This window comes from Astatotilapia calliptera, chromosome 22 (assembly GCF_964374335.1).
Source record: "Astatotilapia calliptera chromosome 22, fAstCal68.1, whole genome shotgun sequence".
Lineage (NCBI taxonomy): Eukaryota > Metazoa > Chordata > Actinopteri > Cichliformes > Cichlidae > Astatotilapia > Astatotilapia calliptera.
Window position 1 is genome coordinate 29,971,985 of NC_137442.1, and position 288,358 is coordinate 30,260,342.

Below are 288,358 nucleotides of genomic sequence, written 5' to 3' on the forward strand. Positions count from 1 at the left end.
CATACATACATACATACATACATACATACATACATACATACATACATACATGTATGTATAGTCTGATACAGTTCAAGTTCAGGTCATTGACACCGACTTGTGTGGGAGAGACAGATAATGAGAAGTTGAATTATTCAGTTGTTCAGCTATCTGTAGACTCCCACACAAATACAACTGGAGCTTTTTGCTGAAACGTGTAAAAAGGACAAGAAGGTTAATGATTTGTAAAATATTTCACAAATTCTGAGTAGGCTGAGTGCAAATTACACCAGATGGCCATGAGCTTGTATGTGGATGGGTCTACACAGATTTCACAGAAACATATCAGTCTGCAGCAGCTGAGACAAAGTTAGATGATTCACAGTTTGGGATTTGAAAAGAAATACACGGCATTTAATGTTCCTGATTAATCTTTCTCTTTTTAAGGATGTAATCACAAGCATGGTCGATGGTTAATCAGTCCTAATTGGTGAGGCGCTATTTACATGAATCCCCTTCACAGTTTGGTCAATAATAACTTTGCTTTTTCCTTCATGACCTATACAGCTAAAAGTCATTATTTCTTCTTTCTGCTCAGTACACAGAAAAAATTTAGATTTTCTGCTTTTACATCTGTGCTTTGATGAAATATTCAGTGTGAATTACATAAACACATGACGTATGCCTTCTTTATTATGTGCTTTAATTAAATTGAGTCTAAATGAGGTGTTATGCCTTCAGTGCTGTGAAACCGGTAGGTTCTTTCCTCTCTTACCGCTCAGTAATTTCATGCCATGGAGTCACAGTACAGTTGCTTTCTGGCTTCAGTGCTTATTAGCTGTTTTGTGTTTTGTAATGCCGATTACACTCATAGTTTTTGTATCTTAAGTAAGTTGTACAAACCACCTTCAAAAAATAATAATTTATAAAAAGTAATCTGAGATAGCTGATTGTAGAATGTATTAAAGGCTATGGAGTGCTATTAATGTCCATTCTATTTATAGTTGTCTTACAGTTTTTCTCCATTGGTTTGGCTCATTTCTTGAAACAGAAATTACATTCTCAAAATAACACAGACAAACCTCCAAACCTCTTGGCAAATGTTCACAACAGAATGGCATTTCTCATTCATTTTATCAAATGGCAAATGCCTTAGTACATGTCTCAATTGTCTCAGTGCATCTTTGCAAATGATTAAGTACAGGTAGCCTACAGTTATACAGTTAGCCCACATTTAGCACAATTTCCAAATGAATAGATCTCGTAGATCTAAACTGATTAATTGATTCTCAGTCTAATGATCATTCCCTCCAAAACATGTCAGCATGATTTCATTGTATAAGTACTCGCATGCACAACTGTCTGCTCAATTGTCAAAATTGGTCAAGAACATAATACCATGAATACCATATATGAATTTCTTTGAATATTTGATAAATTGATGACAGTCATTGACAGTCAGGTGAAACTAGACTAACGAAGGGGGAGTGTCACACACAGGTGTGTTCCATGATTGTGTGCTGCCAAACACAGATATATAGAGCTTGACCAGAGCCAGTCCGATCTCTGAACATGGATAGACAAGGCCAAGCAAACGGACAAGGGGAAGTTCTTCCTCAAGGAGGAGGAGGAGGAGGAGGAGGAGGAGGAGGAGGAGGAGGAGGAGGAGGAGGAGGAGGAGGAGGAGGAAGAAGAGGAAGAAGAGGAAGAATAATAATAATAATAATAATAATGGGAAGAGGCCACAAATAATGCCATCACATTGAGACAGATCCGTGATGCCATCCTTCAGGACAATCATATATTCCAGAATATAAACACAATAAGCATCTCCACAATAGACCGGGTTTTGAAGAAGCATCAGATGACAATGAAACAAATCTCCAGGGTACCATTTGAGAGGAACTCTGACAGAGTGAAGGAGCTGCGTTACCAGTATGTAAATGTAAGTCAGTTACTGGTTGTCTCTCATTATAACCTTACCTGTAATCACAGTAAGCAGTTGTTCACTTATTTGGTTTCAATACCTCCTTTACCTGATTTCAGAATCAGTATTTGCTTCATCTGACTTCAACAATTTCAACAGAAAACTGCAGTTTACTGTATGATACAATTCTCATTATAATCCTTATTTTGTTGTCTCCCAATCAAATCTATCTAATACTGTAGGTTTTACTGTAACATCTCAGTAAGTCATCAGTATTTCCCACTCCCCTTTCTATCAAATACCCCTGCAGTACTTCCTCATAGGCCTATCACTAGTTTAGAACCACTGGAGTAGTGGCCTGTAGTATATTGAACCTGTGGGGGAGAACATGTAATTGTCTAACTGTAGTATATGGCTCTTCTGTATGACTGATTTTATGCTCTTTACTCTATTTTAGAGAATGATGGCATTGGAAGGACATGAGACCCCTCACATCCTGGTGTTCGTGGATGAAGCCTTCAACCTGGCCAAGGGCCGAAGACGTGGCCATAATATTATTGGCCACCGGGCCACAGTGGATGTCCCAGGTCAGCGAGGGGGCAATATAACTATGTGTGCTGCCATTTCTGAGAATGGTGTGGCCACTCACACCCCCAGTCTTGGCCCATACAACACACACAAGCTCATCTTCTTGGATCGCCTTTATACCGATTTTATCCCTGAAAATGAGAGCGGTCTCATAGGGCCTCACCGACCCATTTATCTAATTGTGTGGGACAATGTCAATTTCCACCATAGCCCACTCATTAGGGGCTGGTTTGCAACGCATCCAAGGATGGTCATGGGGTTCCTACCACCTTACACTCCTTTCCTCAATCCGATAGAGGAGTTTTTCTCTGCTTGGAGGTGGATAGTGTATGAGAATCATGCTCAGGATCAGCCGTCCCTGCTCCATGCTATGGACGCAGCGTGTGACGACATTACAGGAGATCAATGCAGGGGATGGTTGCGGCATGCACGCCGTTTCTTCCCTCGTTGCATCGCAAGAGAAAGTATCCGCTGTGATGTGGACGAGAATCTGTGGCCAGACGGACAACAGCGTGTAAATAATCAGGAGGGTGAAGACAGTGGACAAGAGCAGGAGAATGAGTACAGCGACCACTGGATAAGTCCTTGTTTTTTGATTTTGTGTTCATACAATTTACTACTGTAATGTACATTTTCTTTTTACATATGTATGAAACTTTCTTTGCGTGTGAATAAAAAATGGTTATAATTTCCTTGGTAGTGTGAGTGCAATCTGTGATGTCAAACCTTGGAGGCTACTCTTTTCTGTTGTATATTGTTGGTCCTCTCCCATAGTGACAAAACATCTAAACATTTTGTATGGCAGTACTCACACAATGCCAAAGGGACGATGCATTTTGGGGGCACTGACTATTCAGATTAGAAAGAAATGTAGTTTTGACACATGAGTGAACTGTTTTTGGAGAGATATGAGCTTTTGCAGGTGGACCATGTTGTTGTGATCAACCATCCAGGTTTATTTTGACAAAAGCACGAAGAATGATGAGAATGTCCGATCTGTGTCGAGAAATGAGCCAAAGCTATTGAGAAGGATCTTTGCCATTTTGGAGACACTGACTGTTTAAATGAGAAAGGGATTTAGACTGAAGCTTGAGTGGACAGTTTTGGAAGAGGTGAGCTATAGTGTTGTGCTAAATGATCTTAGAGTTTTGAGAATGTAATTTCTGTTTCAAGAAATGAGCCAAACCAATGGAGAAAAACTGTAATGCACTACAGGCCACATTGAAGTTTCTCAGTTTGACCTGCTTCTCTCTTTGCAACATAAAGCTATAGTTTTCATTTAGAAAGTAGTCATCACATGAGTTTTTGTTATATTTGCAATTAAACACAATATTACCTTGTTAGCATGCTCTTGAATCTGGTGGTCCCAACCTTTACATAACCATCAAAACCACAACCACCATACAGATGGAACAGAAGCAGGAAATATGGTAAGAGATCAAGCCCCTCCATAGAGAAATACCAACCAGCCTCTGATCACAACAACAGGCCCTGAGCACAAGATCTGTAGAGGAAGGAGTCAGTCACAGCTGACAGGATCCAAGCTGCATATTGCACAAGTTGCCCAAGAGATTAAGAAGTCCATAGCAGCAGGATGTGAGTCCCAAGCTGAGACAGTATACCCAAGGTCAACCTAGTGACAGTGCGTATATGAATTAGAAGTCCACTAAATGTGGTTGAGAACAACAGGGCTAAGTTCGAGGCAGGCAATCAGTTGTCAACCAACTGGTCAGACACAGTGGTAGTTGGTGAGGAGTGGAAGAGTGTTGTGACGGGTGTGGGAGTCTAAGCTGAAACATCTGTAAGAAAGACCGTGTGACAGTAAAGCTCAGCTGAAACAGGGCTTAAAGGAACAACTGGTCGGGGCCAAAAAAGACACATTTGTATTTACTGCATTAGCAGCTGTAACACCTGGAACTGGAAGCACAGCTCCAGCAGATTCTGGCAACATCAGAAGTCTCTGTCCAGAAGATTGCAGTCCTAGCAATAGCGGATATACTTGAAACTCCCAGAAGAATGAAGAAGCTAGCATTTTATGTATTAAGTTAGCACTTAATAAGTGTTAAGCCACAAAACAGCCCTCAATAAATGTTATATGTTACACCCTTTATCTTATTGCTTTGGCAAATGTATGTAATTAAACTGAAAGGAGCAGAAATCTAAGACCCAGCTGCTACCTGAGCACTCACACTGTAAACCACTGTGACTGAGCAGGATCCAGTTTATACTGTTCAGGGTGTAGCCCTAATCAAATGAGGGCTTTTATATGAGCCATAAAATGCACGTAAGTGCTAAAAAGTCTAATTCTGTCCAACCATTACTTAACAGTCGTTTCACAAGTCTGTTAATCACGAGTGCTTCAAACGTGCTTATGCACATTCCAGCAATGTTCAGTCACCCCACAATATTAATATACTCCCTTCCAGACCTGTATTCATAATTTTATGTACTGGCAATTGTTCTCAATAAAATATACTTCAGTGGTCACAAAAGTAAAGTGTTACATTTACAGCGGGTAAAATAACTGTTGATCACAATTTTCTAAGTAAAATTCTTTTTTAAAATGCTATCGACGTGAAATTCTCACCAGATGTCGGTAACAACCCATTAACTTTGAGTTTCTTGAAGATGTTTCACCCTATTGGGAGTTGTCTCTTATAAGGGTTGTTGACCCACTGTTGATCATCTGCATAATCAAATGAGATTTACATGAGACTCCACCAATTGGTCTTAGAACTCAAGAAGCTTCTTGAATGAGAAGTGAAATGTCTTCAAGAAACTCAAAGAAGTCCAGTCACTTTTCTTTCCAAGCTCCTTGGATTACCATGACCTGGATGACTGAGAACCTTCACAGACATAACAACCCATCAATCCACACATGCACAGAAATGAACTATAGAAACTATAGAGGTCCATCAATTAAGTTGTATACAGAAGGATTCATATGGATTAAAAAGCAGTAACTTATCTGTCTATAGACTGTTTGTATTGGCAACATTTAGGCAATGATTGGTATATGGGGATTCTAAATATCACATTATAGCTTGCATCCAAATATAATGTCACATTTGACCTCTGACCTCACTTTTACATTTCACATCTGCCTTTCTTTTAAGTTGGCCCCAAAATGTGTTTCATATTTAAAGAGTATTTAAAGAGTATTGTCAAGAGAAAAAGAATGAGCTGCACAGTTAGTTATAAATATACTGCAGTACTGCACTAATATTTGTCTTTATTAATAGTTAATGATGTCCCTTTATTTACAAATTAGTACATATTATCCATGACATACTCCTACATGATGTTTGAGTAATCAAAGTTAACATTTGCAATGATGCCCTTATCTGATTTTTGCTGCACTACAAATCTTCTTAAAAAGAACAAAGAACACCAAACGAATGTATACCAAACTCCATACTGTTCCCTTAAAACTAAATACCTGTAAGCTGTCAACTCTCACAAAGTTGCGTTGGCCCTTTAACACGTTGAGCTGATGACGCCACCGGACGTTCAACAAGCAGCACAACAAGGAAGTCTTCAGAGTCCACAGTTCAACTCTTCTAGCTTTGACAGCAAATGTTGTCGTAGAACAGGTAAGCAGAGCTAAAAGCTGTGTGAAAACATAACAGTTTATTCTGTCGCCGGCATAAATAGCTTTGCGACTAACAATAGCTTCAGTGACTGAACATGGCAGCTGTAGCCGCTAGTTTCACTTTCCAGTTAGCAAAGTGACAGCGTGCTGTACATGAACTTTAGGTTAACTACGCAGTAAAAAAAAGTGAGCTGCTGTGACGCTTATTGTCAGACTAAGGAATATGTTCTGTGTGGCTAATTTAAAAACAGCAGCACGACATTTTGGTCCTTAAAATTATGTAAAGGCCGGGCTTCCTGTAAGGTAGCTACGAGCAGTGCTATGTAGGCCATAATCACTGACACGACAGGCTCATACTCGATAGCAGCTATCGCATTTTAAACACAAAGTCACCACTTTAAAGCTGTCTCTGCTCATAACTGCTAAACTATGACTAATCTCTAACTATCTGTCAAACTAAGCTATATAATTATAATTTAAAGAAAAAGTAGCGAGTACAGATTCCTTTATACCTGCAGGCTTGCCTCCTCCTGATTTCCTCGTTTTGCTTTTTCTTCCATGTTTACAGGTTTAAAAGTGACAGTTTAAAACTTTATTAACACGTTATTGCAAAACAGAAACCGTGACATGTGTCGATAATAGCTGCTTCATATGCCACTTGTAATAGACAGACGTGAAACTTTATGCTCTTTTGTGTACATCCCAGTACTGTACTTGTTTACCTGCATGTGTGCAGCTGTACTACTGCAGTAACTGTCACAGCTGTACTTTGTTATTAATATTGTTGCCATATATAATATTGTGTAGTTGTCCTTGATATTTGATTCTTCCATTATTGTTTGATTTGTGTTAATGTCATAAAGCAGTACCATAACACAATTCAATCATTTTGGAGCATTTCTGAAGACAAAGTCGATATGAAATATGAAGTCCTCACAGTTGAAAAGCTGGAACAAGCAAAGATTTGGCATTGTTTTGACAGGCAAATAAAACACGATTCTCTATTTTTGTATAGGATGCCTGGTGAAAGAGTGGAGGAGAGGACATTGGAGGTGTCGAAGGTGCCTGTAGGAGTGGATGAGGAGCTTCTGTCTTTATATTTTGAGAACAAGCGGCGCTCTGGTGGAGGTCCACTTGTATCTGTGGTGAAGGATGGCGACCGCGCCATAGTCGTGTTTGAAGATGCAGCAGGCAAGTCACTGTGAACAGACAGTCATTTGTTTCTTGTCTTTTTTTCCAAATTTCTTACATAAAGGATTTTTTCACCTATAGTCCCCTTAAAAAGGACCAAACTTAGTCCAAAGTGGGCTAAGAGAAAAGGGACTTTCCCTTCATATTTTGAGTGATTTGAAAACAAGAGTTTTATTTCTGAGCTTTCAGACTTTTACTGCTTCGGATTATAGATTAGATTAAAGCTTTAGATTAATTAGCTGTGGTTAATCACAGCTAATTCATAATTTTAAAAAACGGGCAATTACTTTTTGACAAAGGATCAGGTAGGTTTAGATAACTTTTCTGAATTAATCAATGAAATCATCATTTAAAAACTGTGTTTTGTACTTACTCAGTTTATCTTTATCTAATATTAAAATGTGTTCAATCATCTGAATCATAAAAGTGTGACAAAACACTAGGAAATGAGGAAAGGGGGCAAACACATTTTCAAACCACTGTATACTCAGAGCTACTTAGGCAGCAGAGGAAATAACTAGTAGATTAAGCTATACTGAACATAATGACTTAATACAGTTCTGCTTTGTAATCATTAGTACCAGTTGGATACAAAACAGTTCATAATAAGCTCCATATCAACAGCAAAATCCTGCTACTACAACTATGTTAGTAGTAATACAATCCCGATTCCAAAACAGTGGGGGTGAATGAATGCTGTGATCTGCAAATCTGTTCACAGAAGAACACAGAAAACATATCAAATGTTTGAACTGAGAAAATGTACTTTTTTTTAAAGAAAATTATAGGCGAATCAAGGGAGTTCTGGAAAAAAAGGGACCACAGCAACACATCTCAAAAAAGCCTGGACATGTAACAGTGTAGGATTTCCTCTTCTTTTAACGAAGTTAAAAACAAAGGCTGCAAGAACATTTTGGACTTAATTAGGTTTATTTGCAGTGACATGATTGTATTTCAAAAGAGAGGCAGTTTCTCAGAAGCAACGATATGCAGAGGTTCACCAGTCTGCAAAAAACTGCTTCTACAAATTGTGGTTTAATTGTAATCCACAGTTTGTAAAATTGCAATATCTAATCACCTTATTCACATAATATCATTAAAAGAAGGCCATCCAAGATTGATTTTCTCACATATTTCAGAAAAATCAATCTTGGATGTCTGTGATCTTCAGGCCCTCATTCAGCACTGCATTAAAAACAGGCATGAGTCTGTCATGGGAATCCCCCCATGGTCTCTTTCAGGGATTCCAGAAGTCACCATCTTCTCGTGGCCAAAGGTCATATAAAATCGACTGAGAGAAAACTGTCCTGTGGTCAGATGAATCACGCTTTGAAATACGTTTTAGAAAACACAGATGCTTCCTCCAGAGAGAGACCATCAGAATCTTTATCTGTGCCCCGTTAAAAGGCTGCGTCTCTGATGGTGTAGGGATGCATCATACCCATGGGTTTGCAGCTGAAAGTTATGTAGAGATTTCACATCTATTATTTCATTTAGACGTCTTTTTCAGGGGAGGCCTTTATAATTTCACTAAGATAACAGCAGCATGGCTTTGTGCTGAACTGGCCTGCCTGCTGTCCTGACCTTTCACCTTCTTAAAGCATTTGGAGCATCATGAAACAAAACTGTGACATAGCTGTTAGCTGCTAAAATCCTATATCAGAGAACAATCCTCTCCCCAAAGTCCAACTGCTGAGGCATGTTGCTGACATCAAATTCAAAATCGGGCGATATTTTTCTTTAAATTGTACATTTTCTGTGTGTGAACAACACAGAGCTGAGCTGATTATTTGTATTAATTAACGATAGATATTTCTTTTCACTCAATTCAAAACTTCACCTTGGACCCCAAACAGGCTCGAGCTGTCCACGTATCACTGTGCTGGCCGATGGCTTTCCTCTGCAGTGCCATTTTTAGGTTGGCACAGGACACAGCATATTGTCCAGAGCATGTATTCACAGACTTGAACTGCTGCCTTAGAAATATTCTATCATGGAGTGCAAGCGTAGAAGTGATTTAGATTGTGTGGTCACTCTTCCTTATAAAAAATTGGTACAGACCTGTCTCAGCACTGCTGCACTACGGTCTTTTTCCCTTTGCTAAATGTCCGAGTACTGTGATGATCGCTTGGGTAGAAATGTGAGTAAATCTCTAATCAGTTTGACCACAAATATTATCCCCGTTTCATTAACTCAGTATCATTAGGTGCTATATTTCTCTGCCCTATTTGTAGTCTAATTTCTGTAAGTACCAATAAACTTAGATAATATATCTGTGTAGAAACAACTTAAGCATGCAGTGCAGCACCACTGTCAACACTTAAATAGTCTCCCAGAGTTAGGATGGAGAGAATCATCTTGATGCTGTGTAAGACAAAATGTCATCCTGCAAATTTGTTGAAGACTTGGTTAAAAAACGCTGGCCTGTATAATGACCTGTGATAACCTGACTGTTTAAAAACTTGTAAACATTTCTTTTTATAGTAAGAAGCACTTGAGTAGAACCAAAACCTTGTTGTGTTCAAAAGAACATTTTAATTTTAGACAACAGATATAGACGGTGCCGAATATTTACTGTATACTAATTCTTTTCTTTCCGCTCCACTCATTTTTAGTCGCAGCCCGAGTGCTGTCTAAAGGGCACCACGTTCTGCATAATGCTGAGCTGAGTGTGAGAAAGCCTGCCTCAAAGGACCCGCGCAAACTCCTGCTGCGGGGGATCAACCCCAACACCAACACAGAGATGATAGAGCTCTACGTGGAGAACACAATGGGACTGGAAGACTACAACCTGTATCCCTCACCGGGGAGAGATCTGATCGTCATTCAATTCCACGAACCGCTCGCAACAGGTCGACTGAATGCATATCTTTAATTTTTCTTAAAAACAAAGAGTTGATTTAGACCTTTGTGGTCTCCAGATAGTAAATCTTAATGACTTTGGTCCATGGATTCTTCGGGTTTTGTAGTAGCAGGCCGCTTGTGAAATAATTCAAATTCTACATGATGAATTGGTGCAGTGTAGTGGTCCTGACTGAAATATGTTGTTCATATTACAGATTTCCAAACACTTAGCACACAAATCTCTAAGAGGACACTTGATGGGGCTCAAGTAACCGTGGAACAGGTTGAACAACCCGACTCAATCTTAGTGGAGAATCTGCACCCTGGAACCACTCCGGACCACGTCACTTTGTACTTTGAGAGCAGTCGCGGCGGGAACCAGGACGTAAAGGAGGTCATCGTGCTGTCAGAGAATACAGCAAAGGTGTCCTTCTGTAACTATGAATGTAAGTTTTACACACTGTAACCTTTAAAACTTGTCTGCTTTGTTTTCTGAAAATGTTTGTTTTTCCTTGAACAGCTGTGGATGCTGTCCTGGCTCTCTCACACAAACTTGAGGGTGCTGCGCTCTCAGTGAAGCCCTACTTCGATTTTCTTGTACCTGTAGAAAGTAAAACATCGCAAGAGGTGGAGACAAGCCAAGACACAACTGAGAACTCTGAGGAGGTGAATGATATTGAGATGCAGACGAGTCCTCCCACGGCAGCCAGTTCCAGCAATCCTCCAAGTGAAATGGCTTTGGAGTCCGTTGCTGCTCCACCTCCTCTACCAACAAAGGTAGAGGAGGTGGAGGTAGAGGAGGTGAAAGAAGGGGAGGCAGAGGAAGTAATGGAGGAACAAAGCGATGATTCAGATACAATAACATGTCATATTGCTCTCACAGACCCAGGGAAACATGCTTTGTTTCAGCATAGTACCATTCAAAGGGACATCAAGAACACGAACCCGAATGTTATTATCCAAACTAAAGACGATGGTGTTTACATTGAAGGACCTGATAGAGCACAGGCAGAGCAGGTTAAACAAACCATCATGGACTTTCTCTGTAACATAGCAGAGGCTCATTTCACCCTTGAGCTGGAAAAGGCTCAATTTCTTGCCAGAAAAGATGTAAAGGAACGGCTTCTACAAGCCACGACACAAAGTGGCTCCTCTACTCTGTACACCGTATCAGACTCTAATATTACCGTAACGTCTCTAACCCAAGACTCGGCTAAAAAGGCGTGCAGCTTTTTAAAATCCCAAGTGTGTTACTTCAGCATGCCGATGGACCAGGAAAATGAGTGCATGCTGAATTGCAGAGAGTGGTCAGAGTTCCTGCAGACTCTGAGTTTCTGCTCTGTAAAGGTGTCAGAACGAGGAGGGAATATTGATGTTTGGACTCTGACGGGGATGGAGAATGAGAAGCAGGCTGCCATCATGCAGTTTCTGACTACACCCATTGAAAGGGAGACGGTCATCCCTATGGAGCCGGGCATGCTGAAGTACATTCAGATCCACTGTCATCAGCTCTTGGTTGACATGGACCAAGTGTCTATTTTTCCACTAGAGGCTGAGGATAATTGTGGCTTAAAGGTGTGTATCAGAATCGCATGTAAAGGCTTCATGACTGTAGTGGTGTAAACGTCATTAAAGTCAGAGTGTTTATAAATTATATTTTTACGTGTGTGTGGGTGTACCTGACAGATCCACGGCCACGTTGTTGCTTGCCAAATGGCAGAGGAGGTGCTGCAAGGTGTAGTTTCTTCAATCTGCACTAGAACCATCACAGTAAACACTCCAGGAGTGGCCCGGTTTTTAGATGAAAAGGAGTGTCAGAGCATTCTGAATGAGATGGAGGCAAAGTTTTGTGTCTACATCAGCCCCAAATATGTGCCCTGGAAGCCCCTGCCTCACCAGGTAATGATGGAAGAAATTAAGCTTGTTTCTGTAATCTTATGTGTTTTTCTGTGCTTTTAAAGTAAACTGCTTCCTCTTATCTTGACAGATTTGTAGGTGGTTGTTTCTGATTTTTATACCTCAAGGCTTGACTTTAGTTTTAGTAGTAGTCGTCGTTTCCCACATTGCTGGAATAATGTTCTAGTTATGCAAAAATATACAGAATAGGACAACACTGAATAGGTAGTGTAAAAGACTAAGTCAACCATGAAACATGAAATCCAAATGACAGAAAATGTAACCAATATGAGGTGAGCAGAGATCTATAAAATAATGAAACAGAATAAGAGTAAATCAACAAAAGATTTAAAATATAAGACGTCTGCAGATAGAAATGATTAATTAATAAAAGGGCAGTAAGAAAATGTTGACAGTGGATGCATAATCTGTTTTTGCAGCTGATCCATGGAGGGCTTACAATACAAATAAAATCTGTTCAGTGTTTTGCTGGCAGGCTGTTCAGTTCTACCAGACCAGAAGTGATGTGTTGTCGTTCTTTACAGCTTTTAAAAAAGGCTGAAAATAAGCAGCCCTATATCCTGTGAGTTACAATAGTCCAGCTGAGAATGATAAATAGATGTAAGCAGGTTTAAATCCAGTAAATCTTTGGGGGATAAAAAAAATTTAATGATAGCTCTTGGCTGGTAAAAGCTGCCCTTCACAACAGATCAACCCATAGAATTTGAAAATATATTTAAGATTTTAAGATTGTTTACGCTTGCTCTGGAATTTTTAACTAAAATGTCCAGATATACAAAACTACTCATATAGTGCGTTTTCTTACTAAGGATGTCTTTTGAAGTTGTAAGTCATTTAACATTAAGTTGGAACTAAATCATGCAAATGTTTTATTTATTCCAGGACATCTTTGAAGCTGCGTGGCAGATGATGTTTCACAAAAACTTCCCGAAAATGTCTGCGCAGGAGTTGAAGTCAGATTCAATGCAAATTGATGCTTCAGATGGAGGTAGCATCTTTGGTTTCTTTGCAGGTATCTGTCAGTTCTACGCAGCTTAAACTGTGCATTTAACTCTTTGCAGGTCTTTTAGAGGAGGCGAAGAAAATCGTCTCGGCTATTGATGAGAGACTGGTGCACAGTGTGCCCACTTCAGACCAGCAGGAAAACATGGATAACGTAGACCTGTACACGGCGTCAGATGACCCAAGCAGCCTGATGGACCAGGACTCCGATGTGACAGCTGTTGACTCAGATCAGAACACTGCGAGCGGCTTATTCTTCAATAATGGAGCTCTGGGCCATTCTAGCAATCTGGAGGAAGAGGCCCAGCTGTCTTTAGCTATCCAGTACTCCATGGAGTCGAGCCACTGGACCCCGGAGGACGAAGAGGAGCAGCTGCAGAAAGCCTTGGAGTTGTCCAGGAATATGAGCCAAAAAGAAAGCTCTTCTAATGGGGCTGATGAGACACCCCAGGTGCACCAGCCAAAGAAGGCTAATATCAATATTCCCCTGAAAGATGCAATCGAAGCAGCCAACACCATCCAGTTATTTGTGTTTGCAGGCTATAACTGTGACTTGATTCGGGTGGACATAGCCTTTGGTAAGAAGGTGAGCCAGAGACAGGTTGAGGAGAAAATAGAGCACAGGAACTTGAGGAATATGTCAGAGTACTACAAGACATGTCTGGACGTTATCAAGAGGAAACATGCAGTTGAGATCCAGATTCAAGGGACCATAATCACCGTATCTGGTTTCAAAGACTTTGTGATGGGAGCTGTGTGTGATGTTAAGCTGCTTCTGGAGAAAATCTCCAATTCTGTACCAGAACAGGAAATCCTGAATACTGTGCAGTGGTTGCGGCACGACCCAATCTCCTCCGTCACTGCTCCTTATTCTCCCGAAGCCACAGTGTTCATTGAGAATGCCTTTAGAAAGAAGCTGAAGAAGGTTGACATCTTGCTAGACAATCAGCCGCACACAATCAACTTTGAGAAGATGCAAGAACACAACATCGCTTCGGGGAAATCAGCGCAGATCTCCAGGAAGTTGCTCGAATTAGACGATTTAGGTGACAGTGTACCAGGTAAAGTGGGATTTATTAAGCCTTTTGTGGAATGATGCCGCGTGTGGGGCCGTGAAAGAGACAAAATCCAGAAAATGATTAGCAAGTCAAAAATGTCATCAGCTATCTTATGCTATATCACACAACAGGCCACATGATTTTTCATATAACTTCATTAAAGGTGCTGCAGTAGCACAAATATTGTGTGAGGTCTGGTTCAGTGACTCCAGTTAGCTGAGGTTAAGCCCAGCAAACAGCTACACCAACACACCAATAATTGAAGCTTTAACAGTATCCAAATGGACAGTTGTTATAAAACTGTCCATTTGGATACTATAGAGACAGAACTTTTTAACGCAGCAGTGTTACAGATTTATCTGCTTTTGCAGCCAGACTCATTTTTGGCCATTAGAGGAATGTTGGCTTCGGTATTTAGCCCTTGAAGTTGTCTGTGAGGAATATTAGGTGTATTTGTAGTTAGCTCCGCTGTGTTTTTTCAGATTAGCACACAGTCAGAAGTATTAGCATTGTGTACCTGCCTGAAATAAACTATTAAAACATAAAACAAAGTAAAGTATGTAATAAAGAAAGACATTTTCATATCAACAGCTGAGTGGGGAGACTTAGGGAAATGTATATAATTGTAACTACTTATTACGTCCACCAAGGTAAACAGCATAGCTCGAAAACTTAAGAATGAATTCTGATAAAACTTTGTATGGGTGTAGAGTGGGGTCATGTTAGCAATCTGTTAAAATTAGGCTTATTTCCACCAAGGTCTTCAAGGTCAACTTCATGATTTATTAGTCAGAAATAAACTAAAAGCCTTAAGACTTAGAAGTTATTATTCTTATAAACGTGGTGTGTATTTTCAACATTGTCACTAGATTAATCCGAAGGTCAAAATGATAATAATGCTGTATAGAGCTATTTAAAACTGTGGTTCTTATTGCTGCTGTTTATATTGACAGCATATGGAATGATATATGGGGATTCTAAATATCACATTACTTTGGACCTCTGACCTTATCTTCAAAGTCATGAAAGCTCAAACATTCAAAAAACAATCTCTTTACCTTTAAAGCTCTGCTTAAAATTGTCCTGTCTTTGTTTGTGGTATAATTAAAAAAGAACAAAGAAAACAATAAATATATACAAAATAAACTGATCCCTTCAAAGTAAAATACCGCCAAAGAGAGCGAGCTGCCTTGGTGGAGGCTTGCACTTCTTGTCATTGATGTATGTTAGTTAGTTTTTCCACTTGCATCAGTTTTGCAGCTCCCTGTTTATTTTATTAAATAATACGAATCATTTAAAAAACTGAAATAATGCTTACTAAATCATTTGTTTAACAGAAGACGACTACTCCGTGCTATCAAACTTCCCTGAAGCAACCAAAGTGGACGAGGAATCTGATGAATTCCAGAACGTGGTGAAGCAATTCTACGAGACCATTCAGGAATACCACAGCAAAATCCGAATCATACAGGTGAAACGATGAGCTCTGTCTCTTTTGCAGCACCTGACTGTGGCTTTAGTGGTGACTACAATCATTTTTGTTTGGTTTGCAGGTTGAGAAGCTCATGAACAAGCTGTTGTACAATCAGTACAAGCTTAAGAAGGCCAGCGTATTGCAGAGCGCCACCTACCCGCAGATCGAGCGCACCCTGTACCACGGCACGAGCGAGAGCAGCGTCAAGGAGATATGCGTCCATGGCTTCAACAGAAGCTTCTGTGGAAAGAATGGTACGCTGGCTTTCTTTGTCTTGTTTACATCAGGTTTTGTCACATCTTCTGATGTTCTGGTTTCTCCACGCAGCCACCGTCTACGGTCAGGGGGTCTATTTTGCTGTGAACTCGGCTCTATCTGTCCAGGATCAGTATTCCCCACCAAACGCGGATGGATACAAGTTTATTTTTGTGTCCAAAGTTCTAACGGGAGACTACACCAAAGGCTGCCATTCGATAAAGACGGCCCCGCTGAAGGAGACAGGAGATATCCCCCTCAGATACGACAGCGTGACTGATAACATTACCAAGCCGTCGATGTTTGTCATTTTCAACGACACACAAGCTTTTCCAGAATATCTCATCACATGCCAGAGAATCCACCGCTGAGGAGAATGGATTAGACGCCGGCGATGAAATTTAGAGAGAGCAGACTGCTGATGCTTTAATGTTTCTGCCTTCAGTTTAAAAAATCAATTTTGGTTTATAAAGGGCTAAGGTGTAATCATTTGATCAGCCGTGATCAAACCCATGAAGTGCTTCTCTGTTGATCGTTTCCCCTCTTTGATTTCCTCACTATGTTGTAATGTTATTAAAAGGAATCAAGCAACTGAACCCAACAAGCCAGTTTTCATTCAGTAACCTTAAACATGCCCTTTCAGCACATTTACAGCTCATTGTGCCGTGGCTTTACATAGACAGCACTTATTGCGTGACATTTGACTTGTAATAGTCGATTTGGTTCTCACTGCCATCACTCCTACACGCCAGTTAATATTAGCCTGGCTTTTCCTCTGTTAATGTCATTGTATTCCTATAAGTGGAAGACAAGTTTTTGCTGACAGTACTACATGCACCCCTGTCTGCCTGCTTCTGTCAGTATGAGGTTATTGTGAATGAGTCACATCTGATAGTACAAGAATATGACTCCTATTTAGTTTTAAGTTTGGGTTAAGTTATTTGAGTTTCTCCCTAAAGTTTTTCTTTCTTTCTTTTGGCTGTGCAAGAATAAAACTTAAGTGTGGTAAAAATAAGAGCAAAAAAAAGAAAAGTAGAGGTGTGTCGTCCACTGCTCTACAGCTGGACGCCAGTGATCTTCACGTACAGGTGGGCTTGGGTTGAAAACATTTATTCTTTGTCAAATTAAAGATAAATCTGTCTTGTTTTGAGTCTCGTGATCTATGTTCTGTCTTAAAACTTTAAAGCCGTATATCCATCGCAGCTGTTGCACACGTCACGGACTGTGTGCTGTTGTTTTTCTGAACCAAAATGATCTGTGAGCTCCAGTATGTGTGTTGCACAACATGTGATAGTTCTTGATTGTCTTCTCTCTACTGCTGATCCTTGTTTAATGAAGTGAGCACAGACAGCCTGATTTTAATTACAGTGCCTTCATTTTTCCAAGTGCTCTCATAAGAAGTCCATCCATTCATCCATTCTCTTCTGCTTATCCTTATCTGATCACGTCTTGGATTTTAATTAAATCCTGGAAAGTTTTGGCCCTGGGTTTTTGCTGTGTTTAATTTAGACTTACAGTTACTACAAAAGTCTTTTGTTTTTAGCATCATGTTTGTTGTTTTTAATGAAGAATATTTAGTTTTAAGAGAACTCCACTTCATTTATATGAAAAATAAAACTTTAAATGAGAAAGCGTTTGATGGTCGTTTTTTACCCTATTTGTAGATGTTAGACCACTGTTGACCTATAACAAACAGATCTGTAGTATCTGCACACATGTTGTCCAGAATGTGCTGATCTTATAACTTTACATGACACATGATGAATGAAAAAGACGCTAAATGTATTTCGGAGATCGTTGTCGTAGCACACCTCATGCTGTAACAGCACACCTGAGGAGAAAGTTGTGTGGAGCCCGGCGATATTTAAAAAAAAAAAATGTTGTTTACTGTTTACAGTATTACCAAATCATTGAATTTAGGTCTTCCGTGGCCACAGGTGTATAAAATCAAGCACCTAGACATGCACACGGCTTTGATTTGTGAAGGAATGGGTCCGTTTCAGGAGCTCAGTGAATACCAACATGGTACCGTGATAGGATGCCACCTGTGCAACCAGTCCAGTCGTGAAATTTTCTCACTACTAAATATTCCACGGTGAGCTTTTAGTGGTATTAAAACAAAGTGGAAGCGATTGGGAACGACAGTAGTTCAGCCTAAGCTCAACAACTCATAAACCCCGTGAAAAGCCTTCCCAGAAGACTTGAAGCTCTTATAGCTGCAAATTGTGAGCAGACCAATCATATTAAACTATGGATTAAGGGATACCACTTCTTTACATTTATTTAAATAAATAATAAATAATTTCCCCTAGGGATCAATAAAGTATTCTGATTTATGTTTCCTTATACATTTTATTGTTAAGGTGAGAGCAGCACACAATATCAATGAATCCTCATTATGTGATGTACCTGTAACACATGTGGGATCTACACACTCATTGACAAAACCTATTTTAAAAAATGACTCGCTTGGCGCACTCTGCTGGGATAAACTTGGCTTTAATAAGTAAGAAATGATTTTGAAGCTGTCTTTCACTGACAAGTGTGGACAAATGCTGTACACAACATTCAGTAAGATAAGAAAATTAAATGCCATTAAAATGTAATTTTAAAAAAAATCATAAACAGAACACAATACAATCAGTAAAAGAATCAACAAAAAGCCTGATTAAACAAAAAAGATTTTAGCTACTTTTAAAGAATCCACAGAGTCAGCTAAATAAATGTAATTGTAGAGGGACACTGTTACAAAGCCTTAGCGCCACAGACTGATAAGCTCTGCCCCCTTTACTCTTCATTTGTTTAAGATCTTTACACACACAAGTAACTCTGAGACAGCAGCTGCTATCAAAATGCTAAATATAGGTGGCGCTAATGTGCATTGGAGTGGTTGGCAAAAAAAAAAAAAGAACACGAAGAAGAAGACCAACGCAGCCACAACAACGACAGCTAACCTTGCTATCGGTTAGCTAGCTTAAGTTAGTATCACACAAAATATGTCACGCTCAGTGTGAACAAGGGAGGAAACAATAAAGCTGCAAACTCAGATAACGTGACGGACATAGGTACGTCCACGCGTTACATTCACTGCTTGTGAAAACATTTGAAAAACGGTATCCTGTTACAATGCCATGCCAGCTACAAATGGGAACGTTAGCGTGCTGCTAAGGCAGCTAACATAACCGGCTTTTCCCATACATTTGCTATTCGAAGCTAGCTAAACTAAAGCTGAGCCTAACAACACGAGTGGATATCGCTGGTTAAGTTAAACCAGTTATCAGAATAAATGCTAATAACTGAAAAACAGAGAAAATGTAGCGCTGTTTTCGGGTATGTCATCAGCTAGCTAGCATTTGATCATTATGAAGCCTATTTAAGCGTACACTGACGTAATCTATAAAACGGCGCTCGGACTGTCTGTGCAGTTTTTGTGGGTAATTTTGTTTAACGTAGATACACACATACCTGTGTACCGATCGTTTTAGTGGTGAAGTGATGTCAGAGGTCTTGACGTGAGTGTTTTCACCTGTTAGATGCTGAGGGCAGCCTGCCACCATGTATGCCGTGTACAGACAAGCCCACACACCGACCTCAGTGGAGTTTTCTGTCTACTGCAATTTTATATCCAGTAAGGAGAAGAACCTGGTCGTAGCTGGAACGTCTCAACTGTTTGTTTACAGGATCATTCATGATGTGGAGGTAACTTTAACTCTAAGATTCCCCTTTTTCTTTGTGCCTTTTTTTTAACACAAGCATGAAAGGGCTTTTTGACGTATGCCACATTTGTGTTATTTCAGAGTACTTCAAAGGCTGACAAGTCATCTGGTATGTCAAAGAAAGCATCTCATTCAAATACAATTTTACTGTTGGTAAAAAAATGTTTGTTGTTTTGCTGAGTCTCAGCTTTTCTTGTGCAGATTCCAAATCTCGCAAAGAGAAGCTGGAGCAGGTGGCTTCCTTTTCTCTCTTTGGGAACATCATGTCTATGGCCAGTGTACAACTTGTTGGAGCCAGCAGAGATGCACTCCTTTTGAGTTTCAAAGATGCAAAGGTATTATAGAGCAAGCAGTGTGCTGCTTAAATAAACCATGCTGTTTACCCCTAGAATTGTTTCTCAGTGACCTTTGCCTGTGCTTTGTCTCTCACCAGCTGTCTGTGGTAGAGTATGATCCTGGGACACATGATCTTAAGACACTGTCTCTTCATTACTTTGAGGAGCCAGAGCTCAGAGTATGTAGCAACAAAAATAAACCTGAGTTTATGTTCATGTGTCAAAGTGACTCAACTGTGAATATAACTGTTCTTGTATTTTCAGGATGGCTTTGTACAGAATGTACATATTCCCATTGTCCGTGTAGATCCAGAGAATCGCTGTGCTGTAATGCTCGTTTATGGCACCAAACTCGTGGTGCTGCCATTCCGAAAGGACACGCTAACGGATGAACAAGAGAGCGGCGTTGGAGAAGGGTAAGCTATACATCCAATTATTAAAGTTGATTTGTTGCGCTCAGTTCCAGCTCAGTTGTTTTGATTTTTTTTTTTACTCTACTAGAGTAGCTTTGCGTGATGCAGTTCATAGAAAAAAAGGGACACCAGTATCTGAAATCATTAGATTATTTGCTAGGATCAATCAAAAGACAGAAATGAAACTTCTGAGAACCATGTCCATTCATACACTCAGTGCATGGGCTTTATCACAAGTTACTGCATAAGTGGGGGGCAGATAGAGGTGATCAAAGCCCAGGCTGCTTTCATAGTGACCTTCAGCTTGCCTCCAATTTTAGTATTTCTCAACTGTCGCTTGATAAAATCCATAAATTCTCCATGAAATTCAGTTTGGCTGAGCTTGTCAATTAAGGGCAGTAACTTTGTCTGCAAACTACTCAGCCAAAGGTTTGGCACTGTGGGTGGGTCCTGCTGGAAAAGGATCAGCATTTCCATAAAGCTTGTCAGCAGGTCGAAAGTTGAAGTGCATTAAAATTTGCTGGTAGAAAGTTAGGTTGACATTGCACTTGATAAAACACAGCGGACCAACAGCCATGAACACTGTCAGGTCACATTGCACCCAAATTGTCACAGACTGTAGAAATGTCACACTGGGCTTGACACACCTTGGAGTCCATGCCTCTGCACTCTTCTTCATGACTCTATAAGTTTGATTTCCAAATGAAAGGGAAATTTTACTTTCACCTGAGAAGAGGACAGTTGGACCAATGAGCAACAGTGCAGTTACTTACAACGTAACATGACTACACATCAGGTGGACACAACCCACAGTTACTGTGATTAACTGTTCACAGCTGTCCATCCCTCCTTTGCATTTTAAGCTACTTTCTCGCAACTGTTAGCAAATATTGTATCAATAATCATAAATGAGTAAGATAAAAACTGTTAAAAATAACCATAAAAATCACAACATCAATATAAGGAGTCACAATCAGCAGATTCCTGGAGAGAAATTGTACAAAGAAGTGGAAAAACTTGAAGGACAAATATTTTTGCCTCTGGAAAAAAAACTAACCACCACAAATAGTGAAGACTTTGTATTTATTTCTATCGTGACGGGCACTGTATGTAAAACACCTGGACACGACCACATGATAATTAACAGTTAATGCACCAGCACGCAACCAGAAATAAGGGCGGAGACATCAGCCTCTTATGTTACATAGTAGGCTCTTCAAACAGTGCAGAACAGTGCTTTGATCCAGCACTCTGAGAACAGCCAGCCTTTTCAGCAATGACACTCCTTCTCTGGAGGGTTTGTGGTTTTGTGTGAACTAGTTTGGGATGCACTGTATTCATAGTATTTGAATTGTAATTTAAATGAAATGGTTTGAATAATTTGAGATGATGTATTTCAGATTTTTATGAGCTACAAGTCGTGTTCTTGAAACTTATAACAGAAACGCTTGACTTTACATGAGAACAGAATATATGAAACTTGTTTTTGAATTCAATTACAAAACAAAATGAACTTGTTTTACATCATGAATTTGATGAATGAGTATATAAAACAGAATAATAGAGAAAAGGATGTTAGATCCTCATAAACGTCTCTCTACTTGATGTTACCTAAACATGCTTTTTCTTTTAATGTTATTGCAGTTTTCAAACGAACGCTGTCTGTTTATCTCTTCTCCAGACCTAAATCCAGCTTCTTGCCCAGCTACATCATTGACGTCCGTGAACTAGATGAGAAGCTCCTCAACATCATTGACATGAAGTTCCTCCACGGCTACTACGAGCCCACGTTGCTCATTCTTTTTGAGCCCAACCAGACATGGCCTGGGTTAGTGCGAACAGATTCAGTTCTGTCAGGAGAAAGGAAAAAAAAATACGAAAATGAGTCGCCTAATATATGCTTGGTGTTCTGCCCAAGTCAAGTATGCATCTGGAAACACTGCATTGGCAACTTGGTATTAATTTGAGTTTCTAAGCAGCCACTTTTATCAGAATTGTCACTTCTCCTATATGCTTTTTTTCCCCAGGCGTGTGGCTGTCCGTCAGGACACTTGCAGCATTGTTGCAATCTCCCTCAACATCATGCAGAAGGTTCATCCTGTCATCTGGTCTCTCAGTAATCTGCCCTTTGATTGTACACAGGTCATGGCTGTCCCCAAACCCATCGGTGAGTTCTGAGGAAGCGTGTCAGTGCTCTGTTGGATATGAATTTGCATTAAGCGAGTGCTGATCACACTTGAAACGTTTGCAGGTGGTGTGGTGGTGTTTGCTGTGAATTCGCTGCTCTATCTGAACCAGAGCGTTCCTCCCTACGGAGTCTCGCTCAATTCTCAGACAAATGGGACCACAGCCTTTCCTCTGCGTAAGATTAATCATTTCAAACCCACGCCTGTACGTGTATCTCTGGGTATGCTGTGATGCTCACCACTCTATACCATGTCTCGGTTGTGCAGGTGTACAAGATGAAGTGAAGCTCACGCTGGACTGTTGTCAGTCTGACTTTATTGCTTACGACAAGATGGTGATCTCGCTGAAAGGAGGGGAGATGTGAGTTATTGTAACACTACCAGCAGCATGCATGCAAATGTTGATGACATTAAATTATTTCTTACTGGCTGCTGCTGTTTTGCAGTTACGTGTTGACACTGATAACTGACGGCATGAGGAGCGTGCGCGCTTTCCACTTTGACAAAGCTGCTGCCAGCGTCCTGACGACCTGCGTAAGTCCTGCCTCTGACTGTGAGCAGTGATGATCTGGTGATACAGGAGCTCTGTTTCTTAAACATACTCGTTCTGTCATGTTTCTGTGGACAGACACAGAGGACATGAGGGAGCAGGATTTGAGCAGGCAAACGTTGCTTTTTTTTATCCCTCTGCTCTAATTCAGAGGGTTATACCAACAGGAGAGAATCAAACCACTGTTAACCTTTAAACATACATCAGTGAAAAAGGTTTAGGCTATCATAATTACTGAACTTGGGTCAATGGATACCAGATGAACACTGACGTTTGCTGTCGTCCTGTTTACATTCAATGCTTTCTTTTTCCACCGACTCTTTCAGGTTGTTAACATCTTTAAAAATACAAAATGCAGGTCTTGCAATAGGGTTGGGGTTCTCCCCGGGTTCTCTGGCTTCCTCCCACAGTCCAAAGACATGCAGTTAATAGGGATAGGTTAATTGGAAACACTAAATTGCCCATAGGTGTGAATGCGGGAGTCAATGTGAGTGCGAATGGTTGTCTCCTGTCTATGTGTTAGCCCCACGACAGACTGGCGACCTGAAAAGCATAAGCTGAAGTGCATGGATGGATGTCTTGCAATACAACAGTGAAAACCCACAATAATAGTTAGAAATGGTTAGGTGTCATCCTGGCCATCCTACTTGTTAGCTTATGGAAATGGAAATATGATCATTTCTTGACCAAAGGCTTAGGAGTAATTACTTGTTTTTCCATCCATGTCAGCTCTTAAATTTGCTTTAATATGACACTTAAATTGATCTTAAAAGCTTCGCTTGTAACTGTGGACCCCCTGACATTACTCTTCTTCCTTAGATGGTGACCATGGAGCCCGGATACCTTTTCCTGGGTTCCCGCCTCGGAAACTCGCTGCTCCTGAAGTACACAGAGAAACTGCAGGAGACGCCAGCGGAGGAAGGCAAAGAAAGGCAGGACAAAGAAAAAGACAAAGACAAACAAGTGAGCTGGTGCAAGCTTAAATACAGCAATTCTTAGATTTGGTGCTAGTTTGAGCGTTGAATTTAGATATAGTATTTTCTAGTTTTTCTCACTGCGCTTGAAAGGTGATGTGTTTTATTTGACGTGTTGTCTCTTTTTTCTTTCTTTCTTTCTTTCTTTTAGGAGGAACCACCAAGCAAAAAGAAGCGAGTTGAATCCTCCACCAATTGGACCGGTACATTTCCTGTTTGACATGTGCACAATAGCAGCGTGTGTGAGAACTGCCAGTCTGTGTTATACTCGACTTCTTTGTTTTGTCAGATGAGGTGGATGAGATAGAAGTGTATGGAAGTGAGGCCCAGTCAGGCACTCAGCTGGCCACCTACTCCTTTGAGGTAAAAAGCTTAACTGCTAAGCTTAACTGTGGTGTAGATGTGCATAGAAGATGAGGAAGAGTCTTTTTCTGTCTTTCACAGGTGTGTGATAGCATACTGAACATTGGGCCTTGTGCAAATGCCTCCATGGGTGAACCTGCTTTCCTGTCCGAGGAGGTACAGACAGTTGAAACAGTCTTATATTAATGCTACAGTTAGCTGTTATGAATTGTCAGCTCAATTATTTTTATTCCACTCACAGTTTCAGAGCAACCCTGAGCCTGACCTGGAAGTTGTAGTTTGCTCTGGCTTCGGCAAGAATGGTGCCCTGTCTGTGCTTCAGGTAAAACCTCCTTACTAGATCAGTCTCTCATTCATGATTTCTGGTACCGCACCGTCCTAAAACCTGTGGTCGCGAGGCCCGTCTGCCACAGGTCCAGTCACGGTGCTAAAGTCAAGTCTGGGTCTACCAGGGCTGCCTCAGAGATCGACGGAGTAGCCTGTAAACACCCCAGAAACAACAATCCTCAGCGCATAATTAAAACGCACACAGGGAAGCGTGTGTGAGTCACAACAGTAGAATCGTGTGTCTGTTTTTTCCCCCTTCTTTCATTTGTTAATTTGTTAAATTCTGTTCGCAGAGAAGCATCCGACCCCAAGTAGTCACTACGTTTGAGTTGCCAGGTTGTCACGACATGTGGACTGTGATCTCAAGTGACGTCAAAGAAGACAAAACAGTAAAGTGTTATTTTGTTATTTCTCTAATAAACATTGGAAATAAGTGCTGGCGACACCTTTTAAACTCACATGCTTGTTACGCCTCTCACAGGCTGCAAAAAGCGACGAGTCAGAGGATGGGGCTGAGGCTGAGACGGGTGATGATGGTGAAGAGGGAGAAAAGGACAAAGAGGAGGTGGAAAAGGAGGAAGAGGAGAAGAAGACGGAACCTTCCATGGAGGATGATGCGAAGAAGCATGGCTTCCTCATTCTGAGCAGAGAAGATTCAACAATGGTAAAAACATGTTAATCGATTTTGTTGTGATTGAAGTCGTGGTAAAAGACTGTAACCGATACTCTGCTGCTTTTCTTTGACAAGAAAGATTATTTAAAACATGGAACACAGACTGTATATAAAAGGTGGAAGTAGCTACAGTGATGCCACTCGTTAGTTTTAAACTCCTTTTGAAGCCTCAATGTTAGCGTTAGAAGCGGAAATCAAGCGCTTCAAATGAAATGATCATTTAACTTGTATGGGTGAATCACACAGATACCTGGTAACTTTTTATTAGTAACAAACTAATAAAAAACGAGAGCTTCACTCACTAAAACTGGAGCACAAACTTATTGGACAGATCGTTCCGGACAACAAGGCAAATTACATGTTAGACGAATCTGTTCAAATGCTCCAGAAGGCACCACAAGTGGTAAATGGCCTGCATTTGTATGTCCCTAAGGACCCCAAAGCGCTTTACACTACATTCAGTCATTCACCCATTCACACACACAAGCACACACATAGCGAAGGTCCAGTTCACTGACTCCAATGAAAGGATCTTAGCATTAAGTAGACATGTATATCTGTGTGTCATGCACAGTTCATGGATGCAGCTTGCTAACCAAGCTTGATAGTGTTAGTTGATAGCTTAGCACTTACCCCTCTAAGCCAAGTAAACTGGCTTTTGGCTTTAAAATAAGAACAGCAGTAAACCAGAGCTTTCCAAAATATGGAAATCAAAACCGACGTGTTTATCCTCATATACAGTCTGTGGTAGTGACTATTAGAGGGAATTCAAAGTTTGGCTTTATTTTTCAGCTCCTGAAGGTGCTGCTTGATCTTGTAGACTGTTTATTATTTCATCTCTGCTTTTGAAGTTGGATGTAAGCATCTTTGCGTTTTCCTGAAGATCCTTCAAACAGGTCAGGAGATCATGGAGCTGGATACCAGTGGTTTTGCGACTCAGGGACCCACTGTGTATGCTGGGAACATTGGGGACAACAAGTACATCATTCAGGTCTCTCCCATGGGCCTTCGTCTGCTGGAAGGAGGTACAATTAGTTGGTTTATTTATTTTGTAACTTTTGTCCTTAGCTTTGAATAATTGCAGCTGGAAGCTGTTAAACAAAAACCTCATTAAATAAAGTAAAACAAGTTGTTGTGTTTTAAAAGCGTTACTTTAGTGTGTGTGTTTGTTTTGGTTCATCATTTGAGTGATACCTTTAACAATTTTTTTTTTCTTTTTCTGTCAGTGAGACAGCTCCACTTCATCCCCGTGGACCTGGGTTCTCCCATAGTGCATTGCTCTGTGGCTGACCCATATGTGGTTATCATGACTGCTGAGGGAGTGGTCACCATGTTTGTGCTGAAGTCTGACTCGTACATGGGGAAGATGCACCGACTGGCACTGCAGAAACCACAGATTCCCAGCGTGAGTGACCGGTGTTCACAAAAACAAACACCCCCCCTGCTGGCCACAGTGAGGCTCACCCAGCAGAGTTGGCCGACTCAGTTTCACTTCTTTAATATTGGCAGCGTTCATGACGGTCTTTCTCTTATGGAAACTGGATTTGCAAAACGCTCTTATGTGGTTCTCAGCAGTATTAACCTTGGTTAAACTGGTTTCTGATTTAACAGCAATCTCGTGTCATCACACTGTGCGCCTACCGAGACGTGAGCGGAATGTTTACAACAGAAAACAAAGTGAGCTGCTCCATCAAAGAGGACACCATCAGGAGTCAGTCTGAAGCAGAGACCATCATCCATGACATGAGGTAAGAGTTCAGTTCGCCTCCTCACTGACGCCTTCAGCCAGTCTTCACACTGCTGACTGTTATTAAATGCGTGTGCAGCAACACAGTGGATGACGAGGAGGAAATGCTGTACGGAGACTCGAATGCGAGTGCAACGCCTGCCAAGGAAGATATGAACCGCAGCTTTGTGGCACCGGCAACGTCTGGGAGCGAGGCGACCTCGAGCAAAGCAGAGCCAACCCATTGGTGCATGATCATCAGGGAGAATGGAGTGATGGAGGTATGGTGATAGTTGTTTACTGGAATCTACTGAATGCTGATTCACCATTTATTCTATTTACAATGGAAAACAAACACGTAAGATGCTTTTAGAACTTTCACAAGAGAGATGTAATTTAAAGTCACATTTAAAAGCGTGTATTTCTTTTTGATGTTTTTTTTTTTTTTTTTAAGTAATGATCAATGCACTGGGTAAAACGTCTGCACTCAGCTGGGGAGGGTTCATTTTCTCTGAAGTGGGATTGTATCAGGTCCTTGTGGACAGTCCGTGCGTTCCCTACAGTACCGACCTGCACACAAACTAAAGCCATTTTCTGCTGTGGACACAATCAGCAGCACACTGATTGTAAACACCTAAAAGAATCAATAAGGTTTCAAGTGTTTGCTATCTTAGAACATTTTCACCACTTCTGCTGGCATCAGAAAGCTCCTTCAGCAATGAAGTGAAGCCGTCACACTCCACTAGAAACTTCATTTACTGCGCCCTCGGTCAGTTTGTGTTATTTTGTGACTGCAGTTGTTTAGTGTACATTCAAACTAATAAAACTGCACAGTCACACAGACTAGACTGAATATTTTTCACTTTTTTTTCCTCAAAGACGTCTGGATGCTTTGAAGAAGATAAGTTTTTATTTACAGTGTTTCCTCATGTTACAAACAGAGGGAGAGTGGGAGAGCTTCAAACACTGGCAAGACTTTTCTGAGGGAACTCTTAACAGTATGAACACTTTGGAAAAAGGTAGAAAACTCCATGTCAATCAGCCCTAATTGGCGCTAAAGGAGAATATCAAACCACCTCAGGTTTTAGCTATTTATTTTAGCTCATTAGTTTAACCACAATCTCATCACACTCTGTCACATGGATCAAGAAATGTTTGATTGAGAAATCTGAGTTCAGTCTTCATCTAAACCAGTGAATAATCAGCTTCGGGGCAGCCTTTTAAAGCCCCCCTCCACAGTTGGTTCTGATTGTTTACATAACTTGCTCTTTCTGTTGGTTTTCTTGAGGTGAGAGGTAATTGGACTAATGGCTGCATCTTCCTTTGTCAGTGATTTTTATGCAGTTAAAAGACTCTTGGCCTCAGCTAAGCTGTTATTGGTAATATGAGTGTTTGATCTTTCAGTATGTTGAAACTGTGTACTGCACACTGTTAAATCAGACATAATTAGCAATTTCCAAATTAGTTTGGTTAAAGTGATCTGTGTTATTCTACTCCCAAGCAAACATTGTTTTCCTGGGAAAAAGGATTTATCAGGTGCTGTTGGAGGGGAAGAAATAAGCTAGCAAGCTGCTTAAAAAATCAAAAGCTAAAAAGCAGGGAGGTTTTAGAGGGTTTGAAGTTGACATGATGCTCTGCAGCTTCTAGGTATTGCTGGCTACTTTAGAAACTAGAGGAACAGTAATGTATTTCATACGTTTTATGCAGCGAAGCACGAAGGTATATTGTTTTCAGTGAAAGTACATTTCACTTTAGTTTAGTAGTTGTGACACTTGATGGACAAAAAGCAGCCAGCACTGTGTCTGAGATGCTACTTTCACAACAAAGTAAACAATGTTTTTGGAAAGTTTCAGTTGTTTCCAAAGAGCTGTGACTCTGAGCTGATGGAGACTCATTTCCGATGCATGATATAATTCTGAGGTGTTGTAGTGCACAGCTTGATTTTATTTTAAATTAGCTTAAAGGTGTGCTACACTTTGTAATCTTAACACAGTTGTACAACTCTAGCATGACTTTGAAGAAACACACAAGAGACTTATTATTTAATCACTTAACACAGCGGTCCCCGACCTTTTTGCGCCACGGACCGGTTTATGCCCGACAATATTTTCACGGACCGGCCTTTAAGGTGTCGCGAATAAATACAACAAAATAAAACTAGTACCGGCACAGAAAAAAAGAAGATTTATTCATAACACACGTGAAAAGACCCAGGAAAACCGAGTTAACGATAAAAACAATAACAAAATAACGCTGAAAACCGATAAAAACCCGGAAAACCATACATTTCATTTCCCGGGGCTTGGGGACCGCTGACTTAACAGATTGATCTGTGGTTCACAGCCAGTTTTTTCCTGGATGTTGACTTGCAGTTTGTTACAGTTTGTGTGAACATACAATAAAACTGAACTTGAAAATAACACATGATCAGTATGTACAGTAAAGAATCAGAAGAACATTAGGGCTTATTTCTGCATTCACTCATTTTGACTGCTGGTTATTTGAACAGATTTATCAGCTGCCAGACTGGCGCTTGGTGTTCCTGGTGAAGAACTTCCCAGTGGGCCAAAGGGTGCTGGTGGACAGTTCCTCTGGCCAATCGGCAACACAGGGGGAGGGTAAAAAAGAAGAAGTCACCCGTCAAGGAGAGATTCCATTAGTCAAAGAAGTGGCTTTGGTTTCACTTGGCAACAATCACAGTAAACCATATTTGCTGGTGAGTTTTTACAGTTTTCAGTGCTAAGGTCAGATGTTGTGTTGGAAAACTCTTCTCCACCTCCCAACACTCTACAGTCACTTCTGCTGTGTCATATTAATCATTCACCAGATGTAACAAACCATAGTAAAAAACAACAACTACATTTTCATTGTTTTCTAGGTCCACGTTGAACAAGAGCTTCTGATCTATGAAGCGTTCCAGTATGATCAACAACAGCCACAAAACAACCTGAAAGTCCGCTTCAAAAAAGTGTGTGCACTGATAAAATTAAATCAAGTCAGCTTAGGTGACGCCTCATTAACCGTGTCACCGGACTCTCCACAGGTACCCCACAACATTAACTTCAGGGAAAAGAAATCCAAGCTCAAGAAAGATAAGAAAGCAGAGAGCAGTGCCACCGAGGAAAATTCTGGCGTGAAAGGTCGGATTGCCAGGTTCAGATACTTTGAGGACATCTCTGGATACTCAGGAGTAAGAATGCCTTTGTTAAGAACTAATTATAGACCTTTGTTATTCAAGAAACAGCCCTGCAACCAGGAGTCTTTTTGTGTCTTTGCTATCCCAGGTATTTATCTGCGGCCCGTCTCCTCACTGGATGTTGGTCACGTCTCGTGGAGCGTTGAGGCTTCACCCAATGACCATTGATGGCTCCATTGAGTCTTTCTCCCCCTTCCATAATATCAACTGCCCCAAAGGTTTTCTGTACTTTAACAAACAGGTACAAGAACTGTTTGTTTTATTTTATTGTTATACTTTACTAGACTGCACTGAGCTGGTTTTTATTATGAAATCGGTAGACAAATTACGACGTGCAGACATTTTTGTCCTCAGAGCTTTATGAATATAAACGTGGAGGTCCTGAAGAGTTTAGAAATTCAGTGTTTTTTTGCACACGTTAAGAAAAGAGACCACAGAGGAAGGAGCGTAATTATTCTGGAACAGCACCAGGTTTAATTGTCTCAGCTGAGAAAGTGTTTGAAGATCACTAAAGCAAGCCAGAAGTGACATTACAGGAAGTAAACAAACCAAATCAGATCCTTGAGGCTTTTCTGTGTGTGTGCTCTCTCACAGGGCGAGCTAAGGATCAGCGTTTTGCCCACGTATCTGTCCTACGACGCCCCGTGGCCAGTCAGAAAAATCCCTCTGAGGTGCACCGTCCACTATGTCTCCTACCACGTGGAATCCAAGGCAAGGCTCTTCTCGCTAAGCCCTCACAGCACCAAAGGCGCTGAAGCCTCGTCACACATTTGAGGCGAAACACATTCCCCGGACTCAAACACATCCACTCGGATAACACGATGCAAAATAAAAGCATATTGATCGAGGAGATGAAAGGCTTCTGGCCTTGAAGTTTTTCTTACTGGAAAAGAAAAAAAATCAATGCAGGGTGACTTTGAAGGGATTAAGTCTTTGATGTGAACCTTTTTTTTAGTGGGATTTTGTATTTTTTCCTTTCAGGTGTATGCTGTGTGCACCAGTGTGAAAGAACCATGCACACGCATTCCGAGGATGACAGGAGAGGAGAAGGAATACGAAGTCATAGAACGAGGTCAGTGTTTCGGAGACCGTCTCTAAAGCACCTTCTGTTGTTTAAATGTGCTGTAGAAATAAAACAGACTTGACAGTCAACACAAAAAGATTATTATATAGAGATTTAATAAATAATATTAATAATTGTTTATTTAGCACAGTTCAACTCAGAGGATAGAAACAAAGTATCGATGCTATTGGACTGGTAGTATTGATATTATCAATGTATGAAAGTAGTGATCAGCCTTTCCAGCAAAAATGTTATTCACTGATCACTTGACAGCCTTTATTCAAAGAATATAGATTCAGTACATACAGAATATTTGACCTTAGATTAGATTAATTGCTGTTTAAATACAGGGAGGTTCTATTTATCGGTTACTTCAGGGGATCATTTAGAAGTATTTGACAAACTACTTTTAGTTGGCTATTTGAGCTTTTTAAATCTGATCTGTCTTTGGCTGATTTGTTTCCATGTGAATAGAGAGCATTGATGTTTCTCCTCTTGCCCCCTGCAGATGAACGCTACATTCATCCGCAGCAGGAGAAGTTCTCAATCCAGCTCATCTCTCCAGTGAGCTGGGAGGCCATTCCCAACACACGGTAAAAGCTTTTTATTGCACTGCTTTAAAGAGCCATAGTGCAGTTTGTGAAATCAATAGAAATGCTTCGTTTTAATAGATACTGGGCAGCCATGGAGAAAGTGGTCCAGCCCAGATTGTGCCAGTTTTATTTTCTCATTTTCCCTGCCCTGAGCTGTTCCACTGGAGACTGTGGGAGAAGTGTGGGCTTTAATTGAAAGTCTTGGGCCATTTATCCAAGTTGTTGTAGACTATAAATTTAGTCTCACGTGGCTGCTTACCTTCATCAGTTGAAAATATTGAGTGGTTTATCCAAGTCCCTGTTCATTAACTACTCTGCATTATTATTAGCGCTCCTCTGAGTGCTTCTCTGTCAGCAGCTGAACGATGCATTATGTAAGCCGGGCCCAGTCTTCTTAAGCAGCATATTTTGGGGCACTGAGCTTTTGTATTCCTGTGTTTGATGTTGAAGTGCATTTCCATTCAGGATCATTTGATCTGTTATTGTGAAGCAGGGACAGCTGAGGCTTTCTGCCAGTTTAAAGTCTTCAGATTAGGAAACATTTTTAGTTGAACGAACTGTTTTAGATGCACTCAGAAAGTATCTTCAAATGCTGTGTCTAAAGAGCAGCTGCTTTACTGCAAGTTACTGTAATGTAACTTTTTTGAGCGCTTTGATCACACTTCACTTGCATAAGAGCGTGACCTCTTCAAAGGACGATGGAGAACTTAGTTACAGGCAGATAACTCAGACTAGTGAGCTAGTGTTTCCCTGGTTTAAGCCCGGGAGAACAGTTTTAGTATTTTAGTTTCATGCTGCTGCTTTAGGTCTGCTTTCTTTCGCTTTGCTCAAATCGCCCACTTTAAAAAGTTCACCTTCCTTTTCCCCAAGTCATTATCAAAAGAAAAGTTCAGGTTTGACTTTTAGTGAACTAAAGGTCTGCTTGATGGTGCAATATAGTATGTTTATTTTCTCTTCAGAATTTATATTGATTCAACTTTCCGCTCATGCTTTTCCCCTGGGCCTCCATGCCCCACCAATGTGACCCACCTCACAGTTTGACATCCCCTGTTCTTTGTATCCCTCTCTGTATATGATTTATACAATAAAAATCAATCACCCGTAGTGCACACTTGGGTGTTTTTCCCCACTCAAAGCCCCCCCAGCGTTGCTTCGATCGTCACAAAATCACCCAGAGAAAAAAATCGTCTCACACTGGCTGCTCGACCATATGTACCTGATTGATGATTTCCTGCTGAGCTGGCAGTCTTTCTAGCACCTTCTCCATATTGACATATAATCTATACAGCCATATAAATCCCAATAATCTATGACCGGACGATGCTGTATCATAGATAGATGGTTGCTAACAGGAGTGAATGATTGTGATGTCTGTCTCCATAAAGGATTGACCTGGAGGAGTGGGAACACGTCACGTGCATGAAGACGGTGGCACTGAGGAGTCAGGAGACTGTGTCTGGACTGAAGGGTTACATCGCAGCAGGAACGTGTCTGATGCAGGGGGAGGAGGTCACCTGCAGGGGCCGGGTGAGCTGGAAATGAAACATTATTTAGTCTCTTCCTCCCACATGTCACCTCGTAACAAAACTGCTTTGTTAACTTCCATTAAATTCGTTTTTTGTTTTTCAATTTTGTCTCACCTTCAGATTCTGATCCTGGATGTGATTGAAGTGGTGCCGGAGCCCGGCCAGCCCCTCACCAAGAACAAGTTTAAAGTGCTCTATGAGAAGGAGCAGAAGGGACCGGTGACTGCTCTGTGTCACTGTAACGGATACCTGGTGTCAGCCATCGGCCAGAAGGTCTGAAAAACACTCATGACATGGCTGCATATAGCGACACCAGTGCTCCGTCACACTGGGTCTGGTTATTGAACAGTACTCAAACATTTACCTGGTCAGAGGAGTCCTAGCCTGCTTTCTAATCCAGCCTCTACACACCATCCCACTCAGTGAAAAGGGTCACACTGTAGGGTCTTTAATGTTGTCCACCATTAAAATTTAGTACTTTTAAAAGTTTGTTATTGCTGTATATTAGGGATGCACCGATACCACTTTTTTGGAAACGAGTACGAGTACTTGCATTTCAGTACTCGCCAATACCGATACAGAGTACTTAATAAAAACATGATTTAAATTTACAGGTAACAGCTTTAGTCCTATAATTTAACAAAAAAAAAACAAGGGACTGGTTTGGAATTAAGAACATTTATTTAAAATGAAAAGCATGTTGCATGCAACATATTACAGAATAAATAATTATGAAAAATAAATTTAAACAGTGACAGTGCAACTCAAGTATTTTTTTCAGTTTGTTGTAAACTCTGCCGCTTTGGACAACACAAGGGGGCATTAATAAACATCTTTGCTATTTAGTGCACAATATTTGAATAAACTAACAACATCCACCAAAATAGAACTGTGGCAGTCAGTGCAACTGAGGTAGGTATTAACATCAAGTCTACGATGACTCAAGTGAGTGGCAGGGTTTTTGTTTTTTTTAAGAAAAGTAGCTTTTCTGCATTATCAGCAGTCAGACTGTTTCTGTTTTCATCTATAATGTGTGACACTGAGCTAAAAAGCCTTTCACTTTCCACACTGCTACATGGGGCTGAGAGGTATTTACTCGTCTGTTTCTCTGTTTAGAAGTCTCACAAGCACAGTCACAGCTGGGATGACATCAGAGGCTAGTGCGTCGTAGCTGCTCACTTTTTTAGTTAGTTCCTCAAAGGGGGCGAGGATGGCAACAGTCGTCTCCATAAGAGCCCATTGGTGAGCGGTGAGATAGTCAGGGAGTTCATGCTCGGACACCCCCAGCACTCGCTTTTGCTCAATGAGGGACTGGAGCATGTAATACGTGCTGTTTCTTTTCGCGTCTTCGTTCACTTTGAAATAGTTCCACATGGCTGACTTGTCTCGCCTGCCCTTCTCTCAGCTCTGAGCTGCAGCCGGGGCCTGGGGGCGGGCACTCGGGGCCTGGGGGCGGGCACTCGGCGCCTGTGATTAACCCCTTACCTGCCGCTCAAACATAGACAAGTCTCAGACCGTGGTATCGGTCCCCGGTATCGGGGGACTTTTAACGAGTACGAGTACTTTAGAAAATGTGGTATCGAGGCCGATACCGGTATCGGTGCATCCCTACTGTATATTTTAGAAAATGTTGCACAATCAGTCAGATAGTGAAATCTGACTGATTGTGCCCGGTTGCCTCTCATCTGAACTCACTTATTATTAAGCCACTGAATTTTTTGTCAGGATGCTCGCTGGAGTTTAAATGACCTTTAATGTTTCATTTTTGAAATTCTGCGATAATCACCCGAAGAGGTGAGTCGCCCGCAAAAACAAATGGTATAACTTCCTCTTTCAGATCTTCCTGTGGGTCCTGAAGGACAATGATCTGACGGGTATGGCCTTCATCGACACGCAGCTCTACATCCACCAGATGTTCAGCATCAAGAATTTCATCCTGGCTGCTGACTTGATGAAGAGCATCTCGTTACTGCGCTACCAGGAGGAGAGCAAGACGCTGTCTCTTGTCAGCAGGGTGAGGAGGAAACGCCACGACACGACTCAATGGGTGGAGCCTGTCCCAGACTCAAACATCTGTCATTTCAAGTATTCCCAAATGAAGTCAGGGTCGTAAACAGTCAGGAAAGATGTGCTGTATGAGAGTGTAAATCAGGATTAAGTAACCGTGGCTACAGCACACAGTGGAGGGTGTACTGATGAAGATCTGTGAGTGATTACTGATGTCTTTCAGCCAGGTTCATCTTGACGAGAGCAGCTCTGGCAGCAGGGGATGATTCAGGGCCCTGTAGCCTTCTCTGTTGGGTTTTAACTCTTTTCTTATTGTTTTGGCAACAGGATGCAAAGCCTTTAGAAGTCTACAGCATCGAATTCATGGTGGATAACAACCAGCTTGGATTCTTGGGTAACGTCTGGAATAATCTTTATTTTACAAAAACAATCAACAACAACAAAGAAACTTTAATGATCAAATCGTTTTCTCACAAAGCTTTTCTGTTCTCTTGCTTCCAGTGTCGGATCGAGACAAGAACCTCTATGTTTACATGTATTTGCCTGAAGGTACGTGCTGTAGATGTTTTGTAACTTAATTTAAAATTACACAGTCCTTGTTAAGTGCTCCGTGTGTGTGTGTTGCAGCTAAAGAGAGCTTTGGAGGAATGCGCCTGCTGAGGCGAGCGGACTTCAACGCCGGAGCTAACATCAACACTTTTTGGCGGATGCCGTGCAGAGGGGCGCTGGACGCTAGCAGCAAAAAGGCTCTAACCTGGGACAACAAGCACATCACGTGGTTCGGTGGGTAGCACAAGGCTTTACCGGGAGAATCAAAACTCATACCAACAAATATTCCTTTTACTAACTGAACTAAGCTGATGTTACCGAATCACATTCAGTCACAACATTGCAAATGTGCTGTGAGCCAAAGATATTCAATTTAATTCATATCAGTTTTATTTATGTAGCGCCAAATCACAACAACAGTCGCCTCAAGGCGCTTTACATTGTACAGTAGATCGTACAATAATAGATAGAGGAAAACCCAACATTCGTATGACCCCCTATGAGCAAGCACTTTGGCAACACTGGGAAGGAAAAACTCCCCTCCAGCAGAACCAGGCTCAGGGAGGGGCGGGGCCATCTGCTACGACCGGTTGGGGTGAGAGGATATGAAAGTAAATTAAAACACGAAATTTGATGTAACTGAAAATAAACTGTAAACGATGTGTTTTAAAACTAAACTAAAAGTTCTTGTTAAAAATGAGTTTTTCCCTCCCACTGTCACCAAAGCACTTGCTCAGAGTCTTTACGTTACAATATAAAGTGAGGCGATTGTCGTTACTGATTTATGCTGATTTTATTTTGTGAACTTATCACAATCGCCAAATCACAACCAGTATGAATCACATGGTAATGAGAAGCTTCAGTTCCCTATATGAACTAATCATGTTCCCACAGCAACCCTGGATGGAGGCATCGGCCTGCTCCTCCCCATGCAGGAGAAGACTTACCGCCGTCTGCTGATGTTGCAAAATGCGCTCACCACCATGCTGCCTCATCACGCGGGTCTGAACCCAAAAGCCTTCAGGTTAGCAGCACTGCAGCTTTCTGACATGAATTATGAAACGTTACAGTTCAGGATGCTGATGTGAGTGACGTGTTTGTCTATGGTATCCAGAATGCTGCACAGCGACAGGCGGAGCCTTCAGAATCCTGTGAAGAACATCCTGGATGGAGAGCTCCTCAACAAGTACCTGTACCTCAGCACGATGGAGCGCAGCGAGCTGGCCAAGAAGATCGGGACGACTCAGGACATCGTGAGTGCACAGAACAGCAGACCGGAGCTTCCCGTTAGCTCAGCTCTTCGCTCATTTAATTTCCTTCTCCCTGCAGATCCTGGATGACCTTCTGGAGATCGACAGAGTAACGGCTCATTTCTGAACGCCACATTCCTGCTTCTTCTTCACTGAGTTGTTTTATAGTGAACAGAAGACTTTTTGTTATGGAAACTTTGATTTGTTTTCTTAGAATATTTTGTATAAAAGAGGGAAAAAAACAAACCAAGACTGGTGTGATTTCTTCGTGTTTTATTACCATGTTCTCATAATTTAAACAGTCAGGTGGTACTGGACAAAATACTGTCTGACAGAATAACTGAGAAAATGTCTGCTTCATTAAAAAACCTGCAGGTTAAAAACCTCATTGGATTTGGTTTCCCAAAATTACTCTTAAAATAAATAAGATTTAATTACTTAAAAGTCCCATTGGTGGTGTTGCTCCTCTCGCCCTGGAACGGATGCTTCCAGTCCTGCAGTGGAGCACATTCTCCCCCAGCAGACCCTGAAGGTGGTTTGGTGGGAACGTTGCTCACGGTCGAGCAGCAACGTAAACCACCAGCACTCGGAGCTGCTTGAGCAGCAAAAGGCTCACTGATGAGCTGTGTTCACTTGTGCTTGGAATGAATCCTTTGTAGTGAGACGCTTGCGCGCTATTTCAGGTACTCGTACAAGTCGGAGTCCAGCGATAGGAGGCCCAAGTACTGGAGCAGCGCCAGGACCGCACGTGTCAGGCTCATCACTGCCATCTCTGATCTGTAAAAGTAATCTAATCAGCTCAGTGGCTCCAATCACAGAACATATAATTTCTTTAATTATTGCACACCTCAGAGCAACTTCAAACTTGGCGCTCTCCCATGCAGTCCTCCCCCAGCGGAAGAGCCAAAGCTGGGGGAGGACGCCGACCTTCTCAGCCTGAATCTTCCCCCAGCCTCGCACGGCGCTGTTGATGAGAAAAAGAGACATGCACAAGATCTGCAAACCTTTACGACATTCTGCTGGAGATGTGGAGGCTTCACAAAAGATTATCACTCACAGCACTTCTTGAGGCAGATATTTTAAAGTATTGTTTTAATCAACTTTAATGGTCACCGAGACACAAAATTACATTTAAAAATAAACATGTAATTCAGCCCTAACATCAGCGTCAGGTTTAAAATTCTGCATTTTTGCTCAAACAACTTTGCGCTCTGGGAAAATTTCTATTATAACTTTCATGCTGGAAAATGAGCTGACTGTGGAAGTGTGAACTTCAACAGTGTGCGATGGAGTTCAATGCAGTGCATTGATCGGTTTTTATTTCTTCACAAAACTTTGTCCTATAGAGGTCACGTGCCTTTAAGTTATTAATGCAAGGTCCTGAACTAGAAATCCATAGTGCTTTTTGACCAACCGTGTGGGGACATTTTTCTTTGATAAGCACAGAATAAAGTTCAAAGCGTCTCAAAAAAACCAAATAAGGACAAACGTATCGATCCTGAGGCCTGGTTTTCTTTGAGTGTGTGTGGGGCTCACTTTGGGTTCTGCTTACTCAGGGTTCACACTAACTGCCCAGCAGACATTGACTCATTACGCTCTTTATTGTTTGAATACTTCCAGGCATCAGGTGTTTTAAACAGACTGTAGATAACAGATGGACAGAGTCATAAGCCATCACCTACTGGTGTCTGTGCATTAGGGTTTTTGGCTGATGATTTTTGGAGTCAGAAGTGACGTATACGGGTGAAACTGTGGTGTGCACACTCATTAGCTGATGCTTGCAGCTGTATCCACACAGGGGCAACACGCAGCATACCCACTAATTTAAAGCTAAGTACCGACTGACATTCCCAAAAGAAATATTGCTTTACACAATCTGATCTCATCCTTAATGGCCCTGACCCCTGAGATGTTGTGTTAGGGTGTTTACCTCTTGGCCATGACAAAGTAGCGGTCCACCGGCGCCCCCAGTCTGATGTTGATGCTCCGCACCGTGTTGATGTTCCTGAACACCAGCAGCATGGGCCGAGGCATCGACTTCAGCACCTGCATGATGCTCTCGAAGCGGTGGACGGCCATCTCACGCATGTAGGCCGTCTCCTCCTTGCTCAGGATGTTGGACAGACCCAACTTGTGCATGTTGATTGGTTGCTGCAGCAGCATCTCGCAGAAGAGGAAGTACTCTGCAGAGGACGACGAGCCCTCGTGTTTGATTTTAATCCCCACATTTGTTCATAACAAAGTTAACATGGCGTTTAAGTCAAGCGTCCTGACCTTTGACCCCGAGGGCGCTGGACTGCTGCTTCATTTCTGCCTCGTCCCTGAGGACTATGGACCTCCAAAGTTTACAGAGGGCCTCTCGATCTCTAAGTTCAAAGGTCAGAGTTAAAGCAGATAGCTGAAGAAAAACCTGAGAGTATCTCATGCCGACTCATCAGTTTCTTACTGCTGGCTGAGGTATTCGTACAAGCCGTGGTCCAACAGCACCAGCTCCGCCTTGTTGTCAGGACCTCGCCTCACGAGAACTGCAACACATGATCCAAATTTGAGTGACTTCTTCTCTTTAGAACCTCTGTTACTAACTCATGTCATTTCATATGATATGTATATGTTTTTTTTTAGCATGAGTAAACAACTTGAACTTGTTTATGAACGTTACTGTAAAAAAAATAAAGTAAAAACAAAAAATCTCAGAATTTTAAAGAATTAAACTTCCCACATAGCCACTGATTTAACAACCCTGCTATAAACAAGTTTCTTAATAAACACTCAAGTGTGTGACTTTTCTCATTTGGATTTTTCTAAGGCTTACAGGTGTCTGGCTTCTTTGTCAGCTGTGTTGATGCCTTTCGTAGATTTTAATGGAATTAACTGACAAACAACATGTCCTGTTATGTGGAACAGAGCATCCAGGAAGTTTGTGCTTCAGTTTTAATGAGTGAAATCACAGGACTTTCTTGAATCACTTCTATAAGGTAAAGATTGTCCTTACAAGGTAGCCAGTGTTGGGTTTAAAATGTACCCTCATTCCAAATTATGAGCCTTTTTGGGTCATTAAAAAGAACAACAACAACAACATGGAGGAAACCAAAAGACTAATGCTGAGGTTTAAAAATGCAGAGTAACAACACCAGTGGCTCCGTGCTCTACAGTCCATGTGATGTACCTACCATTCCCGGGGTGAGGGTCTGCATGGATAAAACCCGTGTAGAATATCTGCTCAGCAAATGTTCTGATCAGTTTATCTGCAGTCTGAAAAATAAAGCTACATTTATTTTATATAGCACCAAATCACAAAAACTGTTGCCTCAAAGTGGTTTATGTTGCACAGACCCAACAATAACAAGCACTTGGCGGCAGTGGGAAGGAAAAATGTATTTTAACAGGAAGAAACCTCCAGCACAATCAGGCTCAGGGAGGGGCAACCACCTGCCACAACTGGTTGAGGGTGAGAAGAGGTGAGTGACTCGAGGATTTAGAGTATCGTCAGCTTACATCTTTCAGACTCAGTCCTTGACGTTTTATTTCTTCCACGCTGTTGATTTTACAGCCGTTGCAAAACTCTGCTGTCAGCACTCTCTGAGTATTGGAGAGAAAAAATAAAGAGGACGCTGATGGAAGTCGAGCAGTATTATTGTGCACTTATTCTGTACTAGTGCTGGGCGATATGACGATATATATCGTGTGGACGATAGAAAAGTGTCTATCATGCCATTTGTCTTCTGTCGTTTCTATCATAATTTTATAAATTATTACATAAAATATAACATTAAATAGCCTGTGGCAAATATATTAGTGTTGTCTTCTCACTATACATACTCTTAACTTTATGCAAGAGAAAATAAAGTATAAAAAAAATGATATTTTTCGCAAAGAAACTCCGTCTTGTGGTTTTGCGTCATGGTGCTGCTTTACATGCACCCGGATTTGTGACATGCTTTACGGTAACTCAAAACGATGGACGTGCGACATGTTGCAGTTTCATGCCCCGACATGCAACAGACAGAGACAGCTACACAGGCAGCCCAGGAAGAAGCACTTTGACCGAAAAGAGGGGGTACGTCTGTGATTTGGTTACATTTTGGGTTCAACAGCACCAACACGGAGCAGAAGCAAGCTATGCTACAAAACTATTCCTGCACCCGATGGCAACACAACAAATCTCTTCTATCACCTACAGAAGGTCCACGAAAAGGAATACTCAAGAATCTAGAAAATTCAAGCTAAACCAAGTTGTGGAACGATGGGAGCAAGTTGGGAAAAGAAAAACTATAGCCAGCCGAAGATACAGCAGTCTTTCACACAAGGCCCTTATGAGAAAACGTACCAGCGCCATAAACAAATCACAGGAGCCATCTCGCGTTACATTTGTAAAGGCATGGCCCCTGTTTATGTAGTTGAGAAGGACAGCTTTCGTGACCTCGTCAAAGTCCTTGATCCGAGGTACGTTGTGTCCGGTCGTAAGCACTTCAATAAAGTCGAGTTGCCTCGCTTATGACGCATGCCGGCCCGAAGTAGAGAAGGATGTTTGCAGTGTTGTGCATTATGCCTTGACGACTGGCCTGGACGGTGACGAGCAGAGATACGCAGCCCTACATGAGCGTAACCATCCGTTTCATTAACAAAGACTGCACCCTCTGCGCTCGCTGTTTACAGACTGCGTACTTTCCAGATGACCACAGGTCAGGTGGTACATTGTGATATATATCGTTATCGTCGTATAAAATAATTCCTATCGTGATAAATATTTTTTCCATATCGCCCAGCACTACTATGTACCACTGACAGCAACTTCACCTTGCTGGTTTGCTCCCAGAAGACTTTAGGTACAACCACAAATTTAAAGTGTTTCAGCTCCTCTGCGCACCTCTCAGAGTTCCTGGCCTCATTCTCAAAGTCCAGCTCCTGAGCCAGTGTTCCCTTCAAGTCCTACACAAATTACAATAAAACTCTGTAACTTCTGAAGTTTTCTAAACAGAAAACTGTGGTGAACTCCAGGCCTCAAGGGCCAGTGTTCTGCGGGTTTTAGATATCATCCTGACTCAAATGAGTTTATTAACAGGCCTCTGGAGAACTTCAAGAGATGTTGAGGAGGTAATTTAGCCATTTAAATCAGCTGTGTTGGATCAAGGGCACATCTAAAACCTGCAGGACACCGGTCCTCGAGGCCTGAAGTTGGACACCCTGGGTTTAGAACATCGAGTGAATCGGTCAAGTCATACAGACACTTTCTGACCTTAAGGACCCATCGGAACCCAAAACTGGGGTGCATGAACTTAATAATATCCAGCAGGATCTCCAATGTTCGGATATCTCCATCAAAGCGATCCCTGAGGTCAATGAACTGCACCTGTGTGAAACACGACGAGAAACTATTAAAAGTCAGGACCAAACTTTCCCATAACCAAAAATAAAACCTCAGATATAACTGAATCATTGTTTCATGAGGCTCATGCTTCACTGCTATAGTGAGGTCATTTAAAATGTTAACAGCAGAGATGGGCAGTACCGCGTTACTTGTAACACGTTACAGTAATCTGATTACTTTTTTTCAAGTAACGAGTAAAGTAAGGGATTACTATTGCAAAATCGGTAATTAGATTACCGTTACTTTCCTGTAGGAACGCTGCGTCACTGCGTTACTAAAACCGTGATTTTTTTGCGAGAATGTCTCATGACAGTGAGGTAAGCAAGTGCGCCGTTGGTGACAACAGCTGTGTGCAGATCAACAATGGATCATATATTGATTGTGGGAGAGAGTATGAGCATGCAGCGTTTAAAGCGTGGAAGCACTGACCTTACTTTGAGTTTGATTCCATAAAAAGTGACAAAAACATTAGTGTCCGTCGTGCGTGGGAAGAAAACTTCTTTTTACAGCGAAAAAACCCCTAAACTTCCAACAAGCACCGAGTGCGCAATGACTAATGGGAAACTCACAGAGAAACTCGCGGATTCTTCAACTGACCGCGGCACACCTGCACCAGGATAAACCTCCGCCTACCCAACTCCTGCTTTGCAGGTGAAAATAGAGCAACAGGACTGCTGAGTCTTTGATTTTATTTATTTTCTGCTGTGTTTTACTTGCATCTATTTGAAAGACTGAGTGTAAACACAAAAAATATTTTATTTTATGCGCAGGAATGTGCAGAAAATAGGTTTAAATGTTAAACTAATTTATTCAAGTCAGAGAATGTTGCATATAATTTAATATTTGCTTGATGCATAAAGTTAAAAGATTAAAACTAATAAAACAAGTTTTAAAAAGAGACTTTTCCATTTGATTACATTTTGTATGATGGATTATGTAGAAAAAGTAGAATTGGGCTGAAAGATCTATCACTTTATCACCTCTTCAGGTTGTAAATCGTGTTTTTAAAAAGTAACTAAGTAATTAATTACTTTTGAAAATAAGTAATCAGTAAAGTAACGGGATTACTTTTTTGGGGAAGTATCAGTAACTAGTTACTGATTACTTTTTTCAAGTAACTTGACCAGTGATTTCAGCAGCTCACCTTCACAGCGACCGGAGTCCCATCAAACAGCAGGGCTTTATGAACCTGAGCTAAGCTGGCAGCAGCGATGGGCTCATAGTCGAATGCTTTAAAAAGCTTATCAGGGGTCTTGTTGAAGTCTTCTTCAAAGAGAGCGTCCACCTGTTAAAGACAGACACATCCTGACCAGTGTCACTCAGTCCTCTTTCACGAGTCCTGTGCTTTGCTTGTGCTGCACTGCTCACCTCTTTGTACCTCCTGTTTAGAGCTTTGTCTTCTAGTACTTGCAGGGTGTGGATGTACTCAGGGGGTAGCAGGTGATTGAAGGCACACAGGCCTTGGCCAAGCTTAATGTACAGGCCTCCATTCTTTATGGCTCCTTCCACGATGGACTCTGCTGCCCTCTGGTGGCAAGCTGACATCTCAGTCACGTAGGATGGATTGCTCTAACAGGAAGATACACGTACAGAAAGCATTAACGCCATCAGTGCTAAAAATCAATGCTAACTAGTTCCTTCTAGTTCACATGAAGCTTGGACCCCACATGTAATAAAGTGACTGAAGGGAGAAAATAATGTACATGTACTCTAAAAATGAAAGGGGCACATTTTAATGAGAGAATAGCATCAATTCAGTGAAGCTTCTGGGATGTTGATGTGGCCAGTCAAGCAGCAGAAGGTGGTGTTAATGAAATTAAAAACAGGTGCATTAGAGGGGCAACAATGAGACAGCCCCCAAACCAGGAATGGCTTTATAAGTGGCCACTGACATTTTTAGCTCCTCATCTTTTCTGTTTTTTGACTACTTTTGCATTTAGCTAGTGTCAGTGTCACTGCTGGGGCGATACCTGGACCCTACAGAGGCTGCAAAGGTAGTTCAAAACCTCCAGCATGGAACATCAATAAGTCCCATTGCCAGAAGGTTTGTTTGCAAACCTGTCAAGAGCACAGAGGAGATTCTAGGAGAAAGGCAGTTACTCTAGGAGAGCTGGAGAGGACCATAGAAGGCCCAGAGCTACAAAATGACCTCCAACAGGACAGAAACAATTAGAAACAGACTTTATTTAATTACATTTTTATTATAAACGCACCAAATGACAGTAACAGCAACCTCAAGGTGCATTTATACTGTCAGGTAAAGACCCTAAAACAATACAGAAAAAACACCCCCTTTTGATTAAGCACTTGGGGACACTGGGAAGGAAAAACCCAAAAACAAACAGGAGGACAGGACAAAACACACACTGTGGAAATGCAGAGTGGGGTATAAACACAGTGAAGAAGAAATGCTGAGTGCACCATGACAAGCCCGCAGTAGTCTGAAAGTATTGCAGCATAACTAAGGGAGGATTCAGGGTCACCTGATCCAGGTTTAACTATAAGCTTTATCAAAAGTTTTAAACCTGATCTTGAAAGTAGGGAGGGTGTCTGTCTCCAGAATCTAGACTAGGAGCTGGTTTCACAGAAGAGGGGCCTGGAAGCTGAAGTCATTGCCATGGGAACCTTGTATGGGTTCATAAGGGTGGCCTGAGGGGTCGACATCCTCCAGTGGGCCCTGCGCTCACTCCCTGGCACCACGGAGACTGACATATGCCACAGAATACCAGAATTGGCAGCTCCACCACTGATTCCTTGCACTTTTCACAGAGAGAGCAGGTTCACCCTGAGCACATGTGACAGACATAAAAGGATCTGAAGAACATTTTGCTGTCTGTACCACTGTTCAGTGGGTCAGTGATATCTGGGGAAGCATATCCATGCAGCGGGACACAGACGTCTGCAGGCTTGGCAACGACACACTGACCCTGGCATTAGGTGTCATGAAGAAATCCTTGGTCTGTCAGAGCTTCAGCCAAAGCTTAGAGTGGGTCAATCCACTCTAAAAATAAACTGACCTCATCTATTCCATGAAGCAGCACGTTGGTGGTCCACCAGTAGTCAGCGGAAATGAAGAGTCCCACAGAGAGAGATCTGAGGACACACACATATCTGATGATTACTGGAACTGAAAGGTCTGACTTACAAATAAACAGAGTTGCTAGCATGTGATGACGATTCCTAACACGATCAGCGGTAAGAAGATCGTTTTTCTATAATAAAGATTAGTGAGAAAAAAAGTGAGGATTGCAAAATGTTCTTAAAAATGTAGTCTGTCTGAACTGATCCGAGAAAGGCAAATTGTTACACTTCCAGCAAGTTAGAATAAAGCAAAAGTGTACTTCAAATACAGTGACACAGCACTAGTGTAATAAAAATCATGTGCTCTTCATTTACTACTAGGCTCCACACACATAGGCTGCTGCAATACAGCAGAGTCATTCTCTGCCCTCATGTTTTCATACATATTATCTTGTTAATTTCATTTAAGCAGCACCAATGGTTCTGCGGTGTAACGGTTTAAGCATTTGCATGAGATTTCTGGTTCCACGCTGGAAGTACATACTGATCCGTTAAGGGTTGTGTGAGGAAGGGGATCTGGAAATCAACTTAAATAATCTAGCATCAGCTCAAAGATATCTGCAGCTTATAAAATAGAGAGAAAACATCTACGATTGGATTTCCTATTAGCAGCATTTGGTAAAAGTGTGTTCTGCATTTCTACTCGGTTGAAAACTCAAAGATGTCACTTTTATCTAAGCATGCACTTGCACGGATACACTGGGGTTCAATATCTTGCTCAAGGACATCTCAGCACATGGACTGGAAAAATCAGGGATCAATGCATCGATCTTCTGATTGGTAAGAATGGGTCAATTAAGCCCAGTGCTAATGGCTTCTAGGCACAGACAGCGCTGCGCGGAAGTGATGCTAAGAAACTCGGGAAGGGGAGCAGCGATTTATTGAAACGTGCAAACATACATGTAAATACAGCAAAGAAGGAAAAAACAGAGTTTGTATAATTGTAACAAGCTTGAACCTCAACATTTAACACAGCCAGCTTTATTCTTCCACACAGCCTGAACTCTTGTACGTCAACTTTCTTGCAGTTTCTTCAAGTAGTCTTTGGGACTAGTTCTGCAGGTTTCTTGAAGGACAGTCAAAGCTCTTCTTTGAATGTTGGCTACTGTTCTGTATCAGGATGTTCCCACATTGCTTTAATGCTTTAAGAAAGCTGAGGTCTAGGCTCTGGGGGGGCCGATCCATGACTGATGGAATAAACACACAACAGAACACTGTCCAGGTATTTTACGGCACTGTGTTTGGGATCATTGTGCTGAAAATGAGGCCATAAACAATTTGACTCTTCCCACAGTGGTTTCCAAAATCAGATGGCACTTTTCTACATGTACAATCCATAACTTTTAAAAAGATCCCCAACCCCACTAGCTGAAATGCAGCCCCAAAACATGACAGAGCTTCCACCATGTTTTACAGTCATACTGTTGTAGTCTGTCTCCCAAGATCCTCCATACAGTCCAGTGAGGACTAGATTCATCAGACTTGATGCATTTTCAGTTGAGTTCTTGTGTAATTTGGCCATCCTTCCACTGAGACCACTTCTGAGGAGGCTTCAGAGAACAGATGCACCAACTGAAGGGCCCGATGTAGCTCACAGATGCGGTCTCAGGTCTTCTTTAAGGACATGACCTTCTCACAGCATTCAGTTTCCTCAAATCTTTAAGGACACACTACACAGCAACAGGCTGCCAGTAACATAAAGTTGTCTGTTATGCATAGACAACACTAGTTCGTCCCTTGAGTTAGGTAGCTCTCTTTCTCTTGGCAATGCCTTATTTAAGGATGAAACACATTCTGGGGTCAACTTGAAAAAAGGCAGATGTGAAACGTAAAAGTGAGGTCAAAGGTCAATATTTAAATGCAGAGTGATAGTTAGACTCGTCATATACCCATATCACTTCCTAAATGTTGCCAATACAAACAAAAGCAACTGAAGTTTAAGCAAAGTTTAAAGGATAACAGATTTTTATAATATTTATACCTCATTTGACCTTTAAGAAGAGATCAGATGTCCAAAGTTAAGAGGTACTTAGAATGCCAATAAATCATTTCCTATATGCCGATATGTTTGTCAATACAAACAATGGCAGTAAGAAACACCGTTTCAAACAGCTCTATGGGGCCTTTGAGCTTCACATCAATATAACAACTTTGATACTTTCAGTCTTTATAAAGTAGATTTTATACATCTTGATAAAACACACCACACTAGCAAGAATAACAGTTTCTAAGTTTCCATCAGGCTTTTTGTCAGGTTTTGACCAATGAAGCTGACCTTGAATAGCTTAGTGGATGCAAAGCTAACATGACCCCACTCTACACCCCCAAAGTTTCATCAGAGTTCAGTCTTAACTTTTTGGGCTGTTATGTTTACAGACAGAATGAATGACACGGACAGTAAAAACGTAACCTCTTGGTGGAATAATAAATGAGGCAAAACAGAAGCCATTTTGGCTTAATGAATACATTGACTTTGGCCACACATCTGCTCCTGCCCGTCTCCACCCTGCTCTCAGTCTTGTGGTGTAACCCAAAAACTAAAAGTAATGAGATGGAATTTACAACCTTATAAGAGGGATAAAATTATCGCTTTCCATAAAAGGAAATGTTGTCAGGATATTTTTGTTTCTTTTGCTTTCATCCATTCATGAAAAAAATGACCTACTTTAGCTAATGTTCCTGACAATACTTAGAGAACACTATTAGATATACAAATCTAATGTGCAAGTTTAATAGATAAGAAGTCACCATTTAGAGACCATTTCACAGCCTCAGACTGAACACGTGTTAGAATCTCATGATGCTGATAATGACATTCATACAAACCTGCAGAAGCGGCCAAACCCTTCAATCACAATCCTCATCTGTCTCCTCTGTCTGGGCTGCGATACGGCATACTTGATGCTCACCGCCACAGGAACGCCAACAGAGAGGCCAACGAGCATCTTCCATAACAAGCCTCTGCGCTTAGCATCTCTGCAAGATTTAAAACACACACATACAGTCTCATTGCATGCAGACTTGAGCATAGCCTGAAGCTCATCTACAGTCCTCAGCTGTCTGCTACCTGAGTGAACTGAAAGATCGCCTTGCTGGGAGGGATGAAGATCCAGGAAGCGGAGCTCTTCGGAGGAGAGCCAGTTGATGCAGACATAACGTCAACTGAAGAAAAACAAAGCAGTGTATGAGTGAACTACAGCGCCACTTCCATCTGACACATCTGAACTCTGTGTTTGCACAGGTTAAGTGAACATTAACCAACCCCCCGAGTTAGGTAAAGAGGTTTAGGGCACGAAGTAAAGTGTGGGCCCAGAGGACAGACGCTGTGTTCTGAGGAACAACAAGAAAACGTGCGCGCGAGGGACGGGAAGCGAGAACGTCTGGTTCAAGGCGAACGTGAGCAGCTATACTGTGACTTTGTTGTTCTTGGCAGTTTGCTTTTGAGGGACAAAATGTTTCCAGTGCTGATAAATGAATTCACACATGGCAGCGGGGTCAGGGACCTGAGCAACCCCCATCCTCCCAAGTGTTCCAGCGCGCACGATCCACTCATGCAGTCTCATTCTCCTACTCACATCATGGCTGGAAACAGTGTTGAATGTGTTCTTACCTCATGTCAAAACCAGCTTTAAAACACTCTAGGTAGCAGTATGGTTTTGAAACACGGCCTTGGCATTTAGTTTAAACTTCAGATAATATACACAAACGCCAACACACCGGGAACAATTGCAGCTGGCTAGCAATTAACTTGCTAATTGGAGAGAATTGGGTTAATAATGTGTAGTAAATACGATTTATTTACCACTTTACAGTTCTCCGCTATCATGTTTCCGAGTTATTAAAACAGACCCGCTCCAAGAGACGTATTAATATTCCGTGTCAGCAGCCACCAGTAAACGCTTTACCTTTCCCCTTCATAAACTGCTAACAGCACACTGGTTCCCTTTATGTTTAACCAAAGGGTAACGCAATGCGAGATGGTACCCTCCCACATACTGTAGTTTCCGTTTATTTTTTGACAGCTCGTTCGGCCGTGCAAATAAAAACTACAAGTGAAAAGATTTCTTACTTATTTATTATTGAGATAACTGAAAATAGTCACATTTTTCTTATCTGATGTGATTCTTTTAGAAAAAAAAATCTAACTCATTAGATCCGTCCTAAAACCACACCCGTACCTCCTGCTTGAAGACACACAAAGGTCCCCCTACCTCACAGAAATTTTGGTTCCTACCAACACTGGACATGTGTGTATCTGAATTATGATTGGCTCCCACCACCTCGGCCACCTTTGCACTATCGTTGTCTCTTTTGCACTGATACAGTGCCAATGATATGGGAGACGAGTCATGGTGGATGTAATATGTGGATCATCGGGAAACTTCCTGTGTAATGCAGATACTTCCCTCCACTGTGTGTGTGTGTGTGTGTGTGTGTGTGTTTCTAAAATTAAGAAATGTGCAAAGGAAAACTTAATTTAACATCACACGTTGTGTTAATAACTAGAACCTGTCTTTAGCAAATAGGTCTATTTATTGATGGAAATAGATTGTAGAACTTTAACCACAATAGTGCTAAGTCCATCCAACGACCTACTGCATCCACCTACTGACAGTGACCTAGGTTAGGTAACAGAAGCCCCGTGGTGTGCAATATACATAATTTTATTTAAAATATAATTTCAGGAATTTCATGAGTTCCTTTAAATTACTAATTTTGCCTCAATGAAAAAAAAAGATTCTATTTCATTAACCCCACAACAACGTTTATACATTTAATAAGAAAATGATGTCTATTTCATAATTTGTAGAACATAGTATAAAATCATTTTTAAAAACCAAACGTTAACGGAAGCTACTTGTGTAAGCTATGTTTTATCGCTGGTATTTCAAGACTATTTCTATGGCTTTTATTGTGAACTATAAGAAGAAAGGCGTTTTCACACCTGCGTGAAAAAGAAATCGGGCAGTGAAACATCTCGGTTAGTTGTAAGGAACACTCTGGAAGGAGGTGCTTAAGTTCTTCGTCATTGAGTAGCTAGAACAGTGCGAGGTACGTCCTTGTCCTGTAAGGTCATCATCTATATCCCCTGCTGACTTCCTTCAGTCCCATCTTCAGCCTGGAAAGTTAAATATTAACATACCTCGAGGGCCGGTATAACCTATACAATCAAACCTAAGGCTTTCTTAAACTTATAACAACCTCCTTCACTTACACCTTAAAACATTACTGTATTTGTAAATATCGTGCTCTTATTGCAAAAAAACCCCATGAGACACTTGTGTAGTGTTACTTATATGTTACATCACGTTGCGTCAGGTAACACCATGTCTGTGCGGGTTCAGCAGCTTTAAAGAAAAAGGGAAAACATAAATAATGATCTTTCACGGTTGCACGGATTTTAACACAATATGTAAGCGCTATATAGGTGATATCTATAATAAGGAGCACTTAGAATAACCACATTGGTGACTTTAAAAGTTTACGGCAACATTGTGAAAAGCGTCACAAAGAGGCACGAGTCGTTTTATTTTGAAACCTAAATAGAAACTGCGTTCAGAGATAATCTAGGGAAGTAGTTTCATTTCCTAATAATCCCACTGTACACAAACTGACTGTAGATTAGCCAGCGGCACTGCAGAGGGCGCCGGCGAGCTCGTCCTCGATGATCACAAGTGAAAAGGACCTAAACGGGTAAAACCTGCTTCTAGACAAAAACCCACAAATTACTATTGTCATTATTTTCTGCATACCTATAATTTTTACGACCTAAAACATAACAACAGTTACATCATTTCCTTTATCTTAAAAAAAGAGAATCGGATTTTCCTAAAACCAAACCTGCAAGTTGATTGGTCAATTTAGGATTCACTAGCTTTATGCCCCAAATCAAAATGGCAGATGCCGTAAAGTGTCTTATTATTGCGCTGTCACAAAAAACGCATTTTAACTACAATCGAACCCCGTAAAATATTTTGCCTCACATTCACCTATAAAACACACGATAAAGTCCCCAGCATAAAATCCTCGACGGAATTTACATTTGGGGGCTTCACGTCCACAGGGATGTATTCATTCAGGACTACCTCGCGAGCGCCCTCTAAGAAAATAGAGATCCAAAGAGTGGGCGTTCTCGGAGACGATAGAAGTTCTCTGGTGTTTTTCGCGAGTGGCTTGCTGTATACCGGATACTGTAGCGACCCGTGTCGCTGCAGTGTTGCGCTTTCCTGTTTACGGGCGGGAAGAGCGAACGTAGCTGGGACTGTGGAGCTGCTGTGTTTAAATCTGCAGCACATTTGTTTTAATTCTCCTCGATGTTGACGGTTCGCACGTTTTAATGATACACGGGGGTTTGCGAAGTCGAGTGGATACCTTTTAAGTTGTCAGCTTTTCAAAAGTAAGGAGATTTTGTTTTTGGAGAGTGCGGGGCAGATGGAGGATCCTCCTGCAGATTTTGGTGGTGGCGGCGATGGTGCAGCTGCAGAGGGCCCCATGGTGCAGGTGGCGGATATCTGCTGGCCAGCTGGGGCTCTCCCTGTCCGGCTTATAGAGTGGAAAGTCAAAGCCGGCTCTCTTGTTAACGTGGACTCCGTGCTAGCACTGTGTGCACCCATACCTCAGGAGAAGGGGACTGATGGTGCCAGGCTGCCAGAGAAGAAGGTGAAATCGGACCGTGCTGGAATAGTGAAGGAGTTATGCAGTCAACTTGGAGAAGTCATATCTCCTGGGTGAGTCACCCTGCTTGCTATAGCTCGTTAATGTTAGCTGACCTGTTCCCTGTTTGTGTCAGCTCCGTTTTGTTGCAGCTGTCTTCACGCTCATTGTACCTAAGCTAGCTAACGAGCTAACGCTGTTAACCTGACGTTAGCTTGTTTGCTAGCCACGCTCAAAGCAACACAGTGAAGCGTTTGCTCCGACCAGAGTCAAGTACCGCAAAATAAACAAGCTGGCGTTTCGTCGGGGGACTTTCAAAATAAAAGCATCGTGTTTTATAAATGTTGTTTTATCGAGCTTTTTCAGGAGTTGTGATTGTAGTGGAAGAGAAAGTTAGAAAACAATTGTATTTGCTAAATCAGAATTTTAGTTAATTTTATTAACGTACAGTAATGATTGAATTCCCAAAGCTCCGCACTTTTGTTTTGAAGGCACGACCACGTGGTAGATGCGCTCGTGCTGTGCTGTTTGCCTTGACGCAGCCACTATCGCGTGCACAAAATTGTATACAAGCAGTGCAGATTGACAGGTAGAAGAGTGACCCTGGAGGCAGCCGTTATCCTCGTGAGCTTGAACCAGCCGTATATATATATACTTTAACGCGTATTAATTCACAGTAACGGGAGAATTAATACGCGTTAATAGCAGTTAATTACCAAAAGAGGAGATTTTGAAGTTCGTTTTAAATGGTTTGACCGGTCTTTTTGTGCTTTATTATGTATTAGCATCACTTTTTATGCGAATTATATATCAGATTTAAAAGAAATGTTCTGTTTTTGAAATCTTTACATTTAAATTCGACACCTTTTGATATTGATACACATTCAAAGCTGATATAGTTGTTATTTGCTGTTAGGAAAGGGCCGTGCTGCTTTCAGGTACTCTTTGTAAACTCTTGCTCCCTGCTTAATCTACTGCTAGCTATTTATAGTACTTTTACAGCGTCTTATTATTACAGCTAAATAAAATAAAACACCTAACTAATACCTTTCTTTATATGTTTCTTTATATACTTGCATGCTACAGTTAATGAGAATCTGTGCACAGTCTCAGGCTTCAGTTTGCAAGCAAGTAAACTGGGTCTTTAATTATTTTCCTGTTTTTTTTTTCCTTTTTGCAGGGGCACCATAGCCAGAATAGAAGAATGCAGCCATCCCATTGTCATGAAGGGCTTATGTGCCGAATGTGGTCAAGATCTAACTCAGTAAATACATGCTTTATCTCTTTCTTTCTTTTTTTGTTTGTTTGTCTTTAACTTAAATCTTTGTGTTTTTCTGATCTGCTCATGCATTTCCCCCCAAGAACTACAACTTACCCCTTTTTATTACATAGATATATCTATAAACAATAAAACAAACTAAAATGGAACAGCAAACCACTCATTTGGGATGGATGTCACGGTTGCATCATTTCACATGCTGGTGGCAGAAGAAAAGGGGGGGAAAGTGAACAAAACCTAGCAAAATGAGTAAATGAAAACTATTCTGAAAACATTGGTCAAAAAATTAAAAACATGTTTTCTTTAAAAAAAGATAGCTGTGACGTTTACCCAACGCTGTTTTCAAAGACAAAAACCAAGCAAAATGCCATTATTGGTAGGCTTTAAATGTACAAACATGATTAAATGTAAACCAAAATAATATGATGATAATATCTTTGATATTACATTTACTCAATTGTATGAATGAACTTAAACTTAGCTAAGCATTTGAACTATGTGATATCATTGTTTTTAAAATGTGATTACAGAGGATGTTTTAGTAGGGAGGCATTTGTAGATCTAGAGAGTCCAGACTTTGTTTTTCCACTTGTTCAACACCATCTATGTATGGAAGCTCCATAGAACCTATGTCTTATAAAGCCTTATTTTCTGTCCTTGTGCTTTGGGTAAAGGCAGTATGTCTTTCTTTTGTTTTCTCTGTCTGTTTTCTTGGAGCCTGTCCAGCCTGTCATAGGAGTGATAGATGCCAGTCTATCACTATCACTAATCCAGAGAGACAGACATTCATTCACACTTAGATTTACCTCTGTGGCCAATTTAGAATCACCAGTTTAACCTAATATACAAGTGTTTGATCTGTGGGGCAAAGCTCATCTACAACACTTACCTCAAGATACTTAAAAAGCACATTATTGTTGTTTATATACATAATCTACTCAATTGATTTGATTTGATTTTTGAAAGGTTGCTACAGCTAGTTAGCTCAAACAACAATCTACTGGTTGACTTTCAGTTAGAGTCAAACCCTTTGCAAGATGCAAAAAGGTTCTCAGGAGCTTTTCAAACCATTTTTTACCCCTCAGCCATTAAAGTTAAAATGAGTATAAATCTCAAAGTCAAAGGTTAAATGTTATACAAATGTGATAACTCGAGGCTCGTAGGCTTTTAAAATTGATACCATAGGTGTTCCTTCTCGGAGGCTGAGGGGTAACGCTGGCTGTTACCAGTAATTTTAATATATATACTTCTCTTCTGCCCCACCTCTGAAGAATTTGGTTGCAGCCAATGTCCACCCCTCACTGAGCCTGGCTGTGCCAGAAGTATCTTTCTATTAGATGTGAGTTCTTTCTTCCCACTGTCTCTAAGTGCTAGCTCATATAATCTTCTCATTATTGGAGTTCTCTCTCTAATAATGTAGAGACATTTATATTTTTGATACAAAAAGGCTAAGGTTACATACGCGGCATTAACCAGTTATATTTAATGTCTAAGTTACTTGTGGTCTCTCAACTCAAGCAGCCTGTTTGCTGGGAAACAGTCCTGTATAAATGGTAAAAAGTTCATGCTGACAGTGCCATGCAGGCACCAGTTGTAGTCGTGGTTCAGTTAGAGAATACTTTTGGAACCTCATAACTTTGAAGCTCATACTTTTACTGAAATTAAACACTGACTGAATGTAGTGCTTGCGATATAACCTGATTCATTTATTGCCATCAGATGGTGCCAGAGATCATATACAGAGTGCAGAGCTGCAGCTCTGGTCCCAAATCAAGCACTCGCACTCTGCAGTTTTTCTTTGTATCACTTTGGTAAAGCAAGAGCATTTGAAGCTATTAATAAAACTCCAAAACACACCAAATGATTTTTACATAGACCCACAGTCTGTGTTTTACTATAATTGCTGCTGCTGCTGCTGCTGTTGTTGTTGTTGTTGTTGTGAAGTAAAAGTCTGGCTCTTTTTCTGAAGGTATCAATATTGAAGACAGAGTTTACATGATGTGGCACAGAATTGCCTCAGCAGGTGTTACTTTTGGATGTCATGTTAACATATTCCTGAAGTAGCTTGAAATGCTCACCATCACTTTGTAAGTGAGGTGTATTCTGTGCTCACTGCAAACATAGCGGCTGTCAAGTGGAGCAGTTTCAAATCTGCATGTTTTTCAAAGCTCTCTTTTTATTCCCGGCGCAATATGTTCAAGGACCTGAGAGATACAAAAAATGTGTGACGCCCACTCTGTTTTTCTTTCTCAGGCTCCAGAGCACAAATGGGAACCAGCAAACTCCCATCTCCACAGCAACAGTCTCCATGGTGCATAGTGTCCCTGAGCTGATGGTGAGCTCTGAGGTGAGTCATATGATGAAGCTACGTGGAGGACTGGACTGGCAGGCCAGATAAACCTTACGCGTGTGTGTTTGTTTTTGTTTTGTTTTTGTTTTTTTTATTGCAAAAGTCGAGTAGTCCTAATTCCGGTAAATATGACTTGCATTTTTATGATTGATTAATCAGTTAAATGTAGGTGACCACGCATTTGCAAGTTCTTGACTGGTCTTACCAAGAGCGCTATTCCGCTAGTACTTACTCGGCTTGACTCAACGCAACTCTGTTTCAGTCGTTTTCCATCACAATTGAGTAAGATCTAATGCAGGTGCAGTCGTTATAGCAACGGCAGAAAGTCCTGTGATGTCATTTGAATGCGACACAAACACAACAACAATGATGCCAAGGTATATCTGCTGCTATGTGGTGTGTGTATGTGTGTGGGGGGGGTCACAGTGTTGTGTTCTTCTGTAGCCATTTCCCTTGTTGCTGGGTGTCACTCGCTTGCATACAGTCTGTTGATGTCACATTTTCAATTTGCCTCAGATCACTTGGAATCCCACCCGAGTACTGGTACCATTAGGTAGTACTACCACCTAATGAAAAACCATAAAAAGAGCCAAGCTGAACTGAGTAGGTACTACTGAAAAAGGCCTGTAATAGCTGCTTTGACATTGAGCTAATTCATTTCGACCTAAATCAGAGTAAATGTGCAGTAAACATGAAATAAAGTAATGTGATAAAGTTTTTACAGACTTCTGTGCTGTCCTGTGAAACTCTTAAGTGCACCCTGCGATTCAGTAGGCTATCAAACCAGTCCTAACAGTAATAACTTGAAGTAATTGCTAATAATATAGAACACAGTTGTTATGGAAGAACTGACGCTTTACAATGTTGCTTCAGTTCATTGAGGTTTGCAGGAAAGGTTCAACTCCTGCAGCATCTTGATTCTTTTCTTTTTCAGCTATTCTTTTGTAGATTTGCTGCTTGGGATCTTTGTCCTGCTATTTAACAACGTTTCTGCCAAGCTTTAGCTTTTTAATAGATGACCTTATATTTGACTCTACAGTACTTTGGCATAGAGAGTACTTAATAGTCGACTTGGGGACTACAAGGAGCCCGGGACTGTGGTTGCAAAACAAGCTCAAACCTTCACACCTCCACCACTGTGCTCGACAGCTGGAATGAGGTGTTGATTTGGTTTTCACCAGACGTGGCTTTGTGCAATTTGGCCTTTGTTCACACATTTCCAGTGGCTTGTTCATATGCAACTTTGCAAATGTATTATTTGTAGAGAGACAAAGTTTTCTTCTGGCAGAAAAATGCTACACTTCTCCAGTCTTCTTATACTGTAACAAACTTTAGTATGCTATCTGAGGCTTGTAGAGTAATTTGTTTGTTTACATTCTCTCTCTGAGGATGTGCAGTCTGACTTTGGGCTGAATTTGGTGGAACATCCACTCCTGGGAAGATTTACCTTTAATATTTTGTCTTGGGAATAATCCTTGTGGCTTCAGAACCAGGAACCTCAGATTGTTTGGAAATGGTCTTCTCACAGCAACAATTGCTTCTCTAAAATAAGCCTGACATCTTTCCTTCTTTGATGTTGTTAACGCTCATGTTGTTCATTCTCACACTTAACAATGGGATCTGTGTCCATCTTTTATATACAGGCCATAGCTTTAAAAGCAGAGAGAATTTTATTTTAAATGAGAGCATAAACAAATGACCTGGACGCAGCTACTGTTCGTTAAGTTTCTATCAAGCACTTAACTAACAATTTCACACAAACTTAAACAAAAAATTCTTAACCATAAACCTTGAAAATATCTCTCTCTAATATCTCTTGCACCTGTGCTGTACAAAAACACAACCTAGAGTGTGCAAACGTTTTTCTAATTTTCCACTCATTACCTTCAATCGCTCCCAACAGCAAGCAGAACAGCTGGGCAGAGAGGACCAGCAGAGACTGCACCGCAACAAAAAGCTGGTCCTAATGGTAGACCTGGACCAGACGCTGATTCACACCACTGAACAGCACTGCCAACGGATGTCCAACAAGGTATTGGTCTCCCCTCATACAACTATCACTGTCAGCAGGGTTTTTATTCTACCACGTCTTTTGATTTCTAGCAAAGTGCTATTTTGAAACACTCGTACAATGTAGCTTTTGTTGAACAGCCTCCGCTGTAGCAACAAGACACTGCTATAGGATATTGATAAATGCTAAAATGATCTCTAAAAGTAGCGCAAATAAAAGAATCATAAATCAGTCTGTAATGTAGCTACACACACAAACACACACTAAGCTGCTGAGCCTGCCCATGTATTTCACAAGTCCTTGTTTTCCCATTAAAAACAAGATCAAGGGGTTTTCAGTTTGTCGGCAATGATAATGTCTTTAATAGTGCATCCTGATACCCAACCCTGCAGCTTCTTTCTGACGTTTTCTTAATCTCTTGTTGTGTCCTTCAGGGCATTTTCCACTTCCAGCTTGGCCGAGGAGAGCCTATGCTTCACACACGACTTCGCCCACACTGCAAGGAGTTCTTGGAGAAAATCGCCAAGCTCTATGAGCTGCATGTCTTCACATTTGGGAGCCGCCTTTATGCACACACCATTGCTGGTAAGGAGCGTATTGTTTTACATGTTGCAGCACCTTTCCACTTTAAAGTTCGGATATGTATTAAATCACCTTACACTTTCACTTTTTGCATTTTGACACTTTGGGAAACTTTTCACCTTGTACTACCCGTTTGTGTCCATAAGAGGGGAGTGTCTGCTCATACTTTGTGTTCTTGCTGATGTTTTGTTGGATCACTTATCTATCTGCAAGCTGCAGTTGTACTTAAACTTTAAAACGCTTACTAAACCCATGTAATGTCTCAGATGTTAGCAGGTTTCTTGCCAAGTTTGCAGATATTTACTTTGCACAGCGCTTGGCTGCTCAAAGTAATCCTGATGTTGCTTTCTTTCTAAATGAAAATATTTTACAGCTTTCTGATTCAGTAACGTTATATTGATATGTTAGTGTGTCTAAGCAGCTTGTTTTTAGTATTCTGGGTGCAAACTTTCATCAGGCAATAAATGGTAGGGGCAGTCTCACTCTAGTACTGTTCTGCCTCCATATGATGAATGTTTAATGCATTTTGAATTGGATTTTACTGCTGACCCTGATGCAGTGATTCAACATGTTTGAGATCAGCGCTCCTGCCATTGACAGCTTTTGCTGTGGTTTCGCAGCCTGTACAGTGGCTGTCCTGTTTAGTCACTGTACATTACTGTCCACGTTTCTTGATAGACATTTTATTTCAGTAAAAATCCCTGGGAAACTTGGATTGATTGCATTCAGGAAGACCAAAGAGAAGGTCAAGAAAAGCTTGTCAGTTTAAGAAAAATATCCACTGTTGTGTTGAAGAAGTGGTTACAGTTGCATAGATTAAAAAAATAATAATAATTTAAATCTGCATTTTTTTGCTTTTCTTTATAGGCTTCCTGGATCCTGAAAAGAAGCTTTTCTCTCATCGAATCCTTTCTAGAGATGAATGCATCGATCCATTCTCAAAGACTGGGAATCTTAGGTGAGAATTTCCTACCTAAGACTAGATCGGTCGCTCACAGCTTAGTCTAGTGATCAGTCCTTGTCTTCTGTCTGGACTCTACTATACAGGGTTTTGTTTTAAAAACAAAGAGAAAGATTCGGGGTATGTTTCTTTTGGTTTTCTTTGGTGGTTATGTAAGGATTTGATTCTAGTATTTACACTCGGTTTCCAGTTGTGTAACAAGTTGTTATGCTTTGCCTTCTCCTCTGATTGGCTGTGTTCCGAGTGCGTGGAGGAGAGACTTTACACAGGGGGCGGAGCAGTGAGACACAAGGTGAAACAGAGAGCAGAGGAGCAAAATAAGCGTGACAACAAAATGAGTAGAGAATTCACTGAGTAAAAAAACATGAATAAAACATTTCTTTTTGTTCCGTTTTTCTTTTTTTCTTTGTTTGTTTTTGTTTTAAGCAGATAATAACCAAAAACCCAGGAGCTGGTTAATCCAAATAATTTTCTTAGCGCCATTATCCATTTGTTTAATGTCTTTATTGTCATTGTTTGTTCATGTTTGTGCAGCACAAATGGTAGAGCTCTATTGTTCTTTCTCAGTGTCACTTATGAGTGGTTGCCAGCGATGCCTCTTCTTGGAAACCCAAAAGTGGAACTTTGATATAAGAAATTGATGTTCCCCTTATTTCCCTGTAACCACAAATAACACTACTAGATTTTTAATGGGCTGTCTGTGTTGAGCATCTGCCATGACGCTCAGCAGTTTTACTGTTGTTTTGAGCACTGTCTTTCTTTCTTTCTTTCTTTCTTTCCTGGATAGAAACCTTTTTCCTTGTGGAGATTCGATGGTCTGTATCATCGATGACCGAGAGGATGTGTGGAAATTCGCACCTAACCTCATCACTGTGAAGAAATACATTTACTTCCAGGGCACGGGAGACATCAATGCTCCTCCGGGATCACGGGAAGCTCAGATGGCCAGGAAAGGTATGGTTCACCCACTCATCTTTGATAAGGTAATATGTCCATTAAAAACAATCTGGACCAACAATTCTTTTATGCAGGTAAACACCCTGTAATAAGATTATTTTCTTCTTCCTGCTCCTCTTCACACATGGTTGTAGTGCTTTTTGATAGAAAGTGTGGTTGGTTTGTTTGAATTGTTGTACCAAGTGTGAAATAAATAAATAAATAAAATAAAAATAAGTGATGCTTAGAGAAGTTTAATTGGAAAACACACTATCTCATGGTTCTCTGCCTTTAATCAGAAATTTATGCCTGCAGTGGTGATGGGAATCTTTGTGGGAAGTGTCTGGGCTATAGTTGAGGGTCACTTCCAACAATCAACTATTTTATTTATTTATTTAATGACGCAGTCAGATAAACAGGAGCCGAATTAATTGTCCAGTTTCAGACATTACATAGATTGTTCACTAAATGCTTTCGTTTCTGTTTCTGTCTGGATCAGATATTAATGTTCCTCAAAAGACTGTAAAAATGTAGCAAATTGTACATTTGTTTAAAAACGAAGAAACTTCACAACCACAGACGAGGCTCGCGTAACCTCAACCACTAATATGTCAAGTTCAATTCAATTCAATTTTATTTATATAGCGCCAAATCAACAAAAACAACAACAGTCACCTCAAGGCGCTTTATATTGTACAGTAGATCGTACAGTAATAGATACAGAGAAAAACCCAACAATCATATGACCCCTATGAGCAAGCACTTTGGTGACAGTGGGAAGGAAAAACTCCCTTTTAACAGGAAGAAACCTCCAGCAGAACCAGGCTCAGGGAGGGGCGGGGCCATCTGCTGCGACCGGTTGGGGTGAGAGAAGGAAGACAGGATAAAAGACATGCTGTGGAAGAGAGACAGAGGTTAATAACAGATATGATTCAATGCAGAGAGGTCTGTTAATACATAGTGAGTGAGAAAGGTGACTGGAAAGGAAAAGCTCAATGCATCATGGGAATCCCCCGGCAGCCTACGTCTATTGCAGCATAACTAAGGGAGGATTCAGGGTCACCTGGTCCAGCCCTAATTATATGCTTTAGCAAAAAGGAAATTTTAAGCTTAATCTTAAAAGTAGAGATAGTGTCTGTCTCCCGAATCCAAACTGGAAGCTGGTTCCACGGAAGAGGGGCCTGAAAACTGAAGGCTCTCAATTCAATTCAATTTTATTTATAAAGCGCCAAATCACAACAAAAGTCGCCTCAAGGCGCTTCATAGGTACAGAGAAAAACCCAACAATCATATGACCCCCTATGAGCAAGCACTTTGGGACAGTGGGAAGGAAAAAAGCTGGTTCCACAGAAGAGGGGCCTGAAAACTGAAGGCTCTCCCTCCCATTCTACTTTTAAATACTCTAGGAACAACAAGTAGGCCTGCAGAGCGAGAGCAAAGTGCTCTAATAGGGTTATATGGTACTACAAGGTCATTAAGATAAGATGGGGCCTGATTATTTAAGACCTTGTATGTGAGGAGCAGGATTTTGAATTCAATTCTGGATTTAACACGAAGCCAATGAAGGGAAGCCAATACAGGAGAAATCTGCTCTCTCTTTCTAGTCCCTGTCAGCACTCTTGCTGCAGCATTTTGGATTAGCTGAAGGCTTTTCAGCGAGTTTTTTGGACATCCTGATAATAATGAATTACAGTCGTCCAGCCTGGAAGTAATAAATGCATGAACTAGTTTTTCAGCGTCACTCTGAGACAGGATATTTCTAATTTTAGAGATGTTGCGCAAATGGAAGAACACAGTCTTACATATTTGTTTAATATGTGCATTGAAGGACATGTCCTGGTCAAAAATGACTCCAAGGTTCCTCACAGCGTTACTGGAGGCCAAGGTAATGCCATCCAGAGTGAGAATCTGGTTAGATACCATATTTCTAAGCTTTTCAGGGCCGAGTACAATAACCTCAGTTTTATCTGAATTAAGAAGCAGAAAGTTAGCGGCCATCCAGGTCTTTATGTCTTTAAGACATTCCTGCACTTTAACTAATTGGTGTGTGTTATCTGGCTTCATAGATAGAGCTGGGTGTCATCTGCATAGCAGTGAAAATGTATGCTATGTCTTCTAATGATACTGCCTAAGGGAAGCATGTATAATGTAAACAGAATTGGTCCTAGCACTGAACCCTGTGGAACTCCATAATTAACCTCAGTGTGTGAAGAGGACTCTCCATTTACATGTACAAATTGGAGTCTGTTAGATATGATACAAACCACTGCAGTGCAGTACCTGTAATACCTACTGCATGTTCTAATCGCTCTAATAGGATATTATGGTCGACAGTATCGAATGCTGCACTAAGGTCTAGCAGGACAAGCACAGAGATGAGTCCACTGTCAGAGGCCATAAGAAGATCATTTGTAACCTTCACTAAAGCTGTTTCTGTGCTGTGATGAGCTCTGAAACCTGACTGAAACTCTTCAAATAAACCATTCCTCTGCAGATGATCTTTTAGCTGTTTGACAACTACTCTTTCAAGGATGTTTGATATGAAAGGAAGGTTGGAGATTGGCCTATAATTAGCTAAGACTGCTGGGTCTAGAGATGCTTTTTGAGTAAAGGTTTAACTACAGCCAGCTTGAAGACCTGTGGTACATAGCCGATTATTAGAGATAGGTTGATCATATTTAAGATCGAAGCATTAATTAATGGCAGGACTTCTTTGAGGAGTTTTGTAGGAATGGGGTCTAAAAGACACGTTGATGGTTTGGAGGAAGTAATTATTGAAGTTAACTCAGAAAGATCAATTGGAGAAAAAGAGTCTAAATGAATATCAATGGTACTGAAAGTAACTGTAGATAATACTACATCTGTGGGATGATTATTGGTAATTTTTTCTCTAATGATAAGAATTTTATTTGTGAAGAAGTTCATGAAGTCATTACTAGTTAACGTTAAAGGGATTGTTGGCTCAAGGGTACTCTGACTTTGTCACTTTTCAAGGACCAAGAAGCTATGTTCTTCTTTTATACTGCCAGTCTTCAGAACTAATAACACTGACATCAACAGTGCTATTTTTAAATGTTTATTTAATAATTTAGCATATTTACATGCCAAAACTAGCACAACCAACTTATCTTACCCAGACAACCAGAACTATCAATGTTGGCATCCTGATTTCATTGAAGAAATTGTGAGTATCAAACACTTAATTTCTGCCGTCCTGCTGAGCTGAATTGTGATGCACCATTTTTCAATCACATTATATTTATGAATAAATCAGAGACCAGGTGGTAGTTCAATATTCTAAAGCAATATAGTGGACAAAGCTCTGAGGCATTTGGTATTGCTCTCAAATATTTATTCCCCAGTAGATCTACTTTTCTGTTTATATTATAAACCCCACTGATTCAAACACAGAAGATTTCAGCCATATTTTCTATTAAAAAAATTTAATATGATAAAGATTGATCTTAAAATTTTAATGAGCTGTTTATGTTGTGGTCCAGCTGAAGCTTAGCCTATTGCATGGTTAACTGATATATCACTAAATAAAAATAAATAAATAAATAACAATATAGGACCAGAGCTGTGTGGGTTATATCATGGGTGAGTTCCAGTTACATTAAATGAAAAGTTCTTGCTCTTACCACGCAATTGTCAACCTTTCTAAGCTTGAAATGCATCACATAATGTCAGAGTAATTGGTTCTTTGTACTTTGGAATATATTAGCCTTTTTTGAAAAGTTTGTTTGTTCACTATTTAATTTGCTGAATTCTCTTTCTGATGGCTGATGCACACTGGCCTGCCTCCTCAGATTATTTCACTGCCCTCTCTCGTCCATCCAGCCCTGTGGGTCACAGTGATACAGCATGCTTGTTTGAACAAGGAACCTCATTCGAAGTTTGCAGTAGATCTTTCTATCTTATTAAAATGATAAACTCCTTTGCTTGAAGAAAACATGACAACCTGATTCCAAATTTTTCTTTTTTAATTCTGTGCTGCTGATTGGTTAGCACAAAGCGAGTTGCTTTCACCGGAGTGATTCAGTGTACACAACCTCAATTTGTCTTAGAGGAAGACTCTGCTCCAAGAAGTGTTTGCCAAAAGGGGAAATTGGAACAGCGCTTCCTGAGCAAAAATCTAGGAGTGTGAAATGTCAGGAGGGTTATTAGTGAGAGGTTTATAATTGGAGGGCAACAGACCTTCCAGAATTAATATAAAACATGTAACCATCAGCTCGAATAAAGTTATGTGGTTCAAAAAAAGGAAAATGATGCAGGTTAAAATGGTGCAGAGAGCACTGCCTGCATAGGGTTTAACCACACCTGAGACATATTGCTCTTCAACATGTTGCTCTTCACCAGGGATTTCATACAGTCTTGTTCTTCCTCTACCCATGTGTGTTCTGGTACCTAACAACAATGGAATCATTAAGTTAATCGGTACTCAGTAGTACTAATGTAACTCAGTTGGTAACCAGGTTTAATACCCACCCTACTGTTGGCAAATGAAATGATGTGCTGACATGTCCCAAATATCTTTAGCATGGTGGAAGTGAAGAATAATCAGCTAGCTAGCCATACAATCCTCGAAATCGTTCCACCAATAATGAAAAAACACTTTAGACCCGATCCTGTCCTGAAATACACCACCTCACCAACATGTGAGTTTTTTTAGGGAAGTAAGGCACATGTTTGGGGGGCAAAAATTAAAATAATATACTTGGAGTGAGATGGGGAAAAATATTAATTAATGTATTGATTTCCCATTTCACTTTTTTCATAATGGACAGAATAAAAAAACACATTCCATCTTTCTATGAATTTGTTTTCTAAGAATTTTATAAACCAGCACAGTTCTTTTATTCATTAGTTCATTACCATTTTGTTGCTGTCAGTACTCCATTACTAGTACTGCAACTCTAGTATCAATGCACAACCTCTGTTGAGCACATCAGTTGTAGAAGATAATCTTTGATGACCACTGGCAGTAGCTAAGTCCTTAACTCACCTTTTTAATTGTTGTTGTAACTTTTGGGAATCAGAAGCTGATCTCACTGTAGTCCCACCTCTAGGTTCTAATTCGTGTGTCCTTGAATACTTTTAAACTTCTATGTGTTTTTCCAGCAGGAGGCTCTTCGAGTCGACCAGCAGAGAGCACAGAACAAACAGGGACGCTTGGTGTCGATGAGCAAAATAATGGCCTCAGGAAAAGGGCAAAGGACAATAATGTTTCCAGAAAGGAAGAGTCCATAGCACCTCAGTCTTCTCAGGACATGCCATCAAAAGAACGGACACACCCGACAGCGGATGAGGACGAATCGGGACAAAATAAAGGTTCAGAGACTGAAACAAAACCTGTGGAAGAATCCAAGGACACCCAGAGAGATGAGATTACAAATGTTAAGGAAGACGATACAAATGGGACGCAAGAGGACAAGGAAGGTGCAAACTCATCGGCACCAAGACATGAGTCCAATAACCTAGACTTTGACCTTTCCAGTGACAGTGACAGTGACTCCATTACAGAAAAGCCCCCCTCATCAGAGAGTGACGGTGAAAGTAGGTCTGGCCAGACAAAGGAATCCGGTCAGGAAGGAACCACGCAAGAACCTGCTTGTAAGGATGGGGCAAAGGAAGAGGACAGTAAAGGCAGAGCTGAAGGTGAAAGCAGCTCTGACTCACCAGAGCCTTCAGTTCTTCTGCCTGACCCCGAGCTCGGAAATGGCTGCTCAGATAGGAGAGAGCCAGAAACAGAGTCCCAGAATAGTGAACAGTCTGGTGTTACCATGGGCGAGGAGCTGCTGGATCAGAGTATGGAAGATGACGAGGAAGAGGAGGAAGAAGCTGATAATGACCAGGACGATCATCTCATCTATTTAGAGGAGGTGCTTGAAAGGATCCATGCAGAGTATTACGCCCGCTATGAGGCATACTTGAGGAAGGAGGCCTCTGAAATTCCGGACATTCGGAAGATCGTCCCAGAGCTGAAAAGCAAGACACTGGAGGGGACGACGATAGTATTCAGTGGTCTGTACCCCACTAACTACCCCATGGAAAGAACCCGTGAGTACTATCATGCCAAAGCGCTGGGGGCCAAGATCAGCAAGAATCTGATTCTCAGTGCACAAAATCCCAATCGGACAACACATCTCATCGCAGCAAGAGCCGGTATGTACAGATGCGTGCTAGTTAAAGTATAGTGTATAGGCTTTGCTAGTACTGAGTGGTGGATGTCGCAAGTTACATGTACTGTATTAAAAGATGGATGAAGCCATAAGCGTGAAGCAGAGATCCCTTAAACCTGGGACGCATAATGGACAACAGGGGGCAATCTCATTCTCAGTTGATTTATTCCTTTAAGGAATATTTAATTAATGATGGAGTGATTATGTATATAATCACTAGTTTCAACCCTACTTCTTAATAGTTGTGCATAGTGTTCTCAGCTTTAGTTAAATCTGACAATTCAGTTTTTATGGGTTTATTTTCAAGCGTTTCCAAAAAAGAGTGGATTTCAAGTGCTGAACGCCTGCTACCTTTCACTCTTTTTCTGACCTGTTATTTAGCAAGATATAGTTAGTGATTTTCTTTAAGGTAACAATATGCTGGAACTGTGTGATTAATGCAAATTATGGTTTGCTAATGGTGACATTTGGTGAATGGTGAATTTAAGAAAGCTCACGTAAGGCTTGTTTAAATGTCAGTGAATAAAGTGTCATTAGAGTTGATGTATCGTAGAGGTCAGGCATACAGTTAAGCAGTGCGCTGGTGTGACGAGTTCTGGTTAAACTTACGAACATGGTTTAGTTCTTTGCATCAGTACCAATGAAGCTGCAGCAGCATGCTCTGTTTGCCGAAACAGAAACTCAGTAAGGTGGTTATCAGTGAGATTAGATTATACTGACATGCATATGAGCATGCATGCAAGAATGCAGCATCAACGAAAACTAACATTTAGAGATGTAATTGTAAATACAATGAATGACTAATGGAGGAAAAATGTATTGTCATAGCTATACAGCTTTTCTTTATGGAAGAAAGTGTTTCCCCAGGAATGAAGTGCATACGTGAATAGATATGAAAGTTTGTTTTAATGTTGTGCTAAAAATAAAAACATACAGATTTAAGTAACATTACTTGAGTGAAATGAAATGAATGAAGTGAAATTCATACACTTTGTTTTTTTCTAATTAGACCTACTGAAGTGAAAGAAACATGTTTTTATGTCAGAGTCCCTTTACCCAGCTTGGAAATTGTAGATTCACGGCTTCCATTGCCACCAATCAAGTTTACCATGTGAATAGAAGCATAGGAAGTGGCACTGTTAACCTGGGATGCAGTCCTGCTGAGAGCAGCACTTGGCAATCAGTCACCTCATACATCACCAGGATAGCCTGAGATGGAATATATGCAGTAGGATACTTAACTGGAAATAACTTCTGAAAATGCCTGTTACGTTGGCTGAACAGCAAAGTGGGCAGCCATGACACACATCCTACGAGAGTTAGTGATTAAATAATCATAGCTTTAACATCTATGCCCACTTAACGACATGGGGTACAGCAGGAAGCTGTTTATGTCCCCCACGTTCTCCTCCATTAAACCTGTCCATCAAGACTCTGTTCTTTGATGGGCCCCTAACACAAACACATACAAACTCGGAGTTAAGTTTTATTTTTGCTGTTAAAGCTGTTAAGGGTATATGGTATCAGAAAAATTAAACTGTCAGATCAATCATTTTAAAAGTTCATTTTGAGTCAAAAAAAAATAGCCACGTGGATTTGAAGTGGCCATGGCAACTGTGACTATAATCCTGGCAGTCTCTGCCATTCCAGCTTTGCTCTAGACGCAAATATCTCAACAGCTACTGATAGACTGTAATAATTTTTTTCAAACATTAATGGTCATCAAAAGTGAATTCTAATGCATAAATCTGCGTGTCAGTCATATTGGTTTATAAACAAAAACTCAGCTGTACTTGTTTAGTTGCTCATCATAGCTCCATATTGTTATTCTTCTTCTACTTAGCGTAGCTTTGCTGATTCACAGTTTAAATTATAAGAGATATTTATCTTAGCCTGAGCTTTGTTATACCTTTCTTTTTACAACCTCCATATTTGTTGATGATGACTAGATTTAGACATTACAGATTTGAATTCATCACTCAGTAAGACCTGCTGTGGTTGATTTTCAGTAAAGATCAAGTGTAATTTTTCATACCTCAGCCTTTTTTTCCTATTTCATCTCCTTAAGAATGGCTTCTTGAAAGCCATCTTTCCACTGAGAGCATTTTTTGGCTGTTTGACATTGGACATTTAAATTGTAGAGATTAGTTTGTTTTGATACATCTTACTTTTGTAGCTATCAAATAGTAGTATGTTGACCAGGATGTAAATAGATCTGGCAAAATACAGCTGAACTGCAGCTTTGCTCACTTTGCTCAAGCATTCAGCTTGTACATCAAGTACAAGTTTCTGCACTCAGTAATTCAGTCTGATGTCTTTGTGTCTGTAGTGTTATTCAGCACTTTATCAAATAAAACCTGACTTTTAGGAGTTGGATTATGCCCAGATTTGGCAGGGAAAAAAAGAAAAATGAATGGATGTTGACCCCGGTGGTTCCAAGAGATAGATCCTTTGTTATCTTTCAAAAAATATTGGCCAGGTAATTATTTTCTGCTTTCCAGTAGGGAAAGTGGGATCATCTATCTGAATTATTCAGCAGACGCAGAGTGAGTGCGTGTTTGGTAATGGCTTTCGATTGTAAGGTCAAAACTCGCTCGCATTCTCTTCCATCTCTGTCATCCAGGCACCGAGAAGGTCCGTCAGGCACAAGGTTGCAAGCACCTCCACGTTGTCAACCCAGACTGGCTCTGGAGTTGTCTAGAACGGTGGGAGAGGGTGGAGGAGCAGCTCTACCCACTGAAGGAGGATTACTCTAAGACAGCACGGTGAGGGCGTTGTGATCTTATGGAAACCAGCCAATTGATGATTTAAAGCATACTAACTGCAGAAGCCCAAAACTTCACTGACTATTTTTCTTTTTCCTTTTTATTTTTGGTCTGATTAAAGGAGCAACAGTCCAGCACTTCTCCCTGACAATCAGGGCTCCCTGCAGAAACCTATTTTCCACCCAGCACCCATCCACCCGAGAACTCCACCTGCATCTCCAGAGGTTCGCACATATGACTCCATCACAGGGAAACTGATTCGCAGGGGCCCTGCAGTGTCCCGTCCATCAGCCTACCTCCACACGGCAGGATCTTTGTTGCTCTCTGATCCCAGAGAGCAGTCTGGTCTCAGGTACTGCAGGACTTTACCGTGAAATAAACAATATTTTGTGAGGGATCATGGGGGATCATACACCATGTATGATGCATCATGTAATATACCAAATTACACAACCTCAATGCAACAACATTGCACCAGTTTAATAGAGCGTGGAGCACTTCTATCAAAGTATTAATAATCATATCATTACATTTTAAATATGTTGGTTTTCCATTTCTATAATACTGCCATAAACTAGTGCTGAACTCTGAAGCGTCTTATGAAAGTACCTACAGTTTCAGAAAAGTGGCTCAGTGTTTCCACCAGTGTTGGTCAAGTTACTTGAAAAAAGTAATCAGTAACTAATTACTGATTACTTCCCCCAAAAAGTAATCCCGTTACTTTACTGATTACTTATTTTCAAAAGTAATTAATTACTTAGTTACTTTTTAAAAACACGATTTACAACCTGAATAGGTGATAAAGCGATAGATCTTTCAGCCCAATTCTACTTTTTCTGCATAATCCATCATACAAAATGTAATCAAATGGAAAAGTCTCTTTTTAAAACTTTTATAGTTTTATTAATTTTAATCTTTTAACTTTATGCATCAAGCAAAAATTTAATTATATGCAACATTCTCTGACTGGAAGAAATTTGTTTAATATTTTCTGCACATTCCAGCACATAAAATATTTTTTTTTTTTGTGTTTACACTCACTCTTTCAAATAGATGCAAGTAAAACACAGCAGAAAATAAATAAAATCAAAGACTCAGCGGTCCTGTTGCTCTATTTTCACCTGTACAGCAGGAGTTGGGTAGGCGGAGGTTTACCCTGGTGCAGGTGTGCCGCAGCGGTCAGTGGAAGGATACGGCAGTTTCTCTGTGAATTTTCCATTACGTCATAGCGCACTCGGAGCTTGCTTGGAAGTTTAGGGTTTTTTTTCGCTGTAAAAAGATGTTTTCTTCCCACGCACAATGCTAATGGACACTAATGTTTTTGTCACTTTTTATGGAATCAAACTCAAAGTAAGGTCAGTACTTCCACGCTTTAAACGCTGCACGCTCATACTCTCTCCCGCACTCGATATATGATCCATTGTTGATCTGCACACAGCTGTTGTCACAACCGTAGCACTCGCTTACGTCACTGTCATGAGACATTCTCGCAAAAAAATCACGGTTTTAGTAACGCAGTAACGCAGCGTTCCTACGGGAAAGTAACGGTAATCTAATTACCGTTTTTGCAATAGTAATCCCTTACTTTACTAGTTACTTGAAAAAAGTAATCGGATTACAGTAACGCGTTACAAGTAACGCGTTACTGCCCATCTCTGGTTTCCACATTAAGCCAGTCTGCTTAAAGACAACTCTTTTATATTAGATCTTCAGTGTACTCCTTTGACTCCTGACTCTCATTTAATCTTTACCTTCTTTGTAAACCAAAGCAGCTGCCAGTGTAGTGATAGTCTACTACATGAATTACCCCCGTTGGAGATGTATAGCTTCCTTAGCCATCAACTGAGGAATAATAAAAAGGCTCCAACACCCTGTTATTGTGTGGACTGATGGTCTTTGATGGTCAGGGATATCATCAGCCACGGAGGCTTCACCTCCCAGACAACTCTCCCACCTTGTATTGTTTGCATTTTTGAATTCAGGGCAGTCAGATGTTTTCTCCCTATGCAGTGATCAGAATTGCCAGTCGCGTCCTTGTTTGACAGCAATAATGTGGCAGGTGAAAGGATGGCTTCACAGTTCACCTCTGATCTGTCACTCTGTCATTCATCAGTCACCAACATTGCCAGTTTGTCATTGGGATGCCACATGCAGACGCTGCCCTGCATGCTTTATAATAACGCCAGAAAATTACAGACTCCAACTTTTAATAGCAGCTCAAAGTGTTTTTAAGTTGAATATATCTGTGATCATACTCTGTAATTAATCATCTAAAGCGGAAAATTGGCTCATTTTATTCATAGATTAGAGGCACTATGGAGTTTTCAGGAAGTTGCATAACCTTGGATTGAATCATCAAAGAAGATCTGCTCAATTAAGCACTGCCAAGAGGAACCGTAGAAAAGTTTGTCTTCCCATTTGCATCTACTGGGCCCTCGTTACAGAGAAGAAAGCCTATCTGTGTGTTTTGTGACTGGTCTACTCCCTTTTACCGCCTACACCTACTTGTCTATGAGCTGATTATGTACAGTGTTTGCAACCTAATTCTGGTGCCTGACATTTCCTGTAAATATCACTATAACATATACAGCATCAAGAATAAAATGAGAAAAATATGACAGAAAAATGATAATGATACTCTTTGTTTTTTTAATTCATCCTTGTGCCTGGAAGGTGATTCGTTTGGTTCGGTTTGTTTTTCTCTTATCTAAATTTTGAAAATCTTTGTGTTAATCTGCATCTTTATAGAAATGAGAAAAAGTGTCATCGTCTCAATGTTCTAAAAGAAATGTCACAAACTAATCCCGATGTAGATATCCTCTCTAATCCAATTTTTATTTTTATTTTTTTGAAGAGACCTTCCCTGACTTTGTTGGTTGCCTCCAAAGCACATGGAATAACTTCAGTGTGAAGGATGCTCGATGAATTGTCTGTGAAAATCCAAAAGATGTGACAATGCTTCTTTTCAGTTCTCCCAATCAACAGTGAGAAACGCTAACAGCAGCTTAGAAATGGATGCCAGTAATCACAAACGTCAACAAGCAGCAAGCTCCCAGTGCAATAAAGACTCCAGCACTCACGTTGCACAAGGCCAAAAAAGACATTTTAGCTTTGGCTTTCGATAGCCTCATTACTCAATGACATAGTCGCTATGGTTAACCAGCTAATTATTATGTAAGGCATCAAACAAATTCATTGAGTGAGCAGGTAACCTGACATCACATTTGCAAGAAATAGAAATATATTTTACCCCTCAGGATAACAGTATGTTGGACTTGAGCAGGGCATTCTGTGAAGGGTCAGTTGGGTTTTCAGGATCAAATCCAGCCTGGAGCTGTCTTTCTGATGTTTAGGCTGATGTTAGCTTGTTTGCTAAAACGGACAAACTACAAGTGATTTCCCTAAAACATTTAGTTGAATAGATAAGGTCAGCTAAATCATCCAATTTCATGTGCTGGTCTAGTAACTTAGGTGGCTGTTTTGCAAATAAGGAATTGGGGAACTAACCATTGCCAAATTTGTGCAGCATGCCTACGTTATACCCAGCTGAACAACGATACCTTACTTCCTGACATTATGGCAGTATGAGTGGAAAAGCTAGCTTGCATGGTTATTATGGTAGTATAATATCAAACTGCAGATTTTTTGAAACAAGTAAATTTGTTAAAGTGACAAAGCAATTATGTAACATTTTGCTGCAGTAATAACAAACATGGAGGTAGTTAGCCAGCTCACTGTAACATCACACCTGACCCAAGCATATAGTGTATACACTGGTCTCTGGGCAGGCAGGTGCATCTATAAAAACATAAAGTAGTGAAATATAATAGAACATAACAGTGTTGTGTATTTCTCATTAATATTCAGGCCATTGTACACTTTCATGTGACATCTGAGCAGCACAGCATTTAAAGACCACAGATGCCATTAAAAACTGTTTTTCTGATGTAGTACCCACTACCAATTTCAGAATAAAATGTAGCTACCACATTTGGACAAAGTTATTTGTATTTTCAGTGTTTCACGTTTGTTTTATACTTGTGTACCCTAGGGGAACCTCACAGAGTCAGCAAGACGAGGGAGTAGAGTCCGGCCAAGATGATGAGCAGCCTGGACCATCTCGGCGGAAACGACAGCCAAGCATGTCAGAAACAATGCCGCTATACACTCTCTGCAAGGAGGACCTGGACAGCATGGACAAAGAGGTAAGGACGGACGAAACTTTCGTTCAGCATTCGACCTGGTGGCGTTTGAGCTAGACTAGGGAGTCTACAGAAATCTGTCATGTTTAATGAGTCTGTTACACACATTCAAAATAGGCTTGTGCCATTTTGCGCCAACAGTGACAGACACTGTGAAAAGGGAAAGTTCTCTGTACAAGGAATGAGGCAATTAAATGGTTTCATTTCAGCAGTGACTGTGAAATAAATTTCCATACCATACTCACAGCAGGCATCTACCTGCAGTGTTATTGCTTTGCATTGGATGTAGGAATGGAAATCAGAAACTGGTTCTCCAAATCTAATCCAGCAAAACACGTATGCCTCTGAGCTCATTAGTTCTTTTGATAATGTCACCATATTTGTCAGACAGTTATGCACTGCAGAGGGACATCAATTTAGAAGTGGAAATGCTGCACATATTTCAGCCCTTTCCTGCTGTGTTCAAATGCATAGACAGGGAAACATTTGCAAAAGTTGCAAAATTTGCAAATTTAACAAAAGTTAAATGTTATCAAATGGTAAATATAATGGAACCTTTCACAGCAGTCAAAACGTCAGGAGCACAACCTTTCATCTGATATTCAAATCTTTCCACAGACTATTACTTCTGTCTGCTTACTGCATTTTGTAGTTTTGGCCTCACGAGGCAGGTGAAGTGATTACTAATGTCAGGGAGCTCAGCTCCCTCTTTGGTAATACTCCATAATGGAATTCTGAATTCTTCTAATGCTTCAGCAGGGGGGGAAAGTGCAGAGCAGATCCTTGAGATCTGCCAAGAGCCTCTCGGTGGGCGATTATTCTAGTGAAAGAGCTATGTGGCTTGTTCACATGGGGTATGACAAGCCACATTTGAAGTGAGGTCAGTGGTGGATTATTGCGATTATTTTCTTTTGCATGTAATGATAATTTCTCACAGGAAAGCTGCATGGGTTACTGCTAGATTCATTTGTCCTTTGAATATGATTAAAGGGAAGTTAAAAGTAAGAATTCTGGAAAAAAATAAAGCAACCTTTTGTATTTCTTTGTAGTTAATATATATACTGCATTCACCTTTAAGCTGCACCATGAACATTTTTTAATAAAAAAAAATGGAATGTGTCGCTAACATTGACAGTATGAAAGATGGATGTAGCTCACAACGTTTGGTTGTGAAGAAGCAAACGTGACGTCATAATAAAACCTGACTGTGAAACTACACGCTCATTGGTGTGTGGTTGACAAGTCGTTAACTAATTATCCTGTGGTTTCATAACACAGGTAATCCGCGTTTTTGAAAAGTAGTTGGAAAAAGATTTATAAAACAGATGTAATTTAATTTTTCTGCCATAAACGTGTCACAGCCTCAGCTATCGCCATCTGGTGCTCTTTGGGTAGAATGCAGGTTTTAGTCACTTTGGCCGCATTGGCTTTTTTCAGCCTGGAAGTTACTTTTGTGTTTTATACTATCTGTGATCTTTAGTAGTGGAAAAAAAATACTCAGGTACTCTTTACACTTTGTGGTCCCTTTTTGCACATTTCACAGACTCACTCTTATTTTACAGCCCACTAATGAACTGTTTTGGTTGACATTCATTAACCTTGCTTAAAAGTGCAGCATGCTTGTGTAGTTTATTGTTGTATATAAACAAATTGGGGGAAAGGAATGTTTCCTTTGCCCATCCCATTGTTTTCAAGCAAATCTATTTATTTTAAAGGTGACTTTCATGGGCTAGTGAATGAATAAAGTAATGAGCAAAAGATTAATCTGGATTGAAAGCATTAAGACTTCTTATAATGAAACAATGAAGATTTTTGTACATGACATAATAGTTTTGTGGCTTTCAACCCTTAAAGTTTTAACTTGAGATCTGGGTATAGACCCTATAAGGAAATTGCACTTTTAGTTAGATGTAATTAAATGATGTGGATGTCATTGTGATTGGTCATGCTTTAAACCACAAACTGTCTCCTGTTACTGGGATGCAAAATGATCTGCCTGGTTATTAACTCGATTGAATTCTGGGGTTAAGTAACTCCGTAGCTGCAGGCAACCACTCAGCCTGGGAACTGCTTTGCTTTGCCTTTTAGGAAACAGACTCCCCACTCCCCCTATTTTTTTTCTCCTACACTTCATGTGCTTATAGATCCTTAGCTGACTCACACATCTTCTATATATTGCTGACCTACACTACTGCTAAAACCAGCAGCTATTTAACATTTATTTGTTAAATTATATACATATGCTTCCATTGTGATGTATAGTTTGCAACTGCGTCTTATTGTTAAGACGTGGCCTGACTAGCTTGTGTTGGAATAGCAGATAACCCCCGTTGCTACTGTTAGCTAGCATGCTAATTAGTCCATCAGGCTTGCTTTTAGCATTGGCACTTAAGCTAGAAAAACATATGTATTTTTAATGTTCTGTGCCACTGGATGTCGCACAGCATTGCTTTTAAGGTTGTTTGATGGCTTAGAGTAAAACATAAATAGCCTAGTGATTCAGTTCATTTATATTATATTTTCTATTGTTTTGGATTTGGAAAGGCTAACAAAACAGACAACCCAGAGTTCTGCCTGAACACCCATCTTATACACGCATGCCATGAATCCCAAAGCTTGACAGGCTGTTCATGCCTGGGTTCAGTTGCTGAGTTAGAGTAGGACAGTTGCTGTCTGGAAGAAGAATAAATAGATTGAAATTTGATTTTTTTTTTAAAAATGTACATCTTTTCCCATTTTCTTTTTACCAGTAAGCACTAGGGATGGGTATCGTTTAGGTTTTATCTGATACAGTACCAAACCGGTACTTTTGAAACGGTGCCGGTGCTTAAACGGTGCTCGAACCGGTGCTTGAACCGGTGCTTAAAGAATGGAAAACACACACTTTGTCCAAAAACCTCTCATGTTTAGCTGTTTTTTTTGTAAAAAGATAACAATGTTAGCCTTTTCTGCAGCTATAGAGCATATATGGTATCACTCTTGGCTGGAAGCAGTGCTCAATCAATGGAAAAAACACCAATTTTGTCTAAAAACCTCTAATGTTTAGCTGTTTTTCACTTTTTCTTTGGTCATTTTAGCCTTTTTGGTCAGGGTGAAGGGAGTATCTGCCATCAAACAAGAAGACAGCCGCATGTAACTATGACGGTGTTTGCTAGTTCACCTTACGTGCATTAATGTAATAACGTGGCCAGGACTCGCCTCTTCGGGTTCTTGGGGGATGTTGCGAACTCCGGGTCCGATAACAGGCACCACACCCGCAGTAGATGTGCACGGTGTGAGGTCTCGCAGCAAGCTATCAAATACGGTGCATTTCTCAGCTTTTAAAAAAACGCTAACGCTGCGTCGCCAAGTGTTTCATCAGATTCGAGGTGTTACCTCCTTTGCACAGTATCAGCTTAAAGCACGTGTTGCAGGCTGCTGAGTTTGCATCCTTTGCTGTGAAGTACAGCCAGACTTTTTATTCTGTAGCTCTGCTCTAAAAGAACGTACGTACCTGGGCCCGCCTACTATCCTCGGAAAGGTAAAATGGCTAGAATCCAAAGTGTATGACGTCTCAGGAAAAAAAGCACCAAAATGTGCGCTGCTTTTCGGTCTGGTTACCGTTTATGTCAGAACTGGTGCCATCATGGCACCGGATACCGGTACCCATCCCTAGTAAGCACACAAAACAAAGAGTTCATTGTACTAAAACCATTAATATTACTCAATATAATTCTTTCTGATAGAGGCATCTAATGGGTCCTTTTAGATGCTGTGGCTAAAGGAAAACAGACTGGATTTTAGAACCACTGCAGCCCAATGGAAACTGAACATTGTGGGTTTGTTATTAATCTGCAAATGGAGCAGTCAGTGGTTTGGTCAGAGCTTTGGTATAATTATGTCTGACCTGGTGTAATTAGACTGAAAAAATGGCTTTCATGTCTTTGAAATGCTGTTTTGAAACAGGGATGGTATGGTGCTTGAAAACCATGTATGTGTTCTAAGTATGAAATGATTGTCTTTCATTCATTGATGAATGTAAGTAAATGTAAGTAAATTAGCTTAACTGTTTTGTTAGACTGAGGTTTGGAAAATGTAGTTTGTTCAAATGTGGTAATTCTCACTGGTTCTACCTTGGTGAAATTATGAGCTCACATATCTCTGTAGGGATTGCTCTGATTATTCTAATTATTCATCCTCTGTGAACTCCTACAGATATAAGAACTTTTTGCACTCTGTAATTGCTTTGTGTGAAGTAGGGGGCTGAACTACTGGAGGATAGAGCTGCCATCTCTCAATCTTCTGAAGTGTCAAAGCCTCATAGCTGCTCTCTTATAGATGGGGGGGGGATATATTTCGATGCCCAGGGGAAGCTTGAAAATCACACTTTCCCCACATTTCTGCCCTTAAAAAGAGAGTGCAAAGGAACGTTTGTCTTGTTAAACAGGATTTGGCAATGAATGCAAACCAGGTTGGACACACAAGATGAAATTGAGATTGGAGAGGATCGTGATTATCCATAGGTCCATCCTTAACATCAGGGATTATAGACATTTATGGCAGTTGGCTCTAAGATTTAGGTCATACAGGCTTAGAAACCATTCTGCGATTTCCTGACAGCCTCTGGTTGCTTAGGAAAAACGTGTATTCCCATCAGGTTTGCTGAGATTGCTGTAGTTGCCCATAGCTTGCATGGAAGATGCTGACCCGTCTCCAAACACTCACCAACTACTGGCCAAGCGATAGTTAAGCTTGAATTAGTGCAAAACAAATAGACATCAAGTGCCTTTAAAGTAAAAGTAAATATGTTTCAAAAGGCACAGCTATTACTTTGAAGAGAAACGGCCTCTCTTCCTGGTTTGAGTCACACTTTTCAATTTCATGTGCAGACAAGTTTACCTCTGTCAGCAACCTCTAGCCAACCGCCTGCCAATCATTCATGGATTGCTTTTTTCCCTAAGCAGCCGGAGGGGTCGCAGATTGATCTCGGCCTGTTTGACTCTGGGTTCAATTTAATTAACTGTTCATAAGTATTAATCCTCCTTTGCATAAAGACAGAAGGGGTGAGGTTTGGTGGTCCTGTTCCTGTTGAAAGTCACATGTCTTTATCTAGCACATGCTTTTTTCCCATTTATCACAACCATGTGCACTAAAACTTTAGCATGACAGCATGGACCAAGCATTAATTTTCAGTCTTAATTAAAGGCCAGCGTCTTGCTGATGTAGCACTATAGTGGATAAAGATCAAGTTGCCTGATAAGGTATCCAGAATTGATTCCCAGTATTATTCCCAAAACACAATTGTGTAAATGTGGTATTAGTTCTGAAGTTAATCATTAATTTGGGGGCAATTTTATGATGATTTGTTTAATCTTGCTCTGTTTTGGGAAAAAATACAGTGTCCAAACCCTTATGTTTACTTTGAAGTGGTCTATTTAAACATTTTAAGGCATATAATTTTATTTGCTCTAGGCTGTAGTTCTCAAAGTCACACTACTGGGCTATTCCAACACCTCTTAAACTAATTCTGCCTGATGTGTACGTGTTTAAAGATAAATTATGACTGACAAGGAAATGAAATGAAATTTTACATACTCCGCTATTAATAAATGATAATCCTACTACCTCCTGCATAGCGCTTATATCATCTTACTGTGTTATTTCCATAAATAATACATTTACAATCATATTACATCACAGTATTACAAAGGGGCAACTGTTTAAAAAATGTTTCCAAGTATCTGAATAAAGGCACGTTGATAGGCCTTTGGTTTTTTTTAGTTTAGATTATTAGCTTTAGCAATTTATTAGGGGTGGGGGAAAAATCGATACTGTGTAGTATTGTGATATTTTGTTTGCTAATAATGTATCGATACAGGGAGAGCAGAAATCGATATTTTGTTACAAAAAAAAGTTTTTGTGGACTGGAACATGCTCTGACTTCAGAGCATGTTGATCAGCTCCTTTTTCTGAGCAAGAATCCTGACATTCCTTCACTGTCCAAATGTGTTTAACTTTTTTTTTTGGCAGCAATAAACTAAATTTAAGACATGTTTTATTTTAATTAAGTTTAAAACTTTTTTATGTAATGTAAAATTATATTTTGTTTTAATTTACTTTCATATTCTTCAGTTGCTGAATGGGATGCATAGTTTTCATAAATTGCATAGTTCAGAATAGCTATAATTGTACCAGATGGTTGCATTCAGTTAAGTTGGACTAGACTGTAATACAAACCGTTCAGTTTGTCAACAATAAAACTGACTGAAATGAGAGAAAGACTGAGTGCGAGACTTTGATATTAGATAAAATGAATATTGATAAAGTTTACCTTTATGTACAGAATCTGAATATCGCAAAATATTTTAAAAAATTGCAATAATATCGTATCGTGCGTTAAGTATTGTGATAATATCGTATCGTGGGATGTATGGTGATTCCCACCTCTACAATTTATCAGACTTGTAGAACTGTAAGGCACGACTGTTTGCTTCTTGCAAGTGAAGCTTAAAGCCTCGTTCACCATGTTTTGCTCTGTAAAGGGGTAGAGAAGTTGACTCAAGTGAAGGGTCCTTTGTAGATGCACTGCATTTCAAATGTCATCCTCTTCGAATTGTTTTGCTAAAGGCCAGTCTGTGACATTCTTAAACACTCTGGATCTTCAGGGGCAGAGGGAAAGAACCACACTTAATTGGCTCAAGTAAGGTACACATTTGAGTCAGTTGGACAGCCTCACATTTAAATGCCAGCAATGGTAACATGGTGGTGTTTGTGTCAGTTTACCTGGAGCAACGTGTGCAGAGCTGCCTGGCAAATAACCGTGTACCAACTGGATGACCTTTCTTTGAAATTGCTGTGCCCTTGATGGCTGCATTTATGACTGGAAATGACTGGAATCGGTTTTGTCTTATTGCTCTCGCTAACATAATGATGTGGAATGTGGACCATCAGTCCTATGTTGGATGTTATTACTGAGACTCTATGCAGTCATCTGCTCCAGGATTCTAAATCAAGTAAATAAATGAGCATGTGGGTATTATAAAGTCAGGCGAGCAATAAGACTGGTTGTTGTTGGAGTAGCATGCTCCCCCACGCACATGGCTCATTAAGTCTAAGACCATAGTGCATTCATCAGTCACTCTTCACCTGCAAGTATTGATCTTGGTCGTATTTCCCAAAATATGATATGCATGGCAAACAAAATTTATTTATTTTTGTTAGAATTAATATAGAAGATGATAATCATAAGAAGAAAGAAAATAAATGTAGAAGAAGCAGGCCGACCATTAGCATCTGTCTGTCTCATTAAAAAAAAAAGAAAAAGAAAAAAGCCCCCTACAGCCAACCGTAATAACACCTGTTTTATCCATTTGGATGGTCTCCCAGGAGAGAGCATTTTAACCCAGTCTCCTGCCAGCAGAGTCATTTGGCACGTGCTGCACCCTGCCACAGCTAATGTGTGCCAAAGAGACATGCAGAATTAGGTATATGAAAGCCTCTGCTGCTCTCTGTGAACAGAGTTAGACCTGTAATTTAAGTTTTAATGTGAACAGCATAGCAGTCCCACCAGTTTCAACATATAGTGTATTAAGACTTGCAATCTGTGAAATTTAATTTGGCCAACAATGAGCGTTTTTGTTGATTTAAAAGCTTAAATGTATTTATTTTCTTTGCAATAAAGTCACAAGTTTACTTTTAATCCAGTGCAAAGCTCCTCTTGGGGTCAGGGTGCCCTAGCTTGATTACTGCTACTTGTCATCATATCAGTTCTCAGATTACATCAGTCCAAGCGTTTACTAATGATTTATGAATGCTACAGAATCTGGAAATACAAGAGGGATAATTGCATTTGATGCTCAGACATGGAGACCTGTCCTGAGCCTTTTGGCATTAGCAAATATGTAGTAGGGGAACTTGGATTTGAGTGGTTGAACGTGTGTTCTTACAGCAATAGCGTATAAATACTCGGAGTGCTTAAATTTAGGTTCATTATGTCTGATGCAAAGATGTGTTTTTAGTTCTGGATATGCAATTAATACATTTACTGGACAGTTTTTGTGATGTCATTTATTTAATTTATTGTAATAAACAACTCAGTTGTTTGTTTGTAATTTGTTTGTGATTTTAGCTCAGTTTGGTGTTTTTAAATGTCAGTCTATTTATACTCACTGAAGGTTTTTAATTCGGGTTGCTGTTTAAGCTCACTTAAAAGACTATTTTAAAAAAAATCTTATACCGTATTTAACTGCTTCATGTTAACTCCTGATAATTGTCTGGCAGTGTTAACAGAAAAACTCAAACGTCCTTCAATTAGCCTCAACTTTATAGAATACTGTCAAACTTTTAAGGACTATTGTCTGACAGAACTAGTTCTTAAGATGTGCTTTGCAACCACATAAAACGTTAGCTGTCTTTAAAGTTATTATGATTGATCACACTCAAAGCTGATTGACAAGCCTCGCATTCTAGAGAAAGATGTGGAAAGTGGAAGATGTGAAATTACTTGAAAACTGCAAAAACAAAGCACATTTTCATGCTAACTGGGCATACACTGATAGCATAGCATTATCCAAACAGAGTTCAATTCTGAAAACGTTTGTGAACAAGAACAGAATGCATTGATTTAGAAATCTCATAAACCCATATTGTCTTCACAGTAGAGCTTAGAAAACATACGTTGGAAGTAAGACAATGTAGCTTTATAAGAAAAGAGTATTAGGTCAAGTTTGAGCGAAGTGAATCTATTCAGATGAAATCATCTACCTATTAAGCTGAGTGTGTGATACGGTCTGTGGTGCTGAATTTGAGTTTCACAACTTTTAAAGAATTTAATTAGAAGACATTAGACTGATCAAATCAGACCAATGCTGCAAACAGGAATCATGCCAACACAACCAGCAAATTATTGCTCCCAGTCACACGAATCCATCATTTAGCCCTTGACCTGAAGCGGGATGAATATTCCATCTGGTCCAGTTTCCATTTGCACCAGTCTTTGGCAGCCTGGCAGAAATCTCTCATTTGGCTGTTGCATAATGTCCACTATTGGTCCACATTAAAAAAAACAAAAAAAAACAACAACAACAAAAAAAAAGAAGCTTCTATTCCTTTCTGAGCAACTTGGTGAAGGTTTTTTTTTTTTTCTAAGGTTAAAAAAACCCCACATCATTGATATAAACACTGAAATCTAAAAAGTAATAACACAAACTGTCACCTGAAGCTACGTGGGGTCTGTTATTTCACAGTAATGTTTTCAGTTCAGCCTTATGCAACTCTCTTCGACTAACCTCAGCTTTTTTAGCATATCTTTTCTGGATAATGGTAAAAAGAAACCAGCGTGTTCCTGTTTACAGAGCCTCTAAAAAGTTCATTCTCAGAAGATTGCTGCATCTTTTCCGTTTGAGCACTTCAGCTTTCCTTTATTTATGAGGAGCAAGCAGAGGATGGGAATGCCCTTGACTCAAAACAATGAGAGCTGGGTTTGTGACCCTGAGCTAATGAACAGCTGCAGGTATGAGTAGATTGGTGTTGGAGTTCTTTGTGCTCCCGATTCACCGGTCCCAATGCATAACATTACTGTTTTTTTTTTTAAATAGCTAGCAATCACAATATCTTCACATCGACTTCTCGTATTCATTTCCATTAATTTCTTTTCCCGATGGTCTCCAGTGAGCATTTTCTCACCCAGCACAAAGCCCTCATCTTCCTCTCCCCACTTTGAACGAGCCATCAACACTCTTACTCCATTCAGCAATCAGCCGTCGGCTCTATTACCACCTCTGACTACCTTTCCGAGATGAAGTCGGTAATTTTGGCAGGGTGTAGCTTATGTAATCCCTCTTCATTGGGACTTTGCTATGAAAAGTTCTCCATGAGCTGCCCTCACGCTGAAAACATGAGCTCCGTGTACACTAACCCAGCATAAACAGAAATTGGTGAGAACAATGATTGCTGATTGGCTGCACAGAAATATGCTGAGCTCCCACTCTGGATTCCTACCTCACACATTGTAGCGCTTGCAGGCATATTGTTTTCTCCTGTGAGTTACCTTAATATAAAGAGAAAGTGATGTTTTTTTAGGTAGGCGAACCAGTCCTACACCAAAACTTTAAGATTTAAGAAAGTTCTTTTCATAGCTAAGCTCTGGGGTACGTACTACTGGATTTTGTCCAGAAAAGTTGTTGGGGTGGTGTGATTCAGTTCAGTTTAATGTACCAGTTGACATAGCGCCATATGTGTGTGCAGGTGTATAAAAAAGATTGCAATTAATTAAATTAATTGAATTATTTGGAGCAGCTACAACGATCAATCAAGAGAAAACAGACACGGTTAATTTGACACTTAATGTAACTGTGTGTTTGTAAAGCTCAGAGCCCAACCAATTTATTGGCTATCTGCTGATCTATCCATTTATTGATGTTGGCTTTTATAGCAGTCAATAAATAGAAAAGGAAAAAAAAAGACATTTTTTACCAAATATCGGGATCAGTCTTAAATATCCGTCAGTCAGATGTTTTTTTTTCCATCGGTGCATCCTCTTTGTGGAGGTCACAATGAAGAGTGGAGGAGAAGAAAGGTGTGCCATTTTTACACAGGTAAAAATTGATTGAATAAGACAAATCTTAGGCATAAAGAATAAATCAGGAAAGATTAAAGAAAATTTTTTTAATGTAATTTTGTTTTAGCTGTTGCGCTTATGTCTGTCCACTAAGGCTCACATTGTCCGTAATAATACCAGTATAAATGTTTACATTGTATAGCAAAGTCGTTGCTATAGCAACACTATGCTTTTTTTGTTCCCTGGTGTGAAAAACAGCCACATATCAGCCTTATGCTTTGTTCCAAAAATTACCAGGGAAAACACTAGCTAGGCAATTTTTCTCTTACTTATTTTTGGTTTAAGGATATATTGCTGTTATTATACTAATATTACTACTATATACTATTATTGCACTATAATGCTGCTGCTGGCAGCTTAAAGCAATAGATTCTCACTTTAAATTAGAAAGTTTGTCATCTGTGACTGCAGCTCTTTGGAATTAATTAATATTGAGTCTATATCACCCACCCCTACTGTCCACTTCTGTTTGGTAATTAAGGTAAGCTAAGTCTTTCATAGTTGTATGTGACTGAGGCTGGTGAGGGAATGCTGCTGTGTTTTTGTTTGTTTTTGCTGCACATTTTGAAAGATCAGTGCCATCTCCTGCTCCTGCAGCAGCAACATTATCTGTTGTCAGTTACACTGGTATGACTACAGACTGGATTGTATACAATACAAAGAGCACCAGTGAGAGTCACAGTAAAGGTATTTTATATGACTGACTCAATGAATAATTTAGTTACCTTATTAAGTACCCATCCAATCATACACACACGTACAACTGTATTAAGCCGTAACGTTTGCCTTGTTCTTTATTCAATTGTATTTTATCTCTAGGTTTTTTTCCAAGCTGTCTTTATGTGTGTGCATAAACAGTTCACGGGAACAGTAGATCTAATAAGATGCATTTTAAGCGTTAGCAAATTTAAGGGTTGTAAGGATCGCTTTTGTTGAGAACAGTGGGGTCCAAATCCAGGCCTCGAGGGCCGGTGCCCTGCAGCTTTTAGATGTGTCCTTGAGCCATCACAGCTGATTTAAATGGCTAAATTACCTCCTCAGCATGTATTGAAGTTCTCCAGAGGCCTGGTAATGAACTAATCATTTGATTCAGGTATGTAGACCCAGGGTGATGTCTAAAACCTGCAGGACACCGGCCCGTGAGGCCTGGAGTTGGCCAAACCTGGTCTAGAAAAAACACAGGGGTCAACTTAAGGCTGCGATGCCCTGAAAAAACACTGGAGAAACCCTGGAGTTCCTAGATCAGCTGGCAAGTCTTTAATGAAAAGGTTAACTGGTTAGTTTGTTCAAGTAGAGCCGTCTGCTGTTGTCTCTTGCTTTTCCTTATCCTGTTGCAGCTGATATTTTGGATAAAAAGTTCAGTAACATTCACAAAGGCCATTTCATTGGCCTCAGTTATTCCTTCACCATTAAAGAGGCACTAAACCACCACTGAAAAAGTTGTCTGTAGTCATGATAAAACCCTTTAATAAAATGTATTTGTATAGAGAGCAGTTGCAAGTCTGCAGCTATTCACCAAGGGTTGTTCTGTTGACAGAAGAGAAAAGGTGTAATTGGCTAGAACGTGTACAGGACCTACATCACACTTGTCTTGTAGTCTGATCTTCACAGAAGGCAGTGATAATTTATTTAGCATCATAATGATTAAGCTGTTGTCTTATTTGGCATTGTGAAATTAATACATGATGGTAATAATAAACTCACAGTAGACCATGCATTTTAAAAAAAATAAATAAAAACATTACGTAGCTCCATAGGTGGAGGAGGTTGATGTATTTCTTGAAAGACTACTCAATTAGGAGCTAATGTGGCTAAAATGAACATCCATCTATGTCAGGTTGTTAAAATTTTTGGGTATTATTCATGTAAGTCTTTGGTATTGATGGATAGAAAAACCTTTATTAAATGCCATCACATATAATAATGGAGACAAAATGACAAATAGCAGTGGACTGTAAAAGACCAGCCTGGTAAGGTGTAAGAGATACTTTATGCAAAGTAAGATGTCAGAGCAGAAATTTGATCAATGGCTGCTAATTTTCTTTAAGCTGACCTCAGCCCAAGCTAATACTCATTCCGCCGGGCAACATCTGTTCAGTGCTCCCCCAAGTAAAGGCTTCTTCTAATTGCTGCCCTTTGTTTGATCATAATTGACTGTCGGCTTATTTCTCAGTATATGAATCTTAAAGTTAAGAGTTAAAAAGCGGAATTTTAGATCTGTGCTTGAGAGACACACAACTCAGACAGTAGCTGAGTCGTTGGTTCTCAAAGGCAACATGTTGGATGTAAAGACCTGACTGACTTTGATTTTAAAGGGTCAGTCGATTAATTGAAGCATCTGCCAGTCAGAAAGCTTTATTGGTTGCTTATGATCAGGTGGTTCTGAGTTCTGCAGGGGTTTTTTTCTCTTCTGATTAATAATTCCAGTATTGATTCTGATTGGCATTTTTGTGGTATAATTACTATGTGTTGCTGCTCCAGCTTTGAACACTGTAGGACCTGCACAGATTGAAAGCAGAAGTGTAAATAAAAGTTTGGCTGATGCCCATTATTAGTAATCAGGGAGATGAAAACAAATGATTGAAGAAATGTTCTTTAAAAAAACCAAACAATTATTTGTCTTGTATGAATAAATGTATTATGGCAGGAAACCTGTCTTTCAGAACAATGCAGCTTAATTCCTAATGATTTCTATATCCTAATGCTTACAAGCTGTAATCTTGAGTAACAGCTGTCATTGTTCTGTTTGTGGTCCTTTTAAATATGCTTTTGTATCCTTTGTGTTTTTAGTGGGTTTTTTTGTTTTTTCCCCACATGTTGCGCCCTGCAGTTTCTTTGTTTTCTTTTTTAAATAAGCCATCAACCTGCCAGAGACTACAAAACAAAAGCTGACATTTTTAGATGGCCCTGAGCGTACATATTAAAAAATGTGAGCTGCTCCTTCATAAATAACATCAACAAACAACAGTCAGCGAAGTCACTGTCAGATATTTTGTGACTCTTTGTTTGTAGATGGGCATCTCTGCATGTGCCTTTTATTAGTTTGCCTTACTTTAGATTTTCCAGCCGATCCAGTTATTGCAAGATTATTTTTGCACAGCTGTACCCTAGTTTTAACCATTTGTCACTGCAACAAGTGCCTTTTTTGGGGGGGGGGCGTATTTTAGTGTTGCTGGGAAGCCATGCATGCCTGTCAGCAATGGACAGAGCACAAATGTGGTGTTGCAACTTGCTAGCTTACATTTGAACTACAACTCTGCAAAGGTAAACTAAATCTAAAGCTCCAAGCTGCTGCTTCAGACTGTGAGCGTGATACTCATTGTTGCTCTGTGCTTTTAAACCGGTATTGATGTCAAGTAACTAATCAAATCACATTTGTAACTCCGAGTATTTTATCATCATTCTGTTAAAAAAGAAAACAAATGCTGAATAGCCACCTCAGCTTTACAGGGCTCAAAGAATTGGATCCAGATGACTCAAATGTCTCGTGAAGTGTTTCTCAACAGGTCGCAGCTGCTTTGGCAGCCTGTGAACGGCCAAAAGAATATTTGCCACAGGTGATCTTCTATTCTGTAAAACACGATACATTTACTGTGGTTTGTCTGCATCTTACGACTGAGTGATAATCAAAACATGTTCTTGTGTCGTTAGTCTGTTTCCTTCACCTCTTCGCCACCTCCCTCGAACACATTTATCATCACAGTCAACTTTGGGAGGGTCAAAAACAAGGCGAACACAATAGTTTAGCAGCAGAGATATTTAGCTGTAAATAGATTCCGTTCCCTGTAATCGCACTTGCACTAAACTTATTCACTCACTACTTCCAGCTTGCAGTGATGAGACCAAAAGCATGCCTCTAAACAAGCTTTGAGGGGGCGTCGTGCTGTGCTTTGAAAAGTTTGACGGTGGGCTCTTTGGTTGGCCTTTGATTATATCCAGGAGAGAAAAAAAAGGAGAAAAATCTGTGGGAAGTTTGCCTTGCTCTTTGTGAGGATTGTTAATGCTTCCGTTTCTGCCAAGGTTGTAAGAACCCTACCTGACAGAGTGAACTGTACATTGGTCTTTGAAAGGAAATGATCAGAAGCCGACGGGGCTTTCTGTACAGTGGCTCCATGGTGAGTAGCAGACAGGAACTGTTCTGATGCACACACAGTACATGTAAGTGTTTTGCTCTTAAATTGATACATACTGTGCTTTTTCCCCTGTCTGTGGAATAAAGACCTGTTTTCTAAGAACCTATACTACTGCTATTCTGCTCTACTGGCATACCTTTTATAATGGTAGAATGTAATATCAATCAGCCATTAGCTTCGTGCCAATGGCTGATTGTTTCAATTCAATTCAATTTTATTTATATAGCGCCAAATCACAACAAAAGTCGCCTCAAAGCGCTTCATAGATATAGAGAAAAACCCAACAATCATATGACCCCCTGTGAGCACTTTGGCGACAGTGGGAAGGAAAAACTCCCTTTTAACAGGAAGAAACCTCCGGCAGAACCAGGCTCAGGGAGGGGCGGGGCCATCTGCTGCGACAAGTTGGAGCAAAAGAAGAAAAACAGGATAAAGACATGCTGTGGAAGAGAGACAGAGATTAATAACAGATATGATCAGTGATCAAATGTTGTTTTGCACATTTATATTACATTGAATCTGCCTTGTTCTAGTTTTGTGTCAGTAACTCTACTTATGGTAGACTGTATTAAAGATATATGTAGCTTCTGGATCTGAAAAGTACCTGAAACCCACTTTCTTTTTATTGGCCATTAGGGGGGTGCGAGGTTTGTGGTTGCAAAGTAATTTTCACTGTGTAGAGATCTCGGATAAAACAGACCTCAGCTCCCTTGCTTAACTAACTTGTAGAGATGCTAGTTTAACGTGTCATAATAATGGAATAATGGGATGGTACTAATGAGGTCACTCAACCCTATTCTTGATGCCAGTATGAGCAGATTTGAAGGTGTTTCATGTGCTGTGATTTGGCAACATTTGTAAGCCAGAGCCTGAGATGTATCACTGAGAGCACAACGCTCCTTCAAAACTTCTTAATAAGCATGCCATTACTCCCTGTTCCATTGTGTTGTGATGTAGGTAGGTCTTACTCATCAAACTGTTGAGCATTTTAGGGTAACTATTGTGCAAATTTGGTACTTGCTAGTTAGCCGAGTAAGTTAGGAGCTGAGATATGCAAGCTAGGCTAACTGGCTCTTTTTTTAGAAGATGGTCTTCGGAAAAAGAGAGCTTGCTAGTTGTAGATTCCAAATGTTGGCACCAAATCTAAGTAGAGTCATTTCGTGTCATTTGAACACCTGTTCAGTTATCAGGAAGAAAGGAGAAATCATGTTTAGTTACAAATTAAGAAAATATTGCTCCATTTTTGGCTTTCTGACACGGGATACTCTGGATATGTTCATGGAAGTTTTCCTTCCCACTGTTACCAAGTGCTTGTCCAAAGGCGGTCATGTGATTGTTAAGTTTTCTCTTTATTATTGTATTTTTTTTAAAGTTTTGATATATAAATAGAATCTAATTGAATGTCCTTTTTGCTAAAGTATTTGGCTGCACAGAGCCTAAGATGGCTGAGCGGTTTGCAGCCTACACAAACATACTCCGATTCAGTCCTCCAAAAATGCAGTTCAATTTGGATGACTTAATGCGTAGATCTAATGCCGATTGGTTGTGAAGTGGAAGGGAACAGAATTCACTACAAACAGCAGAGGTGCAAGAAGCTGCTGTTGGTGCTTTTCATTGCTTTTAAAGTCAGTTTCACTTCAGCTTTTTACCCCTCAGCTATGAAAGGCCGATAGGGTATTGTTGTCACCCTGCCGGGTGAGCAGGCGGGCAGCGTGGACTCCCGAGTTTGTGAATGCAATAACTCGAGAACAAGGCGACGAGGAGTTTGAAATTGTTACCACAGGTATATCTACTAGGAGCCTGAGGAGTAGTATCATTGACTGCCAGTATCTTTGTATATTATAATTTTGTTCTTTTCCACAGCCGGGAAGGACCTCCAGCACATCAACCGTAGTCTTTAGGCTGGTTGTTTGTGACACTGCAGTCTGGTGAAGTGCTTGTTTCCATCAAGGTTAAATATAGTAGCTGCAGTGTCAGAACCTCATATGTGTTGGTTCAAATGTCTGTTTATCATAACTGTAAACCTGAGAATGTTAACTTTATTTAGATGAAATAGCTTTCCTAAGCCAGTTTTTACAAATGTTTTTTACACTGTTCTGCTTTTTAATAAACAGCCCATCTGTCCCTCATATTTTGATTGTAGTAACAGAAAAATAGAACCCATTTAAATCCTTAGCAGCTGCCACAGAGACGAGGCTAAACGATTGTTAGTGTTCGCTTTCATGGTAGATCGTCGTGGGCAGACTGGACTGAGATGATCATATTTTAGAAGGAATTAATGATGAATATTCATTTGTTTTCCTGACAGACATAAAAAGAAAAACTGTTTTATTTGTCTTACACTGCAATTTATTGGTGCCCTAAAGGGTTAAGCTGATTCAAATTTGATTCAGCAAATGGAACACGAGGAACAACCTGACCTCCTTTTTAAAAAATTTTCTTTCTCCATTTTTACATCAGACTTATTACTACTGGCACTTTTACCCTCTACCTTAACCAAGGCACACTGTGTTGTTCATGTAACCACCAACAAAACCTGGTTTGATGTCAGACGTGATCCTGACTTACGCCCCTCTCATTAATCTCACTTTCAGCTTGATGCTTGTTAAGGTCAAAGACTGGACATTTGCTGAGGCTATATTCATTCCTATTGATCTGAAAGCAGCCAGTTGGGTAGTTTGTTGGTCCGTAGCCATTGCCATTATAAATTGAGCAGCTAATACAATAAAGGATTGATGAGCTTTTGTTTTTTGTTGTTGTTTTTTTTAAAATAGTGTAATATTTTTTAATTAACTTTTTGATAAAATTCATCAAAATGGAAATATTAAAATAAAAGTTGACATTTTTACAGGAAGTTTGTATGGCATTGACTGTTTGACAGTGCAACCGTCTCTCTAATTTAATTTAACAAGCCAGGAAATAAACCAATGTTAAACTGTAATCCTTATGAGAGTTATATAGGATAAACAAAGGAAGACATAAAATAAGCAGCACATAATTAGATTATTAATATTATTTTATTTTGTTTATCTTTGAACTAATACAACAGTACCTGCATCAAACATCTGATTCCAGCTTCTTTAATCCCTCCAACTTTAATCACCGTCATTACAGTACAGCATATTACCCAATTATATGGAAAAGGAAAAGTGCTTTCCAGATATAATTACATGCATAATTAGAATCTGTAGTGGATCAACCGAACAGACTAATGTACGAGGTTCTCCTTGATGATAATTTGAACAGGAATTAGTCCTTTAATAGAGCTTTTCATCATCGGAAATTTAATGGCAAACAATGAAATGTGCTAATCTTTACCTTGCTGCAGTACTCTCCAGAGATTTGGGCACCCACTACACTTATTTTCTGTTTCATGTTTTCCTTTTTGGAGTCTCACAGCTCTTAAGAAATTCTTATATATTGTATTTATCTTATATAATGTTGGTGCAGTCCCTCAGTTCTTTCACTTCCTGAAAAAAAAGATTCCTGTAGCTCCTCATCCCCTTTAAGCCAGCTTTCATCTGATTGGCTGCTCCTCAATTTAAAAAAAAAGGTTTAGGCAGGTGATGAGTGAGGCTTCCTGAGCCAGAGCTGTGTACCTGAGATGACCATATTCGTGATAGGCTTCCTGTTTGATATTTCAGAGTCAAGAGTAGAGAGGAAAGTGTCCTGGAAGCCTTTGGCTCACAGCTGTTACAAAGACTGACCTCATTATTACCTTGCTCTTGGTCATGCTTTAATTAGCATAAAGAACTAGTAGTGCATAAGTCTGCGCGCGTGTGTGTGTTTGTGTGTGTGTGTGTGTGTGTGTGTGTGTGTGTGTGTTGGTTAGAGAGAATAGGAAAACACATAAAAATGAGCCAAAGGAAAACATAACATCCTTTGTTAATTTTTGTGGTCTTACATAAAGATCTGAAATTTAAATGAATAAAAGAAAACAACAATTCTTATCATGAAATAAATATTTAAATCCAAATTTATGTGCTGCAGTCATGGGCCTTTCTCTTAGGTATTTTGTTTAGTGTCCTTTATGTCAGTGTTCTCCAGTAATGCACAATGTCTGTAGATGTGTAACTGTTCCTCCGTACCGAATCTTTGGTTGGAATTTGTTAAATGCATTTTCACTGAAAGGCTGAGGGCATAAACAGACATTCTCTCACAGCCATATTCACTAAAGATTCCCAGGATTCAGTGGAGCTTTATGTATTATTTGCCAGATGTTTCTTATAGAAATAAAGACATGTTGATTTAATTTGTATTCCGTGGAGGAAGGGAATTAATGAATCCAATTTGCACTTGAGAGGAGGCCAAAATGCAAAATGAAAAGGGTATTTGTGGCATTTACAGTGTGAATTCATGCTGCTGTTAAAGAAGATAAAAATGTGCTCACAAAGCTCCTTTTAACAAAAATATAATAGGTGGATGACATCTTAGGCGAGGAGAGCGACAACGAGAGTGAGGGCCGAGGGAAGGAGAAGCCAGGTAACGAGGAGATGGAGGATGAAGAGGAGCAGCAGCAACGGCACCAGCAGGCAGGAGCTGGACAGACGGTGGGAAGGAGACTCGGTCCTCAGGCGCTGAGCATCGATGAGAGGCTTCAGACTCCATCCAATGTGGCCAGTCAGTGTCAAAGTGTGGCAAGGTGAGGCACAGAACTTTTTATCTCTTGCCGTTTAACTCCCCCCGCTGCAGCTTTTTGGGCCTCAAACACAGGCATCGTGGGATAGAGGGAAGTCATAAAGTTATTCTAAAGTTACAACCATCTACATGCCAGATATTTACTATTACTGCCCCCCGATGCTTGCACTCACTGTCAGTGATGCTCATCTTGCATAAACATGTCTAGGTGAGAAGTATGCTAAGCTTAAATTATAGTTTAACAAGTCCATAGGGGAATCTTGCAAAATGTACTGTATATTTTCAGGGTCTTATTTCTCCGATGACTATTAACATAACACACCACTTCATCAGCACTACTTTGCTGAAGCCAGACGGTCTGGTCCGTTGCCATGGAGACTAATTCCAAACAGACAGCAGGCGCTCGAAGAGTTCTGAACATATGAGAGTCTCTTATTGCTGAAAAACATGCCGAGTCGTCAGACTGCCAGCGTTTAATCTCACAGGACAAAGTATTTTGCTGTCTTTGGTACATTCAGAGTGTGGATTATTATGAAATTAAGCATTTCTCATTAAAATGCGCTGCAGTCTACAGAAGCATTCTGCCCAAAACTATTTTTTTGATGTATGAAAAGCCTCTCCAAGAGATGGAAATGGCAAGCATGAATTAGACCCAGACAATCTGGTTCCAGATAAGAAAAAAAAATTGTAAAGGTTAAATAATACAGATATCAATCAATAATACAGATATTCCTGGATGTTACAACTTGCACACATATTTTAGGATGGCAGAAGGTAATATAAAACTGCCACAGTTTAGTTTAGGGATGTTTTGGGGTTGTAAATAACCTCTGTCTAAGCATGCACCACATTTGCTAGTCCTCTAAAATAATACTACTACAGATATGAAAGTTGCATTTCATTCATCATGGAATTGTTTTATTTTTGGGATTAATTCCAACACTAAGCTATATTTCTTTCTCTTCATGTGTGCTAACATGGAGTGTGTGCATGTTAACTTGTGTAGCAAAATCCTGTATTGAGTAGATAAGGTTAGCCAATTCATTTAATCGCCTCATTGTGCTAAGTTGTAGTTAGCTGATCGCTAGCAAAAGCATATCTGTGTACAAGTTCTAACTGGCTTAAAGACTTTGACACTTATTGTGTGTCATTTCAAATAGATATGTGAAATAGATCTGTAGCCCGCCAGCTAACACGCAGACAGTTAGCTGAAACATGTTTTGGGTATTTTTGATGATACTGAATTTTTTTTTGTTTTACATACTCAATTTTACATTTCCTTTAATGATGCATCTAATTAATATATTTTAAAATAAAATCAAAAATGCAGTAGATCACTAAAGTCAATCAGTATTCACAGTATGCCATTGCCGTGTTGTCCTAAACAAGCTAAAATTTGCAAATACAGTGTGTGGAGAGTGGCTGCAATGCACACCTGCAGTGGGGAAAATGTAAATGCATAATTTCTACATAGGAATATTGTGATAACGCACCGAGGCCCGAAACTGTGGGTTTTGTTTTTTGTTTTTTTTTGTTGTTTTTTTTAAACCTATATATGGGTGTTGATCTAACTGTGAGGCTTGAGGTGCGCCCTCCTTTCATTTCAAATATTCGTTTCCTTTTGCGTTCTGAATTTCAGGACTCCTGTCATTTGTTCTATTGACTCAAATACAGCGTAGTGTTGTACTGCACCTGTTAGTGCATTTTACCTCTGCCACTCCATATGGTGCTTTTGTTGAGCACCTCTAGTACCTAATGCACCTAGCAATTGTGTATAAGTATTAAATATGTACTTCAGGCCTAAATATTTGTTGTGTTGTATATTATAAAGAAAAGATCTGCTAAGCTAAACTCCAGCTTTGACGAGGTAGACGGAGAAACTCCACAGCTTCCACCCTGAGCTCTTTAGATAATAGCACTAATATTTGACCGTTGCACCTTTTTCTCAAGACTTGGGTTTCCTTGTGTAATTCATCGTTCAGCCTCACTGCTCTGACTGTCAGAGCATAGAATTGAGTATTTTTCTACACTGCATTCACCCAGAAGCCTCTCCTTTTTTCTCCCTATGAATGGTTTTGGCTGTGGCTCAGTATCCATGGTTGCCCAGACATGTCAGTCCATCTGTCACCTGGTCCGACAACTTTGGTTGCCGCTAATGAGTGAAGCCTGAAACGCACTGTCCACAGTGTTGTTTACTGGTTGTTGAAAACCTTTGCAAGTCCACCTCCAGTCTGTGCGGTGGTGCAGAGGAGCAGCACATGATTAAACAGCCTGACACACAAGGGGAAGGGGTGTAAATTTGATTCTGAAAGCAGTGTGGACTGAAATTGGCTGGTAGGTGTTTGGTTCCTTCCATGAAAAGACACCAGCGACAGTCTAATAATATCACCCTGTGCTCACCACTGTGATGCTCTGACAACTGTTTCTGTTTGTAAAGAATATTCAGCTCACAGGTTTTTGTTGTATGAGGTTAAAATTGCACTCAGGAGCGTTGAATTCCTTTCTGTGCGTTTAGCTTGACTGACCACTGTTTCTCTCCAGTTTCCACTGATATTTTACAAGTTAGCCTAGTTAGTTTTCATGTGTAAATAATAGTAAAGTACCACAAAGGAACCAGCATTGTTCTCATATACAAATCATTCACCGTTTAAAACGGCACAGAACAACTTTGAAGCTGAACTGCTTGAAGGTGTCATGTGTTGATTTTAAATCTGAGCTACTGATATTTCTCCTTCTGTAGTTTTTTTTAATTTTCATTTTACTGTTTATAAACATTTATGATGAATTAATGCAAGAAATTAATTCGTGGCAGCTTCTGAGGGTGAAAACTGAAGCCAGCGTCTAAGTCCTGAGACATGCAGTTCTTTGACTTGAGGCTTTCTCCAATAGTCGCGATATCTTTTGGTAAAATAACAAACTTAAAAGAAATAAAATTAATTTAGACTAAACAGAAAATGTAACTTTCACTAACAAAAACACAACAAGCCTTCATTAAGCTGTATCATCTAACCAGTCTGGTATCAGACCACGTTCACAGGTTATCTTTATATTTTAATAGAAACAGCTGGAAACGCGTTCGTCTTTCACTCTACCTGTGCTCACCGTGTCGGTAGCGGCTCCGCCTCTTTGCTCTCGCGGTGTGCAAACAGACTCTGTGTTTTTGTTTATAACTGGAGTCATGTGGGCTGAATGTTGTCAGACTTTTATTCAAACGCTGCTCCTGAATACGTTTGTATTGCAGGTCTGCATTTTGCCTCAGTTGTGGTTGAAACGCTCATGTTTCCATAGTGACAGTTGCACGCTGCAGAGCGTGCATTGACCGAAGCATCGGAGCACAGAATTAGTGTGGAGAATTTTTTATGATTGAATTATTTGAATTAGTCGATGAATCGTTGAAGCCCTACTGTTAACTAACATAAAGAGTGTGACACGTGAAATGGATGCTGACAGAGAACATAGTATGAATACGAAAAATAAGGCTTTAAATTCCCCATAAACCTGTTTAAAAATCATATAGATGTTAATAATCACTGTATGTGCAACTACGTTTGTGCAAAGTTTTATTCAGATTAGTTCATTCGTGAAGGAGGAGATGGGATACATCCAGACGTATACATACATACATACATAAATGCTACAGCTGCTACAATCATGATGGTAAGATTATTATTCTGCCTCCAATTAGTAGTTTGTAAGTTTGTAACATGTTTTTTTTTCTATAAATCCAACAGAATAATAGTTCAGATTTGACAGTACATACGTTGAGTCTTTCTGTTAGCAGGTATTTATTTGCATGTGTAGTAGGAGGCCAAATAAAACACTTTGCATAACACCATTTCTAAAATGTCAAAGATGCAAAGCTGAGCCATTTACTAGAGAGGGGGGAAACATCCTCAGTATCCGCCTCTGACTGTCTACAAGACCCTGTTAATGTAATTTTCCTGTCTGACACAGAAAAGTATTTGATTTTATTGTTGCCCAGTTTAACATTTCTAGAAGAATTCATATAGCGGCTTCCTGTTTTAGAACGGAGTAAGTGGGACCTCTGGTCCTCTGGGAGATGGCTTAATAGTTGCCATTCTGTCAGTCTCCATCCTGGCTCTTCCACTTCCTTGTATTTGGTACAAAACAGGCATACATCTGTTGCTAAGATACTGTAGTGATGCAACTGTCTCTGTTTTGTTCTTGCCATCATTCAGGATCTGCTTCAGCCTTTCTTGTTTCCATTTAAAGTGAAAACAACGCTGCTCTTATTACGGTTCTTTTCAAGCTTCCTGTTCACCAAATTTAGACAGCTAACTGCAGGTAAATAATAACGTCCTGCTTTTATCATATTTTTTTTTTTTAGAAATACACCCTGTAAAGCGGGGAATTTGCACCTACGGCGCCAGCAATTTGTTTCTTAAGAAATAAAGCAGCACTTTTTGTTCTGAGGAGCAAAGCTGACAAAAACTATCTGAGAAAACGCAGTAGATTTATTCAGTTTTGCTGTTTAGTTGCACAAATCATTCCACTTGGATGATTAGATGCTCAGTCTTTTTAAAATGCACTGAAAGATGAACAGCTTGTAAGAATCTCCATTGGGCTGATTCCACTCCCTTGTTTGTTTGTTTGCTGATTTAAAGTGCTTTATTTTGGTGAATCAGCTGTGACTCGGTGCACATTCAGGGCAGCAAGTAATGTGGCACATGCAGGGGATCCGTTGAGATTCTGCTTTGTTGACTGTGCACACAGTACATCACAGTGCATTTTATTGTCTAACTAACTGATGCAAATAGCAGCAAAACTGAAATACAGATGTGGATAAAGAAGAAGCAATAATGTAGAATCAACAATAGACCAGTGAGTTAGTGAGATAAGTTAAATTCACTTTTGTCTGTATACAATACAACAACACTCACCTCAAGGCGCCTTATTGTAAGGTAAAGACTCTACAATAATCCAGAAAAAAAACTGTACAATGAGCATTTGGTGACAGCCGTCTGCTGTGAGCGAATGTGGGTGAGGGGATATTTAACTTTTAGAAGCACAATAATAAATTTAGCAATGTAGCAAAGTAACGTATAAATATTGGAACTTGGTCACAAAAGTTGTTAATCCAGACAGCTTTATGGGTGTATATAATTCATATATGATTTAATACTGTGCTGTTAATTCACTGTAATTGTAGACGTGAGGCATGAGTGGAAAAGCAGAGCCGTGTTGGCCTTGGTGCATCTCTGCTCTCTCTGTGTGTGACAAAGGAGACACCAGGGAGCTGATTTCCTGCTTTATAGCCTGCACCAACAAGAAAGCATCAAATCACAGCTGACATCGGACACGTACAGCAACAACAACGATCAGTCTTCCACAATCTATAACTAATGGACGGATATAAGCTGTAGAGGTCAAACAGATCATTTGTAACATTTGCCTTGTTCTTTTTTTCCTCCTTCTTTATGGGTTTGGAAATTGCTAACAGGAACAGTTGGCTAATAAGACTCATTAGCTAACTTATTAGTTGTAAAACCGAAAGAAATCCATTGTTAGAGTTGAAACAATCATGGTGCCGTAGTTGCTGAATTCACCTGCAACTGACCTGAACTTAAAAGTGAATAGTTTTTTGTTTTCTCACCATCTTTCTTCATGTTTTCAGCTACAATCAAGGATTAGTGTCTTGTGGAAATGGGCTTTAGAAGTTGGTATCTAGTTCAACTATTTATGTTTCCAGGCCACCACCTGTGTCTTTAATACAACTTATTTAACCACAAAATGTTCATGCTAACCCAAGTCCTACATGTCATTGTCTTTAAGGTAAATAAATAGAATTTTGACATTTAAGATGGATAATAATAATAATAAGGAATGATTGCTCACATCAGGAAGTAGGCTATGTACTGTTTCACATAAAGTGATCCAGATAAAGCACTCTTTTCAAATGTTGCGTTAAACAGCTAATAGTAAACATTAAGCTAAGTCTTTGTGCAGAAAATATCAGCTCTCAGATATCCGTCAGCTGCTGCCAAACAAAATTTTTTGAGTTTTACACAGAAGTTTCCACAAAAGTCTTTTCATTGTGTTATGTTTACACTTTATAATTCTTCACATAGTAGAATTAAAAAGACAAGTTTAACTTCAAATCTCAGTAACCTTGGAAAGAGTTGACTATTTTTAATAAACAGTTAACAGGGTCGGGTTGAACAAGGACTCAATATTAGTAAGTATTCTGCAGCAAGAAGTGTAGGAATGACTTATGGATAATCTGGATGCATTTCCTTTTAGAGAGTGTTCCTCTGGGTTGTTGCTGATGTGTTTTGAACAGTTTCATTACTGTCTCCGCGAATTAACTACAGAGCAAAAGGAAGAATTTACTCATCTTGTTCAGTCAAAATCACCCAAACCCCATCTGTCTTAACTTTCTGTGACAACATGAAATGTCTTTAATAAAAGAGTAAGAAAGTCTTTGAAGACAGAGAAAAAAAATCCAGTGGGCTGGTGTTTTTCAGCCCTCCTGGGGATTTGTTGGTGTCATTAGCTGCTGGTCGGGATTGATGTGAAAGATTTTTGATGAGGAGAAACACTCTGACAGATTTAAGATTATACAAGAAGGTTTGAGGTTTTGAGGGTCACTGCGGAAGAGGGATGAACCTGAATTTTTCAAAACTGAATTCAATGGTTTTGAAGCTAGTGCAATTTTGTTAGCAATGAGGTAGCTAGCTTTCACTGCAGCATCACTGCTGTCTCAGCTGTGAGTAAACACAGACTGCTGTTTCTTCAGACCCGCCAACAGTTCATTCACCTTCTCTCTTCTCCGCTGTCCTTGAAAGTTGTCATATTTGTCGGCATGAAGACTCACATAGTGGCGACGGAGGTTATATTCTTTCAGCACTGCAACATGCTGGGAACACACCAAACATACAGCTTTCCCATTCACGTCCGTGAATAAATAGGAGGATGACCATTTTTCTTGGAACACTCTGCACTCCGCATCCACTTTCCTTTTTTTTGACAGAGACATATTGGGGAAATAAGGGTGCCAAAGCACATCGGGTTTAAATTTCGCAGGCAAAACAAAGTAGCTCACAATTGCTATTGCGCCATCCAATGGACACAATTGGAACAGCAGTTAGTTTATTGAAAAATTGATGCTCATTTTTATACTTTACAAAATCATCTCATGGGCCAGATTAAAGCCATTTGCGGGCCTGATCCGGCCCGCGGGCCGGCCGTACGTTTGACACCCCTGCCTTAGTGACTCATGTGGACATGTTGAGGTGATGTCATTAAAATAAAGGAATCTATGTCTGAAAAGTGGCTTGACAGTTGAAACCATGGTTTATATAGGATGTTTCATAAGAACTGCTGCTCATCATTGGCTCACATTGGTATTTTTCTTTTTTTTATAGCATATTGGCATGTCAACATCTTTCAGTTCAAAGCAGGATTTCAGCAGGGTTGCACTGTTGACGTTTTCATTTGTGGAAAATGGAACATTCAGACAAAGGCGAGCAAGATATTAATGTTCTGATTGGCTTCATTCAGACATGATGAGACATTTATTACTGACCTCACACTCAAGAATGATCGGTGTTTAGTCTTGTTTAAGACTGCTTTCTGTAGCCTCTTTAATACATATATGAGAGCACACATGCACATGTTAGGCTGGGACTTACTGTAAAAGTATAACTGGTTAAACTCTGTGGGTTGGGTGCCCTGCATGGAGGTTTCTGTTTTTTTAGATGAAGACACAGGAGTGACAGATTTTTGCCAGATTGAACATGATGTAATGAGCCTTATTAATATGTATTTATTTTTATGTAAAGCAATACAAATGCTATCTAGTTTGACTTGTAAGTTTAATGAAGCCAGCTTTTAAACCAAAATAGTCTTGCAGTCTCTTTGGTTTGTTAATTTGCTATCAGGTGAAAGAACTGGGGCTGGGGCTGCTGGGGCTGGTCTCAGCTGATATTCTTTACATATGTCATCTGTCAGGTCATTATTTCAATTTACAGCAGTATTTCACACAGTAGTTTGCAATTTGCTTGGCTCCAAACCACCATGTTCTGCACTCACTGCTGACAGTATTGGATGGTGATAAAGATGTATCTGTGATGAGGAAAAATTGATCTTATGCTTTAAAATAATTGTGGGTTAATACTGCTCTTTTTCCTTTTTTTATTCATTGATAAATTGACCAGAATTTAATAAGAAAGGAGGCTATAGAGGCAGAAACAGCAGCTGTAACATGCTTATTTCTCTGAATTGGTTGTTCAGCAGGGGGTGGTTCAGTGGTTAGCACTGTTGCCTCACAGCAAGAAGCTCCTGAGTTCAATCCCAACATCAGGCCACTCTGATGGCCTGATGTTGGCCTTTCTGTGTGGAGTTTGCATGTTCTCCCTGTGTTTGCGTGGGTTCTCTCCGGGTACTCCGGCTTCCTCCCTTAGTCCAAAGCGGATAAGTGGATGGATGGATGGGCTGTTCAGCATTATTAAAAACATTTAAGTTCTAGAAAGCACTTTTAAGCTTCCACAGCATCTTTGGCCAAATGTAACACTTGAAAAGAAGTCGTTTTGATTTTTAAATGTTCTTTTTGTCGGTGAGTGTTGTCCAGCGGTCAAATTACAGAGCTTCTCCTGGTAATAGCTTCCTGAAATAAAAAAACAAACAAACCCTACTGCCTTTTATCTTCATACCCTCATATGCTGTTCATGTTACCGGCCTAGTTCAAATATACAGTAACTCCTATCCTGTAATATAGTAATTATAGTACAGACTCATTATCTGTGACAGCTCTAATCCTGTAAGCTGTTTGACACACTTTCTCTCTGCTTCATCTACGGTAAACATGCAGGAAACACTGAACTCCTTTCCTGTCAACATAAAAGATTTCCTCTGTTACAGTAAAACATGTTAGAGGAGGCTTCAGAAAGCCCTGCAGGTTTAAGTGGGCTGATGAGACACATATAGGGCTGACTGATGCTGTACAAACAAACTGTACAGCAGGGACCAGTCATCACTCAGATAATTCTATAATTTATGCATCAGCTTTACCTCCTGTTCAGTGTAAAAAGTACTTTCCCATCATGACTCTTTTCAGTGTATTAGGAAGCTCTCGGGAGACTGCAGAGTTTGGGACTGTAGCCAAACCATAAATAGAGGTTTCCAGTTAAGGATTATTGTGTGAAAGTATTGGTGCCAAGTGACAAATAGCTCAGGGACTTGCTTCCAACTACAGCTGCGATTTTACTACCAAGATTAACATTAACATTTAATTTATTATACAATAAATACTTAAGAGTGAACAGAATCCATGGGGTACTGTCTTTTCTCTGATAAGCCCATCTTTATGTACATTCTGATATTACCTGACCAGACCAAAGACCATATTCAGACAATTTTTCACACTCTGCCTAGAGATAATTACATCTGAAATGACCCTTTCCTTACCTCAAAATAACCCTTTTCAACCAATTTGCTTCTCTTCCTGTGATTTTCATCCTTTCATTTTAGAATAAATGTGTGAGGATTTTTTCTTTTTCCTTCTACTTTTTATAAGGACAAATTGGCATTGGTGTTAATTGAATTAAAAATGAAAAAAAAAACCGAAGGGACGTGAATGGCAACATGTCTCAAAAGGTCAACAGCTGAATAAAACTGAAGCTTTGAATTGCAATCTGTAAGCAACGTTGTAATGTCAGCAGCTCAGTAACATACGTTCCAGTTTTCAGTCAACCTGCTGCTAATTGAACTAGCTAGGATACGTAATTATTGCATGTTTTGATTAGTAACCGGTAAACGGGAATTGATTGATTATAAAGGTTTATACTTGTATATATTTATTACTTGTTTTATTTTTAAAATTACATGTTTATGGTTTGAAGTTGTTCAAAATGAGAAAACGTTGCTCTAAAACATGTTGACATGGTAAATGAAAAGGAACAATAATCAAAATTGATCTCGCAAACTAAAAGACTAAAACTTACTATGTGTCTCTTGTTACTTCATTAGCCTCAGTGTTCTCAGATCATTCTTTACATCAGGGGTTGGCAACCCTAGACACGCGTGTCACAGTTGGCACGCGAAGGGTCAACTGATGGCACGGCCATAGCTAGACACACCGGGCATTTGCTCGGTGGCCCGATGATTTTTATTTTTTTTTGTAACGGTATAAACAATGAAAGGTGTTGGATTGGCCAGATGCTGGCCGGTGTGTAAAACTAACTCAGTTGTTTGGTGGTGGCATCGCGGAGCTTCCACAGATTCAGTAACATTAACAAGTGGTGGAGGCCAGCACGTGGATGAGGGAGATCGGAGGCAGGACGAGGAGAGACCCGAGGCGGCCGCCGGTTCGAGCGTCAGGTGAACTGAACTTCAGGTAAGAAGTTATGACCTGCAGTCTATCTGGGTCAGATATAAACCAAGTTTAGGTGGAGTTTATTTTCGTTGTGCTGACTTTTTACAGTCCGTTACAATAACTCGTACTGCGTACTAGCTAGCATGACGGAGTTTCTATACAGCTGGGTGGGTGTTTTGATGTTACTGATGGTGAAATTTATTTAATTCATAAGGTTAGTTAGTAGAGTTGCCAACCGTCCCGTAAAAAAACGGAATCCTCCCACATTCAGAGAAATTATTGCGCGTTTCGTGTTGAGCTGAGAGGGGACGCAGTTTGTCCCGGACTTCAGCTAGAATGAAAAAAGACACAAAGGTGGATTTATTCTGTCGTTACGCTGCACAGCTGCCTCTTCTTCTCTCATTCTCTCCCCTCTCTCTCCTGTTTCTACTTTAATCATGAAACTGATCAATGATCAGCTGATCGGCTTTTCTCTCTTGTTTGTTTATTGCCCACTTTGCGCCAGAAAGAGGAATCCAGCGGATGTCGCGGTAAACAACAGCAGCACGTTTAAGCTTGATCAGCTGTTGTTAGAATTTTTTTAATATTACCTTCTAGTATCAGCTGATGTTTGCTGGAGCCACAGCTGTAAAAGCTGCTGGTCATGATATCGGTTTGTATATCTGGTGAGAGGGAAACATGAAGATGAAACCAGGAGATGTCCTTACGGAATCATCAGAGCTGAACAGGTGATGGAGAAACAGGTTTACCTTTTAGGTGACATGAATGAGTTGAAGGGAAGTTATGAACTGTTTCTGAGAGACAAATAACACCAGGATCCTTTTCTAAGTAGCTGACAGCTGGTAACTGTGCAGGGGTGGATCTAGCAAAGTTTTGCCAGGGGGGCCAGGTAGGGCATCAACAGGGAAAGGGGTTCACAAAGAAATACTTTTCTTTCTTATTCTCATTTAAAATGTCTGGCTGTTATTAAATAATTATCTGAACCAAAGTTTTTATCTGATGTAAAATGTATAGAAATCATACATATACCAACAAGACAGCGTACATCACTGTCACAACAGCGTTTGTTTTCATTCAAAGGCTTTATGGCTTTAATACCTGGTGGGCCGGTCTTTAGTCAAGCCAGGCTGTTTTTTTGTCCCAGTCCAGCCCTGGGCACGACACACAGTGAATTAATCTGAGAAGGTGCATCAAAAAATAAATGGCCGCGCCAGTGGTGCACATCGCAAATCAGCCCGCATAGACACATTTGTTGTGCTTCTTCTTAATGACGGTATCTTAACTAACAACCCCAAGTACCAGATTCATCTTGTAATTGGCTAAAAATAACTTAGCCTACTGGTGAGAGGGACGCTGTTAGCTTTCCACATTCCGACACTTCAAAAGCTTCAGGAGCTTTTCGCTCAGCACAGCATCAGCACCACGGAGATACACGGATACATCTGTAGACTCGAGACACAATGCATTTTTGGGACTTTCAGGTGTATGGATCAATGTTGTATTTTCTGATCAAACCAGAAATCTTTAATGAGCAGCTGGATTTGTCTCGCATTAACTGGCTGAGTTAATGCCAGTTAATGCAACATCGAAACAGCTGGAATCCACAGCTGTGCGTGTTCATGGAGCTTGCATTTTCACCTGCTGGACATCACTACCTGACAAGTTTAACTGTCTTCAGAACATTGCAGAGGCCTTATTGACAGTATTTGGCTCTACATATCTGTGTGAGCAGATTAGGGTAATCACTGACGATGACTTACACCTAAAAGAGCTCAAAATCAGAAAACGTTGCTCTAAAACATGTTGACATGGTAAATGAAAATGAACAATAATCAAAATTACTCATTCATTCATTCATTCATTCATTTATTTATTCATTTTCAGGCACAACAAATACCTATATTGAACATAAAATACACAAAACAAAAAACAAAACTTGCCTGAAAAAGGAGTGGGACGAAGAAAACTTATTAAATCCCACCCCTATACTCACTCATCAACAAAAAAAAACAATAAACTTCCCGCAGCTACGCCCATCATTGCATACAGACCCATCAACAGCCCCGGGCAGATACAAGCATCTAAGCGGCAGCTCGCAACCAACAATTAGAGCCTTCATAACTGAATACAGAATATATAAATTATAAATTGCATTACCACAGGTAACAGGCAGTAATAACTACAAGTAACAGACACACATACATATACATACATATACATCTACACACACAAGTACATATATGTACATACATACGCACACTTTATTTTTTATTTTTTATTTTGGAATCCATACCAGCAATGGTAAGAGGACAGACATTACAGAGCACACTAAAACCCATCATTGAGTATACTGTGACCAGACCAACTGTTTGTAGAGAAATTTAAATCTATGAATATTTTTGCATTGTTTCAATTGTAAACTCAGACTGTTCCAGATTTTCACACCACATACAGACACACAAAAGCCTTTACGGGTTGTTTGAGTTCTGGGTAATTTGAATTCTCCAAAGCCTCTCACATTATAAACCTTTTCTCGAATTTCAAATCTAGTTTGTAAATTTGCCGGTAAAAGTTTAGTAAAAGCTTTATACAAAATTATGGATGTATTGTAATTAACCAGATCCTGGAATTTAAGTAACTTTGCCTGAAGAAAGAATTTGTGAGTATGATCTAGATAACCAGCCTTGTGAATAATACGCAGTGCTCGTTTCTGTACTGTGACTAATGGATTAGTTGTATTTTTATATGTATTTCCCCACACTTCCACACAATATGTAAGATATGGAAGAACCAGGGTACAGAGTACGAAGTGCATCTTTATCAAGGAATTGTTTCACTTTGTTCAAAACTGCGAGGCTTCTGGAAATTTTGGTTTTTATGTGTCTGACGTGGGGTTTCCATGAAATTTTGTTATCAATTATAACTCCCAAAAATTTGTTTTCACTCACATTATCAATTGGTACACCTTCAATGATAATTGGTAATTCTATATTATATTTTAAATTACCAAAAAACATTGCTTTAGTTTTATTTATATTTAATGATAATTTATTTATGTCCATCCATTTTTTTATTAATTTTAGCTCCCTGTTTACAGTCATTACAAGATCAGTATAATCATCGCTACTGAAAAATATGTTGGTGTCATCTGCGAACAGTATGAGTTTAAGTACTTGAGAAACATCAAAAATATCATTTATGTATACATTGAAAAGTTTTGGTCCGAACACTGACCCTTGGGGAACACCACATGTAATACCAAGTTTCTCTGAATGGTAATGCCCTATGCTAACATATTGTTCCCGACCTGTTAGGTAACTTTTTAACCAGTTACCAGCTTTCCCTCGAATACCATATCTTTCCAATTTATCCAGTAAAATTGAGTGATTGATTGTGTCGAAGGCCTTTTTGAGGTCAACAAAAATACCAACTGCATATTTATTTTTATCCAGTGTATCAGTAATTTCTTCTACTGCCTCAATTATCGCCATTGAAGTGGTTCTTTGCGTTCTGAAACCATACTGACCAACATTTATTATTTGATGTTTTTCAAGGAATTTTTCTAATCTTGAATTAAAAAGTTTTTCTAGAATTTTTGAGAATTGAGGCAGTAGAGAAATAGGCCTATAATTGGTAAAACTGTGTTTGTCATTACTTTTATATAGTGGTATTACTTTCGCAATTTTCATTTTTTTTGGAAAACAACCGGACTGAAATGATAAATTACAGATATATGTTAAGGGACTAGCAATATTCAGAATAACCTGTTTAACTACAGACATATTTATGTCATGATAATCCATTGAAGACTTACTTTTACATTTTAATGTGATATTTATTACTTCTTGCTCATTTGTAGCTGAGAGGAACACTCATGCAAACTGAAAGACTACTTACTATGTTTCTCTTGTTACTTCATTAGCCTCAGTGTTCTCAGATCATTCTTTACATAAAAACACCCAGTTGTCTTGCAAAAAATATGCAGGATTAGTGAAATCACACACATTCAAAGATACTGGTAGTTATTGTTTCAAATGACAACCAGGCTAAATTCATCTAAGGGAGCATGAGAGAGATTATCTGGATGCTGAAATGATTGTTAAAATACATTAGGCCAATAATAGTAGACCTGTGCTACATTTGTCCAGCTAGGCAACACATATTTCTGCATAAGAGATACATGAGACACCCTTTAAATAAGCAAATTTCATGTTTAAAACATGGAAATGCAGCCAAAATGGACCATACAATGGCCTCAGTGAACACATCAGCACATAAGTAGAGATGAGGAAACTCAATCACATTAGATATTAATATTACTATGAGTAAATTATATATATTATATATTCTGTTACATGGTTTAAAGAATACAATGTGATAATCACACATGAGAACGCTGTTTCCAGTTATACAAATTTATTTTATTTCACTATTAAAGAAACCAATTATGTGAATAAAAGCTCACCACAAGAACATCTCCCAACCCAGTCTTACAAAGTTGCAGTTACAATAAAAACTGGGTATGGAACATGAACTGTTGGTGAGCTAAAAAACAATCCTGGTGCTGATGCTTGTCATTGAACGTTTTGGACAGAGCTCTTGATTGAAATGCCTACCGTTGTGTGTAGGCATTTCGGTCCAGATGTTATGGAGTTCAGTTCAGCTAAGATGTATTTCTAAAGCACCGGATCGCAAAAATAGCCGCTTCACGGCTGTTTATATTGTAAGGTAAAGACCATACAATATAAGAGAGAAAACCCCCCAACAATCAGATGATCCCCTGTGAGCAAACCCTTGATGACAGTGTCTGTGAAGGTTCTCAGTCATCAAGGCCATAGTAGTCTAAGGAGCTTGGAAAGAAAAGCGCCTGGACTTCTTTAAGTTAAAGAAGTCCAGGCGCTTTTCTTTCCAAGCTCCTTAGACTTGGTGACGGTGGGAAAGAAAAACTCCCTTTTAACAGGAAGAAACTTTCGGCAGAACCAGGCTCAGTGAGGGGCGGCCATCTGCCTCGACCGGTTGGGGGGGGCACAGCTGTTATAACCCCTGACGCAGCATAGCTTCTAATTCTGAAAGATACGTAAATACCTTAAACCTGCACTCTATGCAGGACACCAAGTGATATGACTTGCAGTACTATAGGAGTCTATGCAGAAACAGTTTTCTCTCTTGAATCTCTGTAATTTTGTTTGCTACTGAGTGTCTGGGTGCAGTCACTCATTTTGGGCCAATTAAATCAAATGAATTTCCATTGTCTAAGTTATACCCCCCACCCCTCCCTATTGAACCTGCGTTAACCAGGTTTAATAGGGAGGGCCAAAGTCGTAGTTGTGCTAAATTTCCTCGAATTCTCCTCAGAGAATTTCGAGTAGCTTCCTTTGTTCTTGAAAGTTCTTTTCCATTTGTCTCATCGCTTCCCGTCCATTCCACATCTTCTTGGTAAGGTCACTAACCTTATTTTCTAAGGCCTTATTTTGTTGTTTGAGTATGTCAACTTGGACATCGTAGTTGTTTATCAGATTGTTATGTTCTTCCTGTGAAACTTTGGGAGTCTGAGCTTGGGTTTGCAACGCCATGTCTTCTGTTTTCATGGCTTTCTGTAAATCACACAGACTTTTCTTGACCTCTTCAAGCTCTCATTCCAGTGCCTCAAATTCATGGCACAACAACTCCTTTTCTCTGTTGATCACGTTAAAATCATGTTCAGAGTCTTTCTCAGTGGCTTTGAAGATCCGTGATTCTCCTTTCACACCCTCATCGTGTGGTTTCAGTTCTTTTTGAGAATCACCACTCCTTTTGGAAAGCTCCTGGAGGTCCGGTTCAAGAAGTTCGTTATGCCTCAATATGTCAATTTCATGTGCAAAGCATTGGAGTTCCAGGGTCTGTCTGAGCTGTGCACTGTCCATTGTTTTGCTTTCCTCATTCATGATCCTTTTTCTTTCTTCACTCTCTTCTAACTCTTTAAAGGCTGTGTTTGCCTGATGGAGCTCAGTTTTAACAGCCTGTATTTCCTGTTGCATGTCATCTTTTTCCTTTTCAAAGTCCCTTTTCAGCTCACACATGCGTTTTATCATCACATCATTTTTCTTTCTTAAAGACTGGTTGTCCTTTTCCATGCCTTTCACTTTTATAACATAGCCTGCCTTTTTGCTTTGCAGCTCTCTGATTTCATCCTGCATTTCCTGCATCACCTCTTTGTGTTGCTGAATTTCTTTGCTATTGGAGCTTTGTGCATCCTGTAGAACTTTATTCAAATATTCCAGCTCTTGAATTCTGATGTGAATTTTTTCATTCTCTAGTTGCAGGTCTCTTTTCCTCTTGTTTTTAGAGAACCCACTTTGTTTGAAGAGAACTTCAATGTTTTTTTGGAGAATTTTGTTCTCATTTATGAGCTCTGTTTTTTGCTCCTTAAGGTCGGCGTTCTCGACTTTAAGGTCACGTATGGTAGAGTTTTGTTGTTTGAGAGTTTTATTCTCATTTTTCAGCTCTTTGATTTGCTGTTTAAGTTTTTCGTTCTCGGCTCTCAGGTTGCATACAACAGGATTTGACAGACTCATATTTCAAATTGAAGTTGATGCTAAATCTCTGTACTAACTAAAAGATTTTTTATAAATACGGTCAACTGTGTCAGAAACTGAAGTTTCGAGTAGTTTAAGTGTTTTCCTGCCTAGTGAATTCTTCCACTATCTTTGAAAGACTGACAAGAATGAGAACCTTTCCCCTCTTTAAAGGTTTTAGTGTGCTGATGTCATAAAGAAGATCAGAGATCAAAGGGATTCTGGTGGAATGTCACTGTGTCTGGTCTGGGCAGTTCTGAATTGAATAATAACAAAATGCAGATTGATGGTAATTGTAACTGATAATGCTTACATGAATTATAAACACCCAATAAATATTATTTAGAAATCCGAACTGTGGTGGAGGGTGTGGTCCCTGGCTCAGCCGCAGGGGAGGAGTGATGCAGTGAGCTCAAGGGGGCGGTGCCAGGGAGGCTGCAGGGACAGGTGGTGATGATCTTCCTAACGAGGTTTTCCTTTTTATATAGTCAAGCCGGAGACCAGAGTGAGCAGGAGCATGTGCAGAAGACCAACCGGAGAGTTGGTGAACAGGTTGGCAAACCATGAAAGCCATATGTGTGGTGCTTCAACAAACACTCGCCCAGAGCGATCAACATAACAGTGTGTCGGGTTGACTTTTATACAAACAAACCAAAAAAACAAAAACATGTCATTGTGAAGCTTTAGCAAATACTAGATTGGTCAACTGATGTGCCGTAAGCATCTGTCAGCCTCTCTGACAGTTAGTTAGTGTTGCCTACAGTTAAAATATGTAATTGTGGTGAAGACTTAGTATGATTTTACATAAATGGAATCCACATTTAGGAGCCCTTCAGTAAATCCAGGCCAAGCTAAGAAGATGAGCAATGGGAGAAAGACCAAGGACAGAACACATGGAGATGACTGACCAGCGAGCTTTTAATGCTTAAACCTCGTCAAAGTAACTAGTAAGCTAATTTCATGCTTAAAACATGGAAATGCACCCAAAATGGATCATACAATCGTCTCAGTGAACACATCAGCATGTAAAAGGGAGCTACTTCAACAACTTCCAACAAAACGCAGTACTTCCACAGCAAAATATGCAAGGAAACCAGTAGCTAAACTGAAAATATCAACCCAAGATGCAACATCCTAGCTTTAAAATATTTTTCAGTTTTATTTAGTGCTGTCAGCGTTAATCTCGTTAAAATGACGTTAACGCCATAACTGCATTAATGCGGCAAATCTCCATTAACAAGTTACCACGGATTGCCCCGTGGATGGGGATGCACCACGTTAGCGCCGTTAGCTCACTAACATCACTTTAATGACATTAATGCTGACAGTACAAGTTTTATTATCTTTAAGCTTAGGTTGTACTCCATTGTCGACATAGACAGCTGGAGACTGGGAGGCTGAGTCATTCCTACTTCTTTGAAGTCTGGTAGTTTGTGCATTCTTGTGCATTCATTCATCTTGTGGTTTTTTGGTTTGTTTTTTGTTTTTTACATTTTTTCACATTTTTTTCATTTTTTTCCCATTGAAGTTATGCTTAGCTAGCTATTTGTAGTTTTTTGTGTGTTTGGAAATTTCTGTTACTGGATAACTTTTACCTGTGAAGAAAAGTTGTGTTTATCTTCGGGAATTTGTGGACGAAGAACCACGCGTCACATTTTATTCTTCTGCCTGCACCTGTATTGGCCAAAAAATCCATTAGCTTCCACACTGTATCATTTTGAATAAAATAAATGTAGGTGAGAGCTTGGAGGCAGGTAATCGAAATGCCATTTAAGTAAAGTGCTAATGGAGCTGGACTGAAGTCATCAACATTATAGATGTCAGATGTCAGAAACAAACTATACTTTGACATGTCAGGGACGTTTTTTTTTTCTTTTTCAAATTTCGAATGCCTCCATTGATTAATGTCTTTCAAGCTGTCACCATTAGCTTTTTCATTCCAGCATCATCTGCTGAACTAATTACATCACATCTTTGTCTGTCATATCTTTTAGCACAATTAGACCCCTTCACTTTGCAGACATGTGTGCTGTTATCAGGACTTCTCACTTTTAATTTCCTGTCTCTGTAGGTGATACACATTCATTCAGACAGCCCATGTCTCCGTTTTCCTGCGCCACATATCTCTGGAGTGTATTTGTTTTCCTAACAAAAATGAAAGCGTGGAACTTGTCAGCTTGAGCGAGCCTGTTATTATAACATCGCCAGAACAGAGATGATGGACGAGGCAAATGAGTTGTAAAGCTTTCCATTCAGGGTTGTCGGACTACAAAGTGTGAAATTTGAAATGTGTTTCATCTTCTTGGAGCTTCTGTGTTGGATGTTTTTTTGTTTTTTTTTGAACCGCTGTTTCCCGTTGTGGCCAGATTAGATCATGTCCCACCATCTGTTTATGTATGACCCATATAGTGCTGTCCCATGGTTTGCTGATAAACTGCTGAGCCTTTAACAGAAGATGGGAAAACAAGTGAAGGGTCCATTTCTTATACAACTTGACCTGGTGGTTGTACTGAGATTGTATGAAGGAATTTTACTGTGAATGTCAGGCTGTGAGGTAAAGCAACGTCGATGAAGTTCTGGTCACGAAAAACAAGATTATTAACACAGAAATAAAAAGACCTTTAAACTGAAATAAGTGTTGCAGTCTTGCACGAAATCTTAGTATCCATCAAAGAGCCAGTATAAAGAGACAGACAACAACACTCGATCTATATCTAGCGCCAGTTTAGAATTGCTTGTTAGGTTAACAAGCATCTTCAGAAGAGAGCAGTAGTACTTGGAAAATAAAATACATGGTTATAGAATTACCATTGCATTCAGCTTTTTATTCAATGAGCCTTCCCTTTAGCTACAAGTCTTCCTATTTAATGTATTGCAGTACTTTTCTTACACTCTTCATCAGGTTTGTCTGGCCTCTATGGTTTTGCAGCTTTATTAACATTTGTGTTGGGGGTGTTCTAAATCATCAGATTCTTTCTACAATGCACTCCAATTCAAGTGATAAAACATTTTTTTTGGTTCCACAATGGCTTCCACATAAAGTTAATCAGGAATCAGTGAAGTAATCAATAAATAACCTGACCTACAAGCAAAATGGACAATAACATTAATGTCAATTAAATCCCATCAATATCCACTCCGGTCTTGGAACAATGGAGAACAAGAGCCTTAAACTATCATTTCAAAGGGAACATGCATACCCACACCCATACACACTCATTAAAATGTGCTAAGAAATATTCTATTCTATGTCCAAGTAGATAATGGAAGACAATGATCCCTCCACACACAGGAGTCCCTCAGCTGAGTCTAAAGATTGGTCTTTTGAAATTTCCTGAGGATAAAGGAGTGATTAAATGGTGTCCTCTCATTAATCAAAGGATAGATGTGCAGTAGAGCCTGCAGTCATGGCTTTCTTCTCACTGTGCCCACTGTGTGATATCAAAGAGGTGCTACAGTCTGAGAGCTGATTAAACATGAATGAAACCCAGTGCTGCAAAATCCCCCGGACCTACCAAGAAGTTCAAGCTCATTTTGTTCTCTCTCACTGTGACTATCCTGCCTTACTCATTTTGAACTGAGTGACTTCAGTGTTTAATGAATGCACTACTAAATCTTAAATTATGACGATTTATGATCTGGAGGGCCTCATGGCGTCACCTTGCTATTTACCATTATCCTCAGTTAAAGTTGAAAGATTTAGGGTAAGCCATCAGGGATATCCTCTAGTGTTTCATCTCAATCTGTGAATAGCTCAATGTTGAGAGCAGCCTTTTATTGAGAATTACCTTTAGGCTGTTAAACAAGTCTTTTTGAAGGCTACTGATAATAAAGCAAGTCTTTTTCTCTTTACTTACAAAGACAGCTCCATGCAATTTGCTTTTTTTTGCAGTATTTCCATCTTCATTATCTTCTGCTGCCGTGATGACCTAGATTCCCCTTAGGAATTTTTAATTTGACCTAAAACATTTTCTCAAATTCTTCTGTATTGAATTAGGAAACCACGAATAAAGTTTGATTGTGCTTGACACAAATCCCCTTGTGTTTTGTTTGATTTGTAAGCTGCTGAAAGTGCTGGGAAATGCTAAAAGTCTCTTGAGTTTTTATGCTCTTTTTTTTTTAAACAGATATTCATGTTTGCCTGCAGACAGAGATACAACTTATTGATATGGGGGAGTACGAGAATAATTCTACCAACTTATTTAATTGTTGTTATCTAAATCGTGATTCTTTAAAATATAAAATTAGAAACCAATTGATCTCTAGTTTTGTATACAAGTTCTACTGAGGATTACCATAATTCACAGGTTTCATATGAACTTGTGTAACTATGTTGCATAAGCTTTTTTGCCAATTTATTACAAAAAACCTCTAAATCAGGTCAATAATTTTGGCTACTTACACTTACCTCACTTTTGCTGAATTGAGTCCTTTGATGCTTCCAGCAGAAAAACAAGAAGTAAATGTTAATAATTAATAATAATTAGCACGATCTCCAAACAATATTAATAAACTGATAATCAACGGAAGAGTCAACACTCACTGTTTAGCTAGCTTGACAACTTAGCTTTCATATAGGTTTGATACAGTCAGGTTAGCTTAACCAGAAGTTCCAGTTCAGAGATTAAAATATTAATAATGTACGCTTAAAACCTTAATCTTAAATAAAATACAGAACCACAGTATCAGATTTTCACAACACAGTTATCATGACCATTATTACAGCAACTTTAAAAAAAGGACACTCAGGCTTTTCCAGCTAACCTTTTCAGTGTCAGCAGAGCGAGTTGCTCTTGTTTGTTTTCTCTTCCTCTGGAATTTTGGTTGTCACTAGTAACTATACACTGTGTCACTGCAATCCTTTATGAAAGGTGTTCGTTGTGTGTTACTGCAGGCAGTAACTAGCATTAAGGTTTAATATTGGTACATATGTTGTAGTGTTAGCTAACTTAATACTAACATTCAAGAGATTCAAAGTGTTTATTGTCATGTGTACAGAAGAAATAGCAATTCTCTGTCCAATGAAATTCTTCCTTTGCTGTTCATACACAAATCCCAAGTTAGGTAGGTTTGAAGGAACAAGATAAATAAGGATAAAAATAAGACAAGATATTAAGATAAATAAAGATTTAAAAAAATAAGGATAAAATTAATGAAAGATAACTAAATAAGTACAAAAATAAGTAAGTGAAGACAAGTGAGGTATGATGATGTCGATGTAAATGTATGTACAAAAGAGCTTAATGTGTAAAATGAACTTAGCGTGCAAAGTGTCCTGATGTGCAAATTGCAGTTGAGGTAGGTCAGCTGTTTAGGAGTCTGATAGCAGTGGGGAAGAAATCGGTATTTAATTTAGTCAGATATAGCAGCGACAGTACAATCTTCCTTTTTCATAGCTGAGTCACAGACCACATGCTTCTAGGATTTTTCACAGCTTTCACAATAATTTAATAAATGTTTACAAACAGAAGTATTTAAATGATAGTTTATAAGTTCTGCATGTGAAATAATTATCCTTATGTAAGAGTTCACTCACTGAACTCAGCTGAAGTAAGCAAGTTAATTATTCAGGTGACATGACAGCTACCCTGCTTGAATATTCTTCACTTTGGTCGTTGCTGTACACGTAAACATTAATATTTCATTCTCATGTAAGTTTCTGCTTTGTAAAATGAATTAAGCTAATATCGAGTGTTTTTGCTGAGACCACATTTCAGTATTGCAATGTGGTGCCACTGCATGTGGAGGGTGGGGAGGCGGCTGCTGTTAAGTGATATGTTGTTTGCGAGCAGCAGGCACCCTGGGAAATGTTTCACATAATGGTGCATGTCCCCCTTTTCTTAGTGGATGATTCTGATGCCACAGCAATAAACCTGAGGCACGTTGTTGAAATGGGTTTATCAAATGGGCCGCTGATGTTAAAGTAAAGGGCATGCTGCACAGTATGGGATGTATTGTGCCTCGGGGAACTGAAACGGATTTTTGTGCAGTGTTACTTACTGTAATCTTTGTGCTGACTTTGTGCTGTTGCAGGTGAATAAAGCCTACACATCATTTTTTAACCTAAAGGATTTCCTTATGCATTCTCAAGTATTCATGAAGCGTCTTATGGCCTGGCCTGCTCTCTCAGGCACTGTTATATGTTTTTAAATTAAATGTCTAACATATAGACACTAATCTATCTGGAAGTAGGTTTCATTATCTGACATTTTAGTTTAATATCAACACTAGAAGCTTTTTTGTAATGTTATGTACATTATTTAAGATAACATAGATAACGTATTCATAGCAGGCCATACAGGCATAAAGTATTTCTGACACTGGAGACAAAGTAGCAGTCATTAAAGAAATGTGTTGTAAGCCAAAAACACTGCTTAGAAGTCTTTAATGCCAGATCTACACTGGGCCATATCATACCATTCACGGTAATACTGGTGTAATGTTAGGCAATGATAAGAAAATGAAATATCATGATAGAATATGGGTAAAACGCGCATGCCCACTGCCTTTGTTTTTATAAGCATATGTCAGAAAAAGCATTGCGGCGACGGAGAATGAGAAGGGCGAAAGAAACAGATGAACCAGAATTGGTTTGTAAACATAATATTACCGTATTGTGTGTGTGTATAACCTCTTTTTAAGTTTAGTGGATATTATACATGGTTATGCTGAGGATATGTCGGCCAGTTTCCACTGGAAATGCCTGCTGGTTAAACTGTCAGCAAGGAATTTGCATTTGCACTGTTACATTTTTATATAACTTTAATGCACATAAAAAAACAGCTGCTTGTTTAAGTGAAAATACATTGATGGGGTTTTTTGCACTAATAAAGTTTCATTTATATTTTCAAATATATATCCTGATAAATATTTTTGGCCATATTGCCCTGCCCTAATATATAGCATCCTCAGCACATTTGCACAGCACTACTTGTACTTGTGTCTACTACCCGTATAGAAATCTGAATTGATTAAAAAGTCATACATCTGTTCCATCCGACACTGTTCCATCAAGTGATGTGTCCTTGTTGTTATAGACTGTATATACAAATTTATACTGTAATAGCTCTGGAAAGATGTTCATTAATTCAACACACAGCAATGCCTACAAATTCTGGATTTGACCTTACATACATTTTCTACAAGAGTATAATGGATTCATATAGCAGCAGAAAAAACAACTCTCAAACTGTACATTATGTACAGTCTGATTTTTGTTTGTTTGTTTAATCAAGCATGTCACAATACGGCAAATTTTCTTCCAGCTGTGGGGGTCTCTCTGGTGATACAATGAAACTGAAAGATTTAAAACATCAATGTGAAACAGGGAACTAAAGCATAGACTCAGCAAAGGATGTTGTTTAAGTTAAGCTGAGTTTCAGGCAGCGCACATCCCTCGAGCAAACATTGTAGCTAAACTTCACCACATTATGCAGACTTCAGATAAGCACATGCATGCGTTACTCATCCATCAACCCGTCTGCTTTGTTTCTGTCCAGTATGACTGATAAAAGTGTCAAACTGCATTCAGTGCTGTTAAAGGGTCGTAAAAGTTTGCCGTTAAATGTGGTGAGCACTGAAACCCAGGATATATTTGAGCACTTTAGTGGCATCATTGACAGACTTGCAGAAAACTGCAGTGCCATATATATAAATGCCTGTGTCTGAAAATACTGCAAGTCACGCAAATTTACTATACAGATTGAATATACTTCCAGCTCTCAAAGTTGGGTAAAGGGACTACATACTTCATTATAACTGGTGTAAAACGTGTGCCTCGGGATATATTACCGGCTGTGTAAAGCAGCACACCTTGATGAATTGGAGCCATGCTGTGAAAGGCTTTTTTCTGTTCTGTATCTAAATAGAATAATCATTCTCTCCCACTAGTTCTGCTTCCCAGCATTCATTTGTCATCTCATGCTTGTATCATTGCTAAATTTCTTGGGATGGGTTTGTTTCCAGCATCAGCAGTTAGAGCCTGTTGTTCCTGGCACCCAAGATTCATTAGAGTAAAATTGTTTGTCAGGAGCATCAAGGAAATCATGCTGATTCCTGCAGACGTCATTGCTTTCTCACACATTGCATGTAAGCGCACTAAAGGAGGAAATACTAGCTGGCTGATGAATGTGTTTGTTAGTGTTCCCTGATGATGACGCCTTTTGTTGTGGCCCCAGTCCTTTAACTATTTGCCAAATCATAGTCCCATGGAAAACTGGAGAATCCCCAGTCTCAGCACTATTTTCAGATGTTCCTCATTCCAAGAGACGGCCGCTTCACTTTGTAGTCATCACTTTTTGTTCTTTCTTTGACAAAGTGCACATTTTCCTCCAGGGGAAAATGTTTTCCTTGTATGTTCTCTGACAGCTCTGGATATTCAGACTGCAAAACTCCAGCATGGTGATGCTTTAGACCCGGGCTGAGGAAACTATCCCGGCTGATTACGTTGTTTTCTCATCTGATTATTTCAATTCAGGACCCATGAAACCCATTTGTGAAGCTGTAAAGGGTTGTCTCGATCTAGTACCAGAACTCTTTGGAAAAAGTTTAGCTTCTATTTCAGAAATCATCCGAAATGACGTCAGTGAACTGGTTACAGCATCCCCGCGTCTGCCAACCCAGCCAGTCTGTGATGCTTTATGCAAAAGAGCCACAGGGGGAAGAGAGGCAAAAGATCTAACAGTCCAACTCGTCAGAGCTCTTTTTTTTGTTCTGTTTTTTGGAGGCAGTTTGTTTCCCTCTGGAGGATTTGTGGATTTCTGAGTAAATAAGCCAAACGTCTATAGAGGACCTATAGGGATAGAATATTAATTTAGTTTAATCCAATCCAAATCCAAAGAGAGTTGTATTTTCTTTTACTTGATGGTTATGACTAATGCTAATTATTTAACCATCTGTGACAAAAGCCTGGGGGTTGGTCGAATTGTTAGTTTTGCTTGTGAAGGTTCCCAACTGAATCTTTAGAATATGAAGCGAAGGTTCCTCAGTGATTCTTGTCTTACCTGCTGTAGCATAAGCTGCACTGGAGCGCACCTTTATGAAAGCAACGGAGATAAAGTCGTCAGAAATCTTCAGATCTTTCTTTGATCATATGACATTTTCAGTCGACTTCAAGAGAATGTGATGAGGAGCACACAGAGGTAGTTCTTCAAATTATTTGACAGCAAACATGCTCTGTGACAGAGAGCCTGGAAAGGTGTCATGTTTTCAAAGTGTCTTCTGTTGAACTTGGTTGTAAGCAGTAGCATTAGCAGCCAGAGCCCGACGTTTTCTCATTAAAGCACATAAGGCTGTATCAAATTCTCCCAGTATGAGGAAGCGAGGTCCTTGATGATTGCATCATGAGGAAGTAATGATAAAGAAGAATCAAATAGTTGACTATGCAGTAACCCGTGAGAAGTATTTAGCATTCTAACAGACTTTCAAGTAAATGTTTATGTAAATTGCAAACTGTCTTGTTTCCACATCTCCCCTTCTCAGGCTTTGGTGCTTTTCCATGTCTTACATGATAAACTTTTAGGATGGTTTTAACTACTTTAAAAAAAAGTGTTGTGGGGATTTTTCACTTTCTTCCAAATTTTCCTGAATTAATTAAGAAAATAATGAGTCAGCTACTACATTTACACCTACTAGATTTTACACAGGAGAAAATGTAATGACTCTGGAGCTGGGTGTAGGAGGGTCTGTAACAAAACAACTCAGAGAAGCTAAGAGGCATAGGATGAAAAGTGGGGCAAAACCCATTGGGGCCCAGCTTTATAAGAATAAACCAGATCAGCCAAGGACAAACAAAGCAAGATAACTGAAACCCAGGTGAATAGAATAAAGATTGGAAAGCTGCTGGAAAGCTACATCCTAACTTGTGATGTACACGGAAACCCTTCCCAACGCTAAACCACAACCTTCCACTTAGAGCTGGGCGATATGAGATTTTTTCATATCACGATATGTTTTTTTCATTTCAGGCGATAACGATATCTATCACGATATAAGCCAAATAACTATATTTGTAAGATTTAAATGTGCCGTTGCTCACAAGTAAAATGTGAAATAATCAGCAGCTTGTTTTTATTTAAATATTTATTTCCCATAATAAGTTCAACAGGGTAGATGTACTTAAGGGAACATGAGACTTTTTCAGATAAATAAAGGCAAATATTGCAAACTACACAAAAGGCAGCCACTAAAGCGTTTAAGTTTCAAAATAGAACAAACAAAACAGACTAAATTGTCAATTCCACTTAGAAACAAAATATTAATTCTAAAAATAAATCTTAGTTTGTTTTACAGAAGAACAGACAAAATTGACTAACTTTTGTCAATATCAAATAAACTGAGAACTAAAAGGAAATTCTCAATCTCTCCTTGTTGTATAGCTGAGCTTTTCAAACAGTTTTAACAGTTACTTTAGTCTGACAAAAGCCGAATGACGAATTAGCGCTTCCAGTCAGAGACTGAGGCTACGTCCAAACGTACACGGGTATTTTTGAAAACGGCGATTTTCCGTTTTCGTTTTAAAAAATAATCTCGTCCACACATAAAGGCAGAAATGAAGGAAAACGCTGCTATGAACATGCCAAAGCAGCAGGTGGTGCTAGATTCCTAACCGTGCAGAAATGTTGGCCAATCAGAAGCCTCGGTGGGAAAAAGTAAACAAAGCTGGGGCATAGAAGCAGAACCGAGTCGTATGTGTGGAGGGACAGTAACTGTGTGTATATGTAAGCATTTAAACACTGCAGAGAGTAGAATTAACAGTAACAGTATTGTAGAAATTCATTTCACCGAAACAATAACGTGGCGCAGTGTGACGCATGCACCGGTTTATTGTATTTCCAGACTTGCTTTCGGCACAATTTACAGTGCACGCTACTCTGTTTTTTGTCAGACTTGAAATAGCCGAAATACCTTCACACTACGGAACTTCTATGGCTCTTCCGTTTGACAATCTCTCCGGCATTGGAACCATCATCTGTTTTCTCTTCGGTCACGCTCGGTTGATTTTTCTAGTCGGCACACTCATTTCCTCCATTACGCGCTGGCTCCATTACCCGCTGGCTACTTCCCAAACAAACACACGTGCGGCTTGGCACTTGTGCTGTACGTTACAAGTCACGCGACGTGACGCTGCGGCTGTGATTGGTTCGGCTCTGCGCTACTTAATTTGGATTGGCTGACCTTTTTTATTTTTTTATTTTTTTTTGAGGACAAGAGCGGCGAGGTCTATCGCGATAGCTTAATTTCTCTATCGAGTAAAAGTTATATCGCGATACATATCGTTATCGTTCTATCGCCCAGCTCTACTTCCACTCCATTCAAGTCATTACGGGCTGTGTCGACCCGATGTGTAGTTACATTTCTCGGGAGGTGCACTTCAGGTTACGGCACTGGGTTAACAGCAGTTTCTGGTTACGACAGAAATTTCTCTTACAAGTCTAAATCAGGCAAAAGCCAGCTATGCAAGAAACTGAAACTAAACAAGGTAAAACAACGAGGAACCAAGCAGGGCGTCAAGGAGGTGAATAAAAATAAAACAAAGCGCCAGATAGAGGCGTTCAGGAAGAACAAGACTTGATGGAAGAGCTCATGAAGAGCAGAGAAGAATGAGATCCTGCTCTAGTTAAACTAGTTCAGTGACTCAGACTTGTTAATGTATTGTCAGCAGTTCTACGGAGCGACTTCAGTTGTATCTTCAGTGCTTCTGCCAATTAGCACTAAATGTTGATTGTAGCAATATGTGAAAATGTGAACTAAATCTTGATGTTTAAAAGAACTGTATTGAGGTTAAGAGAGCTGCACTTCCTGAAAAGTCAGCACACAATATGGAAACATATCAGTGTTGTGAGACACACTCGCTCTCCTCACACTGTCACTAATGGCTTGTTTGTTTGCAGTGAACCCTGACCACCCACCAGAACCCGAATTTCCCTAATTGAATAATAGTTGCTTTCACATAGCTCAAGTTCTCCGGTGTCAGCTTATTCGTCAGCAAACAGTTTGTGCAGCTACTTGGAGTTAGCACACTTGACATTCATCACCTCATCAGATCGCAAAGAAACCACCCCCTCGCAGCTTGGCTAATATGACTTTGGTTGATTTTTGTTGTGGCTTCTACTTAAGTGGCACTTAAAAAAACAGATTAACTGATTTGCTAGTCAAGCACAAACACACTCACAAGCTCACTGGTGTTAGCTTATAATGCATTCATGTTGTGTAAAGCTGCCCTGGCTTGTTAAAACACCCAGCCTTGCTCAGTAATAGGATGGTTATATAACATGATATGCAGGGTTTAGATTACTAACATCTAAAAGTAAATATTCATAACATGTTTTTTACATAATCGAATAACAGCCTGCTGATTAATGGGGAAGCAATCTTTAAACGTGTAGAACCACTGAAAACCTGATTACTTAAATCCCCCTGCATGCTCTGTCCTCTGTTTTGCAAACAGCAGAAACAGAAGCAACACAGTGAGGCTGGCTGGTCTCATCAGCATTTACCTCCTTTTGTTCAGTGTGTGCTTTGACAGAGATGAAAGGGGAAAGTAAAAATATAGCCCATCTTGGCGTACTGTGAATTGGAACTCGCTGGTCTCGCTTTCTTCCTCTCGCTCTGTCTTGCCTTGCTCTCTCGTCTCGCTCCCTGCTACCTTTCTTTTTTGTTCTTCTGCAGGCGATAGTTCTGTGTGGAGCTGGCTATCTACTCTGGCACTCTGCCCTTTTTCTGGGGATTAAGAAAAGGCCTTGCATATAGACTACACATCAAATTTCTGTCCTCTTGCCACTGCGTTTTATCATTCAGTGTGAAATCTCAATTCCTTCACTGCTCCGTTATGTAATTATTACCCATCTTAATCATTTCTGGCTTAATCTTGTTGTCTGAGGGCATCGTGTTTCAAGACGAGAGCCTTGTCTTCAGTGTGTCACAACATGCGCACATGCATCACATGCTACACATTCAGTCCTTTGTATTGTGTGATACATTAGTAAAAGATGCCATTTCCAAAGGTTAGATAGTCTCAAGCTGTGACTCCACCATTTAAATTGACAGTTCATGCAGATAAACATCGAAATCTCCTGCAAGTTAACAAGGGAGATGAAAGCCCACCAGCTGAGCTACGCAGCTGATATGCATCTTTTCCTTGCCGTCTGTGCCTGAATGTGTTTTGGCTTCCATACAAAAACTAATCATAAGTGAATTAGTCTGCCTGAGAAGAGCACCAAATGTATTAATTTATGATTTTCTGCCATCTAATCTTGTAGTGCTGTTTTACCTCCTGGGAAAAACACGAGTTGCCTTCTCATTTTGATTGAGGCCTTTGTTACTCTGGGTCAAGAGAAGCATAGCCGCCTGCTTTTTAGAATCTATTTTTCAGAGTAAATTGTTTTCCACTCTAGTCTTGCAGTTTTCATTTGTTTACCCCTGTAACCTGTGGCGCCATGGAAACCACTACAAAGATCCCCTGTTGCATCTGTTTCTATGTACATTCATGTGAAAAAGAGTTTACACAAGTACACCCTTACTGCTTCCATAGGCATTAATGGGGCAAGTAGCAGCCAAGTGCTGTTAATCAAATGCACTTCATTAAGTACTAATTACAAGTGTGAGTGCCTCTGTGAAAGCACTTGGCTTGGTGATTTTCTTGTGTGGAGCATTCAGGTGCGTGTTAATATAATAACGCCACAGTACTCCCACGAAACGAGTGAGTTTGCAAAATCACATTGAACTCACTGATGAAGGACTGAACAAGTGCGGCTTGTTTGGAAGGAGAAAGCTGCCTTCTATCTAAAGAGCATGGCAGCACAGCGTAGGTTTTCTAAACCGTCCACAAGACTTGTGGAAAGCCTGTGTGTCTCTCTGCATTTTGTTTGTGCACCTATAACACTGCTGGGGGAGCATTGCTGGAGGTTGCTTCTGGGGGAAATAAATGGTAAAAGATTAATAACATGGACAATAATGAAAATTAATAAATAAAACAGATTAAAACTGACTATTACTGACTGGAAGCTGACTCTGGTGCTACTCCTAAAATGCCTTGGAGAAAAGGTGTGTTTTTAAAAGTGATTTAAAAAATCTCAAGTGTTGGAGTCAGCCTAATATGGAGGGGCAACTTATTCCATAATTTGGGGGCCACAACAGCAAATGCTCGGTCCCCTCGGTGTTTCAGTCTCGACATGGGGACAGCAAGGACGTTTTTAAACGTGAAAAATCAAAAATGAGCAGAGGCTGTGAGAAGTGATACAAGTCTGCTGAACACTTCTGGTCTTTCCTTTTCAGTAAATGTATTCAGAACTCAAGATCAAATTTACATTTTTCAAAGGGACTGGTGGTTCCAGGGCTCGAACCACCAACTACCATTACTTAGATGACCTGCTCTGCCGCATGAGGCATTGCTCGTGGGTTTCCAAGCGAGCCAGAATAGTTTAACTTCAAAAACTGTAAAATCAACCTTTGTGTCTCTCTGCAGGCTAATTTTTGGGACATGAGTTTGATCCCCTGACAGGTTTACTGACCTCATGTTGTCTCGTTTTATCTTCTAAATTTTTATTCCTCTTCTCCGAAGCACTTTAGTCTACAGAGAAACAACATCATCCTTCACTATAGCAGTTCACCCTGTCACACACATTCAGAGCACTCCCTTGACTGCCTCCTCATCTCTATTATAGCTGCCATAATTCCATCCAGTTAAGAGAAAAACTGAGGTTTCGGGGTATAAATTGCAGCTTGTACCGCACCTGTTTCTGCACATTTGTCACTCTTGGGCTACAGTCGCTCTCTCATGTCATCTGTGGCCCTCTGAAGTACACTGTAGTCAGTAGTTGGCTATTCTCTTTTTCCTTGCTTATATTGCCAGTGTTTGGCATTCTGAAGTCTAAAAAGAGCAATTTACTGGTAAGTTCTCACAGATCAAAGTATTTAATTTGTGAGCACGTTTTAGTAGATGGCTTGAAGTCCCGACAATCAGGCTTTTAATTTGGGCAGAATTTCTGTTTATCCGTTGAGCTCGTGAACCGTGTTACCCTCGTTCAAATGTGAAGAAATTGCTGTTAAGTGCTGACATTGTAATCTTCATTACATTCGAGCTGCTCACTCCTGAAGACGGTTGGTTCGGGTTGTAAAGGGAAAGCTGAGGCTGTTATCTGCATGTGTGCATGTTGTAAGTTAGACTCCATGAGCTTTCCAATTACAACGTCTGCACCCGAGGGCCCAGTTTGAGGTAATTGCTTTTAAGGATCGCCCGACAACCCAAGGCCTGCTGTAATGACACTGTATCTCTGCTCTATGTGCTCAAATTATTCTATTTGCATTTATTAAAGCTGTTTTTGTGAACCCATAGATAGACAGAGCGCTGTTTTTGTTTTTTCTCTCTGTCTCGGTAAAGGCGAAGCTTTCATATCTGTCCCCTGCTGCAGGGCATGTTGACGCTCGCTGTAGATTAATTAAACGTCTACAATTACAGCAGGAACTTATGCAGGTGTCTGACATTCAGGGTGAGAAGGAAACAAACAGCCTAATTGAATCAAGCTTGTCACTTATAACCGATTTACCTCTGTGACTGATTTCATATCGCAACTCAGCTGGCTGCCTTCTCTTTTTAACTTGCAGTCAGAGCTGTTCCTGTTCCCCGGGGCTTTGTGATTTTGCGTTTTGTCAGGTACAAAGGCTCTTCATCAGCAGCAGCCAGCACAGTTGTTTCAGTGACAAAGCCTCCATCTCTTCCCATAATCCAGAGTTTTTCCTCAGACAAACTGCTGCTGTCGGAGTTGTTATAAGGTCAGCTGTCATATTAGCTGAGGAGGTAAGGTGTGTGTGCTGGTGTGGGTGCGCACACCGTTTCTTCTAGACAGTGTTGTATAGCAGCATTTGTGATGGATTGGTGAATGGTTTAAAAAAAATAATAATAATTTAAAAATTGTAAATTTGTGCTTTTTCACCTTTGCCTGTGTTTACCTGTTAAAGGGATCCTCTGTATGTCAGCGGCTGAGCAACAAAATTAAATTCAAAAAATAGAATTTCAACTGATAAAGGGTCCACATCATTTTTGTTACTTCAGTGTGCTTGTGCAAAGTAGCTGGGTAACTCAGAGCAGGTAGATGCTCATACAGCGAGAGAGTCCAAAATGTCTGACATGCTAAGTGTCCAACAAATCTTCAACAAATTGGTTTGGGAAGTAATCAGGCATTGTGACCTTCTGGGATAAATATCTTGTATCATTTATGTAACACAGTAAGGGGAATTGTTGAAAAGAATATATCAATGGGCCAATAGGCTCGACTATAGGAGCACAGGGGTGTGTTTAAATGAGACACAGAGACAAGAATGTAACTCAAAAGAACCAGCCAACTTTAGTGAAATAAACCATAAGGTTGACAAGCACAGGTTAAAGACACTTTACAATGGTAGAAAGGAAACTTACAAAAAATGAAAGAAAACTAAAACACATAAACTACTAAGACAATGACTTGGCCAAGTGTTACTTTTGGTTTTCAATGTTGGGTTTCAATGCTCGGGTGCACCCTAGTAACCTGACTCCTTAATTCTTATAGAAACAGATTACACAAATCCAATGTACATTCAAATGAAAATCCACACTCTTTTCACATGTGGAGAGTGTTCTACACAACAGCTTATTATTCAGAGTCCCAAATAAAAAATGTCCAAGGGGTAAAGTTCAAAAAATTCCCAGGGTGTGAAAGAAAATAGTGGTGAGAGAATGTCAGTCAGTGGTCTCATGTATAACCAGCTGTGTGTAAAAGTGTGAGTGATACAGTACTACCACACCGCAAGGTGCAGCAGATCATCAAGTGGAAAAGAAGCGAATCTCAGTCTCTCTAAGTCCAGGAGGGAAGGCTCGCCGTCTATTTCACCGGAGGAATCCACCTCAGGAACAATTCAGCATACAAAAAAAACCTGACCTGTCAACAGACAGGGTCAGAAGAGCAATTCAAATATTAATTATGCTGTTCTAGCTATAATTCACAACTTCGGATTTTGTTGAAATCACATTCAACATCAATTTGCAATTAAAATACTCAAATTTGCAAAAATAAAACATCTCTCTTACACAAACTATGCATTAAACCAAGTAAAGTCAGTGCATATGCGACAATTATTAATCAAACAATTGAGATTAATTCAGTTTCTCAACGATAAAATGTGAAACAGACGTGAACTAACTGAGACATACAACATGTGCTCACTGATCTCAGTGCATCACGGCCAAAGACAATGGTATGGTGTCTCTCGGTTGGAAAATGCAGGGCTCTAAATAACGTAACAGGACATGTTGTTTTTCTCTTTAATAACAGTAATACGACGTGAAGGTAAGTTGCGCTTCAAGTGTTACCTTACTTCTGGAAGCAGATTGAGATGAACTTTCAGGCAGTTGATGGCAACCAGAGCTAACAAAGGCTAACAGTTTAGCTCCATGCGGTACTTTCTAAAGTTGCCAGAAAACTGCAGCATCGCCTGTTTACTCACTTTGGCTACGTTTAACATGGAAGATAGCTGATAACCAGCAAACTTATGTGCAGCACAGTTAGTTGCAACTTATATCTAATACTTTTCCCAGCCCAAAAACTCCCACAAGAGCATCTGGCTGCATATTGCGACCGCCACACTAACCGGAAACACATAACTTCAGTTAAATCGACTTTGACAGCGAAAACTAAAGTGTATTTTTGTTACTATTGATGCTGCTGATAAATAAATTTGATTCTAAGTGGGTTTTTTTAACAATCTGGGTTTATTAAAAAAATCACTTTTTACATTTTTAATCCTTCAAACACCTTTTTCTAGTACAATGCACTTGTTTGAAGACAACCTCAAAACTCACCATATCATATATCAGCAGTGCTACTGGAAATTATTGTACAATGGTCCCTCACAATAACGCGGTTCACCTTTTGCAGACTGTTTCGCTGATTTTTTTTTAAATTAATTAATTTATTTATTTTTTACAGTACATTGTGTTGTGTGTTGTGATTGCTGTAGACCATTGTCAATCAACCTACTACAGTGTCTCCTGTACAGCAGCGGTCTCCAACAGGGCCACGGACCAGTACCGGTCCGTTGAGTCGGTTTCCCTGGGTCTTTTCCCGTGTTGTGGTCGTGTCTTATTTTGAAAGAACTATTTACGTGTTACCATAGCGACCAGAGAGCATCAAGAAGCAGAGAGGAGGACATTACTCTCAATGTTGGCGCATTTCAGGAAGACGCTGCTCATAAAGTTACACAACTACACAGCCGAATTCGCGTTTATTATTATATTTACAAAATACCACCGTTTTTGTCTTTGTTTGTATCATTTTATTTTGTTGTATTTATCTGCAACACCTTAAAGGCCGGTCCGTGAAAATATTGTCTGATATTAAACTGGTCCGTGGTGCAAAAAAGGTTGAGGACCACTGCTGTACACTACAGAATGCGTTTAGCTTGTCGAATTTATATAAATCTGCACATGAAAAGTTTTGCACGGTTTCATTTTGTAATACTGGACTTATGTTTCTATAATGGGTTGAACTTTAAGAGTGTTTAAACAAAAGAGAAAAGTTTGAAAATGTTCATGCATGTCTGAGAAACATAAAGCATGTGGTGAGGGATTTTACAGTCTTAAAACATCTATAATAATTGTAAAAAATAAAATTGGCTACTTCGCGTAGCGAACGTAACTCCCGCGATAAACGAGGGACTGCTGTATTATTAACAGTAGAGTCTGGGACATCTAATTGATTAACATCCACATTGATGATCATGCACTATTATTTTTGTTCAAGGAGAGCAAAAACTATAAAACTCTCTCTCAGCTTGTTCGTTGCCAAAATAGGCTAATTTTGTGTATGTTCACAAAATGCTGTAATATGTATATTTATTAAAACATTTATCTACTTTTAGCGACTTGACTCTTTAAATTAGCACCAGTCCTTTTCATCAAAACCAAAATTTTATCTACATTCTTTTTTTTTTACTCTTTAAATGCCAGTTAGGTTATATATAGTACCAGTAACGTTTCAGATAAAAAGGTGATAAAGTCCTAATGGTTTCATAAATCTTCCTATTTATTTATTTATTTATTTTATTTACAATGCACTGAACTGTACAATGTGAAAAGTCAACAGAGAGACTGCAGAAGTGCTGAAAAGAAGTGCATATTTATAACTTAACTATGAGGTATATTTAATACCTCATAGTTATTAAATATACAAAGTTATAGTTATTAAATATATATAAGGCTGATTAAAAATAAAAAGGGCCATTGCTATTTGCCTTTCAAACATACCTTTGAAAGGCAAAGCATTTTTAATGTATCCATTTATATGCTCCTCGATCTTTGCCCTGACAGTAGGGCTGAAAGTGGGGCACAGAGGGCAGTGAAAGAGTCTTCAGCAACATGTTGTGCATTCCTGCAATTCTGGCTTGGTGGCGGAATTCAAATTTGATATGTGCATCTAAAACTGAGAGAAAAACAGATAAACATCATATACACATTTAAGTTCAGGTTTTAGCAGAAATACCACGTTACAGTTAGCATGTAAGAGATTTGGAGAGAAAATTCTTTACAAAAACATAATTTACAAGACACTTTTATTTGTGACATACATATATATTGACATATAAAAGACAATTTAACAAAGGCTAACTAAAATCTGGGCAATAAAAAAGCAGAACAGAATGGAATAGAGAATATTAGTATTTATAAATGTATAAATCTCTTTGTGACAAACTTTACAATGTTGATGCAGGTGGAATGAGAGACATGAATAAAGCGCAATATGCAGTAAATGGAACAATGTGCATTGATGTCAGATAGTGAAAAGCAGTGAAGTGAATTTGTTCAATAACAAGCAAAAATCAAATATGTCCGAAACTGACCAGTAAATGCTAACCAGAGGTGTCAAAAGTGCACACATTCCTTACTTAAGTTTAGATACCTCGGGGGTCTGACCGTTGTTGTAACGCTAACAAAGTGCCAACGTAATCAGTGTAAGCAAAGTAGATGATTCCTAGAATTATATAATTATTAACGGCAAATTTATACATGGAAGACTCCGTACCAACCTTTACGATCGATTTGCAAGGTTAATGATCCATGCAGGAACGAGACAAAAAAAAAAAAAAGATCCATGCAGGAACGTATTTACGCCTACTATGGAGGTCACGTGTTTCCGGTTAGTGTGGAGGTCACGTGTTTCCGGTTACTGTGGAGGTTCCAATATGGCGCTCCCCAGTGGCTGCAGCCAGACCCTTCTCCAAAAACGTCGGTTTCTCAGGGATCAAAGTTTTGCAGCGCAGCTCTCTTTTTCTCCTGCCAGCACGCGACTACCTCCACACATACAGTAGCAGCGAACTCAGAGCAGGTGGGTGGGACACACAGCGGCAGGATGCTTTCCTATTGGCCAAAGCATACTGGGACTTGTGCATTTCGATTGGTTAAGCAGGCTGTCCATCTCTCCTCATATCTATTACTCCTTAAAGTGGTACCCTAATTTTATGTGGGTTACATTTACAACTAACTAAGTTTCCTAATGCAGGAAGTCTGGACTAACTTTCAGTTTAGAGGGTCCAAGTTTCTAATTCCTAGTGGTGTTCCCCAATAGATAATGCAGAAACTGGTTTAAGCTGGTGGTGAGGAGCTCTAACAGCAAATTCACATATGGGTAAACTTTATCCTTGTACTCTGTGTTACTCTAACCATAAGGAGGCTGGATGTTAAGTCCTTGATTCCATTGTTGGACAGAGACAGGCAGAGGGAAACCCTGGTGTTATGTATGTTATGAGCAAATCATTGGTTGAAGGAGCTACAAGCACTGAATATTTTGTAAGAATTTATTTTAGATGCCTTGAATTCAAGGAGACTTTGAGGCTAAGCCTGACCAGCTTCCCTCAGCTATCAGATCAGCAGAAGAGAGGTTTTTAGCATTATGCTAATGGCTCCACATGCTTCTGTGTCTAGTCAGTTACATTGCAGAAATGCTTGATACAATGTAGAAAAAAATACATTAGCTTTATATTGCTATATTTTAAAATACTGATATCAGTATCAGCCCACAGAGAACAAAAGGTGTCACGCTCCAGCGCTCAAGTTATTAATGTGAGGTGTCATTATGATGGAGAACAGCATAAATGGTGTTTAAATTTGATAGTGTTTTTGTCACATTCTGAAAGTATTTGTGTGTTCAGCACAAAGTTCTTTTTTTAGAGAGAAATAGACACGTGAACTGTGGTATAAAAAGAATAAAGGTTTCTGGATATTTCTCAGAGACCATTTGCCCCTCCCCTCCAATCTGCACCAGGGTACCTTTGAGCGAGGCTTCTCACAGCCATGAGGTGGAAGTGCACGTGGCAACAAGTGATATGGATATTAAAAAAAAGCTGGTTCATTCTGCACTGCTGTAGTCAAAAGAAGATTATTTCCATCTGCAGTAATTTATATTTGGCAGCATATTTCTGTCAGACTTGAAGCACACTGAAGTTAAGTTAGAAACTGTATGAAAACAGTGAGCTGGGGTGGAGGTTTGGTGGAAAATTGCTTGCGGATACAAAAAACCTATAACTTGATATCATTTCTAAAAGTAGAAAAAGATTTTAACATTTAAGATTCTTTATCACGTTTTCTTGATAGTTTTCAAAGATTTTTCTAGGACAGTTTTTATTTTATTTTATATTTTTTTTATTTGTTTTTGTCATTTAACCGGTTGCTAACTGTGGATAAACTATAACATGAAGTAGGGACATCCATTACCATAGCCTGACCATTTTAGTGCATCACTGTCGCGTTTGGCCATGAGCAGTTATCTGGCTCTTCAGATGTTAGCAAACTATTCTGATAGCTACCTGTCACTACATCAGTGCATTTTCTGAGCTGACACTAACACTTGCCCTCTTGGCATATTGACAATTGCTCCTTTTCCTCACCTTATCAGCCACCAATAATAAAACCTTTAATTATCTAAAAGTCTACAAAATGTGTATCTGTAGTGAAAGATAACTAAAGCCCCAGCCACACTGGTCTAGAAACCAGTCAGCGACCCCCTGCAACTAGGGCTGGGCCATATTATACCGTTCACGGTAATACCGGTATAATGTTAGGCAACGATAGGAAAATGAAATATCGTGATAGAATGGGAGTAAAACGCGCGTGCGCAGTGCCTTTGTTTTCATACGCACATGGCCGATTGTTGAGTGAAACAGATGAACCAGAATTGGTTTGTAAAAATGGTGCAACTTCAGTGATGTGGAACTGGTTTGGTGTTTGTCCGTCATAGGGCTGCTCAATTAATTGAATTTTAATCACGATTACGATCTGGGCTTTCAACGATCATTAAAAATGACTGAGCCGATTATTAGCCCCTCCCTCATTTATCCGCGACACCTTAAAGGCCGGTCCGTGAAAATATTGTCGGGCATAAACCGTCCGTGGCGCAAAAAAGGTTGGAGACCGCTGATTAAGAGGACCCGAGGGAAGCTCGGAAAGCTAAGCAGAAGTTATTTGGAGAGGAGAGTGACTGCTGTTGGTTGAAAAGAGAGGTAAAAAAACTTCAGTGGTGTTGCACACTATTTTACATTATTTTTTAAAGTCATTGTTAACCCTTTAAAGCCGGTCAGAGCAGCACGCTCCGTTTTGTGTAACTATTTTTAAATCCCTGTAGAACCTGAACCGTGTAAGCTAGCGCAATAATTTGTTTTGCATATGAAACCGGAGGAGTTGTACTTACAACTTATGCCATCAGCTTGTCCTCGGTCACGGTTTCCTTCCACATATAGCTTTGCAAAAACTGCATAAAAGCGCTTGCAGGAACAAAAACATAATACTCCAGAAACACGCTTTGCCGATCCATCAGCTGTTCGTAACACTTCCCACAGTGAAATGATGCACCTGCTGTTTTCTTTGCAAATTTGCATCATAGGATTGTTTTTTGTTTTTCCCTGCAGTATATAAAAACTGTATCTCCAAAATAAAACTATGAAGACACTCAAAATAAATTTCCTGTTGTTGTAAACTATTTTTTGCAACTTTATTGTATTTAAAGTTTTGAGGGATAAACCTCTTAAATTTCTCCAAGTAGAAATATATGTAAACAAAACAAAAGCGATTTTCAATTTTTTTTGTAGTTTATTGCACTTTTTTGCAATTTATGTAATTACTATGGACTTAATGCATACATATTATTAAAATATGGGCTATAACAGTTGTATTGATGTATAGCAACTTGAAATGCTCCCACAAATGGCACTACAGCATGTAAAAAAAATAATATAAGCTCTGGTGGACTTGGTTCTATAGTAGGTCTTAAAGGGTTAAATAAATATCGTCAAATAATCGTGATCTCAATTTCAGTGAAAATAATCGTGATTATCATTTTTGCCATAATCGAGCAGCCCTAGTCCGTCAGATACACGACAAAGCACATTTTTTTGCAGAACATGCAAGCGGCCGTCGTTATTGTCGTATTTGTCGGACTAAGATGCTCTTAAATCTGGGAGTAATCTGGGTCCTAAACTCTGTATGCTTCAGGTCAAACAACACTGCCGCATCACTGAGAGTTAAAAACTCTCTAAATTCTTTCATCTTTAATAAAACGATCAGCATTGCTGCTTTACCAGGTGTAACTATGAAGTTTAACTTCCAGGCATCCATGAAAACAAAATTTATTACATTTAACGGAGTTAGAAGTTAGCAGGAAGCTAGCGGAAGTTAGCTCGCTAGTTTTGCTAGTTACCTAAGCATGATATAGCATGTTCTGACTGAGAGATTTCTGAAAAAATTAAAACGTACAGCTCTGCTATCACTTCCAACATAAATGAAGACAGGAAACTAAACAGCAGTGACGTTTGTAGGGTTACTGAAGTTGGGCTAGCTGGTATATAATGATGTGCTACATGATCGCTAGCGACACAGCTATGTTAGCATAACATAAACAGTGAAGCTGGAGGACGAACACTAACATTTTTCCACTTATAAAAGTTAACGTTAAAGTTCCTGATAGTTGGAGACAAATGCAATCGCATGGCAGGATGCTGTAAACGGACCAAACTTCAGTCAGGAGAACAACTGAGATAATCCATCCACAATACGAGGTTAGTCATTAATATACTGCAACAACATGGGAATAGAGCAGCTGCCAGAGAATTCAACATTAATGAATCAATGGTACAGAAGTGGAGGAAGCAAGAAGAATGAGTTTAATAAAGTTTGATTTATCTGACTGCTTTGTTTCGCTTAATGTGCCTTATAATCCCGTGCACCTTATGGTCCAAAAAATGCGTACTGCACACTGCAGTTTAATGTTGCAAAGCACCTCTTTTTAACTTCAGTGGATATTATACATGGTTATGCTCAGGATATGTCAGCCCATTTCTACTGGAAATGCCTTTTGGTTAAACTTTCAGCAAGGAATTTGCATTTGCACTGTTACATTTTTATAAAGCTTTAATGTACATAAAAACCAGCTTCTTGTTTAAGTGAAAATAAATGGAAGGTTGTCTTTTTGCGCTAGTAATGTTGTGGAACTCCACAACATTACTACAAAATACAGTTGTATTTTGTAGTAATGTTGTGGAACTCCACACCATTACTACAAAATACAACTGTATTTTGTCTCGCATCAATTATATCGTCAGTTATATCGTTATCGCAAATTTTCAAATATATATCGTGATAAATATTTTTGGCCATATCGCCCTGCTCTACCTGCAACCACTTGTAGCTAGGAAAAATGTGTATTCTCTGATGGTAACACCAATAGTGAATTGAAAATGAAAATTTTAGTTATGTAGTGGTTACTGAAGTGTGTGAGCAACTGGAGCTTTAGGCCTCGTCTTGGCTCTCTGAATGGATCAATCTATCCCATGGGACATTTTGTCAGTTGACACACAGCCTTCTTGTTAGTCTGACACTGAAACCTCAAGCCTTAATCCCAACGGTGCTTTGGAAGTTGTCACATGCAGTAAAGAAGGATTATGAGTGACACAGGGTTTAAAAGACGGCGGCAGCAGTCCACCTTAACTTGCATGTCTCTTGTAAATAAGCCGAACCTCAGCAAAGCGGAAGGAAAACAGGGTAGTGATCCCTGTGCGCACAGTTCAGCAGTGCGAGAGGGGGCGGAAGACCATGAGGAAAACGAATGCTTATTCAGGCTTTTCACAGATAGGAAAGTGGGAGGAAGGAGAAATGCACGAGAAGGAAAACCGAAACTGCAAGTAATCTGAGCCAGTTTTGTCCTACAAACTGGTGACGCACACAGTTTTTCTATTTATTATCTTACTACACATTGATCTGAAGTAGAGAGATGGATCTCAGGAAAAGGTTGGTCTGTCAATAGCCACTGTTTATCATAAGCCATACAGTCATGCATAAGCTACATGTCCTCAACACATGTTTGCGGTGTGTGTGTGTGTGGGGGGGGGGGGGGGGGGGGGAGTGGATTTTGAAAAACTCCTGAGGCTTCACTCGTGTACTTTAGTCACCACTTAATATCTGCTAACTGTTGGAAATTGGACAGACAGTGATTCATGTAAAAGGGGGTATGGGTCGCAGCTTTGTTCAGCCACCCTGACCTGCTTTTACTTTAGGTTATGATTGCCATTATACCCACAATAAACCTGCTTTGTAGGCAACACTTTTTTAAGCTGTTTGTTTTAAGGGTCTTTGGAAAGAGCAAAGGTGACTTTAACTCCCTGGCCTGGATATTCATGACTAGAATGGCAACGTTTTTTGTAGATGTAGTTCAAATTCACTTGAATTGTATATCAGACAAAAATGGGATAAGTTCCCTCTCTCAAAAGTCCAGCAGCTGGTCTCCTCACTTCCCAGAAGTTTATGGACTGTTGTTAAAGAAGAGGTGATGCTACCCAGTGGTAAACATGGCCCTGTATAAACATGTTGCTCTTATCAAATTCAAAATAAGATAATATTTTTCATAAAATAGTAAAATGTCTCAGCTTAAACGTGTTATCTTTTGTATGTTCTGTTTTGAATAAAATATGGGTCTATGAAATTTGCAAGTCACTGCATTGTTCTTATTTACTTTTACCCAGCACCCTAACGTTTCTGGGATTGGGTTTGTACTGTGAGATAGAACTGTCTCACAGTGCAATGATGGCATGAAGCCATCATTGGGACAGACTCATTATTTTCCATCCCAGCGACTGGCATTTCACTGAACGCTGTGACTCTGCATCATTGCATTTTCACAAAACTTGATTCACATTCAGCGCACAAAATAGGAAGCTCTGTTTGTTTGGTTTTTTGACACTGTGCTAATGTCGTCTTACTGCAAACGTCACAAATTTGAATCTAAAGCTTTTTCCTATTTTCACAGCTTAGCGAAAACACAAAGAGTGTCCTGGTGTAATCACCACTGATTGAAGACCATGATTATGGTCTCTACTTAGGGCTCAATATTGATAATTAGACGAGCTGTTAGTCAGTAGGCAACTGCCAACAATAGAGGTGTGAAAAGTACCTCATCAGGAGCCAGATTCCAACACTGGGGTAGTTAGTCTGTTAAGGAAAAAAAATGCTTTGAGATGAGAAAGTCCTTAGCAATCTCCACCCACAGCATGGACTGAAGTTGTTGGGGGTTTGTGGAATATCAAAAATAGTCCTGATTTTTAAGCTGTAATGTAGATTTATTATAAAAGTCTTCATATAAATATTCAAAATAAATAAATTCCACTCTTAGATTTTGTCTGAACACGAAGTTCCCAGTATACTTTGTTTTTAATTAGGCTCAATAATGTAAACCTTACTTAGGCTGCTGTGTTATAGACATTAAAAGCCCTTTCTTACTTCAGGTCTTAGATAAGTAGTTTAAATTCTGTTTCATGTCCAATCAAACGACATCCATCCGAGGTTTATTTCTCAGCAGGTGTTCTGTTTCCAAGTGGAGCTGATCTCGGTGTTAAAGCCATAAATCAGCGTCATAATTGCCTCAGACTCTCTGTATGAGCTCCGACATCTTTTCTGTACCAGACACACTTATTCTTGTTGTGACTGGACCCTTGGCACCTCCCATGTATAAAGATTAAATATTAACTTTGCTCTTTTCCAAGTGACTGGACTAAGCATTCGCATGTTCAGTCTGCTGACTCAGTCCCTGAAGAAAGAGGAAACAAAGGAATGATGTGAAGCGTGCCCTTTTCCCCGATATCCATTGATTATTCGGTATCACACTGATGGGATTAGAGGTTTATGTACCACCCGAAGCACATCTGCAAAGTTCTGCGTTGAGTAGACTCATTCCATTTTTCACTCAACTATATTGAATATCCCTGTAACCTCGCAGTCATGTGTCACCTGTCACTGTTCGCTAACTCGAACAGTCTTTAATTTTTATTTTTGGAGGGGGAGGGGATGATACAACATAAGAGATATAGCAGGGTCAACAGTGATGTTAGCACAGCTCTGGTAGAGTATAGAGACGGAAAGCCCCAAAGCAAAGACACAGCTCAAATATTTTATGAGTGGGGACATTGCAAGCTTAAAAATGAATTAAGCAATGTTGGAACCAGTCCAAAGTGTTGGTGTTTTAAGACTTTTCTGCCCTATCTCAAAGATTTTGGGGTATGTAATGGATGTTTTTTGTTGCAGTATTGAACCAGAGTCTTCTCCCTTCATCAGTATTGATGTTTCACTAATCCCCTAGTGTGTTTTTAGGTAAAAACTAACGTATCCTGGTCCAAATCCATCTGAAACTCCTGAGAAATGATCCCTGCTGCCTCGTCAAAGCTAATGCTACAAGTAAGCGCTCAGAAATGAAATTTAAAAAAAACAGAAGTCATATGATAAGATGCCGGGGGGCTTTAATGTGATTCTGCAGCCTGTGGCTTAGCCAGAGATGGGGGTGGTTTGATGTAGACATTGGTGACAGGGGAAGATATAAATGATACTGACAGGGAATCACACAGTTGACATGCTGCGTCACACCTTTGTCACAGCCTTGGCTTGGAGATGCCTATCGTCTGGTGAACTGTTTTAAAGGAGAAAAAGGTCTTAGAGGAAAAGTAGAGAAAAACTAAAAACTATAGGAAGGCTGTACCAGTTATATCTTTAAATGATTAACACTACCCATGTTAACAGCAGTTCATCTAGGGGTTTGTTTTGCAAATTTGAAGATGCCGCTATCCACAAGATGTGCCGTACATTCATTTTGGTATTGCAGTTTTCCTGCCACAAGCTTTTCTGTTTTGGGATCTGCAAGACGTGCAGATTTTGTCAAAATGGTTGGCCGGTAAAATAATTATATTGTAATTTGTTTGAGTCACCACAAAATACAGAGTGTAGAATTTGAAAAAGCACAGCAGGGCAGGTTTTTGCTAGTGTAATGGTTTCAAATGGATCAAATGGATTTTAACTACACAAGCAGTATTTAATTGTTAATGTTATTGTTAATCTGTGGTTCTCTTCCACGGCTTTGGTCCTGTCTGGTTCCCCTCACCTCCAACCAGTCGCGGCAAATGCCCGACCCTCCCTGAGCCTGGTTCCTCAGGTTTCTTCCTGTTAAAAGGGAGTTTTTCCTTCCCACTCACGCCAAGTGCTTGCCCATAGGTGGTTGTTTGATAGTTGCGGTTTCTCTGTATTATTGTAGGTTCTTTATCTTACAGTATAAAGCACCTTCAGGCAACTACTGTTGTACTTTGTTATGAATTGAGTGTCTTCGTCTTGACTTTTCTCCTGACCTTACTGAACAGAACAGTGCAGAAAGTGAGCTTTGTTGAAAAGTGGGGCTTAAAAGCATGTGGCTTCAAAAAGGGACTTGTGTGACTGTTTGTTGTTTAACTGTCATTGTGTCTGTTGTTTGGTTTGAACGCTGCTGAAAGCCCCTATTGTGTTTGAAGCATAGCTAAGCAAAACTGACAAGCTTCCCTTATACACTGAGAAGATAAAGTCAGCAGAAAAACAGTCATTTTAAATAGACTGCTTATCATTTCTCTGCATATGGAGCTTCTGAATACATGCATGTATCTGTGTAAGCATCTGTGCTTGACATATCCACTGTAAATTATATGGATTATGGTTAAAAATAAATTCTAGCTGGCTAAATACATTGGGAGTAGTTGACATTGTGCCAAAACGGCCGTTATGGATAGAAAAAGTGTTGGATGAAGTGTGAAAGGAAATCTGATTTTGATTTCCATCCTCTGTTTTGAAAAAGTTATCTTGGAATTAGCTTAACAAACTGTAGAAAGTAAGAAATCAACCCCCCAAGAAATCAACAAGATTTGGTCTGAGCCCCTCAAAGTTTAGTTCATTATTCAGTTCATTACCTCCCTCTTATGTCTTCTGTGCTCTGTTTCCTCCTCTTCCCCACTGCATTTGCTCCATTTGCCTTTCTGCTCCATCTTTCCCCTCCAACCAACCCTTCCTTCCTCCTTGCTGTTAGCAGAGCTGTCAGAAGTGTTTGAAGTGATTTCTCACTGCGTCTCCTCAACAGTCCTAGATCAGGATGCCTTGGGTGGTGTTCGGCGCCCCGGCCTTAAATAAGAGCTTACTTTTCTATCAGCGGGATGGTTACCGTGCCCTTTCTGTGAAGTCATTCCCAGTGCAGCTCCTTTGAATGCTCCCCTGGGCACCATTCGTGCTGCCTGGATTGAAGAACGCAGTTTTATAAAAATGTATGTCAACTTGGGGCAGATGCATTTCTCCTAACTTTTATTTGTTATTTTGTATCACTGGTGGCTCTAATGATGTGTTTAGGCTTTGTAGCTGCAGGCTATTTGTTCGCTAGCAGGCGCTCTGTAGTATGTCCTCATGCAATTATACTCCCATAGTACACACACATAATAAAACCTCAGAGTAATGACCGGAACATCTGTGTCTCTAATAACAAGCATGTTATCGCCTTTTGCACCCTCATAACTGACGTTTCTGGTATTTTTTTGAGGAACACAATATCATTTTAATTTCCAAAACCACCTGGAAGCCATGAATGTGAGAATTCCAAACAGTTGCATAGTTCTCAGAAACACATTGTATAACCACATGCTTTTTTACATTGGTTTTTACTGGGATATATCTTTAATCCTCTTATATAATATAATATAATAAATCTTTAGCAATGCCTTTTATCATTTGGGTAATACCAGCCCAACTGGCTTCTCTTCATTGGCTTCAGAATTGCGTTTGACTTTATTTACTCTCTCCTGGGGAATAAGCTTCTGTTGGGGTTCAGGACTCGGACATCCTCTAAGACTAGGCTTCAAATTGTCCTTTTTGGTAAAACTTAGTTACAGCTGGATCAGGTGCTAGTGGACGTGGTGTTTTGCTCTGGTTTCCATGGTTTCCTTGTGTTCTGTTTTTTTTATTGGCTCTTTCTTCTTGTTCCACCAGCCAGTCACAACTGATGACTGTTCCTTCCTGAGTCTGGTGCTTTGGCTTTAAAGGGAGTTCATTGTCCCAAATTGCCAAATGCTCCAGTGTTGTTGGGTTTCTACCTTAACATCTAAAGTAGCGGTCCCCAACCTTTTGCGCCATGGACCGACACTATTTTCACAGACTGGCCTTTAAGGTGCGAATAAATACAACTAAAATCAAACCAGTACCGGTACCAAAAAAAGAAGATTTATTCATAACACAAGGGAAAAGACCTAGGGAAACTGAGTTAACAATAAAAACGATCAAAAATACCGCTGAAAACCATACACTCAAGCCTCAACTCTCGCGGCACGGTACCAAACGACTCACGGACCGGTACCGGTCCATGGGTTGGGGACCGCTGATCTAAAGCACCCTGACTGTTGTTGTGAGCTGGTGCTAGATACACAAAATTGAGTTCTTTTTCATAACTAGCAGGAACTGTGCCTGCGGATTACCACCTGGAAGGTCAGCCCCATTCTACTTCTTGTGCTATCAACAGCAGTTTGATTTCAAGCACACTCTCTGGGCTTAGGGCCCAATTCATTTAGCTGTTGATAATTTGCAGCTATTTGACAAGCCAGCATTTGTGTACAGTGGTAAATCCTCTCATGCTGAAGAAGAAGTCAAAAGTGCCTCGCTAACACTTTAAAGTACATTGTTAGCAACTTCCTCCTGAAGTTTTTATGGCAGATTGGCCTTCACAGCTACAGCGTCAAATTTACTAGCCAATAAGAGATCCAGTAATGAGGAAATTTAAATGAAAGAAGTGCATTAAGAGATCCTATTATCTCAACACTTGCACTGTATCAGTTATACAACTGAAAATAATGAGGAAGCTTTATATTACCGAGCAGTCTTATCTTTTTATTTTGTCTAGGGAACAGGCTGCCTTTTTCACTTTCATCTGTCCCCATTTGGTTTGTTTCCTCCCCTTTAGTATCTGACTCAGCTCTAGGGTTTCCTGTGGAGCCATTTAAAACGATGGAACTGTATTCATTTAAGAGAGAGTGAAATATTGGACTTTACTGAGAGTCTGAGGAGCACATTCACCAAAACTCCTCAGGGCTTTGCATACGTGAGTTAGTAATGATTGCTTTATAGTACTCCATGTAACGAATGTGTCTAAACTCTGTGAGTGTTACATGAAGCAAGCTGGATTAGATCATAAATCCATCATATTTTTGAGCTTCTGTATAGTTTTATCATTCAAAAAGACTGATAGGGTACTGTCATCACCCCCTGGCAGCATAGATACCCAAGTTTGTGAATACAGTAACTTTCCAGCAAGGTGATGCAAGATTGTCACATTCATGGCACACATGTATCTGCTATTAAAAATCTCACACAAGTTTAAATCCCAGTGACTTTGACTCCAAGATCAGAGATCAAGTGTTTTAAAAGTCTTGTGAATGCAATAACTAAACAAAATTGTCAGGTAGGATTTTCAAATTCATACCATAGGTATATCTACTAGGAGACCGAGGCGTAGCACAGGCAGCTGCAAGTAATTTAGACATTTCTTATTAAAAATAATATGATATGCAGATTGTGAACACTTCCAGCTTTAATCCCTCGTGTTTTTGTTTTTTTTTGTTGTTGTTTGGGGGTTGGGGTTTTTCAGTTTGGTCATCTTGTATAGCCATCAAAACAAAAATAAAAAGAGTCTGTTTTGTTTTGTTCACAACCCTATACTTTATTTATAAATCAATTTCTACTCCCGCTTGAAGGCTAATAATAAATATTTATGTCCATGTTGCTCAGTATCCATATATACAAACCCCCAGTTGTGCACAAAGTCCACAGCATGCATGTCTCTTGGTGAATGTGCTGACTGAATAAAAGTGAAACCCAGTGAACCTAGAGGTTGGGGCCTTAAACCTGCATTCTGTATGATGGCCAATAGGGGGCAAATTTTGTATTTGCAAAAAGAAGTTTCATTGTAAAGAGTCTACAGGTGAATGACCTTTGGCTCCTCTGCTCTATGAACTCTTTGCTGATGACTCTGCAGTCTCATTTGCTCATTTCATCTGTTCAGTTTCTTCTATTTCATCTTCAGATTCTCTCCTGGCTCAACATACCTGTTTTCAAACAATAAGATGGTCATGGTCTAAGTGCTTAAGGCTTTAAAATCGAGATCAGCCATTGTTATGGTGTCTTGACTTTTTATATACAGTCTGTTGGGTAGAAGACTACCTACTGCTTCTGAACTTTTTCATTTTTTGCTGTCCTCTCCTACAAAACTTTAATCAGACCAGTGAACCCAATAAAAATGAACTCTATGTTGCCGTTTTTTGACTGCTCCGCTGACACTAGCACCCCTCACCACAGGTGTCGTTTAGTAGCGCTTCCCATGCTTTGAATGATCTGACTGTGGGGGAGAAACTTGCTGGGACGTCCACTCCTGGGAAAACTGGCAAATGTCTTGAACGTTTTATATGCGTGAATAATCTTTAACTGTGGATTTGTTTGGAAATGGTCATATAACCTATGCATAGCAGGCAGCAGCTTCTTTGAGGTTGTTGCTGATATCTAATAAGGACTAGCTTATTTCTATTACATCCTGATCCAGAGCAGAGAGAGGGTGTACATGCACCAGGACTGTACACCCTCAGCTATGACCGTTTAATATCTAAATGAAAGAAAGAAGCTGTAGATGGCTTATTCTGCAGCCTGTTACTAACTAGTAAATAAACTAGTGAACGGCAGCTTCTCCCTTTGTAGCCATGTCATTTAACAGAAGGTGAAAAAGATTTTTTAAAATGGATAGCTGCTGAAGCCTGCTTGGGAGGTGACTTGAATGAGTTTCGTGGGAGTAAGTAGCGTGTGTGTCTGTGGGTGGTTGGATTAATAGCTGAGGATTTAGATTGGATGTAATGATGCAGAGCAGAAAGCAATGGGGGAAGCCATTCCCCTCCCGCCCCCTGCTGTCCCCATTGTTAATATTTGGAAAGAATCACCATTCTTCGGTGTGGATGTGGGTATGGAAATATTCATGTGATACACACATCCTGATAAACGGGCCCATATAGCGTGATGGGCGTGCTCAGGCAGCGTGATACAGTACATTGATGGATTGGCTTTTCTTCTCCGTTGTCTCCAGATAAATAATAATTAGTTCCTCATATCCACTCTTGCCCTCACAGCTCAGCCTCACATTACCCTCTCACCGCTGAGGTTCCAACTTCTGGCTCTGGAGATTAAACTTCTTGTTAGTTCAGGGGTTCTGAGCTCGTTTGTTGTAACACAAGCGCAGCCCTTTTGCTCACAGACACCGTCTGCAGGGGTCCGCTGTAAACCGTCATGTCACGAAACCTCTCCACAGATGTAAGCCGACATCTGACCTTTAATGAACACAAAGGCAGATCCCCACTGCCGTGGGAGGCTAGCGAGGCTGTCTGACACAGTGCGGTCTAATGAGATGGGTCCTCTTGTCAGAGCCGGTGTCAGACCTTCTCAATGACCATACAAAACACCTACACACCTCATTAGCATCATGCTAATAAGCCATTCTACTGAGGATGCCATGGAGAAACTGGAGTGGAGTGAAAAGAGGGATGGCATGTTCACAGTAATATCAAAGAATTCTTCAGCTATGTGTGCTTTCCTCCAGCTTCAACAATACCTACACAGATGCTTCAAATATACCATCAGTATAGAACATTTAAGGTGGATTCACTGTATGTTTTAGTTTCTATTGAGAAGGCTGTGCATAAGATATATGAATTTAACAACTGTCTAGTGATGGGTGTGAGATTTGTAGACTAAAAACAGATTATCGGGCTAAATGAGGACTGGTATCACGAGCAAATCATAGCATTTGTCATGGGGTGGACTACCTATAGTAGCAAATGTGACATTTATTAATTGATACATTAATCTGCACATACTCATTAGGCTCATTTTGGTATGAAGATATGCAGATTAATGTAAGCTAGGGTGATGGTTATTCATGATGTCCAAGAAATTAGTCCATAATCTGCTGTAGAGGGGAATAGGTGCGATATGGGGACTGAGAAGGTCCTAGCAGTTTAATAGATGGGAGAATGTCATTCTTTCATGTTTTGAACATGTTGAAAGAGATTAAATCTGTTTATCCAGCTGTCATTTTCATCTTGGAAGAGATTACTATATTCAAAATAGGACTGAAACTAAAGATTATTTGGATAGTTGGCTAAGAATTTAAAAGCAGGCACTTTTTCCGTTCATGATGTTTCAAAGTTGTTTTTTTTTTTAATTAAATGCTCTTTTTTTGCTAAGTGACATCGCTTTCATGTGTTTTTGCAAAGTATGAAGCCACAGCTAACTAGCCTAGCACAAAGGCAGGAAATAGGTAAAATGCTAGCATTGTTCTGACAAACTTAACAAAATTAAGCACCTTTAAATCTTATTGAATGTTTTAATAGTGCGAACTGAAAATATTCCTCAGGATCTCATAAATATCAGGCTTTATAAGTTCTCATAAATAATCCTGTGTCATTTCTTTAGGGGCCAGAAACGTAAGCACGAGGAAGATAAGGAGGAAGACAATGTCGACAGCAACAACACAGAAGACAAGAAAGAAGAGGAGAAATTTGTCGATGAATCTTCCAAAGACTCTAACGAGGAAGAAGAAGGCAGTAACTCGGAGGAAGATGAGATGGCCGCCGCCTTGGAGGCAGAGCTAAATGACTTTATGTGATGATGAAATTAAGGGGCTCAAAGACAATAAAAATAAAACCCCAGTCTCCCATAAAAATGGTACCTAAACAATTATTTTTCTGCTTGGGATCTGTGTGTAATTAGGATGTATGAGTGTTGTAATAGAAAATAAAGAAGACAAAAAAAGATTATCCTGTACAGAAAGGATGTGTTGTACAAAAATCAAGACAAAAATAAAGACTTAGATTTTTGTAGCATTGATGTGTAACCTTTTTGGCAAAAATAACAAAATGCAACAAAAAAACCCTTTGATGTTAACATTTTATTGTAACATAAAAAATCTGTAGGACATGTGAAATTTGATACATTTTGTTTTTCTATTTCGATTTTTATATTGTTGAGAAACAAATGAGTGAAATCATAACATGTAAATTTTGCTGATTGTACATGCCAAAGAGTTTGAGATAGTTTTACTAAGGCCTGCAGCTAAATATTTTACTCTTGACTTCCACTTTTATTTTTATTTTTGGCCTCTTTGACAGTTTCTTTGTGTTATGAATGCAACCAGCAGATCTAGACATATGAATGTGTTTCCACAGCTTGTTTCTTCCTCTTCGTTGTGTTTGTACATTTGGTACATTTGCGACAATGAGATCAACTATTGAGTCTTTTGTGCTCTATAACCATGAAGTGATCCCAACTTTGTTTTTAATATGGCTCACATTTCCTTCATCTGCTACCTTAATTGTTGATCTTTTTGTTAGAATGGATACCTTCCTTTTACTTATCTCCCACTGGAGCCAATCACCAATTGACAAAAGAAACAAAATCTGAATTCCCTTATCTAGTTTGGGTTTTTAATCTGATTTCATTTGTAGCTCAGCATTCTGTGATTTGATGGACTAGTCTGATATTTTGGGAAATATTTCTTGTCGAGAGGTGACCACCTGTAGCTGGCTAAGTGGGGATGGCTAAGTGACAAATAATTTGATAATAAAATATTTGTTTTATTCTCCTTTTTATGCAAAAATGCAAAACCTTTGCCAGTTTTTGCTTTCCCAGTGTGAAGATTTTACTCTTTCTTTCTCATGTATGATGGTAAATATTTGGTCAACTGTAGTAAGGCAAAAGGAAAAAAAAATACCTCAGTCTTTTGACAGCCATTTTTCTGTGTTGATATTATGTTGAAAAAACTGCTGATCGATTAGTCATGAAAATAATTGTCAGGTTATCAGTAATGAAAATAAAGGTCACTTATTAAGAAATGAAGATGTTGTGTTTCATTAAAACAATAGATTTTATCTGTTTTTTCGGGGGTTGGGGGAACACTAAGCTGTCTGGGATACATGACATCTTTAACTCTTAAGATATTTCCCAAAATGTGAGCTATTCATTTAACTGTAAGTGGTATAAAAAGCAAAGTTAGTTACTATTGTAGTTTCTTTCCAGATGCTAGTACACATTCTTGTAGTACTGTTGCAGGATTAGCATACACAATAACCACATTAGCCGACTGTAGTAGTCAAGCTAGCTGCTGTATTTGGCTAACATTTTCAACTCCTCTTAGATTCAAAAGAGAACATTAAAATAGTTCATCCTACAAAGAAGAAGACTCTACAAGATATAACTAACATTAAAGAAAAATGCTACAATTAGCTAGGTTGCTAGCTACCATTGGCATTCTCTAGATGTGTCCTTGATCCAACACAGCTGATTCAAATGGCTAAATTACCTCCTCAACAGGTCTTGAAGTTCTCTGGAGGCCTGGTAATGAACTAATCGGGTGATTCAGGTGTGTTGACCCAGGGTGATATCTAAAACCTGCAGGATACCGGCCCTCAAGGCCTGGAGTTGTCCACCACTGACAATGCACCATACGTTTTTTGACAGTCCCTTGCTTTCTACTGTCTTAGATGGCACCCCATGATAGAGTGTGAAGAGTTTCACACAATTGTATTTTTTATTTTTAATTTTGCCATCCGAGTAATTAGTGCACTATTGTAGCGATATTCGCATGAACCCATTCAAAAAAGTCAAATAGCCCAGGCTTGAGAGACAGCCCTTTAAAACAACAACAACAACATATAAATACCATACTTTTAGACAAACAAGCAAATTGAGAATTTACCACAAAATCTATGGATACATCGACTCAGCGGTGAAAACATTTTAATCTTTCATTACTGGGGGTATTAGTTATCTAATGGGAATCAGCATTAGCTTGTTGCTGCCCATTAAACATTGCTCTGCTGTTATATACCACCCACACTGACTGGTGTTAAATGGTGTTTTTATGAATTTGCAGGACATTCCTGTGTGCTGTGGTCACATTTGTGATTTTTTTTTTTAAACTAATGAGGCTGTGTTATCACTTACATGGTATTGGGGGTGACAATTCTGACAAACAAAAAACAATAGCGTGACATAAGGACCTTGGAGAAAGCCATGCCTTTGGCAAGATTCTTGTGTTGACATATTTTGCATTTCAGCTAATTCAATAAAATTACTGTCCTAAGGCAGGACGGCTGGTGTCTGTTTGAGTCTCTGTTTAGTAAAAGTTTTACATTTTACTTTGTTTCACCTTTTATGCCCCAAAACTGTGACAGTGATTGACAGCCATACTTGGTGTGGATTTGATGGTGACTTTCAACAGAAAGAACAGTTGACATGTAAAGTCTTTATTTCCAACTTAACCTAGAGAGAAAAGATACTTTCTTTTAATAAAGCCGTTTCTAAAGAACACAGTAGTTTTGTGTTGGTTTTTGTTCTGGGATGATATATTTTTACATTTTGAACTTAACCACCTTTAATCAGAATCAGAATCAGAATCAGAATGGGTTTATTGCCAGATGTTGAGGTTTACAACATTAGGAAATTGCTGCGGTGCTTCAGTGCAGACAATAAGAATTAAAGTGCTATGTAGAAAGAAAGATATGTGCATGAGATATACATGAGATATATACATGAGAATAAGAATTATGAGTGCTACGTAGAAAGATATATACATGAGTGCAGGTGGTGATCAGTGCCAGACATATATACATGAGAGTAAGAATTATGAATGCTACGTAGAAAGATATATACATGAGTGCAGGTGGTGATCAGTGCCAGACATGAAATGATGCAGTGACACAGCGTAGGGTCATGTGTTAGTGGTGGGAACAGTCCTATGGTTATTGTTCATGTGTCCAACAGCAGAGGGGAAGAAACTGTTCTTATGGCGAGAGGTTCTGGTGCGAATGGACCGGAGCCTCCTGCCTGAGGGGAGCAGGTCAAACAGACTGTGTCCAGGGTGAGAAGGGTCAGCTGAGATCCGGGCTGCACGCCGCAGAGTCCTGGAGGTGTACAGGTCCTGCAGAGATGGGAGTCTGCAGCCAATCACCTTCTCAGCAGAGCGCACAACACGCTGCAGTCTCTGTTTGTCCCTGATAGTGGCTCCAACGTACCACACGGTGATGGAGGAGGTGAGGATGGACTCGATGATTGCAGTGTAGAATTGCATCATCGTCCGTGTTGGCAGGTTGAATTTCTTCAGCTGCCTCAGGAAGTACATCCTCTGCTGGGCTTTCTTGATGACGGAGGTGATGGTGGGCTCCCACTTCAGGTCCTGGGTGATGGTGGTACCCAGGAAGCGGAATGAGTCCACAGAGGTGATGGGGGTGTCAGTCAGGATGATGGGGGGGAGTGGGGCTGTGTGCTTCCTGAAGTCCACAATAATCTCCACTGTCTTCTGGGCATTCAGCACCAGGTTGTTGTGGCTGCACCAAGACACCAGACGTTCAACCTCCCTCCTGTAGGCAGACTCATCCCCGTCAGAGATGAGCCCAATGACGGTGGTGTCATCTGCGAACTTGATTAGCTTGACAGACTGGTGGGTGGAGGTGCAGCAGTTGGTGTACAGGGAGAAGAGCAGAGGAGAAAGAACACAGCCCTGAGGGGAGCCGGTGCTGATGGTCCGGGAGTCCGAGACATTCTTTCCCAGCCTCACGTGCTGCTTCCTGTCCGTCAGGAAGTCAGTGATCCACCGGCAGATGGGATCAGGCACATTCATCTGGGAAAGCTTGCCTCGGAGATGGTCTGGAAGGATGGTGTTGAAGGCAGAGCTGAAGTCCACAAACAGGATCCTGGCGTAGGTTCCTGGGGAGTCCAGATGCTGCAGGATGAAGTGTAGGGCCATGTTGATGGCGTCGTCTACAGACCTGTTGGCTCTATATGCAAACTGCAGGGGGTCCAGGAGGGGGGCCGTGAGGGTCTTGAGATGGGAGAGAACTAGGCGCTCAAATGACTTCATGACCACAGATGTCAGAGCCACGGGTCTGTAGTCATTTAGTCCAGTGATCCTAGGTTTCTTGGGGACAGGGATTATGGTAGAGGACTTGAAGCAGGCAGGCACATGACATGCCTGCAGTGAGGAGTTGAAGATGCCAGAAAACACTGGGGCCAGCTCGTTTGCACAGTGTCTGAGGGTGGCAGGAGACACACCGTCTGGGCCGGGAGCTTTCCGACATCGTAATCATACTCGGGATGAAGTCTGTTGGCCCTTTGCCGTCTGCTCCTAGTTGGGTTTTAAACATTGGAATTATATTGTGTATGACAGCAATAGACTCCCACCAGGAGATGCCACTCGGTTAATGGTCTGTTGGTTAAAAATAACCAACAGAATTAGCCTTCATTCCATCTTGCTGCTTGGGTTTATGCAACCTGAAAAGAACCTCTGCTTCTGTTTTCTTTCCTACTACAAAGACGCAAACAGCCTCATTACTGGAGTCTACAAACAGCGCAAGTCATCAGTTTGCAATTCTAGATGCAGGAGGGAAACAAAGACCGAAATAATCATCTATGGATGGCAAATACATAACATTTCCTTCTGTGCTGTGTTTGTCAGGGCACGGTGATGTCTGGGGCTTTATGGCCAGAAAAAGAAACACACCTGTGATATTACTCTATCATCTTGTCATTCAGTCAGAGTAATGGGTGTTCAGGTGTGATGTTGATTGCACAGGACACAGCAGGATAAATCACGGTCATAAAGTCTATTAAAAGCGCAACTCTGCCAGATCTGTTATGGTGCTTGATGTGTTTCTTTCCTGGAACGGCTGATCGTCGGCTGCTTTAAAAGCCAAAGCAAACAGCAGTAAATGGAGGCCCTTTTCCTCCCCGTGCGCAAATCATCCTCTGCTGTGAATATACAGAGCTATAGTGCTCAGCAGTGCTTTGATGTCCACATTTGAATGTAAATTAGGCTTATTTTGTAGCTTCAATTTAGACTACATGGTCCCAAAACCTCCTTCCTGCAGAGAGGAACTTACCTTAACTGCCAAATTGCATCACAAAAGCCTTTTTTGTAGAATCCGGCTTTATGGCTGTGGATACAAGAAGTGTGACCTTTCTTTGAATATAAATGTTGACAACCTGCAAACACAAAATCATGTTATGTTTCCTGCCTGGTGTGTGGCCAGATCAACACATTTTTAAGGCAGCAAACATTTTTATGGTAACTCCAGGGTGCTGTAACATTTGGACAGTTGTCATCAGTGATAAAAAAAGAAAGAAACAGAAATGAAGAAAGAGAAATAATTAAATGTATAAATAGTTAAATTCAGTTTTAATGTATGTATATAGTTTTGTGTTGGTTTTTGTTGTTATTTTTACATTTCGAACTTAAGTATCAAATCACAACAACAGTCACCTTAAGGTGCTTTATATTGTAAGGTAAACCCTACAATGATACAGAGAAGAACTCCACAATGAGCACTTGGTGACAGTGGGAAGGAAAGGCTCCCTTTTCACAGGAAGAAACTTTCAGCACAGTTCAGGTGTAACAGCTGGCTCTGAGTCATATTGTTGCCTTTCACTTTAATAAATACCATTTACAGCAGTGTTTCACAACCACTGTGGCACATACAGTACTAATCAGCAGTGTTGGTCAAGTTACTTGAAAAAAGTAATCAGTAACTAATTACTGATTACTTCCCCAAAAAAGTAATCCCGTTACTTTACTGATTACTTATTTTCAAAAGTAATTAATTACTTAGTTACTTTTTAAAAACACGATTTACAACCTGAATAGGTGATAAAGCAATAGATCTTTCAGCCCAGTTCTACTTTTTCTGCACAATCCATCATACAAAATGGAAAAGTCTCCTTTTTTAAAACTTGTTTTATCAGTTTTAATCTTTTAATTTTAATTATCAAGCAAAAATTAAATTATATGCACCATTCTCTGACTTGAAGAAATTTGTATAAGCAGACAAAACTGCTGTTTAGTCTAGAAATGCAAATGAGACTTTAGATCTTTCCTCCAGACGTAACCTAAAGATTGAACAAAATGGAAAAATGCTTTCTTTGCTCATGAGACAGCTGATGACAGCTGCTCCCACTTGTAGTTATCTCAGCTCTTACTTCTGCTGAAGCTGATTTTATTCTTGTATCTTTGTCCTAACCGTGTCTTGAACACGATTGACAAACTACAAAACTGGTGACGCACTTTGGTCTGACTGACAGCTGAGGTCAGATCTGCCTACACTGCGTCTGAGAGCAGCTCTGATGGCTTTAAAGAGTGCCTCAAGTTGAGTATAATGATATCTGTCTTTCACACAGTAAAATGAAAGAAAGCTTGATAGTCATTTACCTGACCTTCTGTTGGATCCCACCTTAACAGAATTGTCAGCTCTGCATATTGGGGTGTAAAATGCTTTAGAAGAAACATAATAAAACAAGTTATAAAACAGTTTGATAATTAGATACATTGGAATAAAAAAAATCATATATGAATAAAATTATAATATCATATACATTTAAAGTTAGCCACACACTACATTATTTTGAATTGCTTCCCAGCAGCAATTTGTTGATCAGAGAATTAGAAAGTCAATTACACTCCATGACTATGAGCGACAATGACTGAATGAATGGCTTGCAAAGTGAAGTGGGATCTAAGTTAAACTTTTCTTATCTTTGAGACAAGCGGTTTAAATGATAACCAGTGAAGGTGCAGGGTGCCCCACATTGACAAATAACAACATGATGAATAAATTAAAGGGCTACCAGAATCGGGAGTGTCCGCTTTATGTGCCTATCCATTCTCTGTATAGCAGATGTTGGTAGAAAAGCAGACAGGAGTACTGGAATTGAATTTGATTAATTTTATTCTTTATTAGTTTAATTTTCAACAGCCATTGTATCCCCACAGTGATGTGAAAAAGAACATTTTTACAGGCATCTAAGCAGTCCTGTGAGAACGCATATTCTTAGGTGCACTTGATCAAATGATCATCAGTAAGTGTGACCACTTTGTCTGTTTGCTGCTTCATTGTGTTTCTATGGCCTCTGGTCGCCATGTTGGTATGAATTGGTTCCAGTGTTGACGGATGTTTCTAAACAAGTCCATCATTCTTCAGTGACAAGTATTCCTCACAAGTGGAAAACACTGAAGACAGTTGCCAGTCTCCCCAGTACGTCCCAGCAACCCACCTGAAGCTCAGACTCTGCAGTGCCCAGAGAAACTCCAAAAAACGAAGAGCTACATCTCAGTTAGCATGTTTAATATTAAAGTACAATTATGAATAACGAAATATCATTTCTTTATTCACAGTTCTTAAGGTTCCACAACAGAATTTGAGTCAGATTGGGTTCTATTGAGAGATGAGCCTTTGATCATTTCAGACTTCTACTGTGGACTCACTGATGCAAACGACCGGTGGCACTGATTCTTCAGTCAGGTAGGAATAAGCCCTTGTTGCAGAAACGGTTAAAAAAAATCATGCCACGAATAAAAGAGTGTGTAAACCGTAACATAATTGCCAAAACATGCTAATTATATTTGTTTGCTTTATGTAAACCCGCTGACTTGGAAATCAAGTTCATAATAAAGTTGAGAAAAGAGTGATGGATGAACATACCCCCACACATCGAGCTGGAAGTCTCCTAGAAGATCAGACCAAGGTTCAGCTTTCCTGTCATCAGACTTCGGGGCATTCATGTGGATTATTGTAGATTTTCACATCTTGAGTCATGCAAGTGCATTTCCAAATATGATACAGGGCAAAGCATAATAGCAAGACTCACATCAAAGGTCGTCCAAACCTTGCTGTAAAACGATGAAAGTCAATGAATGAATGAAAAGGAGCGATGAATCTGATTTTAGTAAGCCATTACAGCAACCACAGATAATGCCCCAATCTGTTAGAAAACTGTGAATGATCATTTTAGAAATGACATACACCACTCCATACAGTTCATTTTAGAGCATCATTAGATTAGTTAAAATTACAGCGACTCTTTTCTTTGCTTTTGTTGGAAACCCACTGGTGTCTCTGAGTTTATGCAGCAGTGCCAGCTTGACTAACTAACTCCATTATTAACATTACCCTACAAGCACTGCATGACATATGTGTTTCCATTCATGTAATCCTTTCAACATTTTTTTATGGTTTTCCAGGAAAAAAAGATGCATGAACACGAGAATCAGTAATCCCTGGTTTAAGTTGATAAGATAGATACATGATAGCAAGAGCTGCATAATGAAATTAGATCAATCAAATTGAATTTGGCCCTTGAGTCCTCTTCAAATTACCTTTAAGTCATATATCAGTTGCAGACTGAAACCAACGTTTAAAACAGGTCAGAAAAGTTTTTAATGGGTTCCAGAAATAATGAGGGACACTATTTTAGTGTAAATGTGCTGCTTGTAACTGGGTCAACATCATGTGCCAACTTCCATTGTGTGATGCTAATCAAAGGCCCACAATAGATACTGTCCTACTGTTCTTCTGTTTTGATCTTGAACATTTTTCTGACACCAATTTAAACCTTCAAAACTTTAAAAAAACAACACTTTCACTATATATATATGTATGTGTGTGTGTTTTTTAAGATCAATAAGTCGAGATATGATTTGACTTATTGCCAAGAATTATTGTAAATTACTGTAAAAATAAGATCCACACTGAAAGAAACATAAATGACACTGTTATCTGTTGGACTTTTTAGATAAATTAGTCATAAATTAAAGACTCACTTTAACATTTTTATGCAAAGAGGTCTTACATCTTAAACTCAAATGACTGATATCTTTATAAATCCAGATGACAGGTCTCTCAAAGACTTATCTAGCTTTTATCAGCCAATAGCTTTCTGGTCCCGAGTCATTAAGGACTAAGAATATTAATCAAAATCCCCACACCTCTGCTAATTTCCGTTGATCCAGAAATACAGCACTCACTAATACCCAGGATATTTTTGTCCATTGTCGTGCACTGTAGTTTATCTTCAGCTCCTTTTCGGAAAACATCAGGGGCCGTTTTCGGCATTGTCTCTGTAGGACGAACAGAAGTTTGCAAAGGCAGCCCTGCTGAGCTTCTTACAGAAAAACATATCCTTCTTACTATGTCAATTTGTCCAGTAATGAGCCTTGAAATGGTGCTCATAATTGGGGGATTATTCCAGCTGTGTACAATGCAAATTATTTTTGTTTTTCCTTTCAAAGGATTTCTGTCCTTATCACGATGCAGCACAGGAGTTGCATTTAAGTTGGCAGGTAAAACTGCACTGAGAAATGCTGAGTCAAAGCTATTTTTTCATTTATTTGGAATTTGGTGGCTAAATTCTAAATTCTCCTGCTACAGATGGAGCTGAACACAATGTTTAATAACCACGTAAACAGATTTGAAGGTGCAGGCACTATGAGGCTAAGACAATAACACCAATGCCACCGGGAAGTGGCAATGTTTCTTATCAGCTGTTCAAAGGAAGCCTTCTGTTGAAAAGGATGATTAAATTATTAATATTAGTACCTCAAAGCGCAAAGAGAAACTAGTCCTTGGTTACAGTGTTGCCTTCATAAAGCAATGGATTTATTGATGTCAACCATGTTATCTGTAGCAGTCAAATATTCAGCAGTACAGAAGGCTGGGTTACTTTTCTTTTTGATGTGCCAGTCTGTCACCTCTCTGTAGGATAAGGCCAACCATGAGCCTCTCCCAGACAACCGTTGGATTCTGGATCTGTATCAGGAAGATCAGCAATATCATCAGTCAAACATATTCAAGTCTTTTCTGCATCAGTCTCTCTCTGTGGTATCGTTTCACAAATCCCATCACCAAAGTTAAAAAAATAAACAAAATTTTAGAATCCTGCTAACCATCCATTTGACATTAAAGGGGGGCAGAAAGCATTTATTCATTAATGCTAATGTCATCTTGTACATCAATCATAACAGTATGACCATCGGTTATATTGTGTTGGCCACACTTTTACTGCCAAGACAGCCCTGACCTGTTGCGGCATTGACTCCACTACAGCCCTGAAGGTGTACTGTGGTATCTGTCACAATGATGTTAGTAACAGACCCTTTAAGTCAGAGTGTCCAACTCCAGGCGTCGAGGGCCGGTGTCCTGCAGGTTTTAGATGTGTTCTTGATCCAACACAGCTGATTCAAATGGCTAAATTACCTCCTCTATGGCGGTGTCCAAATTCATAGGCTGCATCCTCCTGAGGCCGCATTTGTAGACCGATTACGTCACAGCGACGCAACAAAAGGCTGCCCAAATTCGTAGACTCCTCCGAATGCAGCCGAGAAATGCGTCCTCCTTTTCCCCGAATTTGAATGATGGGTCGGGTGTATCCTTCGTGGCCCACCATATTCCAGAATTCATAGCGCGGTCCAGCCAATTCCAGTTTCCAACAATGGCGGCCGCTACTAAGTTTTAATATTCAATTTCAATTTTATTTCTATAGCACATTTAAAAGTCACAGGTACAACAAAGTGCTTCACAGACGAGCCATACTTGCAGGTTTACAGCAAAAGAAAACAATCAACAACAAAAAATACAGTTATAGGATGGTACTATTGCAACAAGCACGAACCGGGAAGAAATTAAGCTAAGTAGTTTGAAAGGCAAGCTTAAACAAATGGGTTTTTAACCGTGATTTGAAAGATTGAATAGTTTCCGACGCACGGACATCAACCGGCAGGCTGTTCCACAGTTTTGGTGCAGCAAAAGCAAAGGCACGATCCCCCTTCGTCTTTAGTCGAGACATTGGTTGCATTAGGAGCCCCTGATTAGAGGATCTGAGTGCCCTTGTAGGGATATATAAATTAAGAAGGTCAATCAAATAACTGGGTGCCAAGTTATTTAAGATTTTAAAAGTGTATAGAAGAATTTTAAAAACACTTAATATCACTTAATTCACTCTTATAAGTGATTAAACAGAAGTGTGAGATGATCAAGAGTTTAAGCCAGTGTCCTGTTATATTTTAGATAGCAAGGAGCACAAAACACAAAACTGAAGGCTAGGCCGTCCAATTTCACAGCCGCTCAATTCCGGTCTACCCGGCCTTCGGAGGGCAGCCCCACGTTGACCGTGAAGGCCGAGTTCTCTGGAGGAAGCAGCCTATGAATTTGGACAGCCCTAACATGTCTTGAAGTTCTCCAGAGGCCTGGTAACAAACTAATCATTTGATTCAGGTGTGTTGACCCAGGGTGATATCTATCGCTCAAATCCTTACGGTTACCCACTTTTCCTGTTTCTAATACATCAACTTTGAGAAAAGTCTGCATGTCCTTGGGCAGGACACCAACCCCAAGTGGCTCTTGGATGCATCCACTGGAATATGAATGTGTGAATGTTAGATAGAAAGCCAAGCCTTTGCATGAATGGGTGAGGCAAATTGTATAAAGTAGAGTAGAAAAGTGCTATATAAGAACCAGTTCATTTACCATCCCTAATGTATCCCGCCCACTAACAGGTGCCATGATGAAGAGATAATCACTGTTATTCACTTCACCTGTCAGTGGTCATAATGTTACGTCTGATCAGGTTATGTTTCCTTGTTTATATTTGAATCAGAAAAGTTCATTTTTGCATTTATGAATTAACCACACTGTCTTTTATAATACAAGCCTCATTCTGATTTGCTCAGTGGGTTCATATTTGGCTCATATTTCAAGTATCCGTGTATATGACAGACCATCTTTTCACACAGCAGCAGGGATGCCACCCATGATAACAGGGGGAATCGTGTCAACTAATGATAGGAAGAGAACTTTGTCATGTATTTGTTGTGTTATCACCAAGAGCAGCAGCAGGTACACCACCAGAATCCATCCTCACTGCTTATTAATAAAGATCAAGATTTACAAATGTCATATATCTTATAGATCTCTGCCACTTTGATGTACGGTCCTCATAAAGCATGTGGCCCCCGGGCGTCCGAGAGAGCCATAGTGGGCCCTAATATGTCTCGGCATAGATAGACCTGGGTTAATTAATCAGGAAGGGTATTTGCTGCAGTAAAAGTAGAACTTCATCATGCCATTATTACCCCAGAGTTTCAAGTCACGCTCAGTGCTCACCCCTGATTGCCTCAGTGCCTTCAGGGATTATTGGTTTGCTGTAAAAGAACATTTTGTGGCTGTTACATGCAATACAAAGCCACATGGTTCACCACAGGTTCATTGCACAGTTTACTATCAAATAACCCTGATGAGAAAAAGCTGCTTTACATGTGTCCTTTTTTTTTTTCTCCATTACTAATTTGAGTTACATCTTTTTCAGTTTTCACAGCTGAAGTAGGAAATAAGAGGACACTGAGAAAATGACTTTCTGCTGTTGTGCACACAATCAGTTTTCTGTTTAAGTTAGTGCTCAGAATCTTCCTGAAAGCACTGGAGGCTCAAGGTCAGTCTACACCGCATCATTTCTGGGGAGGTTATTAAATAACAGGACCAGAAGTGTACAGCCATGCTAGTGGCTCTCTGGAGAAGTACAGTACACACTGAGGCTTTGAGCTCAGTGATTTCAGTAACATGCTGATGTTTATCAGATAACAAGTTTGCAGAGTTTTAGGCTGCTAACATTTGTTAATTAGCACTAAACACAAAGTGCCTCTAATTGGAAATAGTATTAAAGGTTATTGTCATAATGTAAAAAAAAAAAAGGAAGGGGATAGATATATTATTCTTGTCATTGCAATCATATCATTCATCCTATCCTGCTACATGATAAGTCAAGAGTTCACCAGAGTGATTAAACTTTAGCCTCCGGGGACCATAAAGATGCATACAAAATTGCATGGCAAGCCACCCAAAAATGAAGCTGTTTGAGAAAAAGTCAGGGATTAAGTAAAGTCAGTATGATTCACCCTCTGAAGACCATGCCCAAGCAGAAGCATATGTTTGGTAAAATATGACCCAGTTTTCTGGGAACACATTTGGCCTTCATTGATGCTACTGATGTGTGGTGAGTCTGGCTGCTTTGACTCACCCACACATCACATTATATTGGCCACTCACCATAGACCAGCGATTCCCAATCTTTTTTGCGCCCCAGACCAGTGTAATGTCAGACAATATTTCACAGACTGACCTTTAAGGTGTCGCCGATAAATACAACAAAATAAAATGATACGACCAAGACAAAAACGGTGGTATCTTGTAAATATAATAATAAACGCAAATTCACTGTGTAATTGTGGAACTTTATTAGCAGCATCCTCCTGAAATGCACCAACAACATTGAGAGCAACATCCTCCTCTCTGCCCATTAATGCTCTCTGGTCGCTATGGTAACGCGTAAATATTTCTTTCAAAATAGAAGAAAAGCCCACACTCCACTTGCTATAACATTTCAGGTGCTTCACCTGAATTTTAGTGCACTCTTGGTCCACACATGCTTTGCTGGTTCCACAAATTCACTTCAGAACAGTACCATCGGATATAGGTCCACCATGCAATACCATCTGAAAAGCATCTGATTTGGAACAACTTCATTGTTCAACATGACAATGATCCCAAACACACTGCAGTAAAAACACACCTGGATAGAACACCACACAGTGGGACGCTGTCCATCATCGATTGGCTTCCTCAGAGCTCGGACCTTAACATTACAAAAGCAGCATGGGATCATCTTGACAGACAATATAAAAAATGGCAGCAACATCCAAAGGAGAGCTTTGTCCATCAAGAAACCTGGAAAACAATTCATGGAGACTAGTTAAAGAGCTCGCTTCAGAGATTTCAGCCTATGTTGAAGAATAAAAAGAATAAAAAGTTGATTACAACACATATTATTTACGTTTTCCATTTTCTTAGCAAAATATAAAGAAATAAAGGGTGGCTCGAGATTTGCCCACAGTGCTATTTTCCAGCCTTACAGTTGGGCATGCCATAGAAAGAGGTGGATGTTAACCTAACCCCAATCCTAAAGAGATAATCTGGTGGATGTTATGGGTTTAACAGGTTTACTTTAACACTCGCATAGTTTGTAAAACCTCACACTGTATCCTCTGTAGCTATGACTGTCCTTCAGTGTCACACTGTAGCAATGAGCAGCAAAGCAGACAGTGTGGAGACGGATGGAGAGGGGAGGTAGGTGTAGGTGGTTTTCGGCATAGGCAAACCCAAATATTGCTGTTTGACAAGATGGACGTCCTCTGACACCCACAGCCCACTCCATTTATGAGATGTCTCCTGCTGCTGGTGACAGCAGTAACGAATGTGCCAGGCAGTGCCATCCCATGAATCCGCCCCACATGCCTCTCACTGGCTGGGTGCTGATTGTGTGCGGCAGCGCAGCCGTGGCTGTGATGAGAGGCATCAAAGAGAGGCGCTCTGACAGCCTCGGAGCAGAAAAAACATGTGACTTTCAGATTTCCAGAACTTTGACTGGAAATCATTAAATCCATGCAAACTCTTGAATAGTCTGATCCTAAATCTTTGAAATACTAAAGTGCACACAGAGTCAATATACACAAGAACAAGCCTGATGCACCTGGTAGAGCATAAGTTTGTACATTCTGGTCACTTTCTGTTAGATTTTCAGTTAATTCTTCATGCTGTACTCACTGTTTACAAAGCGATGCATGAAGCCAAATGCTAACGTCAGCATTCTTTGTCCTATTATATTTGTCATCATAGTTTTCTTACATCTAGCATTGCTAACAGACACTAAACACTGAAGTCCATATAAGGGGTTATTCAAATAGGCTAGCATTGTCATGGATTTGCAGGAATTACAGTGCACCTGAAAATCATTATATAGCTTTGGTTAAAGTATAATATTACTGGCCACAACATTATTTGTTTGTCTTTGTGGACAGATGCAGGACCGCCGCCGCGTGTCCTTTTCCAGAATTCTTCATTGAATTTCTTTTAGGCTTCCAGTGTCGCCAAACAATAACTGTGTCAGCTATTGTTAGCAAATCCACACTTTAGAAAGCTAATTGAACACTAAATTGTCATCAGATGATATCACATAGTTTCAAGATTGAATTTAGGAACTAGTGCTGTGAGGTTGACCAATGATTGCAGGGAACAGCTCCTTGTAGGAACTATAGACGGACAGAAGCAGTTTTCCACTTGTCTCATCACAGTTACATCACAGTAGATAAAAGCTACTTTCCTCATTATGGGCAGGAAGATTAAATGATGCGTACAGCAGATTATGAATGTGTGTGAATGTTAGATAGAAAGCACTTAGGCGTAGAAAAAGGTGCTTGTACGACTGGATGAATGAGGCATGTTGTATGAAGAAAGGAAAGCGCTATAGAAGAACCATCTCATTTACCATCTCATTAGGTGACAGGATAGGTATGGTCAACATGCATTTTTCATGTAACCTATCAGAATTGAAATGACAAAGAGGCTACATGTACATTTCAATAAATCACTGAACATGGCTCAATACTTTTGATCAGTATTGTAAAAGCCGGTATTTGAATATATACAAAATATGTACTGAATATATTGGATGAAACAAAAGAAGCCTATCAGTAGAGGGAGGATTAGGTCCCATTTATAAACAGGTTTACATCACCATTCTGGTACAGTTCAGTCAGTGATGAAGTGCAAATGATGGTGGCTTGAAGGTAAAACCAATAAGTCGACAGAGATGTGTCAGGTGTTGTGTTATGTGAATCTAAATAAACGGTCACTAGCTAGTACCTGGTACCAGGCAGCAGCTGCAGTATTAGCCTGTGATGGTGAAACATGACTGAAGCAGCAGATGCTAATTATTTTTGTTTTTCATTGCACTATCAATGAAATATCAGTGCCAGTCATTCAGCTGGAAAATGCTGGTTTTATCAAAGACCAGATAATCTGAAATCATTTCACCTGTTTTCCAAGAAAATTAATGTGTTTGAAGTCTGATTTTGCTGCTGCAGTGGCAGCAATCTTGATCATTTTATCTCAAGATGTTAGCGCTCATTCTTAGTGTTTGAACAAGGAAAATCACGTTGGCAGTCCATGAAGTAAATGGCCTGTATTTGTATAGCGCTTTTACTAGTCCCTAAGGACCCCAAAGCACTTTACACATTCAGTCATCCACTCTTTCACACACACATTCACACACTGGTGATGGCAAGCTACATTGTAGCCACAGCCACCCTGGGGCGCACTGACAGAGGCGAAGTGTTTATGTCCCCTTTTTTGAGGGAATAATAGACGTAAAAGCTCAAGTTTTTACAGTTTTTTTCCTGTGTCATCACTTTTTCCTGTCGGGGAAGTGGGCCAGCATGAGTGTAAAACAAAGGCAGCAGTCAAATGTTCATCCGGAGATCCAGCTGCTCCTGCTGCTGCTGAGGCTGCTCCCTGACGCTGGCAGGGCTCTTCTTTGCGTGTCCTGTTTCACACAGGATGTCAGGTCCTGCTCGCGCTTCCTTTTTCATCTCTGACTCGAGGTACTATTTTAAAGCGGGAGACTCGCTGGTACAGCATCTAATGTGAACTCTGCAAATCAAATCCCTTTGCGTGATGACCTAGAATATGCAGATCCATGTATATGCAGAAAGAAGTTCCACAGCTGGGATTCTGGTTGTTAGATTGTTTGCGTCTGTGACTTAAAGGAGATAAAAATCTCACAGTGTTATCGCATGCGGTTGGTCCTTCTGCTCCCCTCCACCTATTCAATATTGCACAACAGCAGCAGAGGATTTGTCGACTCACCCAATAAAAAGAGAAAGAGCTCTTCTCTGATGGGATGTGATACCGTGAAGAAAGCTCTCCAGGAGGTTGTACATTATTTACTGCCTCCAGCATCCTTATCTCAACTGCAGCTTCACATGAAAAGTACTTGACTGAAGGTAGTGCAAACCGAACTAACTTCAGATCTTTTACAACAAATAATCAGAACATGAGTCGACCTTTTTGTACACTTAAATGTCTCATTCTACAGTGTCTCAGATAATATTAATTTACTTCATTAGTTCCAAAATTGAAAAACAAAAAAACAAAAGAAAAACAAGACAATGGGATAGTTCTGAATAAGCCCCAACACAATATGACAAGTATTTCTTTTAGCAAATAGTCCTAAAATTTAAGATTAGTCCTATTCTGAATAAAAACAACAAAGAAAAAAATCCCTTTGATCTACAGCAGATAAAAGCTTCTCCTTCCCAAAAGGGTTTCATGGCATTACAAAAAGATAAAGCTTTAATCTTTTTATTATTTCAAGGTGAGGGATTAAAGCGGTGTTAATACCTGCTTTAGGCCACTTAGGGACAGCAAGCTCTTTAAAGCAACTGTGTTCAACTAATAAAGTTGGTAAGGCAAACTTTGTTTGGAAATATTTCTGGCTACCAGAGTATCATGGATCTAATATAATTCCAGATAATCCCATTAAAAATTCTCCAAAACGCACCCACAGTATAAACAGGAGAGAGAGCGTTTGAGTTCAGTGAGTGCTATAAGCCGAGGTGAGGGATAAAGGGCAAAAAACAAAAACCAACAAAATAAGCAGACAAAAAATACAAATATCAATCACCTGGATCACCTGTTGAGAAAGAAAAATGAGAAAACAAGCAGAAGAAAAAAAAGAGCAACATAATAAACAACATCACGAGGATCTACGTGAATATAACAGTAAATACTAAATATTAAACATTATTGTGCAGCACGTAAGATCAACAGCGCACAGTGTGCTTTGAGGTAGCAGCCAAAAAGGGTGTAGTTTGTGTGTGTGATCACCCGTGTGTACACCTGTGAGCATGAACGCGCTTGTATTAAAAGGTTCCTTCATGTAATGATCTGCTAGAGGGTGTGGGGGGGCCACAGCCCCGTCCTCCAGGGCATGAAGCAGGTATGGAGGAGATCAAAACTCCAGACATCCAGAGGCCCCCAGAACACAAGAGTCCAAGGAAGACCAACAGAGGGGCAGCCGTGCCACTGTCCCGGAAAGAGCTGAGGAGAGCCCCAGATGAGGAACGACATCTTTTCGACGACGGCGTCTCAGATTTGGCCGGGGAAGATGCACTCTGAGTCTTCTTCATTACGAGATCCTGGAAGCACTGATCAATGTAATCTTGGAGAGCCTCTAAACTCTCCCCGTTGTTCTCCAGGGTGTTGGAGATGATTTAGACAAATGTTGTTAGTTATAAGACAATTGATAAGTGTATTTGGTAATACTGAAGCTTAAAGGAATTTGTTCAGTTCTAAACTACCATTTGCTTTAATTTTCCACCAAAATCTCCAGCGTCTGACGTCAGTTACAACATGAGTTGCTTACCTTGTCCGTCACTTCCGTCACTAATCTCTCCGTCGAATCCTCTTTTTATGGTTAAAGATTCAAGATTCAAGAGTCTTTGTCAGATGCAAAGTTATATGAGTACAACACACAGTGAAATGTGTCTTAACTAGCAGAACTACAGTACTGCTCATACAGGCTGTGAGATATAGGAAATTACTCAATATGCCAACAGCAGTGGAAACCAGGATGTGACTGATCTGCTCTTTTTTTGCCATGTTGGATCAAAGTCTCAGAGCAATTGAAATACTTTGTACTGAGTCGTTGCTTCACCATTTGGACTTTATTGGGCACAGGATGGAGAGAAGTCCACCGCTGGCAAGGATGTACTGCTTCTCCTTTCTCTCATTCATCTCAAGACCCATATCAGAAATCAGTATTATCATAGAGTAGATTACATAAATTAGGATAAAGTTTACGTGAATTGATCAAGTGGTAATTCCTATTTGATTGATCTTTTGCTTTCGCCTTTCTAAATTGTGTGCATTCCCTTTATAACTCTTCGTAAAACACCAAGAGGCACAAAACTTGTGTATGAACATTTCGTGGCTTACAAGGTTCTCATATGTTGCTCTTAGCCTTAAATGTAACGGACCCATGGCGCCGGTTCTTTTGCTTTTTACAAAGTGATCATAAAGTAGAGCTAATGGATGTGGCTGACAAATAGCACTGGACTTGCAAGGCTACGCAGGAAAAGTATTTTGTCAGAGGAAGCAAGATAGACAGCCACAGGTAGGTAGGTAGAGCCAGGCGAATCTCCTCGTCCCTGGCTCCATCAGATTTCTGCATTGTCTGTTGGGGGAACATCCATGAAATCAAAACCTGGACCCTTTGAACAAAGAGCCAGTTCAGACTTTCTCTACAGGAGTAACTGGCCAATCCACAGACTAAATACCAGTCAGCCACTTCCTGGCAGCCCTGACTCACTACAGTACCTCCAGTCACTGTGGTAAAATGCATGTTCACCAACTGGTTGACAAGTGGTCGTCAGGTGAAATCAGTTACAAAGTGGATTCTGCACCAAAACCCTCCTTGTGATTTTTTTGGTTGGGTGTCTGACAGAGTCTTCCATGCAAACTACTGCCGTTCACTGCAGCCTGCGAGCGACCCTCTGATCATCTAGCAACTGCCATCAGCCTCCAGAAACTACTCACGACAGGTCACATAATACACTCTTTTCCCTAACGACTGGTGTTCACTGTAAATCAGAAAATACACTTTAATTGCTTTCTAAATGTGCAACAGGGCACAATACTCACAAAAGTTTGAGACAGACCTAAATTTCATTTTCATAAATAAAAATGAAAATGAAATTTGATCCCTATACAACTGTTGCAAGAGCTTGGTTTGCATTGCCGGCAATAAGTCGGACTCGTTCCCGGTGGGTGATGGGCTCCGCCAGGGCTGCCCTTTGTCTCCGGTTCTGTTCATAATTTTTAGGGACAGGATTTCTAGGTGCAGCCAAGTGGCGGAGGGCTTTCGCTTTGGTGGCCTCAGAATCTCATCTCTGATTTTGCGGATGATGTGGTTCCGTTGGCTTCATCGGGTGAGGGCCTCCAGCTCGCAGCCGAGTGTGAAGCAGCGGGAATGAGGATCAGCACCGCCAAATCTGAGGCCATGGTTCCCAGCCGGAAAAGGGTGGAGTGCCCACTCCGGGTCGGGGATGAGTTCCTGCCCCAAGTGGAGGAGTTCAAGTATCTCGGGGTCTTGTTCGCGAGTGATGGGAGAAGGGAGCCGGAGATCGACAGACGGATTGGGGCTGCAGCTGCAGTAATGCGGACGCTGCACCGGTCCGTCGTGGTGAAGAGGGAGCTGAGTGTAAAAGCGAAGCTCTCAATTTACCGGTCGATCTACGTCCCTACCCTCACCTATGGCCACGAGCTGTGGGTAGTGACCGAAAGAACGAGATCGCGGATACAAGCGGCAGAAATGAGCTTCCTCCGAAGGGTGGCTGGCCTCTCCCTTAGAGATAGGGTGAGAAGTGCGGCCATCCGGGAGGGGCTCAGAGTAGAGCAGCTGCTGCTCCACATCGAAAGGAGCCAGCTGAGGTGGTTCGGGCATCTGACAAGGATGCCCCCTGGGCGCCTCCTGGGTGAGGTGTTCCAGGCATGTCCCACCGGGAGGAGGCCCCGGGGCAGACCCAGGACACGCTGGAGAGATTATAAATCTCGGCTGGCCTGGGAACGCCTTGGTGTTCCCCCGGATAAGCTGGAGGAGGTGGCTGGGGAGAGGGAGGTCTGGGCCTCTTTGCTTAGGCTGCTGCCCCTGCGACCCGGCCTCGGATAAAGCAGATGAAGATGGAGATGAAAATAATATAATAACATGAGATATCATTTATTGTTCACTTATACTTCCCTTTTTTTTCTGGTGGAATTGTCGACTTTTAAAACAATAATAAATTTAGTTTGGTTTCTTTTAATATTTAAAGCTAAATCTAATTTACTCTCAAACTTTGTACAAAGGTTTTTCTCAGTAAAAGACAAGAAGTGTGATCTGAGAGACTTTTGTTGTTTTACTGTAAAAAACAAAAACAAAGAAAGAGACTAAACGAAGATGTTTTTCTGTTGTTGGGGTTAAATTGTGGAATAATGTTTTTATAAAGATAAAAATATGAAATTCCTGTGTGGTCTTCAAAATAATGCTCTACAAATATATTTTTGAGGCTTATATGATTTTTGATGTTATTTCTTTTTCTACTTAGAATCTTTAATGATAAGAATATAGGCCAGGTGTAATTATAAGCATTCGTTCAGCTGGAGCCTTTTCAGTCATTATTTGTAGGTATTGAGCTTATATAAATTGTTTTTGTGTGTGTGTAATATGTTATGACTCAATGAATCAATAAATACCAGATTTATATATAAAAACTAAACTGTATTAAATCAATAGAAATGTAAATAGGAAAACCTAGTAAATAATTACAATTACAAATATTGACCAGGATCAATATCTTATCTTAGTCAGCTATGTTGGCTCTGATCAACAATCCTGTAAAAGTGGCTACACCTCTAATTTGAAGGAAAAATTATATATCCTACTATAAATGTTTGTCAGTGGAATTGTGATTAATATATTATGATATTATTTTAAGCCTCATCTGTAGAGTTAAATGACAAATGTGCTGCAAGGGAATTTCACATTTACACATAGAAACATTGATCACTCATTTTAAGAAGCATTTCTGTCCATCTGATGTCTCTTTAGTCAAACACTCTGATTTTAGCAGATTTCCCCTCTCGATAGAATTATTTTCATTTTAACTACTGAATGAATATCGCTAAGTCATCATCATTTGATCCATTGGTGAAATACAAATATCGATTGCTCTGCCTTTAAATGATGTGAATGAATAACAGCAGCTACAGAGGAGAATATAACACTTCTCTCTGTGCCCACGTTTTACCCACAAGGTCTGGCCTTGATTGACATTTCCTGAATCCAACTACTGTACAGACCCAGAAAGAAAAAGTCTATAAAAGGTGGAAGTTGCTCCCCATGAAATGCAATTATGTAATTTGTTCAACTCTAAAGTGCTTTTTCCTGAAGTGATTTAGTCATTAGGGCTCATTATCTCACAATGATTACTGGATGTTGAGGAGCTAGACCTTTAAGCTTCTGCGGAGTGAGGAGTACAAATTTCTTTAACACTAGGAAGGCCCAGGCTTCTACCTTTCTACCTTTAAAACCCGCCACCAGCCAAATGGCTGGTAGGCTTTTAGCTAAGCTTTAGCTTCAGCCAAGTGGAAGCTAAATTGGCTAGTCATTCATATGTATATTAGGTTGTTACCTGGGAATTCTGGAGGGAGGGGAGTGGGGGTGTGTGATTGAGGGCGTGGGGGAGCTGCTAAAAGCTGTGCACAGTCACCAACTTGGAGTGTTTCAGTTTGCCGTCTTAGGGAGGACATTTTTACAAATAATAATAAAAAGTGAGAGTACATTCCAACATTTTCAGCAATCACTCACAATCCTGGCACTGCCATGGTATCTGTAGTCTGCATTTACCTTGGCTTGGCTTCCTGATCAATTGTCCACTACCAAAAGGAAGCCAAGCCCTGTGATCACACCCTGTTTTGTTGTAAAGGATGACAGGGCTTGATCAGTCGTCCATTGTGGCATCGTCCATTGTGGCATCAATGTGATCACACCTTGTTTTGTTGTAAAGGGTGACAGGGCTTGATCAGTCGTCCATTGTGGCATCAATGTGATCACACCCTTTTCCCATCAAGTTTTGGGTGGCCTGCGACCTAAAATCCAAGTACATTTGCAATGTCTTCCCATATCTTGGCAAGGACCCCAATCGTCCCACTGGGGAGAGACTTTCTGAAAATGTAGTAATGAGGCTGATGGAACCATTCCTAGACAAGGGCAGAAATGTTACCATGGACAATTTCTTCACATCGCTTTCACTTGCGCAAAAACTTCTTGGACGGAAAACCACCATCCTCAGCACAGTCAACAAGATTCGCAGGGAAATTCCTCAATCCACTAGACAGACAGATCGCAGTGAATTCACCACTCAGGTATGTTGCAGGTCTTTTGTGGTTCTATGTTTATGTGTTTCATTGTGTGTAAAAGGGCTATGGAAATAACAATTTATCTTATTTCTTAGGTGTTTTCAACCTCTGCTGCCACGTTGACGGCGTATGCGGCCAAACGGAAGAAGACAGTCTATATTCTTAGCAGCATGCACAGCGTGGTTCAGACTGATAACACTACCAAAAGGAAGCCAAACACGGTCACCCTTTACAACAAAACAAAGTGTGGCGTGGATGTGATGGACCAGATGGTTCGGGAGTACACTGTCCGCAAAGGAACACGGCGCTGGCCAGTTGCCGTGTTTTATAACATGATTGACATGGCAGCACTGAATGCACATGTGCTGTATCAAGCATGCACCGGGACGAAGGAAAGACGGGTGGACTTCCTGGTGGAGCTTGCAAGAGAGTTGGCTCACTCTCATGTAGCTGCGAAGAAGGCAAGAAAAGAACAGTTGCTTCGGACACAACCCTCCACACCGAGCCCTGGAAAAAGAGCCATGTGTCAGGTCAAACACAATTGCAAGAACAATCATGCCACTGTGCGATGTGTTCACTGCAACAGATACACATGTGGTAAATGCAGACTACAGATACCACGGCAGTGCCAGGATTGTGAGTGATTGCTGAAAATGTTGGAATGTACTCACTCACTTTTTATTATTATTTGTAAAAATGTGTACAAATGGTTGGTTTTTTGTACCGTTTTTATCAATAAATCTCAGCAACAAAGGACATACACCCATGTGTGTTGATTTCTCCCTAAGATGGCAAACTGAAACACTCCAAGTTGGTGACTTTTGGAGATTTATTTCCCTGGATGATTGAGAATGCATCAAACTGAAACACTCCAAGTTGGTGACTGTGCACAGCTTTTAGCAGCTCCCCCACCCCCTCAATCACACACCCCCACTCCCCTCCCTCCAGAATTCCCAGGTAACAACCCAATTTACATATGAATGACTAGCCAATTTAGCTTCCACTTGGCTGAAGCTAAAGCCTAGCTAAAAGCCATTTGGCAACTCTCCGGGTTTTATAGGTAGAAAAGCCAAATGGCTGGGCTCTGGGCCTTCCTAGTGTTAATGCAGTCTTAAAACTGCATTGAAAGTAGATTCCATTTAGAGTGACATTTAACTTTTTCCTCCACTCTGTATAAAGCATTTATGTTATATCTTTATTTCTGCTAAGATCTCCATTAGCTGTCTCCCCAGAGACTGCTTGTGTTGTAATGCTCTTAAAACAGAAAATATAATGGAACAAAACCATTCCATTATGTTTGACAAATTATTGGTGTTGAGATCTTTGTGTCTCTTGCTGTGCTGTGTTGTACCATATAAATGAGTTTATTGTTGTGTTTCTGTTCAAGTAAGTACAATAAATTGGCTCCTTTTTCTATGTGACCGTGCTGTACTCAAACCTGCAAATATTTTTTAATGCCTAAAGCTGGGCTTACACTGTGCCATTTTTGGCCCTTTTTGAGCCGATTTTTCAGTCGTGCGACCGTTTTCGGGGTCGGCCCGCGTTTCGCCTTCATCGTGTGTCGTGCATCGTGCAGTATACGTGGGGTAACGAGAAGCGATTAACACCTCACGACCAGCTCCCGATCATCAGTCATTTGGTCGTAAGAAAATCAAACCTGTTTGAAATCCTGTCGGATGTCGTGAGGGTGTCACCGCAGCCTCTCACACAGATTTTTGTGTTATAAGCTTCGTGTTATGGATGCACTCAGGTCGCATCAGAGCATCGGGCCGTATAGTGTGAGACCCTGCATCGTGACCTACGAACTTCTAACCCCTGTGAGTCAATCGTGTAGTTTGAGCAGGAGCTGAATAGTGTATGCCCAGCTTAACTTGAACCTAACAATGAACCAAACCAAAGGTGAAAGGGCAAAAAAAGCAAAAAAAAAAAAAAAGCTGTCTACTAGTTCTCCAAAAGTTGATTCTGTTCATCTGGACGTAGCGTTTTCAGTGGGAGAAATGTTTCGTCACTCATCCAGGTGACTTCTTCAGTCTCAGCTGACTGCAGGTTTCCCCAATCTTATAAACAGTACATTTGCATAATGACTGAAACCGAACAGTGGGCTGGGAGGTCAGTTCCTTCATCATAATTATGCAAATTCTCATGACTACTGATGGTGGAAATGCTCAACTTGAGGCTTCAGAACGGGACTTCGCAAAACAATGGGTAATACCACGGTAGCCATGTTCACCTTTCATATGCTCAGTGTACAGGCAGTGCAAACTCTGAAATACGGTCTAGTCCGAGCTCTGTTGTGCAGTGGAATGATACATATCAGCCTTTGAATAACACAGATGAAAATTACATGATTACATGATTGTTAGCTCATTGCTGTGGGAAGAAGTAGAGAAGCTGCCAAAGTCATTGTTTAAATAAAAGTGAAAACATTTATACAAAAATAAGCTTGAAGGCTTTGGTGGAAAATATATTGCCATTGTTCATAGTAGGTATAAATGCTTAAACATAAAACCCATCTTTTATATGAATTCTACAACAAGTGCTATCTTCTCAATCTATAGTATCGGCAACTTTACTCACAACAGACAAGGGCATTTTCTTTTTGATACTTTAAGCTTCTTTTTATCCTACACCAGAAGGATTACCCCTCCTGATATCAACAAGCTGTCAGCTGAGCCCCAGTAGACCGATGGGAAGATACAGATCAACAGCTTGGTCATTAATATTGAAGCTGCTCACTTCAGATCATGACAAGATCTTACATAAGGTGAGCGTCTCTTTACGACAGCTGGTCATTATCATAAAGCCAAATCGAAGCAGGCTGCACATGTTCAATCAAGGCTGCTTGCTGTACCCTTGAAAAATAACCTACTGAACAAATAAAATATTAATCTCAATCAATAAAAAAGCTTAAAATTAAAGATGTACCACATTTACTCAATCCAGTGAGGAAATCAATCCATCTATCCATCCATCTCCTAACCAATCCAGCTAGAGAAGGTCCCAGGGGACATAGTGTGAAAGACAGGATACACCCTTGACAGATCATCAGTTGGTCACAGGGAAGTAAATGAACACACACTCTCAGATCCATGCACTCGGCCAATTTATTTTATTTTATTTACATTTATTTTATTTCTTTCTGATCATACTGAAACAAGCTGTACTTTCCAAAAACAAAAGAACAGAAAAAAGAGAGAAAAATCAATAAAAAAATAAAAAAGAACCCAACTATATTTGAGACAGAAATGGTGCAGCAACAGCTCATATGCACCTACCCCTCATACATAATGCAGAATTAAACCGGCCAAAATGTGAAAATGTAACAGGAAACAGTATTCTGTGATAACATTAATTCCCAAAATTAAAGTAAAATGCAACACACACACATATATACACACACAACATATTTGCTTGATTAGTACTGCTTCATTTGGCCAGTGATTCTCAGTATAAGGTGTATATAGAGCAATTCATTGAGAGCTCAGGAGATATGCATGAATTGTATAGTAAAGCTTAAAAAAATATTTTTAAAAATCTCCTGATACAATTACCTGTAGAATGAATTGAAACGTGGAGGAAGATCTCAGCCTGGGCGTCTATTGTCTCATGTAGTCTGGAAGATGAGTGGATGGTGGGGTGGGTGCAGATTTCTCTGTGGTGGGGTTGGGTGGACTGTCCCGGGCTCTGTGGGGCCGGGGGGAGCTGCCGCACTGGTCCCCGGTCTGGATGGGCCTGGGCCCCCTTTCCCTGGCGGGTCGCGGAGTATGGGGGTGCCTACTGGGGTCAGCGGGGGAGCTGGCCCCAGGGAGGGGTCACCTGCCCCTCCCTTCCTTCCCTCCCCATCTCCAGCTGCCTCCCTCTTCCCGCTCCACCACAACCACCCACACATGCAGGACCTTGGAGTAGGGGTGTGTCACCAGGGTGCAGAGGAGGCTACCCCCCCCCTCTGTCCCCTTCTGGCTGCCTCTGCCTCAATTTTATCCCACAACTTAGACATTCACATTACTCACACTCTCATTACACATACATATAGGATCTTGGGGGTGGGCACAATACACGGAGTCCAAATTACCATCAGGGTGTACATCTCACCCCTGGCGTCGTTGCCCACCTCTCAATTTTAAATACAAGTAGACATTGAGGGCTAGCAGGAGGGACCATGCGCTTACCTGCTGCTCTCTGGCAGGTAGCTCCAAGCCCTTCTGGGTTTTAAATGCACCTTAGAACACACATGCATCAACACTACAATGAGCAGGTGGAGGGAGGTTTGGAGTCTTCTCTCACCCCCGTTCTCTGCGACCTGCTGGAGCGGGGGGGCTAGGAGGAGTTGGCCGTCCGACTACGGTCTGGAGTGTGGGGCCTCCCTGCTGCTACGGAATCGGGGCGGTCTGCCTCCCCCCACCGCAGGGAAAAGGGTAACACCACCTGGGTCTGGGTGCAGTTCCCCCCTCCAGGGGCAAGGGTACCTAGACCCGGTTTGTAGAGTACGCTTGGGGAGTGTGATCGTGTGTACAGCGTCTCTTCATGTCTGTCTCCACGTTGGTTGAGTGTGGAGTAAGTGCATATGAGAGCATGAGGGTGGGAATGGATGTTTGTATATGTGTGTGCCTGTATTTCTGTGTCTATATGTCAGGTTGGGTGTCAGGCGCCACCTCTCTGGGGACATCTCAGGCCCTCCAAGGTTTGGAGGCCTATCTCCACCCACCACCACTTCCCCTGCCAGTGGCGGACTCCCTCAGACATCGGTGCGTTGGTGGTTCTTTGTGTCTGGGGCTCGTTCGGGTACACACCGGCTCACTCCTGGGGCTCGGTCACTCAGGCACAGCTGGCTGCCAGCGGAGCTCACGGGCGCGTCACTGCAACTCCCCCTGGCTTCTGCTCGGTGGCTGCTGAGTGAGCCCTCATCTGGGACTCTCCTCAGCTCTTACTGGGACAGTGGCGCGGCTGCCCCTCTGTTGGTCTTCCTTGGTCTCTTGTGTTCTGGGGCCTCTGGATGTCTGGAGTTTTGATCTCCTCCATACCTGCTTCATGCCCTGGAGGACGGGGCTGTGGCCCCCCCACACCCTCTAGCAGATCATTACATGAAGGAACCTTTGGAATACAAGCATGCTGATCCACACAGGTGGCCTTAAGACAACAATTCTGATGGCTAAAGATCCAAACGGGACACAAAAAAAAGAAAGAAAAAAGAATGAATTGAAACGGTACTAAGTGGTGATAAAGCTTAAATACAAGTAAAAGCAGCTAATTTACAATTAGCTTATCTTATGTTAAAAAAAATTATTATTGTGTGAAATAACAAACAGTTAAAATAATTACCTTAAATTGGCAATAATTAGCCAAAAGGAATGATATAAACTGTTAGCTAAACGTAATGGTGCAAATAGTTAGCTAAACATACTTTTAGCTAACAATATCATTAATGGGTAAGCCTAAAGGAGCATTTCTATGGCTTGCACTGGTGGATGAAGAACAAAGCAGGGAGGCAATCAGAATGTTTATAGCATGAATAAATTGGTATAGGAAAAGAATGTGCAACTAGGGAGCCTTCGCCTTAATGAAAAGCTACTACATCTGACTATTATCCTCTGCAGGCGAGTAGTATCAAAGATTTAGCATCAAAGATTTAGTGCTGAGTAAAAGTTATGCTTGTTATGCTTGTCTTGTTTTCATTGGTCAAATGTGCAACTCAGTCCAGGGACTGATAAGCTGAGCATTATTTTTACACTTCATCATTGTAGTTGAGAACATCAAAGAAAAGACTATGTTTTGGCTGACACATTACTGTTGGTTGGATTGAGCGGTGTTTATGCATCCCCATTATTCCACACTTATTAATGTTATGCACACCCCACTGTGCCAGCACATCTATCAATCTCCTGCTGTCTTTCTGTCTTCCTTATTAACCTGCTTTCACCTCTCTGATTTATTCCTATTGCTGACTGACTCACCTGCACTCATTTAAGCCATAGAAAGGTGGAGCGTGGAGGTTGGAGGGTGGTCTTCTTCCTCTTTTCTTTACTTTTGTTGAGGTCTCCATCTCTCTTCTTTGTGTTTGATCATTGTAAACAACTATATTTCCACTATTAAGAGTTTACTACAGCAGCAGGAGTGTTGTGGCATCTTATAAATGTTAATTGCCTTTGAGTGATGAATCTACGGGCTACAACAATGTTGAATGGACCTTTCAGAGTCACACCCCTAACCACCTACCTTGTAGTATTATAATAATATTGTAACAAAATCCACTGAAATGTAGCTGATATAAAAAGAATATTTGTAACTCAATCTTTCAATGGGAACATGTCCAAGATATGAAGATTGGGAACCACGGACACACAGGCTTTCAACAGCCTAACTAATCCTTTGTGGCCTTGAAATAAAAACATGGCTAATGAGGCTTTACAACCAAAGACAGACCTTTTGCGCGCATTAGTTGGAACAAGCGTTATTAACCAACAGTAAACACTTCTTAGTCTCGCTCTGGAGAAAACGAGGCCTTGTGCTCCCTTTCATCCTTTCATGTTTTCCTCCCGTATCATTGGAGACCTGAGAGGACACGAGGCTGGAAACATGCCATGACCATAATCACAGGTTTAGCAGCTCGTTACTCATGGCCAAGCCCCTTCATCCTCCCGCGGAGGGGAGATGAGATGATGAAGTCTAAGTTTATTATGTATCCACATGGCTGATGCAGCATATTTGGAGCATGGTAATTCACCAGTGTCAGATGCTTGTGGAGTGCCGCTAATAGCTGTATCAGTGTGGCTCATAGTTATCTCTCAGGGTCTAAACCCACTGCAATGGGGGTTTTTTTTGTTCCTAGCTGTGTTTTGATTCTTTTAACCCTCCTTGACTACATAATCTTTTCATGTAAAGGATAAAAACCAAGAATAGCTGTGTGACCCAAAATGGTTAAATTAAATATGATTTTCAACAACAACAACAACCAGAAACCTTCCATTTTCATCTCATCAAGTGATGTGAACTGAAGGCACCTTGAATAACAAGTTCAAACACAGGAAAAGTTTGGAGTCAGGCTGCTGAGAGAGACAGATGTATGCAAGGGATGGGAAGCAGATTAAAAATGTCTGTCACCAGACTAAAGGAGCCCAAGAGGATCTGATTCCTCTGTGTGGGTAGAGTTAGCTCATGAAACACAGACAGAAAAACACAGTCCTTGTTGGAGGCACAAGGAGGGGAAAGGGCTTGAAGAGTTCACATCCCGTGAAAAGCAGGCATAACACAATGTATTTTTAAAAAGCCCTATTAGATTTCCCCAAATTTAAAGGATCTCTTTAAATCAACTCTCCTTTGTCTTTTCTCCCATCCCAACTCAAGGCGGAGGCAGAAGATACCACAATTTCAATATTTCTTTTGCACTGGTTACAAAGAGTTATGTGGATCCAACTGCTGACAAAGTACATAGTAAACTAAAAAGATCACTGATGAAACTATATAGTGAGCAAACAGAGATGAACAGTTATAGCAGAGGGAAAGAAATCCAATAAACCAAGTCAACCAACAAGAGAAGCATAGGAGGATGATGGACGACATGAAGAAACATCAGACGACAGCTTGACAATGACTAATGGAGACAGTAGGTGACTACATAGACACGAAGGAGAGGGATGACAAAGCAGAGGTGAATTCAATCTAGGAAATAATGAGAGAGGAAACAAAAATAAAGGGATGAAATAAAAACACTAAAAACTACAAAAGGAAGCTGAAAGTAAACAGAAGAACAAAGACTAACACGACAAACAAGAACAATCACTCCAGGCAAGACGAAGACACTCGTGTATGCAAGCGCACGAGAAACACAAAAGAACCAAAACAGAGATCAAGGATTATTTACAAACACCAGCACACTTTCTTTTCAGCGTGTTCATTAGCGATGCCAATTGAGTGGTGTTTCTTGACTCTAATCTTTAAAGCAAGTCTTTGTCATTTTTTAACAGTAGCATCCCCAGGCTTCTACCTTTCTACCTTTAAAACCCGGAGAGCAGCCAAATGGCTGGTAGGCTTTTAGCTAAGCTTTAGCTTCAGCCAAGTGGAAGCTAAATTGGCTAGTCATTCATATGTATATTAGGTTGTTACCTGGGAATTCTGGAGGGAGGGGAGTGGGGGTTTGAGTGGATTGAGGAATTTCCCTGCGAATCTTGTTGACTGTGCCGAGGATGGTGGTTTTCCGTCTAAGAAGTTTTCGCGCAAGTGAAAGCGATGTGAAAAAATTGTCCGTGGTAACATTTCTGCCCTTGTCTAGGAATGGTTCCATCAGCCTCATTACTACATTTTCAGAAAGTCTCTCCCCAGTGGGACGATTGGGGTCCTTGCCAAGATATGGGAAGACATTGCAAATGTACTTGGATTTTAGGTCGCAAGCCACCCAAAACTTGATCCCAAACTTGTCAGGTTTACTTGCAATATACTGCAGGAAACAGCACCGAGTCTTTGATGGGAAAAGCTGTTCATCAACGGTGATATGTAGACCAGGGTTGTAGCACGTGATGCAGTTGGTGACAAATGATCCCCACACACTGGAAATTGCAGCGAACTTATCAGTCTTTGCTCGATCACTGCGGGTGGACTTGTCATCAAAGCGTAGGTGTTGCATGATGTCTTGGAAGCGGTTTCGTGCCATAGTTCCAATTATCTGTGGGTTTCCCAGGTTTGCTGACCAGCAGTCATTTACAGATGGAACCCTGTTAATCCCCCGCAAGATGACAATTGCAATAAATGCCATTAGTTCAGGGAGGTCCATGAACCAATGAACATGCTCCATGCACCACTCAGCAGGCCATTTGTAAATATGTGTACAAATGGTTGGTTTTTTGTACTGTTTTTATCAATAAATCTCAGCAACAAAGGACATACACCCATGTGTGTTGATTTCTCCCTAAGATGGCAAACTGAAACACTCCAAGTTGGTGACTTTTGGAGATTTATTTCCCTGGATGATTGAGAATGCATCAAGATGAAACACAAAAGGAAGTGCACAGCTTTTAGCAGCTCCCCCACCCCCTTAATCACACACCCCCACTCCCCTCCCTCCAGAATTCCCAGGTAACAACCTAATATACATATGAATGACTAGCCAATTTAGCTTCCACTTGGCTGAAGCTAAAGCTTAGCTAAAAGCCTACCAGCCATTTGGCTGCTCTCTGGGTTTTAAAGGTAGAAAAGCCAAATGGCTGCTCTCCGGGAGTTTAAGAATCCACTGCATGCTTTTGTCAAATAAAAGCAAAATTAGCGGTAATGATGGGAAAAATGAGTCCTTTGTCACCAACTTCTTCACCTCCTTTTTGCATAGAATCGTGAATAATTATGTGGTTTCTCAGATAATCTCTCAATCTGTCAGGACTGAGAGCGAACCAGTCTAAGTCCAGTTTAACTCACTGGCTTGCTCTCATCTGTTTGCTGCCGTAAGCATTATTACTGTACAATTAGTCTGACTCAATTTGGAGTCATTTCCAGTTACCATTAGGTGTCTCACTGGCTTAACTTTGCACAGTTAATGACACAAGAGGCATTCAGGTTTATTTAAAACAGAGGTGACAAACTCATTTTCCAGTTAGTATGATCAGTCTGCTGTAATTACATGTGGATTGCAACAGACCACAATAAGTCTGCAAAGTTGCAAAACTTCATATGTAATAATAATGGGTCCTCACCTCTCTTCCCCTCACACATTCAGCACTGGCTCTCCCCAGGGCTGTGTACTAAGCCCACCCAGAGAACATCATTGTCAAATTTGCTGATGACACAACAGTGATGGGGCTGATCACAGGGGGAAATGAGGCGGCTTACAGAGATGAGGTCCTGAGACTGGGAGAATGGTGTGGATCTAACAGAACTGCCCCTGCCCCCTACACATCAACGGAGAATGTGTAGAGCGAGTGGAGTCCTTCAAATTCCTTGGCGTCTACATCTCTGCAGACCTCTCCTGGGCAGCTAACACCACGGCCCTCAAGAAAGCAGCGGCGACACTTCCTAAGGGTGCTCAGGAAGGAGCAACTACACACCCCGCTGCTGGTGACCTTCTACAGATCCACCATCGAGAGCCTGCTGACCTATGCAGCGACAGTGTGGCACGCCAGCTGCACGGAGGCAGACAGGAAGAGACTGCAGAGGGTGATAAACACAGGACAAAAACTCATCAGCTGCCCCCTGCCCTCCTTGTCTGCTGTCTACAACTCCCGTTGTCTTAGTAGGGCCAGAAACATTTTAAAGGACACTGCCCACCCCGGCTACCATCTTTTCAACCTACTGCCCTCTGGCAGGCACTATAGATCTGTAAGAGCCAGAACAAACAGACTCAGGGATAGCTTATTCCCCAAAGCCATCACCATACTCAACTCAAACTTTCACAAAAGTTTTCTGCACTGAAATATTCTCTGCCTGTCTGTCTCTGTGTATTTATATTTATAGTAAGTGTATAGTTAAATTATTATTGTATAGTTTTTATAATGTGCTATAAGCACATGTGCACTTTTATAGAGCTGTTTCCAATTTAATGACAATAAAGGCTTTCAATTTCAATTTTAATAATGTTTTATCGTTTTATTTAATCAGTTTGTTAGACTTTAGAAATAATTTTAAGTTTCCCTGCTGGCATCACCACAGCACAAATAACATTTTATTAAAAAATAATAAGAAATACAAGAATATAATAAGAAAAAACTATTTTATGAGTGGTTCTGAATTATGTTCAGTGGCTTTCGTAGGTTGCAAATCCCAAATAACGAAGTTAAATTTTAAACAGTTATTGTTTTATTTTTATGCATTATCATGTGATTCAGCACCACTTTAGTCAAAACAAGATTTTTATTGTCTTCTGCAATGATGGTTCAGGGACCTTCCTGAACAGCCAAATGTATACATGGAAATGCTCTCTCAGCCAGAGTCTGAGAGAGCAGCCAGATTCCAGCATGGGTGAAATAAATGTGGAAATCATCTAAACTGATACGACACAGCATGAAAGGTGAAGCTGGGGTGTGGGTGGGATGCAAAGCAGCTTGCAGATGCACAGAAACTGTGGGAAATCTAAAGCAGCTGAAGTTTAAGGCACTACATATGGCCAAGTGGCTGTATAGAAAAATATCACCTGAGTCATCAACCAATGGGCTCACACAGACATCAGCTAATATTGATTTAAATTTTGGACATTACACAGACCGTGTAAAACTATTCATAGAAATTCACTGCCTGTATAATAAATAGTTACTGAACAAGCTGATGCCGAAGCAGTACTCATATATATATGCCTGCTGTATGTGCTTATCATTAACAACAACACATATCACATCACCTTGAAAGATTTGTAGACAAATATGTATCTTTTTAAATTAAAAAATATCAGTTGCACATATATCAGGATCATTCCATGGTTTAACCCCAACAATAGAAATACACCTTTGCTTAATCTGTTTGTTAAAGAAGTTACAAAAATGAAAAAAAACCAAACAAACAAAAACTTTGTGCACAGTTTTTGAGTAGCATACCCGCCGTTTAAAAACTGTGGGCTGATCGACCTAAAAACAACAATAAATTCATTAGTTAGATTACAAAAAAGAGCAATACGGGTCATTAACAATGCTATGATCACACAGTCTGACATTTTATGATCTACTTTATCTTAAAATAGTTTTTAAAGCAAATTAAAAGAATAATTATATATTAACTTCATTATCACCGCCACGGAGCAGCCATTCCATATGGTAGTCTAATTTAATGCCACCTGTTGAAGGGTAGTTTGTGCAGCCAGCATGCCACTGCTAAAAACAAATGCCTGCACTTGATTACATTTTGAGTAGGTGAAAATTGCTCCTATTTAAATCTCAGGCCTGTCGTTTTTTTAAATGTCAGAGCAACAGCAGCTTTAACCCCGAGCTGTTAGCAGATATCCTGCAAATGGATTCTTCCGCCGCCATCCCCATTGTTTGCTCTAGCATCAATCAGAGTCCTGCAATTACTGGCGGCTGTCTCTCATTTTCAATGCACTCAGCTGTTGACAGAACGTACTGGTGTTGTTAAAGGCTGTCTTTCAGCTCCGCAAAGCCACACCCACTGAATCAGCTGGGTGCGTCTGCCTCTCGAAGGGCCAAAGCGCAAAGACGTTGAACTTTATTCACTTTATTGGCTACTTCTTTCAGTTTTCCGCTGCATTGGGAAGCTTTTTTAATTCATATCAGACAACAAAGATGAGAATCAGAGGTCCTAAAATACATAAATAAATAAATACATTTTGATCAATACCTAAATGTTAAAGAAAAGATTCTAAATTAAGGCATTAGATGTGCTGGGATCCTAAAAACAAACCAAAGAAAATTGAATTCTTATTTCAAATGTAAACTAAAACATTCCCATGGAAAGAAAAGAAATGATGAGAGTTTAATCTTATCACAAGCGAAGGGGAAGGGGAAAAGATACCAAACACTCCCCCCTGACGCTGTGAGAAGCGGTCCTGCTCTCCCAGACGCGCAGTTAGTCAGAGCGCACCGCGGAGCGCGCAGATCCGGACGCACCTGAGCAGACGGAGCGCAGCGGCGTGGCCGTCGGAGAGCTGCACACAGCTCTTCACCTGTTCTGAGCCACACGCACACAAACACACACACGCACACGCTTCTCCGCAACATCTGCCACGTCGCCTCTGATGATGAAGAGACGGGGACAGCCCGGACAGAGTCTTCGCGGGTGTGGAGCATTTCTGCGTCCCCTGGCGTCTCCGCTGGACCACATGATTGAATTTTAACGCAGATCGTTTTCGATCGTTCAAACCGGTGACTTTGAGAAGCCTTGAAACGCCGGTGCGGGCTGTGTGTGAAGCTCGGTGCTTCGTTCTCACTACAATGTCCCAGACCATCTGCGTGGGAAACTTACAGGCATGCTGCACGCGGAGGGGCGCGTACGTGCGAGCGGGCTGAAACAGATGGACGCAAGCCCAGCGACACACCGGGTAAGTCTGACAACTGCAAAACATCACATTACAGGTTGTTTTTTTGTTTTGTTTTTATTTGTTGCCTCGGTAGAGACAGCATAGTCAGTCTTAGACATGCAAGCGCTCAAATATTGACTGAAGAATAAGAGAGGCACTGCCGGCTTTTCCTCTTTTAAACTCACAAATATGACAAACTTCCTCCATTTCACTGGACTATCCCATTAATTATTCTATAGCGAGCAGTAAAGTGGCTACAGAGGATACTAGGTCCAACGAATACATTCATAATATCCTCCAATTTTTTTTCTCCATTAGATTATAATTTCTGTAATGTTCCTGAAGGGACTTCCAGAAGTGTCGTTAAGGTGCTTAGTTGCATCTCTTCCTGTTATGCTATTATTAGGTAATTCCTTTAGGCAGCACGAGGAGTACTACGGCCTGCTTTCTTTAATTTAAATATGTTTTCATGCATATTAAATAGTCACCTTGCCTTTAAGGAGCCTCTTCCCAGCAGCCTCCTGCTTTAAATGTGCTCTAGAGCAGAGTTAACGAGCACCAAACCTTGACCTGTCATCTCAAGAGGAAGACTATTTGATTTTTCTGTCAATATTTGAGCAATGGAGTTGCACCGTGACTAGAAGAGAAGCTTCAAAAAAAGAAGCACCCCCATTCTTTTTTTTCTTGTTTTTCCTGTGTGGATTGCCTGTATAAACATGCCAGCACCTCCTCCTGCTGGGATCATTAACCTGCTATAAAGGGATGCAAATGTTTCTTTCCCCTGAAATGTAAATCTGTGTGTTAAAGCACGCCCCACCCTTCCTGTGCGGTGGGGAACATGGCTATTGTCTTGCCTATTAAAAATATGTTGGTTTATCAAGTTCAGCCTGAAAGCAAACAGTTCCACCAACTTATTTCCCTCATTAGCCTTCCTCCTCCTCCTCCTCCAGCTGAAGGTTGAGCTAACAGAAGGAGCAGAGAAGCCTGCAGATTCTTGGGACATGATAGATGGAAGGTAGAAAGCTGCTGCTCTGCTTGTGTTCTTTGTTAAGGAACATAATGGGAATATTCATTATGTGGAACTAGGCAGCTTCTTCTCCCCCCCCCGATGTTTGTTCCCTAAACTCCATCTCCATCCTAACTGGCCCCACCATCAAATAGATACTTTCCATTGCAGCAATTTATTCAACCCATTATCTTCCCCTCCCTATCTCATGCTTTGAGAAATCCAGTCCTTTGAATTAGCTGATTGACACGGAGTGTTGGGCTCAAAGGGAAGGTTTCATTTTCAAATTGAAACGGTCACGTACTTATTAAACTTCTATAAAAAGTAGTAATGATGTAAAATTTGAGAGGATTTGGACGGACTTGTATGAAAGCAACTGGAGCAACTTTTTTTAAAAGAGAAAAACAGGCCCATGATTGATTCCATTATAAATAACGCATAAGTAAAAAGCACAGAGCAAAACACGCTGCTCAAAAAAGACACTTTTAAGTCTGCTGTGTTGCTATTAGATGCCTCCTGACAGAGAATACACAGAATAAAGCTAAAAGTTAGATCCAAAACCTCAGCACTGATACAGTGTGGCTAACACTCTACAGATGCACAAAAGACAACACAATCAAAATGTTGCATGAAAAGGAGAATTTACTGCATCACAGTTTGTTTCAGCTGTTGGCCCTGCAGCCTGAAATCTTGACCACCACTTGTTTGGTGTTCAGTTGCCCCAGTGTGTGAGCGTTTGTCATTTTTTACATGAAAAAGATTAAAAATAAATAAATAAAAGAGCTCCCTAAAATTTGGCTGTGCAGGTGGTTCATCAATTACTAATAATTTGAGCAGAAGAATGGAAGGCTGCTGGCTGTAGCAAGCAGCTAGGCTGACCACATTGTGTGCTTGTGAGTCAAAATAATTGAGTGCAGTCAATGGACACAACTGTGTTTTTTTCCCCTCTTAAGCTGCTGAGGTGTAAGTGTCCCTAATCTAAACTCTGTGCCTGCACATACGCAATTTCTGGCTTCTGAAAATTGTTTTTCCAAGTCATGGCAATCAAAAGATCCAAAATAATTACAAGGTAATGATTTAATGTGCATGAAAGCATCTCTAAATGAAAGAATGCACCCTGTAGTACTGCCACTAAGCACCTCAAGGACACTTATAGAAGCCCCCTCAGGAACATCACAGGAATGATGATGCAATGAGCTGAAAAAATACTGGCGGCCAGAGATACCCCTCAGTCTCCCAGTCTCCACCTATAATATGAATTTCAAAATTCTCAAGTGATCACATTCACGAGATTTTCAGAAAACTTGACCTCTGACCCGAGGTCAAAGTTGACATGACATGTTTACTGTATGTTGACAATCGCACCACACTTGTAAGGCTAACAATATAAAACTTTTTGTCAGTTTTCAACAAATAAATCATGAATCATGTTGACCTTGAAGACCTTGATGTAAGGCAACTTTTTATGGACTGTGAACATGACCCCACAAAGGTGGGGTCATGTTCACAGTCCATTTTATTGGTATTCAAAACCTTTTAACCTATCGTGTTTACAGGTAGAACAACAGCCACACAAACACTGCCAAATAATTGATTAATTGTTGTTGAAGTTGGACAGCTCCGTACATTCATCTTTGAGCTCTAGTAGTAGAGCTCAAAGAGTAGCTTTGCACTATTCTCAGTTTAAATGTAACCCTTTTTAAGCCATACTGGGCTTTGATGCTACCCTTTGGGTTCTTCCATTGCCAGAAAAAATCATTTTAGTTTCCTTCCCTCTCACTTTAAACCAGCTTTCTTCTGATTGGCTGGATCTGGCAACAGAGAGTTCTACATAAATCCAAGGAGCTGAAATGGAGCGTCTAGAATTGTCAGCAGCCTGAGCTTCTGGCTCACAGGGGTTTCTTTTGCATACATATACCTCATTATTTGACGCTTTTCCCATGTTTAATATGATCCTGTGCCACTGTAACAGTATAAAGAAGAGTATTATAGATTCAGTTGAATCACAATCATCAGTTGCTGCAGCCTTAGTGTTTTTCTTTTAGCTACAAAATGTACTTTGATCAAACTTACAGTGAGTGCAGTGTAGGTGGGTCAGTGCTGCAAGGCTCATTTCTGCCTTTGCATCTCTTTCCCGGTCTGATCTGCAAAGCTGGATCTCCAAAATATTCCGGTTCAAAATGAACAGTCGCGCAAGTGCATTTTTTAAGCTTTCAAAGCAGTGTACATAAATAATAGGCTTTGGGTTACGGAAAGCCAACCCATTTAGCCCATTTATAATTCACAGTGTGGAAAGCATCCCATACTGGTTTGCCAGTTTCAATTATGAACATTAGGTATTGAATCCATAACAAAGGATCTGTTAAGTGAGACAAAACCTGGCTGGACAAAACCATCAGCTTCCATGAGTCATAATCTAATAGGTACTCTGTGCTGCTTCCCCTGAGTGGTACATATGTGATTATGCCGTGAGAAGCACTCTTTCTGTGATTATTGCAGTTTGCGTCATTCTAGATTATGAAATAATTTTCTCAGAGATGATTGCTGCACCTATACTGCTGGCAAGAAACTCAACGGTGCTCATAATTTCGAGCAGGGCTTTCAGCGGCCAAAAAGTCATCCAGAGGGTAACCATCAGTGATTTAGCAGCCGGTCAGGTGAAGGTTCGGTGTCAGTCAAAACAGACGTCTGCTTCAGGCCTTTAACAAAGACGGAGGCTGAGTGGATGTGGGAAGGCAAATGCATCAGTGATGCGAGGATGGCATATTTATGCAAAGACTCATGTAAATTGTATTTTCATGAGCAGTTGGAGGTAAAAGAGCAATTCACATTTCAAGAGTTCTCTGTCTTCTTCACTTATTATTTCTGAAGAGGGACAGAGAGAAAGGTGACTCTTTTACTTTTGATTGCACAGATCCAATATTTGGGGTTGAAGGTCACCTGGTGTGACAAAAGCCTTTTTTTATTAAAAATAAAAGGCTGTAACTGTAACTTGAGCTGTGATACCTCAACCTATTGGGGATGTTGGATGTCCTGTTTTATTAAATTAGAATTGCTCTGGAATTGAGAACTACTGGATCAATGTGCTAAAGCCAGAGCATCCTCATCCCATCCCATAACATACTGACGATTTATCACGTCCCGACGCGCCTCACAGTAACGCTCGCGGCGGTAACACATGCTACAGCCATCTATTCCAGCCCTAACCCTAACCTTGACCCTATCAGATGGTGTTTTCCAAAGTGATTTATGATCAGCGCATAAAACACATTAACATGTATAGATTCAGTCCAAATGGCTCTCATGCCTCCGAATGTGCAACATACCGGCGGTATGTGACGACCTGGGATGAGAACGAGTTGGCTAAAGTTAAAAATTAGACTAAGTGTCCAAAATCATTCATTTCACTACCTCCTGCCCTGTATACATGTTTAGGGTGTTCTGTGTGGTGGATTATAGGGAGCACATCTGATAAATTTAAAACCACTTAGATCCATAGATAATGTATAAAAGATAAAAGAAAATGGAGCCTGTGTTTTCTCTAATGGTCAACAGGGGCCAGCTCCTCTGGATCCACAGAGAGTAAAAGGCAGCTTGGCTTTCTTGATCCATTCCCTAAATCAGCACTATCCTGATGAGTTTGCTGTCCTAAATCAATGGTTTCTAGTCTTACTACAAGATGATATGCATTTTAGAAATGCTAACCCTATTAGTGTTGAAAGGATGATTTAAAAAAAAGGATTCACTTAAGTCTGGAGCAAACTTTTCGCCAGTGCACGATTGAGTATGCAGAGTCCATACATCTGTTTTCAAAAAGCTGAGATGACAGCGGCCAAATGCTCTGTTCAAAGTTTAACATCCATATTATGCTACATCCATTTTAAATGGCCAAGTACGTTAATATCAACATACAGCGAATATATATTTACTGCATGGTTTGTTATGTCCATCTGGGATGTTTCTACGATGACGGTGTACATCTATAATGCAGCGGCCGTTATGTTTAGTGTGGTATTGTGAGCACTGCCATAAGAATGATGGTGCCAAAAAACAAAGTGAGGCTTATAATAAAAACCCCTAAATTAAATAAAGATAGCTATAAGGTCCTTCTGTGTAAAAGTAGGTGAGATATTTTGTTTTAGATATGAACCTCTGCTCTGGCTTGGGGAAATGCCAGGAGGGCCATCAGTGTCCACATGAGTGTACGAACAAAAAGTCACAGCATACAAGGAAAAAATAAATAAATAAATAAATAAATAAATACATACATTAATTAATTAAAAAAAAAAAATATATATATATATACAGGACTCACTACACTAGATACGTTTTAATCGATATTAATGTTCTTTTTCCAATAAAGGAATGAATAACTTCCTCATCTAGTTTTTTCTCAAACATCTAAAGCTACAAGACTTTAAACAGATGTTTTGAGTTTTGAAGATCCTACACCTTAAAAAGAAACAGGTTTTATTTGTGTCTTTTTGTGTCTAATTAGAATTGGGACTGAACTAACTCTTGTTGAGTTTTATTGGAAGGACTAGTTACAGCTTTTCATTTTTAAGGGGATAAAGAGACTGAAAAACTAAGCTGGATGTGTACAGGGTCGTTCTAAAAGAACAACTAAGCTTAGCAGAGTACCCCGCAATGCTCGGCAAGCTTGCTTTTCTACATTCATAGCTGATCACAAGAACAACCCACACACTTTTCTCTACTATCAGCTGCCTTCTTACCCTAAAGCTAAACCTATTTAACCTCACTTCAAGATGTGAGGGCTCTGCAGTCTCTTTCAGAGATATCATGAATACCATCAGACAGGATGTTTGAACAAAAATGTTTTTGTGTACATGATACGAGAAGACGCTCTGCCCTTCTTCTCAGCGATGAAATATAATTGAAACTGTCAACAAAGCTCTGCTTGGAGATGTGGGCGGTGAGCGATCTTAAAACATGTGATCTTGACCCCAAGTTTGTGGCTGTCTTGAGTATGTTGAGCTAAAAACTGAAAAATCAGTCTTTGCTCACAGGCAGCTGCTTTACCTGCAGCTCTTTAACCCTGCCGTTATTAAACAGCTGCAAAAGGAAACTGATGTGAACCCTTTGAGTTTTCTGTGGTCTATGAGACAGACTTTACATTACATGAGTGTCCAGTGTTTATTTGAGAAATTCGAGTCTGTTCTGATTGCAGTAAAACTAGAGCTTAATGGACAGAGGATTTTTAAGACTGATACCAGTACTGATATTTGGTGAAATTGGCCATTATTTTTTTTCCTCAGAAACACTAAATTTAAATATTTGATATATTTAGATATTTCTGAGTCCTTACTAAGATAATATGCCACTACCATTTAAAATATTAAGATGTTGGTTTATTTTAATACCAATACTGTATTTCGGCAGATAGACAAAAACTAATATGTATGCAGGACTGATATAATAGGCAGAGAAGCTTAACTTTATTTGGGAGGGGGTTATTATGATAATTATGATCACTGCTCATGCAGTTGTGCTCATAAGTTTACATACCCTGGCAGAATTTATGACGTCTCAACCATTTTTCAGAGAATATGAATCATAACACAAAAACTTTAATGTCACTCATGGTTAGTGGTTGGCTCAAGCCATTTATTGTCAAACAACTTTGTCAAACAACAAAAATGCCAAACAGCACAGAGACGAGCATCAAACCTTCTGGAACAAAGTCATTTGGAGTGATGAGACGAAAATGGAACTTTTTGGCCAAAACCATAAACACTACATTTGGAGAGGATTTACCAAGGCCTGTAATGAAAGGTACACCACTCCTACTGTGAAACTTGTTGGTGGATCACTAATGTTTCAGGGATGTGTGAGCTACATAGGCACAGGGAATTTGGTCAGAAGTGATGGCGATATGAGTGCAGTAAGTTATCAAAAAAAAAAAATACTGGAGAAAAATTTGCACTCATCAGCTCGGAAGCTGTGCATTGCAACATGTGAATGATCCAAAACAGAAGGCCAAGTCGACCTCTGATTGGCTACAGCAAAATGAAGCGAATGCTCTGGAGTGGCCATCTCATTATCACTGAACCAATCTGAGTTCATGCAAGACAGCCCAAGAATTTATAGGAACTGGAAGCTTTTTACCAGGAAGAATGGGAAGCTTTACCATCTGAGAAGATAAAAAAGCAGCATTCACAACTACCAGAAAAGACTTAAAGATGTGATTGATGTTAAAGGGGGCAAAACACAGTATTAAGAACTGAGGTATGTAAGCTTTTGATCAGAGTCATTTTGTGTAGTGATTATGATTTAAAAAGAGTAAACACAGTTATTTGACAATAAATGGCTTCAGCCAACAACTAACCATGAGTGAAATTAAAGTTTTTTTCGTTGTTATGATTTATATGCTCTGAAAAATGGTTAAGAAATCATGAATTCTGGCAGTGTATGTAAACTTATGAGCAAAATATTATATTTAGAATTTTTAGATAATCGGGGAGGGGCCTCATCAGATTCAACAAAACAGTGAACATCAAAAAACATCGTTAATGAAGACTACACATCAGCAAATGCAGTCTGGTGGCCAAACTCTTGCTGCAAATGCTTTAATGTTTCATTTACTTGGCTAGAAATGTAGGATTTTCACGACTAAATAAATCCTTATTTGACATGTTATTCGTTCGTGGTTTGCCATCTTCCTATATAGCTTGAATTTATTCTCTCTGTACTTTTTTAGCCACCCTGGGGTGCAGTGTCATGCTCAATAAACTGCTCCTGTCAGAACCACTTTTTTGAGTTGCTGTAGAGGTGACGCTCTCTGAACCCCACCCCGGGAGAAAACGACCTGTTTCAGACTGATTGGCCCCACAAATAGAAGAGGAAACTGAGGATAGCTGGAGGGGTCCAACTCTTAATTTGTTGTGACGATATTCCGAGTCTCTCTACATCAGCTCCACTGCCTTGGGTCCAGTCCAGTCATTCTCAGCAAACAGGATCACAGGCCTTTGCTATACATATCTGGTTTATGTGTGCAAATACCCATGTTACGTAAAGCAAAGGGTTATGAACTGAACACAACAAATATGTAATTAGAGTCAAAGAGTTTCTGAAGATGAGAAAAGATGTGCAAAGAAGCAACGAAGAAGCAACACGTTTGTCTGTGTGATCAGCGAGTGATGACACAAGTCTGATTCAGCAACAACAGCAGGCATTCAGGCATCACTGCAAAACTCAATCAGAAATGTGAAAAAGCAAGACTTCTTGCTTCAACAGCACTGATTTGTAGGTAGATTGTTTTTACAAACAAACAATTTTGCTGTTATTTTCAGAAGATGATCTTTGGAGAGATACTGAACCCCAAGTAGTCCTATCAAGAATTCATCCCAGTGTGAATGTTACATAGAAAGCACTTAGGCATAGAAAAAAGTGTTTGTTTGAATAGATCTGAGTAGGTGAATGAGGCATGCTTATAAATGCTTCGAGTGCTCCAGTAGTGTAGAAAAACACACAGTTCATTTGCCATTTATAAGAAAAAAGGTAATGCTTCCTCATCAAATGTGCTTGGACAGTAGAAAAACTAATTGTTATCAATATGTGGTATCGCTGTTATGTTAAACATGGCTCTGGAACTGGCATTAAATGCATCTGAAGGAAATCAGCTTAGCTCAGTGCCAACTCAGCTGATACCTTTCTGTACAATACTCACATTAGGATTTACCAAGGATCTGCAATCCCCTTTGCTACCCACCTTCCCCCCTGCTCATCCTTTGCTGTTTCTGATGTTACTGATCTCTGTTCTGGGTCTTGATGACACTCCCACCATGCATGGCTTTCCATGAAAGGACACAGAACTGTTAGAATGGAGCCTTGCCACCATGTGTGACAATGGAAATGAGATATTTCTTTTGACTACAGGAGTCCTGCCTGAAGTAACCATTCCTATATGACTTGTCTCTGGGACCTTTCTTAAGTTAATCTTTTAGGATAGTAGAGACCCTCGGCAAACGTATAATACTTACAATGACTGTTTTCATCTTTAGTGATTACAGTTGGAGAAAAAGAAATTGCCATCCATCCACTACTGCTTATCCTTTTCAGGGTCGCCTATCCCAGCTGTCTTATGGGGAGAGGCAGGGTACACCCTGGACAGGTTGCGAATCTGTCACAGGGCTAACACATGGACGAAGACAACCAATCACACTCACACCTATGGGCAATTCAGTGTTTCCAATTAACCTATCCCCACTAACTGCATGTCTTTAGGCTGTGGGAGGAAGCTGGAGTACCTGAAGTGAACACACAAACACGGGGAGAACATGCAAACTCCAGACAGAAAGACCTTGGCCTGTTGGGTGTAATTGAACTCAGGACCTTCTTCCTGTGAGGCACTGTGCCACTGTGCTGCCTAGAATGAATGGAGAGACAAAATACCAATCAAAAGTCCTGCATATCCTTGAGTGAAATAAGCATTTGATCCCCTATAACCCAGCCTGAATTCTGGCTCCCAAAGATCGGCTATGCGGCCATGAGTCATGCAGATTACAAACAATCAGCATATCATAATTACAGATACGCCTGATCGAATTTCATTATGTGGATAAATCAAACGTGTCCACAGAATCAATTCCTTCCATTCCAACCTCTCCAGCACCATGGGCAAGAACAAAGAGCTGTCAAAGAATGCCAGGGACAAGACTGTAGAACTTCACACGACTGTAATGGGCTACAAGAACATCAGCAAGAGGCTTAGTGAGAAGGTGACAAAGGTTGATGTGATTAATCTGAAATAGAAGAAATATAAAATGAGCATCAATTGCCCTCGGTCTGGAACCATGCAATGTGGTCGAATGAAACCGAAATCAAATAAACTGGCATCAATTTGACCTGCCATGTTTAGAGGAAGACAAATGGTAAGTATGAGCCAAAGACTACTATCCCCGCTGTCAAGCACAGCTTTGTTTTTCTGCTGAGGCTACATGGTAACATTCATTCATTCATGGAGGTACCAGTGGATGGAGCCATGCCCTGTAAAGTCTTGGAGGAGAACCTCTTTCCCTCAGCATGAACACTGAAGATGGGCCTTACATGGACCTTCTAGCGTGACAGTGACCCAAAACATACCCTCAAGCCAACAAAATGGCTAAAAAATAAGCACATTAAAGTCATGGAGCCAGTCTCCCGATCTCAGTCCTACAGGAAATCTGTGGAGGGAGCTGAAACTGATATGTGCAAACCTGGCGATCAACTACGAGAAACGCTTCCATCGAGGGTTTCTCCAACAAATTCTAAGAAATATTTTGCTTAAGGATCAAAGACTTATTTCACTCACGTGGAAATCAATTCATTACTTTGAGGTAAAACAGTAAAAAAAAAACACTTTGATGAAGATAAAATATTGAACAGTATTTTAATGTCATGTGTTGTAGGTAGATCCTCTCCTGTGCTCATGTTCGTCTCAGCGTGCTGCGATTGGACCTGTGTGATGTTCTACATTTCCTACAGGATAATAAAGCGAACTTTTCACAGCCTGCTGATGCAGTGAATAGAAAAACATTATTCATTTATCTGCTTTGATTTCAAACCTCAGCATGAACTCTAGTTGCTTTTCTCTGAGCTTACGCTGCTGTTTGACTCCACATCATTTTATACAGCTATGGAAAAAATCTGACTCTTGACTGAGGTGTTTTTTTTCTTAAAAACTTTTCATCTATGTGTTCCATCTTCAGGCCAGCCAGAAAAGGAGTTAAAAGCCATGATTGCAGCTATTACTTGGTTTACTCTTGCAGCTTAAAATATACTTGGCTAGCCTGATGATATAAGTCACAAGTACAGAGAGGTCAGCTTGAAGAAAGTGAGTTACCAGTTTCATAATGCCAGGAAGTTTTCCAAAGACTGGGAACTTTCTGAAGCACTAATAGTTCCCCAGACACATTAGTTTCCACTACTGCTCAGTGGGTAGGTCTGGATCTCCTGTGTGGAGTTTGCCTGTTTCCTTTTGAAAAACATACTCATTCATGCCACTTCTCTAGGCCTCTCCCAGGATTTCATAAAAGCCCCTTAAATAGGTAAATTAGTTTGCTGATGCTTCTAAGTGGGTCATCTGTTTTTACATAATTTTTGTGTAGGATAGTGGAAAACGGGTAGACATGCGAGACAACGAAAAAAAAAAACCCACTTCCCGTACACACATGCATCTACCAGCATTTCTGTGCAATCAAATGCAATAAGTAATGTCAGTCACTTCTGTAATCCTCTGTCTTCCTCTTTTACATAATTCAAAGCAGAGTACTCTCTGAGCACCTAGCACCACCTAATAGGCTTCATTAGCTTCCTCCATCTTTGAATCTACAGCTTCTCATTCACCTTTGAGTAAATCTACTAATTGCTGCTGTTACGTTCAGATGAACTGATACATTTTAGTGCTGTGTGCAAATAAAAAGTGATGACGGTGCGAAGAATGAAATCAAAGTTGCTGTCTGACCTTCACAAACCTGTCTAACTGCTCTGCATTGGCCACGAGCATGTACCTGATGTCACTTAGATATTTGTCTTTTCTGTCATATAGAGACGCGCTGTGCTGCTGAATGGGTGACGAGCTGCGACTCACGTCACCAGCCCTGTGAAACCACCTCCCATCGCATCGTGCGGGATAGGATTCCCCCAGCAGAGCTGCAGGGATGTACCAGGAGGTGGCCTTCCTGGCAGGGAGCACTGATCACCAGTTCACCACATTCCAGTTTAAACGCTTGGAGAACCCACAAGAGGTCACATCCAAGAAGGGGTTGTTCTATAAGCGCGCTCAGCTCCTGCTTCAGCCTCAGTCTCACCGAGAGGATGGAGGTGAGATTGACCTGGCGGATGGGGCAGCCATCATCAATGTGGGTGGCATTAAGTACCACATACCCTGGTCCACGCTGGATGAGTTCCCTCTGACGCGACTGGGGAAGCTACGGGCTTGTAGCAACGAAGCAGAGATCATGGACGTGTGCGATGATTACGACGGCAGCTGCAACGAGTACTTTTTCGACCGAAACCCGTCAGCTTTCCGCATCATCGTGACTTTCCTGGCAGCGGGAAAACTGAGGCTCCTGAGGGAGATGTGTGCATTGTCCTTCCAGGAGGAGCTGCTGTACTGGGGGGTGGAGGAGAACAACCTGGACTGGTGCTGCCTCAGGAAGCTGCGATTAAGGCAGGAGGAGTACAAAGAGCAGCAGAGGCTGGAGGAGGAGGAGGGGGCCGAGCTCAACTCACCGCAGTCCTGCGAGGAGACCCAGCAGCCTGTGGAAGGACCAGAGGAGACCTTTTCAGGAGGCTGCATGCGGAGGCTGAGGGACATGGTGGAGAACCCCCACTCGGGCCTTCCAGGGAAGATCTTCGCCTGCCTCTCGGTCTTATTTGTAGCCATCACTGCTGTGACCCTGTGTGTCAGCACCATGCCCGACCTCAGAGAGGAGGAGGAGAGAGTGAGTTCTCTTCAGAAATAACTTTTTTTTCAAAATACAGTGAGGTCAATAAGTATTGTGTGATTTTGCAAGTTATCTTACTTAGAGATCATGGAGGGGTCTACAATTTTCAGCAGAGGTGCATTTCCACTGTGAGAGACAGAATCTAAAAAGAAAAATCCGGAAATCACATTGTATGATTTTTGAACAATTAATTTGTGAATTACTGTGTCAAATAAGTAGTTGATCACTTGTTTATTGGCCAGATTTCTGACCCTCAAAGATCTGTTATTTTGCTTTCAAATAGTCCAGCTACACTCTGCTCATGATTCTAAATTTGTAGCACCTGTTTGAGATCGTTAGCTGTCATAAAGACACCTGTGCACCCCACATTCAGCCAAAGTCTAAGTAGCAACATGGGCAAAACCAAAGAGCTGTCAAAAGACACAAGAAACAAAATTGTAGACCTTCACAAAGCTGGAAAGGGCTACAATTGCCAAGCAGCTTGGTGAAAAAAGAACAACTGTTGGAGCAACTGCCAGAAAATGGAAGAGGCTAATGATGACTGTCAATGTCCCTCGGACTGGGGCCCCACGGAAGATCTCTCCTCGTGGGGTTTCAATGATGCTAAGAATGGTGAAGAATCAGCCCAGAACTACACGGGAGGAGCTGGTCAATGCCGTGAAGACAGCTGGGACCATCGTTTCCAAGGCTACTGTCAGTAATACACTAAGACGTCATGGTTTAAAATTGCATTGCATGGAAGGTTCCCCTGCTTAAGTCAGCCCATGCCCAGGTCCGTCTGAAGTTTGCCAGGGACCATCTGGATGATCCAGAGGAGTCATGGGAGAAAGTCCTATGGTCAGATGAGACCAAAGTAGAACATTTTGGTCTTAACTCCATTCGCCATTTTGGAGGAAGAAGAATGATGAGTATCATCCCAATAATACCATACCTACTGTGAAGCATGGGGCTGGAAGCATCATGCTCTGGGGGTGTTTTCCTGCTCAGGGGACAGGACGACCGCACTGTATTAAGGAGAGAATGAATGGGGCCATGTATTGTGACATATTGGGAAAAAACTCCTTCCCTCAGTCAGAGCATTAAAGATGGGTCGTGGCTGGGTCTTCCAACATGACAATGACCCAAAGCACGCAGCCAGGAAAACCAAGGAGTGGCTCCTAAGAAGCATATCAAGGTTCTGGAGTGGCCTAGCCAGTCTCTAGACCTAAATCCAATAGAAAATCTTTGGAGGGAGCTGAAACTCCATGTTGCTCAGCGACAGCCCCGAAACCTAACAGATCTAGAGAAGATCTGTATGGAGGAGTGGGACAAAATCCCTCCCTGAACTACAGGAACCGTTTGACCTCTGTAATTGTTAACAAAGGCTTCTGTATCAATATCTAACATTTTTTGACTTAAGTGATCAAATATTTATTTGACACAGTAATTCACAAATAAATTGTTCAAAAATCATACAATGTGATTTCTGGATTTTTCTTTTTAGATTCTGTGTCTCACAGTGGAAATGTACCTCTGCTGAAAATATTAGACCCCTCCATGATTTCTAAGTAAGAGAACTTGCAAATCTTTCCAGATCCACAGATTTTAATTGAAATTATTCAAAAATTCCTAACTGGTTTCCAGAATGAAGCCTTTTTGAGTTACTGCTTTGCTTTTATTCAGTAAAAACTGCAGCGCTGGGCACCAGAATATCTATTATTAGAAATCATGACTAAATCCAAAGGTGGCATCTCTGAACTTTAGAAGATAAGACAGGATTTCCTCACTAAGTTTAGACAAACAGATAGCAGTCATGGATTCTGGCTCCCACTCAGCGCTGATCCAGTATAGCAGCAGATTCTTTATGAGGAACACCACAGTTATGGCTTTACACACAAAAACAATCTTTAAGTCTGATGGGAAGGGAACCCTGTCCTAGGAATTCTCTTTGTTTCAGTATAGCCTCAGGCTGTATGTGCTGTACAGCTGCTTCAGTAAAATTCAGATTATGTTGATGCAGCAGCCCACATACTGAGGCGAAGGCTCAGGCACAACAGCTCAGGCTTCGTCTCCCCTCACTCGAATACCAGATTATTGAGAGGCTCCCTTCACAGTCTCTGCATATGTTATTACACAGCAACACATGATATATGTTCTCTCCTATATGGAATAAGTGACAGCAAGCGCCTTACAAGGACGATAACGAGGCTCTGTATTCATCTTTAAAAGAATAAATGGATTTTAATTTTTCATTAGCAGAATCCCACTGAATGTCTCTCCATGTGGCTGATTTTATTTGACCTGCTTCAAAAAATGAATATGAATTAAGCTCATTATTGTTATATAACACCGTGACATGCTAATCTGTACAGTTAGCAGCTGTATACTTTAAACCACGGATTGCCCCGTGCGTGGGGCTGCACGGCGTCAACGTGTTAGCGCGGTTAGCTTGTTACCGCATTAGCACCGTGCAGCCCCACGCACGGGGCAATCCGCGTTAACTAGCTAACAGAGATTTGCCGCATTAATGCGGTTATGCATTAACATCATTTTAACGAGATTAACGCTGACAGCACTAATATTAATATTATGAAACATTCTAATAAATTAGAGACAACTGCTCACTTCTAAGTACTCAGTGATACTTTACATTGTAAGGAAAATAAATTAGAGAAATCTGGCAATTTCTCTTCTGCCAGCACTTCTTGACTGTCACAGTAACTCATTCTTCAGCATGACTTTTATCCATCTTTGTAAAAAATCTAAAGAAGCATGTGCACTATTTTAGAACAGGATATCAAAATGTCTGCAATTTGAACAAATATTCGCAACAGAATAGTTTGCAAGCACAGAAAAAGATGCTGAAGAAACTGCAGCAGCAGGGAAACTTACATCATCACCTCAGTTTCTCTGACATCCATAAATGTTGCCATAACTTAGCACTGACATGTGTGAGCTACTGCAGCGCTTTGCTTAGTACTTTTAATAGCTGGTAAAAGTACCCTAAGTGAATATACTTTAACGACTTTTAACTTTTTATATATATATTTTTAAACTGATCTACATTTCAGCCTTACTCTTGGAATTGCTGATCTCGATTTGGGCGGTTTGTGTTTCCAGCTGGCACTCAGGCCTCACTTCACTGTGTTGTATGTTCAGTCAACCGATCACTAAATATGCAGCGTTCCCTTGCAGTGAATCACAGCTACAGCAGCACTTCAGTCTGTACTTTCCTCCCGTATGGGCAAGGCAAACATTTTAAGGATGTGTTTACATCTGTTAGCACGATGTTTGCGTAACTTGGAGTGTGTGGGCTACCGTGTGAGGAATTAGGCCATTAATTATCTTTTGCTACATATAATTAGTGTGGAGAAAAGAATGGCCTCAAAATGTCCTTTGAAAGAATGGCAACTCTAACTCCATCCACTCCATCCAACCACAACAATCAAAACCTTTTTTATGGTTCTGTTTGTGTATATCTTTCACTAAAAGGGGTTCACTACTAGTCAAAAAAAGAGCCTTGGAAATCTTGGAAGCCCAATTCTGTAATGAGCCTTGGTTTTTGTCAACATGGTGAACCTTGAACTTCAGTTTGTTTTCTTTTTGTTTTTGGAGAAAAAGACGCGCCCTGGCTTTAAACAGAATTGACCCTTGGGCATGAATTCATAATTCACAACCTCATGAGTGTCAAAGAAAATGATGAGCTTGGTCTTGGTTTTGCTGCTGACCCTCTTCAGTCTTGCCAACTGCTCTTTAACTATGAAGACTGATGTGAAGTCTGGTTATCGGGTCATAGCTGCACATCCAACCACACACCTCTGGTAATTCTGGACCTGAGGGTCCAGAGAGGCTTTCCCTAGGATCCCGTAGAATGACCTGACCTTCAGGAGATGCAACAAAATCCATTTTCAAAATTGATTTCCTGAACTAGGGCGAGAATGTTAGCAGTTTCCCTGATGGTTATCCTCACTGCTTCACTTTCATGGGCTTTGGGGAGGATTTCAAAAGTCGCGGTTGCGGTCGATTCTCCAGATTTCAAAGAGAATTTGATGTCTGCTTTCTGCCAGAGTTTGAGATCAGCACTAAAACTGTAAATCTGCACCTGCAAAAAGTCACAAAAATGGAAATACTAGATGTCCAAATGTGAAATCACAACATCATGATGTATAAAGGAGGTCATGAGAGAGGTACAGGAGAGAGTGTCTGGTTTGGAGTTGCATTTCGGTCAGTGGTGTTGATAGAATTATGAACACAGAAAAGGACCATCAGAGACAGTACAATATGGAAAGCATCTGACAGGCAACAGTTTCATTGTCAACATGACAATCATCACACACAAATAAACACACTGCCAATGCAATGAAAGCATACCTGGATAGAAAAACACAAGAACACACAACAGAACACATGCAGAGCCCGAATTTCAACACTATAGAAGCAGTGTGGGATCCTCTTGACAGAGAACAGATCAAAAGGCAGCCAACATCCAAAGAAGAGCTTTAAATGTCCTCCAGAAAGCCTGGAGAACTATTCCTGAAGACTGCTTAGACAATCTTCCTTGTAATGTTTTTAACAGAGTTCAGGCTGCGTTCGAAAAAAAAAAAAGGTGGTCATACCAAATATTGACTTACAAGCTTGTTAGAATTGTGCAAACTCCCTTTTTATCTTACATACTCTTTCTTTGCGTGTTTGCACATTTCAATAAATTGCTGCACCTAGTTCCTGTTTTTCTATCAAGATGTAAAGAAATGAGACTTTTTCACAGTACTTTAGTTCCTACTCACAGCTGACTAATTGTGCTTTTTCTTATTTTGTTCAATTATAATGGTGGTTGTTTATGTTAAATATGTCCAAACTTCTGAATAAGAAGGTAAATGTATGTACAAAAATTCCTTGTGAGTAATAAAGCTTCGGCTTGCAGCATCTGAGATAGATTTTTCCACTCTTGGCTCGATATGTTATCAGTGTAGAGCTAATATTTCTAATGTGGTCATCTCAGGCACACAACTGTGAGCATAGAGGTGCAAAGAAAACACCAGGATTCTCAAAAAAACAAGTATTTTACAACAATCCTGATATATATATATATATATATATATATATATACACACAGTGGGGCAAAAAAGTATTTAGTCAGCCACCGATTGTGCAAGTTCCCCCACTTAAAATGATGACAGAGGTCAGTAATTTGCACCAGAGGTACACTTCAACTGTGAGAGGCAGAATGTGAAAAAAAAAATCCATGAATCCACATGGTAGGATTTGTAAAGAATTTATTCGTAAATCAGGGTGGAAAATAATTATTTGGTCAATAACAAAAATACAACTCAATACTTTGTAACATAACCTTTGTTGGCAATAACAGAGGTCAAATGTTTACTATAGGTCTTTACCAGGTTTGCACACACAGTAGCTGGTATTTTGGCCCATTCCTCCATGCAGATCTTCTCGAGAGCAGTGATGTTTTGGGGCTGTTGCCGAGCAACACGGACTTTCAACTCCCTCCACAGATTTCCTATGGGGTTGAGGTCTGGAGACTGGCTAGGCCACTCCAGGACTTTCAAATGCTTCTTACGGAGCCACTCCTTTGTTGCCCGGGCGGTGTGTTTTGGATCATTGTCATGTTGGAAGACCCAGCCTCGTTTCATCTTCAAAGTTCTCACTGATGGAAGGAGGTTTTGGCTCAAAATCTCACGATACATGGCCCCATTCATTCTGTCCTTAACACGGATCAGTCGTCCTGTCCCCTTGGCAGAAAAACAGCCCCATAGCATGATGTTTCCACCCCCATGCTTCACAGTAGGTATGGTGTTCTTGGGATGCAACTCAGTATTCTTCTTCCTCCAAACACGACGAGTTGAGTTTATACCAAAAAGTTCTACTTTGGTTTCATCTGACCACATGACATTCTCCCAATCCTCTGCTGTATCATCCATGTGCTCTGTGGCAAACTTCAGACGGGCCTGGACATGCACTGGCTTCAGCAGCGGAACACGTCTGGCACTGCGGGATTTGATTCCCTGCCGTTGTAGTGTGTTACTGATGGTGACCTTTGTTACTTTGGTCCCAGCTCTCTGCAGGTCATTCACCAGGTCCCCCCGTGTGGTTCTGGGATCTTTGCTCACCGTTCTCATGATCATTTTGACCCCACGGGATGAGATCTTGCGTGGAGCCCCAGATCGAGGGAGATTATCAGTGGTCTTGTATGTCTTCCATTTTCTGATGATTGCTCCCACAGTTGATTTTTTCACACCAAGCTGCTTGCCTATTGTAGATTCACTCTTCCCAGTCTGGTGCAGGTCTACAATACTTTTCCTGGTGTCCTTCGAAAGCTCTTTGGTCTTGGCCATGGCGGCGTTTGGAGTCTGACTGTTTGAGGCTGTGGACAGGTGTCTTTTATACAGATGATGAGTTCAAACAGGTGCCATTCATACAGGTAACGAGTGGGGGACAGAAAAGCTTCTTACAGAAGACGTTACAGGTCTGTGAGAGCCAGAGATTTTCCTTGTTTGAGGTGACCAAATACTTATTTTCCACCCTGATTTACGAATAAATTCTTTACAAATCCTACCATGTGAATTCATGGATTTTTTTTTCACATTCTGTCTCTCACAGTTGAAGTGTACCTCTGGTGCAAATTACTGACCTCTGTCATCATTTTAAGTGGGGGAACTTGCACAATCGGTGGCTGACTAAATACTTTTTTGCCCCACTGTACAATAACTTTAGCAAAATAATTTTTTCCACTAAAGTGATCACAGATTTAAAAAAAATGCAGAAACACTCCTTAACTAAGTGAAAGAAAAAATCCTCAAATGAATCATTCTAAGAATTTATAATGATCCCGAAAACAATTTAAAAATAGTTTTTCATTCAAGCCTTCAGGGCTTTCAGTGTGTAGTGCATGAATACACTTCCCTTGTAGCAAAGCTCTTTGTCAGTCAGCTCATCTTTTAGGAGGAGGCCTTGGAAATGAAGGAATTGGTATGATGGCCACTGAGCACACAAATAATATAATAAAGAATCCCAAAGATCATGACGTTTAGTCCTCTTTTAATTTAACCTAAGTATGCCAGCCCACAGGGACAGGTCAACAAATGGACCCCAAATTTGGTTTTACAAGAAATCCTGATTTTGGTTTTAAACTTCCTGCCAGTGTGGCGGTGCAAGAAATGACACTCTTTGATCATAACACAGTTTAGATGTGGGAAATGGCCACACAGTAAACTGGATACGGAAGATGAGGAAGGCTGAGGAGATTCACGCCAATCAGTCTAATGGGCACATTTGTTTGCAAAAAAATAGATATTCATACAGAAGTAAACTATGGAGGGGTCAAAAGATAAAACATGCCAGTGTTTACTAATAATACTTAAGACCACCACCTGTCGCAAGAGGGAGACATCATAGCAGCCACTACCAAATACCAAATGCAAAAAATAGACAAAGGAGGGGAGATTATGGTGTCTGGTTGTTTTCCACGAGTTGGGCTTGGCCCCTAAGTTCCAGTGAAAAGGAACTCTTAGTGCTTCAGAACACCAAGACATTTTGGAAATTTCACGCTCCCAATATTGTGGGAACATTTTGTGCACACCAGTACACAAAGCAAGGTCCATAAAGACATGGATGAGCGAGTTTGCTGTGGAGGAACTTGACTGGCCTACACAGTCCTGACCTCAGCCTGACAGAACATCTTTGGGATGAATTAGAGCGAAAACTGTGAGCCAGATTTTATCATCCAACCTCAGTGTCCGACCTGACAAAAGTACTTCTCAAACATTGGTCAGAAATTCCCATAAACACTCCTAAACCTCGTTTAAAGCCTTTCCAGAATGTTTGAAGGTGTTATAGCTGCAAAGGGTGGGCTGGGATTTTACTCAAGTCCATATGTGTATGAGAAGGCAGACATGTAAATACATTTGACAATATAATTTATCTATACTGCATTTTCTTTTCACTCTTAATGCTTCATGGAAGACCCTTTATCAAACTCGGACGATGGTAACTGCTGTTGGTTTGTTGGTCTGTTCCAGTCTGTTTTCTATAAATGCATGCATCAAAGTTGGCCTAAGAGGAGATAATTCACAATAGCTGATTTCAGACCTAGTATCAGATAAATGAGGATTATTTTAAACTATTGATTCTAATAGTCTAGTAGAGTTCAAGAATAAAAAATATAAAGTTGTTTGGTAGAAACCTCGCGATCATATGTGTATCCCAGATCATAGACCTAGCCCTTTAATGGCAGTATACCCTAGAGAAGATGTATGATTATTACAAACTGAGAGGAAATGCTGTACGTTCAAAACAATACAAAGCTTGAACCTGTAAAATTGTGAAATAACGCGATGATGCTCATAACTTGCAGTCTCTGAGCTCTAATTAGGTCTAAAAGTGCAAGGAGATTGGATTCACTTGTTGCTGCATTTAGCTTTCATCTTGCAGGAAGAAAAGCACTGCCACCCCAGGCCTTTTCTTTCCCCCCAGCTAACTAGACATGTTGTCACAGTCAATGACAAGTGGAGCAAAAAAGCATATTAAAGCTGCCGATGTCTCCCTCTGGTTCCTTTTCATGTTCGCCTTTGCGTGAGAGACTTTGAGATCAGGCTGAGGAGAGTGTTTGTGTCACACTAATTCACCTTTTGAATGATGTCAAAAGACCTCAGTGTGATTATAAAGGGGCCATATGGCAGTTTTCCTTTTCTTAAAAGATCCATCTTCATCAACACAGCCGGGTGTGTTTGCATGTACGTAAGCTTGAACGGGAAAATCAGCCAGAAACAGAAAACAAGGTGAACGCTGACTGAAGACATCTGTCATTCTAAATCAAATTATTTAATTATCCAAGTCAGAAGAGGACTGATCAAGAAAACAGTATGTCATTGGACAGCTGAAAATTGTGTCATTGTGGCACTAATTAAACAACCGGGGCTTCCCTGGAATGTCTTGCAGATGGTGGTTCATTAGGGCCGGGAAGCTGATTTGAAGCAGCTATAGGAGGCAACCCCCAAACCCAGAATTTTACGGTATAATGAGACAGCTGTGTCATTCTTGACAAACCTACCATGTTAAACTGAGACAAACCACAGTGTGCCACTCCCCCCAACGTATTTTTAAGTATCAGAAGTTAGAGACAGAGAATAAAATAAAAGAGTCACTTTTGTTTACAGCTTCTGGTAAGAAATGTTAATTGGGCAATGTGCACATGCTCATAAATGAAAAATGAGATGAAGAAAAGTTTCTCTCTCAGTGGTGCATAAAAAAAATATAGGTGTGATCGAGCTGTTATGTTCCCAACAGTCGTGGTGTACACCATGCTGTCGGAGTAATTGGCAGAAGAGAGTCTCCTTTCCTCCGTCAGTGTTTGTAGAAGAGTTTGGTCTGGAGAACTGATCAGCCACAACATTAGAACTGCAGACAGGTGAAACGATTAACGCTGATCATGCATCATTAAATGCACTGCTCTGCTCAGGTGCTGGCATTTGTGTGGGTAGTATTATCACATGGGATGTGGTGACACCAAACCATCTTAATGAGCAGTTGAGCTGTTTAATGCTTCACCGGAACAAATGGACCAAAGTAAAACAGCATTTCAGGACTTTGTGTTGCTTTTCTCTGCTGACACTCTCTAGCATCTGGTTGTATTCTGCCCAGACTGTCGTGGACACTTCGTACCTTGCTGTGTTTCTTCTTCATTATTATTATTATTATTATTATTATTATTATTATTATTATTATTATTATTATTATTATTAATAATGGAAACTGGCACTAAGTGTTTAAAATGTGCATTATAGATGAAGAATATCCCTCCATGTTCTTCTAACTATCTAATTCGGGGTTGTGGTGGGCGGTGAAATCTAATTGCAGATTCAATGAAATGGGAAGCAGGTTACACCCTGGATAGGTTGCAGTACTAATACATAAAGACAGACAACCATTCACACTCACATTTAGGCTAATTTAGAATCACCAGTTAACCTAACCCTCTGCGTGTCTTTGGACTGCTGGGGGAAGCCAGTATTTTCGGAAAGGTCCCAGGCTGGACCCAAACCCTGAAGCTTCTCGCAACAGTGCCACCCACCTCTCTAAAACTTTGGCTTTTTAGGAGCTTATAAAAACAAACTAACATCATGGTTAATAAAAAGTGGATGAAAAAAAATCCTAATTTCCAGGTCTGATCAGTCCTCAGGGTGGGGAACTCCAGGCCTCACGGGCCGGTGTCCTGCAGGTTTTAGATCTCACCCTGGGTCTACACACCTTAATCAAATGACTAGTTCATTACCAGGCCTCTGGAGAACTGTTGAGACATGTTGAGGAGGTAATTTATCCATTTAAATCAGCTGTGTTGGATCAAGGACACATCTAAAACCTGCAGAACACCGGCCCTTGAGGCCTGGAGCAACCTCAGTCCACAGAAGAATAAGCCAACGTATCTGGTCTTGGCATTTTCAGCAGCATAGCACACCTTCTTATGTACAGGTCAGAGTTTCTGGTGACATGAGAGGAATCCCTTCAGTGCTAGTCTGTTGGGTTTAATGTTTTGGCTCAGAAGTGAATCAGTTCTATGTGTAGACCCCTTCGTAGCACTAATGTCAGCATTTACCCAGCTAAACACTTTTCTTAGAATCTTCCAGTTGAATCCGCCCACTAACCCTCCTTCTCTATTACACTGCATCCTAATGGCTTTAATAGCCTGCCATTTAGATCTCAACAAATGTTCTGTACAAATTACACTAATGAAATGAAATGGCTTCTTAAATAGACAGGCTACCCAATTCAAGATTGTAATAATATATTGCAAAATTATTAGATAGAATGTTTATGATGCTTATGATGTGGCCCCAGTGTTGGCAATATAATTGATACTCTGCTTTATAAAACTAAACTTGGAATAACTTGTTGGCTGGTATATGATGCCACAATGTATCGTTTGATCAGCGCTGCTCCTTGAATAGAATTTTACTGACGTAAATGAAATGTACACTCTTCATTTAAAAGTGATACTGTGGCCACACGGGTCAAAGGTATGCTCTAAACACAACACGGACAAACTGATTTTGATTCCACAAGGTTGTAATGTACATTCAGTAAAGAGAGTTATTATAGGATTGGATTTAAAGGTCAAAACTAGATACAAACTGTTAGTCAGCTGTTTTGCTTTTAAATGCTGCACTGTGTCACTGGACACTTGCTAACTTGGAATAAAGTGGGCTTGCTCCAGGGTTTGACAACACGCTAAGAGTGGAAGAAGTGTCAGGAAACAATTACATAAATCAACATGATCATTTATTTGATCAGCTCAGCTGGCAACTGGCAAATCTGACATAGGGATATTTAAGCTACTTTAGCCTTCCCACAGTTGCTGCACTTCTTCATATCGCTTTCCATCACACTGACACCTCACTCTTCATTTAGTGTTGTATCTGACTTCATTAGTCTCACATCTGTTGACACTGATGAAAGCTCTGTTATGCGTTGGATCTTCTTGGCGCTCTCTCTGCTTCTGACGTGTGTGGGGAGGTGCCCGAATGTTGTATTTACTGTACTTAAACTACCGTACTATTCAAGTCTCATACCACCCCTCATTTCTTTATCGTTTACTTCCAAGGAGTCAGACCTGTAATTTAAAGTGGTTTCAAGCAGTACTGTTGTATCTACATTAACAGAGAACCAGTTTAAAACTGTATCTTTAGGCACTTTGTTACTACCAGCCTGACACATTAGACATCATTTGTTTTCATTTCTGTAGATGAATCTTAGAAAAATCTCAAAGATGACAGTGTGACACACGAAGGTATTCCCAAATACAAACAAACAAACACAGGACCTGAGAGAGGAAAAACCTGCTCATACCAGGTACTTGTTAGATGGACAGAGAGGAGCAGCAGCTGGCACACATATTCAAATGCAGTTCTAGTTTGCCAGTAAATTAAATGACATTTCACTGTTAACCAAGGGAGCGTTGCAACCTAAGCCCAGGAAGCCACAATGCACTCAATCTCTTTAGCCGGAGGAAAGAGTTTGGCTGAAACCGGAAGTTTTTAAGGCGTCGTCTTAGATGGAAAGCACTTAGCCTGTCTGTCTAATCTAATGTGGCTCTTAGAGAAGCATTCAGTGGCTCGCGCCTTTTTCTCTCTCTCACACAAGCAAAAAGAAAAAAAAAGAAGTTATATTGCATTTTAAATTTACTGACTCTCATCCGCACTTGCTGCATGAATGGGGGATTAAACATCTCAAGTGTTTTGTCGATTTCTTCCCTCAGAATCGCTTACTCTGTTCACATAAGCATCTTTGAAAACTGTCCTCTTGTCCCATTCATCACTACAGAGAGCCCCGGGTGTTGGTCTAACCTTTCAGTGACTCTGCCCAATGCCTCACTGGCCCATACACTCCACTGTGATGTAAATGCCAGCCACTTTAAAGTATAGCCCTGCCACAGTCATATATCCTCACAGGGCAACAGGGGAGCAAGAGCTCAGACTGTGATCGCAAGGAAGAAAGATGTGCGCAAAAGCTTTAGGAAAGCCAGTAATTTTGTCTTAGTGTGTGCTGATGATTGGTGGTGATGATCCGCTTCATCATTTTTCTCAGTGGTGATGATTTGCTGCTCACTCTGAGTTTTGGTGAATAATTCTAGTTGAATTGTGATTCTCTTTGACTTTACAACAGTGGGAATATTGTTCATGTTTTATGCAAGAACTTTAGCAGACCTTCTCTACAATCAGTTTCAAAGTGTAATGTTCAGAGACATGATGAGCACTATTGTGTTTATATGGAAATATATCCACCCTTCCAGTTTCGTCCATTATCCAGAGTTGGGTCCTACAGCTTGTCTGGGGGAATGCCAAAGCATTCCCAGACCAGCCAAGAAATATAACCTCTCCAGTGTGTCCTGGGCCTGCCCCAGGGCCTCCGCCCAGTGGGACATGCCTGGACCATCTCAACCAGAAGTCACCCAGAAGGCATCCTTGTCAGATACCTGAACCACCTCAACTGGCTCCTTTTGAAGTGGAATAGTACTTTGAGCCCCTTCCGAACGGCCAAACTCCTCACCCTATCTTGAAGGGAGAGGCCTGCCACCCTCATTTCAAAGCTCATTTCTGCCACTTATATCAACAATCTTGTTCTTTCAGTCACTACCCAAAGCTCGTGACCTTAGGTGATTGCGGGGACGTAGACTGACCGGTAAATCGAGAGCTTCGTTTTTATGTTCAGCTCTCTTTTCACCACGATGCACCAATACAGCGTCTGCATCACCGCAGCTGCAGCATCAATCCGTCTGTTGATCTTCTGCTCCCCTCACCCAAGAACAAGACCCTGAGATACTTAAACTCCTCCACTTGGGGCAGTAACTCGTGCCACTGACCACTACGCCACCTCCTGCAGGTGGTGGGCCTATAGGAGGGTAGACCTAGGTCCCCTCTTCAGCTGTGCCCATGGACTGGGGCATGGTCTATTGGGCCGTGCCCTAGTTCAATACTTATATTTACTCGGGAATTTTTACTTATGATTAGTTCTTCCGAGTTGTGCTTCTGAGTTTATTCTTGGCTTTATGTATCAGGACATAAATAGAAATAATCTGGTCCTTTGCAGGTTTTAAAATTAGGAACGTACAACTTCAGATAAATAACAAAACATGACCTATTACTAGGGATGGGTACCGGTGTCCGGTGCCATCATAAACGGTAGTAATCAGACCGAAAAGCAGCGCACATTTCGGTGCTTTATTTCGGTGCTTTTTTTTCCTGAGCTGTGATACACTTTTAGCCAATCGTTTTATGTTTCTGAGGATAGTAGGCGGGGCCAGGTACGTACGTTCTGTTAGCGCAGAGCTACAGATTAAAAATGTCCAAGGCGAAGCGGTTAAAAGTCTGGCTTTACTTCACAGCAAAATATGCAAACTCAGCAGCCTGCAACAAGTGCTTTAAGCTGATACTGTGATACTGTCAAAGGAGGTAACACCTCGAATCTCATGAAACACCTGGCGACGCATAGCGTTTTTTTTAAAAGCCGAGAAATGCGCCGTATTTGATGGCAGCAGCAGCCGTTCTTCTCTGCGTGAGTAGCTTAATGTTGTTCTTGTGTGATTTACGTTGAGTAGGCTAACCACGTTATTACATTAATGCATGTAAGGTGAACTAGCAAACATCATCATAGCTATATGCGGCTGTCTTCTTGTTTGATGGCAGATACTCCCTTCACCCTGGCCAAAAAGGCTAAAATGACCAAAGAAAAAGTGGAAAACAGTTAAACATGAGAGGTTTTTGGACAAAGTTTGTGTTTTTTCCATTGTTTAAGCACTGCTTCCAGCCAAGAGTGATACCATATATGCCCCATAGCTGCAGAAAAGGCTAACGTTGTTATCTTTTTACAAAAAAACAGCTGAACATGAGAGGTTTTTGGACCAATTTTGTGTTCTCCATTCTTTAAGCACCCGTTTGAGCACCGTTTGAGCACCGGCACCGTTTCAAAGGTACCGATTTGGCACCGGTATCGGATAAAACCTAAACGATACCCATCCCTACCTATTACACTGTGCCATTATTTATTTAACAACAATTAAACCAAGATTCAGAAACAGTGTGTGAAAATATAAGTACACCCTTATTCTACCATATGAATTAAGAGGGAAAGGTGGTGCTAATCAGATTAACTTGATTAACTGATCGTCAGCAGGTTTTGGCCGTTTGCTGGTTTGGAGCATTTAGTTTTGCCAATGAGGAATGATAACAGCATTGGTTCTATTATCTTGGAAGGGTTATAAAGCTGTTTCCAAACAAGTTGAAGTCCATCATTCTGCAGTAAGAAGAGTTACTCATAAGAAGATGGTCAACAAGACAGTTGCCAGTCTTACCTGAAGTGCACATCCTAGCAAACCCCAAAGTCTGACTGTGCACAACTCAGAGAGGCTGCAAAAGTCCTGAGAGTGACATCTCAGATTCTGCAGGTTTCAGTGTTAAATTTTAATGTTAAAAGTACAATTATAAAAAGACTGAACAAGTATGGCTTGTTTGGAAGGGTTGTCCTGAGACAACCTCTTTTCTTTAAAAAGAACATGGAAACACAGGCTAGGTTTGGAAAGTTGCATCTGAACAAACCACAAGATTTCTAAAATAATGTCCTCGAAGATAAAAAAAATTAAGATATTTGGCATCATTTGTTGAAAACTAAACACATCATATAAGCTGTCAAACATGGTAGTGGAAGGGTGATTGGGCGTGTTCTTGCAGCCACAGGACATGGGCACAATGACTGAACTCCTCTGTATACATGAAGTTTCTAGAGCCAGATGTGAGGCCACGTGTCCAACAGCCAAAGCTTTGCTGAAACTGGGTCATGCAACTGAACAGTAATCTTAAACACACCAGCAAATACACCACAACAGAATGGTAGGAAAAGAAAAGAATCAAGGTATTGCGATGGCCAGTCAAACTCCAAATGACTGATTACTGTGGTTGGAGAGCTATCCACAAACAAATGCCTGAAAGCCTCAATGAACAGAAGAAATGTTGTAGAGTGGGCCAAAATTCTTCCACAATGACCTGAGCGGCTGAACGAGTCATACAGAAAGCAGTTACTTTAAGTTATTGCTTCTGAATCTGGCTCTACAAGCTGGTGAATCATGGGCTGTACTGAGTTTTTCATATACTGCTTCTGCATTTAGGCTCAAGTTTTGTTAACGTGCTATGTTGCTCTTCATCTGAGGTTGTATTTACCTCATTTTAATATCTGATAAATACTACTTTTTATTGCCTTCATATATAAAACCTTAGAATTAATTTTTATTTGTTTATTTATTTTATCATGATTGATTTCAGCGCCAATTGTTTGTCTTTCAGAAAGATTCATTTACAAATCAGGACACTCCTAAGTTCCAAACATCAAAACAACAGCTATGGAAATTAAAGCCATTATTTCCACAGGTAGCTTACCTGCCCCATATAGTTACCCAGCAGGAATGTAGTCATTTGGATTCAGAATTAATTGAAAACAAACAAAAACTAAAAGGAAAGGAGGATAAGCAATGCACTTGTTTTACCTTTTGGTTGCTAAATGTAACAGAAAAGCTCCAGCTGTGCTGGCTGTAATTTCCTCTCCCTGTGGAGCTGCAAGCACACCCAGCTGAACAACTTCTCCGCACATAAAGAAGGAACATCACTGGCTTTAGCGAGAATCATTTGCATTAGCAAACATTTCCAGCCAGAGGAGTCTTATCTGCCAGCAACATTAATGGTCACCAGTGAATCCAAGTATGTTGAAAATATATTTTCCCAGTGTGACCACAAAAGAAGAACTCTACTGTGTGGAAAAGATGAGGAATATTGACTTATTCAGTGATAACTCTCAGGGGATATGAGGGTACAATTGTTCCAAAACCTAAAGAAAAATCTAATACAACATGGAAAGGATTTTCAGTGCCAGACGACGAGCTTTCAACTCGTCTAAATGTGCTGCTGAATGCAATGTCAGTCAGACAGAAATGTTTTTCTTTAAGGCAATCATTGTCAGCCCAATTGAAGTGCATTAGCCCTGCTCATAAATGTTAATGCAAATGAACCAGATCTGTGATGGGCTGAAAAAGTGCTGTTAGCGAAAAGTGAAAATCCTCCGTACCTGCTTCTAGATATAAAGAAACCCGTTTACCCGGTCACGTTGACTTATTTCACCGAGCTATCTTTGTTTTCACGATTTCCTGTTCATGAGTAATAGAGGTACATTTGACCATAGAAGTTAGATAGAGTGAGGGCATACACTTGTTAGGCAACAGCCATCAATACCGCTGCTACTTGAGGTAAGATTAGAGCAGATGAAACCATAATGGCCCCCATGGGGAATATGGCTTGTCACAGCAGAGAACAGGATATAAATAACAGTGTAAAGACACAGCCTTCTTTTTGTTACAAGTTAAAGTGGATGTAGAGGTGGAAAAATACATTCACGTGTCATAAAGTGCAAATACACACTAGCAGTGCGACTGCTGGTAACACTAGTGCGTAAATATTGATTAATGGCTTTTTCAAAGAGAAAAAGTACGTATGAGTAAATTTATGTGGCTCTCAGACCGCACAAGCCACAAATCAACATGATTAAAATACTTCTGCGCAGCAAACACAAAACTTTTCTCCTTCCATCCCCAAACAGCCGAGTGTAATAAATGTGAACCCATGAGGTACAAAACTGCTTGGGTCGGTGTGGCGCGTGCGTGAGTTACAGCAGTGTTTTCACATTATTGAAAAAGAAATGTATTTCAGATGATTCAATAAATTTGATCAAGCTCAGCAGCGATGGTGGGTTAGAGATTTTCTCCCAGGCAGAGTCAGTGAATATGATTATTATTGTTTAAGTTCCTGGCAAAGTCATCATGATTATACCATTACTGACTCTTGGTTTGAGCTGAATAATTTACCTCCTAATTAAGATTCAACTCAGTAATTATACACAAACACAGAAGAACCGGGGAAATTAGTTAAACCATAAGCTATAACTGCCTGGTTTATGAGGAGAAGGCATGTGATTGATAAGGTATTAGTGTTTGGTTATTATGATAAATTAGAAGGTCACCATTGGAATATTGGTCTATTTATAACAATTTGTGTAAAATACTTCTCTCTGCTCTGCCTGGTTTCTTTGTATCAGTGAGCACTTTCTGTATCCACTTTCTCAAGCATCCTGGTTACTTACAGTAATCTCAAAACCAGCTTTCAGTTTCACAGATTGCTGTTTGAAGCTTTCAGGAGACAAATCCAGATGAGTATTAAAAAAACAAAACAACAAAAATACTTGAGTGACAGCGTTTTGTATTAAAGGTGACAACCATGAAGCCTGGAGTTACTGGTGAAATGAAACAGGTTAAATCAGCACTAATGGTTATTAAATACTTCATTAAGTGAGGGCGGGTGGGGGCAGGTTGTTGTTTTTCCACAGTTAAAAATAGTTGTATGAATGCATTCACTGCCATGGGCTGTTTAGTTTCCAGTTCACCTAATCTGTACCCAGCTCACAAACGTTTTTAAATTTAGTTTTAGTCGTAGTCAGAAGATCAGAAGATTATAGCAGACTAAACCTAAAGTTGATTAAGTTAACTAAAATGTAAGGTGGAAAAATTTGTTGTGGTTTTACTCGTGAGAGCTGCTCCGCATGTTTCACAAAGCATCATATCTTTATTGACATCAAATGCTAAATGTGTCCGTATGTCACAGGCACAAAGGAGATTACTTCTGACTTGATTACTCCCAAATTCGTCCCAACTCAGTTGTGATTGAATCAGGTCTCTCCAGAATATTTTTGTTTGTTGACAAAAGTGTCAGTCAGTGTCAGTGTCACTGTCTATCATAGTTTTTGACCTTTAGTTTTTATTTAGTTACCGTCTTTGTTATTGCCAGACAAAAAAAAAGCTGGTTGATGAAAACTGACAATAATGATTAATGCTTACATGGAAACTCCAGAAAGGAGACCACTGTTACACTTCCATCAGTGAATGTAAATGCTAGTTTTTTAGCTATACTAGGTTCCAAAGTATTCAATTCAATTCAATTCAGTTGTATTTATACAGCACCAAATCACAACAACAGTTGCCTCAAGGCACTTTATACAGGGAGTGCAGAATTATTAGGCAAATGAGTATTTTGTCCACATCATCCTCTTCATGCATGTTGTCTTACTCCAAGCTGTATAGGCTCGAAAGCCTACTACCAATTAAGCATATTAGGTGATGTGCATCTCTGTAATGAGAAGGGGTGTGGTCTAATGACATCAACACCCTATATCAGGTGTGCATAATTATTAGGCAACGTCCTTTCCTTTGGCAAAATGGGTCAAAAGAAGGACTTGACAGGCTCAGAAAAGTCAAAAATAGTGAGATATCTTGCAGAGGGATGCAGCAGTCTCAAAATTGCAAAGCTTCTGAAGCGTGATCATCGAACAATCAAGCGTTTCATTCAAAATAGCCAACAGGGTCGCAAGAAGCGTGTGGAAAAACCAAGGCGCAAAATAACTGCCCATGAACTGAGAAAAGTCAAGCGTGCAGCTGCCAAGATGCCACTTGCCACCAGTTTGGCCATATTTCAGAGCTGCAACATCACTGGAGTGCCCAAAAGCACAAGGTGTGCAATACTCAGAGACATGGCCAAGGTAAGAAAGGCTGAAAGACGACCACCACTGAACAAGACACACAAGCTGAAACGTCAAGACTGGGCCAAGAAATATCTCAAGACTGGTTTTTCTAAGGTTTTATGGACTGATGAAATGAGAGTGAGTCTTGATGGGCCAGATGGATGGGCCCGTGGCTGGATTGGTAAAGGGCAGAGAGCTCCAGTCCGACTCAGACGCCAGCAAGGTGGAGGTGGAGTACTGGTTTGGGCTGGTATCATCAAAGATGAGCTTGTGGGGCCTTTTCGGGTTGAGGATGGAGTCAAGCTCAACTCCCAGTCCTACTGCCAGTTTCTGGAAGACACCTTCTTCAAGCAGTGGTACAGGAAGAAGTCTGCATCCTTCAAGAAAAACATGATTTTCATGCAGGACAATGCTCCATCACACGCGTCCAAGTACTCCACAGCGTGGCTGGCAAGAAAGGGTATAAAAGAAGAAAAACTAATGACATGGCCTCCTTGTTCACCTGATCTGAACCCCATTGAGAACCTGTGGTCCATCATCAAATGTGAGATTTACAAGGAGGGAAAACAGTACACCTCTCTGAACAGTGTCTGGGAGGCTGTGGTTGCTGCTGCACGCAATGTTGATGGTGAACAGATCAAAACACTGACAGAATCCATGGATGGCAGGCTTTTGAGTGTCCTTGCAAAGAAAGGTGGCTATATTGGTCGCTGATTTGTTTTTGTTTTGTTTTTGAATGTCAGAAATGTACATTTGTGAATGTGGAGATATTACACTCAACAAAAATATAAACGCAACATTCCCCATGGGATGGACGTAGAGACCTAAAATTCATTCCAGATACACAATATAACCATCCTTCCCAAACAGTGGTCACAAATCAGTCCAAATGTGTGGTAGTGGGCACATCTGCTATATTGAGATAATCCATCCCACCTCACAGGTGTGCCACATCAGGATGCTGATCTGACATCATGAGTAGTGCACAGGTGTACCTCAGACTGCCCACAACAAAAGGCCACCCTGGAATGTGCAGTTTTGTCTCACAGCAAAATGCCACAGATGCCACAAGCAATGAGGGAGCGTGCAATTGGCATGCTGACAGCAGGAATGTCAACCAGATCTGTCGCCCGTGCATTGAATGTTCATTTCTCAACCAGAGAATATGGCAGCACATCCAACCGGCCTCACAACTGCAGACCTCGTGTAACCACACCAGCCCAGGACCTCCACATCCAGCAGGTTCACCTCCAAGATCGTCTGAGACCAGCCACCCAGACAGCTGCTGGAACAATTGGTTTGCACAACCAAACAATTTCTGCACAAACTGTCAGAAACCGTCTCAGGGACGCTCAACTGCATGCCCGTCGTCCTCATCGGGGTCTTGACCTGACTCCAGCTCGTCGCCGTAACAGACTTGTGTGGGCAAATGCTCACATTTGATGGCGTCTGGCACGTTGGAGAGGTGTGCGCTTCACGGATGAATCATGGTTCACATTGTTCATGGCAGATGGCAGCTGAGAATGTCCCAGTTCTTGCATGGCCAGCATACTCACCGGACATGTCACCCATTGAGCATGTTCGGGATGTGCTTGACCGGCGTATACGACAGCGTGTACCAGTTCCCACGAATATCCAACAACCTCGCACAGCCATTGAAGTGGAGTGGACCAACATTCCACAGGCCACAATTGACAATCTGATAGACTCCATGCGACGATGTGTTGCACTGCATGAGGCAAATGGTGGTCACACCCTCATTGCTTGTGGCATCTGTGGCATTTTGCTGTGAGACAAAACTGCACATTCCAGGGTGGCCTTTTGTTGTGGGCAGTCTGAGGTACACCTGTGCACTACTCATGATGTCAGATCAGCATCCTGATGTGGCACACCTGTGAGGTGGGATGGATTATCTCAATATAGCAGATGTGCCCACTACCACACATTTGGACTGATTTGTGACCACTGTTTGGGAGGGATGGTTATATTGTGTATCTGGAATGAATTTTAGGTCTCTACGTCCATCCCATGGGGAATGGGAGCAGTAACAAAGGTGTTGCGTTTATATTTTTGTTGAGTGTATATTGGTTTCACTAGTAAAAATAAATAATTGAAATGGGTATATATTTGTTTTTTGTTAAGTTGCCTAATAATTATGCACAGTAATAGTCACCTGCACACACAGATATCCCCCTAAAATAGCTAAAACTAAAAACAAACTAAAAACTACTTCCAAAAACATTCAGCTTTGATATTAATGAGTTTTTTTGGGTTCATTGAGAACATGGTTGTTGTTCAATAATAAAATTATTCCTCAAAAATACAACTTGCCTAATAATTCTGCACTCCCTGTATTGTAAGGTAGACCCAACAATAATACATACAGAGGAAAAACCCAACAATCATATGACCCCCTATGAGCAAGGACTTTGGCGACAGTGGGAAGGAAAAAAGTGTGATTCAATGCAGAGAGGTCTATTAATACATAATGAGTGAGAAAGGTGACTGAAGAAGAAATACTCGGTGCATCATGGGAATCCCCCGGCAGCCTACGTCTATTGCAGCATAACTAAGAGAGGATTCAGGGTCACCTGGTCCAGCCCTAACTATATGCTTTAGCAAAAAGGAAAGTCTTAAGCCTAATCTTAAAAGTAGAGATAGTGTCTGTGTCCCGAATCCAAACTGGAAGCCTGAAAACTGAAGGCTCTAAAACATAGGTGTCAAACTCTGGCCAATGACCTATTAACTGTTGGACCAGTTCTTAAATGAAGTTTCAGCATTTGCCTTACACATAACCACTTGACTAAGGTTGATGAACTTTGGTTCAGTAGTTTTTGTGTTACTGACATGATCACATGTCAGTTTTACCTTGATGGAGGCATAACCTAAAAACTCTAAATGAAAATGAATTATATTATTCTTGGACCTTGAGGATAACCTCATTCTCCTCAGTTCCAACGATTCTTTCAGTTTGGTGCAAATGTGTCACTTTAAATTAAAAACATATAGTAAAAGACTAACAGCTGTATGGTCGACAGAGGCTGTGGATTGTGAATGAAATTCAGTAGTTTGAAGACAAGAGAGGCGCTAACTGTTTTCAGTTACCTCAGCTAAATCAAGCAATGGCAGCAACTACCAGTGGGAATCAAATATACCACTGAGGTGCACTGGAGCAGTGGCACCAAGCACCACCAAACTGTGAGGTGTAACTTGTAGAAGTAGACAGAGTAGTAAAACTGGGGCATATTGTTTTGAAATTGCAGGTTTTCTTTAAATGACTCTGGTGGTTGATTGTCTCTTTGCAAATCATCACTCATTAAATTAGAAAAATAATAATCAAGAAATCATAGCTTCTGTGGTGTCAGATTTGTAAGGGAGTAGGGTTAATTGAGCCTTTCACTTGAACTTTTATTTGCAGCTTTTTTGCATTTTCTTGAACCTAAAGAAAGGAAACCTTTTGGAGGCATGTTGTTTTACGCAGTGGTTTTATATAATCTGGCCCAATTAAGCTCCAGTTGAGTCTGACACCCTTACACTAGAGGGCAACTGACACAAAGTCCATTATAGCAATCAACCATCATCAAAGGGATTGCTTTGTAGCTGATGGAGTATAAATAGGATGGAAACCTCCTAAAATAAAGCTGGTGATTGCCTTTTAATTTTTTCACAGCTTGCAAACAGCTGTGGTGACCAACCGGTCCCCCAGACACTGAGCATTCAAGACCATTAACCTCTGGGTGACCACTTTCGACTGTGATTACACAGGTTGTCTGGTGGTGGACAGCCAGACAGTTTACTCGCTCTCTGCTGACTGGATCACTCTCAGGCAGTTTTTGCATTAGCGAACTCGAATCAACTGGTTGGCAACTGGCTGTATTCTGATTTTATTCCTGTATAAAAGCAAGGCTCTGAATGTAAGTAGTCAATGTGAACTTCGTCATCTTTATCAGACAGAAACAGATTTGTGATTTCCATTGATTTATGACAGTTAATTACTGTATTATCACAGACAGATTGCATGTAGTTGTAAAATGGACTCATTCAGTTGCAAGCTGATAGCAGACTGACTCCATCTTATTTCCATTTTATCATCATCTTGATACACCAAAGTCACTCTGAACGTGGTAACTGACAGTGCCACTCACTGCAGCCTTGTCCCTGTCTTTAAAACAGTTTATTCATTTTTTCACATGGTTGCAATAACTTTGGCACCGCAGTCTCCAATCATTATTTTTCCTAGTGCAACTGTAGCATTAAATATATCTAACCAATGCAATGAGTTTTCATAAATTTAGTGTTTTATTTATTTTTTGTTAGCCCAGGTCAGACCCTAACCCTGTGATGGGATAGACAAGACTAAAATAAGCTCTGACTTCCTTGAATTTCCACTCCCTGTTTCGTATCTACAGTGTGTTAGACAGCCCCAGACTCTTTCCACTAATATTTGCAGGGAAACAGCTGTGCACTATTTCCTGACCAAACTGTTTGTTCTCATCCTTGAAGCTCTTTTTTTTCAATAGAAACAAACCTTGCAGTTCAAAGACACTTCTGACAGAGCACAGCCATACAAGAGAGATTTATCTCTCTTGTATGGCTGTGTGAGATGGTCTTATTGCTGCTCCTTGTCGATGATGCGGTGGGTGATGGGGGGGACGACGACGCAGTAGAGCACTTCTGAACAATTCAATCTACTCACTGGCCACAGAGTGCAGCAAAAGACCAACAAGAATGAGGCAAAGACGATGCAGCACAAGGCAACTGTCAGCATGCTCAGTGTTTTCCACACGACAGCTCCTCTGTGTTAGTGTTTGTGATTTGTGTAACAGTTATTGTGTACATCTCTGTGAGAGTTGCCATTGCTTTCAGACGCCGTAGTGGACACTTTGCACCAACAGTGGGCACATAATAGAAGAAGAAAGGAGAAAAATAAAGCTGCATGTCAAACCTTTCATAGTGGCTGAATGTTGCCATTGTACAAGTGTCCCTCCATTCTTTTTTGTAATTTTTAAAACCTGGTTCTTTGATTGTCATGCTAGTTTGCCCCCATAGGCATTCCTCTCAGTGATGGTTGGATTTTCACTCCTTATTGCTTTTTGGCCATTCAGAAAAGCTGTGGCTGCACAACATTTCAGTAAATCTAGACTGAGTTAGGAGTTTTTGTGCAAAGAGGAAACATAAGGCAGATGCAACTTTGTCTTAATATGCTTTTACAGGTAAGTCATTGAAACTGTTGGTGACAGTCTCTCTCCTCTTGTATCTTAGCTTGTTTCTGAGTTTTCCAGGAGAGCGCTGTCACTGCAACCATGGTAGCAGGAAGCATGGAAGTGCATTTACACCATGGGACTGATAATGTTTTCACATATTTACAGGGCATATTTAAGATTTGGTCCTGTGATCAGGTGTTTCAATAACATATAATGAGTTTAATTCAGCTGGTGATCAACAACAAAAGTTTCCAAGCCAGAACCACTGACTGGTAATAAAGCCATAACCATCTTACCAGACAAATAATTACAATGCTGTTTTCCAGTCATGCTGGCATTTTGTAATGTAAAAACTGCTCCTTGAAAAAGCTGACCTAATCTCAAATGTTGTGTGTTGAGGTGGAACTTGCTGTCTTGCAGACAAAGATGTGGGAATCTGCCAACAACCAAATCATCAATGCAAGGTTTTTGGTGTAGCACATTCTTTGCAAATGAGCTTAGAAAGAAAAGCATCTGGACTTCTTTAAGTAGCTTGAAGACGTTTCACCTCTCGTTCAAGACGTTTCTTCAGTTCTAAGGTCAAATGGTGGAGATTTAAGATTTAATAGATTTAAGCCCTATCAGAGTATCCCACAAGAGGGACATGGACCCCCTACCTCTTCTTAATCACACGAGCCAAGGTGTGAAAACGGGTGTAGGTCACAATCAGCCAAGGTTTCGGTGGTGAACCCACCATTCTTTGCAAATGATTGTCACCAAGTGAAAGGGCATCGACCGTCTGCAACCACTGGCACCAGGTGGTTATACCATGTCCAATGTGGCCGACAGATCACAAGTAGTGTGTGCAAGACGTGTCCTGAGGAACCTCAATAGCTGCTGCTCCTTCATGTTGGAAGGAGCTGATTGAGGTTACTCAGGCATCAGATCCCCATGGCTCTTGAAATCTTCCAAGTGGTGAGAGATTTTTCAATTAGGGCCCAAACATGCTGGAGAAATGATCATACCTGGCCAGGTAGTGCCAGGTGTTGCTGAGACAATGCCACAACCTGACTCCAGGTGTTGGAACGATTTGTTTTGATTTGTTGATTTGACATGAAGATGATTTAAAAAGACAGAATCCATCTATGAAAGGCATTCTCTTAAATTCCCCAACTTGTCTGAAATTCCTTTGTGAACAGGTAAATTGCTGTGCGGAAGAAAAGACCGGAGTTTATCTGGGTGGGAATTACACACACAGACACTCGCTGCACATGGTAAAGCCCAGTGAAGTGAACAAATGAGAATAGTAAATTGATCCATTAAAATCTTGGGTGTGCCAAAGACAGGAGCAGCTCAGTACTTGAAGTGTGCCTGTTTGTTATACGGAGCCCACTCCAACTTACTGTGCATATCAAAGGTTAGCCGTCGCTTCCTGCATTGTTTGGTTTACATGCTTGTCTTCAGCTGTGACGGGGTCAGAGTCCCCTGACTGCTGAGATGAATAATTGCATGCTTTTAATTTGATCCTCAGCGGTACATCTATGTACATCAGAGGCTTTTCAGAGTGGAGAAGGAGCAGAAGGGAGTGGAGAATGCACTCAGCCAGAAAGCCTCTGACAGAGAACAATACATATACACTGGTCAGATTCAAACGAAGGGATGGCATCATCAATTGCAAATGTGTCACAAACAGACAGATTCCCCCGTGGACACGGAAGAGCAGAAAAACAAAGGAAGTGCGAAGCATGCTGGTTGCCATGTGAAAATGAGCGTGTTCCTTAAGGATTTGGATAGTAGCACACTTATTTGTTTTGGCTTCAGACTCATTACTTTGGATGTGAAATGACAGCATGTGGTTAGAGGGTGGATTTTAGCTCAAATTTGAATGGCCGTGCTGCAATAACACATGAAGCTTCAAAATTGCCATGTGATGGTTTGCCACGGGAGCATGAGGACTAAAAGATGGATTCCCGACAGAGGGAGAGTTTTAGGCACACACACTTACAGATTTCTATTTTTATTTAATATTTAAAAAAGCTAACTTTACTGACACGACTCACATAGCTGTGGGTAGTACACCAAAGGGGATCAAATGATTGCTTTTTCCAAATATGTAGCACATAAACTGTAAATGGGTATGCACTTATTTTTTCAGAGAATACAGTTATATTTAGCACAGTATTATAGTTTCTGCAAGCTGTCCAAATCTTCCTTAAAAGAGAGAACAAAGCGGTCGAAATTGGCTGATAATTCTCCCAAAAATGAAGCTGATGGTATTCTTTTAATCTAATAGTTATTGTGTTATTTCATATTTCTCAATTGGAGTGTGAAGCCTAACCTTTTTATCTACTGTCAACTGTTTTATGGAGATTATCTTGTGATGGGAGTCATATCCACTTTTGAAATGTATGGGATGCTGTCTCTGATTTCTTATAAGTTTGCTTCCAGACCAAAAAGTTACATGACACAATTTTATAATTTTCTTAATACCACCTTGGGACTTGCACCCAAAGCATATGTTAGTCTCTGCACTACATCCCACCCAAGAGATAACGACACGAAGTGGGAATCTTGGCCTGTCAGTCCAAACTGGAAAAACTGATAGAGCTCAGAAAGGCTTAGTTGTTCCTGTCCACATGCTTCTATGTCCTCGAACTCCAGCTTGCCCTTGATGGTATTTTTGCTCTTGTGCCGCCTGGAAATTTATATTTTTGCTTTTATGATAAACAGCTCTTGATTGAATTGTCATGAGCTTTGATGAAAGAGGATAGATTGTAATGATTAGTGACCTCCTGACACCAAGAGGTTTAAAGTTTCAATCAAGATTCACATTTGTGGTGTTAGGAAAAATATTACAAATTGTAAGATTGTCATCCTCAGAACTAATTAAAAAAAATGATTTCAGTATCACAGAAAAGTTAAACAAAAAGCGATTATCTGAGCCAGAGAGAAAGTCTGTGTGATGTTTGTGCCTCCTATTTGTACTATGACAAACTTATAATTGTGACACTAACAATTGTTCAATTGTTGTTAGTTTTAGATGCATCACACACACACACACACACACACACACACACACACACACAATAATGATGAATAATTCATTCACTGCTTTCATTTGCGCTTGGCTAACACTGCACTGCAGTCATTGGATTAACTGAATCATTGAAAACCATGAAAACAATCCGGAGCAGTGTTGTCAGTGTTGTTCTCCAGTATAAAAGCAGTAAATATGCACCTATCCTGCACACTGAAAAAGAGTAAAGGTGTACTGTATGTATTAGAGTGTAGTTCCTGCATATGAAACACGCTGTCATCACATCAGTATATGACAACTAGGAAATAAGAACAGATTGTTATTTCAGAAACCCACTGCCTCAGCCATGACTAGCAAACATGGCTGTATACTAAAAATGTTTCAAGGATTAGTCAGTTTCAAGCATCCCATCATTTCATCACCCCGACCTGTCGCAGCAGATGGCCCCGCCCCTCCCTGAGCCTGGTTCTGCTGGAGGTGTCTTCCTGTTAAAGGAGAGTTTTTCTTTCGCACTCTCTCCAAAGTGCTTGCTCAAGGGGGGATCATATGATTGTTGGTTTTTTCTCTGATGTATTATTGTAGGGTCTACCTTACAATATAAAGCAGCTTGAGGTGACTGTTGTTGTGATTTGGTGCTGTATAAATACAATTGAATTTAATTCATTCTTAGTTTTAAGATTCAGTTAAACTGATGACAAATGGACTGGTTCTTAGCACTTTTCTACTCTTTCTGAGCACTCAGGGTGGTTTATGGCACCCCCCAACTCCATTCCTTGTAACTGTGTACTTCATGCCTAAAGAGGAAGGTGATGGTTAGCTGTAAAGCCACTTATTACTGCCTGCAGTGTGGAGTTCTGGCTGTTAGCCTGCAGATTTCTTGCTAGCTGAGTGATGTACAGTAAAAACTCCATGTCTAGTGAAATATGTATGTGGGTAAGTTTGATGTCAAGCTACAATTTTGCATTCAGTTGCATTCAGACTGGACTCTTCCATGACATGTTTCCTGTTCAGCAAGACTGAATAAACTGCTTAGTTTTCATGTTACATTCTTTTAGAAATCCTAATATTCAGCATGATTGCTGTTTACTCTCATTTAATATGTGACCTCACTTTTACTTTAGTGGGTTATTGCTTCTGCTGCTGTTTTTACTGGGTGAAAAATTGCAACTCCAGCTTTGCCTATCAGTCATTTACATGGTCCTTAATGGGCTTAGCGAGTTTGATGTCTCAAGGGCAAAAAACCCTGCTATTTGCAAAGCAGAGTTTATACTCTTAAAAATGCATGAGGCTGACTGAGCAAATGCGAAGGCAAATGCAAAGGCTTACATATTCACCCTTGTGCACATTCCGACACAAATTCAACACCCCAGTGCTTGTAGATGGTGGCTCTAATGGGCTGCTGAAGTTGCCATATGTTTGCTGTATTTTGTCTCTGTTTTGTATCTCCTCATATTTGAATGTAAAACCACAGAAACTGCAAAGCAAAGAATATTTCTCGGCCATTAATCACACTGAGTCATGTCAGAAAAATGTAAAGTATACTCACACACTTTATGTTTTCAGTTTGCTCCAGGGGTAACTTTGACTTAATCAAATAAAGTCATCTCTTATAATTATATTTTTAAATATTCATGAACTCTATTTCATCAGGCTTGGAAAAATAGATGATTTTACAGTAGATTATTATGAAAAGAGGTGTTTCATCTTAAAAATCCAGCATAGCCTCATTTGTCGGGGACTCTTCACGTTAACACTATCTTCACATTGTACACCTCTTAAAGCCTTTTGTTTAGTGCGGTTTGATGCGTGACTCAGTGAGGTTGCCTAAATCAGATAATCAAAGCGTGTACTTATAAGCTTCATGAATCTTTCAGCACCTTCTCTGCTGTGTTTTGTTCTGTGAGAGGACAGACACATTTTTGTTGTCAGAGCTTAAGTGGCAACCTTGGCTGTCAATAACAAACCCTGTAGATGAAATAACAAGCCTTAAAATACCTTCTTAATGACTGGCTCCATGCTGTGTCCTAACCTCACCTTCATCTAAAACACTTTTGGATTTGTTTCTCTCGCTGAAGGTTGTAACACTTGTCTTTGTGTTGTTGTTGTTTCCCCCTCCTCTGCAGGGTGAGTGCTCCCAGAGATGCTATAACATCTTTGTTCTGGAGACAGTGTGCGTCGCCTGGTTCTCCCTGGAGTTCCTGCTGCGCTTCATTCAGACTCAGAGCAAGTGTATGTTCCTGCGTACGCCTCTAAACGTCATCGATGTGGTAGCCATTCTTCCCTACTACATCACCCTCATCGTGGACTCTCTGTCGGTGGGTGGGAAACCTGCAGGCTCAGGGAACAACTACCTGGAGAAGGTGGGGTTAGTTCTCCGAGTTCTCCGAGCACTACGGATCTTTTACGTCATGAGGTTGGCCCGCCACTCCTTAGGCTTGCAGACCCTCGGCCTAACAGTGAGGAGGTGCACGCGTGAGTTTGGCCTGTTGCTGTTGTTCCTGTGCGTGGCCATGGCTCTTTTCTCACCACTCGTTTTCCTAGCTGAGAGCGAAATGGGCGCAAAGCAGGAATTCACCAGCATCCCTGGTAGCTACTGGTGGGCGGTCATCTCCATGACTACAGTCGGTTACGGGGACATGGTGCCCAGAAGCATCCCTGGCCAGGTGGTGGCGCTTAGCAGCATCCTGAGCGGTATCCTCCTCATGGCCTTTCCTGTCACGTCCATCTTTCACACCTTCTCCCGCTCCTATGTTGAGCTGAAGGAGGAGCAGAGCCGGGCGCTCAGGCAGAAGCCAGACTCGCAGGACAGCACCAAGTCGCAGAACAGCGAGGACTCCCAGGAGACGGACAGCTACCATGGCATTACAGAGGCCACGGCTTCAGCCATACAGCGGAGAAAGTCCATGGCTGCTCAGAGGGCAGCTGAGATCAGAGCGTCCATGAAGACTTAGCCTCTCTGTCAGCCTGTCTTTTTTCAAGCGGGAGCCACAGAGGCTGATACCCAGCACTGGGACTTCAAAAATGACAAGCTGCGGCACTGTGAACAGGGATGAGGTTTTCTCTGTTGAGCTCGGGGTTTCCGCTTTGAACGTGTGAAGCGCTTGTGCACCAGAGTGTGTCTGAATTTCACAGGTTTTACAGGAGAGCCGCAGACGAGGTCTTTTTCGTTTTTTACAAATCTGATTTTAAAATATAGGAAACAACACAATATTCACACTTAAATATCTTTAAAAAAACAAAAACAAACCTAATGGACCGTACTCTCACTGACTGTGACTCAGTTTAGTCTCTGAAAAAAAAATCTGCTACTAAAACACACGTGTTCTTGTTTAGACCTCAGAATAATAGTTTATGTTCCTCATGTAGCTGCATTGAGTGGATTGTGTGAAATAAAGGTGTTTGCTGAGATTTTAAACATGCAGTTTATTATTAAGATCTCAATTCAGTATTTAATTATGTGTTGTATGATCTCAGTGCATTCATTTCCAGTGGAACACAGCTATTTACTCTCAACATAATGATATAACACTCATTCATCCGTCAGAGGGCTTTTCAGTCTGCTGGGATGTTTTGTTGTTTTAATTGGCAACTGACAGGAAGATTGTTCCCACATTGGCATCTCCATTAAAAGGCTTTGCCTGATGCACAGGGAGATGCTTCAGTAGCATAGTCTGATAGTTCATGCGTATATGCTTATGACTGATACCAGCCTCATGTGTTGCCAAAAAGCAAACTAGAATAAACATTAGCTTAGCTTAGCATAAAGACTGGAAATGGGGTGAATACAGGCACGATCTGATGCGATGTGTTGGTGCTGTTCCTGGATCATCAAAACTATTGTTCAACATTGCAAGTGATCATTTGCATAGTCGTGATGTAACCATTTTGTTTTGTGTAAACACCACACACCAAACCTTAACCCTCACCTCATAACCATAAAGACAACCCTAATTATAACCTGATCACCTAACCCTGACACTTAACTGCCCCCTTTTCAGGATGTTTTCTTGAGTGAACATCAGCAGATTTTTCCATGTCGTAAAACTATGACATCATAACAATGTGATTGGTCACTTCTAAACTGGACCGACATTGACTATGATGATTCTGGTACAACACCAACACTGGGATTAGGTACAGCTGAATACAGGGCTGGGTTAAGCCTGCTATGCTAAGGTTTTTTTGGTTGTTGCTAGCTGAGTATAGTTCCCTGTGTATTTGTTTATTAAAGATACTAATGTTTAGCTCAGATTATAATAGCTGCCGTTATAGTAAAAAAGAAAGAAACAAAAACAAACAACTTTTGGACACAATTTTTTGTCCATATGAAGGATAGTTTTTCAATTAACTTACTCTAACACTGACACATGAAGATGTCCACCCAGGGTCTCCCAATCTATCCACAAAAGCATTCACGTGAAGAAGGTCTTGTTGACCTGTGACAAACATGGACAGGTCTACTTGCAGCAAAGTGGCTTTCAAAGAAGCAATGTGTGTGTGCGTGTGTGTGCGTGTGTGTGTGTGTGTGTGTGTGTGTGTGTGTAGTAGGAAGAGAACTGAAATATAAATATAAAAATGTGTGAACATAACTCACAGCGGGAGAAACACACATAGGGAGAAAAGCTGGCTGGAAAAGGGGCGACTGGGTCAGTCAATGGGCTTACCAGTATCACGAACTCATCATTACAGCACAGCAAGATCTCAGATTAACCTCCTAAGACCTGAACTCTTCCACAGCATGCATTTTTAATTTCTCTTGATATTTGGGCATATTGGGACCCGATGAATATAAAAATAAAGAATTACCAGATTTTTTTTTTTTACCTGATTGAGAGCCACATGTGAGGATATTCGTTTAAAATTTCGATAGAACAGTAGCAGTATAACATCCTCGTAAGTGGATATCACTTGGCCTAAATAACCCAAAATGTGATGTCCACATATGTGGACGCCAGGTCCTAGGAAGTTAATTATAACTGCATATTTCATTAAAGCTTACATTTTCAATTCTAAATTAATTTGCTCCCTAGATGAAGGTTGTATCCTTTCAGATGCTACCATTATCACCCCCCCCCCCCCCCCCCCCCTCCAATCTGTTGTAGCAGATGCCTGCCCCTCCCTGAGCCTGGATCTGACGGAGGTTTCTTCCTTTTAAAAGGGAGTTTTTCCTCCCCACTGTCACCAAGTGTTTGCTCATAGGGGGTGGTCTGATTTGGGGTTTCTCTGTATTATTGTAGGGTCTTTACCTTACAACATAAAGCGCCTCACAACTGTTGGTGTGATTTCGTGCTATAGAAATATAGTTGAATTCAAATGAATTAATATTGCTATTTTGAGCCTAACTCAATTCAATTCAATTCCATTCAATTTTATTTATATAGCGCCAAATCACAACAAAAGTCGCCTCAAGGCGCTTCATAGATACAGAGAAAAACCCAACAATCATATGACCCCTATGAGCAAGCACTTTGGCAACAATGGGAAGGAAAAACTCCCTTTTAACAGGAAGAAACCTCCGGCAGAACCAGGCTCAGGGAGGGGCGGGGCCATCTGCTGCGACCGGTTGGGGTGAGAGAAGGAAGACAGGATAAAGAAATGCTGTGGAAGAGAGACAGAGGTTAATAGCAGATATGATTCAATGCAGAGAGGTCTATTAATACATAGTGAGTGAGAAAGGTGACTGGAAAGGAAAAACTCAATGCATCATGGGAATCCCCCAGCAGCCTACGTCTATTGCAGCATAACTAAGGGAGGATTCAGGGTCACCTGGTCCAGCCCTAACTATATGCTTTAGCAAAAAGGAAAGTTTTAAGCCTAATCTTAAAAGTAGAGATAGTGTCTGTCTCCCGAATCCAAACTGGAAGCTGGTTCCACAGAAGAGGGGCCTGAAAACTGAAGGCTCTCCCTCCCATTCTACTTTTAAATACTCTAGGAACAACAAGTAGGCCTGCAGAGTGAGAGCGAAGTGCTCTAATAGGGTGATATGGTACTACAAGGTCATTAAGATAAGATGGGGCCTGATTATTTAAGACCTTGTATGTGAGGAGCAGGATTTTGAATTCAATTCTGGATTTAACAGGAAGCCAATGAAGGGAAGCCAAAACAGGAGAAATATGCTCTCTCTTTCTAGTCCCTGTCAGGACTCTTGCTGCAGCATTTTGGATTAGCTGAAGGCTTTTCAGTGAGTTTTTTGGACATCCTGATAATAATGAATTACAGTAGTCCAGCCTGGAAGTAATGAATGCATGAACTAGTTTTTCAGCGTCACTTTCTATTTCTAATTTTAGAGATGTTGCGCAAATGGAAGAAAGCAGTCTTACATATTTGTTTAATATGTGCGTTGAAGGACATGTCCTGGTCAAAAATGACTCCAAGGTTCCTCACAGTGTTACTGGAGCCCAAGGTAATGCCATCCAGGGTAAGAATCTGGTTAGATACCATATTTCTAAGATTTTCAGGGCCGAGTACAATAACCTCAGTTTTATCTGAATTAAGAAGCAGAAAGTTAGTGGCCATCCAGGTCTTTATGTCTTTAAGACATTCCTGCAGTTTAACTAATTGGTGTGTGTTATCTGGCTTCATGGACAGATAGAGCTGGGTGTCATCAGCATAGCAGAGAAAATGTATGCTATGTCTTCTAATGATACTGCCTAAGGGAAGCATGTATAATGTAAACAGAATTGGTCCTAGCACTGAACCCTGTGGAACTCCATAATTAACCTCAGTGTGTGAAGAGGACTCTCCATTTACATGCACAAATTGGAGTCTGTTAGATAGATATGATACAAACCACTGCAGTGCAGTACCTGTAATACCTACAGCATGTTCTAATCGCTCTAATAGGATGTTATGGTCGACAGTATCGAATGCTGCACTAAGGTCTAGCAGGACAAGCACAGAGATGAGTCCACTGTCAGAGGCCATAAGAAGATCATTTGTAACCTTCAATAAAGCTGTTTCTGTGCTGTGATGAGCTCTGAAACCTGACTGAAACTCTTCAAATAAACCATTCCTCTGCAGATGATCTGTTAGCTGTTTGACAACAACTCAATTTAATTTCTTTAAATGTATTAAATATTATAAATTAATCCACCAATGAACATCACACAAACATAATAAAGTAAAAATATTTTTATTTGTGCAACTGTACTATGTGCCGATCTGTGCTTTTCTATGTGAGACTTGAAGATGACGTCTTTTACAAATGGCGATGCTTCTTTCCCACAAAAATGATTGGTTAGTAGGCGACATTAATCTGTTAACCGATGCATGCAAGGTGTGAAGCAGAAGTTGCCATGGCAGTGGATCCCAGTAAGAGGTTATAGCTATTAAGTTTTTAGCCACCTTTCTCACAACTGACCACCCAGAGTTGAACCTGAAATTATGTGAGGCTGATAATACAGGCCTCTGATTATGAACCAAAGATTGGTGTTTTTTCAAGAGAAGAAGTGACAAAATGTATCACCAGTGATACCTGTATTTATAAGTACATGAAGTTTGTTAGAGAGCAAGCACTCCCCAAAAGAAATTCTAGTTTTCTTCTCTTAAAAGAGGCTGACTAACTCTGACAAGTATTAAACATCCACCTTCAGGCAGTTAAACAACAGATCCCGGGAAAGCTTCATTCAAAAAGCAGTAACAGCTATTGTAAATAATTTCTACACCCTCACATGATTTCATGTAATTCCACAAACAATGCTTCATTTTCTTCATTTTCTCCCACTCGAGTGCCTGGTACTTTGAAGCGATACAACAGCAAACCATTTTCCCAAACTGTTGTCAAGCCGGAGGCGTCCAAGCGTGCTTGAAAGTGCAAATTAGGTTCAGGTATTTGCAAAAGGCCGTACAGGTTGCAAGGACGTGCTTGCCCTGGATTGCAGTCACTGGATTAAAAAATGTCATTAAAAAGTGTGAAAATACTACAGAGGGAACACTCTTAAAACTACTACATAATATTTCAATGGAAATAGAGTTTTGATGAGGAGCAGATGGTGTGTTTGAGTTTAAAAGGGTTTGTGCTTTGAGTCATAAATCCATAGCCTGAGGAAGTCTCTGACAAAAATGTGATAAAAATGATAATGAACACAGTCCCGTGTGAAAGGCTTAAACAATTTATTACACAAGTGCTTCCTCAAACTTGCAGAGCTGTATGTGATATACTCACGAGGTACGTGAATCAGGACTGGTTTGATTGTGGTTTGACTTCTTGTTTTCATTTCAGGTCTGTCACTGATAATAAATTCATTCAGTTTTCATCTATTGTTGATTTAGGCACTCTGTTTGGAATTTTAGCTCCAGTCCAGCTGGATTCCATCTCTCAAACCAGGTATGAGGATAAGTCTTGTGGCAAAAAAGAGGGTTAGATGTCTTTGGGAAAACCAACGTGGTGCTCTGTGACAGGGGTGTCAAATGTAAGGCCCGTGGGCCAGATTCAGTCTGAGAAAGACTCCAATCTGGCCCACCTGAATGCTTTGAAAAATGTGAAGGAAGATATAAAGTTTTGACTTTTAACTAGATTTTCTATAGTGTAATTAGAAACTTTCCGTTTTATGATCACGGGTGTGGACAACGAGCTACCAGGACTTTTTCTGTACACGTTTATTCCTTGCAAATTGAACCCAGAGTCCAGATTTATTTCATGTACTACAGCAGCATTTCTATATCGTGTAGAAAAATTACATACTGTTATAATTGTTTTCCTTTTATTAAGATTTTGGCAGGATTAAATGTGCAGATAAACTTCTGTTCTGCTCTGTTTACCGTGTGATTTACAAGTCATTAGCCTGTGAATGTGCAGTCTCCCTTGGTTTCTCACTCAGATCCACCCCTCGCATGTCATCTCTGCTTTGAAAACACCACGAAAGCAACAGAAAACACTCAGCTTGACGCTTCACAATGGGACCTCACTGACCACTGTGTGAGGCCATAGTGCAGTAACAAGCAGCTCCTGTCTGTCTTCCTTCTGATTGGCTGCCACTCACCTGGCTGGTGGGCGCCGCTGCTTCTAAACACGGTTGATATTGTATATATTGCAATTAGCCCAGAATTTTTTCATAACTCATTGACCTGGATACTGGAGGTAGGGACGTGATCAAATCAATTCAATTCAATTCAATTCAATTCAATTCAATTCAATTCAATTCAATTTTATTTATATAGCGCCAAATCACAACAAAAGTCGCCTCAAGGCGCTTCATAGATACAGAGAAAAACCCAACAATCATATGACCCCTATGAGCAAGCACTTTGGCAACAGTGGGAAGGAAAAACTCCCTCTTAACAGGAAGAAACCTCCAGTAGAACCAGGCTCAGGGAGGGGCGGGGCCATCTGCTGCGACCGGTTGGGGTGAGAGAAGGAAGACAGGATAAAGACATGCTGTGGAAGAGAGACAGAGGTTAATAACAGATATGATTCAGTGCAGAGAGGTCTGTTAATACATAGTGAGTGAGAAAGGTGACTGGAAAGGAAAAACTCAATGCATCATGGGAATCCCCCGGCAGCCTACGTCTATTGCAGCATAACTAAGGGAGGATTCAGGGTCACCTGGTCCAGCCCTAACTATATGCTTTAGCAAAAAGGAAAGTTTTAAGCCTAATCTTAAAAGTAGAGATAGTGTCTGTCTCCCGAATCCAAACTGGAAGCTGGTTCCACAGAAGAGGGGCCTGAAAACTGAAGGCTCTCCCTCCCATTCTACTTTTAAATACTCTAGGAACAACAAGTAGGCCTGCAGAGCGAGAACGAAGTGCTCTAATAGGGTGATATGGTACTACAAGGTCATTAAGATAAGATGGGGCCTGATTATTTAAGACCTTGTATGTGAGGAGCAGGATTTTGAATTCATTTTAACAGGAAGCCAATGAAGGGAAGCCAAAACAGGAGAAATATGCTCTCTCTTTCTAGTCCCTGTCAGGACTCTTGCTGCAGCATTTTGGATTAGCTGAAGGCTTTTCAGTGAGTTTTTTGGACATCCTGATAATAATGAATTACAGTAGTCCAGCCTGGAAGTAATAAATGCATGAACTAGTTTTTCAGCGTCACTCTGAGACAGGATATTTCTAATTTTAGAGATGTTGCGCAAATGGAAGAAAGCAATCTTGCATATTTGTTTAATATGTGCGTTGAAGGAAATATCCTGGTCAAAAGTCAACACGTCTCAAGGATCGCTCTAATCAAAGTTGCACACAATAATCACCCAATGGGTCGTCACTCATAGTGTGCTCACGGTCAATGGCGAGGTCATGTTCATCATTTTCAATGGATTTATTCGTCTTACAGTGCAGCCAGTTGGTGATTCTAGAATCTGTTGGGGCAGTGGCAAAAATTTACAAAAGGCCCCCCCACCCAGCGCTGGAGGGGCCTCTTGTGAGGGCTGAAGGCTCTGCCTCCCATTTTACTTTTAAATACTCTAGGAACCACAAGTAAGCCTGTGGTGTGAGGTGCAAAGTCCTCTATTGGGGTGATACAGTACTATGAGCTCTTTAAGATTTTTTAATTTAGGACAATGATTTTAAAGTTGTTTCTGGATTTAACAGGTGGCCAGCAAAGAGGAGCCAATATGTGCAAAATATACTCTTTCTTGTCCCTGTCTGTACTCACTGTAAGATTCTGGATCAGCTGAAGGCTTTTTAGGGAATTTTGGGACAGCCTGATAATAATAAATTACAGTAGTCCAGCAAGACATTATAAATGCACTAGTTTTATGGGATCATTCTGAAACAGGATGTGTCTACTTTTAGAGATATTGTGTAAATTGAAGAAAGCAGTCCTACATAGTTTGATATGCACATTAAAAATGGTTCCAATATTTCTCACAGTGTTACTGGAGGCCAAGGTAATAAGATAAGATAAGATGAGACTTTATTGATCCCACGACAGGGAAATTTTTGCGTTACCTCAGCTCAGGTACAGATATCAGAAGGAAAATACAAAAAAATAAAAATAAAATACATACATATATAATATAAGTAAGATAATACACTATATACAATGGTAGCATACACAGTATGTGATTATGGATATGGTTGTGTTTATATGCAAGACAAACTATAAAGCTTAACATAATATCCTCAGGTTTGTCTGAAATTAGAAGTAGGAAATTAGAGGTCAATCAGGGGTTTATGTCTCATAAACATTCCTGTAGTTTAACCAGTTGGTTGTAATAACCTGTGAATTGAGAGCGATTGCGGACGAGCTACTACATGACCGATTGTCTTGTTAACTGACCATCCCAGAAATTTGGGCTTCAGTTTTGGTGAGTAAAATTCTCATGTTTTATTAGCCTGGTGCTTTCTGTGTGCTGCACTGATACCGTTCAAGAATACAGCTTGCTAACAAGCTAGCTAACATTAACTGATAAATTAGCATTCCACCTTTCATCAGTCCAAAAAAATTTGACATGACTGTGGTCAAAACACTAAAGTAGAAGCTTCAAAACTAATGGGTGATGTCACAGTGATGTCCAATCCATATTTTAGATCTATAAAAACTATAATCTATAGCTAATAGTCTAATAGAACAGAAAAGGTTGGAAACAGTGCCTTTAAAGCAGTCTGACAGTTGAGATTGCAGCTAATATGGACAACTTGTCAGTAGGCAAACCTCATTATTTGTCATTTTGTTTGAATTGAGTATCTACCACTGTAACAGTATAGGAAACCATAATTGGCCCACTTTATATCCTATTACTGCTCTATAGGCATTCTAATACCTGGGCCAATTGTTATCGCCAGCACTGAACAATAGCCATGCTGCTTGTGAACACCACCACTCACATTCAAAAAGCTCTTGAGTGGCTCTCTGTGAAGCAGCGCAGTCACTTTATTTAAAATATATTCATTCCATGCAGATAAACTGAATCTTAGAGGAGTACCCTGGTAAGAAGCCACCTGTCTGTGGCGGTTTGACGCAGCGGTGCACTTGTGAAGAGGTTTGATGCGACAACGTTCACAACACAAGGCCCTAGAGGAGTTTCAAAAGTGAGTGCCTCGTATGTTTTCAGTATTTATCACAAAGGGAAGCCTCTTTCTCTCACATTCACTCAAATTCCAGAGGCACTGAAAACAAAGAATTTTATTTCCAGGCCTGTGTGTATGAGGTCCTGACCTTTGAGTTTAAATTAGATAAGTTTCAAACACATTTCTGTCAGTTATGGTCCATGTGTCATTTCAGTTTATATATACAGTACATATGTGTGTGTGCATGAATCAGGCCTAATCTATGAGAGACATATGTGGTGCAGTGAAAGGCATAAATAGGAACACATTTTGAATGTGAATCTGGATTAGAAAACATTTTTTCAAATCCATCTTTTTGATCCTTTTTTGTTTGGTGACTCTTATCTTTGTTGTGCCTCCTCTCTGTGCCTGCAGAGAGCTCCGTGTGGAAAGCCAAGCACATTACGATTTATGTTTTTATTATTGCTTCAGATGGCATGTGCCCAAAGCCCAAAGAAGGACCACGGCTGGTGGGCTTACACCTCCTTTGACAACTGATGCCTGCCAGAGCGACACTGTTGATCAGAGCAACGACGGATGTTGTCACAAGTCCCAAAAACATCTCCATCAAAAGGGAAAAAAAACAATAAGTAAAGACATGGCGCAAGAGTTTGTCTGAGTCCTTTTTATTGGGGGACAATGCCACATTAAATGCTTGACAATACTGGGTGGGTTTAAACAGCCTCAGGAACTACAGGTGTGTGGCCAGTTTAAAAGGAAAATGGATAAAAAAAATAGAGACATAAATCGCTGTACTAGGGTAAAAAAAACAAAAACACATAATAAACATACTTACAGAATGATATTTTTGGTATAGTAACAAACAAAAACATGAAAACACGTTCACATGACAAATGAGCAAAAAGATACAAAACACGGAGCAAACAAAGATAAATCATCACGTGCAGTGAAACAGTCACAGAAGTGGAACTCCGAGGTCAGTTTAATCTTGTTTCGCACAACAGGACCCTGTCAGGTATCTCACATTAACTCACACAACACACTCGGGCTCAGCACTGTCGGGACAGAGAACAGGCAATCTTACACTGGCACCTGAAGAGTTAATATAAAAAAGGACAAAATAAATACGTAAGCTAAAAAGATGTAAACATAAAAAAATACCCCCACCGATCCCTCAGTACCCGATTCTCACCCAACGTGTTTATAAAAAGAAGAAGCAGAGAATAGTCGCTTCTCGGCAGAACACAAAGATTTATTTTTGTTGCAGTTTTGTTCTTTTTGAAGACGAGGACAGGTCTGCTGTGGTACACAGGTCACTGAAGGGCTGACAGTCGTGCACCTTATGGTCTGGCATTCCTCCTCAGAGAGAAATGACAAAACAACAACAGTAACACAAAGAAAAAAAAATCATATGGCTGCCTCTGCGTTTAACAGGAAATGAATTTCATATGACAAAACGATGAGTAGAACCTGCCCTCACAGAGGACCTCACAATGATGTGGGGTCATGAGCAGGGGGGATATTAAAGGATGTTATTGGATTTGTCATAAATGATAAACTGGCCAGTCAGTGCTTTCTGCAGCCAATATGAGGAAGAGGTACGATCTTAGCTGAGCAAATTCTGAACTGTGAGTCTGTGAAGTTCATCTCTTTAAGGCATAATTCCAGTTTATTACAGCTTGGGCTTTGTGAACAACACCGCTCACAGAACATATCGACTTGGTCCTGCATAAAAACCTTTTCATAAAATGTATTTAACGTTATTATTGCTGTAAGGAGCGAAATGATGTTTGTGCACTTACACTTACTGGTCAATCCCGAACATTTAAAAAAGAAAAAATTCTAATAACACTGAGAACTCCCATTCATGGGAGCTCTGGTTTCATAGGGACTACTTGTGAAATAATTTAGAATGAATGGGGCTCTATGAAGCTCTATGTCATTGTTGGTTTATTTCAGAATGGCTTAAAATCATCCCACATAGCAGACAGGTCTGGGCCAGATCTGGTGTCAAGCCGGCACTGCTGGCTGACTTCTGGCATAGTAAGTGGTATGTCATTCAGATATGGGCCAGGCCTGGTGTAGATGGCACTATTTATGTGATGGCATGCCACATCTGGCCCGATTGTGGTTTGGTGTATGTGGCCCAGGCTCATAGAAAACAGGTCTTCCCTGGATCCGGCATCAAGCTGGCACTTCTGACTAACTGGTGTCATGGCAGAGTGAATGCGTCAGGTTGTATAGAGCACTATGAGTAATCCGGGAAAGTAGAAAAGCTCTATATCAGAATTAGTCCATTCACTGTATGAACAGAGTTTTGTCATATTTCTTTTCATGCTACCATGTTCCAGCACATGTTGTTATTACATGGCTTGACAGTGTGTCTGCAACTGGCCTGTGGCTGCACACAACTTACACATGGCCAACATAGCGCAAAGAATGACGGCCCTTTGGCACAGGACCACCAGTGTGTCTGCAACTGGCCTTGTGCTGGCCCATGTGTGCCACCTCTGGCAAACCAAAGGGCCGTCATTCTCTGCGGTATGTGGGCCATGTGTAAGCCCATTGTGTGGGCCAGATCTGGGCCATACCAATTTTGCTATGTGGGATTGATGTAGCTCAGTTTTTAGATATGTTATGGATTATGATTGTACAATTAGGGGTGGCACAGCATCACGAGCCACTTTAGGGCATCCATGATTCTGATTTCAGGAAGGAACCAAGCAGCAGCAGAGCATTTCTAGCAGCAGCCTCCTGATAGTGGTCATCATCAAACTCAACAAAGTTTGTCTTTTTTATACAATCACAGTCTAGCGCAGATCGATGGATCTCAATGCCACAGCAAGATAGACGATATGGACAAAAGTAACGTTTGAATTCGAGTGTGTTCAGTGCCATTACCACAGGTGTATAAAATCAAACACCTATCCACGCCGTGTGCTTTTACACATGTTTGTAAAAGAATGGATCGGTCTAAAGAGCTTGATGAATTTGAACGTGGTGCTGTAACAGGATGTGCCCGCTCCAGATTCCAGTTTCTTGAAACCATATCATACTTTATCACATAAAAAGACATGGAGAAAGCTGTATAACGCACATATTTCTTTCACTATAACACCTCACAACAATGCCGTAACAGGCTGACGTCAGCATATTGTAATAAAAACATTTTAGCCCTTGCTCTTCGGAGGGAGCTGCGCTTTCTGAGTGCTCTTGTTTGTTTTTTGTCACACAAGTCTCAGTGAAATATTGGCATCAAGCTGCAAGCAAATGTAAAAATAATATAATTTGAAAAAGCTTTAGAGCGCTCAGCTTCTGGCCGTCAGTTGGCGAGACTTGCTTGCAACACAACAGAAACAGAAAATCTAGTCTATTGTGGTGAATGCAAAGCTGTCACGAGGCCTTAGAATAAAACATGATCCAATTCAGGACAGAAAAACAGCTTCTTGTTATCCTGCAGTTATAGCATGAATGTAGGATGATGTTCAAAATGAAACAGAAGCCGCAAACATCACTAAATTAAGCCCATGATGCGACTTTAAATGCGGTCGTCATCATAAAGATGAGTTCAGACTGAACGCGAAGCTAAACTAGCGCCTCGAGCTATGATTCAGCTGCTAGTCCCACACATAGAAAATTGGCTGCATCATGCTGGCAGCTTAAATTATTCCTTTACCTTTATGAAGCGCAGTTGTAGGCTCGCAGGATAAGTTTAATGATGTTAACACATCTTTGAGCATTTATTTAGGACGTTTTGGAAATGATGGAAATATATATAAAATGTCGTCAAGGGCTTTAGTATAAAAGTCTTGGCATTTGCTTACAAAGGCTAAGTCGCTCAACTTTTTGCTAGTCTCAAGGCCACTCACATTCATGACCAAACGTGAGGAGTTTTCTTCATTTGGTGACTTTGCTTTTCTGTATTTTTGTCGTGCAAGATTGAGTATGACAGCATATGTCGCCCAACAAGCAGGAGACTGACTGGCATTCCTCCACTGTGTTGGGAAAAAACAACAACAAATGTACATTCAGCAATGCTGTATATTAACATTTCTTTTTTTTTGTTTTGATTGATTTGTAACACATTACTGGCAATGCAGCAATCCATGTTGAAAATGTGGGTGCTTTAAGGCAGAAGTTCCAAGCAACATTCATCTTGAGGACGACACAAGCTGGTCCACTTTTCCTTGAGCACTGATTTCAGTGCGTGCATCTGCAGTTTGCATACGCTGGATGTTCATGTGCTGTGTGTGCATAATATTCTCCACATGCACAGGATGACTCAAGGTGTATTCTCAGAGACGTTTGCATTCCTATTAGCATGCATTGGGCCGCTTTGATAAGTCAAGAGGACAATAAATAAAACAGGCTGACGTTTGTGTGTAACAAGTGTCCTTCGGGTATCACTGGAGACATTGCCACCACCTGGTGTCTGTGTATCTTTGCCTTATTTATGAGTGCGTTGGAGTCTTCATTTATACTAGGAGGTGAGGGGGAGCAGCAGCCTACATCATCTCAAGATGCTTTGGTGCGTGTGTGTTTATACATTTCCACAGTGCCTCGATAAGGCCTTCCTCGCTGCTGCTTTGTAGTGTCCTCAGAGATTATGCCGATGTTCTCAGAGGGCTTTGGCACTGGTGGTGTGAGAAACTGTGTGTGACACTGGTTTCTGCGGGTAGCGGCTGTAGTAGTAAACCTGGAAGAGGATGGTGATGTCCACGAAGACCTGCAGCAGGCCGCAAATCCAGAACTGCACCGGAGCCTGGGTGAGGAGGAAGTACCCCGTTTTAAAGGTGTCACCACTGGTCCACATCAGAACCATCTTGATGCTTGATGGAAACAAGAAGAGAAGAAGAGAAAACAATGTTAATATTGTAGCCCATTACTGTAGCTCTACCATTCTGTATCATTCTTTTGTTACCAGATTTACTGGAGTTAATTTTCTTTAAATTATTTTCAATGTTATTTTTCTAACAAGCACTTCTGACAACATGACAACAGTGTTGTAGAGCTTTGTCGTGCCTTCACCAGCCTTTGTCCAGTTTTTCTTTTTAGTATAAGTTGGTTAATACATTACTTCCTATTTAAAACATGATTAATAGACTTTAAAAGTCGTGTTGCGGTAATTCTCAATAAAAGCAAAGCGATTAGTAACAGGCTAGGTGTCTAGGGGTGCTGCATCAGAAATGCTGTTAGTGACTATTCTCTTAAGAAAGGGAAACAGAAAATGCTGAGGTATGCCAAACTACACAAGAACTGCACTGAAAATCGGTGGGAGCAGGTATGTACAGAGGATATCAGGAGGGAGGTATAACAGTGCCTAAAGACATCTGTAGAGCACGGTAGAGGCTCTGTCATGGTTTGGGCTGTTTTTCTGCCAATAGTGTTGACAATCTTATCAGAATTGATGGAATTGAAATGCATAAAAGTACTACCAGAGTTTGATCCACCAATTAATATCATCTGGAAAGTATCTGATTAGCAAAGGCTTTGGTTTTTAAGCATGACAATGATCCCAAACATACTGCCAGTGCAGTAAAAACATACCCGGATATAATAACTCAAAATTGAACACTATCGGTCATGGACTCTCATCCCCCAGAGCCTGGACCCCAATAGCAGTGTGGGATCATCTTGACAGAGATTGGAATAATCTACATCCGAAGGAAAACTTTCAATGTATTTCAAAAAGCCTGGAGAACTATTCCAGAAGACTACGTAAATTAATAAAACAGTTCAGTCTGTGTTGAGGAATGAAGAAGGTCATACCAAATATTGACGTTTAGGCTCATTAGAATTGTATAAACTCTTTTTGCCTTCTATGCGGTATTTCCATATATCGTTGCACATATTTCAGTAAATAGCTGCACCCATTTCCCATCATCCAAAGAAAGAATAAAGAAATGAGAGACTTTTTTTCCATAATACTGTTATTGCATCAACATGGTTGTTGCAAAAACAACAATGGCAAAAAATGTCATTAGGAAATAAAAATAGAATCCTGAAGAATATGTGCAAAATGAAACTGTTTAGTATTAATGAGTTGTAGACTGCTGTTACAGAGGAAACCAAATTACTGATGGAATAATTTGTTCTCATATTGAACACTTAGGGCCTGTCCGCACATCAACTTCCACATTAGCATTTTGACCAGACCTTTAATGCATCCTGGCTTCATTTCTATTTGGACTGATTTTTTTTTTACTCCATTTGGTCACCAAAACCACATGTTAATGACAGCAGGACACGAGGTCTGAGAGATGCAGGCAGCAAAGAAATAGGAAATATGACACAATAAGTACCAGGGTAAATTGAAGTAATGAATCTCTTCAGGTTGCATGCTTCTTATTAACTTTGCATCCTGTGGCACATTTCTAACTATAAAATTCTGCTTCCGGTTCATACCGAGCTGTTCACAGAGTGCACGTGAGACAATCCAGACATGAATTATGCAGTTATCGCTCTACAAGTGACTGGAGATGAGCGCCCACATGACTTGGAAGAGCCAAAGTTCCTCTAAGCATAATCATCATCCTCTCACTGGCACTGGAAAGCACTGTGAACTCAACTAATGAGATGGAAAGGGAAGCCAAACAAGAGTCAGCGAAAAAAGAACAAAGGCCTGGGGTCTGAAAACACACTTTCTCATACATGTTATCCTCTCCCAAGATAGAAAAACACAATGTACAGCTGCGTATCAAGTAATGCGAGGACATCAGTTCAAAATTGCTTGTAAAGCTCTCTGAAAAGTTTGGCTTGGTGGTTATGGGTGTTTCCCGCTCTCTTTTATGACAGCATCAACAAATCCATCGCCTTCTGCAGAGCTCAGGTACACTCGAATCTGTTTTTAGTTTGCTTGTTGCATTTTTTTTTATTATTTGTTTGAGGCAGAAATACACACAGGCAATGCAGACAAAGAAAGGACTGAACCAGCAGTGTGCCCACAATCCACTCATAGACGTACAGAAGGAGGTCTTGTCAGATGAGCCTCCTAAAGCTACCAGCCTACAACAATGTGAACACATGCTGCGATATCTGAAATCCTTTCACTCAAGCGTGTTAGCTTGGTTGGTCAGCACTATTTGAATGAGCTTTGCAGATATCTTTTTTTCTGCCACTGAGGCAACTGCTACCCTGAATTTGAAGGGCTGGTATATATCCAGTGGTATCTGACTCTGTGAGATACTGCTGGATATGAGTTTTATTGCCCGGGTCTGGAGATATGTTTATCTGAGATTTAAAAACTGTGAAAAAGTAGAAGAAAGCATTTCCTTTTGTGGTATTTTGTGGTATTAGCCTTGTATTTGATCTGTAGTGCACTACCTTTTTGCTTTTCACATTTCTGCCCTCATCTGGGTAGTGACCAAAATAATGTTTGGACATCAGATTAGAAAGCCTCTAGGTGACTGTCCTGGATCGCTCTCTACCAGAAGTGGCTCCGGGACACACAGAGCACATGCTGGACAGATAACGCTCTTTTTCCTTCTTTCTTGGGCAGCTTGTGTCCCTCTTGGAGGACCGGTTAGGCAGAGGGACTAAGGATGCTCCCGCTTAGACTGCTTCCCTGCGATCCAGACCCAGTTAAGCATCAGGATGGATTGATGGCTGGAACTCAGTTCCTGACTGTGACTCATTAGGCTGCTTGCCTTTACTTTTATCAACTTGTAAAAGCTAATCAGGTTTTCTTCTTCCCTGACACTGCTAGGCAATGAATGTGATTACCAATGAGCATTCAATCAATGTCACCTACTGAGCTGAATCAGACAGAGCCAAACTGGCCTTCAGTGTGTAATGCCAGGACACAGCGTGTTTCCATCAATGTTAAAACATTCTGTGACATCGTTCCCCTAGAATCAGCGTTCACATATTCTAGAACTGAGAACCATTAAACTTAAGTGTTGACCAGCTTTTATTTTTGTTAATCAAATAATAGCTATAATTCTGAAAAACTTCTTATTGATATTCTGGAAAGCAGACACTAAATCTATGTCTTTGTTGTCCTGTATGGGATTCATATATTTAACCATTTCAAAGGTTTACAGAGAGTGGTCTGAAAAAGACAAAATATCCAGTGAGGGCATTTCTCTGGGTGAAAATGGGCAGAATAGATAACTCATTACAAAAAAGGTATGTACAAGATGTCAAACCTTGAAGTAGCTTTGATGTGTTGTACACTAAACTGGTTACACCTTTCCACAGTCCAGGGAAAACAACTCTGTCTTAGTCGTCTGTGATCTCAACAAAACACTTTCACCGCATTAGTCTTACTGAATTCAACACGATGCTGATTTTATAAAATACGGTCTCCATTAGGTTACACAACAGCAATAAAGTGCAGTGTGCTTACTGTGAACGTTATGAAAAAACCCAGAAACATTTGACCTGTGGCTGATGTTCAGGGCATATTTCACCGTCTGATATGAATGTTCCACTAAGAAAGTAAAGTACATTTAGTTGCAGTTCCCAGTGCCCCGCGGATCCTCTGATAGAGCATCCTGATTAAACATGTCGCAGTGTGATGCTTTGATTACTGCAGCAGGTGAATCATGGTGATATGAAGATAAAGAAGAAACAATGAATCGTTGTGTTAGCAGATTTCCTGCCTTTCTATAAGCTGCTTAACAAATGTAAAAGGGAATGGGGTGGAGGAGTGGCTTGTCACCCCAACTGTGTGCACTTTAGCCACACTGGGGCAAAGCTTTGGAGCCAAATCCCTTCTTGCATTATTTATATCGCCAACCTCACCTTAGACTTATGTATTTTTAAGACGATTTTTTTTGTTGGGTTTTTTTGTTGCAGATTTTGTCATTTTTCTTACACTCCTTTCTAACATTTCTCCAGCTCCTTCCCTGAATCTTTTCAAAATGTTTGCACTGGCATCGTTTTCTCCATTTTTTTAAGCATGTCTCTCTCCTCATCCATTCAGCCTCCCATCAACTCTCTATACCCGTTTGTATTTGCATTCCCTATACCTGCTGTCCTCACACCGCTCTTTCTCCACGAGGAGCTTGTTAGCACTGTGAAAACAACCCCCTCCAAACATCCCCCAAAAAACCCCACCACCCACACCTCCCTCAGTGGCTGCTGTCTTAGTTATGGTGCTGAATGTGGATGTAAAGATAAGAGAGGGAGGATTCTTGTTTGACCAGTTCCTTTGGTGGTTCTCTAATAAGATGTGGCAAAGGCAGGGCTGTGGGGAGAGGGTGTCTGGCTACTTACCTGTCACCTTCTCTGAGACAAATGAGGGGCGGAGAGTGCCAACTGAGCTCTGGGCTCAAATGGCAGCAGTGGAGAAGTATAAGCTGCACTGACCACACAGTTTCTACACTGGGTTGCAGATGCATGGTATGGTAACACTGGCTAAGTACAAACTGTCTGTTTATTTGTATCCATTTTCAACATGGTGCACCAATAAAACCAGCAAAGACTGTAAACAGAGTAGTTATAAGCTGTAGAAAAGCATCAAGTTTTTCTACAGCTTATTTTTTCTCAGAATTCTGAGAAAAAATAATTCTGAGGAAAAAGTCATTATTCTGAGATTAAAGTCATAATTCTGACTTTTCTCAGAATTTTTTTTACTGTTTTATTTGTTTATACTGAGAGTCACATTTAAGACAAACTTCCACTGCCTTCCAATGGACAAAACTTGATTTATCTTTCCTTGTCAATGAAAGTGTGTTTTTCTAAAACGCAGTTTTACAATGCTAGCAGTTCTGTGCCAATTCATTCATCTTTGTTTAAAAAGCCTATAAATAAATCAGGCACACGCTTCAACCTCAGCTGTGCTATTTGCCATTTCTTGGGACAAAGCACAAACCCAGCACATGCAGAGGCCAGGGTAGAAACTGTCTGGTTCAGCGCCACAGTAGTTCTCCACTTCTGCCATTTCAGCCCAGAGCACAGCGTGCTGACATCAACAGCTAATCAGAAAAGCATATTTCAGTTCCACAATATGATGTATACAGTAAACTAGTATAAAGTTATAAGGTTTATGTTAAAACAGAGGATCTGTTGTCCATCTATTTTTAGTTGGTTTTTTAGCACATTTCTTTTTTGTGCTTCACTCACACAATGTAATTTCAATTCACTGTCTGGCACAAATTTGTAAAAAGCATAAGGCAAGGATATGAAACTGTGGAAACCTGGAGGCAAAAAACCATTAACAAATTGACTATGATGAACAGAGTAGCAGTGACAACAGAGCTGTAGCATTACAGGAGGAGCTTTTCCGATGGCGGGTTGCCAAATGGCTTACAGATGTACAGCTACAGTGGGGCAAAAAAGTATTTAGTCAGCCACCGATTGTGCAAGTTCCCCCACCTAAAATGATGACAGAGGTCAGTAATTTGCACCAGAGGTACACTTCAACTGTGAGAGACAGAATGTGAAAAAAAAATCCATGAATTCACATGGTAGGATCTGTAAAGAATTTATTCGTGAATCAGGGTGGAAAATAAGTATTTGGTCAATAACAAAAATACAACTCAATACTTTGTAACATAACCTTTGTTGGCAATAACAGAGGTCAAACGTTTACTATAGGTCTTTACCAGGTTTGCACACACAGTAGCTGGTATTTTGGCCCATTCCTCCATGCAGATCTTCTCGAGAGCAGTGATGTTTTGGGGCTGTCGCCGAGCAACACGGACTTTCAACTCCCGCTACAGATTTTCTATGGGGTTGAGGTCTGGAGACTGGCTAGGCCACTCCAGGACTTTCAAATGCTTCTTACGGAGCCGCTCCTTTGTTGCCCGGGTGGTGTGTTTTGGATCATTGTCATGTTGGAAGACCCAGCCTCGTTTCATCTTCAAAGTTCTCACTGATGGAAGGAGGTTTTGGCTCAAAATCTCCCGATACATGGCCCCATTCATTCTGTCCTTAACACGGATCAGTCGTCCTGTCCCCTTGGCAGAAAAACAGCCCCATAGCATGATGTTTCCACCCCCATGCTTCACAGTAGGTATGGTGTTCTTGGGATGCAACTCAGTATTCTTCATCCTCCAAACACGACGAGTTGAGTTTATACCAAAAAGTTCTACTTTGGTTTCATCTGACCACATGACATTCTCCCAATCCTCTGCTGTATCATCCATGTGCTCTCTGGCAAACTTCAGACGGGCCTGGACATGCACTGGCTTCAGCAGCGGAACACGTCTGGCACTGCGGGATTTGATTCCCTGCCGTTGTAGTGTGTTACTGATGGTGACCTTTGTTACTTTGGTCCCAGCTCTCTGCAGGTCATTCACCAGGTCCCCCCGTGTGGTTCTGGGATCTTTGCTCACCGTTCTCATGATCATTTTGACCCCACGGGATGAGATCTTGCGTGGAGCCCCAGATCGTGGGAGATTATCAGTGGTCTTGTATGTCTTCCATTTTCTGATGATTGCTCCCACAGTTGATTTTTTCACACCAAGCTGCTTGCCTATTGTAGATTCACTCTTCCCAGTCTGGTGCAGGTCTACAATACTTGTCCTGGTGTCCTTCGAAAGCTCTTTGGTCTTGGCCATGGCGGAGTTTGGAGTCTGACTGTTTGAGGCTGTGGACAGGTGTCTTTTATACAGATGATGAGTTCAAACAGGTGCCATTCATACAGGTAACGAGTGGGGGACAGAAAAGCGTCTTACAGAAGACGTTACAGGTCTGTGAGAGCCAGAGATTTTCCATGTTTGAGGTGACCAAATACTTATTTTCCACCCTAATTTACGGATAAATTCTTTACAAATCCTACCATGTGAATTCATGGATTTTTTTTTCTTCACATTCTGTCTCTCACAGTTGAAATGTACCTCTGGTGCAAATTACTGACCTCTGTCATCATTTTAAGTGGGGGAACTTGCACAATCGGTGGCTGACTAAATACTTTTTTGCCCCACTGTAGGCCTATGAGATTTTTCATTTGGATTCTATATTGACTCACTCTTACAAAGTTATACTGTCAAAGCCCGGTACTTCTCTCAGCTGAACTTAGAACTTTTGCATTTTTACAAGACAAAACAAAAACAGTGGGGTCATTCCATCAAGTTTTAATCCAAACATTAAGAAAATACTATTTCTATTCAACTTAAATGCTGAGTCGAGCAAATATGCCAAGTTCTATCACAGGGCAGCTGTGGCTACAACTGTAGCTGCCTCCACCAGTGTGTGAATGTGAGAGTGAATGAATAGCAGAATTGTAAAGTGCTTTGAGGGTCTTGAAAAGCGCTATATAAATGCAATCCATTATTATTATTAAAAGCAAAGATTAGACTATCTGCTGATATTTAAGTGCCATTAAAGACAAAATTCAATCAGAAGATGGTTTATGAAGGCCCGCATACCATTTTACACAACTAACTACTAATTTACTAATTTTCTTTAAATAACGATGCTCAAGATTGTATCATTTTGCTGTTCTTTGTGGTCTTCGCTGTCTGGTTGTTCATTCATACATTTATTTACAAAAATATGACTTTAGATCAACAGTTCATTCTCAAAAGAGCTGTAACCCTGAAGGATTGAAAAGAAACAATCCCATTATCATTTAATCATCCAAGAAAGAGAAAGCAGGACCCCGAGTGATGGATCAGATGGAGAGATTTCGTGTTGGACGAATGATCTGAGGATCCTGCAGCTGCAGTGATCCGAAGCTCTGCCTGACAGCCCTGCTACACACAAGCGGTGCCATGCACCAGACCACAGGTGATGGCCTGGCTGCATCAGCAGTCAGTTCAGATCTACCCAAGGCACGTGGCAGTGTGTGCAGACAGCAGCCTGCAGGCTAAATATGGCTCTGGCACCGTTATCTAGCATACTGGGATGCAGCTCAAAATCACAAACCTTATAAGGCTGCAGTTGGCTGTCTGGATGTCCCATTTCTGTGTTTTGTGTTTGTGTGAGCCTGTATGTGTTGTTGTGTTTTATTTGTTTAATGGTGGGCTGGTCAGCATCAGTATGTACCATCTAATAATAGCAGCAGCTTGAAAACTGTTACCACAGCCCCCCTCAAAACACAGGATACACATGCCACAAACACCCCTTTAATCCGGCCTAATGTCCTCCTTAAAGTATCTGCCTTCACAAATATTTATTGTAGACTGGCTGAGATAGTTTCACTTGGTTCCAAGACCAGTGGCACCCACATGATTCAAGAAAACATCTAAATGATCTATTAAGCAGCACTTAAACTCGTATTAACGTATCTTCTGTCACTTTCTAGAATTAAATGTCAGAAAATGGATTAAAAAGCCAATTATGTATATTATGTAAGCAAATACTCCACTTTCCGAGAACACTAATAAGAACTGAACACTGTGTTTTATATTATAAATTAAAAAAATAAATGGTTATAAATTCTAGAGTACAATGAATAAAAGAATAACCATCCAGCCATTCTCTTCCGCTTATCCTTTTCAGGGTCCTGGACCCTGGAGAGGTCGCCAGTCTGCTGCAGGGCTAACACATACAGACAGACAACCATTTGCACTCACACCTACGGGAAATTTAGAGTTTCCAATTAACCTATCCCCACTAACTGGATGTCTTTGGACTGTGGCAGGAAGCCGGAGTACCCGGAGAAAACCAACGCAAACACGGGGAGAACATGCAAACTCCACACAGAAAGACTTCTTGCTGTGCAGCAGCAGTGCCAACCACCGTGCTGCCTAAAAGAATAACATAGGAGAAAATTAGCTCCAGATTCAGACTGTTTTAAATTTATGCATGTCTTAATTCATGATTTTATTAATTTTTGATTAATTAGGATTTCATAATTAACAATAAAAAACTGAATTAAAATTAAATATTAATCATAATGTCATTTATTAAAATGAGGTTTTGTTTAGAATAAATTTATGCAACCCCACCCCCCAAAAAACACTTATATCTCAAAAATTTAAACTTGCTTTCTTTTACGCAGACCTGTTGTGATTAATGTTGTGTTAGCCCCTAAAAAGCCCCCCCCCCCCAAAACAAACAAACAAAACAAACAAACAAAAAAACCCAGTCAGAGTGAAATTTTCAGTTTTAGCAAATAGCAGCTGGCTGCAGGAGGGAATAAGAAGTATAAACATTCGCTGATAAAAGCCGAAGCTGACGAAGATGATGGGGAGCATTCACTTTATCCTTATGATAAAAAAAAAAATCATAACTACTGGAGGCTGCCAATGACAAATTTGGTTTAGCATTCGAATTAAAAGAATGACATTTAACTTAAAGTTATGTATACTGGGAAACATACGAGTATGATTGATGAGGTTAATATAACACCTGAGGGTAAATAAACAGATAACTAACATGGTTTCAGATCTGTCTTCATAGACATGAGCCATGTCTTCCCGAGTTCCCTTCATGATTAAAAACAACAACAACAACAACAACGATAACAAAACAGCTTTGCTACCTCCTGTCTGGTGCAGCGATGGTGTATGTCTACACGCTGAGTACATCTGAAATGATTCATAGCAATATCTACCCCGCTTCAACTCCACCCACTGCCTACTGGGGAGTGTGGAGACGTGCACTACTGTGAGTCTGAATATATAAATACTAGAAAGTGGTGTAACTTAAAATATACCTACAGTCAGAGTGGGAGCTTGCTGCCTGGGCCATTAATTGAGAGGAAGTCAGCATTATCCTTTACCATGTGGACATGTTTTTTTTTCCTTTTTAGTTCCAGGCACTTACAGAAAGTAGCTCTCTTGTTTACACGTGTGCATTTCTTACTTCCTCTTAACTACACATACCCAGCCGAGTTCTAACCTTGAAAATTGTAAATTGAAACACAACATCCTTCCTTTATAGATTTTTGCTTCATATCACACACACACACACACACACACACACACACACACACACACACACACACACACACACACACACACACACACACACACACACACACACACACACACACACACACACACACCCCTTGATTGTTGGCTGAGGTAAGTAACCTAGCAACAGCCTGCCAGACTCAACAGGTTGTGCTCACGGGAAGGAGAGGACAAACAATAAACGGGACTGGAAATGACAATGTCCTCCTTTTGAGGAAGATTTAGCTTCAGACTGTGCAGTAGGGTAACAAAAGAAAAAGCAGAACTAACAGGAAGCTTCATGTTCTCACAGACTGGGGGCTGGAGTTCTTTTGGCTATATTTGAACTAACTCTATGGATAACAGAGATACAGGGACTACACTGTGTTTATCATTTGAGAACTAATGAGACTGTATCACTGACAATTTCCCCCTGCTTCATATAGCTTAATCTATATGATCTCAATTTATTAGCAGGTTTATATTTTATACTAATAATTGAATTCTGCTAAATAGTGGAAAAAGCTTTAATATAACCATTGGTCCCACACAAACAAGCAATTAGTTATACTGATTTCTGGTGTTAGTAAAACTTTCAAATAAATAGATTCTTTTAACAGAGTAAGAATCATATATGGCCATATGGCCTGGTCTAAAAGCAGAGACCTTTCATATCCTATAATCTGGTTTCCCACATAGTTATATAACCTTGAAAGTTTACCAAAATGCACTTTTTGAAGTTTTCTCTAGTGAGAACAACATCCTGGGCACCAGTGCTTTTTGTTTACTCTACATCACTGATGTTAAATACTGCCAGCGTTGTTACTGAAACTATGATACACTCCATGATCTCGATGGTCAAAATGAGATTTCGTTTCTTATGATGCTTGGAATTGTATTGTTGTAGCATCTATACCAGTATAAACTGCAGGAGATCATTGTTGTGATTTTGTGCTATATAAATATAATGTAATTGAATGGGTTAACAGATATGGTTGGAGTTTGAGCTTCATGGAGAAAAAAATATTTGTCTGCATATATCTTTAATAGATTTCTTTAAATTTAAACACATAAACTGACATTATTATTAGAAGTTGGCACCGTCTTCCATGTAAACTTGGTTCTTGAAGGATTGCTCCAACTATTATAGAGCAATCCTTCCAACTATTATAAATAGTGGTCTGCTATTTACTAGGGGTGCAACGATACTCGTATCAATATTGAACCGTTCGATACAGTGCTTTTGGTTCGGTACGCATATGTATCGAACAATACAACATTTTTAATTTATTTTATCAACTTTTCTTCTGACGATGCTGTCTGTGTTGAGAGCTCAGTGGATCTGCGCTCGACTACTCCGCCTAGGCAGCACTGTCGTGCGCAGATCCACTGAGCGCAGCGCAAGCTAGCAAGACAGAAGCTAAGCTCCTTGCAACATAGCACATTGAACCCCCCCCCACCCTCATTCAGATGTGGCGTTTGGAACTATCTTGGTTTTCATGTGACGTATGACCCTGAAGGTAAGTGTGTCATGGACAAAAGTAAAACAGTATGTCGGATGTGCCACGCAATGCTCAATTACATGGGTGGGAACTACTGCGTTAGCGCAGTTTGCTCGTTAACGTGTTGACCCATCCAGCCCCACGCACGGGGTGATCCGCGGTAGCTCGTTAATGGAGATTTGCCGTGTTGTGGCGTTAACGTCATTTCAGATTAACGCTGACAGCACTAGTGGGAACACAACGAATATGACTGCACATTTACTCCGACATCATCCTAGTGCAAAGACAAGTGGAAGGAGACAAAAACAACAAGCACGCATGCTACAAACTTTACCCGAGTCATTTAGACAGCCGTTAGCACATGATTCTCCTTATGGGGACCTGATATGTTTAATATGCTGCTGAGAATATAGCCCAGAAGAAGAGTATACTGTAGTATAGCTTTTATTTTGGAAAGAGCCATTTCTCTGTAATAAACTCTCTTTTCCAAAGATGAGTGATTTCTCGATCAGATAGAATTATTATTTTTTTATTACTACTTGTTTCAGCAACATTAAATTTAAAAACTGTACGTTTGAGTTAAAATATATATTTATAATTTTAATAAATGACAAATTAAAAAAGCATGAACATTTTTTTGTATCGAAAAAATATCGAACCATGACACCAAAGTATCGAACCGAACTGTGAATTTTATGTATCGTTGCACCCCTACTATTTACCTTAATCGGTTAATTATTCAATAACTTGTGATCCCATGAAAACATAGTGGTGGTTAGTTAGATGTAGATGCAGCGACAAAGATCCTATACGATTACTCACTGAACTGACTGTACACAGCAGAAAATAAAAAGGAATCTGTTGTCATGGCAAGGTAATATGGTTAAAGTGAAAAACTTTAAACTAATGAAACTGATGTTTAATTCAGTTCCATTTTATTAATCTCAAAGTAAGAGTCGTCATTCCCTATGTACAGGCACTTTATAGGGAATCGTGACAGTGGGAAAGAATAACTCCCTTTTAACAGGAAGAAACCTGGAGCAAAACTAGGGCAAAGGGAAAGGCAGCCATCTGCTGCAATGAGGGGGGGGGGAGACTTTGGTTAGTTTTACTGGAAAGCATTAATCTACAATATAAGACAACAAAATTTACTTTATCTCAGAAGTCTAGCTAGCTACACTATTCCGGCTTACAGTAGTGTTTACAGTACCTCTGTAGTTAGGCTTTCTTTCTACCGACAACATCTGAACTGGTCACTTGTTTGACAGCTCATACCTGATATCTAACAAGGTATAAACCTAAAATTTAACATGCTAAGATATAGCACTTGTTTTTTTGGGGTTTTTTTTTCCTCTGATGTGATCTTGAAGTCATTTTGCTTGGATAACCACTCCTGGTGAGATTGTAGCATTGTGTTAACATGCATCTGCCCTCTTAATTCCTAAGGAAGTAGTAAGAGTGTACTTACTTCTTTGCTGGGCTGTACAGAGCTCAGAATAAATGTTCTTTGTCATGTGACTATGTGTGTTACGACTCCTGATGTAATGCTGTTTAATATGCAAATCTCAGTGTACAGGTACCTCTCCGTGATTGGTGGAACCAGAAGAAGGATCATACGGATTGGCTAACCACCTGGAGATGGCTCATATGATGACACCGCCATGGACGGCCAGTCATTCATCCTCACCTCATTCCAACCAGCAGACCAGGAGTACAGGAGCATGTAGGGGTGGACTGCCTTTTTGTTTGATTATAGTTTTCTCCTGTTTTTCGTCGTTAGGGAGGCAAGTTGCTTTCATTTAGTTTGATTCTTTTGGTCAGTTAAGTTTGGTAAATCCTCGAGATAGGCTCCTTTTGTTTGTTGTTTTGGCGTTAGGTCCACCCCGAAGCTATAGCCAGCTAGTTCTTTTGTGTCAAATGACCTAATGAATCAACATATTGTAAATAAATCATTATTAAACTACTATTAATGCCACCAATTGTGTGATGTGGCTGCTCGGGGTCTGACGAGGATGGATCACCCTTATGTTGTGGTCTGGCCACCCCTAGACGGGCCATAACAGTGTGTAACATATAGGGCCGAGTTTAATTAAATGAATCAAGATGAGAAAGAAACTCCTAGAAATTCATAAGCAACACGGTGAGTCACAAAAATCAGCAACTGCAATGACAAGACTGCGTAAAAGAGAGTTCCCACTTCTTGCCATTGCAATCTTTTTGTAAATACAGATAGTGGAACACGTCGTAGAGCCCGATTAAATCTATGATTAAAACGGCTGTTGGCTATTTGCCTGTAATTCCATCATGATGTATTTTCCCACAAATTTTTTTTCCTCCTGTTTTGACAGCAGCATATATGGTTCTTCCTATCAACATCAATGACAAACATTTCTGTGTGCTGTCAGTACTTCAGAAGAATAAAATTCTTTTCTACAGGCCAGAACAAGAAACTCAGTCATAAAAGCAGCACAAAAACCAACATATTCCTTTAGAGCATCTAAAATATATTTTACAGAGTACAACTGAGAGCACAGACAGTCTCCAATGCACCATAGAGATACCATTATGCCTGCCCTGACCCAAAATAATGTTTACAACCTTTGCCTACAGGTTTGTCGAAATGCAGTGTAGAAAACAGCTAACTTTGTCAGGGGAAGAGGAACCTAGCAAACAAGTAAGAAACACTTTCTAATCACACAAAAATCACAAAATGCACCAGATTTAGCAATATAAGAACAACTGAGTGTGGGGTCCTTCAGCAATCACACAGTGTAGAGAGCTTAAAGGACAATGTTGGTGGTGGAGAGAGTGTCGGGTGGGCAGAAAATATAAGGAAATCAAAAATAAATAAGGCATTGGACAGAGAGGGTATGGAAAGGCCCAGCGTGGGAGCTGTCATGGCCGGTTAAGTGGACAGGCAGCCCTGCTGGAGCTCTGTTATCTGTCTGCCGCAGAAAGTCAACCAGCAGAGAGGAGGGTATATGAGTGTGCGTGTGTGTGTGTTTGTGTGTGTGTGAGGGGGTTCTGCTCTAAGGCAGGACACACACTGTGAGAAAGCTTTTTATTGCATGTTCTGTGAACAATCTCAGATGAACAGGTCTTTTCATATGGACATCATCAGTTTAATCTTTCCAAGTACTTTTAGCAACTTAAACATCTCTATCTAAATCTAGTTTAATCATATGGATTCTCTGTGGGTTCTTTTTAAATCCATGCCTGCAATTACTGTAACAAAGTATACAATTCCAAAAAGCAGTTACCAGGGCTTGGCCACAGCTCAGAGAGCTGCTAGGGCCAATTCTGAAACTGTATATGCTTTCAAAAATCAATATTATATCACAGTCTCTAATTACAGCCTGAGGCATTAATGAGCCTAAATGACACATTAGCAACTGACGTGGGGAAACAGAATACTTCATTACCATACTGATTCTCAGGCAAAACTTCAGATAGCCAATTGTCAGGCTGAATTAACACATGGTTGCTGTGAGCCGTGCTCTTACTTCAGGTGCCAGAGATACTTAATAAGCATGTGTCAGTGTTAATGATCACATGTGCGACAATATCATCTGGAATCATTACGGTGTGCTGCTGTACAGCCACAGAGCTGTCTGTGATGGAAGCGGCACTCACAAAAGAAACATTATTTAACAGGGCAAAGACAGTATCATTAATCGAGGACAGGACTAAATCTGTTTTAATTTTCATTGGGCTGACTCTCGATAAATTACACTGAAGACCTAAGTAGTTGATGAAAATAAGAGCGTGTTGGCCAATAACCATTCTGCATTTAAAGTTGATTACAGTGGCAAACTTCTCTAAGAAGCCTGAAGACTGAGTCTATCCTTTTCTAAGTTTGGGTCTTATTATCTCCCATCTTCTGATTTTGGGGGGGGGGGGTTGTAGTCTAACATTAATACAGTCTGATAAACAACTAAAATGAATAGGAATACAGTGTGTAAGGTTCCTTGTTTCCATTCTAAGATGAGAGATTTGAACCTTTACGTCATGTCAGAACTTTTGAAATTTTAGTGGTGAGAACATTTGGGTCAAATGTTTGTTATCCAGTTAAAATCCCAGGTCCCTGCAGGACACATCTGTCAATTGAATTTGGGGGCGTGGCTTAACTTTCACAGTGTCATACTGCATTTTTGGACAAAAGATTTCTTGGGACCCTCTAGCGGGAACTGCCAATTAGGGTGCTTTCCTGAGAACTGCATACCTTCTGGGATGTTTTTTCCATTTAGATTTGCACCACCAATAACAAGCTTAAAAAGCCGCCCGGATCAATGTGTCTTTCATGATGACAGTGTTGTTGAAAATTGCAGGCTTGCATACATAAATAGACCAGTGTCAGCTGAGCAACTGATGGGTTCAGTAGTTTTTAAGATTGATTCCTTTTTTCTATTTTTGAAGTACATTTGTTTTACAAACTCTTGCTGGCTGTTTTATATGTCTAAGCAACAAGTAATTAAACAACTGGCTAATTATATCATGAACAAGCTTAATGGTTGCAGCTTATTTGTAACAAAGATCTTTAAAAAACATAAATCGTCCCAAATTTGCACTGAACAAACTACAAGACATCTGGAAAAATGTTCCTTTTATAGACGAGATCAAAGTGGAGATGTCTGACCATAATGCACTGTAGCACGTTTGTCGAAAACCAAACACAGCACATCAGCGCAAACCCTAACCCTAACCCACTGTCAAGCACGGCGGTGGAAGTGTGATGATTTGGGCTATTTTGCAGCTCCTGAGTTACTCCTCTGTCTACCAAAGTATTCTAGAGTCAAATGTGGGGTCATCTCATGCAACAGGATAATCATCTCACACACAGCAGCAGATTTACAACAGAACGTCAGAAGAAGAAAAGAATAAGGGTGTTACAGTGGCTCAAAGTCACTGCCTGGTGTAATAATTTTTTGTTACAGTATTTCGAATGGTGAGCATTCATAAAACGAGCTGCAAGTATTGTAGCGGCTAAGGGTAAGGGTAAAAATGACTTCCAAGCCCTCCAAATGCTGTTAGCTACTCTTTGGTTTCTCCACAAACAAAGCTTTTTGCTCAGGAATTTGACCAAAAAACACATGGAGATACCTCAACTTGTCATCTGAGCTCAACGCCAAAACAGCAGAGCACATATGTATTGTCTAATAACTGTCTGCTTTGTGTTTTGGTAGGGCTCAGTCACTGGGATGTATATATGAGAATACCAATCTTAATAAAATCTTCAAAAGCACTTTGACTGAGCTCTAGAAGGTCATTGCTGATACAATTGGGAAAAAGATCTAAGAGTTCAGTACTGCTTTCATCTGCCTTTCTTCTAATCCAAATATTCCCACAATGCTTGCTTTGAGTCTGCTTTCAAGATCCAAGTTTTTATCCATTGCATCCCCTCATGACTGAATACATAAAGTGGATTCTTTATGAAAATGGCAGATGTACCTCATGCCTTCTGTGGATTTGTTCTGATAGTTGCAGTAGAGCTGCGGTGTACCCAGCATTGCTTCGGTGAAGACTGCCAGGAATCCCAAAGTCTCCACGAACAAAACCGAGTCCAGGAGGAGGTAGGTGATGTACGCTGCCACCAGAGTGAAGGCCAGCACGCACTGCACATAGTCCACAAAACGACTCCATGACCAGAAGTAGTTCCAGTCAAAATCTAAAGGTGCATAACATGAGAGACACAGAAATGAGTTTAAAAATCATTCTTCTAAAAAGATTCATTTAAAAAAATGGTTCCTAATGGTCTAATCCCAACTATGGAAGGCACTTTTATTTATATACTGCTTTTCCAATCTTAAGATGCATCCGTTAAAACCAGAGACTATAAAAAGTCAGTAAATTCATGTGATTACGATTTAAAAAAATTATGCTGGCAACCAATGAGCACACACGATACCAGTGACTGATATTTGACAGGCCAATAAAAACATTCGATGGTTTCCCAGATAACTGGCTCCTGGAATGTTCACTACTGACCAACCGTCAGGCTTCACAGTGATCTGTGATAAGCAATCCTCCATGTTTTGATGCAGCTTTACTGAATACTCAAAGTCCTTCAGACTATTGGCCACATTTAACTATGCATTGATGCAGTGCTTTATTCTGTACACTTCAAGCTCATTATTTATCTCACATCAACATATAGATTAATGCAAACTCCATGCAAAAGGCCCGAGTCGGTGATTTAACCAGGAAATGCTGTTCACCGCACCACCATGCCACCAATGGTCACCACTGGAACCACTGGGTTGATCCTAATTGCTAAGTGCCTAAGCCTAACCAGGTGAGTTAAAATACCTACACCTAATCAGATGGAGTTAAATTAGCCCCTGACCAGGAAGACATGGCCTTCTTTTACTGTGGAGACACTTTCATCTGATGTAATTAAATGAAATTTAAATACATGACCCTAATCAGGTGAATTCAGTTGGATTTACTCTGTTAGGATATTTTTTTTATTGCCAAAATTCTGAAAACAGTACCCCAGAATACGTCATTAAATCGTTGCATTTGGGGTAAATGTTCTTGTAACTTGTAATTTAATTTAAAAAAAAGCTTCATCCTCAGTGGATGAGCTCTGCAAACCTTTTAGTAATCTGCACATTAAGTTGTAATATTTCTTGTGTAGAAGGTGTATTTTTCTTATAGGTAGGGCAGAATTTTAACATTCATAATTAAAATCCCAAATGCTTATTACCATTTGGAAATGATGTTCGATTCATCGTTTAATAGTCAAAGGCAATTTTGTGGTGCCAATTTCTTGTTTTCCAGCACTGGAGACAAGGGATCATCTACTAATCCTCTCTGTTTTTATTTATTTATTTATTGAAGCCTCAAGTTGATAAAATCAAACAAACTACTGCTGTTATTTTTTATTTAATTAAATAACTACAAAATTTAATATGTCACAATTCCCTTCTCATAATCAGAACACACACCATGTTACCATGCAACAAATATCTGAGCCGGTCCCCACTGGAATCAGTTCTCATTAAGATTCTTGTAAAACAGAAACATTTTACTTGTGGTCTTGATGAGTGGATGAGGGGGAGGAAGAGAGAATGTGGTGAAAAACTGTGAAAGGAGTGTGTGACGGTCAGCCGAGGTTGTGTTTCTTTTCCGTTGTAGTAATGGGATGAATGGGAATAGAGACACTGATGAATGATTTAAACCCTGTTATCAGTCCCAGTGCCTCTCATGTGCATTCTTGTGTATGTAATTATTAGGTAAAGAATCTGATCACAGCAGCACTGTCTTCCTGTAATAAGCAAACAAGCCAATACTAATCACACTGTTATGTCTCCCGGCTTCATCGCCCAAGACTCAACTTTAACTGAAGGAAACGGTGACATTAATTCAACTTTGCCTATAAAGTCTTTGATGACTAAACACATGCGATATATCGTTATTGTATTAAGGCAGTGAAACCACAACACAAGTAAAAAATTAGGAGAGTGAAAGCTTTAACCATGAAAGTCCAATCATGGCTGAACTCCCACTGCTGCATCGCAAATGCAATTTCTACAAGCAACAAATGTAATCGAGCTGATTTACTTAATCATGTCTAAATGAGGCTTTGCTTATCTAAATGGCACATCTAAGTGCTCCACGAAGGCCAACTGCATAGGCCTGTATAGGCCTCCTGAGAAAAGCCTATGAACTGCAGAAGAAAAACAGAAAACAATACCAAATGCCAACCATTGCTTAGCCAAATGCCTGAATTGGACAATCCCTTTCTTTTTTTTTCTTTTTTTTTTTTAAATTTCACACAGACTTGATAAAATCTGAAGTAAAAGAGTGGGAATGTTTATGACATTTGAGTTTAAGAGTGAATGGATGGTTGTTTCATTACAGAATTAATGGCAACCGATTCTGACATTTCGATGGCATTTCCACATATATTTACGAAACTGTGCCAGAAACCCAGCTCTTTAAAACTGAGCCAATTCAATTGTATCTCTTTGAAAGCAAAGCTAAACAAATACAACAAATGTAATTGAATTCTCAAAGAGCCATTTAAAGAAGGTCGTAGCCTGCCAATCCAGCACACACTAAGATTTTACCATGGAAAAAAAAAATCAGTATCCAAGATGGTAACACAATATAGTATTGAACAAAAGGAAAGTGGAGCTTTCAGTGGTACGCTGGAGCATGTACTTACTCCTGTTCTGAGTTTAATTAAGAATACCCACAGACAGCTGTTATGTGTGCTCTAAAGCAGTGTTTATACTGCAGGCGTAGATATCTGGTGTGGTTGTGAAGCCCTGCTTGCAGCTGAGCCAAAGGACTATGAATCTGGGCCAGCCAGCACCAGGCTGGCACTCTGTGATAACAGCCAAATATAGTCAGAAGTGATGAAGGGCAATCAAACATCGTTCAACACCAACCTAGAGCTAAAGCCATCACACCACAAGTACAAAACTGAATATATGGTAGGAACCACATGTGACTGCCGGTAATGAAAACAATGGGTGCCAGTATGGGCTCAAATTGTGGTCATAAATATTTTGTACTTGTAAATCAGGATTTGTATGTGTAAAAAGAATTTGTGTGTGTGTGTGTAAAAAAGATGTGTATGCGTAAAAAAGATTTGTGTGTGGACTTTGCCAAAAAATAAGTGTCAAACTCTGCACTCAAGTTTCAAGTTACAAGTACGAATTTTGACCCTATTTTTCTTCCTTTCATCTGATTGGATAGTTAAATTTGTGATTGACATGACATTGACCAATCAGGGAACAGATGGGTTTGGCTGTCGGAGGGGTGCTTTATGGAGCTTCAGGTCCTTGAAGGGTAATACAGTTTGAAGCTGGAGGAGGATCTCTATATAAATATCCGATAGAAGCTAGGTCACCTAACTTTCAGCAGCTGTTGAAAGGATAAAGTTGTGGTATGTCAGTGGTTAGAAAAACCATTATTACTTTAGGATTAGCTTAACACAAAGTCAGGGCTGACCCGGGACCATTGCTGTGAGTCACAGTGCGCAGCATATAGGTCCTTTCACATCAGACGCAGCATGTGCTGCTAATGCTAACGAAAAGCCAAAGATCCAGAATTTGTTGCACTGGCTGCTGGGCTCTGTGGGTTTTTGCAGCAGTTTAACCTGTACTAGATGCACCTGCTCCTTGTCGTAAAATTCTTCATTTAGGCAATTTCCATCATGCTTTTAACTGAATGAGTTATATATATATAACACCCAGCACGCCCCTGCGGGCGGTCTATCCTTCCAGCTCGGGTCCTCTACCAGAGGCCTGGGAGCTTGAGGGTCCTGCGCAGTATCTTAGCTGTTCCCAGGACTGCGCTCTTCTGGACAGAGATCTCCGATGTTGGAGCCACTCGCCTAGCTTGGGAGTCACCGCACCTAGTGCTCCGATTACCACGGGGACCACCGTTACCTTCACCCTCCACATCCTCTCGAGCTCTTCTCTGAGCCCTTGGTATTTCTCCAGCTTCTCGTGTTCCTTCTTCCTGATATTGCTGTCATTCGGAACCGCTACATCGATCACTACGGCCGTCTTCTTCTGTTTGTCTACCACCACTATGTCCGGTTGGTTAGCCACCACCATTTTGTCCGTCTGTATCTGGAAGTCCCACAGGATCTTAGCTCGGTCATTCTCCACCACCCTTGGGGGCATCTCCCATTTTGACCTCGGGACTTCCAGGTTATACTCGGCACAGATGTTCCTGTACACTATGCCGGCCACTTGGTTATGGCGTTCCATGTATGCCTTGCCTGCTAGCATCTTGCACCCTGCTGTTATGTGCTGGATTGTCTCTGGGGCATCTTTACACAGCCTGCACCTGGGGTCTTGCCTGGTGTGATAGACCCCAGCCTCTATGGATCTTGTGCTCAGAGCTTGTTCTTGTGCTGCCATGATTAGTGCCTCTGTGCTGTCTTTCAGTCCAGCTTTGTCCAGCCACTGGTAGGATTTCTGGATATCAGCCACCTCCTCTATCTGCCGGTGGTACATACCGTGCAGGGCTCTGTCCTTCCATGATGGTTCCTCGTCTCCCTCCTCTTTCTTGGGTTTCTGCTGCCTGAGGTATTCACTGAGCACTCGGTCAGTTGGGGCCATCTTCCCAATGTATTCTTGGATGTTCGTTGTCTCATCCTGGACTGTGGTGCTGACACTCACCAGTCCCCGGCCCCCTTCCTTCCGCTTAGCGTACAGCCTCAGGGTGCTGGACTTGGGGTGAAACCCTCCATGCATGGTCAGGAGCTTTCTTGTCTTTATGTCAGTGGCTTCTATCTCCTCCTTTGGCCAGCTTATTACCCCAGCAGGGTACCTGATCACGGGTAGGGCGTATGTGTTGATGGCCCGGATCTTGTTCTTACCATTCAGCTGACTCCTCAGGACTTGCCTGACCCTCTGCAGGTACTTGGTGGTTGCAGCCTTTCTAGCGGCCTCTTCATGGTTCCCATTTGCCTGCGGGATCCCCAGGTACTTGTAACTGTCCTCTATGTCTGCAATGTTGCCTTCTGGTAGTTCAATCCCCTCAGTTCTGACTACCTTCCCTCTCTTTGTTACCATCCGACTACACTTCTCCAGTCCGAACGACATTCCAATGTCATTGCTGTATAGCCTGGTAGTGTGGATCAGTGAATCGATGTCTCGTTCACTCTTGGCATACAGCTTGATGTCATCCATGTACAGGAGGTGGCTGACAACTGCTCCGTTCCGTAGTCGGTATCCGTAGCCAGTCTTGTTAATGATCTCACTGAGGGGGTTCAGGCCTATGCAGAACAGCAGTGGGGACAGAGCATCTCCTTGGTAGATCCCGCACTTGATGGTAACTTGTGCTATGGGCTTGGAGTTGGCCTCTAGTGTTGTACGCCACATCCCCATTGAGTTCCTGATGAAGGCTCTTAGGGTCCCATTGATCTTGTACAATTCTAGGCATTCCAGTATCCAGCTGTGGGGCATTGAGTCATAGGCCTTCTTGTAATCAATCCAGGCAGTGCACAGGTTGGTCAGTCTGGTCTTGCAGTCTCGGCTGATTGTTCTGTCTACCAGTAGCTGGTGTTTTGCACCTCTGGTATTCTTGCCAATTCCTTTCTGTGTCCCGCTCATGTATTGACCCATGTGCCTGTTCATCTTAGCCGATATGATGCCTGACAGGAGCTTCCATGTAGTACTGAGGCAGGTTATTGGTCGGTAGTTGGAGGGGACCGGTCCCTTCTTGGGGTCCTTGGGGATCAGGACCGTCCGGCCTTCAGTTAGCCATTCCGGGTGTCTTTCGTTAACTAGCAGCTGGTTCATTTGTGCTGCCAGACGCTCGTGGAGTGCAGTCAGCTTCTTCAGCCAGTAGGCGTGAACCATGTCGGGCCCTGGTGCTGTCCAACTCTTCATACTGGAGACCCTTTCTTGGATATCTGCCACTGTGATGGTTACTGGACCCTGTTCAGGGAGGTCGCTGTGGTCTGCCCTCAGATCCTCTAGCCACTGAGCATTGCCGTTATGGGTTGCATCCTTCTCCCATATGCTCTTCCAGTATTGCTCCGTCTCCAGCCTTGGTGGTGCTGTTCTCTTATTGTTCCCTTGCCACTGAGAGTACACCTTTGCTGGTTCGGTGGAGAACAGCTGGTTTATTCTCCTGCCTTCTATCTCTCTGGTGTACCTCCTCAAGCGGCTGGCCAAGGCTGTGAGTCTTTGCTTGGCAGTTTCCAAGGCCTCAGGTATGGACAGCTTGCTGTATTTCTTAGGCACCTTATTTGTCGCACCTTTCTGCAACTCCGTTAGTTGGCTAACCTCCCTCCGTGCTACTTTGATCTTGCCCTCTAGCCTCCTTCTCCATGGAGGGTACTGCCCCTTGTGGCTGTTCAACTTGTAGCCAAGCATCTCACTGATCACTGCTGCTGTATTGTAGATCAGCTTGTTAGTGTCGGTAATCGTGGTTGTAGGTATTGCCCGTAGTGCTACATTAACATCATCTAGCAGACCTTCTGAGGGTACTTCACGTAATCTTGGTAACCGGCTACGGGGGATCCAGGTTTCAAGCTTGGCCATGATCCTATTTTTCAGGTCAGTTCCTCTCGCACTCAACGATCCTTCTCCTATCGCACTTGGGGCTATGTACCCAATCTCGGGTGGGGGTGATGATATCTCCCCCCTGACCTGGCGTCCTGACTCCTCCTTGCCGTAGCATTTGTGTTGTACCTCGTCAATCTCTAGCTGTGAGAGCAGTCCCTTCTTTCGAATGTTGGAACACTGAGCTACTAGTTTTGTGTATCGTTGCACCCCTAATATATATATATATATATATATATATATATATATATATATATATATATATATATATATATATATATATATATATATATATATATATATATATTAGGGGTGCAACGATACACAAAATTCACGGTTCGGTTCGGTACTTTGGTGTCACGGTTCAATATTTTTTCGATACAAAAAAATGTTCATGCCTTTTTAATTTGTCATTTATTAAAATTATAAATATATATTTTAACTCAAAAGTACAGTTTTTAAATTTAACCCTAACCCTTGTGCGTGTTTTTTATTTTGACAGCGAATGCGCACCTGCGGACCACTTATGTGCAGCCCTGGTTATGTAGCTCGTCATATTGCAGCCACAGAAATTCTTTTGTCCATGAAACCATAAAGCTGCACTTTCTTTTTGCCTTATAGTCTGATTTGTCATAACTTTTCCGTTTTGTGGTAAGCTTTTCTTTGGCTGTCTACCAAAATGCACCAGCTCTGCATATGCACTTCAAACAGACTTTAAGCAGACCTCAAAGAATTATGACAGGAATATTTACTTTTCAATGTTGTCTGTAACCAAGTATAATGTCCATGTTCAACTCAGATACATTCCTGTTGTGATAAGTTGCATTTATGGTTTGGAAATGGAACCATCAAGAGTATATGTCCCGATATACAGTTGTGGTCAAAAGTTTACATACACTTGTAAAGAATATAACATAATGGATCTACTGAGTGTCCCGTTATTTCTAAAACTCTGATTTTTCTCTGATAGAGTGATTGGAACAGATACTTCTTTGTCACAAAAAACATTCATGAAGTTTGGTTCTTTAATGACTTTATTATGGGTTAACAGAAAAAAGTGATCACATCTGCTGGGTCAAAATTATACATACAGCAACATGAATTAGCAATTTTGGTGACTTAGAAAGTTGTCAGTGAACTGAGCTTCATAGCATGGCCTCTTAACTTCTTGTGAGTGATTATGAGTGACTACAGCTGGTGACTTCTCTTAGACAGGTTAAATAGGGCTCATTGGATACAAACGTCCACAAATGCTACAATGGGAAAGTCAAAGGAGCTCAGCATGGATCTGAAAAAGCGAATTATTGACTTGAACAAGTTAGGAAAGTCACTTGGGGCCATTTCGAAGCAGCTGCATGTCCCAAGAGCAACAGTGCAAACAATTGTTTGTAAGTATAAAGTGCATGGCACTGTTTCATCACTGCCAAGATCAGGAAGAGAATGCAAGCTATCACCTGCTGCTGAGAGAAAATTGGTCAGGAGGATGAAGAGTCAACCAAGAATCACCAAAAGGCAGATCTGCCAAGAATTAGAAGCTGCTGGAACACAGGTGTCATTGTCCACAGTTAAACGTGTTTTGCATCTCCATGGACTGAGAGGCTGCTGTGCAAGAAGGAAGCCCTTGCTCCAAAAGCGGCACCTTAAGGCTCGACTGAAGTTTGCTGCTGATCATGTGGACAAAGATAAGACCTTCTGGAGGAAAGTTCTGTGGTCAGACTAAACAAAAATCGAGCTTTTTGGCCATAATGCCCAGCGATATGTTTGGAGGAGAAAAGGTGAGGCCTTTGACCCCAAGAACACCATGCCTACAATCAAGCATGGTGGTGGGAGTATTATGCTGTGGGGCTGTTTTGCTGCCAATGGAACTGGTGATTTACAGAGAGTAAATGGGACAATGAAGAAGGAGGATTACCTTCACATTCTTCAACATAACCTAAAATCATCAGCATGAAGGTTGGGTCTTGGGCGCAGTTGGGTGTTCCAACAGGACAATGACCCCAAACACACATCAAAAGTGGTAAAGGAATTGCTAAATCAGGCTAGAATAAGGGTTTTAGAATGGCCTTCTCAAAGTCCTGACTTAAACCCCATTGAAAACGTGGACAATGCTGAAGAAACAAGTCCATGTCAGAAAGCCATCAAATTTAACTGAACTGCACCAATTCTGTCAAGAGGAGTGGTCAAAGATTCAACCAGAAGCTTGTGGATGGCTACCAAAAGCACCTAATTGAAGTGAAAATGGCTAAGGGACATGTAACCAAATATTAGCACTGCTGTATGTATATTTCTGACCCAGCAGATGTGATCACTTTTTTCTGTTAACCCATAATAAAGTCATTAAAGAACCAAACTTCATGAATGTTTTTTGTGACAAAGAAGTATCTGTTCCAATCACTCTATCAGAGAAAAATCAGAGTTTTAGAAATAACGGGACACTCGGTAGAGACATTATATTATATTCTTTACAAGTGTATGTAAACTTTTGACCACAACTGTACATCCTTTACCAGCAGGATGTATATCGGCATGTATTTGGAGAATCCTGACCTTTTATGAGGAAAACTGGCTTCCCTGCAAGATAATCTAAAGAACAAGGGTGGGGTTTTGTTTGATTCCAGATATATCAGGATATATCTTATTCAGGAAATTGAAAAATAAAAAGTGCTTAGTTTGCATGCTCTTCCTGTGTCAGAGTGGATTCTCTCCAGGTACTCTCGCCTCCCACAGTCCAAAGTCATACATGGGGTTAGACATATTGGTGATTCTAAATTGACCGTAGGTGCAAATGAGAAAATAATAATAATAAAAATAAAAACGTCAATAAATTCAGTTGCTGTAAGAAACAATTTTCCAAATACAGTATAAATAAAGTATTTTGCATTGCATCACATAACCATTAGTAATTCAAAATTAGCCACAGATGTGAACATGAGTGTGGATGCTCTCTGTTAGTCCTGTGAAAGACTGCATGATACACCAAGTTAAGAAAATGGATGTATAGATGTAATTAATAGGCAGTGGAATGCCTCTCCTATATCAGCTCTTCTGCTACTTAGTAGTAGTGCAGTGTGTAGCCTCACTGTTACCTATACAATCGAGTTAAAACCCCCCAAAAAGAAACCTGAAAGCTGCACTGTGTAAGGCTAATTAATAAAGGTAATTTCATACTGCACCCTAACCTTTTTGAGCCATAACATCATTTGTTCTCTTTCTCGATGTAAATGTGTGAGCACTAATGTATCGACAGGATTTCTTTTTCTTGACTTCTCTCCCAGTTTTCACTGATGTAATGAACCGGGGGCTGGAGAGGCTTTCATTTCATGCCTTAGCATGAAATGAAAGCTTCATTTTTTTCCATCTTGCAACCTGACTGCATGATCACCGATTCTGCAACACCTTTCAAATGAAGACTGTTAACCTTCGCAAATAAAAGGCAAACACTGTGACCGGGACATGCATCTTAACTGTTGTGCAATTTCAGCTTCCTATTTCAGTAAATGCGCTCCTTCACGTCGGTGCTGCCTCGTAATCAGCTTTCAATCATGCATGTGCAATTTCTGGAGACTTATTTGCCTTCAGCACTGAAAAGTAGCAAACATTTTTTAAAAGTAGTCTGTCGGCCCACTTCACAGCGACCACAAATGGATGTTTATTACTGTAGTGTACCTTGGCCATTCCCTACCATACACCCTCTCTTGCTGTGCCACTTGCGTGCCCGGGGGAATTCTTGCCTTCCCCTTTAATCCCCATGCTGTGTGGCAGCCGTTGTGGCATTGTGTGGGAACAGACTGAAGCTGCACACAATAGACTCCCTGCGGTGGCCGAATGTCTCAGTTTGTAGTCCCGCAGGGTTGCGGTACATGTGTAGGAAGGCACGGGTCAGAGCTGGCGATTCCAATCGCTTGTTTACCGGCTGTTTCCTGCCAGCTTCAGTTAGGCCCCAGAAAAGTCTAAGGGGGTAGTTGAAATAATGGCTGTCACTCAAAAGCACCCGTGGGACAAGCGAGAACATTATTATAAAAGACGGTTATAACAACCTGGGAAATTGAACCTGGATCGCAGCGGGCTTCATTTTCTGAAATTTGGACAGGTAGCTTTTTCACGGTGACTAATAGGCTTTCACTGCCAAGTCACAGCAACTTCCTCCACATTCAGTCTAAAAGTTCAGCTCCTTCCTGCCTGTAGGGAATGGATAACTTCACCTACAGGATAAGGTGATATATTCTAAGCTGCCAAACCCAATGAAGCTATACAGGTGCAGACCCCCATGGGACCAAAATGAGCAATGAGCCATTCCCAGACAATAGAAAGAAATGGAAATCTTTTGTATTGCCATGTACCTCCATAACATCATTAGGCCAACATCTCTGTGATATGGGACCACTGAATCATTGTGACATAATCACATAACATAACTGTAGTTATTAAATTCTTCACCACATCAGCACAGGGACGCTTTTCTTTTTGTGGGAAAAATGCTACAAAAAGAGACTCCTTTTTACATTTGGACTTTTACTAATTATTTTTTATTTTTTTTTACATCAAAGAAAATCTTAAATTAAAAAAAAGAATTTGGGATTGTATACCATCTGGGTGTAGCCACATGACTGAGAAGGAACATAAAGAACCCAGAACGGCTTGTGTTTCGCCGACTTCATAGAAATACTAAGATATATATTGTGTTTTGCCATGGAGTCTAAAATTGCCTAGTTAATATTACCAGTCCATTTTCTCCAACTCTATTCAGTCTGCAGCACTGTACAGGTGACAGTCATTTTGCAGCAACCTTGTCACTATTTGTGTAGGAATGTGTGGTTGTGACTGGACTCTGAATGAATTTGTGTTTATGTAGACCAGGGGTGTCCAACTCCAGGCCTCGAGGGCCGGTGTCCTGCAGGTTTTAGATGTGTCCTTGATCCAACACAGCTGATTTAAATGGCTAAATGACCTTCTCATGTCTTGTAGTTCTCCAGAGGCCTGATAATGAACTAATCACTTGAGGCCTGGAGTTGGACACCCCTGATGTAGACGTTCTAAAAGTCACCAACACTGATACCCAGCATTCCCTTTACACTGCCAGGTTTCCATTTTCCAGTGTAGTTCACAGTAGGATGTCAGGGAAGTGATCTGCTCATCGCTTTGTCATTAATGGCCAGTCGCTAGTGGACATTGTAGGCTTCTGTTGCCTTGGTACTCTTCTAATGTGTTTAGCATTCACTGATATGTCATATATCTTCTTAGCTCTCACTGGTTGGTGCTTCAGTGGCTTGTCTCAAAGCTCGACCCAGTTCATGTCATCAATGGTTATTCTGTTAGCAGTCATTTGAAGTCTCTTGGTGTTACTGACTTTCAGTGGTCTCTGGTTGCCATGTGACTGCTAGTTGCTTCATGTGTGGATGCGCCTTAAGAAGATGTGTCAGGAAGCAGAATGTTCTTCATCATCAAGTTAATCATGATGATGAGATTCCAAAAGAAAGGACAACACGATCAAAGTAAAGATGGGTTGAAGATAGATACTCAGCTTCTTCATAATAACACCCTGCATATGTAACTTTGTAGCTGATAGCCGAGTAAAAATCAGGAGTTAAAGTAAGTACAAGTACACTGACCCATCTGTTAAAACTGTTGTTAAAGCTTTCGGGTTTCCATACTAAACTAATTTCCCCTGCTCCAACCCTGGAGCTCTGTGTAGATGTGCTGACTGGAACAAATGCAAAAATGTCAGATATTTGCATTCACAGAAGTAATAAAAGGCCTAATATAAAAATCAAATGACTTAGATGACTGAATGGAGCTCAAAACAAATGAAAGTGTGGATGTGACGGAGAGAGCTGCACCCTTTAGGGAACCAACACAGTTCCTGTCATGGTGGAGTAGAGTTTCACATTTTGGTTTCCTTGTTGCCTCCTCTTATCCGGTTGTTCAGTCAGACGTCACGGATGACGTTGCAGGTATTTCCGGGTCTAAGTGCTCCTCAAGAAACAACGATGGCGGAGCCAGTGACTTTGTTCACGATTACCTCCTTCTTTAGCGAAGTACCAATTAGGGTTAAAAAGGGTCTTAATTCCTTCAACTCTAGTAAAGTGGTCAGTGTAACCGTTCTCCCAGGCGGAATTATAAAGGGAAGTGTCCAGGCATCCATGAAAAAGAAGATTTACAATGTTGAGGTGAGCTAGGAGTAAGCTAGCTAGCCGACGATTAAACATGAGATATTCTGTATTCTGATGTATTTCATAAAGCACACACACGTACAGCAATGCTATAACAGTGGAAGTAAACGAAGATAAAAATCTACATAACATGGAGGTTTTGGAGAGTTAGTAATGTTAGCCTAGTACCAGTTATATTAGCCTAGTTAACCTGGTACCAGTACACAGAGCAGCGCTGCAAGTGTTTGTTAGAATGTTTATTGCCAAATGTTGAGCAGGTTTACAACATCAGGAAGGAAGGAACATCATTAGGGTAAGCATTAACTTTCTTTCAATGTAGGTGCATGTTGAGGGTCAGTCAGTCAGGTTCAGCTCCTGTGAGTGCCCGATTGGCAATGATAAGTGCCATCATATGGCGGCATTGTTGATTTGGGTGGAGAAGAATGTGTCTCGCACTGACGTGGAATGTGTGTGGAAGAGGGTAAAATCATGCAAAGCAGAAGAAATTACTGCCAAGAGAGTGTCTGTGATGACACCCTCAACAACACAAGGTCAGTTATTTATTTAAAATTTGCCCTTTGAATTAATTATAATAATTATTTTCTTAACTTTTTAAAAAGCATTGTGTTTTATATGCTAAAATTATTATTTATTCAGATTACTAAAAGCTTTTTTTTTCAGCTGGAATTGAAAGACCTGTCTCCCAGGAGGACAAGGAATGGGCAGTGGCATCCCTATCGAAATTGCAACGTTTTACTGGGATGGGTTGGATTTTGAGTCCTGAATGCTCTCAGGTACTTTGATATTTACTTTAACATGTGGTATAAATTGTACATGTGTGTAAACTCTTGTAAATTACATACAGCAGACTGTTTGCTTCCACTGTCCGCACTTTATTTTTTACATGTATTTTATATACTGTGTACCTAACTTTGTCTATTCTGTGGTCAAAATTTCTTGGTTCCATTAAAACCTTTAAAATCCTTTTGCTTTAAATCTAGGCTAAACCAGCCAAGACATTTGATGAAGTGCTGAGGAACCTGGGATTTCCCCAAGCAGAAGACAAGGCTCGTTATCTCTTGGCATCACTGGCTGTGTCTGACGAAGAGAAGAAACAGATTGAGGAAGCAACAGTTGGGCAAACGAAGAATGCATTGTGGTAAGAAAGTGCTTTGAAATTAATTCTGTTAAGTGTTAAGTAGGAAATTTTAGTTAACTGTGTCTCTTAATTTGTGTTTCTTTATAAAAGGTCAGCATATCGCAAGAAGAGAATCACAGCCAGCAACTTCGGTTTGGTCCTGAGTGCAGTCCAGCGGCGCTCATACCCCCCTTCCTTATTTAAGACTCTGCTTGGACAGTACAACCTGACAGAAGGATCTAAAGTAAGTTGTTAGTAAAAAGGGTCTGTGCATCTAAGAATTCCTTTATGACTAAGTTGTATTTTCATCCCCAAAGGCATGTGATTGGGGGATCCTTCATGAGCCAAAGGCCAAGCAGTTGTACACTGACTGTACTGGTGCAGCTATCAAGGAGAGGGGACTGTTTTTATCTAACAGTGGCCTGCTTGGTGGTTCTCCAGATGGGACTGTCTCTAATGAGTGCATCATTGAGGTGAAATGCCCATGGTCAGCCAGAGCCAAAACTGTATTGGAGGCTGCAGAAAGTAAGGACTTTTTCCTACAGCTGGATGAGGCAAGTGGTTCCCTGGTATTAAAAAAGAATCACAACTACTGGCATCAGATCCAGGGCAACCTCTATCTCACAGGGGCGAAAAGCTGTCACTTTATTGTTTGGACTCCATGTGACTTTTTCATCTTGCATGTGGATAGAGAACAAACTTGGGCTGTTAACATTGAAGCATTGGAAACGTTCTACCGGGAAGTTTTTTTACCCCATATTTTATCGCAGCTTTGAATTCATATCAGCATGAGTAATTTATCAGTCCAAATGTTTATAGTTAATTTTAAAACTATTTGGAAATTGTACATTTTTTGTCATTGTAACTTTGTAAATATATTCAGATAAATTCTTAAATTATATTAATTTTTGATTTGAAAAAATAAAATGTTTTGGACAAACTGTTCCTGAAAATAAAGAGTAACACATGTATCTGGTATTCTTCATTTTAATTGAAAATGCATAGCAAGAAAACTAGGCAGTAATCAGGAAGCTGGAATGGAATGAAAAATGTAACAAGCCATTGATAAAAACAGAGTAAAACATTATACGAATCACAAATGAGACCATTCTCAATTTGAAACTATGCAACTAAGTTGTTTTTATGTTGTAACATCCTGAGTATACACACAAAACAATCCACTTAGGAGTTATAAATAATAAAAGTAAACTTATTCAACAGTTGTGTTTTCTGGTCCACAAGTAGTTAGAAAATGACACAATGTACTTTTACCTCTGAACTCTCACAGGTATAATTTATTCAATTTCACGGAGAATAGGTGTTTGTAAATTTGTAAGACACACACATGCTTTCAAGATCTTATTAATATTTTTTTTTAACTGATATGGGATGTGATGCAAAATTGAGAAAACTTTCAGTCTTTGAATGGAACGCTCTACATGTATTCTTGCACAGGAAATCTTCCTGTTGTTGTTCACTTCCTCCTGTGTGAATTGTCCGTTGGTGAGGAAGGACGGAATGTTCAGTGAGACCCCTTCTGGTAGGATGTCCCGAATTGTGAAGCCCTTATCTGCAATGACCATGTCACCTGGTTGTAGATGTTGCAGTACTCCACAGTCAGCTGTTATGGCCTTATCTGAGGCACTTCCACCGTACAAGTTGCTTACAAAGGTTATTACACCATTAGGAGCCACACCAATTAGAGCCTTTAGTGTGGTCCGTCCTTTGTACTGGCTGTACAAATGACTTTGTGTGTCAAGTCTCTCTGTGTTACAAACAGAAACTTCCGTGCAGTCAAGCACAATCCTGCAGTTAGGAAATGGTTGGAAGCAATCTGGCAGTGATGTTTGATTCTTGGCTCTCGAGGGAATGTTGTTTTCCAGCATGCCAACATACAAAATGTCATACAGTGCACTAACAATTGTTGTAAAAACATTAGTTACTGTGCCTCTGCTGCAGTTAAACCTTATTGAAAGGTCTTCATGACCAAAATTAAGTTTAAGCTTGATCAGGGTTAGAAATAACTGGTCAATTAGGGGCATCATTTGGACAGTCCAATCAGAATGATATTTAAGATCAAATCTGGAAAGAAGCGCTTCTAAAAACAGGACAGAAGCAGCATCGGGCAATCCAGTATAGTACTGGACCCTTTCAGGATTGTCAGATATTTGACTGAATGAGAAAGTCTGCTTCTGCTTCTCTACTTGTTTTTTAAGTTTTTCATTCTCTATTCTTAGCATGTCATTCTGAATCTCTAGCACCAGAAGACTTTGGGAAGAACTTGTGGAACTTGCAGTATCTGTCTGTGTAGCTGCATTGTTGGAATGATGTGGCTCATCTGATATTTCACTCTGATTTTCACCAATAGCCGGGACCTGCTCTTTTTTCTTCTTTTTTCTAACAGGGTTGTGGTCATCTGGGAACTGAAAAGACTTCCTGTCGTTCCATGCAAATCTTGTTGGCCCCGCAGCTTTTCCTTGAGGGAAGTGCCAACTGCAGACTCTTGAGTTGCAGTTTGGGGTGAAGTTTTCACGTCTGTGGAAGTGTTTAAAAAGACAGAGAGAAATTTCAGATCATACGCTAGCCCTCCATTAGTTATGATTAATACAAAAAAAAAATAGAGATAAATAATAGAGAGAAGCTTCTTTCATCCAGATGAGAGAAGCTTCAAGAAACTTAAAACTTAAAGAAGTCCAGATGCTTTTCTTACACATCGTTGTACTAATTTGCTTTTAAGCTTACCAGAAAGATAAGTACTGGCAACCTTTGCTAGCTATTTGTTGGTTAGGTCTTTATTTTGGTAATTAACTGGCACATAGGCTGGGGATTGTAATGTATTTTCTTACATAGACATCGCTTTTTGGACGTAATTTTTATTCCTCTGAGCGTCGAAAGCTAACTAAGGTTCATATATATAGCGAAGTGACCCTTAGCTCTCAATCTTTGCTTGGAGAAATAAAAATGACTTCAAAAATGCAACAACGTCTTTGTATTAAAAAAAAACACAATAAAATCCATTGTCTATATAAGTACAATTACTCGTAAAAGCCAGTTTGTCTTTTAGTAGCGGGTTTTAATTGTTCATCACTAGCTATATTAGCTAACTAAAGTAAGAGCCCACTAGCTCTTATCTTACAAATTTATTCATTCACTTACGAGTTGTAACATACCTTATCAACTTCAGCCACTTCCTCTTCTCTCTCTTTTCACAAGGAAACCGGTAAAATGACAGATTAGACTGTTGTTTTGAGCCAGATTGGTTAAAACAACCAGGAACACAGCATTGTGTCATATTGAACACAGGAGCGTTTAGACCCGGAAGTAGGATTCGTCGGATTCGTCGCGTCATCACTGAACAACCGGATAGATCCTCTAAAAAGTTTGACTCAAAAACAAACTTTTGCACTGTCTTCCTGCTTTTTCCCCCCAAATCCTTTTACCTCCACCTGAGTGATTGCCAGCATTTCTGCTTCAGACACAGCCAAATGATCTGATCTTTTAATCTTCTTAAAGGATTGCAGCAGGCAGTCTTGCACATAAATCACACTGAGCTGCTATTACACCAGGACTTAACTTCTCTCTCAAAACTACACATGCCACAACAAAAGACTTACAGTCCAGCACCGACGCACACATATGTGAGTGAGTCTGAGGCACCTGTATATAGAAAGGTTGCAGCTTATCACATTTATTGCAGCTTCCTTTGGGCAGTCCTGGGAAGTTCTATTAAAAGTCACCTACATTTTGTCTGTCTAGGTGCAAATGTCCTGCTGTTTCATGAAGGTGCCTGGTGTGATAATGCTGCTGTGCTCTTATGAGAACAAATGAGGTATTATTGAGGCTCCGAGAACGCAAAGGGAACAAACTGGACAGTCAGACAAATGCACAGGTTGAGAAACTGTCCTGAGGACTAAACAGCACCACAGTGAGTCACTACAGAGCGACATGGTGTGAACCGAATATCTGCTCTCTCTAATGTGTTTGTTCTGTGCCGCAGTTTTGATCTAACAGTCTTTTCTCCCTGTGTATTTTCTCACTTTTTATCGACGGTGGACTACAGCATGCTTGCTCTTGATATTTTCAATAGTGAATCAATGAACAGCAGCAAGGCAGCAAAGCTGCGATCAAAGAACATGGCTTTCTGTCAGCAAGGGTCTAATGACACTTGGCAGAGCTCACTGATCGATGACCATTCAGAGCCCAGCGATGGCAGCTTCCACATGTGGTCAAAGTCACACAGCAGCAACACACACAGGTCAGAACACACTGAATCAAAGAAGCAATGACGCTAATGAAAAACGATTCTGCGCTCTGACTTTTTCATGACAGGAAAACAGCAATTCTGTCCATGTTGTCTACTGTGCACTACAAACTAAACAGGGAAGTTTGTTCTGTATTCGGACACGCTGAACTAAAAGTGCATGCTGCCTTTTCAATTCGCACATCTATGGTTTCCTTCTGCCATCTAGTGTCCATCGCAAAAACAACAGCCCTCTCTTCATGCTGTGTCCCAATTGAACTGTGTATACCAATTGCAAGTATATACACATTTAAACATATGTATATGACTGTGTACAAATCTTGATTACTTCTCATTTATTAGTATTTTAATTAGAAGGAGCCAGAATTTCTTGTCTTTATAGAAAAGCGGACTTGAGCAATAGTTCTCCAGGCTTTCTGAAGTTTTTCTTTGAACATTGGCTGCTTATTCCACTCACTTTCTGATCATTTTCAGAGGACTGCTTTTGTTTGCTAGGCCACTTAACATTGACCTATCAATCATTCAAACACAGAAAAGGCACCTAACTAAAATGTGAACTGGTGTTGTGTCTACAGATACCCTAAAGAGAACAAATTGTATCTTTAGGCACTTTGATACCAACATGCTGTTTCCAGAGAAAATAATTTGTTCCCATTTCTTTTATTGAATCTATGAAAAATAAATTTCCATATGTGTTTGCACATTTTGATATATCATAATTTCCATTTTCCTATCAAAATATAAAGAAATGAAGGGTGGCTAAAGTTTTTTAGGCAGGACTCTATATGCCACAGTCGTTTAGACTATTACAAAAGAAGGGCAATTTCTCTCATTAAATGAAAATATCTGGTGATCTTGAAACAAATAGCAATAAGCAGAGCAAATACTGTGGATTAGCTGGAATCCTAAATTACACAGGAATGTAACAAAATTAATCTTCCTGAAGTCCAACTGGTCTCATCAGTTCCCATGCTTTTTTGGACTGTTGTTAAAAGGAGATGCTACACAGTGGTAAACTGGTAAATGGGGGTTTGTATCTCCTCCTTGGATTCAACCAGACATTTTTCACTTGTTAGACAAATATGTAAATAACCTAAACTATGAAAGCATATATTTTACTTTTTTTTTCTTAAACATTTCACATGCTTCCTATGGTTTATTTTTTAAATAAAATATATGGGTTCAGTTCGGACTGCGTGTCATTTACCTTTATATTAGATTAGCAAAACTGTGACACAAAGAGTGCAGTGGGTCGCCGAGTTGACGATCCACACCATGTCAGAAAAACAAGTATGGAGTAATTCTTTGGTCAACAGAAAAATAAAGAAGTACAAAATATACTTTAAATGTATTAGATAGCGGATACGAGTCTCACCATTTTAATTTAATCCCAAGTAATACGCTGGGATTCGTCAATTCAAATGAGAATATTTGAGTTTACTTTAAATGCAGCTTGACTTGTAAGTTCAGCAACATAAGTCCTGAGTCCTCTTTAAATGTGTCGAGTTCTGTTTGGGTTTACACTGTACTGAAAGTATTGAAGTCAGCCAGTAGGAAGACAGCATTAATTCAAAATCATTAATTAAGCATTAATTAAAAGTCATTAGTGTTTGATTTTGCAGCCTTTCAACAATGTGCTTTACATTACTGTATTAGTCCAGAATAAAAATCAACATGCCGCAGCTGAAAGGTTATTATTCATACACAAAAGTTAATTTTGCTTGTATGCTGGCCCTGAAGTGCGAAACACAAAGACAAATCAGAAAACACGACATTTCAGAAAAAGAAAACAAAATCACAACAACAAAACAAACACAACAACATTTTGTGACTGTGTTTCATGATGCAGTGATTTTCCTTTTTGTCTTTTGCACTTCGTCAAGATCAATTATTGCTTTTCAAAATACATAAACATCACAGTAACATGAGTATATTTCATTGAGTTACTTCATACTGTAACTCAATGACATGAGTACAGTAACTACTGTAAACTAGTGGCAGTATGCAGGTCTAACAGGATTAGCTTCTTTTTCTTCCTACGTTGTTGTGCACTAAGGGCGTGCAGTGAAACATGCTGTAGAGCATCACAACAGTTTCTATAATCGACAAACAGTTAATGTGCTCGATCATTCAAAAACATGCGAGAGAAAGGGGCTCATGCTTCACGTCAACTCATTGGAAACTGTTAGTCGGTGTCAGTTAGTGAGACGGGTGGGCTGTGAATGAGAGCCAGGCAGGGTTATCACCATGCACAAGACACACGGGAGTGGAGATGGGAGAGGCAGATGAACTACGACTGATGTTTCATGACAGACACAGTAAGTACATACCCAGAAAGAGCCTCTTAGGGATTCTGACCTCCTCGTCCTTAATGTCTGTGGCTACAGACAAAAAAAACAAAAAATATATAGACAAAAAGAAAAAAATAGAGCTTGGTTTTCTTCAGCAAAGCTGGAGTTGATCTTTGTCAAATTACAGAACTCACTGATTCTGTGATTTGTTACACCAGTGATCTGTGAGGTTAGGAGTGTTCCCACCTGCTTAGCTTCCTCAGATGCATAACCTTTATAGCTAATAAACAATCAATAAAATTTTGAGTTCAGTAATGTAACTTAATTCAAGGTGTTTTAATCCACAAATCTGGTGACATCTGCAAAGTCCAAAGTTCTATTTTTCCAATCGTCTTACATTCCTTTTACTTTGTTTTAGCATTTATTGCACTAAGCTTGCTCATCTTCACAGCTTCTGCTGCACAGTTTTTGTTCCATAGGAAGACATAAAATAGCCTTCGTCATGTTATTCTTTAAACGTAGCCGTTACTACCAAAGGATACATAAAAGCTCCATAAAAGCATATTTCACACACAAACCTATTAGCCAGACCTTGGAATGAGCCGACATCTGGCTTAGTGAGGACGATGTTTATCTGTAGTGTCACATGTACCTGACACGGGCTTAATATTTCAAGATGGTGTGATGCAGAGCTGTGACGCTTTCAAACTTTTCAGTTATATTTTCAATAACAAATATTTCTTTAGCTTCCCCACACAAAACAAAACACAAACAAACGCACACATACACACACATTTATAGGAACATGTGATGTTGGGAAAATTATTTTAAACATTGCTTTCACCTCTGAACCAGCTCCGAGTTTGGATTCAGGAGACAGACACGCTCTTTGCTTTTAAGATTAAGCTAAAAATTAAAACTTTCCTTTTTTCAATATATAGTTGAGGCTGGATCAGGTGACCCTGAACCATCACTTAGTTGTGATGCAGTTGGCCTAGGCTGCTGGGAGCTTCCTGGTGTTTCTTCTTCACTCCCTTTCACTCTCTGTGTTTATACACCACTCTGCATTTAATCATTCGCATTAATCACTTCCACAATGGAAAACAGCCGCCCCCTCACCCCCCAACTGGTCGCAGCAAATGGCCGCCCCGCACTGACCCTGATTCTGCCAGAGGGTTCATCCTGTCAAAAGGAAGTTTTTCCATCCCACTGTCACCTAATGCTTGCTCCTAGGGTGTCGTCTGACCGTACTGTGTCTCAAAACTTCTAAAAAAAAAACCAAAAAAGAGTTTACAGTACAGTCGATGGCCACGACCCAAGCATTGCAGACCAAAGATGAAAGAGAGCAGCGCGATATAATCTACCAGAGTATTTGTGTCTTTTCATTTAAATGAATATGCTTGGCATGATGTGTATTTATTGATCAAGTTAACGTTGACTGGTAACATTTTAATTGCGTGACTACAATTATAAAGTTCACAATGCTGAGAAAATGAACCCTGTAGTCTCCAATGTATTTGTTCCTTCAATTTTGCAGATAAACTCACTATACAGTCCTCCGGGTTACAGGAAGCAGTGAATGATTGTGGATTAAATACACACATTTGTACAAAAACTGAAAAATAAAGCCTTTAGCCCTGACTTCAGTATTTAAGCTAAGCCTAACAATCTAATCTAACTCAGCAGTTAAATTTTTTTTTTTTTTTACTTTGTTTTTCACATCTTAGGTTTACTTCACTGGAAGTTTGGAATTTCTCTGACAGTTGCTGCTTGGTGTAGACACTTAAACATGAAGCTACACTGTCCTACTGAGGCAAAATGCACTAACTACACATTTGGCCAAAATACAAAAAAAACCTGGCACTAAACGGTCCCTCTGTCTCTCTCTGTGTGCTGTTCACTGAGTGAATGATCAGTGACTGACGGAGACCAGCTGTGGAAGAGAAGAGACAGACAAGAGACTTCCTGTTGTTTCAAACTTCCTCTGTGTGATCATTTTAGATGTCAGATAGCAGAATCACAGGACAGCTATTGTTTTTCTCGTGTTTTGCAATCAGACACGAGTCTGAAGCTTCAGTTAAAGTAACAAAGCTCAAAAATGTCATTACATTTAGTAAAATTAACAATCTATCCTAAAGGCTGATGGATAAAACTTGTTTTATTGCACTGCACTTCCTGACATATGCTCCAGTTATATTGACAGGCTGATGGTATTGGCTGGTATTAGCTTTTGCTAATTATCAGCATTTATAACAACTGAGAAATGAACCAAAAAAAAGTTGACAGGAGAAACATTGTGTTGATGTTGCACAGTTTGTCCACCAGAGGGCAACTGTCCTGTTAGCAACAGCATTTCAAATGCCACAACCAGCTGATCCTGTGCATTTAAACTGTACTGTTGTGCTGTTTTAGCACTGACTCATAAAGATAGAAGTACACAATACGAATTTTAAGCAAACCTGTCTATGTATATTCGCTGAAGTATCAGATTTTAGAGTCGCCAACTATTGTTATCGACTTAAAAAGAAATGTATGAGGCTCTGATTATAAAACAGTGTCTCCATGTTTTCCTTTTACACAGGATTATATTTAATCCTGCCCACGCTAGTTTAACTGATACTCTCCCATTATCTGACATTGAGCCTCTTCATATTAGCAGCCAGGTTTAGTCAAATTTCCTCAAAGTAAGCAGGAACTTGTAGCATGCCCAGCACGGCGTATCAGACAACAAAGGGCAGCTGTTTGTGTTTGTTTACAAAGGGATAAATGTCACAAAACAGAATCAAGCGTTTCCCTGTGTGGGTTATGAATAACTTTATGACAAACATTACAAAATGTAATCACCTTAATGTCAGTAATCAGCCTGGAAAGTTTCATGGTTAGTAATATATTTTACCCCATCATCCTATATCACTTATTTGAACTAAGCGCAATATAAAACCAGCTTCAGAAAGCTTATTTTATATAGTTTTAGAAAGAAAAACCTGCACAGGAGATCACAGGCAACAATCACCAGCCACTCACACACTCACACACACTAATCTGAGCCTTATCTGCACGGTAAAGTGGCACCGCCTGGGTGTTCTGACCTAAGAAGGAGCGCCTCTTCGTGCTGAGTTCAGTGGCCATGCGGACGTTGGTGCACAGGTTCAGCATGATGAGCATTGTGCAGATCATGATGATGCTCTGCCACAGCAGCAGCGTCTCAAAGTAGCGTCCAAATCTAAAGAAGAAGAAAACAATATGTGGATTTTAAGATTTCATATTTACCCTATGGTTCTCTCACCCATTTGCTGGTCACCAGACCTTCAAGGGGACCTATTACACTCATTCCTAAGTGCATATTACACCATATTCATTCAAATCATTGAATTCTAATCACATCTAAGGCCACAGGTGTATAAAATCAAGAGGCTAGATATGCCGAAGGAACGGGTCGTTCTTAGGAGCTCAGTGAACTCCAGTGTAGTACACTGATAGGATACCGCCTGTGTAACATGTCCAGCTGTAAAATTTTCCTGAGCTTTTAGTGGTTTTATAACAAAAAGGAAGCGAATGACAGCAACTCAGCCATGAAGTGGCAGGCAATGTAAAATCACAGAGCGGGGTCAGCAGATGCTGAGGGGCATAGTGTGTAGAGTCGTTACAGACCTCCAAAACTCATGTGGTCTTTGGATCAGCTCAAGAACATTTCATGGAGAGATCCACAGAATGGGTTTCCATGGCCCAGCAGCTGCATCCAAGCCTTACATCAACAAGCACAATGCAAAGCCTTGGATGCAGTGGTGTAAAGGACACCACTGGATCCTAGAGCAGTAAGGTCTCTGGAGTGACAAATCACATTTGTCTTTCTGACAACCTGGTGGACGAGTCTGGGTTTGGCGGTTGCCAGCAGACCGATACTTGTCTGACTCCAGTGTACCAAATGTAAAGTTCAGTGGAGGAGGGATTATAGTGTGGGGTTGTTTTCCAGGAGTTGGGCTTGGGCCCTTAGCTCCAGCAAAAGGAACTCTTACTGCTTCAGCATACCAAGGATAAGCGGTGTGGAAAAGGTGTGGAAGAACTTGGCTGACCTCAACCTGACAGAATACCTCTGGGATGACTTAGACGGAGACTGTGGGCCAGGTTTTATTGTCCAACATCAGCATCTGCACTCAAAAATGTGGTTCTGGAAGGATGATCATAAACTTCTATAGACACACTCCTAAACCATGTGGAAAGCCTTCCTAGAAGAGTTGCTATTGGTGCAAAGAGTGGGCAAAATCATATTAAACTCTATGGATTAAGAATGGGGCGTCACTTACGTTTATATGCGTGTGAAGGCAGACGAGCAAATACTTTTGGCAATACAGTGTATTAATGCTTGGACTCTAATAGAGTAGCTTTGCATGATTAAAGCTACTTTTAGCTGCTCACTTATTCACACAGGGTTGCCACAGCGCTGCATACTTAACCTGTTGGATTTTTAAACCAGGTGCTCTTCCTGACACAACCGCCAAGGGATCTGTATCTCATCCTGGGACTGAACCATAAAACTTTTGCTTGTTAGGCAAACATGCAAACTACTGCACTACAGAGCCACAATGCACGGCTCTTATCGTAAACTGTGTATTTTTGTGCCTCGGGTTATCCACATTATATGTACAAGTCTCTACATCATTATTTCAGTGGCCTCATTTAATATCCACCATTATAACCACTGTATAAAAAAATAAAAGGAAAAGCGAGTCTTGTCTGCTATAAGTTGAATACTGTTCAGAGGTAAACTACAGTTTGGTGTTTAACAGTAACCAGCAGACTGTTTGCAGTGCATTCAACCCAGCAGGCCGCTTTTCCTCTATGAGTCGGTTAACATGCAGTGTAAGAGGATCTCTTTTTTTTTAAAAGCTGAATATAAGAGAATATCCGAAGCCCCCCATAACAACCTCACAAGCTCTCAAAGGATGTGAGAGTCTGTTACCTGAAGAGTATCCTCAGGATGTTTGCCACCAGCAGCACCAGGCATACGTAGGTGGAGAAGCCCTCTGCATTCTGGGTCAGGCGGATGTCTCTGTACTGGGGGATGTAGGGCACCACCCCACCGAACACCATGGCACCGGCAGCGACCCACGCCACCAGGTTGTTAAACACGGTGAGGATCTGGTCAAACAACTCATCTTCCATGCTGTTCGTCGGCGGAATAAGCGAAGAGACGTCAGCTGGCTGTCAGTGGCTCTAGAGACTATTTTTGGCTGTTGATCCTCCTCCGGTTCCTCGATGTGGCTTTGAGATCGGGAGAGAAGCATCCGTGTTTTCCACGCATGACTGAGAAACAGCAGCTAATGCCACGCCATCATAAACAGAGCAATGAAGCACAAACGACGTATCCGGGGCTGACGTTACAATAGCGGAAACAATGAGCAGTAAACAATGAGCTTCCGTACAAAAGCAGCGGTTGTGCAGTCACTGCAGTACGGTCATTTACTCTGCGTTTCCCATTTCCTTGACTCAACACTGCTGATGCTTGTGAGCGTTTTAGCACGGGCTGAACTTAAGTCGTTATAGGAAACACACGACTCTCCTGAAAATGTATAAAAAGCCCCTGAAATGAAACAGCATTTTTTGTTTGCGGTGTCCCTACATCACCATTGTTTCTTCTTCGCTGTCCTGCCCGTCTGTAATGTTTCCCAACACTTCCTGGAACGTCTCACGTCACGCGCTCAATCAAAGATTATCCAACTTGATCAAGAGAGTTCACACACAGGCAAACTGTATGTGGCTAGCTATCTAGCAGGTTAGCTAAAAAAAATAATAGAAAGAATAAAAAAAAGAAAATAAATAAATAAATAAAAGAAAGAATTTTAACATATAGTTTGTGTCAGCTGTTTGGCAGAACGTGAATGTTATGGTAATTTTGGGCTCTGACTCTGTAGCTACGTAGAAATAAGCTTCAAAAGTAAGTAAGTAAGTAAAGTTTATTTATATAGCACCTTTCACAGACATATGTCACAAAGTGCTTTACAAGGTAAAAACATAATACAGTTATAAAATACATCATAAATACCCTGGTCTAATTAAAAGCTTTTTGAAATAAAAATGTCTTTAGCTGCTTTTTGAAGGTCTCCACTGAGTCCAAACCCTGTAGAAATAGGGGAAGTGCATTCCAGAGTCTGGGTGCAACAGCTTGCAAAGATCGGTCCCCTCGGGTTTTAAAACGAGTGTGGGGGACCACTAAAAGGTTTTGGTTTGATGACCTCAGGTTACATAAGCCTCTGAAATTGAGGATTAAAAAATTTAGGCCCTCACTTCAACCTGGACTGCTCATAAAAAAACAGGTTAGCACCAGGAAAACCAACCAGTTTCAGTCTATTCTGCCACGAACACGACAGAATTATGCCAGAAACTTTTTGATGGCTACCAAAAACATCTGATTGAGGTGCAACATGAGGAACATGAGGTCAGGAGGAGACTGAGAGCCAGTGGTCAAACTCTGTGCAGACCAACTGCCAGGAATCCTCACCAGCCTGCTCAGCCTCTCCCTGACTCATGCCACTGTCCCCACTTGTCTGAAGGCCTCCACCATCATTCCCATCCCCAAAAAGACTGGAATAGAAAGCCTCAATGACCACAGACCTATACCTCTCACGTCTGTAGTCATGAAGTGTCTCAGCACATCAGAGACTACCTACCTCCCTCTCTTGACCCCCACAAGTTTGCTTACAGAGCAAATCGGTCCATGGAGGATGCCATCACCATCACCCTTCACAGAGCAGCGGGAAATCTGGAGAATGGGTAGAGCTACGTGAGGATGCTTTACGTGGATTACAGCTCAGCGTTCAACACCATAATACCAGACATCCTTACTACCAAACTAGACCACCTTCAGAACCCCCTGCTACTTGCTCCTGGATCAAAGACCTCCTCAAAAACCAGCCTCGGTCAGTCAGACGGATCTCTGATCAATCTCTGATGGAGATGAGACAGTGTAGAGGTAGAGATATTTCTCACTGGTGCTCAGAAAACAACCTGAAACTAAGCATCTTTAAAGCAACAGAACTTATTGTGAACTTCAGGAGGCACAGACAGGTTCTCTCCACTCTCATTATAAATGGTGAGTGTGTTTATTCTGTCTCTATCTTCAGGTTTCTGGGCACCTACATCTCTGGCGATCTCACCTGGGCAAAGGAAGAATAACCTGTACCAGAAGCTGCTGTTGGCCTTCTATCGCTCCTCGGTGCACTGCGTGCTCTCCTACTGCCTGGGTGTTTGGTACGCAGGGGGCACAAATGATAACATTACGTTATCATTAACGTTACAAAGCACTAACACATTCACATTCAGAAGAGATCCAGGGTCAGCGCTGGGCAGTCTGCCTCAGCTTTTTAGGGGGTGAACTAGGGGAAAGAGATGAAAGAAAAGGGGAGCAGAACAAAGAACAAAGATGCTCAATGAGCTTCACAGACACAAGCTGCAGTGGACAGTTTTAATTATTTCTATCACTTGCTAACAGCAGTAAGAAACATTTTCGCTTTCACAAATCTCTAACGCAGTTCTCAGTGTGCATCATACAGCTACAACTACAGCCCCCCACCCACAGTCTTTGCCCCGAGAACACTAAGCAGGTTAATCCGGCCCTGCTGCAGACAATGAATATTTTAGTCAATTGCAACTGAAGAGGCCTAAAACAAAGTGACACATCTGGTTCTGCCTGTTTTCTGCACTGACTGTAGAGCAACATCTTCTTCAATATTTCATGTAACCTGGTTTATGTTAGCTGACTTCTTCCTTTGTACAGTCCATCCCTTAATCACTGCAGTCCATTTTAACAAGCCTTTGTAATGATGTTATACAGTATAAATGTATTATATTCAGCAGGAGTGAAAGAGACACTGCCCGAAATAAAGAAAGATTTATAAAGGCTTAATGAAAGTTATGTAACCCTCATGGCAGACAGCTGTTTTCTCTCATCTCTCACAGTGAGCAGGATAATGTATTACATAAAAACCAAAGCCTCGTTCTGGGGGCGCAGCAACAAAACCCACAGCGACCTGACTGCCAGGATAAACCAGTTTACAAAGAGTTAAAAAAATGTTTGTCCCATGTGCTGCGCGCATACAAATCTCCGCCACTGTCACAGTTAAGGATGAGAAAGGCAGCTGTTACAACAACGGAAATGTAACAATATTCGCCTTCAAAATAAAAGGCGGAAATTGGGGAAAAAAAGTGGGTTTTCGTTTTTTGTTTTTTTGCTTTGCGCCTTTACCTGGATGAAATGCCTTGTGGACATTTATACTGTAGACATCCTGCCACAGCACAAGACTGAATTCAACAGAGTTTCTAGCTCACACGTGTGGCGTGGTGTGTTTTCTAATCTGTTTACTTGTGTGAAGAGTTTTACTTTTACAGATTTGCTGCTTAAATTCAAACTCACAGTTTGTCTTCATGGTCATTGTATCAATATTACCCCCCTGAATGCGATCTGCCTCATTATTAACAATTAAATTAAGTGGACTTTATTAGCATAAATTCCAATCTATCCATTTTTCCCACTTATTAAATTCAGGGTTGGGTTGGGTATATCCCAGCTGGCTTAGGGTGAGATAGGGTGTGAGAGGTAGGGTACACCGTGGGCAGATCACCAGCCTGTCTCAGGGCTAACAGAGAGAAACAACCTCAACCTCTCGCCCCTCTTAATCTTTCAGTCGTCTTAAACCCACGCTGGCTCTTCTGGACAACTTTAAGGATGAATCCACCCATTCTTAGAAATCTCTGGTGTTAGACGTGTTCCTATTCTATGTCTATTTTATCCAGAATGGTCACCAGTTAACACTGATGAGTGAATTATATCCAAATCAAAAAGACTAAATGATCCTACCCTCATGTCAAAGCTGTTGGCATTTACACCTTGGTAATATCACAGATTGGCACAAAGATTTAAGAGTCAAACCTTGCAATTATGAGCCAATTATGCAACTTACATATACCGTGTACATTTAGGCCATAGCTATTCACCCTTGTGCCAAATTTAAAAAATAAAAAATCTTCTAGAAAAAAAAAATCATATTGAAATAAAATTGTCTGTAGCTGAAAAAAAATGTGGTGACTTGAAGGTTGATCCCCTGCGACGCTTTTATTTTGAAGGGACGAGCGCCACAAGCGGAAGTTTGTGTCAACTCGGCATACCGCAAAGTTAAGGGAGTCACCGCCAGCGTCACAGAAAGGAAACTCATTTGGGATTTTTTAACCTGGGTGTCACAGGCCGGTGCGGCAAAACAGTCCCAGGCAGGCGTGTGTGTGTTGTTTGAGTGCAGCTGAGCGGGTTGTGTGTGTGTGTCTGGAGACACCATGTCTAAAACAGAGTGCAAAGCAGCTGAAGACATGACCGCGGCGGTGAGTTTGTTTCATGTGACCTACGTGTCCTGTAAAAAGCACAACCCGGGCAGGCAAACATCTGTGTAAGAACGAGTTTCCTTCTCTCGTCCGTTTAGATGGAGGCAACCATGCAGCGACTTGAGCAAAGATTCCAGAGCATCTCTGAACAGCTGGAGTCCAAACATATCCTTTTTTCCAGCCGTGTTTTCTTCCATTTCAGGCGCGTTTTATCCACGCAGTCAGTCAGCTCAAAGTTCTGCTTGCTAAGACACACCTGAGAGCAATGAGCTCACTAATGAGACTTTCACTTTGACTCCTGTCAATGAACACGTGGCCACTAGAGGGCGACCGACCGCTACCGAGACTCTTGAACTGTTCAACTGTTGTACAAGTTTAGCGCCACTGCTACTGAAGGTAAAATAAGTCTTCTTTAAAAATCACGTCGTTTTTGGTTTTCATACAACAATCACTTAAAAGTGCAGTATGAAGAAAATCAAATGAGACAAACCTCTGTCAAATGTGACATTCTGCCTGTGACTTCTGCTACTGTATATGTTTAAATAATAATTATCTATTTAAGGCACATTGGCACCCAGTAATGAGATTTGTTCCTGTAAAAGAGTCAACAGTGAAATGTGTGTTAAAAGATGGGAATATACTCAGAAATTAAGCTTTGTCTACTAGAAAATGTGTCAGTGACGAGGGGTGATTTTGATATGTGGTTGGAGAAATCATTATTTGATCCTTTGTAAGTTTGCTCACTCACGAAGAAATGAGTGGTTATAAATGTGGTGCACACCTCAGTCAGTCAGTTACAGATACTCCTGGTCTCAGCTATTTCAGTGTATAAAGCACACAAAATCAGTGTCCTCCATTCTAACCTCTCCGCCACCATTGGCAAGACCAGAGCTGTCCTGTCAAAGGACATCGATGACAAGTTTGTAGACCTGCCCAAGACCAACAGCAAGAAGTTTGGTGAGGAGGTGACAGCTGTTCACCCTGGGTCTGGAGCTGCATGTAAGATCTTGCATCATTGGATGAGGATTATCCTGAGGAGGGTATGGACCAGCATGTACACATGTACAGGCCTGTCTTAAGTTTACCACTGAACATCTAACCTGTGGTCAGATTAAACCAAAGTCGAGCTCTTTGTGTTTGGAGGAACAGAAATGCTGCATATGACCTGAAGAACACCATCCCCACAGTCAAGCACAGAGGTGGAGACATTATGCTTTGGGGGTGTTTTTCTGTTGAGGGCACAGGACGACTTTGAGATAGAGGGGCCAAAGGACAGAGCCATGTTCCACATATAAACCCCTTCTCTCAGCAAAAACACCGAAGAAGGGTCTTACAGCATGGCAGTGACCCAAAACTAAACACTCAAGCTGTTGCTGATGTAGTCAGAAAATACACACAGAAATAAAGATGCAGCTTCAAATTGCAGTAAATCATTTATTGAAAAGCAATTTCAATAAAATCGAAGCTCAGACAAAAATAAACAAAAGCGCCCTGAGAAGTTTGGATGTAAGTGCCCTGCTGCAATATGCGGGTCACTTGTGCTCTGAACACTCTGTAATGCTGTGAGATGCATTAATTCTAAATGGGTAAAATCGCCAACAAGGGCTTCTCCACCGAGCACTGAGTCATATTATGTTTGAATTCAGTGACATGCAAATCATTTCTAACGTTTATTTAATGTGTTTTCCTGGATTTTTGATTGATATTATTTCATAAAAATAAAAGATTGTTCACTTACAACTAAATGAACAAACTTACAAATTTACAGCAGGGGATCAAATAGTTATTAAAAGCTAACAGAGCTGCAGCTATTGATTATTTTAGTAACGGAGTAATCTGTCAATTGTTCCATCGATTAATTGACTAATTGGATAGGATGATCTGATATCCTCGTGTTGGTGTTGTTCCCACATCATCAAAATAAATGTTGTTCCAGGTTCAACATTGCAAGTGACCAATCACATTGTTGTGACGTCATACTTTTGCAAACCAAGCGATTCATTCATTTATGAAATTCCAATGTTGCAAGAACGATATGTATAATGCTTACCGTTTATTAAAGAACAGTATCCTGAAATGCAACGAATTCAAATTGCTGGATTGGCGGATAGCGGTGGTTTCTCGCACGTTAAGAAGACGTTTTTTTCCAAAGTCACAAAAGTATGACGTCACAACAATGTGATTGCTCACTTGCAATGTTGAACCTGGAACAACATTTATTATTCTGATGATGTGGGAACAACACAGACACAAGGATATCAGATCGTGCAATTGGATAAGAAATACTGTTGAATATTTATAATCGCTAATTAATAAGACAAAAGAGAAAACATGGGTCTGTCACAATAAAATGCTCAGTGGTTTCTATTTTAGAAATTGCAGTGTTTTAAAGTTTAACTGCATACAACATCTGTCAAAAACCCCAAACAAGCCCTTTAATTGTATTTATGTGCCATGTTGAAATGTAATTTTAAAAGAAAATATTTTCTTAAATCCTATAAATATATATTAATCTCAAGTATTTAAACAACAGCATAAAAATGTACCTTTACTTCTTGGAAGACTTTCTGATGTTAACAGGAGCCAATGATGGTGTAGACATTATGTAATATTATTTATAATTCAGTGTCCAACCGAACAACCCTCAGGTCAGTGGCTCTCAGTTTAATGGCTCTTATATGTTTTATTAGCTATGAAAAAAGCTTTTATTTTTATATTTTTAAATATTAACATGGTTTTAATTAACACAATATTTTATATTATTTCATTTTCAATCAGAAAAATGTTACAAAAGCCTTGAAATAAATATGGTCTAGTACACCCCATGCCCCCCTTTAGACTCACCCCTGTTTGCTTCAGCGAGCTGTATAATGAATGAATAAAGTGAAGAGTCCATTTGCAGGTTTTAACACAACTTCTGGAGCCTTACTGCAGATTTTTCTGAGTGTCAAACAATCAGCGAGGATGGGGCAGCTACAAAGTTTGCTCTTATTCATGTTGGAGTTTGCTGGTCAGGTGCTTTGATGACTGACGCTTGCTTTTTCCCTGTAAAGGTTTTAATGGCGATCACAGGAACAGCGCTGCTGTTTTAGGCACTAGAAGCAAGTTTTCTTTCACTCTACCTGAGCTCACAGTGTCAGTAACAGCGCTGCCTCTTTGCAGTGTGTAAACAGACTCTGTGCCAGCGTCATCATCACTGCTGCTGTTGCGTTATCAGTGTTTTTGTTCATAACTGGCAGTTTTGACAAATGTGTCCTCTGACCTCCGCTCCTGGTCTCAGAGGTGGTGTTATTCAAACGTCTGGGAAAAAATGAACATATTGTAGATGTAGTTAGCTTCATGAATGCAGACTTGTTTGTTTCTTAATGCTCACACTTGATCAGATGGGAACCCGCATCAACGACCTTGAGAGAAACGTCACTGAGCTCATGACGCAGGCTGGTATGGAGGCGCAGGCATCTTCAAAGTGACGCCAGGCTGACACCTCATCTGTCCAATGAGCTGTTTCCTGTTGTGACCTCACACTTCATCGGTCTTGAAGCGGGACTTCAGATGGTGAAGTCCCACCTGAAGTAGTGAATCTCATGTTAACATATCCTTATTTTTCCAGCTGCTATGATGTGCTGTTCAGATCATATCCAATCAGGGTTACCTCGGAGATTTATTGGAAGCAATGTCCTCCAATCAGACGGTTTTATTTTCCACTTTTCCAACTCATAAAATACAGCCTCTTACCACTTCATTAGGTACACCTGTACAATCTGGGCAATCAGTTCCAACAGTTCTGCCTCGTACTCCAGCATGACAAAGCTGACCTCTCTCATTGTGACTGGAAGCGTTCACAGAAGTCTTACTTCAGCTGTGTGCTTCTCCTCAGGACCGTCTGTGTTGGCTTTAAACATGTAATTAATGAAATACCTCTCTGAACCTCAGCCAGTTACAAGCAAGCCTGTCTTATTCAAGGCTGGGTTGATGGCTAAGCTGTTATGCAGAAATGCATCTACAGTGAAGTCTAATAAAGCAACAGCATGGTGCATTTATAAAGGCTTTATTAATGTCTTAAAACACCATTGTTTGCTTGTTTCGGTGGTTGTCTTTACTTTAACTGGCACATCACTACCCTTAATCTCTAACAACCTTCACCTCAGTAACGTCTGTGGATGTGAATTCTGGATCCTTGAGTTGTACTGATGTGGAGACCAGGAGTTCTCAAAGTTTTGATGTCTTAATGC

At 40.5% G+C, this 288,358-nt stretch overlaps 9 protein-coding genes and 1 long non-coding RNA gene across 18 annotated transcripts in view; 7 read left to right on the forward strand and 3 right to left on the reverse strand.

Annotated features, from left to right (window-relative positions):
• The first annotated feature begins 5,957 nt into the window (after positions 1–5,957).
• parp10 (poly(ADP-ribose) polymerase family member 10) lies at positions 5,958–17,458 on the forward strand. Its single transcript, XM_026156323.2, has 11 exons — positions 5,958–6,087; positions 7,102–7,277; positions 9,893–10,129; positions 10,337–10,567; positions 10,642–11,696; positions 11,808–12,020; positions 12,921–13,026; positions 13,100–14,101; positions 15,436–15,569; positions 15,652–15,826; positions 15,900–17,458. The coding sequence occupies exons 2-11, from the start codon at positions 7,103–7,105 to the stop codon at positions 16,196–16,198; spliced, it is 3,627 nt and encodes a 1,208-aa protein (XP_026012108.2). The 5' UTR covers positions 5,958–6,087; position 7,102; the 3' UTR covers positions 16,199–17,458.
• Positions 17,459–18,710: 1,252 nt separating this feature from the next.
• On the forward strand, positions 18,711–37,520 carry cpsf1 (cleavage and polyadenylation specific factor 1). Its single transcript, XM_026155957.2, has 38 exons — positions 18,711–18,892; positions 19,361–19,526; positions 19,625–19,652; positions 19,745–19,878; positions 19,977–20,057; positions 20,143–20,294; positions 21,973–22,119; positions 22,319–22,458; positions 22,543–22,653; positions 22,745–22,838; positions 22,924–23,011; positions 23,847–23,990; positions 24,153–24,204; positions 24,291–24,364; positions 24,446–24,520; positions 24,606–24,686; positions 24,985–25,080; positions 25,173–25,355; positions 26,248–26,389; positions 26,591–26,769; positions 26,976–27,112; positions 27,191–27,371; positions 29,600–29,806; positions 29,969–30,058; positions 30,134–30,280; positions 30,375–30,527; positions 30,881–30,997; positions 31,268–31,358; positions 31,858–31,942; positions 33,328–33,469; positions 33,589–33,741; positions 35,306–35,482; positions 35,803–35,869; positions 35,977–36,024; positions 36,103–36,258; positions 36,919–37,048; positions 37,139–37,277; positions 37,354–37,520. The coding sequence occupies exons 2-38, from the start codon at positions 19,383–19,385 to the stop codon at positions 37,399–37,401; spliced, it is 4,413 nt and encodes a 1,470-aa protein (XP_026011742.2). The 5' UTR covers positions 18,711–18,892; positions 19,361–19,382; the 3' UTR covers positions 37,402–37,520.
• A 12-nt stretch (positions 37,521–37,532) lies between these two features.
• Positions 37,533–52,214, reverse strand: adck5 (aarF domain containing kinase 5). 3 transcript variants are annotated; one of them, XM_080296393.1, is made up of 15 exons: positions 52,096–52,214; positions 48,791–48,885; positions 48,550–48,699; positions 45,660–45,735; positions 44,011–44,211; positions 43,787–43,927; positions 42,511–42,624; positions 42,072–42,203; positions 40,770–40,853; positions 40,445–40,526; positions 39,721–39,799; positions 39,549–39,640; positions 39,205–39,457; positions 38,122–38,238; positions 37,533–38,051 (listed from the first exon to the last, which is right to left on the reverse strand). In XM_080296393.1, exons 3-15 carry the CDS (start codon positions 48,666–48,668, stop codon positions 37,949–37,951), a joined length of 1,593 nt encoding a protein of 530 aa, XP_080152519.1. In that variant the 5' UTR covers positions 48,669–48,699; positions 48,791–48,885; positions 52,096–52,214; the 3' UTR covers positions 37,533–37,948. The 3 variants fall into 3 exon arrangements, with proteins under 3 accessions (XP_080152519.1, XP_026011749.2, XP_080152518.1); XM_026155964.2 differs by lacking the exon at positions 52,096–52,214 and adding an exon at positions 49,526–49,694; XM_080296392.1 differs by lacking the exon at positions 52,096–52,214 and adding an exon at positions 49,629–49,652.
• Positions 52,156–146,162, forward strand: ctdp1 (CTD (carboxy-terminal domain, RNA polymerase II, polypeptide A) phosphatase, subunit 1). 6 transcript variants are annotated; one of them, XR_013904739.1, is made up of 14 exons: positions 52,156–52,451; positions 53,558–53,641; positions 55,910–56,003; positions 57,910–58,038; positions 58,452–58,602; positions 59,467–59,557; positions 60,348–60,514; positions 65,618–66,661; positions 69,302–69,443; positions 69,565–69,795; positions 73,495–73,648; positions 92,794–93,017; positions 103,243–103,367; positions 144,741–144,870. XR_013904739.1 is itself a non-coding variant. In XM_026155959.2 (13 exons), the coding sequence occupies exons 1-13, from the start codon at positions 52,156–52,158 to the stop codon at positions 144,931–144,933; spliced, it is 3,000 nt and encodes a 999-aa protein (XP_026011744.2). In that variant the 3' UTR covers positions 144,934–146,162. The 6 variants fall into 6 exon arrangements, 5 of the variants coding, with proteins under 5 accessions (XP_026011744.2, XP_026011745.2, XP_080152517.1 ...); XM_026155959.2 differs by lacking the exon at positions 103,243–103,367 and having other exon boundaries at positions 144,741–146,162; XM_026155960.2 differs by lacking the exon at positions 103,243–103,367 and having other exon boundaries at positions 65,621–66,661; positions 144,741–146,162.
• A 34,254-nt stretch (positions 146,163–180,416) lies between these two features.
• On the forward strand, positions 180,417–224,052 carry kcng2 (potassium voltage-gated channel, subfamily G, member 2). The gene is made up of 3 exons (XM_026156589.2): positions 180,417–180,890; positions 192,422–193,319; positions 222,761–224,052. The coding sequence occupies exons 2-3, from the start codon at positions 192,534–192,536 to the stop codon at positions 223,586–223,588; spliced, it is 1,614 nt and encodes a 537-aa protein (XP_026012374.1). The 5' UTR covers positions 180,417–180,890; positions 192,422–192,533; the 3' UTR covers positions 223,589–224,052.
• Positions 224,053–231,759: 7,707 nt separating this feature from the next.
• Positions 231,760–233,635, forward strand: LOC113014657 (uncharacterized). Its single transcript, XR_003270986.2, has 3 exons — positions 231,760–231,889; positions 232,484–232,613; positions 233,064–233,635. It is a non-coding gene; the product is annotated as an uncharacterized LOC113014657 (long non-coding RNA).
• slc66a2 (solute carrier family 66 member 2) lies at positions 233,242–281,635 on the reverse strand. 2 transcript variants are annotated; one of them, XM_026156150.2, is made up of 5 exons: positions 279,718–281,635; positions 277,847–277,980; positions 274,797–274,847; positions 254,332–254,548; positions 233,242–237,421 (listed from the first exon to the last, which is right to left on the reverse strand). In XM_026156150.2, the coding sequence occupies exons 1-5, from the start codon at positions 279,918–279,920 to the stop codon at positions 237,211–237,213; spliced, it is 816 nt and encodes a 271-aa protein (XP_026011935.1). In that variant the 5' UTR covers positions 279,921–281,635; the 3' UTR covers positions 233,242–237,210. The 2 variants fall into 2 exon arrangements, with proteins under 2 accessions (XP_026011935.1, XP_026011936.1); XM_026156151.2 differs by lacking the exon at positions 274,797–274,847 and having other exon boundaries at positions 279,718–281,630.
• LOC145423607 (uncharacterized) lies at positions 266,859–269,174 on the forward strand. Its single transcript, XM_080296295.1, has 4 exons — positions 266,859–267,861; positions 268,069–268,226; positions 268,317–268,449; positions 268,523–269,174. Exons 1-4 carry the CDS (start codon positions 267,829–267,831, stop codon positions 268,979–268,981), a joined length of 783 nt encoding a protein of 260 aa, XP_080152421.1. The 5' UTR covers positions 266,859–267,828; the 3' UTR covers positions 268,982–269,174.
• LOC113021362 (uncharacterized) lies at positions 269,177–271,584 on the reverse strand. The gene is made up of 2 exons (XM_026165991.2): positions 271,376–271,584; positions 269,177–270,740 (listed from the first exon to the last, which is right to left on the reverse strand). Exons 1-2 carry the CDS (start codon positions 271,552–271,554, stop codon positions 269,501–269,503), a joined length of 1,419 nt encoding a protein of 472 aa, XP_026021776.2. The 5' UTR covers positions 271,555–271,584; the 3' UTR covers positions 269,177–269,500.
• A 2,259-nt stretch (positions 281,636–283,894) lies between the features above and the next one.
• Positions 283,895–288,358, forward strand: part of hsbp1l1 (heat shock factor binding protein 1 like 1) — a 5,773-nt gene continuing 1,309 nt past the window's right edge. Inside the window, exons 1-3 of the mRNA XM_080296296.1 lie at positions 283,895–284,126; positions 284,225–284,289; positions 287,500–288,358. The exon at positions 287,500–288,358 is cut by the window's right edge and continues 1,309 nt beyond it. Of these exons, the coding sequence (XP_080152422.1) occupies positions 284,082–284,126; positions 284,225–284,289; positions 287,500–287,596 (207 nt within the window). The 5' untranslated portion in view covers positions 283,895–284,081 and the 3' untranslated portion in view covers positions 287,597–288,358. The remainder of the gene's footprint in view (positions 284,127–284,224; positions 284,290–287,499) is intronic.

What these genes read in the sequence shown, in the direction of transcription:
- parp10 (XM_026156323.2), top strand. Translation starts at nt 7,103, where the DNA reads ATGCCTGGTGAAAGAGTGGAGGAGAGGACATTGGAGGTGTCGAAGGTG. An exon ending in GTCCTTCTGTAACTATGAAT is followed by an intron (nt 10,568 to 10,641) that starts GTAAGTTTTACA and finishes TTCCTTGAACAG; the next exon opens with CTGTGGATGCTGTCCTGGCT. An exon ending in GCAAAATCCGAATCATACAG is followed by an intron (nt 15,570 to 15,651) that starts GTGAAACGATGA and finishes TTTGGTTTGCAG; the next exon opens with GTTGAGAAGCTCATGAACAA.
- cpsf1 (XM_026155957.2), top strand. Translation starts at nt 19,383, where the DNA reads ATGTATGCCGTGTACAGACAAGCCCACACACCGACCTCAGTGGAGTTT. An exon ending in ATCCTCCACCAATTGGACCG is followed by an intron (nt 24,205 to 24,290) that starts GTACATTTCCTG and finishes TTGTTTTGTCAG; the next exon opens with ATGAGGTGGATGAGATAGAA. An exon ending in GTGCCCTGTCTGTGCTTCAG is followed by an intron (nt 24,687 to 24,984) that starts GTAAAACCTCCT and finishes TTCTGTTCGCAG; the next exon opens with AGAAGCATCCGACCCCAAGT.
- adck5 (XM_026155964.2), bottom strand. Translation starts at nt 49,549, where the DNA reads ATGATAGCGGAGAACTGTAAAGTG. An exon ending in GGACTCCGGTCGCTGTGAAG is followed by an intron (nt 42,625 to 43,786) that starts GTGAGCTGCTGA and finishes TGTTTCACACAG; the next exon opens with GTGCAGTTCATTGACCTCAG. An exon ending in AGACCCTCACCCCGGGAATG is followed by an intron (nt 39,800 to 40,444) that starts GTAGGTACATCA and finishes CATGTGTTGCAG; the next exon opens with TTCTCGTGAGGCGAGGTCCT.
- ctdp1 (XM_026155959.2), top strand. Translation starts at nt 52,156, where the DNA reads ATGGAGGATCCTCCTGCAGATTTTGGTGGTGGCGGCGATGGTGCAGCT. An exon ending in GCCAACGGATGTCCAACAAG is followed by an intron (nt 58,039 to 58,451) that starts GTATTGGTCTCC and finishes TGTGTCCTTCAG; the next exon opens with GGCATTTTCCACTTCCAGCT. An exon ending in GATTACTCTAAGACAGCACG is followed by an intron (nt 69,444 to 69,564) that starts GTGAGGGCGTTG and finishes GTCTGATTAAAG; the next exon opens with GAGCAACAGTCCAGCACTTC.
- kcng2 (XM_026156589.2), top strand. Translation starts at nt 192,534, where the DNA reads ATGTACCAGGAGGTGGCCTTCCTGGCAGGGAGCACTGATCACCAGTTC. An exon ending in TCAGAGAGGAGGAGGAGAGA is followed by an intron (nt 193,320 to 222,760) that starts GTGAGTTCTCTT and finishes CCTCCTCTGCAG; the next exon opens with GGTGAGTGCTCCCAGAGATG.
- LOC145423607 (XM_080296295.1), top strand. Translation starts at nt 267,829, where the DNA reads ATGGGTTGGATTTTGAGTCCTGAATGCTCTCAG. An exon ending in TGAGTCCTGAATGCTCTCAG is followed by an intron (nt 267,862 to 268,068) that starts GTACTTTGATAT and finishes CTTTAAATCTAG; the next exon opens with GCTAAACCAGCCAAGACATT. An exon ending in ACCTGACAGAAGGATCTAAA is followed by an intron (nt 268,450 to 268,522) that starts GTAAGTTGTTAG and finishes TCATCCCCAAAG; the next exon opens with GCATGTGATTGGGGGATCCT.
- LOC113021362 (XM_026165991.2), bottom strand. Translation starts at nt 271,554, where the DNA reads ATGACGCGACGAATCCGACGAATCCTACTTCCGGGTCTAAACGCTCCT. An exon ending in AAGTGGCTGAAGTTGATAAG is followed by an intron (nt 270,741 to 271,375) that starts GTATGTTACAAC and finishes ACACTTCCACAG; the next exon opens with ACGTGAAAACTTCACCCCAA.
- slc66a2 (XM_026156150.2), bottom strand. Translation starts at nt 279,920, where the DNA reads ATGGAAGATGAGTTGTTTGACCAGATCCTCACCGTGTTTAACAACCTG. An exon ending in GAAGAGGCGCTCCTTCTTAG is followed by an intron (nt 274,848 to 277,846) that starts GTCAGAACACCC and finishes TTTTGTCTGTAG; the next exon opens with CCACAGACATTAAGGACGAG. An exon ending in CCCTAAGAGGCTCTTTCTGG is followed by an intron (nt 254,549 to 274,796) that starts GTATGTACTTAC and finishes ATGCACCTTTAG; the next exon opens with ATTTTGACTGGAACTACTTC.